Source organism: Polyodon spathula, chromosome 42, assembly GCF_017654505.1.
Source record: "Polyodon spathula isolate WHYD16114869_AA chromosome 42, ASM1765450v1, whole genome shotgun sequence".
Classification (NCBI taxonomy): domain Eukaryota; kingdom Metazoa; phylum Chordata; class Actinopteri; order Acipenseriformes; family Polyodontidae; genus Polyodon; species Polyodon spathula.
This window is the reverse complement of record NC_054575.1, coordinates 1,087,905-1,348,761: the sequence shown is the minus strand read 5'-3', so window position 1 is coordinate 1,348,761 and position 260,857 is coordinate 1,087,905. Positions and strand designations below refer to the sequence as shown.

General features: G+C 40.4%; 13 protein-coding genes, 3 long non-coding RNA genes and 1 other non-coding gene across 23 annotated transcripts; 10 read left to right on the top strand and 7 right to left on the bottom strand.

The window, feature by feature from the left end:
- Positions 1-1,347: 1,347 nt before the first annotated feature.
- LOC121305334 lies at positions 1,348-3,322 on the bottom strand. Its single transcript, XR_005948061.1, has 3 exons — positions 2,543-3,322; positions 1,836-1,989; positions 1,348-1,691 (listed from the first exon to the last, which is right to left on the bottom strand). It is a non-coding gene; the product is annotated as an uncharacterized LOC121305334 (long non-coding RNA).
- A 39-nt stretch (positions 3,323-3,361) lies between these two features.
- On the bottom strand, positions 3,362-15,592 carry LOC121305283 (apolipoprotein L6-like). Of its 2 annotated transcripts, XM_041236866.1 has the most exons (8): positions 15,444-15,592; positions 12,359-12,430; positions 10,503-10,577; positions 10,339-10,419; positions 8,974-9,054; positions 8,503-8,542; positions 6,395-6,446; positions 3,362-5,765 (listed from the first exon to the last, which is right to left on the bottom strand). In XM_041236866.1, the coding sequence occupies exons 1-8, from the start codon at positions 15,465-15,467 to the stop codon at positions 4,937-4,939; spliced, it is 1,254 nt and encodes a 417-aa protein (XP_041092800.1). In that variant the 5' UTR covers positions 15,468-15,592; the 3' UTR covers positions 3,362-4,936. The 2 variants fall into 2 exon arrangements, with proteins under 2 accessions (XP_041092800.1, XP_041092801.1); XM_041236867.1 differs by lacking the exon at positions 8,974-9,054.
- Positions 15,593-18,061: 2,469 nt separating this feature from the next.
- On the top strand, positions 18,062-23,042 carry LOC121305319 (tubulin polymerization-promoting protein family member 3-like). Its single transcript, XM_041236929.1, has 4 exons — positions 18,062-18,202; positions 20,422-20,627; positions 21,217-21,370; positions 21,804-23,042. The coding sequence occupies exons 2-4, from the start codon at positions 20,437-20,439 to the stop codon at positions 21,996-21,998; spliced, it is 540 nt and encodes a 179-aa protein (XP_041092863.1). The 5' UTR covers positions 18,062-18,202; positions 20,422-20,436; the 3' UTR covers positions 21,999-23,042.
- A 1,411-nt stretch (positions 23,043-24,453) lies between these two features.
- On the bottom strand, positions 24,454-40,410 carry LOC121305259 (von Willebrand factor A domain-containing protein 5A-like). Of its 3 annotated transcripts, XM_041236817.1 has the most exons (20): positions 39,956-40,410; positions 38,327-39,244; positions 37,911-37,977; positions 34,842-34,889; positions 34,463-34,665; positions 33,898-34,120; positions 33,398-33,564; positions 33,096-33,210; positions 32,559-32,734; positions 32,122-32,210; positions 31,433-31,577; positions 30,592-30,671; positions 30,031-30,145; positions 29,286-29,444; positions 29,093-29,196; positions 27,052-27,269; positions 26,525-26,635; positions 26,304-26,431; positions 25,992-26,118; positions 24,454-25,336 (listed from the first exon to the last, which is right to left on the bottom strand). In XM_041236817.1, exons 4-20 carry the CDS (start codon positions 34,882-34,884, stop codon positions 25,257-25,259), a joined length of 2,283 nt encoding a protein of 760 aa, XP_041092751.1. In that variant the 5' UTR covers positions 34,885-34,889; positions 37,911-37,977; positions 38,327-39,244; positions 39,956-40,410; the 3' UTR covers positions 24,454-25,256. The 3 variants fall into 3 exon arrangements, with proteins under 3 accessions (XP_041092751.1, XP_041092752.1, XP_041092754.1); XM_041236818.1 differs by lacking the exons at positions 37,911-37,977; positions 38,327-39,244; positions 39,956-40,410 and adding an exon at positions 36,496-36,595; XM_041236820.1 differs by lacking the exons at positions 37,911-37,977; positions 38,327-39,244; positions 39,956-40,410 and adding an exon at positions 35,872-36,271.
- Positions 40,411-43,982: 3,572 nt separating this feature from the next.
- Positions 43,983-61,912, top strand: LOC121305254 (von Willebrand factor A domain-containing protein 5A-like). The gene is made up of 18 exons (XM_041236812.1): positions 43,983-44,062; positions 45,971-46,018; positions 46,717-46,919; positions 47,269-47,491; positions 47,825-47,991; positions 48,159-48,273; positions 48,582-48,757; positions 49,487-49,575; positions 50,119-50,263; positions 53,115-53,194; positions 55,132-55,246; positions 55,635-55,793; positions 55,978-56,081; positions 57,614-57,831; positions 58,373-58,603; positions 59,073-59,200; positions 59,794-59,920; positions 60,576-61,912. Exons 2-18 carry the CDS (start codon positions 45,976-45,978, stop codon positions 60,653-60,655), a joined length of 2,403 nt encoding a protein of 800 aa, XP_041092746.1. The 5' UTR covers positions 43,983-44,062; positions 45,971-45,975; the 3' UTR covers positions 60,656-61,912.
- Positions 61,913-73,637: 11,725 nt separating this feature from the next.
- Positions 73,638-94,882, top strand: LOC121305244 (zinc finger protein 219-like). Its single transcript, XM_041236796.1, has 5 exons — positions 73,638-73,708; positions 83,775-83,892; positions 85,121-87,134; positions 89,566-89,712; positions 91,907-94,882. The coding sequence occupies exons 3-5, from the start codon at positions 85,124-85,126 to the stop codon at positions 93,331-93,333; spliced, it is 3,585 nt and encodes a 1,194-aa protein (XP_041092730.1). The 5' UTR covers positions 73,638-73,708; positions 83,775-83,892; positions 85,121-85,123; the 3' UTR covers positions 93,334-94,882.
- Positions 94,883-96,531: 1,649 nt separating this feature from the next.
- LOC121305186 (ETS domain-containing transcription factor ERF-like) lies at positions 96,532-113,808 on the top strand. The gene is made up of 4 exons (XM_041236730.1): positions 96,532-96,565; positions 112,297-112,585; positions 112,838-113,006; positions 113,797-113,808. Exons 1-4 carry the CDS (start codon positions 96,532-96,534, stop codon positions 113,806-113,808), a joined length of 504 nt encoding a protein of 167 aa, XP_041092664.1.
- Positions 113,809-122,241: 8,433 nt separating this feature from the next.
- LOC121305185 (Fc receptor-like protein 5) lies at positions 122,242-131,328 on the bottom strand. Its single transcript, XM_041236728.1, has 9 exons — positions 131,324-131,328; positions 130,891-131,201; positions 128,779-129,069; positions 127,591-127,875; positions 126,478-126,771; positions 124,636-124,911; positions 123,883-124,140; positions 122,695-122,973; positions 122,242-122,419 (listed from the first exon to the last, which is right to left on the bottom strand). The coding sequence occupies exons 1-9, from the start codon at positions 131,326-131,328 to the stop codon at positions 122,292-122,294; spliced, it is 2,127 nt and encodes a 708-aa protein (XP_041092662.1). The 3' UTR covers positions 122,242-122,291.
- A 385-nt stretch (positions 131,329-131,713) lies between these two features.
- On the bottom strand, positions 131,714-134,784 carry LOC121305338. Its single transcript, XR_005948065.1, has 3 exons — positions 134,681-134,784; positions 133,774-133,809; positions 131,714-131,939 (listed from the first exon to the last, which is right to left on the bottom strand). It is a non-coding gene; the product is annotated as an uncharacterized LOC121305338 (long non-coding RNA).
- A 5,778-nt stretch (positions 134,785-140,562) lies between these two features.
- Positions 140,563-145,517, top strand: LOC121305337. Its single transcript, XR_005948064.1, has 3 exons — positions 140,563-140,680; positions 143,212-143,247; positions 145,236-145,517. It is a non-coding gene; the product is annotated as an uncharacterized LOC121305337 (long non-coding RNA).
- Positions 145,518-146,045: 528 nt separating this feature from the next.
- Positions 146,046-172,609, top strand: LOC121305184 (Fc receptor-like protein 5). Its single transcript, XM_041236727.1, has 23 exons — positions 146,046-146,319; positions 147,243-147,539; positions 149,112-149,399; positions 150,049-150,342; positions 151,031-151,108; positions 151,542-151,736; positions 153,535-153,825; positions 157,950-158,234; positions 159,034-159,327; positions 160,917-161,192; positions 161,688-161,945; positions 162,805-163,083; positions 163,489-163,587; positions 163,800-163,865; positions 165,756-165,818; positions 166,344-166,406; positions 166,785-166,847; positions 167,590-167,652; positions 168,103-168,168; positions 169,237-169,299; positions 169,749-169,814; positions 171,099-171,164; positions 172,009-172,609. Exons 1-23 carry the CDS (start codon positions 146,145-146,147, stop codon positions 172,104-172,106), a joined length of 3,786 nt encoding a protein of 1,261 aa, XP_041092661.1. The 5' UTR covers positions 146,046-146,144; the 3' UTR covers positions 172,107-172,609.
- Positions 148,882-148,963, bottom strand: trnal-caa. The gene has a single exon. It is a non-coding gene; the product is annotated as a tRNA-Leu (tRNA).
- A 6,838-nt stretch (positions 172,610-179,447) lies between the features above and the next one.
- LOC121305330 (type 1 phosphatidylinositol 4,5-bisphosphate 4-phosphatase-like) lies at positions 179,448-191,284 on the bottom strand. The gene is given in 7 exon segments (XM_041236940.1): positions 179,448-179,668; positions 180,133-180,223; positions 181,287-181,339; positions 182,545-182,608; positions 183,683-183,825; positions 185,597-185,787; positions 191,137-191,284. Coding segments are annotated over 7 exon segments (795 nt in total). The 5' UTR covers positions 191,246-191,284; the 3' UTR covers positions 179,448-179,524.
- Positions 191,285-194,906: 3,622 nt separating this feature from the next.
- Positions 194,907-202,677, top strand: LOC121305183 (secretory phospholipase A2 receptor-like). The gene is made up of 4 exons (XM_041236726.1): positions 194,907-194,968; positions 198,696-199,061; positions 201,397-201,567; positions 202,388-202,677. Exons 1-4 carry the CDS (start codon positions 194,944-194,946, stop codon positions 202,675-202,677), a joined length of 852 nt encoding a protein of 283 aa, XP_041092660.1. The 5' UTR covers positions 194,907-194,943.
- A 482-nt stretch (positions 202,678-203,159) lies between these two features.
- On the top strand, positions 203,160-209,195 carry LOC121305314 (receptor-type tyrosine-protein phosphatase eta-like). Its single transcript, XM_041236923.1, has 4 exons — positions 203,160-203,415; positions 204,480-204,752; positions 205,059-205,150; positions 207,872-209,195. Exons 1-4 carry the CDS (start codon positions 203,178-203,180, stop codon positions 207,962-207,964), a joined length of 696 nt encoding a protein of 231 aa, XP_041092857.1. The 5' UTR covers positions 203,160-203,177; the 3' UTR covers positions 207,965-209,195.
- A 23,776-nt stretch (positions 209,196-232,971) lies between these two features.
- On the top strand, positions 232,972-243,203 carry LOC121305252 (receptor-type tyrosine-protein phosphatase eta-like). Of its 2 annotated transcripts, XM_041236809.1 has the most exons (11): positions 232,972-233,318; positions 233,997-234,272; positions 234,572-234,844; positions 235,987-236,259; positions 237,028-237,300; positions 238,008-238,280; positions 238,517-238,786; positions 239,020-239,292; positions 240,679-240,951; positions 241,709-241,800; positions 242,190-243,203. In XM_041236809.1, the coding sequence occupies exons 1-11, from the start codon at positions 233,063-233,065 to the stop codon at positions 242,292-242,294; spliced, it is 2,637 nt and encodes an 878-aa protein (XP_041092743.1). In that variant the 5' UTR covers positions 232,972-233,062; the 3' UTR covers positions 242,295-243,203. The 2 variants fall into 2 exon arrangements, with proteins under 2 accessions (XP_041092743.1, XP_041092744.1); XM_041236810.1 differs by lacking the exon at positions 240,679-240,951.
- A 7,047-nt stretch (positions 243,204-250,250) lies between these two features.
- LOC121305304 (purine nucleoside phosphorylase-like) lies at positions 250,251-258,208 on the top strand. 3 transcript variants are annotated; one of them, XM_041236907.1, is made up of 6 exons: positions 250,251-250,504; positions 253,060-253,229; positions 253,801-253,904; positions 255,530-255,705; positions 256,782-256,972; positions 257,770-258,208. In XM_041236907.1, the coding sequence occupies exons 1-6, from the start codon at positions 250,482-250,484 to the stop codon at positions 257,988-257,990; spliced, it is 885 nt and encodes a 294-aa protein (XP_041092841.1). In that variant the 5' UTR covers positions 250,251-250,481; the 3' UTR covers positions 257,991-258,208. The 3 variants fall into 3 exon arrangements, with proteins under 3 accessions (XP_041092841.1, XP_041092842.1, XP_041092839.1); XM_041236908.1 differs by having other exon boundaries at positions 253,057-253,229; positions 256,782-256,888; XM_041236905.1 differs by having other exon boundaries at positions 253,057-253,229.
- Positions 258,209-260,857: the final 2,649 nt, after the last annotated feature.

The window sequence follows — 260,857 nt, the reverse complement described above, 5'->3', positions numbered from 1 at the left end:
GTTAAAAATATTTACTATTTTGATCATTTATCACCAGCAGACTTTCAAAACAGTTTAGCACCAATTTGATATAGCAGGCTGTATAAAAAATTCCAGCATCAGAGAATACGCCCACCACTCACTGTGTGAAAGACTAACACCGCCTGTCTCCCTTCAATTTCATATTTTGACCTGCGGTCCAGATTTCTGTGCCTTCTATTTTTCACAGTACGGAAATTACACAAGAGCACTGACGAAGAGGCGTTTATAAACTGATTAAAACAATCTTTGAAAACTATGATCAGTCAGAAGTATACAAACTACAAAACCACAGTCGGACCCCCCCATCGCTGTCCTGGAGACCCAGATAATGAAGGCTTAAAACGCACACACTCACCTGCAACCTTTTCTAGGGTTCACTGAAGAAAATAAAAATAGGTAGACAAGTTTCTACTCTGGAGACAAACACCGCAGCACAGATTTCACAAGCAATACAATATAAGGGCCAAAGTTCAACCTCCAAATAGTTAAAGTGATACAGTAATTCCTGCTAGGCTCTGAAGCACTTGTTGCTTTCAGCCATATCAAGATTTAGCTGGCATGCGGAAGACAACTCACCTTAACAGCCTTCAATAAAGGTGTGCTGAGCAAGGCTTTAAATTTAATGAGTTTTACTGACTCAATGACATAAACGTATTCCTTGCACAAGAAATCGACTGACCCATGTTCCTCAAATCTGCTTGAGGGAAATGAAACCTGTTTGGTCTCAATTTAAAATGTAATTTGTAGAAATGTAAAATATTTGTAAAAGAAAACACTAGAAATGATTACTCAATTCACGTTGACTTCACCCTTTTGTCACCCCTTCACTCCTTCCTGATTTGTACCTCGCACGGATTCGTTCTGAATACTTTAAACAAGCCCCAACTACTGAGTGGCAGCAATTTCCCACATTTCTATTGGAGAGTCCGCAGACAGGGAGTCGTGTCACTCTTGCAAGACTTACAACGAGATTACAATTAGAAATGGAGGCTGGTTCTTGCTCGCGAGATTTTAGATAGGTCGGCCAGGGTGTCCTCGGCTCACTGCGCACCAGCGACCCCTGTAGTCTGCCCGGGTGCCTGCGGGCTTGCCCGTTCGCTGCCCGGGAGCGGCGTTGTCCTCCCACGCTGTAGCTCCTGGGTGGCTGCACGGTGAAGTGTAAAGAAGTGTGTAAAGAAGCAGTCGGCTGACGGCACACGCTTCGGAGGACAGCGTGTGTTCATCCTCATCGCTCCTGAGTCAGCGCAGGGGTGGTAGCACTAATGACCAGATAGTCCTCTGAAGGATGTCAGATTTGGTAGACATGGTACCAACTGTAAATAATGAGAGAGGCAAAACCATTGACTGAACAGGAATTCACGCCCTCACAAAATAAACAGATATAATACATCTGGTTTTATTTAGTATGGTAGGTGGTGACATTCTCTTATATACTCTGTAATGGAGTGTTTGTGTATTCCCAAATCCATAGGGCACTCGGACCATGGGCTTCCTGAGAGAGGTTGTTGCCCACAGTTCCATATAGTCATGGGATACATTTTAGCTTCACTGATGGCAGGCTTCTAGATTGGTAGGGTAAGAGACACATGTCAGAAGAAATTGATCTCGAACTGCTGTTCAGATTTCCCATGCTTCAACTTCTGAATTAAAATCACCTTTAGTTTTTCCCGCTGTGAAAAGAACCAAAAGAAAACTGTGTTTCCTTATGAAGATAAACTCCAATTCTTTTGAAAAGATTGCAATGTTAAAGGGCCTATAGACTATCAGCTCCAATCATAGGCATAGCAACTGAAGAAAATTGGTTTCACACTTACCTGTCTTGGATCTCCTCGCTGTCTGTGCCTTCCACAATAGCTCAAGATTTCCTTCAAGCTCTGAGAAAGTTTCCCTCACATTCTCTAAAGAGAGGTCTATCTGAACCCTGGGCAAGGCAGCAGCTTTAGGAAGGGTACACAGCAACTCCAAATTCTACAAGAGAGGCATAGAAGTTACATGAAGCAAAACATCATCCATGCCAGCGTTTGTGTTTTGTGTTACGTGTGGGTGTTTAAGTTTGGGGCTATTATTATTTCAGGACCAACCCAGGTTTCAAAACACAGCAATACACACCACTGTACTGCCTGTTCTCATTGTTCTTATTTACTGTCTTTGTGTCATTAGACCAATGGGATACACATAAAATATTATTGCGCCTGGATTATCATTGTCTGTCTGTTTAGTGATCACCACTGTACTCCTGTGCCTGCACAATTAGCCACTTTGCCACACCTTTATATACCTACCTGCATGAAAACCTCTAGATGTGGGAATTCCAATTTGCAGTGATGGAGCCACTCATGTTAGATCACTTTGTACTTAAACAGCTTCTAAAAAAGTCTCATGCATTTTACCATGTGTGGATATGTGTTCCTTTTCTCTGACTATTTTAAATGAACTGCATGTGTGGCCGATTGAAGTCATCAGTTAAGGTCCCGCCCCCCTTTTTATCATCAGCAACATGACCAGGTAACCCATTCCATACCCTCGTGCAAAGAAGTGTCTCCTTCCCTCTGTCTTCAGACCACTTCTTTTCCAGCTGTGTCCTCTGGTCCTGTTTTCTGTACTGCACTTAAACGATTGCTTTGTTATAACCATTGCATGACTTAGGTCGTTTCCCCAACTCTAATTCTTTAATCCAAGCTAAATACAGTTCTTTCAGCCATCGAATGTTAGTAGTCCTCTAAGCCCTGAGTTCCTAAAGCGCTTCACGCAAAATAAAAAAGAACAATTAAACCGTTCAATTAAAACTACAGAATTTAATAAAACTCCAATTTGGAACAAAGGACAAAAAGAAAATACAGTTTTGATTGTAAATCTCAGCTTCCCTCACAGAGCATTCAAGAACGTAGGAGCTTACAAGAAAGGGCCTCTTTCCTGTATTAAAAGTACAACAAAACAATTAAGAAGGGCAGATCTGAGCTCAGCATAAATCCATACACAGCCTTTATACAGCTCTAACAGATTAAAAGACATTAGAAGATAAACTGCTTAGTCACATCTGCACTTGCAAAACATATTGCAAGTATTTAAGACAATACTAGTTCAAGAGATGGGTTACTTCCAGTGGCACTGGTATCAAAATTCATTGAAGTTACTGGTTAGGCCCTCAAGGAGGCAGTGTGGTCCATGGTGTGGTCCAGGGCTTGTAACCAGAAGGTCCCTGGTTCCCAAGGTCCATCTGTGGCTGGCTGACTCGCTGTGTGTGACCCTGAGCAAGTCAGTTAACCTCCTTGTGCTCCGTCCTGAGATGTTTAATCAATGTCCTATTGTAAGTGACGCTTTATATAATGCACAGTTCACAGCCTACCTCTGTAAAGCGCTATATAAAAATAAAGATATTAAAAATTCAGTTAATACATTAGCAATCAATCAATCTGCATTTTGCTCAGTTCAAGTTGTTGGCGCCACTTTATAACTCTATATAGGAGCCTCTGGGAGCCATGCAGGGAAAATCTGGGTACCGAAAAAGTACCACAAATTTCGAGCTTTGTTTCACCAAACAAATATAGGTGTGATCAGGATCTGCGCTTGCAAAGTGTATTCTAACAAGCATTAAAGTTTAGCCTATCCAGCGAAAAATCGCCTGTATTAATTCTGCCCAATATTAAGATAAAACTCAAAAGTATATGCTCCTTACTGTTTAAAATTCACAAAAATTACTTAAATTGGTTCACTGACTATTATTTATCTGTGTAAAAAATGTGTAACAGTGCGGTATTTCTGACTTAGGTAGGGTTTTTTTAAATTTTTTAAAATGTTTTTATTTTTTGATAACAATAATCTAAAAATTCTAACTTCTTAAGTTTCACTGGACATAAGGGAATAACTTGTTTATGTACTTTTAAAAGTAAAAAGAAAAGGAAATGTCCCTCAAACTGTTTAACTGCTCTACAGATCATCTACCATGAACTCTTGATCTTCCTTCAGGTCTGTTATTCTGGCACAATGTCCAGGTTCTTTAAAAGTTAGAAGTTTTAAATATTTTTCAGATTGATAAATTATATCTGAAAGTATGCATTATTCACAAGACTTATAAATTGGTGGTGGGGGGGGGGGGGCAGTCATGTTTTTGGTTAAATATGGGAATAAAGACATTTGGTACCCCATATGCCCACTATATAATTGAATATATAAGTTAATCTAGTTTGAATCAGATAGAGAAGCCAACAGGATTCTAGTTAAGAACCAACACTGAACCAACACAAGGGGTAACCCAAAGCATCTGGCCTGCGTTGATATATCATTTATATTTATATAATAAACGCCCCCGAAAGAGTCCGTAGTCTGTCAGTGAATCATTACACACGTTTTAAGTGACATTAATAATTTGCAAATGCAAGTCAAGCCTGGAAGAACTGCAAACCATGTTTTTTTTGGAAAGCAATCGTCCTAATATGTTTGTGCAATTTTAAGGACTTTTGCAATACATGTTTTTGAGCAGACCTGTTATTTACTTCTCTCTGAGACCTGTGGTTTACAAACATGGACAATACAATTCTAGTACTTTTAAGGACTATCAAGTCCATTTTTAGTGCACTTATGTTGGCTCCCGAACTAATCCTCACACTGATCTCTGTTACCCAGAAACCCAACAATTTCAGCCATATTCCATAAATGCCCATTTTTACCCTTGTCCTGGCGAGACATTAAAAGTCCTGCCTTATCCTAGCACTGTATGCTAACACATGATTCAGGACTGAAAGGGTTAAGGGCATGCGTTTCTGTAGAGGAATTCAATAGCTCTATAAATCTGCATCTCACATGGTTTCAGGAATGCAAAGTGTAAACGTGCAGCAGTGGTGATGGCTTTAGTAATTATATTTTTTTTTGATAAAATTGATTATTGTAGGCAATTTGTACTGGAGGAAGAACCCGCTCAGTGAACGAGACCCCGTGTCTCCGAAAGCCCTTTGGTTGTCTGCTGAAGCTCTTCTCTTATTTTATTGAGCTCCAGCAAGCCTGCTTGTAGGTCAGCTGCCACCTCACGGATTTTAGCCGCAAAGTCGGTCTTGGCCCCTTTCCACAATTCCATGGAATCCTTCGCGATGAAGAACACATCTAAAGCCACGGACAACCCGGACAGAACGACGGACGCCACGCTGACCACTCGGATGGCAGTGGCCGCCCCACCAGTGAGTCTGGCGAGCTGGACCACTTGGATAATATCGTTAATTTGACCCCCGATCCTCGTCCCTTTCTGCAGAGCCCCTCCTAACTTCGGAAAAGCTTGGCTGTACATGCTGTCATTGACCTTCGACATATCGAACCTCTGCATGTTGTCCATGCCCTTTTTCACAAACACCAAACACTCGGAGATGTCTTTCATCTCGCTCTGGTACCCTTCGATGATCTTCTCCACTTTTTTGCGGTCGAAGGAGTTGCTGACCGTGTCGGAAATGTTGGCGGAGGCGCTGGTCACGCCCCCCGCCGTGGCGACCCCCAGCCCCACGGCGCTCACTATGAGGGAGGTCCCGAACGTGAAGGGAGCCAGGATGAGGCCGGCGATGGCAGTCACCCCCCCAGCTGCGCTCACAGCTCCCCCAGTGATGCTGGCGATCGTCGTCTTCTTGTGAAAGCGGTCGACTCCGTCCGCGATCGCGCAGAGCTCGCTGATGTACTTCTGGAACGTCTCGAATCGGTCCAGGAACAGCTTCACAAAAAGCCTGATGCCTTTGTACACTTTGCAAGCTGTAGTGGCAATGACCCTAGGAAGGGGAGAAATGTAAACAACACAAATTATTTGCCTCTTTCGTAACAATGTGTTTCCATGCTTCACTGGTCTTTTCATATCTGAGAGAAAAATGTGAGCCAACTTCCTCCATATCTGTGTGCTTTCCACATTCTAAAAGCCACAAAACATGATGCAATGTCAAATGCAAGTAGCTGAATAACATTTCTTAACAACTGTAACCAAGTTCCTCAAAACAAAATGCAGGTTGTAGCTTCCCATCAAGTCAGTTGTCAAGAGGACCCCAGTTATCCATTATTACTGCATTAGAAAAAACAAAAAAAACACATAGTGCAGATCAATTAAAATCTTTAAAATCTTAAAAGGAGTTTCTACAGTTAACCCAAACCAATACTTTTAGTGCAGCACAGAAACCAGGACCAGAGGACACACAGTTGAACGTTAAGTAGAGATAGACTTAGGACAGAGGAAAGGAGACAGTTCTTTACACAGAGAGGGGCGAGGGGATGGAATGGGTTACCTAGTCATGTTGTTGAAGGAGACTCTTCTTCACACAGAGAGGGGTGAGGGGATGGAATTGGCTCCCTAATCTCGTTGTTGAGATATAACAGTAATTTTAGAAGAAATATGGAGATCTAATCTTACCTTGCTTGTTCTTCATCAGTGAATTCTTCATCAGAATCCCAGTCATCCCACCCTGCAGTAAAGTGACCACACAAGACCATTCTGAATCTTCTAATGCATTGTCCAGTTTCTAACTTCTATCACATGAGTGTGGATGACCAAATAACACAAACAAGGCAATGCAGGGTTGTTCAATATTATATATAGGGCTTCGGTTTTTCAGGTTTTATTAATTGTATTTTTCGGTGCTTATTTTTAGCTATTTTAGAGTTTTAGATAAATCCGTTTATATTCGGGGCTTTCGTTTTTGATATACTGTATGAAATTGGTGTTTTCGGTTACTTTCCAAAATGCTTGAGCGTTTTTTTTGTGTCAAAATATGTATAGTAACTCATCAGTACTTGCACGCTTAAGTTGTACCTTCTTCATTTCGCCACAATTCTGTTTTAAATCCTCCGTATCTTAACTGTAATACAGTTTTAAATCCTGCTAACAAGTCTCCATTCCTGATTGTAATCTTGTTTCAAATCTCGCAAGAAGATAAGGATAAAGTCAATGTGAATTGATTAACCATTTCCACAGTTTTTCTGGTGTTTATCTTTTTTTTCGGTTCAAACCGAAAATCAGAAGCTCTAATTATATCTCCTACAAAACTGTATTGAAAGAAAGGCACGTTCTAGCAGGTGTGTAGAATAATTTATGGTATTTGGTAACACATTACAGTTAAAGAAAGTTATCAGTTTCCATGCTTAACTCACTTCCTTGTACCTTGTAGAGTCAACAAGGGAAACAGGTGACATACCAAAGAAGTGGGGCACAATCCTAATGTTTATTTTCCAAACAGAGACTGTTTAACCTAATGTAGTACCAGATATTATATTTGAAAATAACATTTTTTTATTAAAAAAAAAAAACACACACACACACATTTGGGACCTGTCTACAAAGGGAAGTACACAACATCCACGATTTATAGAACTGCTGTCCCTCACTGGCGATTCTAGTGGAGGAGTTTGCATTGTGTGCCCATACACACACGTCACACGTCACAGATTTCTCCATGTGTCTTGCAAGCCGATAATCCAGTCATGAAAGCTGGTACTCATTTTATTTAGCATACTCGATTGATGATAGCGGATTGGAGATATAGGGGAGCATGTGTCTGCCATACAGCTATGGCCAAAAGGTTTGCATCCTCCTACAGAAGTAACTAATTTTGCATCTAAAGTCGAATGAAACCTGCTGAATAATGTAACATTAAAAGGTTAATACTACATGGGTACTACATTTCCCATCATCCTCCTGCTCACTGGTAAATCCATCTCATTTACATATGTGAGCAGGAGGATGATGGGAAGTGTAGTTCTGAGAGGTCCATGCAGGTACACGGGAGGCCATCTTGAGGCAGGGAATGCAATTTTAAAAAAGTGGTCAAAATGTAAAAACAACAATACACACACCTTATGTAAACAGTTGTAGCAACACATGGGAACATGTAACACAATAAAATACAAAGGCCCTTATGTATCCTTTAACATACAGAATTACAAACCGCATTGTAGTTTTCCAGATACGAAAAGCTGACAAAAACGTGACATTTTAAAATCGAACATGAAATACTACTGTACTACTATTACGGCTTCCGGTAGACACTTGCAATATCATTTTGTAGCGTTTTTGATGACATGATGTTAAATACAAGACCTAAATTATGTGCACATATATATTTTTTATACCCTCCTATCAGGTTTCGGGTCTATTTGATCCGACTCTAGTTTCCAATCAGCTTAAATGCTATTTTTCTTTTCATTTTCTGTATAATATTTTACAACTTTTCCTAAGTTGGGATCATGAACTTATACACAGAAAACAGAACCTTTTGAGATGTATATTTTTTTTAGAACAGGCCATGTGTACAAATAAGATGTTTGGGGTCACTCTGACCCGTGGCGTTTATCTATGTAGATTTGTGCGCAAGAATAAAACAAACATTTAATTAGTTATTTTATTATTGTTATATTTGTTTTATTATCTCTGGAAATGGCTGCACCTTTTTTATAAACAAAAAAGTGTGTACAGTATGTTACTGACTTGCTTTGAGTGAGGGAATCAACTTCATTATAACTCACCTTCCTCGTTCTTCCACCAATCCAAAAGACTGTTGCTTTCCTATTGAAGAGAATGCCGGTTTTAAATGTGACGCCATGCCTTTCACCTTGAATATGTTCTCACTGCTGCTAAATATTTCTCATTTAGAGGAATCTCCAACTCTAGAATTCTCTCCTAGCTCCAATCCTCTGCTTTATTTTTTGTTTGTTTTGTTTACCTTAGACAGTTTGCACATTTTAATGTTCCCTTGCCTACGTGAACCAAGCTGTGACTAGACAAGGCAATCCTTCAAAATCAATCTGCACGTTCTTCTTAAACATGAATAAATGAGGCTGCACTTTTCCCCCCACGGTTATCGCAGATTTTACAACTTCCGTGAAAATAAAAGGTGGGCAGAAAAACAAAATATTCTACAATTTAGCATGTACTGTTTTTCAGGAAAGTGGTATAATAACTCCACACAATGAGACAGCCCTAACCCTAACCCTAACCTTTGTATTCACAGTGGAGCTCTTCCCACTGAAACGAGCACCTTCTTTCTTATTCTCTCCTGCCTCCTTTAGGCTCTTGTCCTAAAAACAAATCAAAGTGTTTCTCTGAAAAAGTTTGAAACGCCCTGTCCTTTAAAACAGTGGGTGAACTCTAAGGAGTTGGAGAATTTGCCGTGCCACAAAAACGTGCATTATAAAATAGATATAGATAGGAAATGTGGTACAATTATGTGGTACATTGTTAGCTAGGCTGTTCACCCTATTAAATACAATCTTCTCCATCTAAAGTATACAACACACAAGGTTACCACATTACACAGTCAGCTTCTATCACTTGAGGAACACAAGGTTGAAAAATTAACCAATTTTATTTGTCATACCATTAAAAATAAAGTTAACTTTACAGCAGTGTGCGCATGTATTAGAGCACCCCATTGCTTCTGTAGTTCAGCAGTGTGCGCATGTATTAGAGCACCCCATTGCTTCTGTAGTTCAGCAGTGTGCACATGTATTAGAGCACCCCATTGCTTCTGTAGTTCAGCAGTGTGCACATGTATTAGAGCACCCCATTGCTTCTGTAGTTCACAGTGTGCACACGTATTATGCACCCCATTCATTCTGTAGTTCAGCAGTGTGCACATAAATTAGAGCACCCCATTGCTTCTGTAGTTCACCAGTAAAAACATGTTTTATTTGTCGTATTTGCAAACATTTTAGTCGCAGTCTGTAGCAACTAAAAGTGACGGGATATTGCAACTGTGGTCAGCAGTGTGCACATGTGTTGGAGCACCCCATTGCTTTGTAGTTCAGCAGTGTACATGTATTAGAGCACCCCATTGCTTCTGTAGTTCAGCAGTGTGCACATGTATTAGAGCACCCCATTGCTTCTGTAGTTCAGCAGTGTGCACATGTATTAGAGCACCCCATTGCTTCTGTAGTTCAGCAGTGTGCACATGTATTAGAGCACCCCATTGCTTCTGTAGTTCAGCAGTGTGCACATGTTTCCAGCACCCCATTGCTTCTGTAGTTCAGCAGTGTGCACATGTATTCGCACCCCATTGCTTCTGTAGTTCAGCAGTGTGCACATGTATTAGAGCACGTCTCGCACTTTGGTTCAATAAAACATGTGATATGTGTTTTTTGTTTTATACAGATTGACACGTCATGTCGCATTCATACTTACTGGCACGTGCTTTTAAAGGGAGAGACAACATTTTTGTCCCTAACCCCTAAAAACTGTTTTATTTGTCGTATTTGCAAACATTTTAGTCGCAGTCTGTAGCAACTAAAAGTGACGGGATATGCAACTTGGTGTGGTGTTGTTGGAACAATTTCTTTGAATGCTGTCCTGTAATGAAGGCATACCTCTGTTTTCATGAAGGGGTTCCTTCGATTGCAGTGAGCGTTTCCAGTTGGTTTCTCCCCAGGCTCCTTCAAGCTCAAGTCCTGAAAGGGTCAGAGAGACAGAGTCAGCAGGGCCCTGCAGTACAAACTAACTAACACTGCAACTGCTGACTTTGAAGGCTTACCTCTGCATTCTCCAGAGGACTTGTCTCTTTACTGTGAATCTCTTTCAGCTTTTCCCACTCCAGTGTGCTTGTGTCCTGAAAAATGTCAAGTGAAGGACCTGTTTTTATGTGACCAACAAATGCAAAGAGGTAGCAGAGACCTAGCTGCAAACACCACAGAAATAACCACATCTTAATCTCCATATTAACCCATGCTTTAGAATGTCTCATCAACACTATCACTGCTCTCAATCCTATACATTAGGCTGGTCTTCTTTTGTACAGCGTTATCTATTTTACTGTATATATTTTTATCACTTCCTGGGCTGTAGGTCACATGTTCTGCCTGCAGTTAGACCACCACAGTAAATGTGACCTACAGAAGTAAAAGAATTGGTAAAACGGCGACATCTGGCATCTTATGAAGCAGTTTGACCAGAAAGATAAACTTTGCAAGAACTGTATGCAGTCAGACAACCAGGAAACATCTTTAGTGACTTACAAGATTACGGGACAGTGCAGATTAATAAGAACATAAGAAAGTTTATAAATGAGAGGAGGCCATTCGGCCCATCTTGCTCGTTTGGTTGTTTTTATTGATCCCAGAATCTCATCAAGCTTCTGTAGTTCAAGGTGTGCCAGGGTGTCAGCTTCAATTGCTTCTGTAACATTAGTGTGCACATGTATTAGAGCACCCCATTGCTTCTGTAGTTCTCAGTGTGCACATGTATTAAGCACCCCATTGCTTCTGTAGTTCAGCAGTATTTTCATGTATTAGAATGCCCCATTGCTTCTGTAGTTCAGCAGTGTGACCATGTATTAGAGCACCCCATTGCTTCTGTAGTTCAGCAGTGTGCACATGTATTAGAGCACCCCATTGCTTCTGTAGTTCAGCAGTGTGCACATGTATTAGAGCACCCCATTGCTTCTGTAGTTCAGCAGTGTGCACATGTATTAGAGCATCCCATTGCTTCTGTAGTTCAGCAGTGTGCACATGTATTAGAGCACCCCATTGCTTCTGTAGTTCAGCAGTGTGCACATGTATTAGAGCACCCCATTGCTTCTGTAGTTCAGCAGTGTGCACATGTATTAGAGCACCCCATTGCTTCTGTAGTTTCAGCAGTGTGCACATGTATTAGAGCACCCCATTGCTTCTGTAGTTCAGCAGTGTGCACATGTATTAGAGCACCCCATTGCTTCTGTAGTTCAGCAGTGTGCACATGTATTAGAGCACCCCATTGCTTCTGTAGTTCAGCAGTGTGCACATGTATTAGAGCACCCCATTGCTTCTGTAGTTCAGCAGTGTGCACATGTATTAGAGCACCCCATTGCTTCTGTAGTTCAGCAGTGTGCACATGTATTAGAACACCCCATTGCTTCTGTAGTTCAGCAGTGTGCACATGTATTAGAGCACCCCATTGCTTCTGTAGTTCAGCAGTGTGCACATGTATTAGAGCACCCCATTGCTTCTGTAGTTCAGCAGTGTGCACATGTATTAGAGCACCCCATTGCTTCTGTAGTTCAGCAGTGTGCACATGTATTAGAGCACCCCATTGCTTCTGTAGTTTTTGATTTGTTGTGCATATGAAAACAAACCACTGGAACTGAAAATCTCTGAAAATTGTGAAAATAAGCAATTTAGTGATATGTCTAAATTTATTTGATGACTTTAATAAGCCACACATGCAATTAATTTAAAATAGTCAGAGAAAAAGAACACAGATCCACAAATCGTAAAATGCAGGAGACATTTTTTTAGAAGTGGTTGAAGAGGTTATCATGCAAACTTTCCAAAAATACGTTGCTTCATTTTAAAATGTTTGTTTAATGTAATGCAACTGAACACCCCTAGATCGCTATCTTAAACGGAAGCATACCTCAGTATTCAACACAGGCGCTTTGTCATGTAAAATGTCTGCATCCTTCCCAGACTCCAGTGGGCTCTTCTCCTAACAAAAGAAATCAAATAGGAAAGTTCTGGTGTCAGTTACAGACGATGTTAATTCATTAAACTCTCAGAGGTCAGCAGTTTCAACCCCAGACCCCAGAAGGATTAGTGTAACAAACGCAGTTTGGAACAGCGAGACCCAGGACTGAATGACCGTCAGAGGGTGTCAAGGTCAGGTGAGAAATATACAAAAATACAAGCAAAAGAAAAATAAGAATTTCTTTGTGCCAGAAAGGTTTTATTTATTTATTTATTTTTTTTAACCTCGCTTAGCAAACACAATCGTTCCATCTTCATTAGCTACCTGGGTCTCAAACGTGCAGTTTTGGAAAAAAACAAACAAACAAACAAAAAAAAAAACGTACATCATAACAAAGTTCAGTTGACAACGTGATATCTGGTTCTTCGCTTGGTTAAAGAGAAGTTTGTTGATCATTTCTTGACTTGTTTTATTGGTTATTTATTTTGTTCCAAGCCAAGACCTGGTTGCTTTTAACTTTAACTTTTAACTTAAAATCTGTTACACATGCACTTCCTAGGTCATTTTCCATCAGCAGTGTCTTCCAGGTCAAAGCATGTTACTGTAAGGAAGCATGTCAGTCAACAGGGGAAGCCTCTGGTTGGTTACTGACAGGGAAGAAGCTGTTGAAGGGGCGGGGACAGTCTCACCATGGAGGGGGCAACACTATCTGAAAGCACGGCTCGCAAACAGAGATTGTGTTTAACCTCATGCAGCATCAGTTTTTAAAATAAGTATTTACTGTCTTACTTTTCTTTCAAAACTGCACGATCTAAAGAATGGAAGTGCACAACAGGTAAGATTGATGGCATTATTGTGAGAGAGAGAGAGAGAGAGAGAGAGAGAGAGAGAGAGAGAGAGAGAGAGAGAGAGAGAGAGAGAGATTTGGGTGTTTCTATCTATTGTTTTTTTGCAGTATAGAAATTAATTTAGAACATAAGAACACAAGAAAAATTACGAATGACAGCAGGGCCCTCTAAGCTTATTCGGTTCCCAGTAGCCGCTCGATCTCGGTTGTCAATTTGGGCCTTAAAGGAAGTGATTCAGCATCAACAACATTGCTAGTAACCACAATCCATCCCCTCACCCCTCTCTGTGTGAAGAAGAGTCTCCTTCAGCAACATGACTAGGTAACCCATTCCATCCCCTCACCACTCTCTGTGTGCAGAAGAGTCTCCTTCAGCAACATGACTAGGTAACTCATTCCATCCCCTCACCACTCTCTGTGTGCAGAAGAGTCTCCTTCCCTCTCCCTATCTCCACTTCAGGTCCTCTGGTCCTGGTTTCTAATATTGTGTTCTGCTGTATTGCTCTAGATTGTAAATGATTATGTCGAGTTTCATTAAAGGTTACACATGCTCCAAACGTATTGTCTATGACAAAATGTTAGGTTCTGCCTTAAAAACTGCCAGCTAAGAGCACCCATTCCCAAACAGACAGCCCATAAATCTGAAACACTGCACTGCAACCCACCACGCTATAGTGCCTTTACCAGGGGAGACACTCTGGGACCCCCGCTGCACACCACGCTATAGTGCCTTTACCAGGGGAGACCCTCTGGGACCCCCGCTGCACACCACGCTATATTGCCTTTACCAGGGGAGACCCTCCCCCGACCGGCACACCCACGTGTGGTGCCATACCACGGAAATGTCCCCTCTGGGAGACCCTGGGGGCACGTGTGGTGCGATATCACGGAAATGGTCCCCCCCTGGGAACCCCTGGGGGCGACCCCTGCTGCACACCACGCTATAGTGCCTTTACCAGGGGAGACCCTCGGGGACCCCTGTGCTCCCCTGACTGTGTGACTACCCCGCTGCACACCACCGTTCCTTTACCAGGGGAGACTTTTGCTAGCTCAGCCACTCAAGGATCTCCCAAATTACTTTCAGTTTATCCTGTGTTACATACATTGTTAACTGACAGCTAGACCCGAAGAGCAGTTCCAAGTCATAGGCAGTGTGTACGTAGAAGAATAAGGGAAAGTGGAATTTAAAATACTTGCACCTGGATGCCACTCACAGATCACTGTTTGTGTTTCATTTTAGAAGTCGGTGTTCCTATATATATATATATATATATATGTGTGTGTGTGTGTGTGTGTGTGTGTGTGTGTGTGTGTGTATATATATATATATTTTTTAAATGTTTATGCGATAGTGTTTTCACAAAAGACAATTTTAGGGAAAGATTGTGTTTAACGTCACCATACGTGCAGTGATATATTGTCCACTTCATTCGACGTGTGAAGTAAGAGACCACGTTCAACATGACAAGGAGACTGAAATTAAATGTCGAACTTGAGCTGGGTTTTTAATTTTTAATTTTTTATTTTTTTACAATATATATATATATATATATATATATATATATATATATATATATATATATATATATAGCTATGGATTGTACTGTGTTAAACTAAAGTTTACATATGGATTTATCAACCGGATTTAAAATTCAAAATGTATTGTTTATGCATTCCGTTTAACATATACACAACAGTTCTTTAAATATTGACCTGTGTAATAATAATTCAGCTGTGCCATTCCCATAACGTGTGCAACAAAGTAAAATAACGTCTTGTGTGTCTCTTGCATTGAGATCCCCACCCACAGCAACATCATACATAACACGAGGGGTCGCAATGCAAAAAATATATATAATAATACTTCTCTTAAAGCGCTGTACGGGTTCATAAGTGACACCCCGGCAAGGATTCAGTCCTGTGAGCAAAATGTCAGTTTCATAAATACGTTTTCTGATACACACACAACACAATGCCCTCAAATTGTACACAGGGCGTACACTGTGCTACAAAACTTGCTTTGTTTACGGTATCGGTTTAATTGTTGTTTTTTTTTTTGTTTTTTTTTTAGAAACACAATGTATATAATCAAACAAACAAAATAACAGTTCTGCCTCTAGCTTATGGTAGCAGAAAGAACAATACGACTCGTTGTGGTTCCTATAAATTTCATTTAAGGAGACTTACTTTGACCTTTGTACAACTTTGCATTGTTGTATAACTTCTGAAACTTCCAGAAATAAGCCGGGCACCTAGTGTTGTTTCACTGTTCACACAGCTTCCTCAACAATATTGCAGAAACTGCGTTTTTTTATACGTCGTTAGTAGGTGTTGTCACTTTCCTTGGGAATTTTTTTTTTTTTTTTAAAGCTGCAGTCAGTGTTTAATCACAGTCATGTCGGAATTTGCTCCCCCCCCCAAGATAATGGACTTTTCCGTCATTGATGTTTAGGGTTACCAGATTTACAGAGTGGGAAAAAAAACCCAAAAAACGGGGACATTTTTAGATTAGAACTGAACGATATATTTTCTCTGAGAAAGTAACATTGAAGTACAGTGTAATTATAACAGCCGATACTTTGAGATGGGGATCTCAAATTGCATTGAAAGAAAGAAAGAAAGATAGAGCGCAGGCAGTACATTTTACAGTAAAAACATAATAAAGAAGCTTTTTGGCTATAAGGGCGATTAATAATAATTCGTGCAACGTTTGTTTTGTTTTGCATTGTTTTTACTTGTTTTCAATTCTACTTGACTTTATTGAGCTGCCCTCTGGTGGCCAGGCGGTGCATCACAGACTGGCATAGACATTTTCCTTTGCGCATATCTATCTATCTATCTATATATCTATATCTATCTATCTATCTATCTATCTATCTATATATATATATATATATATATATATATATATATATATATATATATATATATATATATATATATATATATATATATATATACACACACACACACACACACACACATATATATGCAATTTCTTTTAGAATTTCTGTTAATTTTATTTCGTACTGCACGATACACATTGCAAACAAAAAAATATATACAAATCAATTAAAAACTGTACTTTACTGAAAAACCTAATAAATAGTAGCAGCTACAGAGATTAATTCGTTTTCTGCTTTTGCTTTGTTACTGGTAATATAAACCCGCTTAGATTCCTATGTGCAGTTTTGAACACAGGTGTAAAACTCAGGTGGGACCCCATGGTAAAGCTTTACCAGACCTCTCTATGCTTTACAATGCTTCCCTCTGCTTTACCAGACCTCTCTGTGCTTTACAATACTTCCCTATGCTTTACCAGACCTCGCTGTGCTTTACAATGCTTCCCTATGCTTTACCAGACCTCTCTGTGCTTTACAATGCTTCCCTATGCTTTACCATACCTCTCTGTGCTTTACAATGCTTCCCTATGCTTTACCACACCTCTCTGTGCTTTACAATGCTTCCCTATGCTTTACCACACCTCTCTGTGCTTTACAATGCTTCCCTATGCTTTACCACACCTCTCTGTGCTTTACAATGCTTCCCTATGCTTTACCAGACCTCTCTGTGCTTTACAATGCTTCCCTATGCTTTACCAGACCTCTCTGTGCTTTACAATGCTTCCCTATGCTTTACCATACCTCTCTGTGCTTTACAATGCTTCCCTATGCTTTACCAGCCCTCTCTGTGCTTTACAATGCTTCCCTGTGCTTTACCAGACCTCTCTGTGCTTTACAATGCTTCCCTATGCTTTACCAGACCTCTCTGTGCTTTACAATGCTTCCCTATGCTTTACCAGACCTCTCTGTGCTTTACAATGCTTCCCTATGCTTTACCAGCCCTCTCTGTGCTTTACAATGCTTCCCTGTGCTTTACCAGACCTCTCTGTGCTTTACAATGCTTCCCTATGCTTTACCAGACCTCTGTGTGCTTTACAATGCTTCCCTGTGCTTTACCACACCTCTCTGTGCTTTACAATGCTTCCCTATGCTTTACCACACCTATCTGTGCTTTACAATGCTTCCCTATGCTTTACCAGACCTCTCTGTGCTTTACAATGCTCCCCTTTGCCCAAATGAACTGAGACCACCCTTGAGACAGACTGGGTTCAAGTGGATTGAAACGAACTCTGAAAGGGACAGAGTTATTTTCACATTGTTTTCAAAACAAACCGAACAGCACTCAACTAGAAGAAAATCAGCCCGAACGAACCACGAGTGAATGCACTGTTAAAATGCCATCAGAATAGAAAAAACACAACTGATAAAGAATCAGAACGAGCAAACACAATGCCAAAAGTGTAGAGTACAAATCCAAGGAGGTTATGGTGAGATTGTGCAATAAAAACAAAACAACACTTGTATCTAAGATCACTGTTTGGATGATGTAAAACATGTTGCATGTCCAGTCCATTTATTGATGGGTTCTTAATTCAAGTGGCAAATTTCATAATTTGAAATGAACCAGTGTTGCTGTTTTCTTTTTCTTTTATCGATTCTAAATGTAATTATAATTATTTAGGTAGGAGCAATCATTGTCTGCACCTTCTGTATATATGCCTTGCTTACTTTAGATATCCAAATACAAAAGATAATATATCATTTTTTTTTTTAAAAGGACAATATAATTTAAAATGTAGCCCTAATAGAGTATCACACACACGCACGCACAAATTAAATTTAAACGTGAGAGAGATGGAGAATTGTGTACATGGGTGTGTCTGTGTAAGATGGGGGGAGGGAGGCGATGCACATAGAAATAGAGGAGGAGGAGGGAGAGACAGACATGGGGTAGAGCGACGTCATTTTGTGCTGGGCAGTGCCGTCTTTCATCCTGCTTAATGTGCAAGCGGACAAAAGCATCACAACATCCCAGTGAGCGCATCCCTGACACTGCTAGAGACTGACACACTCTCCTCACACACGCACACTACACTACACAAGGTAAGCTCTGAATTTGAGACGTTAACCTGTCTTATTGCTTTCTAAGAAATGCTCCGTCTATTCTTCTTCTTCTTCTTCTTCTTCTTCTTCTTCTTCTTCTTCTTCTTCTTCTTCTTCTTCTTCTTCTTATTATTATTATTAAAAACATTTATGGAACGATTGCGCGACTGGCGTTCTGTCGCGTAAAAATATGTCACCTTTTTTTTTTTTTTTTTTTTTTTCCAGTCTGTCTGTAAACATCGTAAAGCGGGGTCCACGCTGAGTAAATGTAAAGGGACATCAAATGTAAACGTTTAAATTTTTTCTGAAGGTGCAGGATGTCAGTTCAAATATATGAATATGCTCAAACAAGATGTCAGTCTGACGGTAGTACGCACAGACTAACTAGATACATTTTCAAGATAATATTCAATGGATTCTTACAAGCAGTGCTACAGTAGGTCTACGGTTCTGTTGAAGGGCTTGGCTTTTCTCCTAAGGGATACAAACAGACCAAATGTGTTTTAAAACGTGCTTATTTCAAAACTTTTAAGAAATTAAATTAAATCTAACCTGTTCTGTTTGCTTCGGATGGTAAGTCATAATTAGAAATGGCTTGGCATGGAACATTTGAAAACATAATGTGTTTATGATTCAAATAACTTCAGTAGCCCATCCACGGGATAAATCGCCATAGCTACAGGGATATAGTGGAGTTAGTGTCTGTATGGGGTTGTCAGTTTGCACAGAAACATCTCATTAAAATTTGTGTTAACATTATTTAGTGTAATTTTTTGAAAGCGTTAGATACCAGGAGTTTATGTCTTATGTTTTTGCATATTCTGTAATAAATTGTGATGAACCTTGCATTATTTAGCTTAAGATATTCCTACAGTTATGTTTAATTTGTATCTTTAATTGTGATGTGAGTTGAAAAGCCTGTCCAGTGTTCATGGAGTCGTATGGTAAGTCTATGAGTACCCATTCTACATATAAAACCATTCAAATTATATTGAAATGCATTCAAATGAAGAAAAGAGCATAGAATTGGGCGGGATCTGGATACTAAACGGCCACAAACATTATAATGTGATGTAAAGATTTTTCCTTGCACTTAGGCAATTGCTGACCCTCCAAAAACTTTACACCTCTTCTTAGAAGGTGCCAACCATTGTAGAAGCGAGTAGAAGAGCTGTATTAAAGCACACACCTGCAGAGTCCTGCCATTGGGCTCAGGATGGCTTCTGTGGTACACTTCCTGATGCAGCTTGGCTCTTGGCACGTTCAGAGGAGAAGAGCACGACGAAGAAGACCCTGCATATTCAAACCAGGGTCACTTTGTTTGGGACGTGGTGCTGAAGCGTTATCGTCACTCCACAGGCCATCCTAGACCTAATAGCTGAATTGAGGGATGCGCTAGACCTCAATGCAATTTGAGTTTTGCATCCACAGTTATTTGCACTGCGTCTGTTACATACATTTCTCTCTCTTACATTTACCATTGCATGTACTGTGTGACTCTCACAGCAGTAATGTGCACAGTGATTCCCTGTGGATATCCAAGCTGTGCTGATTATCCACACACAAACAGTGCACTTAGCCATCATCTCTGAGCATGTGACCTCTGTGGTACTTATAGGAATGTTCTGCTCGGTGATTCAATTAGACTCCATTAAAGGAATTGATTCTGTGCCCAGCTGAGAGGGTCGTTCTATAAGTGCTAGGGAAATAATTCAAGTAAACCTTACCTAAAAGAGATATTCCAAGTTAATTTTTCTTCCAGTTAAATTTTAATTGAGCTGTGATTTTAATCTCAGTTTCCATCCTGTATCCGTTATCACCCCAAATGTGGGACAAAAAAGGGTCTACTTTAATTTGAAGTGGTGTTCTGATACTTGTATTGCCCGAATAATTACCTTGAAGAAGCATTTTGTCGGGAGGTATTAAATAACCCAAAACACACCTAATTATTAATGTGTTGATTTCAAAAACAAGGAAAACCTACCCTCCCCTCACCTTTGCAATCGAGTGCCAATCAATGGCAGATTATTTCCTTCTTGAGCATTTTAAAAGTCAATTGAAAGTAGATTCTCATTTTTACTGCCGTACCATGACTGTAAATTCACAATAAAATATGTCTGTTCATGAACTGATTATAAACCAATGTAAAGATTAAAACCCCTACTACAAAGTTTGCGAATGCAGCCTGACGCACACCGACACTCGCCTCCATCCTGCAGATTGGCATTGGGAAGATGGCAGAAGGTGCAGTGGACTTGGGTGAGCTGGCGAAATCCTTCAAGAAGTTTGCGGTCCATGGAGATACCAAGGCCAGCGGTCAGGAGATGACCGGAAAGAACTTTGTCAAGCTGTGCAAGGACTGCCGTGTCATTGATGGAAAAAACATCACGACCACCGACGTGGACATAGTCTTCAGCAAAGTCAAGTAAGAAACCGCGAGGACTTCAGACCTCGTCCTTATTCAGTACTGTATCAACCAATTCTGCTTGAACCAGTGGTTTCCCAAAAGAGTATTCCTTTAAAAGTTTCCCACAGCAAAGTCTAACGCATCATCGTGGTGTCATGGCAAAGCATAGGGAAGCACAGTAAATGCTGTTGAATTGTAGGTATGATTTTTTCTCGAGTGTAAATTTGAGCAACACTTTCAATTAAATTAGTAATGACTGTGTATTTACAGAGTAGTTACTTAGTAAATACATGTGCACTTACACATCATTAAAATGCTATTATGCGTCATTGCAATGTACTTTTAGTGTATAATTCTTTTCAGCATGATGTAACCCTATCTCTAACCTTTACTCTAAACCTAACCCAAACTGACCCTAACCCTTTTCTGATACAATTATGTACTTACATATCTCTTGTATTCATTAAATACATTGTAACAATGCATAGAATTGTAATGATGTGAAAGTACAAATGTATTTACTAAGTAACTACTATGTGAATACACAGTAATTAGAGACACAATGGAAATCGTTTTTCTATGTCCCTTTGTTCTGTTGCTGTTGCAGGCCGAAGTCAGCCAGGGTGGTGAACTTTGAGCAGTTCAAGCAGGCTCTGAAGGAGCTCGCCCCCAAGAGATTCAAAGGGAAGGGAGAGGAAGAGGCACTGCAGGAAACCTACCGTCTGATAGCGGGCAAAGAGCCGGCCAACATCGGGGTGACCGTGAGTGCATAGGCTCTCCTGAGCTGCGCCCCCTTTTCAGTTCCCCACACAGCTCGGGAAAGAAGGTTCAGTGGGTGACCTTGGAATTCTAGAACATTGCCAAGTTGGGTCTTAAAGGATCCAAGTGATTCTGCCTCAACGACATGACCAGGCACCCCATTTTATCCCCTCACCACTCTGTGTGAAGAAGTGTCTCCTTCAACAACATGACTAAGCAGCCCATTCCATCCCCTTACCCCTCTGTGTGAAGAAGTGTCTCCTTCAGCAACATGACTAGGCATGTGTCCTAACCCTGTCTCCACTTTCCAACTGTTTCTTCTGGTCCTGGTTTCTATGTCAACTAGTGTTAATATGTTAGGAGTTGGCTGGTATTTTATTGATGTTCTTGAGATCTTGCAGTAGAAATGTAAGCTTATTGCTGATTATTTTTCAGAAAACAGCAAAGGCAGGCGCGGTGGACAGACTGACCGACACGGCCAAGTTCACCGGCGCGCACAAGGAACGCTTCGACGACACGGGGAAGGGGCGTGGCCGGGCGGGGCGGGAGGAACTCCCGGACACCAGCGGCTACGTGGGGGCGTACAAGGGGGCGGGGACCTACGAGGAGAAAGTGAAGGAGAACCAGTAAGAAAGACAGCGCCCCCCTGCTGCCAGCCTCCGCAACTGCAGCTTCAGAAAACACCAAAATATTAGACGGCATGCAACATTAAGTGTTCATTTTACTTACAGTTAAAATGCATTTGTTCCAATGATTTTACACTGCAGCCTTTGGGAAAAACTGTGGAGGTCAGTTTTTATGAATTTTATTGCACATTGCACAGCACCTTGATTTCGTTGGTGATTTCTGACATGCTGTGTAAATTCCCTGTCACCACTAATACTGTATATTGTGATTGTTAAGCAACCAGCTCTAAGCTAGAATGCATTGCTGTGCCAGCCTCACGCAGTTCTTAACCCATCGAACCCTGTGTCCCGTCTCTTACTGTACGTTGTCTTCTTCTTATAGTAGATTCTACAGTGTTATTTTTAATTCTCACGGTATTTGTGTGTGTGTGTTTATTTATTTATTTATTCATGTATTTATTTGATATTGTTTTAAGCATAATGTCACTATAATATCATTCCGTGTCTCCAGTTACACGCACATATGTGTGTGTGTTTTTCCTTTACCTGGTTTTAAGATAGTTTGGAGAATCCTAACTGCCTGCACTGAACACCCTTCCCCATTCCATTCCTATCATGTGACAAACGGACTTTTAAACTAGTCCCATCTGCTCCTCAAATACAGAGTTTACTGTAGGAAGGGGCGAACAGAGTTGGTTACAGCATGGTGTGAATGGAATGAGGAAGGCTCGGCAGTTAGTATTCTCCAACACCAACATGCTCAGATCCATGGTCCCGATCGGATTGTAACTGTCAGTACCACTGCAACTAGAACGCTATGCTTCCTCCCTCGCTGTTCTGTTCAAATCTTTGTTAACTGAAGCTAAGAAAAAGCAGGCTGTTTGATCTCACATGTCTTCCACGGCGTTCTCTGCACTAAACAGTGCTTCCGCTGGCCTCTGTTTGTGTGTGTGTAGCGAAGCATCCACTGTATTTTGTGTCACGCTAACTGTCAGCTGTGCCTTGGCCGTTTTATTTCCGTCTTGAGAAATAAATATGATTCAAACTGCGTTTTCTGCGACTCTTCTTATTTGATACATGCTGCAGTTGAATCCCTTCCTCTCTCAGTGTCTAAGAATGTAGAAACAGTTCATGACAGGGAGCCATTCAGCCCACCCTGCAATGAGGTGCATGGAACAGGGTTTAAAATGTACCGACAGCTTGGATCTGATCGTCCAGATGGTCAGTTTCCTTCTCGTGACGCTTGAGTCGTTCTCGGGTGTATTTGAAGAAGAAACCGTTTACAAGCCCATTCCTTATTTAGTATTTTGTTGTGTGTTGAGTAAACAAATACGTTATATATAATTGGTTCAATTTAATTCCTTTAGTGTTTTGTTAATACATTTGGGCAGGGAAAAGTGGGTCAATACTAGAAACAGTAAGGGTCTGAGTGTTCCGCCTGTTGAAGGCACGGCCACGTGCTGTGCAGGGCGAGTCACACTGTGCGGGTTCACGTCTTGGCTGTGCAAAGTCGCCAGTCTTCTCGGGATTCAGCAGGGAGCGTCGCATCCAACGCTCCAGTGGGTGAGGGAGGCAAAACCGGCAGGGACTGTTTCTCCTCATCGCGCTACAGCGGCCCCTACCGGCCTGGCTCCCAGTGAGCTCAGAGTGGACACCTGCAGGGCTGGCCTTTGTTCTCCAGAGGGCGCTAGCTCGCTGACATCCGCTTTTTTTTTTTTTCCCCCCAGGGCTTTCACTTTTTATATGCTGTATGAAATTGTTTTCGGTTACTTTCCAAAATGCTTGGCAGTATTTAGCTTTAAATCCTAGCAAAACGTTTCCGTAACCAATTGTAATCTTGTTTTAAATCTCGCAAGCAGAGTCTCCAATAGAAATGTAGGAATGTGCTGCCACTCAGTAGTTGGGGCGGGTTTAAAGTATTCGGAACGAATCAATGATAGTGAGGAAGGAGGGACATTGGCGGGACACCGAGAAAGGTAGCTTTTGTTGTAATTAATTTTTTTTTAAATGGGAAAGGAGTGAATTCAACGTGAATTGAGGTACCTCTTTCAGAGTTTTTCCGGTGTTTATCAGTTAAAACCGAAAATCAGAAGCCCTGTGTATAATACACGCTGTGCAAAGCAAAAGGGGTGAGCGGACAGTTTATAGTCAGAAGGAAATAACTTAATGTGTTTTTACATTTTACACTTACCAAAGAAACACAGTGATCACTGAAAGAGGAAAGCTGGGGAGTGTCAAAAGAAAATTCCCATTGTTATTGTCAGGTCAGAAACTATAATTGTAGGGTAAACCCTTTCTCTTAGGGGGTAAGGGGGGGGGGGTGCTCAGACTCTGTGCCACAGCTGCCCTGGAGTGGAGGGAGCACCCTTTCTCTTAGGGGGTGAGGGTGCAGTTCAGTCTCCATGCCACAAGCTTAGCTTGAAAACTACAAACTCACACACAATAGTACAATCCCAAACTTCTGTTGGTTATGTTTTAATCTTTTAACGTAGTACAGGTTTGTTTGCAAAATAAATCAAAGCCATTTAGCAAAAAAATACTGTGTTACTTCGCTTTACTTATTTATGCATTTCAACCATTGTAATCAGTAACAGGGTTAAGTTCAATTAAAGTCAACGCTCTCCAGCAATGCCCAGCAATTTAGCCAATGCCAAGTTCGGTCATAAATTTAGACAAAACATCTCGGCTGCAAATCTTATTCGATACAGGGGCTGAGTCCGTAGTATAGCCGAGATCAATGCCAAGACACTCTCTTTGTTACAACTGGGACAGTAACATTGATAAAGACCATATTACAGCTGAGGGAACACAAAGCCATTTTGTGGCTTGGAAACTTGGTTTTAAGAGACTGTTTCAGGCCACTGCACGGCAGAGACTTGGGGTTTAATACAGCAAAGTTGCCTCAAACTAGGTCTCCTGGAGCCAGGTTTCAAGCCACTGTTCCCTCAGCTTAAGCAAGGACATAACAAACTCTTATGAAAGTTTGTAACTTGCAGAAAAGGCACACAATCACCCATAGTAAAGTCTACAAATCGCTGTGTTATAACAGCTTGTATTTAATAGAACAGTAGGACCACCCTTGGACTCAAAAGTAAACTACAGTCTAGGTTATAGGAAACTCCAGTCTGGGTTATTTCCTTTCTTTGAGCACGCGGATATAGCGTTTCCACACAGCTAAATATTCAGTGTGCTGTTCAAAGCAGGAGCTGGCTTGCTGCAGTGGGGATAGAAGGCTGATCGAGGCTCTTTGAGGTCTGGACCGTCACAGAGAGAGTGTCTGTGGCTCCACCTTGGAGCCAAGGAGACTGTTCCCTGCTTCCAGACACGACTTCAAACTGGCCCCTGAAACACACCAAACACACAGCGGGGATGAACAGGGAAGCAATGGGGTGCATCCATTAGCCACACTGGTCTCAAATGTGCAGTCTGTAGCACATTTTAAAACAGGATACCTGTAGTATTCCAAAGTTAAGGAAACCTCAGTTTCTTTAACCCAGTGTATTCTATCATATTTTAAAATCTAAATGCAAATCGCTATAAAAACGGGTTTCATTTGAAGAGCGACGTAACAAATAGAAGTGTCAGCTGTAGTCTCTCTTTAGCACAGCAGGGGAGTATTTGGGTGTAGACCTACTATTAAAAAGAACAAGGGTTTCTAGTTTTGTTAAATATATTTTTGAGATCAGGGCCCTCAGTGGTGTAGATCTGCACACATTTACTAACATGCTGAGCTGTACATATATATTTTTATATCTTTTTTTCACAATAAATACCGTAGACACAGCGGGGGCTTTGACAGTCAAGCTGTGGTTGTGCTTTGGATGGCTGTGGAAATGTTGAAAAAAAAACAATACTTCCTAGTCGAAATGTTTGTCGCTGAATTGTAGTTTCTTTTAGTATTTCTAAAGGTTATTTCTCACCTTCAGAAAATAAAACGAGAGACTGAAGTGTTTAGAGAGCAGGGCCTGGTTGTTGCTTCACTCAGTCAGTTATTTACCTGCTTGTGCTTTGACCCAGGAGAGCGCTTTCATTGCCAGGAACTCCCACTCCTCCTTTAGATCCGCCCTGAAGCCGTGTAGCCATAGCAACGCCAGCACCGTCGCCCACACGGCCCTGTCACTCACCTGCACAACAAGGGATTGACAGGAAGACTTTCACTCACCTGCACTGCGCGCACATGGGTGGTCTAATTATCCTCTCTGCAGAAAACACACTTTAGCAGAGTCTAAACTCTCCACTCTCAGATCTGCACATTGCTGATCACTAAAAGTCAACTCGGCTCTGCAGTGAAACGTCGTTGGATAATTACCTCGGCTGGCATTTTGCCGATGGCTTCTTGCTCCGTCTTCTCAAACACAGAAACGAGCGATTCGTTGAGCTCCCAGGAGCCGTCGGCTCTCTGCAGGGAGATCAGCGTTAGCACGGGGTCCTTCACCTCTGAAGAGCCGGGACAAAAAGGAAACCAGTGATAATCCAAAATCGCTTCTCAAAGAAAGAACCTGTATTTCACGAGCTTGTCGAGTTGCTTACCTGGCTCTGGTGCAGTATCATATGACATGGCATTGAAACCGCTATCCATATGCATCAAATCATTCTGATCATCACAAAACATCGCCACCTGCGGCATGGCGCAATACATCACTGAAAGACAACAGGGAAAAGAGAGGACGCTGAATGAAGGGCGTTCGAAAAAGCACCAGCAGAAAAAAACAGATCCTGTAAGCAGTGCAATGCACAATTCCCTATTACATGGAACAAGTTGTTCATAACCCCCCCCCCCCCCCCCCCCAAAAAAAAAAGGGGGTCGCCCCTTTCTTAACTCAAGAACTGTCTACCTCCTGGTTAAAAGCCCCTTTCTTTAACCACTGGACCACCACGCATTACTCATCAGCACACACAACGATGGCTCCAGGGATCCAGCAAAGCGTGGCCTCCCTAGCACCTCAGCATGGCGACTGTGTGCAATGAGCTGGGCCAGGTCGACATTGTAATTAAAATGTGTTCTCAACTGACTCGAGTGGATAAATAAAGGTTTTGATTGATTGATAGGCACTCACTTCGTGCCCTGATGTTCCTGTGGATCAGAGGTCCCTGCACAGCCTGATTCAGGTCCTTGTTCACAGCGACGAAGGCCGTGTGCGTTGAGATGACTCGGGCCTCCGTGCTAATCTTCACCACTCTCTCCTTCACCTTGTCTCCGCCCTCTCCCTCCACGCTCCCTCCTTCCTCCAGGGAGCGGATCAGAGTCCGTGCGGCCAGGCGGTGAGTCGTCAGTCTGCCCAGAACAACACTGACAAGTTCACGGTGCTGTAGTTCTAACGAGGACTGCACTGCACTCATGGAGCAAAGGTATTAGTCACGGAGACAGCACTGAGATTTGGAAGGTACAGTCAGATCACTCACAAGTTCAGAAGGCATCTACTGAAAAATCTCCTTTGTCAAGGAATTGAGCACTTTCTTTGTAAAATACATCTGACAGTGACTCAAGCGTCACCAGGAGGAAACTGACCACTTGGAGGAGCAGATGTCAGGACATTTTAAACCCTGCTTCGCGCACCTCATTGCAAAAAGAAGAAAGTTAGCATTGGCTTTAATAATACGCCCCTTGTACCTTAAAGGGTTAAGATATTTTAGTGTTTTAAATTCTTTAGACTGGTTAAGCTGTTTTACAAAAAAGTAGAAAACACATCAGGTTAGAGACCTGAATTTTAAAACATTTCTAGTGATGTTTTATGTGTGAATATTTTTCAAAATGTATTACTTCAAAATATGCTTTAGTTTTGAATTAGCATGTAAAGGTAAAAAAAAGTATAACTTATACCATATTACAGTAAAAACGATAATCTAAGAGCACCGCATTGCTTCTGTAGTTCAGCAGTGTGCACATGTATTAGAGCACCGCATTGCTTCTGTAGTTCAGCAGTGTGCGCATGTATTAGAGCACCCCATTGCTTCTGTAGTTCAGCAGTGTGCACATGTATTAGAGCACCCCATTGCTTCTGTAGTTCAGCAGTGTGCACATGTATTAGAGCACCCCATTGCTTCTGTAGTTCAGCAGGGTGGGCATGTATTAGAGCACCCCATTGCTTCTGTAGTTCAGCAGTGTGCGCATGTATTAGAGCACCCCATTGCTTCTGTAGTTCAGCAGTGTGCACATGTATTAGAGCACCCCATTGCTTCTGTAGTTCAGCAGTGTGCACATGTATTAGAGCACCCCATTGCTTCTGTAGTTCAGCAGTGTGCACATGTATTAGAGCACCCCATTGCTTCTGTAGTTCAGCAGTGTGCACATGTATTAGAGCACCCCATTGCTTCTGTAGTTCAGCAGTGTGCACATGTATTAGAGCACCCCATTGCTTCTGTAGTTCAGCAGTGTGCACATGTATTAGAGCACCCCATTGCTTCTGTAGTTCAGCAGTGTGCACATGTATTAGAGCACCCCATTGCTTCTGTAGTTCAGCAGTGTGCACATGTATTAGAGCACCCCATTGCTTCTGTAGTTCAGCAGTGTGCACATGTATTAGAGCACCCCATTGCTTCTGTAGTTCAGCAGTGTGCGCATGTATTAGAGCACCCCATTGCTTCTGTAGTTCAGCAGTGTGCACATGTATTAGAGCACCCCATTGCTTCTGTAGTTCAGCAGTGTGCACATGTATTAGAGCACCCCATTGCTTCTGAAGTTTTGATTTTCCATTCTCCTGCTAATCTATTCATTTGCACCCGTGCCAGCACGCTGCTCCCAACATTCGAGCTAGTTATTTGACTTGCTTATCGAAGGTGGCTCTTACAGCTGGCCCCCTTTATGTGTTTATTTCTTATTTCTCTATTTATTTCTCTTTCCAGTGCTTTTGTTCTCCCTGCGTAGATCGCGCGACTCTCCACATGGTCTTGGAGCGTCAGCCGAGTCGGACCTCTTTCTCTCGACTAGACGACAGCAAGCCAGGGAGACCATGGTTCATCCTCTATCCTCATTCAGCTTCCACCGGGGGAGGTTCGAAGAGTAGTCAAGGGGAAGCCCCTATTCTGTTACCAAGTCACAAGCACTTTGTCTTTATTCAGTACTCCCCCTCGAATACGCATTGAGCTAATATCTCGTACCCAGTGTGCTTGTCCGGCTGCAGTTTGAAGCTGATCTCTGTTTTGTGGGGCTCGTCTCCCAGACTGTACTGAAGACTCGCTCGACCCAACGCACTCTCGTCAAACTGGAGAGAGAGAGAGAGACAGAGAGAGGATGTTACTGAAGGGCTCCTTGTGCTTTACCAGCAGGTAGTCCACGCCTCCTCTTTCATACCTTTCCTTTGAGCTGCGCGTACAGGATTGACCTATGACCCCGAAAGAGGACCTTTGGCGTTTCGGACACAGGAACAACCTCCAGTCCAGCCGGGACGTCCCAGTCAAGGACAATGTTATTGACAGCGGGCTGGAGTGCGAATCTCAGACTCTGCATCACCTGGGAGAATCAGACAAGCAGGCCAGTGAACTGTTATTCACACACAGGGTAACCCCCTCACTGTATATCACTGAACTGTGATGCTTCCTTCCAGGCCACGGGCACTCTATTCTAGTCCCGCCCCCAGACTCTGGTTTGATTTATTGGCTCCGCCCTTCACTTCATGTTAGGTTTGACTGGCACTGTTGAAGCGCTTTCTGATTTCTATGTTATGCATTAGCTACAGTCTTTTTTTTTTTTTTTAAATGGAACCAAAAGTAACTATATTATTTTATTCACATACAATCAGGACAACGTTTCATTACCTGTCTGACTAACTAGTTACTGAAATGTAGTTAGATTACAGGAATGCAAGTTCCTCAAAAAAGTAATTAGATTACACTAATGCAATTGATAGGGCTGTATTTATTTCAATGGTTAAAAACGCTTGCTGTATTTACTGAAGGATATTTACACTACTCTTTCAGAAATGTTAACTTTCACGGGAACTACATTTCCCCAACACGGGTAAAATATCAAGTGAAACAGTGGATAACAAGCTGGATCGTTAGAGCCACGCTTCCTGTCACAATCCCAGGCCTCGTACCTTGGGCTGCATCCTGTCCTGGCCCGTAATGAACTCAGGGTGACCTGATCCTGCCCGTGCCATGCCTTTGATCAGAGCCGTGGAGGCTCCTTCTCCAATCCCAAATGTGAAGCACCTAAAACAAACCAAACTCCAGTGGAAAGTGTGGGCTGGGTATTGCAGAAGCAGGTCATCACAAATGAAACGATGGTGGATACTGGATATTTCCATTATGAACTCTTACACCGTTAACACCAATAATGTGCTATACTGTGTACAGCGGGGGGGCCCAAGCCTGCTCCTGGAGAGCCGCAGGGTCTACTGGGTTCCACCCGAGTTCTCAATTACCTCATTGACCCCAACTGTTTTCCGAATTGGTCAACATTTTGTTCTAGGTCTTTAGACATCGATGATTCAAAGATACCCAGAAAAGCTGCAGGATTGTGACTCTCCAGGACCAGGGTTGGACACGCCTGCTATGCAATCATCATCATTCTGGTTGATGCAATGACCACTGGAAATGAGATGTCAAAAGGGGAAAAGCCTGGATCTTGTCCCAGTCTGTGCCAGTACTCCCAGTACCTGTGTGTGCCAGCATGCTTCTTGACTTCACTGATGACATCTTTTGTGTTCCCTACTTCTCCGTCTGTGAAGACAAACAGCTGAGAGAAGAGTGCAAAATTGGTTCTAGTGGAACGCAAAACATATATTTGTTTTTAATTCTTGACATTTTCTATTGATCGATTAAGCATCCGATCTATGAATCACACCTGTTTGTTAGCGATACGAAATTGTATTGAAAGATAATCACAAGTAATATAATGCTGCTGCAGTCGGCCAGTCGAAGATAGAAAACCACTGCCAGACAGATGCTTGTGAAACCAATCCAGGAGACGTATATTCTGCTGTCTCCCAGTCACCTGATTAGGCCTTTCTGACTAAACAGGAATATGATATTCTTGTAAGCTTGAAGCTGCCCAAGTAAAGGCCGGACTCCACACTACAACCACAACTCCTCCACCGTCCCAGCAAGCACTGCGGCACATGACATCACTCTTAAAGCCACAGCAGCGCAATTATAAATCACTAATGTAACCAGAACACAAACTGTGTTTTAAATGATCACATTTTGAATTTAGCCTGTATGTAATTTACTCTACTTACTGGAAATGTTTAGTAATGCCAGATAATGTTTAATATACATATATATTTACTCGCATGTAATTTGCAGTACAAGAGTGGAGACGGGGGAAGCAGAGGGATGGAAAGGACTCAAAACCAACTTAGATTTAGACTTCGATGCGTGCGAGGGGAGAACTGTTTCATGCAGCAATTTCATTCTTTCCCCTGCCCCTTCCCACTGGGTTGACTTGTAATAGGAGGAGGAGTATCCTCCCCCCCCCTCCCCCACCCCCCTTCCCACCTGTCTGGGGTGTCCTGGTCGGCAGGCTTTGCTGTAAATGTCTTTCAGTGGCTCCAGGATCTCCGTCCCTCCAAAATCAGCTCCCATCCCTTTCACCTTCCCCAGAGCATCGTCCATCGTCTGCTGAGTGTACGCAACACTCTCCCTGAGAGACACACAGGAGCGCTATTACAAGTTATATAGAAAGCGATTTCCTTGTACGCTACCCACAATAAAACTTGAACCACAGAATTTGGAAAACCAAAACATGACGGCTGTTTTGGGTCACAGGTCAAATTGAAGGGAACTTCATCTAGAAAACTGACACAAAAAAGGCTAAAAGGAGGTTTCTAATGATTCCTGGCTTTGCAGGTTATGAATCTCAGGGTTTAAAGAACGAGCTATGAAGATAAATGGAGGGGTCTGTGTTATTAGGCTAGCAGAAAAAATAAAGAGAATTAGGGAGGGGACTGATTGACATCTTTAAATGAACTCTAGCTAATGCTTTAAGTGAAGCCCAAGTGCAGAGGACACAGTTGGAAATGAACTTGGACAGAGGGAAGAAGACACTTCTAGAACAGGTTATGTTATTGATGCTGAATCATTAGGATCTTGTTTTGAGATCACCCGGCACAGAGGGCTTCCCTCTCGTTCCTAAACGATTTTGGGATCAGAAAAGGAAGAGCTGGCTGATCTGCTACTCTACTCACGGGAAGAACGCCTCGAAGTGTGACCCAAAGCCGTAGATATTGAAGAAACAGCCCAGGGGCAGGCTCTTGAGAAGAAGCAGCAGGGTGTCCTGCAGAGAAGACACCAGTTTGAACAGGCATGTCAGGAACACACAGCAGCGTGCACACGCATTAGAACACACCACTGTACATATGAACTGAAACCACTGCCACTGAAAATCCAGGGAAACGGTCAAAATAGGCAAATCAGCGATTGTCTAATTGTCTTGACTTTAATAGATCACACATGCAATGCATTCAAAATAGGAGAAAAAGCACAGTGTCACAAATGGTAAAATGTATGAGTTTTTAGAAGTTGTTTAAGATGCCTAATTAAAGCACAAAGTGGACTAACATTTTCACATGAGTGCCTACTGTTTCTATATCAGCGAATATGAACCCTAACACTGCGTTCATACCCGGGCGCTCTCAATGCGCATTGGCCCCGACTCCATGCTGCTCATTGGACAGTCCATGCTGCCCGAGCGATCCACCAGGAAGATGAATTCTCCACAGCTGGGCTGGGGCGTCGACGCAGCCGCAGGGAATTCTGGGTAGAGGCTGAGCATCACCAGCGGGTCCCCCATCAGTGAGCCTCAAAAACACAAGAGTCAAAAATCAAAAACTACAAAATCGATCCACGGACAATGTGAAATGTCTATTTTCATAACTTCCATTTTATGTGAATCTGTCACTACTACATTCAAAAGAATGAGCAACAGAAAGCCATTTGCCTCTGGAGTGCTCCAATCAGAAGAGAGGCGTGCCTCCCTCCATTACATCACCAGAAACAAACAAATCCAGCATGGAGACTGTTCAATTGCTCTCCCCCTCTAGTGGACATCTTTGTAAATATAAATTGCTAAATCAAACACTATACCAAAAGATCAGGATCAATGGGCAATTGAAACACGAATCACCCAAAGAAGCATTCATCTCAGGCAGTGTGTCCTTACCGGGTGTGGCCGAGGCGAGCCCCCCCTCCAGAATAGCGGTGGGCTGGTGGGGGTGGCTGTAGTAAACCAGCAGCTCCACATCCTGATCAAACTTGTGACCTGGAGACAGCGAGACCTGAGAGAGAGAGAGAGAGAGAGAGAGAGAGAGAGAGAGAGAGAGAGGGGTGTTTCTGTGGACTACAATATGTATTATGATACACGTAATAGTCCTTTAGGGATCAACAAAGGCTTTTCAGAAACTTTATCCACTAACGTTTCAGCTTGTGTCTTACTGAGACTCCCACAAGGAGGGGAACTGTTACCTGGGCCTGGGTCTTGTCGCCTCCGAGGTACTCCAGAGGCGTGAGGTCACAGTTGGATTTCACCTGGGCGACTCCACTGGGAGAGGCGAGGTGGGCACTGAAAGATAGAGAGTAGGGCACCGGCCCTCCAGAGGCTCCGGACACTGGAGCAGTCAGGGACTCAGAGCCTGGAAGACAGGGCGGCAGAGACCTGATAATTCAGCAACATTACCTCACCTCATTTCTGTGTATGTTTCACAACAACTGGATTAGCGGTTCTTCAGATATACAGTAGGGTGCCTATTTACCAGAACACCTCAAGAGCACCATGCCTAATTAAAGCACAAAGTGGTGTAACATTTTCACACGAGTGCCTATTGTTTCTATATCACTGATTACTGAGTGGAAATGGAAATCTTCACCCTCAGAGGTTTCTATGCAGGTAGGTATATAAAGGATATAAATGACTAATCTTGAGGTGTTTCAACACATGTGCACACTGCTGTCTATCCTGCTCTCACCAGCAGGGGTGTATCGGGGGTTCAGGACGGCAGGCAGGCAGTATCTCAGAGCCCCGTCCGCTTCCACAGCCAGCTCTGTCACGTAGGACAGACAGACAGACGCTTTCTGACCCGCGGGCAGACTGCCCACGCTCAGCCTGAACACGTCCCGGCTCTCATCGCTCTCCTCCAATAGGAAGGCTTGCTGTCCGCTGCTCAAGGCGTCGTCATAGGTGTCACGCGCCTGGAAAGAGAGAAGGAATGGAATCTCATCACTGGAGCTCCTCACACAAACACTGACAGAGAGAGAGAAAAGAGAATGAGTGGAGCAAGGGATGAGCGTTTTCACAAATCCATTCTACTCTGCAAGCCTGAAAATTACAGCTGGAAGTATTATGAGAAAGTGTAGGCTTTATGGCCTACAGAAAACGTTCAATCTTCAGAGGGAAGTTACCCTCATTTAAAAAGAGCTACACTAGTCCTCCTTTAACACAGGAATTGAGTTCTACAGGCTCCTGGTCCTTAGTCCAGGTTACACTGCTAGTTTAGGGTTAATATAATTGTAACACAACCCAGAAGTTGCTACCTCCTGTTTCTCTCGGATCTCAGCTTGGATTTTGACCCCCCCGATCTCGGCGTGGAAGTCGTAGACCGAGGAGTCCTCCTCCATGGGAAACACGAAGACAGCCTCCACCGGGCTGGACTCTGAGTTCTCATAGCTGAGAGTGGAGCAGACATCCGCTACAAAGCCTTGGACCTTCACCTGCACAGTGATCCCCTTCAGAGGCACTGTGAGAGAGAGAGAGAGAGAGAGAGAGAGAGTGAGAGAGGGGGAAAGAGATGAGAGAAAGAGGGAGAGAGGAGAGGGGAATAGAAGGGAGAGAGAGAGGGGGGAAGGGGAAGAGAGAGGAGGGGGATGGGGTGCTCTAACACATGTGCACACAACTGTACATACATATTCTTACCTGGTTCATTTTTCAACGTCAAAAGCCCACAACAGTCTCTCATCTTGTCTGTTGAACAACAGAAAAAGAAAGCCAACAAAAATAAACCATAGCTTCATATTCCACGGTACTGTCATTAAAAGGGACTGTGTTACTAGGATAAAAAGATCGGTTCTAAAAACAAGGTTAATAATTTGTTGGCTGTACAAGTTTCCGTCGTCCTATTTCATGCTCCATTTCATGTGGAATGACCCAAGTGTGTTTTAAAAAAAAAAGAACAAGCTCTGGTCTCTGCCACAAGTCAATACAGCAAACGCAGGTCAGCCGCGACTAATGCACTGTTTGTGCCTCATACAAGCTGAAGTCACAATACGAAACACGAGAGACTTTACTAGGTGGAAATCTGCACCAGACTGAAGATGCATCGCCATTAACTGGGGGTTGGTCTCCTTCCTGTGAGATGACATGACCTCACCGAAGGGAAGACTGTGTGGTCAAGCCAGGGACTGCAATGAAAACAGACCTTCGTGTTGTTTGAAACAAAACTTCATATAACAAACTCCGAAGCTACAGTGACTATCATCTCTGCTCCAGCTAGGATTATAAAAAGATTGTCAAATAGGAGAATTGTTATCCAATCACAACAAACCCTTATAATGAAAGAGGCTACCTAACAAAGCGTATGATGACCGTTAATAATAATAATAATAATAATACACTGATGATCAAAAAGATACCTCCACTGGTTGCTCAAAGAAGATCATTATTTTATTCCAGAGATCTTAAATGTATTGTAGTATGTGTATAATAAAAAAAATACAGAATTAGGAACGGTTTATTAGACAAGCACATGCTACTAGTAGATAATAATATCATTTCATTACCCTAACTATAATGCATACAGTAATACAGTGTATCCTTGTGATAGCTTGCGTATCAAAGAACACGTCAAAGACGTTTCTAATGAAAACAAACCACAGCCGATCCTGTCAAACCAGTGTTCAGGGTGTTGGTTCATAGCAGCCGAGTGTGCAAATCACCCGTCACTCACCTCAGACACGAGTAGAAGAATCAGCCCATTTTACAAATGCGCATTGTGCCAGGGGGAGAGAGACGCAGGATTCTCAGGGCATAAAGAATTGCACCAAATTTAGTCTTGCCGAGAACTATTCCCCTCCAAGAACAGGCAAGGATGGGTAGCCTGAAACTTAGTTCCAATCTCCTGTAATATAATTCTTTACATGCAAATAAACATCCCATCCAACCAACTGCATGCTTTTTCATAGACCCAGACTGCCCAGATAATTTCTACAGATCAATGTCTTTATCTTTGTAGGTGTAAAATTGATTGCACTGAGCTTGGCGTTGTCCCTCGGCCTCCACTTCCTAAAACCCCTTGCACACAGGAAAATGCGCATCGTTGCTGCACCCAGACCACTGACTACTGCACCCATAGGTGTACGAACAGTTCCGTGCAAAAAATGTGCATGCAGGAATTTAACCTATAAGGAAACTTCCGCAGGAAATTCTGAATGCACATCTAGACTTTAGCTCTGCAAGAGTGCAGCACGCATGTGAATGAAGTTTTAAACTTGACTTAGTCAAAAAAAACAACGTAAATACCGACCCAGCAAGCGCTGCTATGGAGATTTTGTGAAGTCTTTCACTCTCTTACCTTGATGCGTCTGTCTTTTCAGCACAAGTGTGTGTATTGCTTTAGCAGCTGCGTGTTATAAACACTGTGGAAACTCCCACGGGATATTGCAAATTCTCTCCCCCTACTCCTCGACAGCTGAACCCGCTGTCCATTGGTTAGTACAGACTAAACTACGCTCACTCCCTCGTCCTATTGGTCAGCAACTCCTGTTATAGGCTGAGGTGCGGATTTTTTATTCTGCTTTTATGAAAACGTTTATCCATACTGAATAAAACGCAATGTTTAAAAATATGAATTGTGATACATGCTGTGTATTGCCTACAGCTATGTTTGATTTGAAGAAAGCGATTTTATATAAAGAATATATTACTTTTCCAGTTCTTAACAAAAGGTAATTTATTATGGTCCTTTTGCACAGTCGTTTGATTTGATATACCGTCTTGAGTATGGCTGTAGATTATAATCAATATATGCGCAATTATTGGCGCTGAAGATGATAATGCAGTGTTTCCAATTGAGTCCATGCTGTTTGTGACTATAAAGAGAAACAGGGAGCTGACGTTGCATTATTTACAAGTATTTTAAACAGCACAGTATCGTTAACACACACACACACACACACACACACACACACACACACACACACACACACACACATAAAGTTTTCATTAACTACAGTGTGAGATATAGTATAGCAGCAGGTTCGTGACTGTCTTTTCCAAATGTTTCCAATGTTGTATTTGCATGGGTGTCGTCGCCTTATCAGACGCTGAAACGCCCCATCCTCAGGCTGTCTGCGTTATATTGCATTAGCTTCAGTGGCACTGAAACCGTTTTTAAAGTAGGGGTGCTGAAAGCCATTGAATAAAACTGTAACCTGGAAGCCATGCAGACCGCTCCGCCCAGCACATTTAGTTCCAGCAGCCTTGATTAGGGGAGGCTTCCTGGAAGCCAGGGCAAGCACACTGAGAACTTAGTGTAGCAACAGATGTCTGTTTTAAAAACACAATTATATTCGATCTTTACAACTTCAAACCCATTAGTCTTACATATAAACTATGAAAACAATAATCAACGGACCACCTTTGCAATAGAACAACATTACAGTCGACCCTCGAGCCTGCCCTGGACTGGAGGGGCACCCTTTCTTTTAGTGGGTGAGGGAGGGAGCAATTCAGCACCCTAGTCCAAGGCAGACCTGAGACATAGAGACCAAGCTGTTCCCTCCCTCACCCCCCCCCTAAGAGAAAGGGTGCTCCCTCTAGTCCAGGGTAGATATGAGGGAGGGCACAGTTCAGCGGTTGAAAATACCACATGCATTCACATGGACATTATCTTAACTTCATTATCACATTTTCATTTTTATTTTTTAAAAGTAGTAATATCTGCTTAGTAATCCAGGATTAAGCAACCAATTGTGTGGGTGCAATTACCAAAGCTTGAAGAGGCACGGTCCTCCTTCTCGTCTTGTTCGTTATTGTTCACTCCTGTGACTCACATCTACAGGCAGGAAAATATGCAAATAACTGGAGAAATATATGGCAAAATATGCACATAACTGTGGTAAGTTTCATTAGATAGCTGCAGAGTATGTTATGTGTTTAGTATTTGTATTAATAATGGCTTCTAAAAATGGAAACGAAGTAAACAATCATATCACACAATGCATGGGTTAAGTACTTCCAGTTTAATATAGGAAGCATTTTTGCCAGTAACATCTTCAGAAACTGTCAAATAAAAACACGAGACTTCACATTTTCAAAGCCTCAACTCCAGTCTTTAATTAACTCCTACTTTCTGGAGACAACACTATCTGTTAATTTAACTAAACTAGACCCGAACAGCTAACCTCTATATTCCAGGTCACTTCAGCAGTCTGTTTGTGATCTTTATGAGATGATGTAGCTGCAGAATATAGAGAATCTGTGGAAGATCTGAATTGCCTCCTACTCCTGTCACAAGACCATACTGTAATACTCCTTCCTGTGTTTACACACAAAAGGACCCCACCACCAGGTTCCTGTTGTGTGCAGCAGAACACAAGGCTCCAGTGGGACCCTAATGCATGTAACACAGGAAGGAAGTGGCTTTGGCCGAGTGAAAATAAAGACGTTTGGTAAAAGGAGCAACACAGTTGTTGTTGTTTGGCATGTTGTTTTGAGAACAAGGTTTCTTAAAGGCTTAGTATCCTCAGTGCCGTCTTCATTTACAGCACTGCTTTGAAACAGTAACAGAGGCAACACAAAATAACGTGCACAAAACCGATGGAAGTTTCAAGAGATGCAGTAATTCCAGCTTCAAGCGCAACGCATAAAAGTATTTTTTGTGTCAATAACGTGAAACGATCAAGCATAAGAAACATACAGAATATATCTAGACGAAGCCATTATCAATAACATATTTTAAAAAAACAGCACTGAATGAAAAGGCCCTGTATGTTAGTATAATATCACGCTGGCTGTGCATTTTTCTCTAAATCAAACATTTCTCTACCCACAGACCTCCAGTACAATTGCTGTTTTTGAAGAAGCGGAGTGGGTAGCTGGATCGAAGGCTGATTGAGGCTCTTTGAGGAAGCGGATATAGCGTTTCCACACAGCTAAATATTCAGTGTGCTGTTCAAAGCAGGAGCTGGCTTGCTGCAGTGGGGATAGAAGGCTGATGGAGGCTCTTTGAGGTCTGGACCGTCACAGAGAGAGTGTCTGTGGCTCCACCTTGGAGCCAAGGAGACTGTTCCCTGCTTCCAGACACGACTTCAAACTGGCCCCTGAAACACACCAAACACACAGCGGGGATGAACAGGGAAGCAATGGCAAACATGCCAGCTCTGTGGCAATTCACATAGTTTTATAGACTGGAATATACCAAAACAGTGGTTCTCAAACTGTGTGTGTGGGGGGGGGGGAGTTAGGGTTAGGGTTATATATTAACTTGAAGCAAATCTTACTGCCGACAGCTTCTGGCACGTCAAAGTTTCTAGATGGCGCTGTGCACCTTGACTGGTGCCTTTTATCACTGCTGCTGTCTGGTGATGTGTGTTTTTTAAAGGCTAAGCGGTGCGCATATCAGCAAGTGTTGGACACAAATCAGTAACCTGTTATTGCACTGGTACGTATGCTCTTATCACGATGGAGGGAATCAAGTACCACAGACAAGAGGAAGGGGGCACAGTCCAAACGGTTTGAGGACCCCTGCTCTAAGAGACACAGACAGAGATGCTGGTTTTGTAAATCTACAACTTCTTTAATACTTTTAAAGCTCAATTATTTTACCCCTTGACTTTCTCCCCAGTTTAAAAGGTCCAGTTACATTCCCTCATTGAAGCGATTTCCCATAACAGCTGAGGAGAAATGCAGGTCAGCGAGGGTCCTCCTATCCCCAAGCCGATACCCCAGTCACACCCAGGAACTTGAAAGGTAGTCAGTTCAATGTTTAGAGAGCAGGGCCTGGTTGTTGCTTCACTCAGTCAGTTATTTACCTGCTTGTGCTTTGACCCAGGAGAGCGCTTTCTTTGCCAGGAACTCCCACTCCTCCTTTAGATCCGCCCTGAAGCCGTGTAGCCATAGCAACGCCAGCACCGTCGCCCACACGGCCCTGTCACTCACCTGCACACACACACAACAGGGGATGTAACTGCACTGAGGCAGCAAGTGCTTGTAAAGTGCATGTCAAGGTAGAGATTCCAGCCTAGCAATACTTGAAATTCCACACAAACAGGACTGGAAGCACAGCACGGAAATCAGGACTAGAGGACACAGGTGGAAATTAAGCGGACCCAGGGAAGGAGACACTTCTTCACACACTTGGAATCATCTACATTTCCCTAATATTTGTTTTCTGAGCACTATATTATTTTGCCTCTAATTTGCTACAATGGTTTCATTATTTGCCTTGCGCTTCTACAACTCCCCACCCCTTCAGCGGCTTCCACGATTGGCTGACATGCTTTCTTCCAGTAACATGCTTTGACCCAGAAGACACTGCAGAGGTGAAATGACCTAGGAAGTGCATGTGTAACCCATCTCCAGAGAATAAGGCATGGGAACTTTCTTTAACCCAAACAAGAGCCAGAGATCAGGTTTTAAAACGAAAACCCATGTTTGCTAGAAAAATGTGAGAGAGAGAGAGAGAGAGAGAGAGAGAGAGAGAGAGAGAGAGAGAGAGAGAGAGAGAGAGAGAGAGAGAGAGAGAGAGAGAGAGAGCATTGGTTTAAACAACAGCAAAGAGCTTGAGACAAAAATGTTCCTTCAGATGAAAAGCAATCGACATGCAATTCAAGGGGTTCAACAGAGACTCATTCAAATCCTCTTTGAATGAAATGCAGAGACCTCTGAAGTCAGGGAAGGTAAACTGAATAGATCTATTTAAGGAACATGAGGTCCTGCTCATAGAAAGGTGTTTTATGTTAATTATTGATGAATCGGAGCTGTGGATTGGACGTTTTCTTTGACCAGCTGGTGGGCGTGTCGCCATATAAAGTTGAGGGAACACAAACCCACTTTCTCAGGAATAGTGGCTTGAAACCTGGTTCCAGGAGACCTAGTTTGAGGCAGCTTTGCTGTATCACAACCATGTCTCCCTTGGGGTGCCATGCAGTGGCCTGAAACCTAGTCTCCTGAAACCAAGTTCCAAGCCTCAAAGTGGCTTTGTGTTTCCTCAGCTGAAGTGAGACGCTGACTCACCTCCGGGTAAATAAATAAATAACACTCACTTTGTGGCCTGATGTTCCTGTGGATCAGAGGTCCCTGCACAGCCTGATTCAGGTCCTTGTTCACAGCGACGAAGGCAGTGTGCGTTGAGATGACTCGGGCCTCAGTGCTAATCTTCACCACTCTCTCCTTCACCTTGTCTCCGCCCTCTCCCTCCACGCTCCCTCCTTCCTCCAGGGAGCGGATCAGAGTCCGTGCGGCCAGGCGGTGAGTCGTCAGTCTGCCCAGAACAACACTGACAAGTTCACGGTGCTGTAGTTCTAACGAGGACTGCACTGCACTCATGGAGCAAAGGTATTAGTCATGGAGACAGCACTGAGATTTGGAAGGTACAGTCAGATCACTCACAAGTTCATCTACTGAAAAATCTCCTTTGTCACGGAAAAATACAGAAAAAACACAGAAGTAGATGCACTATTATAAATGACGTGTGAGAAAATCACTCAATCGCTGTTAACCCTTGAAGGTACACAAGGAATTGAACGCTTCTTGTTCAAACGGTTTCTTTGTAAAATACATCTGAGAGCGACTCAAGCATCACGAGTAGGAAACTGACCATAGTTTATAATGTTTACGTACAGTGAAAATATTTAAAGTAAACTGTTTTACAAAGGCAGAAAACACACCAGGTTAGAGACTGACTTTAATTGTGAATTAAACTAAAATTCTTGATGTTTGAATATTTTAAAAATGTATTACTTCAAATATGTTTAGTTTTGAATTAGCAGGTAACATAGAAAAGTATAATGTATACCATATTACAGTAAAACAAATAATCTAAAATCTGTTTACTAGGGCATCCCATTGCTTCTGTAGTTCAGCGGTGTGCGCGCACACACACACACACACACACACACACACACACACACACACACACACACACACAAAGAAAATAACCCGGAACATGGATTTTGAAAAAGCATCAAATAATATTTGTCGTGTGTACAAAAGACAAACCATTTTAAAAGGTTCTTTGAAGACCCCAAAAAGGTCCCCCTGTGACTTTGGTGCAAAGAACCTTTAATGGTTCTAGATAGAACCTTTTTTTTTTCCCTAAGAGTGTAGCTATGTTAAAGATACAACACCTTATTTAAAATATGAAATATGATCTAGTTTTAGAAGATAGTTATTTTACATTTGTAAATAGAAGCTACAAACAGAAGGATGGCACAGCAAGTATATGGGGAAATGGGAGGAAATGTTATTGAGTAAACAAGACAAGAAACCATTAGGAAACATAAGATATGTGGATGACATCTTTGGATTCGTCTTTGGTTCGTCCACACTTTGTAAAACACCTTTTTTAGAACTAAATATGCTTTAAAAAAAAAAAAAAAAGTACCAAAATATTGAGTTTGTTGTCGACTTTCACCCTGTGTGGAGTTTTGTCTGCCTGGAGTTAGAAACAGTAAATACAAATATAGCGAGAGTCAATGAGAAGCCCCCACAAACAGGAATACAAACATGTGGGTGCGTACGTGCGTGGGTATGCGTGTGTGGATTAGATAAAGGGGTATTTAAAACAGAAAAAAAGGAGGCACTTTTTTACACAGAGAAATGTGACAGTTTCAAACCAACTCCCCATAACTTTTATTAAGGCTGAAGAAGAAATCAGCAATTTCAGTGTCTCGGTTGGTACACTGAATGTCTTCAGCAGGAGAATGACAGCTTGAACAGCATGTTAGATTTAGAATCCGAGACGAAGAAAAAATCTTTTAGAAAAACTTCCTTAGTGTCAGTCAAAGTTTCACTTTTGTTTTACTATTAATTTGATTTTTGGATTCAAAAAAAAAAAAAAAAAAAAGATGAAGTGGAGTATTATACTGGCTAGTCTTCCGCCAAGGTTTTTAAGAACATAAGAAAGTTTACAAACGAGAGGAGGCCATTCGGCCCATCTTGCTCGTTTGGTTGTTAGCAGCTTATTGATCCCAGAATCTCATCAAGCAGCTTCTTGAAGGATCCCAGGGTGTCAGCTTCAACAACATTACAGGGGAGTTGGTTCCAGACCCTCACGTTTCTCTGTGTAAAAAAGTGCCTCCTATTTTCTGTTCTGAATGCCCCTTTGTCTAATCTTCATTTGTGACCTGTCTGTCCTTGTTTCCTTTTTCAGGTCGAAAAAGTCCCTTGGGTCGACACTGTCAATACCTTTTAGAATTTTGAATGTTTGAATCAGGTCGCCACGTAGTCTTCTTTGTTCGAGACTGAATAGATTAAATTATTTTAGCCTGTCAGATATGACCTCAATTGCATCAGATTTTGCAGAGAAATACAAACAGACTGAATTTATTTGGAAAGTATGTTTATTTATAAAGTTATATATAAACATCGCTCCATTTTGTATGTGTATGAAAATTAACTTTAATGAATTCCCTTCTTGAAAGAAAAAAAAAGTTAACTTTTTATTATGCTTTATTCAGTTTTGTCTGAGACTATTCTAAATGTATTACTGTGTGGTAAAATAAACTAACAATTTCCACAGTGTTCCTGGCCAGTTTCATTTCATTGCTAAACTGAACACTTGGTTTGAGTGTGCATCTCTCAGGAAGAACGCAATTTCTATAAAAGAAGTCTAATTTGTGACCAGCAGGAATCCATCGATATGTATTAACTGTGTGTACTTTCCCCACTAAAAAAGCAATTGTGGCTGAATTAACCGTTTGTTTGTTTTTTCCCCTGTAACGATTTCTTTTTAAGTTTGGTAAATCTGCAAAATATTTGCTGGTCATTTTTTGCGCTACACTTGCATGAAATCACTACAGTGGTTACAGTCAACAGGAAGTCTCCTGCACATGCGCAATACTCGGTTTATGTTATACGGGAAAGGCGTTGCTTAACCAAAACACACATCTGTTGAACAGACAGACACGGATATCCAGGTAAGAAACTGAAATGTTTTTTTTTTTTTTTAAGGAAAAGATCCCAAAAGCTACACAGAAACGCTTAGCTGGGTCGGTATTTCTTTCTTTCTTTTTTTTTTTTTTTTTGATATGCTTAAAACTACGTTGATATGAAGTCTGTGGGTGTGCATTCGGGATGTCCTGCATAGTTTGCTTTTTTTAGGTTAAATACCTGCATGCATGTTTTTAAGGGACGGTTCGTGTTGTTGTGGCGCAGATCTGCGCAGCTGCGCGTTCTTCCAGGGCTGCTGCGTGACGTCACCGAGCTGCTCCAGCTGCACTCTGTGCAGAGGCTGTATAGCCCCCGCACCATGGGACTGCACAAAGAGATCCGGATTCCGACTCCCCCCCTCCATATCATGGAAAATCGCCCTCATTCCCGAGTCCGAGCCCTCTTTTTAAAACGGTTGCATTTTTTAAAACACGATTCACCTTCACACCTTAGATTGTTCTACGAATCGATGTTTTTCCTTGGCCTGGCATGGCAAGACACTGTCATGCACTTTCAAGGCTGGGGCGTGGTTTGGTAGCGGGTAGATTATTATTATTATTATTATTATTAATTTTACCTTAATTATTATATATTAAGGTATTGACAGTGTCGACCCAAGGGACTTTTACAGCCTGAAAAAAGAAACAAGGACCAGGGGTCACAAATGGAGTTTAGAAAAAGGGGCATTCAGAACAGAAAATAGGAGACACTTTTTTACACAGAGAATTGTGAGGGTCTGGAATCAACTCCCCAGTAATGTTGTTGAAGCTGACACCCTGGGATCCTTCAAGAAGCTGCTTGATGAGATTCTGGGATCAATAAGCTACTAACAACCAAACGAGCAAGATGGGCCGAATGGCCTCCTCTCGTTTGTAAACTTTCTTATGTTCTTATGTTCTTCTTATTATTATTATAAGATGACTACTACTCATAGTACTACTGCCTCTGAGGTGTTTCCCTCTAGTTAGGGGATTACGGGAAGGTACACAATTGTGTGTGTGTGTGTGTGTGTGTGTGTGTGTGGTCGTGTGGTCCCCCCCCCCCCCCCCCCCCCCTTCATTTACTGTAACGAAGTCTAATACGTAACGTCTAAAACAACCCCCTAAAAAATATACACTTTTGTGTACAAATTGGGGACTAGACGGGAGGTATCAATTAACCCCCCCCCCCCCCCCCCCCCCCCCCCCCAACCCCCCCCCACCCCCCCCCCAACCCCACCCCCCCACCCCCCCCCACCCCCCCCCCCCCCACCACCCCCCCCCCCCCCCCCCCCCAACACCCCCCCCCCACCCCCCCACAAAACATGAGACGTACTCTCATACATCCGGGATACAAAATAAAACGTGTTTTTTTTGTACTCTGCCTGAGATGTAGGCCCTATGTTTTATTTTTCATACATAAATGTTTTCTTAGGCTGAGGGAGAGCAATTCTGTTTCCTATGTTCTGCTTGCCGCAAAAGCGTGTCAAAATAGCGTTGATCAGTGTCAAAATGGCGTTGATCGGGGCTTCTTTAACTCTGAGTTGATTTATATGTCGTGTTGCGATTATATGATCACCGACCTACACGGTAGATACCAGTTTTATAGTAGTTAAGCAATGCAACATGGTACTGTAGAAATAAGGTACAGTGAAAACGCGGTGAGGTAACCTGCATATCGTGTATCGGTTGTTATTTATAAGCTCACTGATCAGAAATATTGTCATGGGAGAGCTGACGGTAGATGCCTGTACCGTTTAAATTTTAAAAAGAGTAAAAAGGGGGGGTCGCTGAACTTCTTGCGCTGGCCCTGCTGACGGATCGCCCTGCACTAGTGTATGAACTGCCCTTAAGAGTGCAGAAACTATAACCCCTGGTCTTAGAACTAAGTTTTACTTTTTTTTTTTTTTCCAACAGACAAGATGAGAGACTGTTGTGGGCTTTTGACGTTGAAAAATGAACCAGGTAAGACTATGTATGTAAATGTATTAGAGCGTCTGTGGTTTGAATTCGTTGTGCCTGTGAAATCAAACCACTGGAACGAAAAATCTTGGAAGATTGTCAAAGTGGGCAAATTAGTGATTGTCAAATTTAATTGATGGCTCTATTCAGTCACACGTGCATTTCATTTAAAATAGTCAGAGAAAAGGAACACAGAGCCATGGGACTTTTTAGACTTCATGAGACTTTTTAGAATTTAAGATGCTTAATTAAATTACAAAGTGGTCTAACATTTTCACACACAAGTGTCTGTTGTTTCTATATCACTGATTACACACTGGAAATTGAAATTCTCACATATAAAGGATATAAAGGATATCCATGACAGATCTGGAGGTGTTGTGATAAATATGCACACTACTGCACATCCTGTATTTCTATAGGGCAGCTAAACAGGGATGCATGTACTGTAATGTTAATTAGGGTCAGGTCTGGTCAATATATATTTTCACAGTGTGTCCTCTCCCTCTCCCTCTCTCTCTCCCCTCTCTCTCATCCCCATCCCTCTTTACCCTCTCTCTTCCCCTCTCTCTCTCTCCCCTTCTTCTCTCCCCTCTCTCTCTCTCTCTCTCTCTCTCTCTCTCTCTCTCTCTCTCTCTCTCTCTATCTATCTCTCCCCCCCCCTCTCTGTCACTCTCCCTTCTCTCCCCCCTCTCTCACAGTGCCTCTGAAGGGGATCACTGTGCAGGTGAAGGTCCAAGGCTTTGTAGCGGATGTCTGCTCCACTCTCAGCTATGAGAACTCAGAGTCCAGCCCGGTGGAGGCTGTCTTCGTGTTTCCCATGGAGGAGGACTCCTCGGTCTACGACTTCCACGCCGAGATCGGGGGGGTCAAAATCCAAGCTGAGATCCGAGAGAAACAGGAGGTAGCAACTTCTGGGTTGTGTTACAATTATATTAACCCTAAACTAGCAGTGTAACCTGGACTAAGGACCAGGAACCTGTAGAACTCAATTCCTGTGTTAAAGGAGGACCAGTGTAGCTCTTTTTAAATGAGGGTAAGTTCCCTCTGAAGATTGAACGTTTTCTGTAGGTCATAAAGCCTACACTAGCGATTTTCTCATAATACTTCCAGCTGTAATTTTCAGGCTTGCAGAGTAGAATGGATTTGTGAAAACGCTCATCCCTTGCTCCACTCATTCTCTTTTCTCTCTCTCTGTCAGTGTTTGTGTGAGGAGCTCCAGTGATGAGATTCCATTCCTTCTCTCTTTCCAGGCGCGTGACACCTATGACGACGCCTTGAGCAGCGGACAGCAAGCCTTCCTATTGGAGGAGAGCGATGAGAGCCGGGACGTGTTCAGGCTGAGCGTGGGCAGTCTGCCCGCGGGTCAGAAAGCGTCTGTCTGTCTGTCCTACGTGACAGAGCTGGCTGTGGAAGCGGACGGGGCTCTGAGATACTGCCTGCCTGCCGTCCTGAACCCCCGATACACCCCTGCTGGTGAGAGCAGGATAGACAGCAGTGTGCACATGTGTTGAAACACCTCAAGATTAGTCATTTATATCCTTTATATACCTACCTGCATAGAAACCTCTGAGGGTGAAGATTTCCATTTCCACTCAGTAATCAGTGATATAGAAACAATAGGCACTCGTGTGAAAATGTTACACCACTTTGTGCTTTAATTAGGCATGGTGCTCTTGAGGTGTTCTGGTAAATAGGCACCCTACCGTATATTTGAAGAACCGCTAATCCAGTTGTTGTGAAACATACACAGAAATGAGGTGAGGTAATGTTGCTGAATTATCAGGTCTCTGCCGCCCTGTCTTCCAGGCTCCGAGTCCCTGACTGCTCCAGTGTCCGGAGCCTCTGGAGGGCCGGTGCCCTACTCTCTATCTTTCAGTGCCCACCTCGCCTCTCCCAGTGGAGTCGCCCAGGTGAAATCCAACTGTGACCTCACGCCTCTGGAGTACCTCGGAGACGACAAGACCCAGGCCCAGGTAACAGTTCCCCTCCTTGTGGGAGTCTCAGTAAGACACGAGCTGAAACGTTAGTGGATAAAGTTTCTGAAAAGCCTTTGTTGATCCCTAAAGGACTATTACGTGTATCATAATACATATTGTAGTCCACAGAAACACCCCTCTCTCTCTCTCTCTCTCTCTCTCAGGTCTCGCTGTCTCCAGGTCACATGTTTGACCGGGATGTGGAGCTGCTGGTTTACTACAGCCACCCCCACCAGCCCACTGCTATTCTGGAGGGAGGGCTCGCCTCGGCCACGCCCGGTAAGGACACACTGCCTGAGATGAATGCTTCTTTGGGTGATTCATGTTACCCATTGATCCTGATTTAGCAATTTATATTTACAAAGATGTCCAACAGAAGGGGAGAGCAGTTGAGTGTCATGGAGGGAGGCACGCCTCTCTTCTGATTGGAGCACTCCAGAGGCAAATGGCTTTCTGTTGCTCGTTCTTTTGAATGTAGTACATAAAATGGAAGTTATGAGAATAGACGTTTCACATTGTCCGTTATTTTTGTATCTTACTGTGGATCGATTTTGTAGTTTTTGATTTTTGACTCTTGTGTTTTTGAGGCTCACTGATGGGGGACCCGCTGGTGATGCTCAGCCTCTACCCAGAATTCCCTGCGGCTGCGTCGACGCCCCAGTCCAGCTGTGGAGAGTTCATCTTCCTGGTGGATCGCTCGGGCAGCATGGACTGTCCAATGAGCAGTGAGAAAGCAGATCCAAAACGCATTCAAAGCGCCCGGGTATGGATACAGATAATATTGCTCTTAGCTTGAAAACAAACTGCACCCCAGGGTTTAAAGGGGTGAGCTACGAAGAACTAAATTGATTTAGCATCTATTGAGTGCATTTCACTTTCCTTCAGATCACTTTATTTTTTAATTTATTAGTCATCAATTGTTTTTCTCCCAGTTTGGAATATCCATTTATTTTTTGGCTCAGCTCACCGCTACCAACCTTGTGCTGAAGTGTTTGTCGTCAGCAGACCACATCTTTTCATGCTGCAGGCCCACCATGCAGCCACCTCAGAGCTACAGCGTCAGAGGACAACGCAGCTCTGGGCAGCTTACAGGCAAGCCCGCAAGCGCCCGGACAGACTACAGGGGGCGCTGTTGTGTGGTGAGCTGAGGACACCCTGGCCAACCTAAGCACCACCCCCCACAGGTGGAGGACAATTGTGCGCCGCCCCCCGGGAACTGCCGTCCACAGTCAGCAGTGGAATAGCCTGGACTCGAACCAGCCACCCCCAGACTCTAGGGCGCATCCTTCACTCCACATGGAGCGCCTTTACTGGATGTACCACTTGGGACTCCCCTTAAAATCTTTCTAAGCAGGTTAACCAAGGAAGAGGTAGAACTTCACACATGCCGTGGCGCTTGACAAAACCATTGCATGACAGCTGTAGTGTAACAGAGTAGCGATACGTTTTCTTGCTTGATAGATTTCTTTTATATCTGGTGTCTTCTCTGCAGGACACCTTGTTGCTTCTTCTCAAGAGCCTGCCCCTGGGCTGTTTCTTCAATATCTACGGCTTTGGGTCACACTTCGAGGCGTTCTTCCCGTGAGTATTTCCCTTTTGTGGGTGTGGGGGTGGGGGTGGGGGAGGTCTGTCCCTTTCGCCCACACTGTGTAATCCCAAAACAAATAAAGACACAAGCCATAATGTTAATAATGCTGTAACAGTTAGTGCTGTGGAGCCCATTGTAGATTTTAGGCGCTACATTACTGTTGCACCTAATGGATCATAAGTGAACCAGGCAATACATCTGTCAACATTTACTGAGGAGAATTTGCCAGGAGAATAAATCTAAGGATTGCAGTGTATCTGGATCACGCTCCCTCCTGCAACGATGCTGGCTTTCTGTTCCCACAGCGTGCTATTCATTTCAGTTCCCAGTAACGTTGCAGGAGGGAGCGTGACTGGATACGCTGCGATGTTCAGAAGGAAAACTCTCTTTCTCCTGGTTTTCCGAGTACAGGCTTCATATTCGTATTTGGTACAAAGCGGTATTCTGTGATTCTGTGGTTCAAGTTTTATTGTGGGTAGCGTACAAGGAAATCGCTTTCTATATAACTTGTAATAGCGCTGCTGTATGTCTCTCAGGGAGAGTGTTGCGTACACTCAGCAGACGATGGACGATGCTCTGGGGAAGGTGAAAGGGATGGGAGCTGATTTTGGAGGGACGGAGATCCTGGAGCCACTGAAAGACATTTACAGCAAAGCCTGCCGACCAGGACACCCCAGACAGGTGGGAAGGGGGGTGGGGGAGGGGATATTAGCCTGATTGTAGGAATTTCTGAATAGTTTTCCTATTAGAACAATCTTTTTAAGTGTTAATTTCTGCAACAGATAACACTGAGAAGCTGGGTGGGGTACTTGAGCTCAGGAATGTCAGCAGCCTCCTACAAGAAGCAAAGAAATGTCTTTGTGTAGGTTTGGCTCTGTTGCTAGGAAAGTGCCACGTTGACTATAGAGGAGGGAGGGGTCATAAATAAAATCACTACAAGGGCGTGTGTTGAAAGTTGTAAAACTGCATTGAATATCTGCCTTGAATAATGTCGTTTGTCAGTTTTATTTTTTCCTACATTGTGAAACAAAGAATAAGTGTTTGCACAACTTTCCATTCTGCTGTGTAAAAAAAGATGTTGGGTTTAAGACCGCCCTTAAAAATCCCACATTCTTTTTCTAGAAGGATATTTCCACTTGCCCGTCTTGAATACACACACGTTATACATTGTCTGAGCATTGCGAAAACGGGAGGCTTGCCAAGGAAAAATGACTGGCCCCGTCTGCCACATACATTCAGAGGTAGTTTTAAACCTTCGAAGGTTCCTGAAGTTGCATTCGTGTACTGTATGTGTTTTGTTTTTTTTTAACTGTTAACAGAAACCATTTGACAAATGTAATCTAAATCACGCATTAACCCTCTTCAGTCCATGTATTCAGTGCAGGACACTCAGTACTGCATCTCCAGCCAAGCCCCACCCCTTGTTGGCTGTATTTTTCACATGCCTCTTTATAGACGTGCATACTGATAAATCCTCTCCTGATCACTCGTTTTATCACCAAACTCCTCAATAATGTGATCCGAGTCATTATTTTATTAGTGTAACATCTCAAAAAGCTCTGCAGGTGTCTGTGATATTCTCTGAGCGCTGGGTGCAGAAGCAGCTCTCTCTTTTGTTTGTGTCCGTGTTATCTCTGTGGTGCAGGGGCTCTCTGTATTGTTCAGATCAGCCCCCTTTTTTTTCAGCTTCTCTTCTCCTCTCGGCCATTGAAAGGTTTTCTCTGCATTTTCCAGAGGGGAAAAAAAAAAAAACGACCAGACACCTGTGCTTGACGTCTTTTTGATGATGTTGGACAGGGTCCGTCATCGGACTGGAAAGGGAAAACTGTAATGTCACACCTGGTCCGACATAAGATCGCAAAGGCTTAAATGTCAATCGCGTGCAAAATCCAATCTTTTGATTTGTATAATGCATATTATGTAAGCAAAATTTGTTGTATCATAATCCACTACCATTATACCGTTATACATAGCAACTCTATATGGTGGTGCTGCCGTGAATGGAGCAGCGTATAGTATGCTGAAGCAGTGGGCAGTACCTATAGCAGTTGTAAAATATATACTGAATACCTGGTGTACAAGACAGTGTCAGAGAAGTGCTATGGAAGAATATGTTTGAAACATACAAAATATACGCTAGCACTAATTATTTTAATTTCGAAAACTGAGCACCGTCCGCCCCTCCCCTCTCCAGCTCTTGTTATCCAGAGGCAAAACATTAATTTCTTAATCTCGACAGCAAAGCGTTGTACAGCGTAAACTGTATCGAGAGAAATGTCTCGAAACCCCTCGCTGTTTTATGATTTTTTTGGTTAAATGCCCAGAAAAAAAAAAAAAGGTTGAGTGCAAACTAAAATAATATTACTAGTGGTAGTAAAATGTGGCTGTGACCTATAACCTGTAAAATAATAGGATTTTCAATCAAATATAAACGAGTAGCTATGGTGATATCACCAGTAAATTATGCAAATGAGTGCCATCAAAGGTTCGAAGCTTCCTTCAGTAATGTGTTCCGAACCTTCGAAGGTCAAAATGTACCCTTCATTGTAATAATTTCTAATGATTCGTGTCCAGGCAGGAATTTAGAATTTAGCTTTGTTTCGTCATTTGATCCCAATATTCAGGAGTCAGCCGGTAGGACTTGGAGAGAATCTCGGTGTCTCTCCTGTGTCTATATGTGTATGCCTTCATGAAGGCTGTGAGTTGTAAGCTTGGTTTGTAGCCAGCTGGTTTTTGTTAACTGGTTGATTGTATTCTGCAGCAGTATTTTCTCTGGTAAGAAGGGGGGGGGGGGTTCTTGAGTTCCCCCCTGTTAAGACAGACACGCTCTCACTTCTCATTCACCATCCATGACAAAACACAGCTTCGTTCCTTTTCATAAGCCCCCTAGTTTGCAGTCTCATTGTGGTTTTTAGCTACGCAGACAAAATCTCTTTTCCTATGAAGTCATGTCTGATAAATTCAGTGTGCATTAATAATGTGAGACCTTTCTGGGTTCAAATCTAGCTCGACACACCAGAGCACTGTTCATCTATAAAGAGGCTGGATGCATGCAGTTCTTCTGTACTCACAGCCTCTGCTGTGTGAATTATGAATCCCCCTGTATATGTTGCTATAATAAAGTAAAGCTTGCAAAGATTGCTGGCCCAACCTACAATCCTCAGATTTTTCTTAGATACAATAAATAAATATATATATATATATATATATACACACACACACTACATACACACACACACACACACACACACATATCTTTTTTTTTTTGAAGAGAGGACGATTGTCTGTTCAGGGATACCAACATGTAAGGGCTCTGAGTGTGGGAAAGGGCAACACATGCCCAGTTGCTTGTTATGCAAAGAAAATGGATAACATATTTGTGCCAGTTTTGATAGTTAAAATAGTTTTCAAATACTCTCACAGTTGTTTATTGGGGATACCAAGACTTTTAGTAAGCAAGTATGAAGTAAGTATGTTTCTCTCTCTCTCACACTCTCTCCTCTCTTTCTCTCTCTCACTCTCTCTCTCTCAGCTGTTTGTCTTCACAGATGGAGAAGTAGGGAACACAAAGTATGTCATTAATGAAGTCAAGAAGCATGCTGGCACACACAGGTACTGGGTACAGATCAATTGCATTTTGTCCACGTGGTCAAAATAAGGACATGAGAAAATGTACGAACGAGAGGCGGCCATTCGGCCAATCAACACTCGTCCAGTTCCTAATAGCTGGTTGATCTCAGAACTTTGTCAAGCTGGGTCTTGAAGGATCCCAGTGATTCAGCCTCAGCAACATGACTAGGGAGTTGTCGCAGATGGGGAGAGGTAATGTGGAAGTGACGTCACACAAACGCATTCAAGGATTAACCAACAATGTTTTTAATAGTGACACATTGTATAATACAGTCCAAGAACAGTGGTGATGAAAGTGCAGTTCCAATAGTAGTGCTGCATGCTCCACACTGCTGTGCTGTGCAGGTTCGTGCAGGGGAAGGTTCTGGTGCAAGTGCTGAGTCTCAGCTCCTGTCCTCTCTCTCCCAGGTCGCGCTGGTATCATGCGACACACAAACTTAACAAACACACCATCGCTTAGTATAAACAGGTGCCAACATCAAGGGGAGAGTCTCTGTCGCTGCACCGCTAATATACACCTAAATCCCACCCACACAATCAGCATATCGCCACTCTCTAGCCAGTCGGCGAATGCAACAGTGCTGATTCGCTTCGCTCTTCACCAAGATGACCGACTCCCGGTTCGCTCCAGGGTTTGAAGTTCAGCACATCCTGTGAAGAGCGTATTGTTCCCCTTAGCAGCGCCTCCGCCAATCGGGAAGGAGATTTACAGCGCGGATTCATTCTCTCCCTGCCACAGTAGTCCGTTCAGGAATTGTCTCCCTCTGTTCTTCGTCTTTCTCCACTTCATTTCTAACTGTGTCCTGTGGTCCTGGTTTCTGTACTGCACTTAAAGTATTGTTAATGTCAACGCAAAATATTTTAAAAACTTCAGTCATGTCCACCCTGATTCTTTCATTTGTTCAAGTGGAGTTAAGGTTAGGACAGAGGGAAGGAGACACTTCTTCACACAGAGGGACCTAAGGGACAATAGGGAATGTAGTGGAAAGGTGACAAAACAGAATGAGTACTTTGTAAGTAAATGTAATAATTTTACCATTGCTCTTAATCAGTGTTATTAATGGTACTTGACAACAGTGAGTAAATTCAATCTAACTTATTTATTAAAGCTACAGTATTCAAAGATTAGCATTCAAATGTTATCAGTAATACAGAGATGCACAGTTAATGCAATTATACCTCCAGGTGTGGTCTAATGGTCATCTAATTTAAATACAGTTACAGCATAGGTGTGCATTATCAACCTGGACTGAAGGTCATTCTTTCAGGAGAGGAGCGAAGGATGTCATCGTGAGTTTCCTGACTAGCCCACTGAAGGTAGCTACTTCTTAGTATTTATGTGCTACAGCTAACAGATGGGCCAAGTCATCTCTATCACCCTGGTGCTTCAACCCTGTGCTGTTCACTCTGCCACATACACAATCTTGATAAGACCAGTTTTAGCCAGACCAGTGGTTTGTTCTTGTGAACCTTCACAGCCTTTATTTCAAACATACAATTTGATCCTTTAAGAGCAACTAGATGAATCCAAGGTTGAGCTCTGAAGATTGAGGTTGAGTGCACCGAATCTATTTAGCAGAGAACAAAAAAGAATTTGAATTTTAAAATCTTAAAAGGTGTTGAAAAGGTTAATACCTGAAACGCAATACAGAACCCTGGGCCAGAGGACACGTTAGAAATGAAGTGGAGATAGACAGAAGGAGATCCTTCTTCACGGAGAGTGGTGAGGGGATGGAATGGCTATAATCGAGGCAGAATCACTGGGATCCTTTTAAGAGTTTTGAGCTGAATCAGCTACTAGGAATCAGACATAATGTGATTCAGGTTTTTGGAATCATTTGTAAAATGAACAAATAACGACATGGGCTCTATCCAGGATCCAGTATGCGCAGTTTCCACTGGAGTTTGGTTTGTTTTAGGTGCTTCACGTTTGGGATTGGAGAAGGAGCCTCCACGGCTCTGATCAAAGGCATGGCACGGGCAGGATCAGGTCACCCTGAGTTCATTACGGGCCAGGACAGGATGCAGCCCAAGGTACGAGGCCTGGGATTGTGACAGGAAACGTGGCGCTAACGATCCAGCTTGTTATCCACTGTTTCAATTGATATTTTAGATTACACTTTGATAGTTTACCAAAAACGTAATCTAATTACATGCTTCAGTAACTTGCATTACTGTAATATAAATGACCAAATGACTTGTATGTTTATTAGAAGGACCAAGAGGGTACCAAGTTATATTGGAAAACTGTTACAAAAGAAAGAATTGTTAAAGAACGATGTAACCGCAGATTGGGTATTTCTGTTGTATTTTGTATCTTAATTATACTGTAATTCTTTATATATTTTTTTGTATAGAACTGTAAGTAGCCCTGGGTAAGGGTGTATTTGTGTGAACCAGACTGCTTGTCTGATTCTCCCAGGTGATGCAGAGTCTGAGATTCGCACTCCAGCCCGCTGTCAGTAACATTGTCCTCGACTGGGACGTCCCGGCTGGACTGGAGGTCGTTCCTGTGTCTGAAACGCCAAAGGTCCTCTTCCGGGGTCACAGGTCAATCCTGTACGCGCAGCTCAAAGGAAAGGTATGACAGAGGAGGTGAACAGATTCAAAGAGGAGCTGGGGACTGCCTGCTGGTAAAGCACAGGGAGCCCTTCTGTAACATCCCCTCTCTCTCTCTCTCTCTCTCTCTCTCTCTCTCTCTCTCTCTCTCTCTCTCTCTCTCTCTCTCTCTCTCTCTCTCTCTCTGTCTCTTTCTCTCTCTCCAGTTTGACGAGAGTGCGTTGGGTCGAGCGAGTCTTCAGTACAGTCTGGGAGACGAGCCCCACAAAACAGAGATCAGCTTCAAACTGCAGCCGGACAAGCACACTGGGTACGAGATATTAGCTTGAGGAGTAGAATTGAGAACGACTGCAGTTAGGTTTACCCCAGAGGAGGCAAGGGAGGCAGTGTCTCCTTAAATACACCCGTGTGCAAATGTATTGCAATACCCCATTTTTGCCATGCTTTGTATACCTACTTACATGAAAATATCTCTGGGTGTGAGAATTTCGATTTTCGGTAATAATTGGTGATATAGAAACAATAGGCACTTGTGTGCTTTTAATTAGGCATCTTAAACAACTTCTAGAGTCTGCTGCATTTTACCATGTGTGGCTCTGTGTTCCTTTTCTCTTACTATTTTAAATAAACAGCATGCATGACCTATTAAAGTCATCAATTAAATTTGACAATCACTATTTTTCCTATTTTGGCAATTTCCCAGGCTGTTCAGTTCCAGTGGTTTGATTTCATACACACAACAAATCAAAACTACAAAAGCAGTGGGGTGCTCTAATACATGTGCACACTGCTGAACTACAGAAGCAATGGGGTGCTCTAATACATGTGCACACTGCTGAACTACAGAAGCAATGGGGTGCTCTAATACATGTGCACACTGCTGAACTACAGAAGCAATGGGGTGCTCTAATACATGTGCACACTGCTGAACTACAGAAGCAATGGGGTGCTCTAATACATGTGCACACTGCTGAACTACAGAAGCAATGGGGTGCTCTAATACATGTGCACACTGCTGAACTACAGAAGCAATGGGGTGTTCTAATACATGTGCACACTGCTGAACTACAGAAGCAATGGGGTGCTCTAATACATGTGCACACTGCTGAACTACAGAAGCAATGGGGTGCTCTAATACATGTGCACACTGCTGAACTACAGAAGCAATGGGGTGCTCTAATACATGTGCACACTGCTGAACTACAGAAGCAATGGGGTGCTCTAATACATGCGCACACTGCTGAACTACAGAAGCAATGGGGTGCCCTAGTAAACGGATTTTAGATTATTTGTTTTACTGTAATATGGTATACATTATATTTTTCTATGTTACCTGCTAATTCAAAACTAAAACATATTTGAAGTAATACATTTTGAAAATATTCAAACATCAAGATTTTTAATTTAATTCATAATTTAAGTCAGTCTCTAACCTGGTGTGTTTTCTGCCTTTGTAAAACAGTTTACTTTAAATATTTTCACTGTACGTAAACATTTTAAACTATGGTCAGTTTCCTACTCGTGATGCTTGAGTCGCTCTCAGATGTATTTTACAAAGAAACCGTTTGAACAAGAAGCGCTCAATTCCTTGTGTACCTTCAGGGGTTAACAGCGATTGAGTGAATTTCTCACACGTCATTTATAATAGTGCATCTACTTCTGTGTTTTTTCTGTATTTTTCCGTGACAAAGGAGATTTTTCAGTAGATGAACTTGTGAGTGATCTGACTGTACCTTCCAAATCTCAGTGCTGTCTCCATGACTAATACCTTTGCTCCATGAGTGCAGTGCAGTCCTCGTTAGAACTACAGCACCGTGAACTTGTCAGTGTTGTTCTGGGCAGACTGACGACTCACCGCCTGGCCGCACGGACTCTGATCCGCTCCCTGGAGGAAGGAGGGAGCGTGGAGGGAGAGGGCGGAGACAAGGTGAAGGAGAGAGTGGTGAAGATTAGCACTGAGGCCCGAGTCATCTCAACGCACACTGCCTTCGTCGCTGTGAACAAGGACCTGAATCAGGCTGTGCAGGGACCTCTGATCCACAGGAACATCAGGCCACAAAGTGAGTGTTATTTACCCGGAGGTGAGTCAGCGTCTCACTTCAGCTGAGGGAACACAAAGCCACTTTGAGGCTTGGAACTTGGTTTCAGGAGACTAGGTTTCAGGCCACTGCACGGCACACCAGGGGAGACATGGGGTGTGATACAGCAAAGCTGCCTCAAACTAGGTCTCCTGGAACCAGGTTTCAAGCCACTGTTCCTGAGAAAGTGGGTTTGTGTTCCCTCAACTTTATATGACAACACGCCCACCAGCTGGTCAAAGAAAACGTCCATTCCACAGCTGCGATTCATCAATAATTAACATAAAACACCTTTCTATGAGCAGGACCTCATGTTCCTTAAATAGATCTATTCAATTTTACCTTCCCTGATTTCAGAGGTCTCTGCATTTCATTCAAAGAGGATTTGAATGAGTCTCTGTTGAACCCCTTGAATTGCATGTCGATTGCTTTTCATCTGAAGGAACATTTTTGTCTCAAGCTCTTTGCTGTTGTTTAAACCAATGCTCTCTCTCTCTCTTTCTCTCTCTCTCTCTCTTTTCAGTGAGGATGCGTTCTTCCAAAATGCTGATGCAGTCTTGTATGATGCAGTCGTGTTCCATTCCAAAGATCAGAGTGCGTGGTGGTGGCTTTGGCGCTCCTGCAAATTTCCAACCAAAGGCAATGCGGCTGGGTGGAGCATCTGCAGCTATGCCACCAATGGTAATGCAGCAGCGGTGTGCCCAGATGAGTTATTGTGCTGTCAATAAGTGCGATGAAACTGGGCCAGAACTGGGTAAGGGAAAGTTCTCTTCCTTTGTTTGTTTCTCTCGCTTTCTGTCTTGTGCATTCTCTCTGTCCATCTTTTCTTTCATTTTCTCTTTTCTTGTGCATCCTCTACTTTTCATTCTTTCTCGTTTCTATTTTTCTTTCTCTTTCCTTTTCTATTTTCTTTCTCGACTCTTGTTTTATAAATGTTCTCATATGCTCTTTACACCTGATTCCCCCCCGTAACTTAAATAAAACCAACGTGAGCAAGATTCTACTGGCAGAGTGTTTGGGATGGTATGTCGGACGCCCTTAGAAACGTATCAAACTGCTTTTTAGTTGGGTTGCGGATCTTTGTTGCGTTTGACTTTCTGCAGTGTTTCAGGTATACGAGGTCCCTCCATGTTGGTATTGTGTTGAGTTCTGCTCTGTGACAACGCTGGGACATCTGGATGTGTCCACCTCATTTCTTGATGCTTTTTTTTTTTGCTTTCTAGAAAAAGAGGACCCCGTGCTAACGCTGATCTCCCTGCAGAGAGCCGACGGCTCCTGGGAGCTCAACGAATCGCTCGTTTCTGTGTTTGAGAAAACGGAGCAAGAAGCCATCAGCAAAATGCCAGCCGAGGTAATTAAATGGCGATTGGAAACGTACCCGTTTGGCACGTGCATTCGCTACGGATATCTTAATGTGCAGTTTTGAAAGAAACACATTTTTTCTAGCAAACGTGGGTTTTCGTTTTAAAACCTGATCTCTGGCTCTTGTTTAGGTTAAAGAAAGTTCCCATGCCTTATTCTCTGGAGATGGGTTACACATGCACTTCCTAGGTCATTTCACCTCTGCAGTGTCTTCCGGGTCAAAGCATGTTACTGGAAGAAAGCATGTCAGCCAATCGTGGAAGCCGCTGAAGGGGTGGGGAGTTGTAGAAGCGCAAGGCAAATAATGAAACCATTGTAGCAAATTAGAGGCAAAATAATATAGTGCTCAGAAAACAAATATTAGGGAAATGTAGATGATTCCAAGTGTGTGAAGAAGTGTCTCCTTCCCTGTGTCCGCTTAATTTCCACCTGTGTCCTCTAGTCCTGATTTCCGTGCTGTGCTTCCAGTCCTGTTTGTGTGGAATTTCAAGTATTGCTAGGCTGGAATCTCTACCTTGATATACACTTTACAAGCACTTGCTGCTTCAGTGCAGTTACATCCCCTGTTGTGTGTGTGTGCAGGTGAGTGACAGGGCCGTGTGGGCGACGGTGCTGGCGTTGCTATGGCTACACGGCTTCAGGGCGGATCTAAAGGAGGAGTGGGAGTTCCTGGCAAAGAAAGCGCTCTCCTGGGTCAAAGCACAAGCAGGTAAATAACTGACTGAGTGAAGCAACAACCAGGCCCTGCTCTCTAAACACTTCAGTCTCTCGTTTTATTTTCTGAAGGTGAAAAATAACCTTTAGAAATACTAAAAGAAACTACAATTCAGCGACAAACATTTCGACTAGGAAGTATTGTTTTTTTTTCAACATTTCCACAGCCATCCAAAGCACAACCACAGCTTGACTGTCAAAGCCCCCGCTGTGTCTACGGTATTTATTGTGAAAAAAAGATATAAAAATATATATGTACAGCTCAGCATGTTAGTAAATGTGTGCAGATCTACACCACTGAGGGCCCTGATCTCAAAAATATATTTAACAAAACTAGAAACCCTTGTTCTTTTTAATAGTAGGTCTACACCCAAATACTCCCCTGCTGTGCTAAAGAGAGACTACAGCTGACACTTCTATTTGTTACATCGCTCTTCAAATGAAACCCGTTTTTATAGCGATTTGCATTTAGATTTTAAAATATGATAGAATACACTGGGTTAAAGAAACTGAGGTTTCCTTAACTTTGGAATACTACAGGTATCCTGTTTTAAAATGTGCTACAGACTGCACATTTGAGACCAGTGTGGCTAATGGATGCACCCCATTGCTTCCCTGTTCATCCCCGCTGTGTGTTTGGTGTGTTTCAGGGGCCAGTTTGAAGTCGTGTCTGGAAGCAGGGAACAGTCTCCTTGGCTCCAAGGTGGAGCCACAGACACTCTCTCTGTGACGGTCCAGACCTCAAAGAGCCTCGATCAGCCTTCTATCCCCACTGCAGCAAGCCAGCTCCTGCTTTGAACAGCACACTGAATATTTAGCTGTGTGGAAACGCTATATCTGCTTCCTCAAAGAGCCTCAATCAGCCTTCGATCCAGCTACCCACTCCGCTTCTTCAAAAGCAGCAATTGTACTGGAGGTCTGTGGGTAGAGAAATGTTTGATTTAGAGAAAAATGCACAGCCAGCGTGATATTATACTAACATACAGGGCCTTTTCATTCAGTGCTGTTTTTTTAAAATATGTTATTGATAATGGCTTCGTCTAGATATATTCTGTATGTTTCTTATGCTTGATCGTTTCACGTTATTGACACAAAAAATACTTTTATGCGTTGCGCTTGAAGCTGGAATTACTGCATATAACCAGAAATCTCTTGAAACTTCCATCGGTTTTGTGCACGTTATTTTGTGTTGCCTCTGTTACTGTTTCAAAGCAGTGCTGTAAATGAAGACGGCACTGAGGATACTAAGCCTTTAAGAAACCTTGTTCTCAAAACAACATGCCAAACAACAACAACTGTGTTGCTCCTTTTACCAAACGTCTTTATTTTCACTCGGCCAAAGCCACTTCCTTCCTGTGTTACATGCATTAGGGTCCCACTGGAGCCTTGTGTTCTGCTGCACACAACAGGAACCTGGTGGTGGGGTCCTTTTGTGTGTAAACACAGGAAGGAGTATTACAGTATGGTCTTGTGACAGGAGTAGGAGGCAATTCAGATCTTCCACAGATTCTCTATATTCTGCAGCTACATCATCTCATAAAGATCACAAACAGACTGCTGAAGTGACCTTAGCTGTCCGGGTCTAGTTTAGTTAAATGAACAGATGTTTTGTCTCCTTTGAAAAGTAGGAGTGAATTAAAGACTGGAGTTGAGGCTTTGAAAATTTAATTGGAAATACTTATCCCATACGCTGTTTGTTATGATTTTTATCATTTTTGATTTTTATAAGCCATCATTTATGCAAATACTAAATGCATACGATGCACAGAACACTCCACAGGTACGAGCTTTAATGCGTGCAGTTATTTGCATGGTTTCCTGTAGATAAAGAGTCACGGGAGTGAACGATAAAGGTGCCTGGTAATCATGAAGAGTAATCTGCTGAGCCTCGAGCAGCGGTTTTCAAAGTGGGGTGCGTGGACTATATCCTGGGAGTGCGCAAGAAGGATTGTGTTTTTTAAAATTAAAATTGGGCTACGATATTTATTTATTTGATAGGACTATTATTGATCGTGCAGGTATCGCAAAGACCAGAAACAAAGCAAAACATTAAAACATTTTGCACTGTATAGAACCAAGCTGGCTTTGCCCGTGCTTGCTAGTCTGTTACAGGCTGAGATGATTTCAAAGCAAATAAAAGCATTTTCGATTTTGGCTTTATTGTTAAAGATTTCACACGTGGCAATACTGCCTTGCAATTACTGCACGGTAGCGCTGTGATCACTCCACTGCTGTAGTCTTTAATGCACACATAGAATAGAACTACTAACAACCAAACGAGCAAGATGGGCCGAATGGCCTCCTCTCGTTTGTAAACTTTCTTATGTTCTTATGTTCTTATGAATGTGGCGATGTGGCCAGTAGGGGTCGCTCGTTACACTTGCTACGGTGCTTAGTGTTGGGAAACAACGACATGGATTAGGATCGGAGCCTGATCTATTTTATACAGCCGAACCTCGTGATCCGGCTCCAGTGAAACCAAACTCCATTCCTGTTTTTTTTTTTTTTTTTTTTTTTTTTTATCGCGTGCACACGAGTAGAGAGGGCAAGGCTGTTAGATCTGGCTTAAACAAAAACAAGCACATTTTTTACTATGTCGTACGTAATGTTACATTACAAATTTACAAGGCTTCTTTCAAGTAAAATTATTATTTTTTTTTATTTTTTTTTCTGGGGTGATAAACTGAAAGTGCAGTCCCGGGGATAAAAAAAAAAAAAAAAAAAAAACAGCGCCAGGGAGCCCCAGAAACGCACAGTTGCGAAATTAGGCTTGTTTTATTGAAATAAATTGTGAGATGCGTTTTTTTTATTATTTTTATTTTTTTAATAGGTGACGTGCCTTCAACAGTTAGAACCCTGTCCTCTGGCCCTGGATTCTGTTACACGCTTCAGTTTGGGCTTCTCACATACAAGTTTTATTTTGCTGGTTGCACAAACACTGGCGGGTCTGCGGGTTTGCAATTTGCGGTTGTGACCCACGGTTTGCGTGGCATGCCCCTGCAGAATAAATTGCGCAGGAAAATCTTTTCAGTTGTTTTAGGCTGACGCCACCAGGGGGCTCCACTTGCTTTGGAATCGCAGGGTCAGCGATTCCACGCAGCGCAGACTCAGCGGCAGGGTGCGTTGTTTTTCACGGGTTGCTGTGCGTTCACAAAAGTAATCTTCACAAAAATCCTTTTCGCTTCCCAGAGGTCTTTGGCCCGCACCCAGAAATAGCCTTTGTTCACGGCACATAAAGGACAGATAAGCAGTTTAAAAGCACCGCGTTTTAGATTTCAAAATACTATTATTTGGAAACTGTCCTGCATTTGAACAGGAATTCAACCTCTTTTTAAAAATTATTTCAACAAAGCGTATTTTACAAGGTAAATTAATCTGCACATAAGGAATGGAGAAATGTTTAATGCGAACGAGACGAGGCCATTCCTGCTTGGGGAATAGATAATCTATTTTTTTTTTTTTTAAATGTTCCCAGTATTGTAGATCCTATTACTTCATCTAGTAAACTCAGAACTTTGTCAAGTTGAGTCTTGACTTTGCCAAAGGATTCCAGCGATTTTCTTTATTTGCAGCTGTTTCCTGTGGTCCAGCATTCTGTACTGCGCTAAAAGGATTGGTTCATTTATGTCACCTCCTTTTCCAGCACTGATAGGTTCGGCCTAGTTCTCTGTTCTCTGTCAAGTGCATTCCTTTTCAAACTGAAGTGACCAAAACTGGACACAGTATTCTAGATGAAGCCTATTTAAAAAAAAATAATTCTCTGAATGCAGAATTGCTGTTTCAGCCTAGAAATAACAATGGATATATATTTTCAATTAAGAGGGAGGAGGAGAGAGAGAGAGAGCGAGAGAGAGGTAGAAAAATGGTTGCTGACTGGAAGTCTGTTAATTCAAGCTCAAAGTGTATTTAGCACTGACACATTACCATCTAAATAGGACAGAGAGATAAAAGAGACAAAGAACGGAGAAGAGGACTGAGAAAGGGATAGATATACATTAATCTGAGCTGTGGTTTAATAAAAAAAATAGATTCGATGTACACAATAGGAGTTGTAAGACGATAGCCTCTATCCAAATGATCCAACAGCTGCAGGCCTTAACACTGCCCGCTGAAAACACATATTCCCCCATTGTTTTCATTGTGTGCATAAGCAGTGATTTTAATAAGGGAGTTGAAAAATGATGTTGGCTTAAATAGTTTTATATGGACAAATTATAGGGTAGCATGTGAAGCACAGAGAGGTTATAAAGCATATGGAAGCATTGTAAAGCACAGAGAGGTATAGTAAAGCATAGGGAAGCATTGTAAAGCACAGAGAGGTCTGGTAAAGCATAGGAAAGCCCTGTAAAGCACAGAGAGGTCTGGTAAAGCACAGGGAAGCATTGTAAAGCACAGAGAGGTCTGGTAAAGCATAGGGAAGCATTGTAAAGCACAGAGAGGTCTGGTAAAGCATAGGGAAGCATTGTAAAGCACAGAGAGGTCTGGTAAAGCACAGGGAAGCATTGTAAAGCACAGAGAGGTAAAGCACAGGGAAGCATTGTAAAGCACAGAAGCATAGGGAAGCAGAGAAGCATTGTAAAGCACAGAGAGGTCTGGTAAAGCATAGGGAAGCATTGTAAAGCACAGAGAGGTCTGGTAAAGCATAGAGAAGCATTGTAAAGCACAGAGAGGTCTGGTGAAGCACAGGGAAGCATTGTAAAGCACAGAGAGGTCTGGGGAAGCACAGGGAAGCATTGTAAAGCACAGAGAGGTCTGGGGAAGCACAGGGAAGCATTGTAAAGCACAGAGAGGTCTGGGGAAGCACAGGGAAGCATTGTAAAGCACAGAGAGGTCTGGGGAAGCACAGGGAAGCATTGTAAAGCACAGAGAGGTCTGGGGAAGCATAGTCACAGGAAAAGCTAAAAAATGACAAGTTTACTGTGGTAAACCTTTTATAAGGGGGCAGAAAAATTAGAAAGTTAATAAAAAAAGAGGAACTGAGAGAGTGAGACAGAGAGAGAGAACAACAGTGTGAGAGGGGCTGAGGGAGGGAATGAGAGAAGGAGAGGGAGAGCAATACAGTGAGAGAATTAGAAAATGAATGAAAGAGAAAAGGAGAGGGGGGTGGAGTAAAGCCCTGAGAAAGAAAAAAAAAAGCCTGAGTGAGTGAAATCCGCAATACAAAGCCAGGGAGCGGGGAATGCGCTGGGCCGCACTTCAAAGCGTTTCTCAAGGCATGTTGCCGGGGCGACAGACATTAGCATGAGATTAGCCAGTTACATCACGTTTAGTTTGGGTGCAGGATTAGGGTGGGGAACTGTGGTGCTGACTTCGGGATGTTCAGAAAACCTGTCTGAAATCATGAACTTTTTAAAAAATGATTGAAAACTGTTCTGCAAATCTTCCCCAAATAAGGCTAATGTATTGAAAACACACACACACACACACACACACACGCACCGACACACACACATATATAGGCAAATAAAGGCATATATATATACCTTTTGCAGCAAAAGTTTTGCTTTTGTGGATGAGGAAAAATAGTTACAAGAAATAGATATCTACAATTATTTATTTTGCAAAATTGTTTTGCAAAACTCCAACAATGCTAATTCAAAAGTATTCCTACCCTTTGATGCTATGATAGCATTGTCTACAAGGTGCTAGAAATTTCAATATGATAATGCAGAACCTAATTCTAGAAAAGTCTAGAAAATGATGGATTGTAAGTGAACATTCTTAGAGAGTATGAAAGGGTTAGGCTAGGGATGGTAGCTCTCATTACCAATAAGTCAATATGGGAAAAAGTCAAGAGCTGAAGACCTTAGACAAAAAAATAATTATTGTCATAGAGCTGGGATACAAGAAGATTTTCAAGCATTTGAGTATCCCAATATCAATCATTGTTTCTATTATCAAGAAGTACAAGACTCATAGCACCGTCACAGTGCTCCCTCAGTCTAGAAGAAAGAAGGTTCTTTCACCAAGAACAAGTAGAAGAATTGTGAGGAAGGTTAACAACAATCCAAGATTGAGAAAATGTGGTCTTCAAATGTTTTAGTTGAAAATGCATGGCTATAGACATATGCAAATAACGATTACTTTGTTGCAAAAAAATAAGGGGAGAAATATTTGGAAGGGTAACCAATATTCCTAGTGGGAACCAATAGTTGCTGAAGGAGACTCTTCTTCACACAGAGAGTGGTGAGGGGATGGAAGGGGTTACCTAGTCATGTTGTTGAAGGAGACTCTTCTTCACACAGAGAGTGGTGAGGGGATGGAATGGGTTACCTAGTCATGTTGCTGAAGGAGACTCTTCTTCACACAGAGAGTGGTGAGGGGATGGAAGGGGTTACCTAGTCATGTTGTTGAAGGAGACTCTTCTTCACACAGAGAGTGGTGAGGGGATGGAATGGGTTACCTAGTCATGTTGCTGAAGGAGACTCTTCTTCACACAGAGAGTGGTGAGGGTATGGAATGGGCTACCTAGTCATGTTGTTGAAGGAGACTCTTCTTCACACAGAGAGTGGTGAGGGGATGGAATGGGTTACCTAGTCATGTTGTTGAAGGAGACTCTTCTTCACACAGAGAGTGGTGAGGGGATGGAATGGGTTACCTAGTCATGTTGTTGAAGGAGACTCTTCTTCACCTGGAATGGGTTACCTAGTCATGTTGTTGAAGGAGACTCTTCTTCACACAGAGAGTGGTGAGGGGATGGAATGGGTTACCTAGTCATGTTGTTGAAGGAGACTCTTCTTCACACAGAGAGTGGTGAGGGGATGGAATGGGTTACCTAGTCATGTTGCTGAAGGAGACTCTTCTTCACACAGAGAGTGGTGAGGGGATGGAATGGGTTACCTAGTCATGTTGCTGAAGGAGACTCTTCTTCACACAGAGAGTGGTGAGGGGAGGAATGGGTACCTAGTCATGTTGTTGAAGGAGACGCTTCTTCACACAGAGAGTGGTGAGGGGATGGAAAGGATGTTGTTGAGGCAGAATCACTGGGATCCTTTACGACCTGACTTGACAATCGGCTACTAGGAATCGGACCTCTCGCTCATAACAATTTCACAGAAAAAAACCTGTAAATGAAATCAATTTTACTATTAACGTGTTCCTCAGTTATGACTGAGATACACAAATGGCTCAAAGGGTGTCAATTGCATTTAAGGAGGGTGTAAAACTGGGGTAAAACACAGACAATCAAAAGCACTATATATATAGCATAGCGCTGCACAATGTCTTTAAAATGTCTTCAATGGAAAAGACACCAGCTGCATAAAAAAATGGAAATATTTTTGCTAAAGATTGCTCCGTCCAGCACAGGGACAAGGGGACGCTTGATGTGTCTTTGTTATTTTTACATTTATTTGTGGTTTTTTTGGTTAGATAATTCACTGATGGTGAAAATTTAAAAGGGGTTAGATATTTAAAATATTCTACAATTTACTGTTTTTCAGGTAAGTATTTCAACATGTGTTCTATAATAACTCTAGAGAAAATTACACATTTCGAATATGACAACACGTTTTTTTTCTGCTTAATAAATATTATGTTTAATTATAAAACATCTATTTTTGAGACGGTGAAAGAAGCAATTTTTTTTTTTACCATGAAAAAGAATACAGCCTTTATAATGGGGTTATATAACGCACTGGTGAGACCACACTTTGATTCCTGGTCCCTTTAATAAAAGCGCATTGAGACCTTGGAGAGAGTCCTGCAAAAAGCATCTAATACAAGTGTTAAAATGCCATGAGAGAACAAGTTAGTGGCGACATCATTGAAAAGGGTGATCCATAGACAGTATGTAAGCAGAGTAGAGGCAAGGACCACAGGACATAGTAAATTAAGTGAAAACAGACTTTAGGACAGAGGATCACTTTTATACAGCAGTGTGCGCATGTATTAGAGCACCCCATTGCTTCTGTAGTTCAGCAGTGTGCACATGTATTAGAGCACCCCATTGCTTCTGTATAGTTCAGCAGTGTGCACATGTATTAGAGCACCCCATTGCTTCTGTAGTTCAGCAGTGTGCACATGTATTAGAGCACCCCATTGCTTCTGTAGTTCAGCAGTGTGCACATGTATTAGAGCACCCCATTGCTTCTGTAGTTCAGCAGTGTGCACATGTATTAGAGCACCCCATTGCTTCTGTAGTTCAGCAGTGTGCACATGTATTAGAGCACCCCATTGCTTCTGTAGTTCAGCAGTGTGCACATGTATTAGAGCACCCCATTGCTTCTGTAGTTCAGCAGTGTGCACATGTATTAGAGCACCCCATTGCTTCTGTAGTTCAGCAGTGTGCACATGTATTAGAGCACCCCATTGCTTCTGTAGTTCAGCAGTGTGCACATGTATTAGAGCACCCCATTGCTTCTGTAGTTCAGCAGTGTGCACATGTATTAGAGCACCCCATTGCTTCTGTAGTTCAGCAGTGTGCACATGTATTAGAGCACCCCATTGCTTCTGTAGTTCAGCAGTGTGCACATGTATTAGAGCACCCCATTGCTTCTGTAGTTCAGCAGTGTGCACATGTATTAGAGCACCCCATTGCTTCTGTAGTTCAGCAGTGTGCACATGTATTAGAGCACCCCATTGCTTCTGTAGTTCAGCAGTGTGCACATGTATTAGAGCACCCCATTGCTTCTGTAGTTCAGCAGTGTGCACATGTATTAGAGCACCCCATTGCTTCTGTAGTTCAACAGTGTGCACATGTATTAGAGCACCCCATTGCTTCTGTAGTTCAGCAGTGTGCACATGTATTAGAACACCCCATTGCTTCTGTAGTTCAGCAGTGTGCACATGTATTAGAGCACCCCATTGCTTCTGTAGTTCAGCAGTGTGCACATGTATTAGAGCACCCCATTGCTTCTGTAGTTCAGCAGTGTGCACATGTATTAGAGCACCCCATTGCTTCTGTAGTTCAGCAGTGTGCACAGTGTATTAGAGCACCCCATTGCTTCTGTAGTTCAGCAGTGTGCACATGTATTAGAGCACCCCATTGCTTCTGTAGTTCAGCAGTGTGCACATGTATTAGAGCACCCCATTGCTTCTGTAGTTTTGATTTGTTGTGCATATGAAATCAAACCACTGGAACTGAAAATCTTGGAAAATTGTCAAAATACGCAATTAGTGATTGTCAAATTTAATTGATGAGTTTAATAGGCTGCATGTGAAATTCATTTAAAATAGTAAGAGAAAAGGAACACAGATACACACGGTAAAATGCATGAGAGTTTTTAGAAGTTGTTTAAGATGCCTAATTCAAGCTCAAAGTGGTCTGACATTTTCACACACGGGTGCCTATTTTTTCTATATCACTGATTACTGAGCAGAAATTGAAAATCTCACACCCTGAGGTTTTCATGCAGGTAGGTATACGAAGGATATCAATCTTGAGGTGTTCCAATACATTTGCACACTGCTGTAGAGTGAGTGGTGGGTTTATGGAATGGGTAAACACATCGCTATGATCAAACAGATCAATCATCTACTAGGAAGCGGACGAGCGTGTTATTAATGCATGTTGCTATGTTTTCATTGTACGCAATTGTCTTGCAAATAATAATTTAACCAACATTAATTAGACCTAGTTTCAGTAAGTATGTTGGTGTGGTGTAATGTGGACAGCTCTGTACAATTCTGTATCAAAATGGTTTTTCAGGTGAAGCCTAGACGCATTAAGTATTTCACTGCTTTTTTTGCCAATCTGTTACCTCCCTTTCTATCTCTGTCTTTCCCTTCTCCCAAACCTCCTAAACTCGTAGCCACCCTGACTATAAGCTCTTCTTCTCTCCCTCCCTTTACCTCATCATCTATACCGTCATTGCCATTCTGCCACAGGTCTCTGCCTCCCCCCCCCCCAGTCTCGCTGTCACCACTTAGCTCTTTCTCTCTCTTTTCCTCCCTCTCCTAATCTCTCCCTCTCCCTCCCTTCCAGTCTGACAACCTCTCTACCGTCCGACACTTAGCGCTCTCTTTCCTTCCTGTCCCCCTCATCTGATGTCAGGCTTATTAATGACACAAGTGACGGTGTATTTACATTAACAACTGCGTGACAACCTTACCATTCCTCCTAACCCCCTCCCTTGTCTCATCGTGACATTATACACACATACACACGTACACACACACACAATACCAGAAAGAGAAGGAAAAAAATCCATTCTCTAATTTGGCTGCAGCTCATAAACACACAAATACACAAGGAAGGAAGCAAGACACTAAAACAGCAACAGTCGCCAGATTCTTCACCAGGTTTCACCAGAACTCAGCTACCAGATATTACCAGAATCTACACCTCAGCTTCGACATAAGGTAAGCAAACGCGGTTTCTATTCCAAAAAAAAAAAAAAAAAAAAAACGAAAAGGGATTCAGACAAAAATCAATCTTTTTTTTATCAGAGACTGCAAAGGCAATCAATATGAATTGTACATTTTTAATTAGCAAGTCTCTCTCTCAAACACACGACACACACACACACACACACACACACACACACACACACACTCACACACAGACACACACATGTCTGATGCAAAATAGCAGAGTCTAGCTCCATCTTCAACAAGGCTGCACAGCACTTTTGCATATTAATAAGATCATTCACTCAAAGAGCGCAAACAAAGAACGTATTACCCTAGATGCAAAATGCATACAGAATAATTGCAGTTTGAGATCACCAGGCTAGTGCGGAATGACATTAAAAACATAATATGCATTGATCAATAATAATAATAATAATAATAATAATAATAATAATAAAGACTTGGAGAATAATACAAATGCTGGATGTTTTAGAGAAGTCATAACCGACACATCTGAAACCAAATTCTTTTTTAAAAATTATTTTAATACTGGATGGCCATCCATGATTATTTATAACATAAGCTTTTTTAAAACTCAGGATGAAGAATGGGGATTCCTCGCTTATTCAACAGCTGGCAGAACACATTCTCCACATTCGATTATAATGACACCTATCCCCGGATCACAAACTTAATACACGAACACAATTCCTAACACTAAGTTACTGAAGGGAAATTCTCACTCAAAATAATATTTTTTTAAGGACATAAGAAGAGTTTGCGAATGAGAAAAGGCCATTCAGCTCATCAAAGCTTGTCCCTTTTTAGCGCAACATTCTCCCCTACTGGGAGGAGCTAATTTCAACTCACCCTAACCCTAATCCTAACCCTAACCCTAACCCTAATCCTAACCCTAACACTTAGACAGAGGGAAGGAGACACTTCTTCACACAAAGAGTGGCTGGGCTGCCTAGTCATGTTGAGGCAGAATCACTTGGATCCTTTGAGACCCAGTGACAGTTTTTTTGATCAATCAGCAACTAGTGAGCACAGATGGGCCAAATGGTCTCCTCTTGTTCATCTTATATTCCCAAATCCAAAAATAAACTCTACTTGATCATTCTGAAACCTGGAGTTTTTCATGACTGACATGGCTTCATGAATAATCATTTTAAAAGTGAAAAAAAAAAAAAAACTCCAGCCAAGGCCACCCACAAACCACAGCTGTGCGCAAAAAAAAAACAAAACTTTTTACTTGTCAGTAAGCTGGAGAACAGCTAAAAATGAGAATTATAGCTACAGTAGAACCGAACACTAGAGAATGGAGATTGTTCGTAAGTCTGAAATGTCTGCAACTTTGAAAATGAGTTTTCAATGGTTTTAATAAATGTGTCTGCTATCTGCAGCTTCAATCTGGAGAATAATACAAGGATACAGCACAGTAATGCAATACTTTACTAACACTATTGTTATAGTGCTAAATTCTTTAAAGCAGCACAATCAGTGGGAAAAGGCTACATTTAAGTTTTCATTGTAGCAAAAATAGCCCAGGACAACATAGGTTAACATAGGGCTTGTTTTCATTTGATTTTATACCCAGTGCATTTCTCAGCTTGATCACTCAGCCTCCTTTGGTCGTACTTGCTTTTGGAATCTGTTTCGCCTTTCTGGGTACATCTGTTGTTTCAGTACTTTTGCCTTCTTCATGACCTGCACGCCGTTTATAGGAGCACATACCTGGCTGCGTTGTACGCATGGTGAGTGATTGCATTCTTCCGGTTGAAAGTGGGGTGTTCGGTAGAGCGGTCAGTTCGGAGGTTTGGTGTACTGGACACTGGGCAGGTATACAAAATCACAGACAAGAACAGTAAACTTTATAACATTACAGTAATGGGATTCTTAATGGACCAGCTTCTCAGCTAACACCAGCACTCCCAAACCAACTCAAGCAGCCTGGAAAACAACATAACCAGTGTTACTGACTGGCGATCCTTCCCTGGGACTTGGGTGAATATCTCCAGGTTGTAGATGTGTTATTATGGAGCAAAAAAGCCTACTAGGCCGAATTCTAGAGTGTGACCCCTTCAATGTAACACAACTACTGACAAAACATCCAGACAGACGTGCTGTGATATAACGGTAATCCAGGTTTTAACGCAGCTTTATTTACAGCTTCGCTTAACATGGACTGGTTGTTGACCCAAGATGTACGCACTTGCTTGTCTCCCGCTGGTTTTTTACCAGTTGCCCTCTAGTGGTTATCCCAATAAGCTACTCTGTGACACAAACTGAACGAGTCGATAAACTGACCTCCTGAGTAATACGTGTCCTTCACATAAAGAGACAAATGCAAAGTGGACTCTTGGTGTCTTATCTGTCTGTCTGTCTGTCTGTCTGTTCGTCTTTGGCCTCTATTCAATACACGCTTGGATACAGCAGTGTGCAAATATGTTAGAGCACCCCATTGCTTCTGCAGTTAGGATTCGTTGTGCAAGTGAAACCAAACCACTGGAACTGAAAATCTTGAAAAAAAATGTACAAAATAGGCAAATTTAGTGATTGCCTATTTGAATGGATGACTTTAATAGGCAATACATTTACCCACAGTTTTACAAATGGCAAAATGCAGGAGACTTTTTAGAAGCTGTTTAAGATTAATTGAAAGCACAAAGCAGTCTAACATTTTCACACACGAGTGCCTGTTGTTTCTATATTACTGATTAAAAGGAAAGGAAAGCGAAAAGGAAATTCTCCCAAAGGGGTTTTCATGCAGGTAAGTATATAAAGGATATCAATGACAAAATCTTCAGGTGCTAATTCTATTTTTGATTAATACATTTCCCCACTTGCAATATTCACTGACAACACAGAAGCATTGTCTGAATCATTTGCTTTTAGGTAAGGTTCTGTTATAATATATGTTTGTTTTTTTTTTTTGGGGGGGGGGGGGGGTGGCAAACAGCACTACTAGATTTGAAAATAACAAATAACTAAATACATTTTTTTTTTATAACATTTTTTTTTTTTAAATGTATTTTAGCAAGGGTTTTCCTCTCTCTTCTTCTCCCTTAGTGGTGAGCTAAAACGTTTAAACAATGCGCGGACTGGTTATGCAGATCACAGCAGCAGATCCAAGGGTCGGCTGACAGCGGCATCGCTGTTTATTAATTCTGAATTGAGAGACAGAGAGAAAGGAAGATGGATCGCCTTGTATTGTAAATGCTTTAAAAATGGGGCTTGCTGGATGATAATTGCATTTGCAATCCACATTCACCCCCCTCCTCCTCTCGCTCTCCCTCTCTATCAACCGTTTGGTTTTTTTTGTTTTTTTATATTTTTAGCACTCTCTGTCTCTCCCCCCAGGGGGCCCGTTCATATGTCTTGTAAACAGCTTTCCCCCCCCCCCCCCCCCCCCCCGTAATGTATTTAATTCAGCTGAAACGTAACCATGACGTACAGCATTGCTAATCCCTTCGGTCGCTGTAGTACCGTGAGTATCAAACCTTACTTTTTTTTTTGTCACAGCACATTTTTATAAAACGATTTTTTTTTTTTTCTTCATTTAATTAATTGTAATTTGCAGTACGGTCCCGAAACAGACAGATGACTCCTTTCTTTTTTGCGTTTGTGGTCGTTTTTCGTCTGATTTTGCTTTTTTTTTTTTTTTTTTTTTTTTTTTTTTCCTAGTGATCAGCTATCTATACAGCCGGCGGTTTTAAAATTGTACAGGCGCACACACTTTTTAAAATGATTTCTTCTGTGCAAGTATAGTAGCAGGGTTAGATACGAAGGGATAGAGACGCATATGGGATGGGGGGCGATGCACAATCACAGAACTCCGGAGAAGAACATTATCCCCTTTAAACATTTGAAGTACAGATATTTTGAGTTCAAGGTTCCCAAGAAAGATGTCCGGAACGGGAGAACTTGATTAGAAAAAAAAAAAAAAAAAAAAAAAAAAGGCTGAACTTTGTCGGAAGTGGGGGAAACTAAATGAATAGTGTGCATTTACAAGTACTACATGTGGCATTCATCTTTGCTTTATTATTGTTATAGTTTGCAATGTGTTTATTTTTTTAAACTGGAGCGTAAGTGTTTTTAAGCTATTAATCGTGATAGTCGCAGTAGCAAGGTAGTTTGTAGTTAGTGATCAAACCGTAGCATCACCTATATTTTACCCGACCCGCACAAACTTGCATGTAACGCAGCTGTAATTGTACAGAATACCAATAGCTAGGCAGGGAGATTGTGTATCTTTTTAAGTTCGTCTTTCTGACGCTGGTGTGTATTTTGCGACCACGCCGCCTGTTTGTTTTCGCATGCAGAAGGGGATACAAAATGAGGGCCATCATGCCACATTTTTTGTAATCTTTTGTTCTAAATCCTCGCTGTGGTTAAAAGCGGGGCAGCGGTACCGACAACATGCAGTCGCACAAAGCACTGGCGCAATGCATTCGATAATTTCAATTGATTTCCATAAACGAATGTATATAAATAATACAGAAGCGCTGGCTGCTAAACTCGATTGACGACTGTTGTGTATATATATATATATATATATATATATATATATATATATAATATATAACTGGCTTATATTATATAATATATATAGATATATATATTATATATTTAATATTATATACTATATATTATACATATATCATATGCTATATTATAGACACGATTTAACTAACGACACAACACACTCGTCTTACGTGAACTGTTTATAAAACTTCCGTAGAACAATGTCCTTTAATTAAAAAAAAAAAAAAAAAATGTTTATTTCTAAAAAAAATAAAAAAAAAATAAAAATAAAAAAATAAGTTTTTATTTTTAGATATCGTTTTGGAGAGTGTAGACCCTCTGTTCCAAGTTATGTTTTTTTCTCCATAACTCGTTGTATTAAGCATTGTAACAGCCCTATAAAACGGTTTATAAACTTGGTGGCTGTGTTGGTGGTTCTCCGGAGTTGGTGCCTCCACAGTTACTGCCTAGAGATGTTGTTTTAGATGCATTACAGGATAGAAACCATTGCAGGGTTTTCGTTTGAGTAGTCAAAGTATTTCGAGATGATTCTGCCCCTGCAGTGTGTGTATGTACAGTGAGCTAACACACAGCTGAAGCATTGTTTTTTTTTCTCTCCCTTTGTTTTGTGTGAGTTCTGTTTTATTTTGGAAGTATTTGAGAGACCTTGGGGGCAATATTAAAATACAATCGTTGCTGTCATAGCCAGAATTGTGCAATACAAGCCTAGGGAAGTTTGCTGTCAGTATTCCCTTCGTCAGTCACAACTTTACATTTTATGTGGGTATGTCGCCTTGCTAAAGGCACATTTCTCAAACTGATTTCACCAGAGGAATGACTAAACCCATGCAAGAACTAAATGACACAAGATATGCACCATTGAGCCCCTTTCTTAGAGAAGAATTTGGAAGGACATGACACACGTCTTTAAAATCTTAAAAGGACTTGAAGTTAACCCGAACCAATACTTTTAAGTGCAGCACAGAAACCAGGACCAGAGGACACACAGTTGGGAATTAAGTGGCGGTAGATTTAGGACACTTCTTTAGTGTTGAGGGTACAGAATGGGCTGCCTAGTCATGTTGTTGATGCTGAATCGGTGGTATCCTTTAGACCCGACCTTGGCAAAGTTCTGAGATCAGTCAGCTACTGGGAACTGGATGAGGTCTGGTGGGCTGAATGGCCTCCTCTCATCCATAAGTGTTCTCAGCCCTCGGGTGAAAACCTTTCTAGGCTAAAGGCATGTTTATTTTTAAACTGCATTAAATGCTGTTGTTTTTATCATGCATGCCTCACTGTTGAAATGCATAAGCTAAATTAAGCACATTCTGTGTACAAAACTTCCCACAGATTCCCTACAGGCTTCTTTCCTGCTATGTGTAATTATGCAAAAATTCCAGTGAAATAGGTTGTTCAATTAACTTGATAGATTAAAATACCCCTTTTGTTTTAACTTGGCCAGTACTGTGCACGTGAAATGTGTTTTGGATAGCTATAAACCGAGTAAAGAATTAAATGTTCATATATAGACATATATAGAGTTGTGGATTTCCAGCCCTGGCAATTCTTATAATGTTCTTATAAATATATTTTTGGAGGCAGACATTAGTAAGAAGTTAGAAAGACATTTCAATGTTTTGCTGGACGTTTAAATCTTTGCTATAGTTCTGATTTCAGTGGTAACTTCAGTATATAGTACGGTTTTAAAGACTTTAGAACCATAACAATTGTGAATATTGCTTTACTGTTCTTTATCATTCTCCAGATTGAGGGTGTAGAAAGCAGGTGTGCACATTTATTAAAAGCATTGAAAACTCATTTTTTAGTTACAGACATTTCAGACTTACAGCCTCCGTTCCCAAGAGGTTCATCACTCAGAGGTGCTACTGTAGCTGTTTAAGTAGTGCTGTCACATTCGTTTAAATAAAGGTGGCTGGTTCAAAGAGGTTTTTAAGCTCACACTGATGAATGTGGTGTTTGGACTCCCATACTAGTTGGATCAGTCTGTGATTTATTTTCTCCCCACTGGCTGGGTGTCAGGTGAGAGAAGGAAAGTTCAGGGAAAGGTGAAACTAAGGAAATTAATTCAAGCTGTAGGGAAGTCCGCCATGGCTAACAGCAGAAGCCACGATTTACAACCAGAGAGCGAAACTATCCTTTATTTTTTTTTAAGTACTATGCTTGCAGCAGTTCGCTCAAACAGATTTAGCATCGCCCTTGTCAGTGTCACTTTCCTCCTTCTTCTTCTGCTTCTACAGGTGGCCAAGTTAAATACAATCTTATTTTTATTGCCGTGGGAACTAGCTGGTTCTTTTGCATTGTGGTTAAGATAGCTGACAGCTTCTACGCTGTAGTTCTGTACAGGGTTTTATGTTAGTGTTATACAGTGTGGTCCCAACAGCATAGCCCAGTGTACAGTACAGCACAGCGAGGCTCAGTTGAAAAAAGTAATTCCCCAGCTGATTTTTCCTACGATGTGCGAAAGGGGGGATAGCAAAAACAATCAGGAATCTGTTGAAAAATAAATTGCTGTGATATGGACAACACTGGACACAGTGAAGGTAACGTGTTTCTTATAAACAATGAACCTGAGTTCCAACCATAAAAAACAGCACACTTTCTGCAATCTGGAAAAAAACGTTCTGTTGGACTTTTAGATAGGTAGTATCTGTTACTCCATTCAAAATTAAACAACTGCCAACGCATACAAATACAGTTAAACTGTGATTACCTCAACATCGATTTTACAAACGACCTCTGTTTTCTCAGCTGGCTCTTGGTAACCATGCTAATTAGCTCCTCAAAATGGGAACACAAACAAAAAAAAAAAAAGCAGAACAGGCTTGAAGATGAGATTCATGTCCTTGGAAGCAGTAGCATACCCACTGTAGTTTGTTCACAGAGTCAAGCAGTGTTCATCGTGGGAGAAAGCTTGTGTACCTACTGCGAAACCAGGCTTTTGGGGAATGTCAACAAACTAGGCCTGCTTTCTGAAAAGGAGTTCAAAGGCAAGGCACAACTATGGAGCAATGTTCTCAACAGTTGAGTTTTGTATACAGTACTGTGCAAGTGTATTAGAACACCTCAAGATTGATCATTTATATCCTTTTATACACCTCATGGTGTGGGACTTTCAATTTGTGTGAAAACGTTAAACCATTTTGTGCTGGAATTAGGCATCTGAAACAACTTGTAAAAAGTCTCCTGCATTTTGACCATTTGTGGCTCTGTATTCCTTTTCTCTGACTATTTGAAATGTATTGCACGTGTGGCCTATTGAAGCCATGAATTCAGTGGTGTGTTTTAATAAGTTTGCATACTGCTGTATGTCTAGAGAACTGCTTGACAAATAGTGGCAAAACTTTGCAAAGGACCTTCGTTAGCACGTTATTGAGTGTAATCTGGAGGTGTGTGGATACTGTCTGTTTGACTGACCGTCTGCCTGTACGTCAAACACCACAAGACCTGCTCAGTACCTGGAAAAACGAGAGAGAGAGAGAGAGAGAGAGAACAAGGGCTTCTCTTTGAGTATCATAATACGGGGATATTTCTTTTTGTACGTAAACCAGTTTACTACATAAAGGTACCACTTATCCAGTATGGATTAGTATCTGGTATACAGAAAACTCTAAAGTGTGCCTTTCATATAGCTGTCTGTACATCCAACCCCACTTCGCCCCCCATTGGGGATATGCAGAACTCTGGTGGCTATACTGTTAACAATGGTTTGGTATTGCTAATAATAGCAGCGCTTCTGTTTCACAGACAATAGCAGCTGTATGACAGGCTACAGAAAACATGCAGTGTTTGGAATTTCTATCTAAAGCACTGTGGTTTTCATAGTTGTTTGGTTTTAATGTCTAGTACCAATGTTTTAGTTTTCTTTATCTTCCTTCCCTGTTGGATCTTGATAGGGGTGCTTTCCCCTGGTAAGGCGATGGTTGGCCAGCTTGTGGGCACCAGCTGATGTGATTAGCATTCCCTGGCAAGCGGCCACTTGGCCCGTGCCCCAGTTGGCAGGGCTGATGGGTGCAGATGGAGAGAGATGAGGAGACTGCCGCAGTTCAGTATGAGCGAGAGGGGGAGGGGAGCGGGAGAGAGAAAGAGGGCACTGCCAGCCAAATCTGCCTTCGAACAAAGAGCCCAGGTCTGTCGTTGTAGATGTTGTTATATTTGTAATTTGTTTTTAATAAAGCAGGCAGGGCTTGACAAAAAAAAAAAAAAAACACTCGCTCGTTTTGTTGATATGTATATCTAAGGCAATTTGACCAATATAACTTTACCGACTATAAACAAAATGTTACGCAACGCAAGACCGTACTGACCTTCTTCGTCCTCAGAATTGTCATTAAAATTAACTATTCAACATCATTCCAAGTAAGTGAAAACGGGATCTGACACCCCCTCGTGCTTTTTTGGGGGGGGGGGGGGGGGGGGGGGGGGGTGAAGAAGGGAGCAGTTTAGTCTCCATACCTCAAGCCTGCCCTGAACTGGAGGGAGCACCCTTTCTCTTGGGGGTGGAGGGGGGCGGGGGAGTTGAGGAAGGGAGCAGTTCAGTCTCCATGCCTCAAGCCTGCCCTGGACTGGAAAGGGACACCCTTTCTGTTAAGTAGAAAGGGAGCAGTTCAGTCCATGCCAAACCAATTGTGCCAGTCTGTCAGGTAGTTGTGTGTGTGTGTGTGGGTGGTGGATGGAGGATAGAGGGAGGGGGGATAGAATAGGCAAACGCCAAAGCCAAGAGAGCATGCTTGAGAGAGTTGTTGAAACAAACAGAAGTTGAGTTCTTGCTGTTTTTAATAAAGGTAAAAGGTTTACTTCAACAGGCTGCGGTAACACTTGCCAGCTTCTTTTCCTGCCTTGGAAAGTCTGCGTGCCAGATGAATGCAAAGCTGGTATGCTGTGAATCCGAAGCATTTCGTTGAGTGCTGTGAGAAACCGGACAGCTTTGTTAGTTTGTTCTCTCTCCACTGTTCGGAACAGAAGTTCATTTCACTTGTTCAGTGTTGTAGGTCCCGGCAGGAACTCTGCAGGCTGGTTAACACACTTGCTGTTCACCTCCTGGTTTGAGTGACTGTACTTTGTGGACATCAACCCACATAACAAAACCTGTGTCCAAGGCAGTCTTTAGGCATGGAGACTGAACTGCTGCCTCACCCCCTAAGAGAAAGGGTGCTCCCTCCAGTCCAGTTTTGTTCACCTCAACAAATTGCAAGCACTTGCCACTTTCGAGTTAAAATGTATTTTATGCCAGAGTAACACAGAACGTGAAGTAGCTGCTCCCAGTGCATACTAAGAGATGTACAGCTGGGGCCAAACATTGTGCATCACCCTATAGAATGAACTTTCTCAAGCAAGTATATACTGTATGTGACGTCATTTTTACTTCTATCTTTAAATCTGTATTAATTCTAATTAACATTAGTTTATATAAACTTATATTTATGTTGTCATGCAATGCTGGCCCTGAGGTTCAGCCTTGATATGGCCTCCCTTTATCTAATTTTAGCTGTTCTAATTCTACAAACTTTACATGTCCTTGACTGGTGAAGTGCGGTACTATTGGTTCATTCATTTTTTAAAATTCTAATTAAATGAAAGGTGGTTCTGAATTATTTATATAAAGTTGTTCCAGTCTCTCCAACACAGGCTATTCCATAAACAACATTGCTATTTTTACAGTAGGTATTAGTATTCAGTGGATATGTGTTGTTCTTATGTTTAATTATAGTGTTACTTTTGTCCATGTATTTACACACTTTGCATGTACCATTGCAAGTATCTGTAGAACCTGTTCTGTCAGTTATTCTTTTATGTTTACTGTGAACTAAAATATCACCTAAATTAGCTTCTCTTTTGAATGCCACAAGTGGGGTCTTTTGCTTGTCCTTGATGTGCTTGGAACTGCTTTTTTTCCCGCTGCCTGCGCTTCTCTCCCCCTCTGTGAATCTGGGCGGTCTCGTTGGCTGCAGTAGTGGGACGATTTGCCGTTGTTTCCTCTGGAAGTCTTTAAACAATTAGCGCTGACCTCAGGCCAGGCACTCCGAGGTTTGGGAGTGTTAGTACAGTCTGCCAGCACAGCTCGTGTGCTCCCCCCCCTCTCTCTGCTGGAATCCCCAATGCAGAGACGCTTCGCCAAAACAGGAGGGGAGGGAACGAGGAGGGTCTAGGAATTTCTTACAACTGGAATCCTTAATATGTAGTGTGGTGTTCAATAGTAACAATGGGACAATGTGTGGAAAAGGATAGTCAAAGTATCATAACGGACACTCTAAAGTTTGTTAGCGAGTGGCAAAGGGTAAAAATGTAGTTTATGATACGAACCGTTTGCACTGGCTGCGATGGGGTGACACTGAAGCGCTGGAGTCTATTGCAAGTGCAATTTTGTCACGTAGCAGCTAGGGAACTGACCAATCAGAGTCGCTTATCACATGACGTGCCAGGTGTGGTCTTTAAAAAATATCTAATGTCATACCTAAAAAAAAAAAAAAACTTAAAAAAATTATTACTGTACATACACAGTATAATAAACACAGTAATGCCTCAAAACAAAACCTGTTATTAACACAAGTCTGTTTAACCCATTCCTGTAGAAAGACCTCTTGTTCATACTGTACCTGCATGCAGGATTCAGGCTCTTTCTGCTGCATTCAGGAATGGGCATCTTTCTGATAGTTTGCCTTACCTCTTTTTGGGTTGGTTTTGGTAAACGTTCAGCCTTTTTGATAAGCGCAAATTTTCTTTTAAGATCTAGTTTTGTGGGCGTGTAGACAACAACAGAGCCATTCAGAATGGTGCTGGCAGGACATTATTATTATTATTATTATATATTATTATTATTATTATTTAGTCATTTAGCAGATGCATTTGTCCAAAGCGACTTACAGAGACTAGGGGGTGAACTATTCATCATAACTGTTGCTGCTGTAGAGTCACTTGCTTTTGTTTTTTTGTTTTTGTTCGTTTTTTTTTTTTTAAATAGAGTGACCGATTCTTATTTGTGTTTATTTTCCCCCAATTTGGAACGTACAATTATATTTTTTTCTCCGCAACCACGGTGAGTCTTCGCCCAGCACAGACGTTCTGAGGGCGTGTGAGCGTCCTCCGATCTCACGAGACTGAAGCTATAATCGTTTTTACGCTGAGCGATCCAGAGCAGAGGTGGGCGGGGGCTCTTATCCACTCAGAATGTACTCGGTGTCTGGCCGGTAGGGGTCGCTGTTTCGCGATGAGCAGAAGTAACCCCTGTCGGTTTCTCACCCCCACCCCAGTTTAAGAGCTGAGTTTAGGGTTAAGAATGGATGATTGATCGTGATTGGTCGTTTTTTTTTTTTTTTTTTGATGTTTGCTGTGGTAGTGTGAGCCTCTTGCCAGGTCAATATTGTAAATGAGAAATTGTTCTCGGTTAACGTCCCTGGATAAAGTTTTTGATTGATTGGTGGAGCAGAAGAGAAAGGGTTAGCATATTTTTTTTCTTCTGCACAGATCTGTACCGTCGTTAAATGTTATTTGGGAATGCTTCTGTGATATCGTTCTACCAGTGGCAACCCAGTCCACACAGTTCCATTGAAAACAGTTTAGTTAAGGCTTTTTCCTGATGTCAGATTGCTTTGACTGTTGCAGAGCAGTAGAGAGTGAGTTTACCAGGAACTGACTGCGTTCCTACAGGAAGGGTGTGCGGGGAAACAGAACTGCTCTCGCCCATCCTGTCACAGGATAACGAATGCCTTTCTGTACACTGTTTACAAAACACACTGACATGATTGCTGTTTTTATTATTATTATTATTATTATTATATTATTATTATTATTATGAGTCATTTAACAAAGACTAGGCAAAAAGTTTTGCATCCCCCTAGAATTTTAGGATTGAGACACAAAAATAATAATAATAATAATAATAATAATAATAATAATAATAATCAGATATTTTATTTAACATTATTTTGTCAGTTTCTGGAAAACTACAAAATGGTGTGGAATTCAGTATTTTAACATTATTCACCAGGTTTTGTTCAACTTTATGAAGCAAAATGAGTTAATTTTATAGGGTGATGCAACACCTTTCGCCGTAGCTGTAGTTTGGGCTTTGCATTTTAAAATTATTTGAAGGGGTGGGTGTCAAATTATTATATTAGTGATCAAAGCGCTGTACAGGAACCTGGACCAGAGGACACAGTGGAGAAAGACTTGACAGAGAGGAGACACTTCTTCACACGAAGAGTGGTGAGGGGATGGAATGGGTTACCTAGTCATGTTGCTGAAGGAGACTCTTCTTCACACAGAGAGTGGTGAGAGGATGGAATGGGTTACCTAGTCATGTTGTTGAAGGAGACTCTTCTTCACACACAGAGTGATGAGGGGATGGAATGGGCTGCCTGGTCATGTTGTTGAAGGAGACACTTCTTCACACAGAGAGTGGTGAGGGGATGGAATGGGTTACCTAGCATGTTGTTGAAGGAGACACTTCTTCACACACAGAGTGGTGAGGGGATGGAATGGGCTGCCTAGTCATGTTGTTGAAGGAGACACTTCTTCACACAGAGAGTGGTGAGGGGATGGAATGGGTTACCTAGTCATGTTGTTGAAGGAGACACTTCTTCACACACAGAGTGGTGAGGGGATGGAATGGGCTGCCTGGTCATGTTGTTGAAGGAGACTCTTCTTCACACGGAGAGTGGTGAGGGGATGGAATGGGCTGCCTGGTCATGTTGTTGAAGGAGACACTTCTTCACACGGAGAGTGGTGAGGGGATGGAATGGGCTGCCTGGTCATGTTGTTGAAGGAGACACTTCTTCACACGGAGAGTGGTGAGGGGATGGAATGGGCTGCCTGGTCATGTTGTTGAAGGAGACACTTCTTCACACGGAGAGTGGTGAGAGGATGGAATGGGCTGCCTGGTCATGTTGTTGAAGGAGACACTTGCACTGTTGCACAGATATTCTGTGCACACAGGGGGGTGTCAGTGGGTTTTCCACATGGAGAAATAAAGGTCGCTCTCGATTTTGAAATTGTTCTGCTTTTCCTTTCAGAAGAAGAATGTTGCTGAGGCTAAAGGAAGTCTGAAAAACTGGATACACCGTGTGCAAAGTGTGACACATCTCATCCAATCAGCACGCTGGGTGGGAGCATGTGACCTGGATCTCTGCGGTAAGTGATCACAATGGATCAGATGTTAATCCTGTCCTGTGACGTGCTTTGTTTTGGATATTCTTTCTGTATGTCACGTCTGTATTTTGGCTACTGCTGAGTTTAGTGTCTAAGACGTAAACATTCTTTCTTTTCATTGTTAACATCCTTTCTTTTATACACTTATAACTTTAAAGTCAGTTTCAAAGCTGTTTTCAAAATGTCTGCTCTAGTGCACTGTGGTTTTGAAATCTGTCCCCTAAATCACAGCAGTGATTAAAAAAAACAAACAAACAAAACAAAAAATACACATAGCAACAAGTGCTCTGGCCTTTCTGTTCCATACCACATCATGGATCGTTACTGCTGTGTTACATGTTTGGCAGTGTAATAACCCTTTTACTACCGGTGCACTAGAGCGGACATTTTCGAAAGAGCTCTGAAACAGACTTTCAAGTTATAAGCGTAAAAAATTTGTCAGGGTGTTAACAATGAAAAGAACGTTATTTTGTGTGTGTGTGTGTGTGGAGAAAGCGCGTGGGAATCTGGCTGGGGTTATAATTGAATGATTAATGGATAATGAGGCTATAGAAGGGGAATTGCAGGTGTTAGGAGAATTCATTGTTACAGAAGGTTAATGTGGGTGTTGCTTTGTCGCTGTCCTGTTTATGTCCGTGAGTTTTTGAGTCTTTAAGAAACTGGAGATAACGTGGACAAGGTTTAACGATAGTAAAGTTGTTCTGTTTACCAACTCTCCAACAGTTCAATACCTTTTACTGTATAATATTTTTGGACATTACTTTAAAGTCAATCAATCAATCAAAACCTTTGTTTATCCAGGTGAGTCAACTGAGAGCAAATTCTCATTTACGGTGTCGACCCGGCAAGAGGCCTCTATCACCCCCACAGCACACACAAGAAATAAGGAGTAAAACAAAACACATAGTCAATCAAAAAACAGCTGAGATGTCATTCTGATTCTTGAAATAGTACTGGTACAGCACAACAAATTATATATATGTATTCAGTAAAAACAACAGACATGTATTTCACTGTATTGCCACCACAACAGGCAGAACATTGCCTAACCTTGCAGATTGATATTTATTTCAAGATTTGTTTTGCTTCACTTATGATTGTGCTCAGCTAGCACCCTGGAAAAATAAGATCATTAAAGTCTCCAAACTCTAAAACGTGGGGGGGTACACAGACTGAACGATCCCAAACTCTTCTCTCTTTCTCTTTTCAGAAAATGGAAATGTCTGCAGACTGCTTCCCAGCTCTCCCTGAGCTCAACACACTTGACCCTCCCAAACAGCAGGAGGTGATCTCCCCGCTCTCCCCGGCGGAGCCACTTCCCTCTCCCCTGATCATGCAGGAGTGCAGCCCTGAGACGATGTCCCCTGAGGACGGAGAGGCACTGGAACCCCTCCCCCCTCACCAGGCTTTCTTCCTGGGGGAACCGGATGAAGACCCAAGCTTGGACAGCCCTGAACCTGAAGAGATCCTCGCTCTTGGGCTCCAGAACGCCTGCCCCAGCCCGCCAGGGTCCCTCTCATTAGAGGTGCAGGAAGGCAGCCCAGTCCCTGCTGCGATTCTAAGCTTTGGCATCCCTTGTTTCAGTCCCAGGGCACTGGAAGCTGCCATGTCCTTAGATGGGGACCGGGACCCTAGCTTTGATGACGAGTTGGATCTCCAGCAGTTCCACAACGGCCAGGGGGGCATGGCAGACTCTGCGGACAGCGAGGGCAACCCCAGGAGGGCGCGGAAGTACCCGTGCAGGGTGTGTGGGAAGCGCTTTCGCTTCAATAGCATCCTCTCGCTGCACATGCGTATCCACACCGGAGAGAAGCCCTTCGTTTGCCCCTATTGTGGCCACCGGGCAGCCCAGAAGGGCAACCTGAAGATCCATTTAAGGATCCACAGACCTGACATTGGGGGCGCTGGCGACGACGAGCCAGGAGACGCAGGAATGAAGCCGAGCGAGGAAAACCAGATTCTTGCGGAGTTGGTAGAAAGAGCCAGCCAGAAAGGTCACAGTCTTACCGAAGATATTGAAACTCCTCCCCCAGTCCTTCCAGCTGTTCTATCTCCTCCCCCTCCCTCTCCCTCTCCCTCTCCCTCTCCCTCTCCCTCTTCCCTCACTCCGTCAGGCTTCCGGTGCACGTCCTGCAAGGGGAAGTTCCGTACGGCTGCAGAGCTAGCCCGCCACGTGAGGATCCTGCACAACCCATACAAATGCAGCCTCTGCTTCTTCTCCGCTGCCTTGGAGGAAGATCTGGTGGCCCACGTGGCAGGAGAACACCTCGTCAGATTGGCAGAACCAGCAGTCGCCGAGATGCCCACAATTGCCTCGGCTCCACAGCCGCCCCCGGCAGTGGTGCTTCCTGCTTTCAAATGCGAGGTGTGCGGCCAGGCCTTCACCCAGTCCTGGTTTCTGAAGGGACACATGCGGAAGCACAAGGATTCATTGGATCACAAATGCCAAGTCTGCGGAAGAGGCTTCAAGGAACCCTGGTTTTTGAAGAACCACATGAAGGTCCACCTCAACAAGCTGGGACTTAAAGGGAACACGGCTGGGGGTGGAAGCCAAGGGAAAGGAGACTCCGGCAAGGCAGCCCGGGGGCTCACAGGAGAGCAGGCCTATGGAGCCCTTTATTCTGGCCTCCTGTTGGCTGGAGGAAGAGGCACCCAAGAGCGCCAGGCTTGGAGCAAGCTCTTAGCACCAGGGTCCAGCGTTGGAGAAGCTGGGAAAAGCGCCCTTTTGGGTTACCTCAACCTTGGCCAGCCGCCGGAGGGTGGCAGCTGTGTGGAGCGCCTCCAAGCAGCCGCCCAGGTGGCGGAGATGGGCGGTGGAAGCCACGCGGTGTGGCAGCTGGTGGCCCGGAGCTTAGCAGCAGGTCAGCAGCAGAAGAGCAGCTCGGTGGCAGGGGAAGCGGAGAAGGTCAGGGCCTACCTCGGGGGTCTCCTGGGAGGGGAGTCTTCAGCCCAGCCCCCCTGGGAATGCCCGGATTGTGGGAAAGTCTTCAGAACACTGCACCAGATCGTGGCCCATGCCAGGGTGCATGCCCGGAGGCCACAGAACGGGGGGGAGGGGGCAGCGCAGAGGGACAGGGAGGAGTGGGCACGTTCAGGATTGGCTTTCGGGCCGCTGGCTGCTCTCAAAGCCAGTGCCCAGGGTTCGAGTCAAGCTGGTGGGAAGCTTGGAGCAGCAGGAGGAGAAGGAGAGGGTACCTATCACCCGCCCCTGTCTGCATTTCAAGGTAAGAACAGTTTCGGCTTGTAAAAGTGTTATGGCTTCTGCACATAACTCATTTCACCTCCAAACGGAATATATATTTTTTATCCCTTCTGTATAAATAAACATAAATAAATAAAAGCACAGGCAGTGCTTAATGTGTGGAAAACAGGGTTACCAGATTGTTTTAGTTGAACTGCTAATGAACAGAAGTTTTTTCTGCTAATATACTTGTTATATATTTGATGCCTGATTTTTATGTTTTCTTATTTAATGATTATTATACGGTTATTAGTATTTGTGTCCAGCGTCTCTGTATGTAACCATAAACAGCACAGCAAGGTTAGGTGAGGTTATAGAGTAGCTAGACACTAAGCAGTGTCACAAGCTCTGTGCTTGTATTCTCTACAGTAAAGGGCACTTTGCTGTGACACAGGAATGCTTTGCTTTTTTTACACGCATTCCGAGTTTTATTAATAGTGGCAGAATCCGCAGGAAGCGAGTAGCTGTCAAGGGGAGGTCTCTGCTTTATTCCTTCTTCCTGACAGACGTGACTGAGGCCAAAGGGGGCTGTTTTAGATGCAGTAACTAAGGGTTAGGTTTTATTCACTGAAAAAAATAAACATTATGTATAGTATGCTTGTCCTGAATTTCTAAAGCTGAGGGAACACAAAACCCCTTTTTCAGGAACAGTGGCTTGAAACCTGGTTCTAGGAGCACGGCAGACCTAGTTTGAGGTAACTGCTGTATCAAACCCCAAGTCCCTACTGGTGTGCCGTACTGTGGCCTGAAACCTAGTCTCCTGAAACCAAGTTCCAAGCCTTCGTGTTCCCTCAGTACGACTCAGCACACAACTTTTGAATGGTAGTCACTTGTTGTGATATTGCTCAAGTGCTCATGTGCTGCCATCTTGTGGTAGCTGGTTGTAACTGTCTAAATATTTATGCAGTAAAGGCAGCTGCTTCTGGAAATAGCTCCACTGGGAATACCCTGAACTGGGATCAGTCAAAAAGAGAATCGAACAAAGAACGTGGAAAAAGACAACGCATTACCTTCAGTGACTGCATAACTACGACAACAACCACTCCCATTTCTACAGCATGTATTATCACAAGGATCCCAAAGCACTACACACACACACACACGCAAACACACACTTACCCACACACACACACACACACACACAAGCACGCTGACGCACTCACACACACTGACACGCACGCACGCACGCACGCGATGAACCACTCAACAAAAAACGGTCGAATACAGAATTTGATCCAAAAAAAAAATAAATTACAAAAAAGATTGGGTTTGATTATAACATTTGAAAAACTAAGTTTACTATTTTGTAGAAACCGAACAATAAAAAGAGACAAAAAAAAATAAACTTTATAAAATCAGAATAATAAAAAGAAAAATAAACGGACTTGCTGGCAGAATTCTCCCCCCGATGGGGTGGTCTCTGCTGAACCAAGTAGACCTGCCACTGTGAGGGTTAGGCACGAGCAATCGGGCAGCTTTTGAATTAGTAATGCTACTGAGCACTTTTCAAAAATACATTCAAAACAAATGATTTTTTAAGCAGGAACCCACCGACGCCCCTTCCTGAACCCCATCCTCGACAGGACTGAACAGACAGGCTTTTTATACATCTGCCACAGATCATTGACGAATCGATTGATCTGACCTCCAAGCAAGGCCCATCCATTCTGTCTCGTGTGGAAGTATTTTAAATCGAAAACTTAACCCTTTACTGGGTCCTGTTAACATAATATGCACACACATATAACTGCATAATTATTCACAGTTCTACTAAATTAAGTTACAGTATTAACACAAATCAAATCAGAATGAAGCACTGTTTACAAGCACGGACAGGGCACAGCATTCAATTACACATCACACAATATGGAATGATTAATGCCATAGGGTAGTTGCATGATATTGTACAAAGACAAATCATCTGCACTGTTTCCTTTCTGCATATTCCTGTTCTGAAACCCTGCCTGCCATTACAGGGCTCTGTAAACGTACAGCAGAGTTGCCAGTTCAAAGTAGCTGTTAAAAATGCACGTTCACAGCATCTGAATTATCAGTTTAAAAATAATTGCACAGAAACAACAACTTAAAATACTTTCATGAAAGGGGGGGCAACTGTTTAATTTGGGATGTCGAATAAGAAGACATTTGCATATTGGATAATTATGATATTCAAGATTCAAGCTTGCATTTAAATGATATTTATTGAATTTAACCCTGACCTCTAAAGTAAGGTAAGTGGGAAATATTTCTGGTAGACATTTTGTGTGAAAGTGGTGCACAGGAGTCAAATATGGGTCAAAGGTCAAGTATAATCTTGTAGACGAATATGCCATTTTGACAGTGATAGGATTGCTCACAGTAATAATCCTGGATAGACAGTGATGTGTGCCTGTGTGTGTGGCTCTGATGTGCAGGAGAGAACGGGCTCCGAGATAGCAGGCCCAGCCCCGGCCCAGCGCAGCAAGAGAGAATCAGAGGAGCTGCTGGGAAGGACTGTCCGTACTGCGGCAAGACCTTCCGATCCTCCCACCATCTCAAAGTACACCTCAGGGTCCACACAGGTGAGCTCAGGGTCCATTATGTATAAGGAAGACTACAAAGTGGTGTGTAATTGAATATGTTAAAGTACTTTATGAAGTAAAATTAGTTCATTCTATAGGCTGATGCAAAACTTTTGGTCATAGCTGTAAGCATCAGGTAATTTAACTTAGTAACATTCAGGGCATTTCTAGGTTTTATCAGATTGAACCTCTTATGGAAATATAGCTGCTGTAAAGCTGCATTACAGTAGCTGCATTATTGTGGCAACTCCACCTATACATTTTGATTATATGCAGGCATTTTTCATTTACTGTTTACTAGGTAGATGACCAGGAGTAAAACCTGTTCTGTATATCGCTATACAGCAGTGTGCACATGTATTAGAGCACCCCATTGCTTCTGTATAGTTCAGCAGTGTGCACATGTATTAGAGCACCCCATTGCTTCTGTAGTTCAGCAGTGTGCACATGTATTAGAGCACCCCATTGCTTCTGTAGTTCAGCAGTGTGCGCATGTATTAGAGCACCCCATTGCTTCTGTAGTTCAGCAGTGTGCACATGTATTAGAGCACCCCATTGCTTCTGTAGTTCAGCAGTGTGCACATGTATTAGAGCACCCCATTGCTTCTGTAGTTCAGCAGTGTGCACATGTATTAGAGCACCCCATTGCTTCTGTAGTTCAGCAGTGTGCACATGTATTAGAGCACCCCATTGCTTCTGTAGTTCAGCAGTGTGCACATGTATTAGAGCACCCCATTGCTTCTGTAGTTCAGCAGTGTGCACATGTATTAGAGCACCCCATTGCTTCTGTAGTTCAGCAGTGTGCACATGTATTAGAGCACCCCATTGCTTCTGTAGTTCAGCAGTGTGCACATGTATTAGAGCACCCCATTGCTTCTGTAGTTCAGCAGTGTGCACATGTATTAGAGCACCCCATTGCTTCTGTAGTTCAGCAGTGTGCACATGTATTAGAGCACCCCATTGCTTCTGTAGTTCAGCAGTGTGCACATGTATTAGAGCACCCCATTGCTTCTGTAGTTCAGCAGTGTGCACATGTATTAGAGCACCCCATTGCTTCTGTAGTTCAGCAGTGTGCACATGTATTAGAGCACCCCATTGCTTCTGTAGTTCAGCAGTGTGCACATGTATTAGAGCACCCCATTGCTTCTGTAGTTCAGCAGTGTGCACATGTATTAGAGCACCCCATTGCTTCTGTAGTTCAGCAGTGTGCGCATGTATTAGAGCACCCCATTGCTTCTGTGGTTTTGATTGACTGTGCATATGAAATCAAACCACTGGAACTGAAAATTGTCTAAATAGTCAAATTAGTGATCGTCTAATTGATGACTGATAGGTCACAAATGCAATTAATTTCAAGAAATGGTAAAATGCATGAGACTTTTCATAAGTTGTTTAAGATGCTTAATTAAAGCGCACAGTGGTCAAACATTTTCACACGCGAGTGCCTGTTGTTTCTATATCACTGATTGCTGAGCGGAAATTGAAAATCTTACCCCCAGAAGTGTTTTCATGCAGGTAGGTATATAAAGGAAATAGATGACACATCTTCGGGTGTTCTAATACATTTGCACATTGCTGTACATTAAAATACTGACATTCTCTGCAAATGCTTGTAAAGTTGCGTTCAAGACATATAGGACTTTGACAGTGCTGCCATCGTGTGGTAGCTCATTGTAATTGCTATCAGTTTTTCTTTTTTTGCTGTAATACAGACCTGCTTTTTTCACTGTGAAATGTACCCTCTTGAAAATTCGCATGTCTAACAGAATAGTGTATGTATATTAAAATAAAATAAATACAGCAAAAGTTTTGATTTGTTGTCACTGACAAACTAGGCAAAATAGGCAAATTAGCAATTGTCTCATTTAATTGATGATTTTAAAGTGCCACACATACAATTTAAAATAGTCAGAAAATAGCATGTATTTCTGTCAAAACTCGAGTTACCTGTATACCCTATATAGTGACAGGAAGTGAGCGTTTCCACTTCGCACCTACAAGAACTGACCTCTGTGGTCTCTAAAGCTAGTGTGTTTTTATGCATCTTTTTGCTGATCCTCGTGAAAGGGTGTGCAGTATATCCTGTGTGTGGTCCAGCATGGCTTATCCTAATTTACTATAAAAATTTAAAAAATGCAACAGAATTGAATGTGAAATAAATGAACTGGTCTACTGTTATTGTCTCATTTCGTAGGGGAGAGACCTTACAAGTGCCCACATTGTGACTACGCTGGCACCCAGTCTGGGTCCCTCAAGTACCATCTCCAGCGGCACCACCGCGAACAGCGCAATGCCTCCGCAGAGGGGCACGCCTCGGCTCGGGACCTTGGCACCAAGAAGTCCACCCTCGGACGGGCAGACTTCGGGAGCCGAGGGCTGAGTGTGTCATCTGCTGCCAATTTCTCTGGCAAGACCATGTCTCCACAGTGGCCAGGGAGGCCCACACTTCCATGGACAGCCTCTACACAACCTGAGGACAAGCAGACTGGCCTGACCGACTTCAACAAGGTGTTCCAGAGCCTTTCTGAACACAAAGGGGCGTTTCAAGGTTTCCGGGATCTCCAGGCATTCTGGAATCACGCGAGAGAAAGCCCACAGGGGGGGTCCAAAAGAGCCAAGCTTGTCCCTCTACCCAAAGTGTCCAGGAGGAAACCACAGATTACCAACAAGATCCCGGCAGCAACAACCAATGGCAGGGCTGAATTCGAGCCCTTGGATCTATCCCGAAGGCCCTCACAGGAGACCCCAGATGACGTGACCCTCCATCATTGCCTCTTCTGTCCCTTTACCACTTCTTCTGTTGAGCTGATGGCAATGCACCTTCAAGTCAACCACACTAGCAAGTCGAGAAGGAAGGAGAGGCAGAGGAGCCTGGAAGGGAGCCGGACCCGTGACCAGCAGACATCCTGGGCTGGTTATGGCTTGTCCCTGCTAGCTACACATGGGTGGAAGCCTGATAAGGAAAGAGAAGAGCAGCTGGACAACTCTTCAACTTTAGAGATGGATGTCAGCCAAGGCTCTTCTTGCTTGAAGGATGTCGGTCAAGCGAATGGGATGTTGAGGGAGTTCCCTTTGGAGGCATCTCCTGGGGCTTCCACAGTGGAGGACCTGGAGTTTGGAGGTCTACCAAGAGAAGAATCAGAGGAGGAGGAGGAGGAGGAGGAGGAGGAGGAGGAGGAGGAATTATTTGAAGAAGACTTTGGGGGAGAGGAAGGGCAGGGAAGTATTGAAAATCATGGAGGAAATGGCAGAGTTCAGGAAGGTACAACAGTGGATAACGCAGTCGAATTTGAGGAGGAAGGAGAAAGTACTGAAGGCACAGAAGGGGATATAGGAGAGCTAGAGGCGGATGAGGAAGAAGACCCACAAAGAATGAAAAAGCAAATTGACAAAGCAAGTGATCACAGCCCAAGTGTGTCTCTTGCATGGACTGACAGAGAAGAAGCAAGACCAAGACCCACACTGAAATATGAAGACGGCCTTCTAGACCAAGGTGATCTAGAAGATAAGGAAGACCTGGAAGGATCACCAAGACTGGAGACCCAAACAACCGACCACCCCCCCATGATGGTGGAGGAAGCAGGTGCCCAAGACAACCAACCTGGTATCCTTAGCTCTTAATCTGCAGGAACCTGTCCTGAACAAGGCAAAGGGCTCCTTGTGGCCACCTGTAGTCTTTGCTAAACCTTTGTCTTTGTTTCATAATACTATGTGAGAACAAAGGCCTAAAGCCTACATTGTTCTGTAACGTAGGTTTTTGTGACAAATGTCTAACTTGGAGCTAAAGAGTTAGCCTTGAAACCAGTATTAAAAGACTTTCTGAAAATGTAAAGAACCTCAGAGGAACCTTGAGATGGACATCCTCTTGCATAAAGCTATTTTGCAGAACAGTGTTTCTCAGATCTTTGAGTGATCGGCATTGTTAATCGTTCATCCGTAAAATATTAAGTGATACTAAAATGAAACTATGTTTTGGAAAAGAGAAGGTCGGGTTTTAGAACCACTGTTCTCTGGGCGAAGCAGAGCAGGTTCTTGTTCATTCCTGGGTTGAAGAATCCTGAAAGTTTCTCTGGGTTCTTCTCACTTTTACTGTGGAGAACACAAAGCTGTTTTTTGTCGTTCACACCAAGTGCCAGTATTAGGAGTAAAAAATAAATAAAAAAAGACTGCTTTTTCTTGAAGTAAATTTGCCTGATGCTTAAAAGCTTGGCTGAAAATGCTACAAGAAAGGGCACAGACGTTTTCTGGAAAGTTGTGGATCAAAACCAGTTTGAAGAAGGGTTGAACCCCTGATTCCAACCACTAGTGCAGTCAGTAGTAAAACACTAACAACTCTTTAGAGACCTGGTAGAAACCTGTAGCTTTTTTTTTTTTTTTTTTTTTTTGTGGAAAAAAAATAATAATAATAATAATAATAATGAAGAATGTTGATTGATTCGCTGGAAGTAAAACACTGTGGGCTGTTCTTTTATTTTGTATTTTGAATTTCTTTTTATTTTTTATTTTTTTCTGTATGGCCTAGCATTTTTAATCCAGGTTCTTCCATTGCCTTTTGGAAGGGAGATTCCTGGATTCTACAAAGCACTGTTAGGACTACGAGAAGAGGAAATTAATGTGTCTGGATTTGTTTCTTGTGAAAATGCTGTCAGACAACAGCACGCTGTCAAAGCCTTTACTTCACAATAGAACCTCAATTGGGAGAAACCATTCTCAAATGTTTCAATTTCGTGAATTTTGTCTTCTGGACCTTAAAATATCCCACAGAAACCCAAGATACATGTTATTTCAAGCCTGAAACACTACTGAGCAGCTCCTGGTAACCACAGGACTGTACACCCAAACCTGGAAGCGTTTGCCTGCCCCAAATGTTGCTGCTATTTTTCAAACAAGAAAATAGAAATCCTTCAGGGACATAACAAAAAAAGGACCTCTCATTTCAGTAGAAAAGCTGCTTCTACTTGAATTAACGGTTGAGTATTTGGAGATACGATGCGAGAAAGATGTTCCGTTAAAGGCAGGACCATCGTCAGCCCAACCAAATTCTGTACAATGCTTTGAGGTTTCTTCTTTTGAGGTTCTGTTGTGGATTGGTAAGTACTCCACTACAAAACGGGGACCAGCTGCATAAAAAAAGAAAAAAAAAAAAAATCTTTGCACCTTAATCTTTATTGAGATAATAATTTCTTGCAAGATGCAGAAAGGATAAGGGATGGTTCAAACTAGAGGTAGGCACAGGCAATACACCAGATAGATACCCAAACTGAAAAATAGTTGGATGTCTGGTTGCAGGTAATTCCAGACACACACCAGGATGTGTTGTAGTAATTACATTGCAAGGACCCCTGTTATAAATGTTCCTGTTTTTATAGTCTTTAGCATTGAAAACTGTAAAAAATGTATCCAGTGCTGCTCGAGAGCAGATGTCAGCAAGCTACTGACACAAAGGCCAGCACTGCAGGTGTCTGTTCAAGTACAAACCCTTGCTTAATTAGCTGTTAACAGAAAAAAAAAACAGGAAAATGATATTTCTGATTACAGATTGGGCTGTTTAATTCATGAATATAAGAACTGAGGCAGAGATACAGTACCTAATTGTCACCGTATAGAAAAGCGGCTTTTTAAAACTTCTGAAAATGGGCTCCCGAGTGGCGCATCCAGCAAAGGTGCTCCTTGTGGATGTGCGCTATAGCCTGGGGGTCGCAGGTTCAAGTCCAGGCTGTGTCACAGCCGACCGTAACCGGGAGCTCCCAGGAGGTGGCACACAATTGGCCAAGAGCTGCCCAGGTAGGGAGGGCTTAGATTGACAGAGGAATCGCTGTGGCTGATAGGTCGCCCTTGGTTCTACAGTGGAACCTCCAGATCTGTGTTGTCCTCCAGCGCTACAGGTCTGGTGGCCTCAATGTGGATCCGCAGTCCGAAAAATGAGATTGGCAGGAGCATGTTTCGGAGGACGTGTGCTCCATCCTCCATTCCCCGAGTCAGCGGGGGGGTTGCGAGCAGTGAGGCAAGGATACAGATAATAATTGGGCACAATAAAATTCGGGAGACGACCTAAATCAAAAAAAAAAAAAACAACTTCTGAAATAGACTTTTTTTTGTCTACAATTAATATTATGTCCCAAATTGCCCTTTTAAGATATCAGCAGTCATTTTTGTATATAAAATAAGTCACATATATACAATGTAACTACAGTCAGCAAAGATCAGAGCAACATCTGAAACATATTGTGTATTGGGGATTGATATAGATCTCAGTTCACTCAAAAATCTTTCCACATCAATACATTTTATTTTTGACTGCTCTTCAGTATCACTATAACAAGACGCTTGTGCACTTATTTGTTTTACTTTTGCTTCAAGATAGGATTTTCCAACAGCAGTTTGAACTCCTCTATCCCTTTCTGCTCCTGATTCCTATGTATGTTGTTTTATTTAACAGGGATCAATAATTTTGGCAAATGCCAAAGTGCCTTGTATCGAAGCACTTCCTAGAATGTAGTTTTCTCTCCAGCCTGTCTGTTCTTAGTTCCATCCTTCCTTCCTTCCTCTCTCACTGCGAGGGGGAACTAAACATGCCCTGGTCCCTATCATGAGGAGTACTTGCAAATCTTTCGACTGTTGTATCAATCTTCCGATGGTAAAGTGCCTAACTGTATGTATTTGTGAAAACCGTTCAGTTATAGTGCTTGTGCAAACGCCTAAGCCTCCATTCTACCTGTAGTATTCACACTGACATCTCTTTGGTTCTTCAATTTCCTCCTCAGCTCATGGGGTATAAATTGAACCATGCCACTGAAGAGCCCAGACCGTTGAGTTACCATGGGTCCTCTGATCGTCAGGTTTATGGAGGAAGGTCAGCAAGGAATTAACTACTTTTGGTACGCTCTATATAAGGATGAGACCAGACCTTGTTTCAAATTTGAACGATGCTTACCATGTGTTAGCTCCAAATAACCAACTACATTCCACATTGAATGCTACTGTTTAGCTGCCACTAGTGTTAACAGAGAGAGGCAATTGATCAGATTATCTGACCCCCTGGAGAGAGAGCCCTCAGACTGATACACTGATGATCCTGGAGGTATTAGAGGCTGTCTTCCACCTCCATGCCCTGTATTTATACCATATGGGTTTAGGACATGCATGACTACAGTCTGTTTTTGTTATATTACTAATCAATGGAATTTAGCCCTTTAGCTGTTACTCCATTCAAGTCAAACCGACCACTAACCAATCTCTTTTACCATATTTCCTTTCCCATACATTTCTGCACATGCTTGATCTCGCCAGTCATTTTAAACCTAAGTTACCATAGCAACTCTACTTATGCCAAAGTCACCTCCAACAAACTGGTTTAACATTACCTACACATGTTCTCCCTTACGATTGCCAACACACTTCCACTCCACATGAGGGTCTCTATAGAAACTACTGGGTTCTTATACGATTACCTCATTCTTCATGAAGGCTCGCTATTCTATTGGGTCCTCAATATGTAGGCTTGAGAACTGGTTCAGTGTAGACCAGATGGGAATCTTTTTTTGAAAATTGTTTGAAATATTGTGGGACCATACAGTATACTTAAACTATAGTTATATGTGCCACTCTCCAGGTACCACCATGTACAGCAATGGCAAAACCTATATTTTTTCGGATTGAGACATCACAATAACTATATATATATATATATAAAATTAGATACAAGTACAAAAGAAGTCTGCCAGAAGCCACAATAGTAGTGCAGTAGTATTTCATGTTAGATTTCGAAGTTTTGCAATGTCAGTTTTCCGTGAATTATATGGAAAACTACAAATCAACATGTAATCCAGTATGTTAGCTTGACCCTATTCAACAGGCTGCATTAGACTATAAGGAGCAAAATTAGTTAATTCTATAGGATGATGCAAAACTTTTGGCCACAGCTGTAGATGTGCTGGTAGAGACATTTGTGACATGCATGAGGTATTGCTGAAATGTCTTCCCTTTCTGTAACTCCGATCTATAGCAGATCACCTTCCTACAGACATATCCTTCCATGTGTCATGGGAGCCAGTTAGTACCAGAGTGGTCCATCGCACATTTATTGTATCCTGCACTGTAGTTCTATGGCACGTTGGAAATTATTATTTTAAGACCGGTTCTCTGAATTGTGCCCCACCTTAGCAATTTTTGTCTCGGTTCATTTCTGAGGGACTTTCTTCATATTTCCAAACTGTTTGGTTTTTAGTTGACGAGACACCCTGCACAATCGCTCTGTCTTTCTTCATTACCACAAGCTGTAATCTTCCAGTAAACTATAGACAAATAATAATAAAAATGTAGACTTAAAATTACATTTTATTTGCATATTTTTCTATTACTGCTATAATTACTGAATTATTAGACCGCTCACCGCCCCCCCCCATAAAAAATTGACCCCTGCTGCATTATCTGAACAAAAAATGATACAACCAATAATTGAAGATACATAATCCTGTAGCTCAGTAGCACTTACCTAACATACTTTACCTTTTCAAAATACATGACTAAGTGTATAACATGAGATTTACTGTATCACACTGTCAGACCATGAAAGAAGCACTGTGATTGGTTGATGTTTACATTAATAAAATCAAGTAACGTTATCTTTTAGGCCCCAGTATTGGACCTTTAGACACAGTTGTGTACTTCCGGAGAAACAGAAACGGCTCATTTTAAGTGTTCAAGATTACAATCATTCGTGGCCCATCCAAATATTTACTGGGAAAGCACTTAGAAACGAAGGAGAAAGTGGAATGTTGTGTACAAATAGCTCTAGACTGAATATGTTTTGTGTTCTGAGACTAGAAACTCAACTTGGCCCGTGTGTTCAGAGGGACTGAGTGAGTTATTCTGATACAGCTTCATGGAGTGTCCTTTACCTTGCTTTGAACTACTTGGACTTCGAGAATTTCCCGTTTTCCCGTTCATCTCCCCTGTAAGTAAGGGCAAGGTTTATGCTGTATCCCATTTTACATTTACGGGATACTGTTTCATGTTTCCGTTTTCTTAAAGGGAATTTTAAATCCACGCCCATTTTATCCCCCTTTCAGACAAATGCCCTGTTCCAACCAAAGACCGCCTCTCTTTAACGGTCACTTTCTCGGGGCTGCCCCCCCCCTCTCAGAGCCCAGACAGAACTCTCCAGTCTCAGCCCATCTCTCTCTCTCTTTCTCTCTCTGAGCATGCTCAGTGCCCTGTTGGTTTTCTGGTCTCCAGTAGCTAACTGCTATTGCAGTATGGAAACTAACCTAACGAGTAGTGACTAATATAAAAGGAAAACTTCTAGAAATAAATGAGTAAAAGATTAAAAGTGCAGAAGTGTCAAGTGTTTTTATTTCATTTCCTATACATGTTTTATGTTTGAACATTAGAAACCCTACCCATATATACAGTGATACTGCCATCCCAACACCACAAAGGGACCAACAGGGCCACAGCAGGTCTTTAAATACCAAACCTTAATTCCTTCATTCATGAATTACAATTATTTTAAAAAGCTTTCAATAGGTTCCTTTAGTGTGTTAGAAAAAAGTGTCTAAAGCATTTAAAACATGTCTAAAGGAGCTCTGAATTATATTTAGGTTAATGGTTTTTAGAAATGAATGATCAAAGGTCAAACAGAATCACTTATTTTGGGTTTACACCCCCGCTCTCCAATGTGGCTGATGGCTTGTCCTGGTTTTGGGGTATAGATTGTATTTTGAGGTTCCTCTCGACTTCTCTCTGGCATTTTCAAATGGCATTCTGGGAAGGAGGACCACGGGGCTGTAGTTATCGAGGCGAGCATGGACTGGACGGGGTTACCAAGATAGAAAACTAATCTCGTCTAAACAAAACACAGCAGAGGCTCTCGTGGTCCAGCATTAAAATGAAAACACAATTTAATGACAAAGCTTGCATCAGGAACAACATCACTTCATGGTGAAAGTCACATCCTGGCGACTTTTTCCAAAAGTCTGTAGAACAGTAGAGCCTCAGCGTTACGAACCCATTGCGCGTGGAGGCTGGTCGTAAGTCTGAAATGTCCGTAACTCTTCAATGGTTTTAATAAACGTGCTATCTACACCCTCAATCTGGTGAACAATACAAGGATACAGCACAGTAAAGCAATACTCCTATTGTTGTGAACAGTACTATAACATTACCCTTGAAATTGTAACTGTAGCAGAAACAGATTTAAAGTTCAGTAACCATTCAAAGGATGCTTGGAAATGATATTTGTTCAACGTGTTATTTCTTACATCCACAAGTGGCAAAGTGCTGAAGTGGGACAGGTTACTGGTTCTTAGAAATAAATGAAACAGCTTAGTTAGAATCAGACCTGTGGTTTCTGAGGTATGGATGGTATTTGTGGTATGGAAGGTGGGAGGGAGGGAGGGAGGTTGTAAGTTTTTGTACAGGGGATGAATAGAAACGTATCACTGTGCCAGTCATTAGAAGTTGTAATATGCAACGATACTAAACACAGTGGGCATTGTCAGCAGACTTTGTGGCTTGATGAACAGTCAACGGGTGGACAATACCACAGTATGTTGTGCCATTGCCAAGAATTGTATACGTTTTTTAGAAGATTTAATAAGATTTTTAATAGATCAGTCAGTTAAATGCTAAACAGATTTAAGTGAGTGGGTTCTATCATTCTGCCTGGATCATGGTAATTCCGTTCAAACGTAGTGTATATATTGTCATTCATTAAAATTGTGAATTGAGCAGTGGACACAGTTTTATATTTTATAAGTACACTGACAGTTCCGGGCTTTTTAAGAAATATGAGATTGTTTATTATGATATAATAATTGTGCTCATGATGATTTGGAATTGTTCTAAGAATTTGGGATAATATTGTACAACAGGACCTTGTTTGTTTTATGTCATATAAAGGAAAGAGCACAAGGAGGTTAAGTGACTTGCAGCTCAAAGTAACAGCTTCCCCTAGCTTCAGAAGCTTTGAGTCAGTCTGAGATAGCCCAAAGCTAGCCAGAGCATCTAGACACCCACAAAACTGATAATATGATAATGTTGTGAATCTGATAAGAAATTATTCTGAAACAATGGCTTGTGTTACAAACATTTGTAAGAATTCTCTGAATATCTTGCAGCTGCTTCTTCATTTTCACCTCAGCGGGATGGCCATACAGCACACAGAATCTGCTCAGAAACGTCAGTGCAGGAGCACGCTGTGAATCTGATAAGAACGCGGCTGTTTTTCCCACACCCTGCTGGCTGTATAATACTGTTTACATTTGTTTCTCAGAATTACGGTAGCTAGATATTCTAGCAACTTCCTTCCAAACCAGGATGTGATGGCTTTACAAAACGCTCGTTGGAACTAATATTACATACCTTTATATGTAGACCCAAGACATCTTTTTGGATGCCTTTTCTTTTTTGGTTTATGAAATATGTTTTATTTTATTGGGTAGTCCAGGACTAATGCTAATCAGGGTCTGTGAAACCAGCCATTTATGTGTACATTTATGAGGATATCCTAAAATGCTTACTGTGTGCAAAATGAAATTGCAGATGTAAACAATCGGGCCTAGAGTTTGTTTAAGCTGCATGGAGCAAAGCATTGCCTGTGTTTAGTTCGCGTTTGCAAAAAGCCTTATTAGTTGTATTTAATTTTAAAGATATTTTGTACTCTGCTTACATTCAGAGAAATATTATACTTTTATATCGTGTTGAAAGGCTGACTGACAGTAAGAGCCTGCATAACTCCCTGCGAGGACTGTGATATTTTACCTAGGGTTACCATATGGCTCCAGATGAACCGGACGCTGTGAGACAGAACGGGATTTCAAACTTGCCCCTAAACTGAAAGTAGTGAATGTGTAAATCCATCCTTCACTACAATGAATAACGCTGCTTAAATACTCACATCCACATCAAATAATTGTGTTATACTAGAATGAATTGCAGCCAGTCACTGTTTCTGTTCTGTTTGTTAATATTCAATCACCAAGTATGCAATACAATCAAAGCATCCTCCTCATCATCACCCTGCTGCTCTATTGATAGATTAGCTCTTCATTCATTAAGATCTGATCAGAAGCAGCTGATCAATGTGACTTGTTTGCTACGCACAGCAATTCCACCACAGTTTTAATCTCAGCAAAGCTGGAGCTCGTTTATACATGATTTGCTTTCAGTTTAGTGGCAGGTTTGAAATCCCGGTCTGTCTTAAAGCATATGGTTCATCTGGAGCCATATGACAACCCTACCTGCAATAAAAGGGACACTGCAGACAGAAATAATTCACCAGCTCAGAAGAATAAAATCACTGTTTATTTAAGCAGAAACGTGCCCTGCCACAATTGCATTTAGCAGGCCCAGTGTGGTCACGACTGTACAAGGGACGAGAGGGCGTCTGAGAAACAGATAGTGAGGAAACATATTGAAGTGAAAATATCACCTGAGACCATAACCTGTTATACTTATCCAGTCTTGTGAAGCGCTTCCTCTGCAGGACGCCTGAAAGAACAGAGTCCACTCTGTGAACTTACCAGGACAGCACCAAACGAAGGAAGGAAAAACAAAGCAATAGAGTTACCAGGACATCAATGGGAATACAATGGAGTGTACAGACCTATCAACCCTGAGGTGAACCATACCATGCACCCAGATACTGGACTTTGGCCAGCTGTAGTAATTAGTATCAGACCGGGAGACTGTGTATCAGACCGGGAGACTGTGTGAGTGTCAGACCGGGAGACTGTGTGTGAGTATCAGACCGGGAGACTGTGTGTGAGTATCAGACCGGGAGACTGTGTGTGAGTATCAGACCGGGAGACTGTGTGAGTATCAGACCGGGAGACTGTGTGAGTATCAGACCGGGAGACTGTGTGAGTGTCAGACTGGCCATGTATTGGTAACAAATAATCTCAAACAATTTTATTGGCAAAAAAAAAAAAAAATACAAACGCCATGATTTCGATGGATTCTGAATTATTATTATTTATTTATTTCAATTTCTCACAGATCCTTGTTACCGGTGTCTCCCTCACAACCATAGCATACAGCTATAGCATGGGTATCTCACTGCATGCACTTGAAGCTATACATAGACATTTAACGCAAACCTGTAGTCTAAACAGTGTGTTTATTTTAACATACTTTCCGATTTCTGCACATTTTCCCATTATTTCTGTTTGTATTCTTTCTCGAGATATTTCTTGTGCTGCTTATCATAAAGAACGAGATATTCTGCACTGCTATAATCAGATGCCCATCTTGCCTGTGATATTTCGCAAGTCTGAATTATTTGTTTATTTGGCAGACGCCTTTATCCAGGCGACTTACAGAGACCAGGGTGTGTGAGCTATGCATCAGCTGCAGAGTCTCTTACAACAACGTCTCACCCGAAAGACGGAGCACAAGGAGGTGAAGTGACTTGCTCAGGGTCACAAGCAGTGAGTCAGTGAGTCAATTCACTCCTACTTTTTGAAGGAGGCCAAGCGTCTGTTACTTTAACAAAACTAGAACCGAACAGCTAAGTCCTATATTCCAGGCCACTTTAGCAGTCTGTTTATGATCATTATGATGACGATGTACCTGCAGAGTATAGAGAATCTGTGGAAGGCAAGAACACCTCAAGATTAATAATTATAATCTTTATATACCTATCTGCATGAAAATCTCTGGGTGCGAGAATTTCAATTTCAGGTCAGTAATTAGTGATAATTCAATTAAATTATATTAAATCACTAATTTGCTTATTTTGACAAGCTTTTCAGTTCCAGCGGTTTGATTTCACATGATTTCATTTAATTTCAAATCAAAACTACAAAAGCAATGATGTGTTCTAATACATTTGCACACTGCTGTAGATGCCTGCCATAACATTTTTCTTTCAAAACAATAAAAGAAAAACACACAAGACTGTTTTTGTCAGAAGACGGAGCCAATAAGCACCACAAGCTTAAAAAAAATGAACAAGTGTAAAAGTGGATCTATTTAATCTAATCCCCACTAGTTCTTTCTTTAACAGGATTTGACCCAATGTCAATTAGCCTAAAACAAACAGTTCTTTTAGCAGCACTAATCCTGGCGATCTCAGAACCTCAAATCTGACCCGAAGACAAATCTCAGGGCTGAGCCTTTTAATCTTCCACCTGAAGGAGAAAAGGATACACAGAGAATTCAGAAGAGAGTGCGCGCCACTAACCACCAACAGAAGGTCATGGGATGAAAAAAAGGCTGTCTTGTTCATTTCACTGATTCGCTATAATTATTATAATTTTTTCTTTCTAGTTTCCACTACACACTACACTCTCATTTTATCTTGGCGAGTCCAATATTAGCAAAGGCGTAAATAACAGCTACTCTCGTGTAATGAAAATCAAATCAAATTAGAATATATTTTTTTCTACATACATATCATCTATACCACGTGAAAAAGTTGAAACAGCATTGACGTTATCTGGGAGACAGGTGAAAGAGGGACGAAGACAAAAACGGTCCAGGCAGGGCACCAAAACAGTATGAAACGTCTTGAGAAAACTAGACTGGTACTTGAAGACGAAAAATCATTATTTCATGCTTCAGTTCATGTTTCTTTAAACATTTGGTATAATTGGACATTACTCAATTATAGAGGGGAATTGACCCCCTCCTCAAAAGACCCCACCTCCCTCCAGAACTATCATCCTGTCTCCCTCTTACCCTTCCTCTCTAAAACCCTCGAGCGGTCAGCACACTGCCAGCACTCTGCTTTCCTGTCTATCCACTCTCTGCTTGACCCTCTCCAATCTGGTTTCCGCTCTGCTCACTCCACTGAAACTGCTCTCCTGTCTGTCACTAACTCCCTAAACTCTGCCTGTGCTGCCTCTCTCTCCTTTGTCCTAATTCTCCTCGATCTCTCTGCTGCCTTTGACACTGTGAATCACTCTATTCTCCTATCCTCTCTCGCTGACCTGGGAATCTCCGGCACTGCTCTGGCCTGGTTCTCTTCTTACCTCTCTGATCGCACCTACCAGGTACCCTGGCGCTCGTCATCCTCCAGACCCTCATCTCTCCCTACACCCCCACCTGACATCTCCGCTCCGCCTGCACTAGAAGACTGGCTGTCCCTCCACTACGCTCCCCTGCCTCCAGTCCCTGACCACCTTCCTGCGCCTCCTCAAGACACACCTCTTCAGACAACACCTGTAAAACTCAACTCTTCCCTTCTGGACAATATAGCTCTCTGCCTTTAATGCAGTTTAACTTGCACTGATCTGCTCCCTATTTCACTGTATTTAATCCTGCACTGAACCCAATCTGTCATATCTTGTATTTCACCTGCACTCGTGTCTAACCCTGATGTAACTGTCAACAGTGTTATCTGCTCTTGAATTGCCCCGATATCAAATTGCACTGTGTTTTGTACTCTTATTAGGGCTGAAGTCATTGTATCTTGCTCTTAATTGTACTGTAATTCTTGATCTGTATTTTTTATTTACAACTGTAAGTTGCCCTGGGTAAGGGTGTCTGCTAAGAAATAAATAAATAATAATATAAAAAAAAACAAAACAAAACAAACAAAACAAACAAAAACAAAAACGTTCAATTAATAGTAAAGGTGCACGAAGCACAAAAAAACCCCAAAGTATTTAGGACGTTTCAGATATAAGAGTCACACACAAATATATACATTTTGTTTTTCACATCCTTAGTTTTGCCACCTAGCATTCTCCTTTCTTTCTTTTTTTTTTACAGCCTGGCCGGGTACTGAAGTCTCAGGTGAAGCTATATCCGACCACATAAACACTAACAATTCCCCTCTTGCTTTTAAAAGGCTACAAATGGAATGGTTTTCAATTAGCGAGGTCCCTTGGGTGCATCAATTATTAATGGAAGTGTCTGAGGCTTTTATGTGTGTTTGTACGTGTATTAAAAGCCTCCTGTATCAATTACTGACACCCACAGCTAAGAGACAGCCTCAGGGGGGGGGGGTTTGAACAGTTTTAAACAGAGAGGCAGAGGGATACAGGATCTCGGGGTGGTTTTTTAAAAATAGGGTGTCGTTGGAGATCAGACAACCTTAGAGATAAAGCTCTGAAGGTTTCTAATATATCTTAGACTGATGTCAGATTATATTGTCAACATCAAAAGGCTATGTACAGTAGTGTGCAGTTGTATTAGAACACCCCATTGCTTCTATAGTTTTGATTTGTCGTCTATATGTAATCAAACCACTGTCACTAAAAATCTTGGAAAATTGTCAAAACAGGCAACTTAGTGTTCGTCTAATTTAACTGATGACTTTAATAAGCCACACGTGCAATTCATTTAAAATAGAAAGAGAAAGGAAACACGTGGCCACTTTTCAGAAGATGCATTTATTAAAGCGCAAAGCGGTCTAACATTCTCACGCATGAGTGCCTATTGTTTCTATATCACTGATTACTGAGTGGAAATTGAAATTCTCACACTGTGACAAACCTCCCTCCCAACCAGAAAGGGCTCTGTGCAAGGTTTGTGGAATGCTTTCCCATAGACAGGGCGACTCGACCAGGTGGCAACCGGAAGTTGGACATTTTGGAAGAAGCGTGTAGCTGCAAGTTTGCTAAAGAAATCCATTGTGATCACCTGTGGGGCAGGCAGTGATTGGAGAGACTGTGATGCCGGGCTGATCACAGGGAGGAGTTTGGCAGTACAAAAAGGAAGTAGATATGTAAGTACAGCCCCGTGCACTGGAGTTACTGATGCGCCAGAGCGCTATGTTTTTGCCGACTGGGAGTTGCAGCCACAAAGCCAGCACACACCTCTGAGCCCAACCCTCACTGCACATCACAGACATGCACCGCCATCCCAGGTTTTGGAGAGGACAGTTTTGTGCCTCAATATTATAACGTGTGTTTTTGTATATTTTGTTTTGGGACTGTAAACCCTCTGTGTACCCTCCCGCCCCGATACCATTACTGGTAGAGGGACGGTTTTATTATTTCAATTTTAATAAACACAGACGTTTTTTTGAACAAATAGTATCTGGACATTTCTTGTATCACCCAAACCACTCGCCAGCTGACACACGCTGGTAGGTATGTAAAAGATATAAATGACAAATCTTGAGGTGTTGTAATACATGTACACACTACTGTATATGTAATAAATGATTTACAGCAAGACTAGGGATGGGGATTGCATTAACTATTCTCCTTCACTCAGATCCCTTATTTACTGAAGGTTTTACCACAGGTACCAGTATAATGAATTCAAGTAAACATGGAATTAACTACTTTTGTGGCGCTGTAAGGATGAGACCAAATCTTACCAATGTTATGTCCACTCTACACTCTACATTGAACATTATTGTTTAGACACATTAGGTGGCGCTAGTTTTAACAGAGAGAGGCAATTGATCAGATTACCTGAACGCCTGGAGAGAGCCCTCCAACTGATTCACCACTGGCCCGTAATGATGCTGGAAGATACAACACAAAAAGAGCACTGCAGATTCTATTAGCCTAGAACAAAAACTCAACAGAACAGCGATCCTAAAAGACACTGTTAACACTACCAATATGTTAAGCATTGTGCAGGGACCAGGACATAGAAATTTGAGTGTAGGTAGACCTCGGATGGGACACTGAGTAGAATTTCCTAGAGATTTTCTATACTACTAAGCATCTTTACAAACTTAAGAATGAGATCTTCAACCCTTCAATGCTTCTCTTGTTTGTAAATGTTCTGTTCAGTTTTGGGTGAAATAAAAAAAAAAAAAAAAAAAAAAAAAAACATGCTTGCTTTGAAAAGTTGAATTAGCGGACTGTCTGACATGCAATATTAAGAGGTACTGTATTTGAGTTGAGAACAGCGGATTCCTAAAGTTTCCATTGTGTTTTCCCTCGTTTTACGTTCATACAACTGAAATGCAAACGATGGGCTGATTGAGCAGCTGTCCGAGACAGATTCAGATGTGTCGTGAGGCCGGGGTTTCACGGTTCGGCTCTTGAGCGGCCCGACAGATAGCTAGTGGAGAACCCTGCTAGTGGAAAAGAGGATTTAAAGATTCCCCGCTGAGGCATGTTCACGCTGTTAGCTGCAGGAGGTTAGCCGTCTTTGAAGCCCTGTACATGGATACAATTATCCCTCGGGCAGCATCTAATTGTTCCTTGAGTTGTTACAACTTAATCTCTGTATGCAAAGTAATTAAAATCAAGACCTGCTAAATTACATGGATCAACTGCTATGGAAGACATGAGGCAGGCAGAATTATACCTGGTGTGGGTCATCAATTCTATGCGTTAGAATATAGATTGATATATTGATTGATATATTGAGAATATAGATACAGCAGGTTGATTTCTGTTGACCTGTTGCAGTTGTTTTACTGTGAAACTGATTTATTCAACGTATTAAGTTTTGTGTGACAAACATTTCTTTTACATATTTTATGAGTTTGTGGAGGAAGGATCCACCAACATAATGTCGGTCTATCCCAGTTGAAATACATGTGACCAGAGACATTGAAAATGTATCTATTTACCTTACTTAACAGGAAAACCTTGTTCTTGTTTCTCTTTGTAGCTGACAACATTAAAATGTCTGATCATTTTTGGAGGTAGTGAATGAATTGGTAGCAGACTAAAAACAGAATTGATGGTGGCATCAATTTGTATAGTCCTGTCAAAAAAGAGTCAACACAAGTTAGCACCTGCCAATGTTCACCGTGCATATCCAAGGATACTGTGTGTGAGTCTGTGACCTCTTTCAATGGTTCTGGAAGGATCATCTAAACATCCCTCAGTGATTACAGCCCCCGATTCACTCAGCGTATTAATCCTGGCTAGTCTCCGGAATGGCCTTCACCACTTTAACCTTCAGTAAAATAGTCTTTGGAAAGGAAAAAAAGCACCAGCCAACCGTGCTGCTAGACTCTCACAGCTGCAACTCAAGGATGCAGTGTTGTCCATCGTGGAATAAAACGTTATTGTTAGCACCTGTAAGTGAAGGACCATCACGATCTAAGCTCTCCCAGTTGGCCGCCACATGCTACAGACTTATCAATTTAGTTGTGATCTATAATTGCATTTAGGAAAATTCTGAAAAAAATGTCAATGTGATATTTCAATTGTATACTTTTAATTAAGTCATCCAGTTAGAACATAAGATGGAGCTGATTGATCTCAACATATTGGGTCTTAAAGGATCCAAGTGACTCTGCCTCAACAACATGACTAGGCAGCCCGTTCCATCCCCTCACCACTCTTTGTGTGAAGAAGAGTCTCCTTCAGCAACATGACTAGGTAACCCATTCCACCCCCTCACCACTCTCTGTGTGAAGAAGAGTCTCCTTCAGCAACATGACTAGGTAACCCATTCCATCCCCTCACCACTCTCTGTGTGAAGAAGAGTCTCCTTCAGCAACATGACTAGGTAACCCATTCCATCCCCTCACCACTCTCTGTGTGAAGAAGAGTATCCTTCAGCAACATGACTAGGTAACCCATTCCATCCCCTCACCACTCTCTGTGTGAAGAACTGCCTCCTTCCCTCTCTCCTACTGTCTGTACTTTATTTCTGTGTGCTCTGATCCTGTGTAGAGTAGCAGTTAAACTTTGTCAATTCCTTTTTAAGATTTTAAAGACAGTCAAGTCTAGAGCGAAAAACCAGATTTTTTTTTCTTCAATTCATTGAAGCTGTAGGAACTCTGAAGCATTTAAAAAATAAACAAATAAAAAAAAAAAGTCTGCAAACTGGGAGATTCACAGTTTTCCAGGGATGTCTGATAGCCACAATCAACCCTCTCTAATTCTGCTTTGTTTTCGGCTGAATAAATTCCCTCAGCCTGCTGTATCTGTATAGCTTTCCTATGCCAGCTCTGCTTTGGATTAACTAGGATGCTAAAATGTATTTGGAAATATTGCAAGATCTGGTGATATCTACCGAAACATCAGTGGAAGTTTAATTTGCAAAAACAAGTGGCTTACATTAGCAAATCACCTTGGGTTCAAACAAACTTATTCTTCCAGATTTAGCATACTTAGATGGGAGGACTTACATTCTTAATACTCTGATTCTGCCTGTCTCGCTGCCACTCTGCATGGCTGTCTAACCAAAGCATATCATCAATCCTTTTAAACAGCTTTGAGATTTCAGCTAAACCTTTTCTGATGTGAAACTCTAATTTGAGTGTGTGTGTGTGTGTTTGGGGGGGGGTGGGGGGGAGAGGGGTGAGAGAGAGGGGGTATATAAGAGATATCACTGCGAGTTACAATAGTTCTTCTTGACACTTTTCTAGTCCAGGGTCACCTTTCAGGACATCTTAAGTTGCAGAAAAAGAGTCTCTCTCTCTTTCTGCGAAAACTAAACAAAAAACCACAGGACGATCATTTACATCTTCCTGTTCTGTCTATCTATCTATCTATCTGTCTATCTATCTATCTATCTATCTATCTATCTATCTATCTATCTCACTGTGCTCAGTATCTGGAACAAGAAAAGGACATTTGGCAAATAAAAAACGGGTAAGATTTTCTTTGATGATTAGTTAATTAAACTGCTATTGTATTCTGTTATACTACATTAAATTTGCTTATCTACGCTATACTCGTTTTATATATATATATATATATATATATATATATATATATATATATATATATATATATATATATATATATATATATATATATATATATATATATATATATTATAATAACGATTAATATTTATATTAAATGTACAACATAGCGAAATGTTGGGCAGCTGGCTCTTTGAGCTAATACACACACACACACACACACAGAATGGTAACATATAATTTTCAAACTAATCCTTATTTCACTTAAAAAAAAAAAGGTAATTATTTTGAAGTAAAAGCAGTATTTTTTTTATTAATTTGGAAATGATTTTGATGTAATGTATTACTGATCTTGGCATTGGTTCTGTAGCGCAAATATTACATTATAATGATCAATATAAATATGTGTTTTACTTATAATGAAGACATCATTAATTAATTTCAAGGAAACAAATAGGTTTAATAAAACTAATTCTAGTTCTATTTCTAAGTATAATATTTGTTATAATATAGAATTTTGCAATGTAAACTGAAACATATTATACATCAAAATATTAAAAGAATGTGATAATTATTGTAACTGAAAACCATTTTACATTGATTCTAAATGACTTCAGTGATGGCAAACAAACACATAAAGAAATACATGAGACATGACCAAAAAAAGGACTTGTCATAGTTAAGCTACAGTTGTAATTTAAAATGAGACATAAGACATGATTCTAAAAAATAAACACAATTCATCCATCTTTAAATACAAATAATTGTGGACCACCTGATCCAATGCGCTGTTAGATGCAAGGCAAAGTGTATTTAATACCTACCTCTGCATCAGACACTAAACGCGCAACACAGTTTTGTAATTAAAAACAGCATAGCTATTAAAATGCTCACCCCCGAAAAAATAAGCAATCATAATTAATTTAGTCTTGATAAAATAAAATAATAAAAAGAAACAGTGCCAGTGTGAAAATAATATGGCCATTTAAGATGTTTAAATACAAAGTGTTTTTTTTTTAAATATTTTTTATAACGCTGTACTTTTCAAAACGCTGCTACTTACCCTTTCCAAAGCAGTACGCTCGGCACTATTTTATGGAACTAAACTGTAATCATATGACTTTTTATTTATTTTTTTAGGGTTCCTTTTAGATTTGTGATGCAGTGTGGTTGTGGAAAGGAAACGGTGGGACCAGTTGCTAACCCTTACTGGATGAGAGGTACCCTTGTGTAGGAAACTGGTTAAAAAGCCTGAATTGAGTGCATGAAAATTCAGATCTCTGAAAGATGTGTACAGATATGCTAGTCACATGTGTATGGCTGGATAATCTTAAGTATTGGCTAGGTTTACTTTACCAGCTCCTTTTAAGATTCCAATCAAGCCCCCTATAATTCCTATTTCTTAAGCTGAGGAAACACAAAGACACTTTTTCAGGAACAGCGGCTTGAAACCTGGTTCCGGGAGACCTAGTTTGAAGCTATTGACTCAAACTCCAAGTCTCCCCCCACTGTGCCATGTAGGAACCTGAAACCACGTTTCAAGGCACAAGGGGGTTTCGTGATCCCTCGGTTTAATATCTAAATAATAGTTTAAAATAGAGTTCAGTCAGAAAACTTATGTGACAGATTATTTATTAAAACACAGACTAGACAACACCACAGCATCATACATATTTTGCACTACATTCTTTGGCCTCCCCTTTCGCGGTACCCCTGCCCATAAATTAACTCACAGTTAAGTGGAGAGGCTGACTGTAGGGGAGCAATGGCAGGGGGGCAGGATAGCTGCCCTCCCAGTTAGATGATGCAGACAGAGGCTAGGGTGGAGGTGAACTCTTGTGCACAGCAGGGGTGTAATGGATTGAGATAAGATATGAATCCTTTCCTTGATGATCATTGAACATGCATCGATAGACACTAGCTATTTGACTGACGATTTGATCTGGTATTGGAAGAACCTAAAATATGTTTGATGTTTTACGTGATTTCATCTAAGGTTAAAGTGAGTTCTGTGCCTGAACCACCTCTTTGCTTAATTTCATTAAACTCTAACGTAGGTGTATGTAATGACGTGCTGTTTGTATCTCTCTCTCTCTCTTTCTCTCTCTCAGGTGTCGCTTTCCCAGAGTGGGCCTACAAACCCGATTGGTCGCCAGGCTCCAGGCAAATCCAGCTCTGGCACTTCATCCTGGAACTCCTGCAGCGCGAGGATCTGAGCGCTGTGATTGGCTGGCAAGGGGAGTGGGGGGAGTTTGTGATTCGAGAGCCAGAGGAAGTCGCCAGACTGTGGGGCGCTCGCAAGGGCAAGCCACACATGAATTATGACAAACTCAGCAGAGCACTGAGGTGAGATAACACTTCTCTGTGTCACCCTGAAAACTTTAGGGATTTGGAAGAAGCAAGCTGCATGTAGAGTGCATTATATTCATTATCCCCGTGGTATATTTAAAGAGGAGACAATGCTCTATTCAGAGATACCAAGATATTTAGTAAGCAAGGGGTCTGAGTGAGGATCCTCACCCCTAGTCCTGCTATAAAGTTATTTGCATACTGTGTGCCAGTACTGTTAATATTGACTGTCCATCCTGGCTTCCTCAGGTATTACTATAACAAGCAGATTCTTCACAAGACCAAAGGCAAGCGCTTCACCTACAAGTTCAACTTCACTAAACTGATCCTGGTCAATTACCCAGGATGGGATATCAGCTCAGCCTCAAGAATCATTGGGACCAGCCCCTGTCAGATACAGACCTCCCTGCAGAGTCAGGTCAGTGCAAAGCCAGACCAGACTGCTTCTTGGGGAAACACAGGAACCAATATGCTGAGCTCTATTTCTAACAGTGTAAAAAATGGCTATGTCATGGCATTACATTGCAATTGTTTCTTTATTAAGAACATAAGAACATAAGAAAGTTTACAAACGAGAGGAGGCCGTTCCTCTCGTTGGAATGCAGCTTATTGATCCCAGAATCTCATCAAGCAGCTTCTTGAAGGATCCCAGGGTGTCAGCTTCAACAAGTTTTGTTTTCCAGGACTTCCTTGTAAATGAAGCCTCAGTCTCAATGGGTAAATCTCCTGGTTAAATTAAAAAATAAAATCACAGTCTAAAAATAGATATTTTGATATTTCACGATTGAACATAATATTTATAAAAAGGAGAAAAACTGATCAGTTATTATATAACAAATGTCCCTAAATATTGAAATGCTTACCTGAACAACAGTAAATGTAAATTATATAATATTGCATTTATTTGCGTCCAACCTTTTAAGTACATTCTATTTTCACTACCAGTGAATTATCTAACAAAATAAAAAAAAATAAAAAATGTAAAAATAACAACAGTCATGTGAAATGCCCCTTCTTGTACTGGAGAGAGTGCTCTTTAGCAGAAATATTTCCAATTTTTGATGCCACTGGTGTTTCAGTTAGCTATTTTAATATTTAGGAACATTTGTTTTATAATGATCAATTTTGAATGTGACAACGTATTTTATTTTTTGTTTAAATAAATATTATATTTAGTCGAGACATATCTTGAAATACGTGTTTTTTAGATGGCGAAATAAGTCGTTTTTTATCGTGAAAAAAAAATACAGCCCTACAAACGATTCTCTCCATTTAAACCCCAAATTTCCCAGTGTCATTCTCATCCAATTTGAAACTAACATTGAATCTATCAGGGTTTACATTATTATTATTATTATATTATTATTTATTATTATTATAATAGTTTATTTTTCAGTTTTTACAGGACATATTTTTTGCTCAGAAGGCTTTGCTTGACCAGATCAGTCGACAGACGTCAGGCAGAGACACCAGCTCTGTTGAAAGAGCCCCAAAGAAAGCCATTCTGGACAGAGGTACAACCAAATGTGGTTCTTATGCCGAAGATACACGAACGTTTTTTATTGCCAATTCTAGTCAACAACAAATAATTGACAAATGGATTGCTGCTGCTAAATGTGCAACAAGCACACTGAAAAAGTGTCCGTTATTTTAAGATGGTGCTTGCTTGCAATAAACACGCTTTAGCAGCTGCTTTACTAACTGGAATAATTTGGACGTAGAAAAACTCGAGGGAAAAGACAAAACATCCCATAAACATTTTCTAACATGAAAAAAAAAAATCGTTCATGCGCCTGCTTGTCTGTAATCAGGTGATTAGAAAATGCAATATGATTGGCTGACGCACAGGCACGTAGGCAAATTGTCAACTGAATTGCTGAAAATAGAGCTATTCTAGCAACTCGATTGTTGACAAGGCGAGTTGTCAATCAGTGACACATGGTCAATGTTTATTGACAGTTTCATTTGTCACAGTCATAACCTGGGACAATATTTTCTTTGTCATGTTCTGAAGATTCAATAGATTTTGACTGTATAGAGTATTTAAAATTTATCTCTAAGCACAAAATATTGCACTTAATATATTTTTTTAATCCTTAGAGCTGCATCTATCAATAATAAATACTGATTAGATGCATGGCACATACTATTACAGTCTTAAGAATTTTGAGGCTTGGAACGTGGTTTCTGGAGATTAGGCTTCAGGCTGCTGCACGGCACACCAGGACAGACTTGAGGTTTGATACAGCAACCTCAAACTAGGTCTCCTGTCTCTTGAAACCAGGTTTCAAGCCTCTGCTCCTGAAGAAGGGGCTTCATGTTCCCTCTGCTCACGTGGTAAAGGCACGGCTGTGAGTTATGCAGCCAGGGGAGATCCAGTTTGCATCCAGGCAGCGCCAAGGGTCCTAGCCACATTAATGTTCCCCTGTGGGGAATTGCTGTGGTGAGAGGGAAAAAGAAATGCGGTTATTTTATATCACAGTTTATTAGAATTATGAATTTCTTACATGTTTTTAAATGGTATTTTCTGCTTTTATTTCCTTTTTTTTTCCCAGCGCTACATTCTAGTCATCAGCCCTATCTTCTTCGCCCTTGCTGCCTCCCGACACCCCTGCCCCTTTCACAAGCCCCTCCCCTCGGAGGGCGGATCCCCTATCTACCAGTCCCCACCCACTCTGGAATGAGCCTATCAGATTTCTCCTTGTACCCGCCACCAATCAATCACTTCCAACCACCCACTTCCATCCCTTCTGGCCACTGGCTGGCCAATAGGAGCAATCGGGGGCAGGATAGACAGGAGACGGGAGTGCCTGTGGTCAAACGAGAGGCGGGGTCTGGGAGTGACATCACAACAGGGAAAGAACGTGTATGGAGACCTGGATTCTCAGCCAGCGTTTGATCAAAATGGGATAGGAAGTATAACAAAGCTCATATATGCACCTAATGTTGATCAAACGCTGTGTATATAAAATGCAACAGATTAATCACTGTCTGCTTAAAATATATTTTGGTTGTAACGTTTATGAACAGTAGTTAAAGGGAGTAGTCAAAGGCATTAGTCCAGGGGATCCCAAACTCGATCCTGGGGACTCCCTGTGGCTGCTGGTTTTCATTCCAACCGAGCCCTCAATTACTTAACTAGAGCCTTAATTGAACTAATAATTTGCTTAATTAGACTTTTTACTTGTTTTCAGCTCTTACACAGTTGCAGAGTTCAAGTTAGCTAGAACATTTTATAAGTAACTCGAGCCCTGCAACTGTTTAAGTAAAAAACGGTCTAATTAAGCAAATGATCATTTCAATTAAGGGTCTAGTTCAGTAATTGAGAGCGCAGTTGGAATGAAAACCAGCAGACACAGGGGGTCCCCAGGACCCTGCATTATTCAATGGGATCATGAGTCCTTGACTGTGTAACTAATGGTAGTTATGTAATACACACCAAACACACAATGTATTATAATGAGGACTTTTTGTATAGTGTAACGAATGAACTTTCTGCACAAAAATGTAATTTCAAAATCAATAAATGTTTTATCTAGAAAAAAAAAAAACACACAGGGCCCATGGTTTGTGCTTTATAAAGAAAGATTATCATGTTTCAACCCCAATTCCTCGACATAATTTGGACAGTGATTAATCTGACCTATTAAAATGACATTTCGAATTGATACAAGAAAAAGAAAACAAGAACATTTAAAATTACTTAGTTTTTTTTTAATTAAGCATCTTGGAGAAATAGGGGAGAAGAGAGATTGGGCAGTAATTAACAGGGCAGGCAGGGTTGAGAGAGGGTTTTTTTAACAGAGGGATGATGAGTGGTGGGAGGGAGGTTTAGGGATTGAGAAGGTAAGACGATGACGAGGGGGGAGGGGTTGGCTGAAGGGACGAGGTAAATGAGGTTGGAGGGAAAAGGGCAACTGGGGTTGATTCCTTTGCGGCGAGCAAAGTTTGAAAGGAGGGGGATGGAAAATGTTAGAGGGGTGCAGGGAGGCACGGAGGAGTCTGGAGTAGGGACCAGGGAGGAATGGTGGTGATCAGAGTGTCTCAAAGGGGAAGGAGATGTTGGAGGAGGAGTATAATAAAGGAGGGGTGGAACGTGGTGAGGGGGTACGATGCGAGGAGAGGGAGGCGAGAAGGGGGGGGGGTAGGGTAGGGACATTAGTGTAGGACTCACTCTCACAGAGCTTGAGGAGTTGGTGAAATCCTGCATGCTTTCACCTGCACAGGAAGCACGGGAGGGGAGTGGGTAAGAGAAAGGTTAGAGCAGACTCACTCACACTGGGTCTAAACAGGAAGCAGGCCCAAAGTTTTGCATCACCTACAATTTTAACATTATTTTAAAGAAAAAAACCCTGATATGAACAAAACTGAGATCTTCCATTTCAAATCATGTAATCAAAGAAACTACAAAATGATATCACAAAAAAAGTCTAGCTGAAGCCATACTATGCATTCAGGGGCGCCTCTTTGCCCTGAAGCATGATGGTGGCGCAGCGATCGAGGGCCTGCTCCGAGGCCCCTTTCATCACTAGCAGGAGGCCCCTTGGGATGATCCGCTTGCATGTGGATAGAAAGCTGGAAACAGAAACAGACCTAATAATCAAATCCAAATTGTACAATATACAGCTATGGACAAATGTTTTGCATCACGCTATAGACGAAACACATTTTGCTTCATATAATCGAATGAAAACAAAAAAAAATGTGACATTTCAAAATCTAACATGAAATTCTGTGTTACGATTTCTGGTAGACTTTTGGCGATATCATGTTGTAGTTCTGTTGATTACATGATGTTAAATAAAATACACTACTCACTCGATACATCGCGGGTGTCGGGGTCCAATATAAATTCGCTATATACTGAGGGCTGCGATATAGCGAGAGACCCACAGAAAAACAAATAGGCTAACAAATACTGTACAACCACTCCCTCGTGTTTTATGGGGTGCGTCAGGAGCCACTATAAATCCTCTACGCAACCTGCTTCTTCTCATTTGTTGGGTAATTGCTTCTCAGAAACTTAAATCTCCAAATTCATGAGTCTTCCTCTCCTTTCTCAAATGCACAAACCCGCTGCATTGAAATATTCCATTCCCGACATAGGGGGCTTGTTGCTAGGGAGCTGATGTCACTGCTCTGTGACATCGGTGCTTCACTGCACAAGTGAACACCTTTTTGGCTAAAATAAAACCCACTTCAGCAAGTAGATATTTCATTTGCTTTGTGTTATTGTGCAATGGCATGTGTATATGATAACAGTACAATATTAATGCTTTGTTTTAATTTATTTTTTGTATATTTTTGTGCAGTTCAACATAAAACGCGACACTAATTCTAAGTGAAATTGCCTGTATATATTGCAGCTAAAGCATGCTCAGTTAGACAAAAAAATGGGGAGCCATCTCCAGGACCGCGATGTATCCAAACCCGCAGAATAGCGATATAACGAGGGGTGGGTGTATCTAGATTGTGTTTATATTATATTTTCTATACTATATCTCAATCTCAAAATTATAGGTGATGTAAAATTCTTGATCATAACTGTACATATGTACTTACACATAATTATAATGTTATCATGCATAGTTAAATTGTACTTAGCCTCATTTTACAAAAGGGCACTGAACATTATGGTACACCATAACTGCAATTAGTATGCACGTTCATGATTTCCATATTTACAATTGCAAATTTATTCATTAACTGTTTGGTTGTAATAGCGCCCTTGACTTTGTCTCAGGCCCCACTACCCAAATGGTCGAGTAATTCCCTCTGTGTCGGGTCTCATTGCTTACTTACAATGATCTTGGAATACAGAGCTTGCGCTTTACGTGAAAGGTAAGATGTTTGTCTTTGAACAATGAGGTTGGCAGTTTGGACCTAGCCCTTGCTTCTCCAATAGATTGAATGCGCTATAATGCAAGGCCATCACAGAGAGAATAATGCATGAGATAGCAGGTAATATGGGAATTTAATGGCCGTCTGAGAGCGGGCAGTCAATTCCCCTTTATCACACTCTGCCCCATGCAGTTTTTTTTCTGGTGAGCAATGTTTTCCTGCTAGTTCTAAAGTTCTGTGTTGCTTGATGTGGGGGGTGTTGGCACTGGAACTCCTTTCAGTTTGACAGCTTGGTTTTAATGAGCGCTGCTATCAATTGAATGAGACCACTGAAAAAATTGCTCAACAGTACAGGTAAAAGGGTCTTATGAGCTCACCCTTATAAAAGGTTACTACAGTAAATTTGCATATTCATGATGCATTTCCCATGGTTATACTATGCTTTTACAATGGTTTAATATGGGTTTCCCATACCTCTAATCATTACCATGCTTGCACCTTGCTGTGATGTTACTATTGTAAATGTGTATAAGGGTCAACACAAAATAAAGCACAATTAAAGGTTTGCAGCAACCCTAATATATTCTTGTTCTTGGCCACACAGCTTTCCAGTTTGCCCTACACTTGCTTAATCTTAACTCATTTCTTTGTTATTTGAAATTTGAATACGGCACCTATTTTTATTGTGATGAGACGGTAGTAATGGATAGCCTTTACACAGACTCCCTGGAAGAGAGTTGAAAGAACAAAGAAAGGAAGGGCAACTGACACGCTCAGTGAATGCTCAGGCAGTTTATTATTGCAGAGACTAAAGGCAGTCTGCTTGAACACTGTAAAAGTCACTACAGGGAAGCGCCCTGCTCTCACGGTCACCACTGGACCCGTGTACCCAAACCACCGCCACCCAGTGCCACCTGTCATTTTTCATTCATTGTTAACACCCTGACAAGTTTTTGCTTAAAGTCTGTTTTAAAGCTCTTTTCGCAGTGTCCGCTCTAGTGCACTGATAGTGTCAGGATTATTGCCCACGTTGTCAAACAGGTAACACAGCGAGAAAGATCCATGATGTGGTACAGAATAGAAAAGCCAGAGCGATTATGTTTATTTTTATTTATTTTGTATCGCTATTTCTGCAGTGATTTACAAGACAGATCTCAAACCCCAGTGCACTAGAACGAACATTGTGAAAAGACTTTAAAGTTATCAGTGTAAAAAGTTTTCAGGCTGTAACAAGGAAAAACAAATACAGGTACGTTAATTAAACATTTGTAGAAACACGTGGGGACGTGGAACGCTATACTTGTTTGGAACCACGCTACTTACTCTTTAAGAGTGATTCACTTAAAGTAGAGCTCTATATTCCTTCTTTAGACTAGACAAAGGGGCATTCAGAACAGAAAATAGGAGGCACTTTTTTACACAGAGAATTGTGAGGATCTGGAACCAACTCCCCAGTAATGTTGTTGAAGCTGACACCCTGGGATCCTTCAAGAAGCTGCTTGATGAGATTCTGGGATTAATAAGCTACTAACAACCAAACGAGCAAGATGGGCAGAACGGCCTCCTCTCGTTTGTAAACTGTCTTATGTTCTTATGCTTTAGCAGTATTCTTAGGGTCATTGTCCTGCTGGAAGGTGAACCTCCGTCCCAGTTTCAAATCTCTGGAAGACTGAAACAGTTTTCCCTCAAGAATTTCCCTGTATTTAGCGCCATCCATCATTCCTTCAATTCTGACCAGTTTCCCAGTCCCTGCTGATGAAAAACATCCCACAGCATGATACTGCCACCACCATGCTTCACTGTGGGGATGGTGTTCTCGGGGTGATGAGAGGTGTTGGGTTTGAACCAGACATAGCGTTTTCCTTGATGGCCAAAAAGCTCAATTTTAGTCTCATCTGACCAGAGTACCTTCTTCCATATGGTTGGGGAGTCTCTCACATGCCTTTTGGCGAACACCAAACGTGTTTGCTTATTTTTTTCTTTAAGCAATGGCTTTTTTCTGGCCACTCTTCCGTAAAGCCCAGCTCTGTGGAGTGTACAGCTTAAAGTGGACAGATACTCCAATCTCTGCTGTGGAGCTTTGCAGCTCCTTCACGGCTATCTTTGGTCTCTTTGTTGCCTCTCTGATTAATGCCCTCCTTGCATGGTCCGTGAGTTTTGGTGGGCGGCCCTCTCTTGCCAGGTTTGTTGTGGTGCCATATTCTTTCCATTTTTTAATAATGGCTTTAATGGTGCTCCGTGGGATGTTCAAAGTTTTGGATATTTTTTTATAACCCAACCCTGATCTGTACTTCTCCACAACTTTGTCCCTGACCTGTTTGGATAGCTCCTTGGTCTTCATGGTGCCGCTTGCTTGGTGGTGCCCCTTGCTTAGTGGTGTTGCAGACTCTGGGGCCTTTCAGAACAGGTGTATATATACTGAGATCATGTGACAGATCATGTGACACTTAGATTGCACACAGGTGGACTTTATGTAACTAATTATGTGACTTCTGAAGGTAATTGGTTGCACCAGATCTTATTTAGAGGCTTAATAGCAAAGGGGGTGAATACATATGCACGCACCACTTTTCCGTTATTTATTTATTTCAATTGGGTTTATGGAGCGTGCAGGAAGACCACCATAGAGGGAGTTACAGTAGTCGAGTCGAGACGAGATGAATAGTATCTCTGCATGTGGGAGGGAAAGGAAGGGACGGACCTTTGAGATGTTTTCAGAGGTGGTAGAGGAGGATTTGGCTACAGAGGAGAGTTGGGCATCAAAAGAGAGGTTACTATCCAGAAGTACACCAAGGCTTCATACAGTGGGGAAAGGCAGCAGCAGACAGTTTCTGAGGTTCAAGGAAGCAATATTGAGATTCTTGAGTTGAGCTTTCAATCCTACTAGAAGAAGTTCAGACTTGTTAGTGTTGAGCTGAAGAAAACTGGCAGACATTCAGGCCTTGATGTCTTGGATGCAAGCTGGGAGCCAAACCATGGCAGAGGGACATCCAGGGTCTAGTTTTAGGTAGAGCTGGGTGTCGTCAGCATAGGAGAGAAACATGAGGCAATGATGGCAGATGAGGTGACCTAAGGGAAGCATGTAAATGTTAAAGAGAAGAAGCCCAAGAACAGACCCCGGGGGACACCAAAAGTGACAGGGTTTGCATCAGCCCTGCATCCAGCATAGAAAACAGTCTGTGTCCAGATAGGTAAGAGGACAGCCAGGCGAGACAGGTTCCAGAGATCCCAGCATACTTCTAAAGGCGGTCAAGAGGAATATTATGATCTATGGAATCAAACGCAGCAGTTAGGTCAAGGACAAAGGGAACAGTTTCGGTACTGTGATGAGGCCAGAAGCTAGACTGCAGAGATTCAAGGAGATTGTTGTCTGTGAGATGTTTCATCAGCTGGCTGGCTACAGTCCTTTCAAGAGTTTTGGAGAGAAAAGGAAGATTGGATATGGAACATAAGTTAAATACGACAGCCGGGTCAAGGGAGGGTTTTTGAGCTGTGGCGTTACTCGGGCAGTCTTGAGGGCAGCAGGAACCAGGCCTGAAACCAGGGACAGGTTGACAGTGTGCATAATGGAAGGAGTAAGGTCAGAGGCACAGAGACGGACGAGATTTGTTGGCCAGGGATCCAAGGGGCATGTGACAGTAGCTGATTTCAGCAATAGGCTGGAGTCATCAGTAATGGAGAGAGGAGAGAAGGAAGAGAGAGCAGGAGGGCAATCGGAGTAGAGTCAAGGTGGTCGAGTATTATACTGTGTTTGTGGCAGGAGAGTGTAGAATAAATGGTGTTGAATTTGTTCCGAAAGAGGAGAAATAGACAGTAATTAGAGACATTTAATGAAAAGTGTAACCAGTTCATCTGCACGGGGCTACAATGTGTTTGTCCTGTGAGTCTCTTCTGCAGTCTTGTGATTTTTGCAATTGAACAGCGTCAGCACAGCGAGGAGGATCAAGAGAAGAGTCCATCTCGTGACTTCAATTGCGATCGACCAAGAGTCTGTAAGCAAAGACATAAAACAGTTACAAGTGATTCCTGACCACCAGACTTGATTTAATTAATAAAAAATAGCTTTAAAAAAACAACACAACAAAATATCCTTTACAACAGTGCTTAGTTTTGTGAGCGCCCTACGTGTCTTTTTTGGATGCTATAGATCAATTGTCCAGCTACAGTGGGGAATTTAGGCAGCTTAGACTAAATTTAACAAAATCCTTTATTCGGCATCTTTCCATTAATGAAAGTCTTGAGAGTGTTTTCATAGTGAGCCTTACTTGCAAGTTCGATTTTCACAGCAGCACTCTGCTTACTGATTCCCGGCCACGTCTCTGCGATGCAGCTGTATCTCCCAGTGTGTGTTTTATTCATCGCTGTTATGAAATACTGTGCAGAGCCGTTTCTCGCAGCTAGGGGCGCACCGTCTCTGAGAAACGTGTAGCTGACTGGAGGGCTGAGGTACGTGTTTCTCTCCACCTCACAGGTCAGGTTAACTGGCTCTCCTTCCATCACTACGGGGCCTGCAGAGGCTGTCAGTGTTACCCTGGCGAAGAAATCTATCACAAGACGTGACACGCTGTGAATCTTTAATACAGCAAGATCCAAATAAGAGTGGTCAGTAGTGACATGGTCTTCACATAACATACGTGACTTGATTTGTGCTTCTAAGTCATAATCCAGGAGCCAATTACCTTGCGAGGGGCAAAAGTGTCCAGAGGCCATGTTACTTCACTTCCAATAATATATGTGTCAAGTTCAGAAAGGACGCCGCCACATCAAAGAAGTGTTGAAACTAAACAGACTTGTTTCACAATAAAATAAACCGTGGAAGTACTTTATATTTCTATTACATCAAATGTATAGTGTTATGGTAATAATCATTTACTATTCTAGGTGATCTCTCACCTCTATCAAACCAAAGAAGGGGACGTAGTCGGTCCTATGATTATTAACATAGTCGGTCCTATGATTATTAACATAGTCGGTCCTATGATTATTAACATAGTCGGTCCTATGATTATTAACATAGTCGGTCCTATGATTATCAGCATAGTCTGTCCTATGATTATCAGCATAGTCGGTACTACGATTATTAGCCTGCCATTAACTGTACATTATAATTATTCTAGTATCATGCCTAGCCATGTATCCTCAATGTTAAGCTGAGAAGACGAACACGAAGCCACTTTGTGGCTTGGAACTTGGTTTCAGGAGACTTTAGGTTTCAGGCTGCTGCACGGCACACCAGGGGAGACTTGGGGTTTGATACAGCAACCTCAGACTAGGTCTCCCGGAACGAGGTTTCAAGCCACTGTTCTTGAAAAAGTGGCTTTGTGTTACCTCAGCTTTATAAGCGGCTGAACACAAACTTGCTCTGAAAAGCAAATTCATTATCCCATTACCCAACTGCACTAGCTTTTATGAGAACCATCCTGAATCACAAGCAGGTCTTAGAAATATCTTACCTCTGACAGACACCTCCACCTCAGATCCCCCCAGCGTACGCCCCTTGGAGTAAGCAAAGCACTTGTATAGACCTGCGTCTTTCTTCATCACAGCTGGGATGATCACTCCTGTGCTGGAGTGGGACTCCACAGTCTCGTTGTTCTTATAATACTCAAAGACGATGCGTTTACCCTTAGTATCTCGAGCACGACACAGCAGAGTCAGCGTGTCTCCTTCAGTTATAGGCCGTGGGGGAGACTGCAGAATCACACTTGCATCTGGAAAATGAAAGGCAATACCTGATCAGACCCTAAAATACGATTCCCAGACCCCACCCGAGTTAAAAGTCAGCAGGTATCAATGTGTTTAAGACATGTATATAGATTGCTAATTTCAAGGAGCAAATGGCTTTCTGCAGGATCTTGTCTGTTGTATCTACCTGACCACTAGAGGTCTATCCTGGTATTAATTTATATAATTTACAAATCTCTGGAACTACTTTTAAGCATAAAGATGTGTTGTTGCTAACTTGATATAAGCCTAACCCTTTTTCTGATGCACCTGTGTACAATCCCGCAAAACAACTCACACATGAAGTACATTGTAACCATGCATAATAACATTGTAATTATGTGTAAGTACACGTGTATTTACTAAGTAACTACTATGTAAATACAGTTATTACAGACACTATGTAAAGTGTTACAGATTTCTAATACATAATTTAAGTTGCTATGGTAATATTAAAGATTTCGACCTATGAATTCACTTACTTGATACTTTTAAGTCTACAGATTTACTGCGTTCATGACCCGCTTTGTCTTCACACCAGTAAAAACCGCTGTGTGACTCTTTAGCCTCAACTGTGCATGTGGTCCCAATACTGTTGCACTGAAGCTTCTGCCCCAGCTCCTCGTCTCCAGCTCTGTACTGTATATACAGCCCTGCACTGGGGCGCCCCTCAATCAGACACTGCAGGGTCACCTCCTCCCCGGGGAACAGGACTGACCAATCAGGAGTCCGAGTCAGCACTGCCTTGGGCTGCTCCGCTGAGAAAGGGAATATCGGGTTTGAAATGCAGAGCAACAAGCGTGTGTCAATACAAATAACTCATCAGAACCAACACATAGGTTGTGGGCAGATCAGCTGAAAGCTTATGGAGCTAACAGAATTGTTCTACTTAAATCTCTTTGTCAGTGGCAATAACTGAGCTCACAGGGGGGACGGTAAGGCGTGCAAATGCACCCCACACACATAAACACAGTTAAATTATAATCCTAAACAAATAGGTTATATTGTTATTGAAACATCCATATTGCATACATTAACAGTATCAACAGTAAATGCCTTAAAATTCCACAAACGCAAATATAAGGAAGAAAGCCAAACCACATTGCGTCGTTATCAAAGTTTCAAAATCTTATATATGGGGGGGGGACATTTATTCTCTCAGGCAACTATTCTAGAAGTCAGCAGGAGCTGTGCTTCAGTGGTAGGCTAGTACATAAAGGACTTGTGGAATAAAGTGATATTTTTTCTATGATGCATTGCAGAAGGTACTAGACAGGGTACTGTAAAGAATGCATCAATCATATACAGGGCTTGAAACGTATGTATTGTCAGGGTTAGAAACTCCCGCTCGCAAATGTACAAATGCACACATATACCCTCACGTTTAGTCTTGCGTTCAAAAAAATAGATAAAAGTTTATCGTCTGAATTAACTGAAACGTGTTGCAGCTTTTGAAGTGCAAAGTCATTTTACAAAAATGTGGAGATTTATACTTGGTTACGACCCTGACTGAAGATGTCATTAGCAAAGGGGGCCGGTTGTACTAACGAGGTCAAACAATAGGTCCGTTTTACTAAACATTTTAAAACTAATAAAAAAAACAATTACCATAATGAACATTATCGTAGTATGTTGCTTAAAACATAATAACACAACATATTCATGTGCAAACAGGTAATTGATCGATCTGTATGAGCGTTTACAAAGGTGTTTTGTTTTTTTAAAAAAAAATGTAAATCAAAATTTATAACAGTGTTTATTTTTTTAGCAAAATAAAATCTAAGCGTATTTTTAGGGACCCCAACTGTTGTTGTTGATTCCAACCTAGGCACTTCACATCAGGGCTAGCAAATTCACATCAGGGCTAGCAAGTTCACATCAGGGCTAGCAAGTTTCAAAAGGTACTAGTCATTTGGACCGATAGCACAATATTGTTAGTTTCTAACCCTGATTGTACACACAAATATGCTCATTGTATTTTGTGCCCAACAGTATGTGAAAGACACAATGTCTTTGCAACTTCATGAAGTATACACTATACCAGGTAATAAGAAGGATACTGTAAATAATACAGTTATTGAATACAGGGCTGGAAACTAATGTATTATATACACATATACACACGGTTTCAAGAAAATATTTGCTGGCTAAACACATATTTAGGGATAAATCAATCATTTTAGAAGCTATACATTGTTTCTCCACCTCCCTCTATTCTGCCAGTAAGCAGGAGCCGCGATTGTGGTATGTGAAAGATTAATATTTTCTGTAACCTGCGGAGGGTGTAAAAGGGGTGCAAATCCAATGGGTTCAGCTGAACTTACCAGATACATTGACCAGAACGGAATCGCTGAGGTGAGAGGGATATGGCGGCTGTCCCCTCAGAGCCAGACACCTGTACTCTCCCTGGTTCGACAGAAGCACCGCTGTCATTGTGTATCTACTGCCCTTCACAATGTGCTCAGCTGTCTGGGGCACTGGGGTCAGCTGACTGCCTTTGAACCACTGATACTCCAGCCCAGGAGACTCTCCCGCAACCCCACAGCGCAGGGTCAGCGTCTCCCCAAAGTACAGGTGAGGCCACTGAGGGTGCAGGGTCAGCACAGCCTGTGGACGGTCTGTTGGGGAAATTTATTAATGTGAAGAAGACTGACCCCGTGGTTTCAGATAATCAAATACATAATGTGTTTACAATTTTTTTTTTTTTTTCAAAGGATCAAAGAGATTTTTTTTTTTCATTTAACCCTTTGCAGTCCATTTATTCAGCGCTTGTCAGGCGTGTCGGGTCCAGTTTGTTTTCACACGTGCTGTTTATTTTATACACGCTGTTTTAATTTTTTTTTTCCAGAGTAAAACAGGTTTAAAAGGCTCTTTATGGACGTGCATACTGATAAATCCTCTCCGGATCACTCATTTTATCTCCAAACTCCTCAATAATGTGATCAAAGTCATTATTTTATTACTGTAACATCTCAAAAAGCTCTGCAAATGTCTGTGATATTCTTTGAGCGCTGGATGTGGAAGCAGCTATCTCCTTTGTGTCCACGTTATTGCTGTGGTAAAGGGGCTATCTGTATTGCTCAGATATGCCCTTTTTTCAGCTTCACTCAGCTCCTATCGGTCTCACTCGGCCATTGAAAGGTTTTCTCTGCTTTTTCTGGAGAAACAACTGACTAGAGACCTGTGCTTTACGTCTTTTTGATGATGTCAGACAGGGTCTGACATTGGACCAGAAAGGAAAACCTGGACCTGGTCAGACCTAGGACCGCAAAGGGTTAAACCTTCCTAGCCTGCCCTTAAGTAAACCCCCTTATAAAATTCCCTTGTCCGGTAATTCTAGCAGTCATGACAGGGTTTATGATCAGGACACAGTAAAATCATCTGCTTCAGCTCAACCTGTTCCCTGTTAGTTTTTCAGCAAGACAAGCGGACCTCACCTCCTACAGCAACCCCCACAGGTTCACTACGTTTCTTCAGTCCATTCCTTGCTGCCTGCACCTCACACCGGTAATTTCCAGAGTCACTGAGCTTTGCACCTGGGAGTATATACTTCTCTTTTGAACCAGAGATCTTCCAGCCCCCCTCCTCTTTGATGAAATGGTATTGCAGTTTAGTGTCTGCAGATTTCTCATTCACCTGGACCGCACAGTGCAGAGTGAGGGAGCCCCCTTCCCAGACTGGAGACTCAGGAAGTGCTGACACAACAGGCTTGCTAAAAAGCTCTATAAAAAAACAGATTTTTTTTTTTTAAAGCCTTTATTATTATAGTAGAAAACAATTCTTGTCTACGGCTCTTTTTGGAAACATTGGTCTCGAAACTTGAAGAGATACCCAGTCTTTCACCTGATAGTAAGATATCCTTTGGTAATTATTATTGTTTTGTCAGAACCATTATTTACTTTAGAAGATTAAAAAAAAAAAAAAAAGTTAGTAAGCCTGGCAAATGATGACCTGAACAAGAACGGATCAAAATGTACAAATGAGAGGAAGCTATTGGGATCCTCACTGCTCACCTTGTTCCATAACCTTGTCAAGTTGTCAAGTACCCCAGTGAGTCATCATCTGTCCCGAGTCTGTTCAATTCTAACTCTGTTCTGCACTCCTGGTGTCTGTGTTGTTTAAAGTATTGACTTATTGAGTATTGTCTGTCAACTCCTTCTAATATTTGAAAGCCTTCAATCAAGCCCCCCTCCCTAATCCTTCTTCTAGATTAGAGTAATTCCTCTCAAGCTATCTAACCTGTATTTAAGTATCCCACTAACACTTTAAATGAAGGTGCTGCTTATTAATGTTTATAAATATATAACATATGCTTAATAACTATGTTATAAATTATTAATAAAGCATTATATTGCTTATAGACGGAATTACAGTTTTATAAAGGGGACAGTTTTTAGACACCTATTGTACTTTTGGATATTTAAACGTAATTCCGTCTATGGCTATCAAATGGTTATAAACCATATATAATGCTTTATTAATATTTTATAACATATTTATTATGCATATATTATACATTTATAAAACATTAATAAGCAACACCTTCATATAAAGTGTTATCAGTTTCCCCTTCAGTTAAGTAATAAACTCTACAGGGTTTTCTGTAAGCGTTTCTTTACACTTACCAGATACTTGTAACACAATGGCTTGGCTATAACCTGGGAAAAACTTCGGCTTGCCCCTTGCAGGTCGACACCAGTACGTTCCAGTGTCGCTCAGAGCAGCAGCACTTATTGTGTAAATGACTCCCGTCCCGCTGCTGCCAGTCTGCAGCAGTTCATTTCCTTGTTGGTTTTTGTACCAGTGATATGTCCAGCCTGTAGAGCTGCCCTGAAACTCACAGCGCAGGGTGACACTGTCTCCTTCGAATACCTCTCTCCCAGGTTCCACAGTCAGCACTGCTTTGGCCAGAACCCCTGAAACCGAGAAGATTGGAGGCACGCTTGCAGATACTGTCAGTGTGTTGTTGAAGCTTTTAAATGCATTTGAATTAAACAAAGCAAGCTTCATAAATGCAATGCTTATCGGTCGTTTAAAATAGCCGAAGCAATATTCAAACCAAGATGCTTATTGGCTGTTGGCAATATCAAGAAAGAGCGCAAAGTACCGTGACAGAGATATTAAGAAAGCAGAACCAGGGAGGCAGGGACTTCTAGAGTTAAGAAAGACGCCATTAGTTGCAGGTTAATGTACATTTACCGTTTTGTATTTTTTTAAAAAAAAATTTAAAGCTTTGAGTGGAGATGGCTTAAAGCAAACCCCATAGCAACACTGTGTATTTGCAGTTTAATTAATCTCGTTGATGTTTGCTTACTTTTAAAGCAAAAACTGTCCCCATGTTTAAAGCAGTTTGCGTGTTGTTTTTGTTCACTAACCTATTTATGGATGTGTAAATGCTTTTACTATAGATGTTCGCAAATTCAACTTTTTCACATATCCTCCTATACCCCAGTCCACAGGGGGTCACTCGGCATAAAACAAAGTTGTTTGGAAAAGCCTCAGCCAACATCAGTTATATGAGCATCCTTAGGAAATGATATGTATTGGCCTGCCCTTTTCAGCATGACATCCAGAAATGTGCCCAGCACTCTGGAAAAGGTGGATTGGGTTATCCCTCCAGACATGCCAACTGTGGTCTGAAAGGATCCAGAGGCTAAGTAGTGCAGAGAACACAGCTCTTTCACATGTGCAGGGATAGCGGTCCCTAGATTGACGCTGGGGTCTAGCTCATTCCTCAATTCAGCTATTGGGTCTAGGATGGCCTGTGGAGTGACGATAACGCTTCAGCACCACATCCCAAACAAAGTGACCCTGGTTTGAATATGCAGGGTCTTCTTCGTTCGTGCTCTTCTCCTCTGAACGTGTTCCCGCCTCTCTTCAACAAGAGCCAAGAGCCAAGCTGCATCAGGAAGTGTACCACAGAAGCCATCCTGAGCCCAATGGCAGGACTCTGCAGGTGTGTGCTTTTATACAGCTCTTAATTACTCGCTTCTACAATGGTTTGCACCTTGTAAGAAGAGGTGTAAAGTTTTTGGAGGGTCAGCAATTGTCTAAGTGCAAGGAAAAATCTTTACATCACATTATAATGTTTGTGGCCGCTTAGTATCCAGATCCCGTCCAATTCCATGCTCTTTTCTTCATTTGAATCGATTTTAATATAATTTGAATGGCTTAACGAGTGCTCATTGGATAGCGGGTGCAGAACACCATGTGAACACCATTCTTTACATACGCCGCATTTTTAGTGGCCACTAAAATCTAACTTTACGGCTGCTAAACACGACTCCTCTTTGCGTGTGTCTTTACATCCACACCATCGTGTAGGAACACATGTATTTACTAAGTAACTACTATGTAAATACACAGTAATTAGAGACACTTAATGTAGTGTTACTGTATTTGTACAGGATATGGAGATTTCCTTATTACTACTACAAGTCTTGACTTGTAAATGCAGTATCATAGCTTCTCTATCGAAACACGAGGTGTTGCTGTGACTGGGTAACACCTCATATGAGTATCTGAAACTCCATCAATGGATTATACAAAGTGAGGATCATCCAAGATTGACAGACGTTATTATGAACTGTAAAAACGAAAGGTTAAAGGCCAGAGTAAGCACTTTGAAAACATACCAGTAGGACTCAAATACTGACAATCCATTTCTTTTGATTTCCTTCACAGCAAAGTAACTACACTTTAGTTTCTGTCTACCTTAGACAGAAAACCCTACTTACCAGATACGTTCAGCATGAAGGGACTGCTGATTGTGGAGTGAAATGGATTAGATGTTCTTTCTCCTTGACAGGTATATTCCCCACTGTCTGACTCTTTAGCATCTATCATCAATTTGCCATCTTTTCCACTGCCTTCAGTCTGGAGCAGTCCATCTTTATACCACCTATAACTCCACTCCAGGTCACTCCCCTTCACTTGACATTCTAGTACAGCTGTTTCTTCAGTGTAGAACACTTCCCATTCATATCCTTGGATCAGTACTGCTTGTGGTCTCTCTGCAGCAAGGGAGAACTTCAGAACATTTGCGACACTTTGTCAGGGGTCTTAAAGGATTGCAATAATTCAGCATCAACACACACACACACACACACACTGTACAGATTATAAATTGGTCGTATATATTTTTATTGTAACACCACCTCACCAGTTTACTTCATAAAAACATTTTGTGATCTATTGACCTAGTAAACGGCAGGACAATTACGTTAACGCTACACTGCTGAATGTTGCACTCGCTGCCCAAGCAACAAATAAACACACCAGAATGAACATTTCAAAATAACATATATACAGCTTGTCAAAATGTAAAAAAAGGAATTGAATTATTATTAATTTTAAAATCGTAAATTACTTTTATTGATGAAAAGAGAGTTTTCTCATTTACATAATTCAGGCACTACGTGGTTAAATGGGTTCTATGATCTCAAAGAATATTCTTTAGCGTAAATTAGCTTTTGTATGTTTTGAGGAAATGACTTACCAGATACTTGTAGCCCAACAGATCTGCTGAAATATTCTTTATTCAGGTTATCCTTTCTTCTAGTATGGCATCGGTACTCCCCATTATCAGACAGGGAAGCAGGAGATATTGTGTAACTAGTATTTATAGGGGATGTCACAGTCTTGTGATCAAGAGTTTTGTCTTTGAACCAGAGATATTCCCAGTCCTCTGAATTCCCTTTGACTAGACACACCAGAGTAACTGTGTCTCCTTCGAATACATCTCCCTCTGGAGAGATCCGGCTCAGCACAGGCCTTTGTTGACCCTCTGAAATAAAACATTAGAAATTTTTTATTACTGGACTTAAAAGGGAATATTTACAGGTCCGATAGTTTACCCAAGAAAAGTTTTCCCTTACTCTGATGCATCGCCCTGCTTTTTGAATGCAGTTTGAACATTAAAACCATAATACATCACCATGCTCTTGAAAAATCAACACGTTTTCATCCTCTGGGCAGGGCCAGCACAGTGTTTGAATAAACGGGCTGTGAAGTATTTTCAATGTTCAATTGTTGCCAAGGGATTCCAAATGACCAAAAATAAACGCAGAAAAAAGAAGCATGGATTTTATGATCCATTTAAAACAAAATGCACGTAGTTTGACATATTCGCCTGTGTTACAGTGAGAACAGATGTGCCAAACAGACATGCCCAACATGAAAGGCCATTCGAACTGTTTTGTTGTGTTTTCACTGAAACGTACTGCCAATGTCAGGTCAGTCTTTCTCTTTCACAGTTTTGCCTGATCATGTCCATCCATATCTGTCTGTCACATTCAACATGGTAAACGCGACATCTGGCTTCATTTTGCATAAATCTTCACCAAACTTCTATCATACACTTCGTGTGTTGAGCCAGCTCGATCGCCCGAAGCAGCGTCACAAGCATGTGTACCAACAAGTGGTCGATGCCCTCTCAGGAAGAGGAATAGAGCGCACAGTCCCACGAGCTAGGGATGAGCTTAGGGGATGGGGCTGACGATAGTCATTATATATAAGCTAAGCTAGGCAGTAGTGGGGAGAAGGGTTATTTTGTGGTTTGATATCCTGTTGTAGCAGCAGCTATATAACAGTTTTGGTTTTTGGAGCAAGCTAACCTTCTGTTAAAGCCGAGCGTAACCCTGTATTTGATGACTGTTAATTATTTATTTTGTTGGACTTTGGAAGAGCTCTTGCTTATTTTTCCATGTTTATCCTTGTTTTGTTTTGGATTATAAATGCTCTAATATTCAATCCATCTCAGAATCTCTTCCCTGCTTTCTGTTCACCATTACTGCAACTGTTCGGCAACCTCATAACAATTACTCTATGGTCTATATGATTTGGTTGTGCATATAATTTTGTAAACCACAATAGCAATTTATGCATATTTTTTCTAGCATAAGGAGTAGGCTGGATAAAATCATAGACTGCAATACAGTTTAGAAATAAACTGAACCAATTCTTTTAGCTTGTATGCAAGGAACAAAAAAACGCTACAATCCGATAACATAAAATGAAATCTACTTGCATATAATAATCTAAGAAAAAATTGAACTTTACTGCAAAGTTTGTTCTGCATAGTAAAGAAAACTGGACTGGATCAGTATATACTTTGTGCAATCAGAAGTGCTGGGGAAGTTCCTTTTATAAAGTAATCTGCTACATGTAGCTAGTTACAGTTACAAATAGTTACTTCTCAGGCACAGTTTATATTTCACACTCTTGTTTTTTTTAGTTTGGTCAGACTGCATCTCATAATAGCAAGCTTGCAGAACTCATTAAACTTCATTTAACCCCACTGCACATGCTTTAGCTGAAACCCCTGTCTGTTTGCAGCCTCCTGTTAGATGATTTATTGTGAAAGCTCTAGGTGAAGTGAGAAACAAAGTAATGGAAGGGTTCCTCTTGAGCACACTGCCTCTCTTTCTCACATCCCAGCAGAAATGTTGAAGTAGTGCAGATTTTATGATTAATGCTGTATTTTTTTCTCGGTTTCTGAGAAATGTACCCATTGCAGCGCAATAGAAAGACCAGCTTGAGTTTTGCTTTACAGAAGTCTCTGCTCATGTTGAAACACATGCAATACACTGCTCTGTACTGTATATAAGTTGACCACTCACCATCAAGCGTTCCAAAGCAGGCTACAGTAGTTAAAACTGCAAGAAACAAATTGAAATAGTAGATTAAAATCATATTGAAAGGGGAGCTCAGATTATACTATAAAACAAAGATGCTGCAAACACTAAAATGGTCATAAAAACGTCTCTTTCAGTGTTTTCGTATTAAAATTAAACAGATCCAACTCAACGATGTAAATAAATACGATGTTCACAACCTCAACGGTTTCCTCCAACAATTCTATGCTGCAGTGAGAATGTTAAACAGACAGTTCTCTTGAAAAAAAACCCCTATGCGCTATGGACTTCAAAAACATTTTGCTTGACTGATTCATAAAACAAATATGGACTGCAGATCTTGGCTCATAGTAAGAAACTAAAGGCGCCCTCGGGAAGAAATATAGTCACCAATACTTAACAATAAGACTTGAGTTTAGGGATCCATTATAAGTGATTATAAACAATCTATAAACCTGTTATTAATGATAATATTAATAATTATAGAATATGATAAGAAATAATAAGACTAATTATTAGACACCTTTGTCATTTATTTTTTTGATACTGTGTATAATTGGTTATAACAGATATAGTCTGTCTGTCTGTCTGATTTTAAAAAATAATTGAATTCACGCCATTTCTGACAAGATTATGCATAATAACATTGTAATGCACATGTGTTTACTGTGTAACTACAACATAAATGTAAAGTGTCACCAACAATAGTTAAAAGACCAACAATTATAATAGCAAGTTTTGTTTTGTTTTGCTGTTGCAAACAACACAAAGTAAAACAAAGATAGAACTGTTTTGCAAAGCTGAATAAATACATAGACTAAAACACTATGAAAAAAAGCAAACTAATTTTGTAAAGTATGAAGTGAAGCTTCAAGAAGAAAGGATTACTTACATAGTATTGTGCTGAGTCTCACAGGTCGCATGGTGCCTTCTGAAACACTGCAGCATGTACAGGACAGCACACAGCTCACCTGCTTCTGAGAAAGACTTTTTAAATTGCTTTCAAAGTGCCACAGTGCCGTCTTGCGTATCTATAGCATGCTTCAACATACGTCTTTCTTCAAACACAAGACTCCTGCTTAGGCCTATTGTGTGGGTTTTACCTAACCTGACAAAAAAGGAAGTCCAACAGGGCTATCAGTTTCATATTTATTTGAACAGAGGTTTGGGAATTCAAGGACACGTAGTTAAAGATCCAAACAATATGCAACATACCTAATACATGTTTTGGTAAAACAATGAATATGCTTTTTTAATTGTTTAAATAGTTGCACCAGAAAAATAAAGATGGTTTGTCATCGTCAAATAAGTATTGAATGTCCCTGTGATTTTGCAATTTCTTAATTTTGATGGTGGAATTTGTGAATTTGTTAGATCACTTTGTGCTTTGATTAAGCCTCTTAAACAACTTCCAATTTTTAGCATTTGTGATTATTTTATTTCAAATTGATCACATGCGTGGCCTTGCTTGTGTTGACCGGTTCCATTGTCTGCCTGTGTGGGGGTGGGAATGACAAGTTAGACCGATGTGCTCATTGAGACCCTCGTTATCATCATAGAGGATCATTGTTTGTGCGTGTTGAATAATTTGCATTGCTCTTAAGCTTACATAGGGAGCAGTGCAAAATAATTGCCTGGCTGCAATGCAATTAGAATTTTGCATCTGCAACTATTTGCACTGTAAAAACTATATTAACATGATTTAGATATTTGATTTAAATTATGTAAGCAAAGAAACTACAAACTTATATCGCAGAAGTCTGTTGGAAACATTTCACGTTAGATTTGGAAATGTCACGTTTTTAAATGTGTCAGTTTTTCGTTATGTGGAAAACTACAAAGCGGTATGCAAATCAATATGTTCATGTAACATTATTCAGCAGGTTTTATTTGACTTTAGGAAGCAAAATTAGTTCATTGTATAGAGTGATGCTAAACTTTTGGCCACAGCTGTACCTGCTAGCCTGCACAATGCACACCCAGAACAACATTTCAACTGCAGTGGTGTAGAGACAGGAAGTATGAGACAGAACCCACACGGTCTAAAATCAGCCGCAGGTCTTTTAAAATAGAGATACAAATGCTGAGATGCACAAGCAGGTATCGCACACAATGCATCACAGCACGTGTATTTTAAAAAGTAAAGAACAGAAGCTAAAATTAACCACCCTGAGTTCATTCTGAAGTAGTGTGTGTGTGTGTGTGTGTGTGTGTGTGTGTGTGTGTGTGTGTGTGTGTGTGTGTGTGTGTGTGTGTGTGTGTGTGTAAATACAGAAAAGTCTATCTCTGCTTTACTAACTGTGCCCTCTGCACCTTGTTGCTGTACTGCACTGTGGCAGGGTGAAGGCATGCCCATGTAAATAAGATGATGGTTTGGGTTGAAATAATAATGTGTTTAATTAGAGGGCAGGGCTGGCAGGTTACCTCCCTGCTGGTCTAATTAAAATGAATGTGCAGCAGGTGGCCAGGGTTGAATTGAACAATTGACATTCAATTAACTGTTCACCTGCCTTTAGAAAGAGGCTGAAAGGAAAGCTTCTTGCACCCCGTTCACACTCGTGGTTTAGGCTGGCCCACGGCCACCTTATCTCATGTGTGAATGATCGAAAAATGAAAAGGCGGTCCTGGACCGGATGAAATTTAGACCAGCTTTTTGATGTGGTCTGAAGAACCAATGCCGCCTCAACCCAACGCAGGCCCTGAGCCGCACTTAACGTGGTTTAGTAGCTCAAACCACTCCCCTATAGGTCGAGCGTAGTAGAACAAACAATGTCGGTTTTAAGGGGTAGCAGCTGGGACGATGCAGAAATTAACCCTTAGCGGTCTATTTATTCAGCGCTTGTCAGGCGCGTCAGGTCCAATGTATTTTCACACATTTTACTTTTTTTTTTCCCCCTAGAGTAAAGCAGGTTTAAAAGGTATTGAATCGCAAAAGGACAGTCCTGCATCTCCAGCCAAGCTCCACCGCTTGTTCGCTGTATTTTTCAAATACCTCTTTATAGAAGTAGGTACTCCCCCGATCACTCGTTTTATCACGCTTCCATTTCAACCACATATGTGAACGCACTTAAAAAGGCCCCCTAAAAACTCAACTGTGAACCGAAATTTTGAGGCGGCCGAGAGACGGCCCAAGGCCGACTCAGTAAGTGTGAACGGGGTCTTGGTTCTTCTTTTGTTTCCGTTTGATTGGTGTTTGGTCGGTGCATTGCAAGCGTGGAGGGGAAGAAGGAGAACCCTCATGACCGGATGTGGAACCAGGGGGAACTAAGGACAAGGGCAGGTTTAACCAGGATCATGAGGGACCAGAGGCAGGGATTCATTTCGGGGAGCTAGTAACCCTTATTTAAGTCAAATCACTAGGGGAACTGCTCCCTCCTGAGTTTTACCTTCATAAGACTCGAAAGTGACACTTTTAAATAATTTAAATATTTCAAGCATGTCTCCCTGATTTTTCATTGTCCAAGGCTAATTATTATTATTATAATATTATTATTATTATTATTATTATTATTATTATTATTATCTTCATTGCTCAGTCCTTTAAATCCGGGTAGCTCTTCTTTCACACAAAAAACATTTACACATTAACTACATTGAAACTATGCATAATAATGTTGTAATTGTGTGTTACTAAATAACTACTCTGTAAATTCACAGTAATCAGAGACACTTAATGTAGTGTTACTGAAATTACACTATCCAACGAGAATCCTAACCCAGACCTTTTTTGTCTCAGCGACACGTTATGTTAGCGGCCCGGGAAGAAGAAAATAAAACTGTATTAACCAGCAAGGTAAAGTTAGAGTGAGACATATAGAAACCAGAAGCACAATAAGGATGGAAAGTGGACGGCAACCACAAACACACACACGTCCTAATATATGCGGGAAATTATCTATAGGATTAGCTTTATTGTAACAACAATACCCTATTGTATGTGACTCTGCATATAGCCTGCCTCTGTAAAGCGCTTTGTGATGGTGGTCTACTATGAAAGGCACTATATAAAAATAAAGATTATTATTATTATTATTATTATTATTATTATTATTATTATTTTATAAAGGGGTTTGAAAGTTATGATGAAGGTTGTATATTTTGTCATAACATTTTGCTCTTCACATAATTAGTTTCACAATTCTATTCATCAACTCATTACCTTTTTGGTTTCTGATTCTGCTGAATCAAGCAGCTGGGTCGCATTAATCAACAGAATCATTTAAACGTCTCCACAAGCACTCAGACCTTGGTGTTTGGAATAGCCTCACCACTATCAGCAACCTCGTAGTGCAGGGAAGCAATCGAAGAGACAAACAGAATGATTGGGTGTATCACCAAAAGTGTAGAGTACAAATCCAATGAGTTTATGATGAGGCTGTATAAGGCACTGGTGAGACTGCACTGGGAATACTGTGTCCAGTTCTGGTCACCTCAGCAGAAAATGGACACTGTGACCAAAGAAGAGCTACCAGGGCTTAAAGGACCGAGCAATGAAGAGAAGAAGAAGAAGAAGAAGAAGAAGAAGAAGAAGAAGAAGAAGAAGAAGAAGAAGAAGAAGAAGAAGAAGAAGAAGAAGAAGATTGCCTTGGACAATGAAAAATCATTGGAGACATGATTGAAATATTTAAATTATTTAAAAGGAATTGACACAGTTCACCCTAATGCAGGGGTTCTCAACCCTGGTCCTGGGGGAACACTGCCCTGCTGGTTTTTGTTCCAATGCACTCAATTACATAATTGAACCCTTAATTGACTAATAATTTGCCTAATCTGAGCTTTTTAAACAGAGTATCTTATAAAAAGTTTAAGGATTTATGTTCATTATATAATTTTATACCTAAAGGGAAATCTCCATCTGTTTAAAATAATTAAAACGCTCAGATTAGGCAAATTATGAGTTCAATGCTGCACATTCATTTTAAGCAAGCAGGGAGGTCTAACCCCTGCCAATCAATTAAACACATTAAACACAAAACCATTATCTTATTTCTTATTTACATGGGCATGCCTTCACCCTGCCCCAGTGCAGTACAGCAACCAGGCGCAGAGGGCACAGTTAGTAAAGAAGAGATAGACTTTTCTGTATTCACACACACACACACTACTTCAAAATGAACTCAGGGTAGTTAATTTTAGCTTCTGTTCTTTGCTTTTTAAAATACACGTGCTGTGATGCACTGTGTGAAATACCCACTTGTGCATCTCAGCATTTGTATCTCTATTTTAAAAGACCTGCGGCTGATTTTAACCGTGTGGGTTCCGTCTCACAGTTCCTGTCTCTACACCACTGCTATTGAAATGTTGTTCTGGGTGTGCATTGTGCAGGCTAGCAGGTACAGCTGTGGCCAAAAGTTTAGCATCACTCTATACAATGAACTAATTTTGCTTCCTAAAGTCAAATAAAACCTGCTGAATAATGTTACATGAACATATTGACTTCCATACCGCTTTGTAGTTTTCCACATATCGAAAAACTGACACATTTAAAAACGTGACATTTCCAAATCTAACGTGAAATGTTTCCGATAGACTTCTGCGATATAAGTTTATAGTTTCTTTGCTTACATAGTTTTAAATCAAATATCTAAATTGTGTTTGCATAGTTTTTATTTTTAATTAGGTCTCAGTCCTAAAATTGTTGCAAAACATTTGGACATAGCTGTCTGTCCTTGCATGAATAAAAGTAATACATAGGGCTGGAGCAATTATTCGTAACCGTTTTCATTAAGAGCTGGATGTAAGTATAGACGCAGTGCAAATAATTGCAGGTGCAAAATGCTAATTGCATTGCGGCCAGGCAATTATTTTGCACTGCTCCCTATGTAAGCTTAAGAGCAATGCAAATTATTCAACACGCACAATGACCACATCGGTCTATTTAGAGGCTGCATTTGCAACCCACAGGTGAGGTGAGTTCGGAGTAAGGAGGCAGTAGGCGCTGTATGATATTTGAGGAGCATGAAAATCTCTCTTTTGAGACAGCGAGATAGCTAGATTCCTTTTACTTTTATCTGTATTTTGGCGTGAATCCCGGCCCGAACAAAGATTTGTTGTTTTTATCGGTTTCAACCGGAATAATAAACCGGTATTATTCATAATCCCACCTTGCCTACTGAGTCCTGCTTCACTCAAACCTGATGACCACTACAGTATGCACGCTGCATTCATTGCTGGGTTCTTAATTCAAATCACAAATTCTACCATTTTAAATGAACCGATGTTGTTGCTTCTTTCTCTGGTATTGATTTGAAATGTAATTTTAATAATTTAGGTCAGATTAATCCTTGTCAAATTTTTTTTTTTTTTTTTTTTTGAATAGGGCCACACATGTGATCCATTAAAAAAAAAAAATAATCACAAATGCTAAAATACATGATACTTGTTTAAGAGGTTTAAAAGCACAAAGTGATCTAACAAATTTACAAATGCCACCATCAAAATTAAGAAATTGCAAAATCACAGGGACATTCAATACTTATTTGACGATGACAAACCATCTTTATTTTTCTGGTGCAACTATTTAAACAATTAAAAAAGCATATTCATTGTTTTACCAAAACATGTATTAGGTATGTTGCATATTGTTTGGATCTTTAGCTACTTGTCCTTGAATTCCCAAACCTCTGTTCAAATAAATATGAAACTGATAGCCCTGTTGGACTTCCTTTTTTGTCAGGTTAGGTAAAACCCACACAATAGGCCTAAGCAGGAGTCTTGTGTCTGAAGAAAGACGTATGTTGAAGCATGCTATAGATACGCAAGACGGCACTGTGGCACTTTGAAAGCAATTTAAAAAGTCTTTCTCAGAAGCAGGTGAGCTGTGTGCTGTCCTGTACATGCTGCAGTGTTTCAGAAGGCACCATGCGACCTGTGAGACTCAGCACAATACTATGTAAGTAATCTGGAAACTTCACTTCATACTTTACAACATTAGTTTTTTTTTTTTCATAGTGTTTTAGTGTATGTATTTATTCAGCTTTGCAAAACAGTTCTATCTTTGTTTTACTTTGTGTTGTTTGCAACATATTTTCTGAAAACAGCAAAAAAAAAAACCCAAAAAACTTGCTATTATAATTACACTGTGTAACAAAACATTTTTTTTTTTTGTTCCTGGGTAGTAAGTATTATTTCCTAATTGCTTATGCCTCAAAAGTATAGAAAATGGCTATTATTCCCCACAAACTTTGCTTTTGTAATCAGGACAGTGATATTTCAAAATATCACTATTTCCAATGGGAAAACGGGCAAATGTGTGCCTTTTCGTTCACATAAAGTCAGGAAAAAACAACATATGAATCCAAATTAACATGAATTTATACTAAAGTAATACAAAGATGACTACAAAAGATTTAGAAGTTAGTAGTTTTTCGAGATTTACAATTATACTGTATTTACAGTATAATTGTAAATCCCAAAAAATTATTCACTTCTAAATACAGTATAATTGTAAATCTCGAAAAACTACTCACTTCTAAATCTTTTGTAGTCATCTTTGTATTACTTTAGTATAAATTCATGTTAATTTGGATTCATATGTTGTTTTTTCCTGACTTTATGTGAACGAAAAGACACACATTTGCCCGTTTTCCCATTGGAAATAGTGATATTTTGAAATATCACTGTCCTGATCACAAAAGCAAAGTTTGTGAGGAATAATAGCCATTTTCTATACTTTTGAGGCATAAGCAATTAGGAAATAACACTTACTTAAAAAAAATTGTTACACAGTGTAATTAGTCTTATTATTTCTAATCATATTCTATAATTATTGATATTATCATTAATAACAGGTTTATATATTGTTTATAATCACTTATAATAGATCCCTAAACTAAAGTTGTATTGTTCTACCTCCTTTCAATAGTAAAACTGCTGACCTTTTCAGTAGATAGCTGCAGAGTGTTCTGCAGAGCATCTAATTTGTTTAGTATTTGTATTACAAATGTGTACTTCCAATTTGATATATCAAGCTTTTCTGACAGTAAAATCTTTATAAACTGTCAAACAAAAACATCCCATCACATGAGGCTTCTAACGGGCCGCATTTGCAAAGCGTTAACTCCAATCTTTAATTAACTCCTACTTTTCAAAAAGAGACAAAACATCTGTTAATTTACCAAACTAGAACCGAACAGCTAAGTCCTATATTTCAGCTCACTTCAACAGTCTGTTTATGATCATTTAACAATGACGTGACTCTTAAGGTGGAAACACACTAGACAACATAAGTATCTCAACATAATGTAGCTGCCCTTCATGTCAGTTTAAACGGGTTTTAATGGACAAGACATAATGGTCATTTCGCAAGGTCTCAAAATGGTTCTTATGTTTTGTCCATAAAAACATATTTACTTATTATCTATTAATGATTATTATTATTATTATTATTATTATTATTATTATTATTATTATTATTATTATTATTATTAATAACACAGGAAACGTTTCATATTTTTTCACCAAACCTTCAAAAGTCCGTACCTCAGCACAAATCATGTGTACATTACTCGGTTTGGTGCAGAAATTTAGCACTGTGTAGCCTATACATGAGAGCAAAAAATGCAAAAGAAACATGTTAACTATAGGGGAAATACAGGAACTTTTACAGATCCTGTTAATTGCATAAGGTGGCATCAAACTCCCCACGCTTTCACAACATTGCAAGCGAATGGAACATGCAAATGCTGTGGGCAGTTTTGACAAACCATGGAACCTTGAATCAAATTCATGTGCAGAAATGTTCATTCCAATATTCAAATAGAAAATAATGAAGCCTTCATGCTGCTGTTTTCAAGTTGCACTGCTAAAGTCTTCTCTCAAAGCGAAATGGACGGAGATTTGTGACGCACGCCAAAATGAAATCTGATCAGAATGAAAGCTCTGTTTTTGAAGTCCATAGTGCATAGTTTTTTTTTGAAGAGAACTGTCTGATAACCCTTCACACTGCAGCATAGAATTCTCGAAGGAATCTGTTGAGTTTGTGAATGCCGTATTTATTTACATCATTGAGTTGGATCAGTTTTACAGTATACTTCATAGAGGACCACCATCACAAAGCGCTTTACAAGATACAAGCCTAGGGTGTGTGAACTATGCATCAGCTGCAGAGTCACTTACAACAACGTCTCACCCCAAAGATGCAGCACAAGGAGGTTCAGTGACTCGCTCACACAGTGAGTCACTGGCGGAGCTGGGATTTGAAACAGGGACCACCTGATTACAAGCCTGTTTCTTAAACCACTGGACTACACAGCCAGATATATGTGTGTGTGTGCGCGTGTGTGCGTGTGTGCGTGTGTGCGTGTGTGTGTGTGTGTGTGTGTGGTTTCTCATGTAGCCTTGCATTTTTGGGGATTTTCATTCTTAGTCTGAGCTTCCCTTTCAATATGATTTTAATCTACTATTTCAATTTGTTTCTTGCAGTTTTAACTACTGTAGCCTGCTTTGGAACGCTTGATGGTGAGTGGTCAACTTATATACAGTACAGAGCAGTGTATTGCATGTGTTTCAACATGAGCAGAGACTTCTGTAAAGCAAAACTCAAGCTGGTCTTTCTATTGCGCTGCAATGGGTACATTTCTCAGAAACCGAGAAAAAAATACAGCATTAATCATAAAATCTGCACTACTTCAACATTTCTGCTGGGATGTGAGAAAGAGAGGCAGTGTGCTCAAGAGGAACCCTTCCATTACTTTGTTTCTCACTTCACCTAGAGCTTTCACAATAAATCATCTAACAGGAGGCTGCAAACAGACAGGGGTTTCAGCTAAAGCATGTGCAGTGGGGTTAAATGAAGTTTAATGAGTTCTGCAAGCTTGCTATTATGAGATGCAGTCTGACCAAACTAAAAAAAACAAGAGTGTGAAATATAAACTGTGCCTGAGAAGTAACTATTTGTAACTGTAACTAGCTACATGTAGCAGATTACTTTATAAAAGGAACTTCCCCAGCACTTCTGATTGCACAAAGTATATACTGATCCAGTCCAGTTTTCTTTACTATGCAGAACAAACTTTGCAGTAAAGTTCAATTTTTTCTTAGATTATTATATGCAAGTAGATTTCATTTTATGTTATCGGATTGTAGCGTTTTTTTGTTCCTTGCATACAAGCTAAAAGAATTGGTTCAGTTTATTTCTAAACTGTATTGCAGTCTATGATTTTATCCAGCCTACTCCTTATGCTAGAAAAAATATGCATAAATTGCTATTGTGGTTTACAAAATTATATGCACAACCAAATCATATAGACCATAGAGTAATTGTTATGAGGTTGCCGAACAGTTGCAGTAATGGTGAACAGAAAGCAGGGAAGAGATTCTGAGATGGATTGAATATTAGAGCATTTATAATCCAAAACAAAACAAGGATAAACATGGAAAAATAAGCAAGAGCTCTTCCAAAGTCCAACAAAATAAATAATTAACAGTCATCAAATACAGGGTTACGCTCGGCTTTAACAGAAGGTTAGCTTGCTCCAAAAACCAAAACTGTTATATAGCTGCTGCTACAACAGGATATCAAACCACAAAATAACCCTTCTCCCCACTACTGCCTAGCTTAGCTTATATATAATGACTATCGTCAGCCCCATCCCCTAAGCTCATCCCTAGCTCGTGGGACTGTGCGCTCTATTCCTCTTCCTGAGAGGGCATCGACCACTTGTTGGTACACATGCTTGTGACGCTGCTTCGGGCGATCGAGCTGGCTCAACACACGAAGTGTATGATAGAAGTTTGGTGAAGATTTATGCAAAATGAAGCCAGATGTCGCGTTTACCATGTTGAATGTGACAGACAGATATGGATGGACATGATCAGGCAAAACTGTGAAAGAGAAAGACTGACCTGACATTGGCAGTACGTTTCAGTGAAAACACAACAAAACAGTTCGAATGGCCTTTCATGTTGGGCATGTCTGTTTGGCACACCTGTTCTCACTGTAACACAGGCGAATATGTCACAATTGTAACATTGTATAACGGCAACTTATTGCAGAAGAATATGTACAATAGCAAAACAAAAAACTCGCTGATACCAGTGTTTACAAAAATTGCAGTCGTGTCCTCCAGCTCCAAGATCTGGTATTCATTTTAAACAACATGACATTAAATTAAAACTACGTGCATTTTGTTTTAAATGGATCATAAAATCCATGCTTCTTTTTTCTGCGTTTATTTTTGGTCATTTGGAATCCCTTGGCAACAACTGAACATTGAAAATACTTCACAGCCAGTTTATTCAAACACTGTGCTGGCCCTGCCCAGAGGATGAAAACGTGTTGATTTTTCAAGAGCATGGTGATGTATTATGGTTTTAATGTTCAAACTGCATTCAAAAAGCAGGGCGATGCATCAGAGTAAGGGAAAACTTTTCTTGGGTAAACTATCGGACCTGTAAATATTCCCTTTTAAGTCCAGTAATAAAAAATTTCTAATGTTTTATTTCAGAGGGTCAACAAAGGCCTGTGCTGAGCCGGATCTCTCCAGAGGGAGATGTATTCGAAGGAGACACAGTTACTCTGGTGTGTCTAGTCAAAGGGAATTCAGACGACTGGGAATATCTCTGGTACAAAGACAAAACTCTTGATCTCAAGACAATGACATCCCCTATAAATACTAGTTACACAATATCTCCTGCTTCCCTGTCTGATAATGGGGAGTACCGATGCCTTACTAGAAGAAAGGATAACCTGAATAAAGAATATTTCAGCATTTCTATTGGGCTACAAGTATCTGGTAAGTCATTTCCTCAAAACATACAAAAGCTAATTTACGCTAAAGAATATTCTCTGAGATCATAGAACCCATTTAACCACGTAGTGCCTGAATTATGTAAATGAGAAAACTCTCTTTTCATCAATAAAAGTAATTTACGATTTTAAAATTAATAATAATTCAATTCCTTTTTTTACATTTTGACAAGTTGTATATATGTTATTTTGAAATGTTCATTCTGGTGTGTTTATTTGTTGCTTGGGCAGCGAGTGCAACATTCAGCAGTGTAGCGTTAACGTAATTGTCCTGCCGTTTACTAGGTCAATAGAACTCTATTGTTCAGGGTTTGGAGAGTTGGATGCAAAACTAGCAACTGCAGCCTGTTTCAGTTTATCCACGTTTTTTAATAATTGTTATTTGTATTCAAATTGCCCTAAATGTGTTGGACAAAAAATTGGAAACACCTGCTATATGTGGCACACACTTGCAAGTCGTTGTGTAAAAGTACTTATTGCCTCTACCTGTGTTGTTGATCCAGAACTGTTTACTAGGCCTTCTATAACAGCTCCTCTTTGGAACCCAGTCTGGGAGCGCGAGTCCTTCACTCTTCAGTGTCAGGTTCAGTTAAATAACAGAAGGAGCATGACAGACCTCCGGTACCGGTTTATCAGAGACGGGAAGGAGCTGGAGTCCTCTGGACCACCGGAGAACTACACAGTCCCAGCAGCAAGGGCTGAGGATGCTGGGAGATACCAATGCCAGGTGGAGGCAGGAGGAGTTAGGAAAGCAAGTGATTCAGTGCAGGTTAATGTGAGAGGTGAGTCACAACCCAAATAAACAGATACAAGAGATGTACTGCAATTAAAGGATATTTGGTCATATAGAGTAATAATCAAAGGAGGTTATGATGATGTTGTATAACACACTGGTGAGACCGCACTTAAACTGAGGGAATACAAAGCAACTCTTTCAGGAACAGTGGCTTCAAACCTGGTTCCAGGAGACCGGGAGACCTAGTTTGGGGCAACTTTGCTCTTAAACCCCAAGTCTCACCTGGTGTGCCAGGCAGTGGCCTGAAACCTAGTCTCCTGAGACCAAGTGTCAAGCCACAAACCATAAAAGAGTTACAAAAATACAAAAATACAAAAATCATGAATTTGAAGTCACTTACTCTGGGTGACCTAATGTATCTTAGCACCTTTAAGTTGTTTGTTTCTCATGTATGCCATAAAAGTGAATACTTTGAAACTGTTCTTTAGCTTCGTACAGCTTCACACGAAATGAATTCATCATTAGTTAGCTTCTCTTAGAAAGGAGTGGAGTGAGTTAAATTAAGCAAAGCAGTGGTACAGGGAACTCACTTTAACCTTAGCTAAACATCAGTTGATTAGGCACTTCCAATACCAGATCAAATCGATAAACAATGAGTCCAATGATCAGCAAGGAAAGGGTTCATAGCTTACCGTAATCTATTACATCCCCCTGTGTGCCAGATTTCACCTCCTCCTCTCCAGCCTCCACCTACTTTCTGGCTTCAGCTATCCTGCCCCCCTGACGATGGCATCCATAGGTCAGCCTCTCCACTTATCTGTGAGGTCATTTATGGTCAGGGGTACCTCGAAATGTGAGACTAAGGGCCAAAGAATGTAGTGCAAAATATAAATAATGCAGAAGTGTTGGCTAGTCTATAATCTGTGACGCGAGTTTCCTGACTGAACCGTATTTCTCCGTTCTCCCCAGAGGGTTTGCCGAGGACTGCCCTGACCCTGGAGCCCCCGTGGGAAGAGATGTTTGTGGGAGAGAGAGTGTCTCTTACTTGCCTGGTGGAGGGGGATTCTGCAGGCTGGAAGTATCTCTGGTACAAAGGCAGCCAGACCGCTCCCCTGCCCCAGCCTGAGAGCAGCAATGACGCTGGAGCCAGATACACAATCAGTGCTGCTGCCCTGCCCCACAGTGGAGTGTACTGGTGCAGAGCTGCAAGAGAGACTGGCTTCTTTCACTCAGATTATAGTAATGCTGCCTGGCTGAAAGTCTCTGGTGAGTAATTGAATAGAGCGTTACCTTCTTACCATCTAATGGATTAAGCTTGTGTAAGACTTTTCAGAAACTTCGTGTGGGTTTAAACAATCAACAGCATTCCAGATATCTTGAACAATCAGGGTCCAGGAATACAGGCGTTCAACTCACTGACTGACAACAAGCCACTTGCCTCCTTCCCGAGCAGTGTTGCCAGATCTGAAAAATGAAAATATGGTATTGGAGCCTCAAAATGATTGTATTTCACGAAAAAATTGAATATAATTGTGTTTTTTTCATCCTTAACATATGATCATATTGCTGTAAATATATTTTAACTTTGAGTTTATGTATTGTGCAAACTAATGCATGTATTAAGTATATTTGTACATTGTCTAAATGTAGTCAGCTAAAATGATTGTGGAGTGGTCTAAATGAAGTATTTTGAGATCTATATGATTTAGATTATATACAATGGGAAAGAAATTATATAAATTGGGCGACAACATGTTTGCAGCAATAGCACATGTTGGGGAGACAATACAAGAAAGATGTAATCCAAAGATAATTGTGATATCATGCTCCCTACATAATATCTCTTTGTGAACCTTTTATTCATGCTGCATTCACCAGCCAATCTGGGTGTCAATACTGTATAAAAATAACATTACTGTCACCTAAATGAAGCCTTGATAATCAACCTCACCCTTGGAATTCTCCTCACTGATCAGGATTCCACCCTTTAAACTTCCAAATATGTCTTAAAATAATTTCCAACCGACACACACAGCTATTACAAGCATAGTCACGCTCAAGTTTAAACATATCACATTTAAACCCAGCCAACGATACAATGATAAAGACAACCAACGAATCACTAAGAACCTACTGGAGCGACAGCCAATCACTGAGGCGATGAAAATGGTTCATTGTTGTCATTTCCTCTCTCCTCCCAATGACAAGAAGATGAAAAAAAATGCCTGAATATGAATTTATTTTTTCAAATGCGAGTACACTATGGAGCTTACTGAATTAACGTACATTATACCGAATAGGGAACTGCGTTACCACTAAAACATTCCCTCCAGGAAACACCATCTCACAAACTGTTGTGTTGATTCCACTTCAGTACGTTCAAAAGTTCCAACAAGTTTATATATAAAGAACACATTCAGCAGCTCGTTTTGGTTTACTTTTAAACATTGTACATTTTTCAGTTGTTATCAATACATGTTATTTAAAGTTTCAAATGTTAACTTCTACCCGTTGCTTTACCACAAATATAACCTACAAACATGTATATTGTATAGGGTAAATAAATGTGCGGTCACAATTTCAATTAGCACCGCCCAAAAACACTTAGCGTAGTCGGCAGGATTCAAACTTGCGTGGGGAGACCCCAATGGATTTTGAGTCCATTGCCTTAACCACTCAGCCACGACTACACAGCGATCGAAAAGATGTGTAAGTTTAGATTGAAGGTTTCTGAAAGAGAAGCTAAGTAAGAATGTGTTCGTGCCTGTGGTTCGGTGAGTCCAGAATGCTATTCCTACTGTTAAAGGTAAACCTGATTTTTATATTTTTTCCCCACAGATCCACTTAAGATTATTCTAACCCTGCTGCCTTCAAGGACTGATATCTTTACACGAGACAACGTTACCCTCCAATGTGAAGTTGGACTCAGTTCTTATAGCTGGCAATATTACTGGTACAAAGGAAACAAGCAATCTCTGGTGCCTGGCAGTGGCAATGTAGCTGGAGCCTCATACATAATCAGTTCAGCTGCTGTGTCCCACACTGGGCAGTACTGGTGTCGAGCTGCAAGGCTCGACAAATCGTTTTACTTAAAATACAGCCAGTCTGTCATGCTAGCGGTGCACGGTACGTTATTTAAGTAATAGAGCAATCCATTACTGGTAGACAAATGTCCTCGTTTTATGAGAGGAAGATACTATTAGCAGCTTGTACGTTTTTCAGTGGTACAAATCATATTCATGCCAACCCGATCAAAAGTGCTATTGATAATTGCTAGGCTGTATTTTTTGCATGGTTCATGGATTTCACGATTTCAGTGAGTTTTACCCGTTGCCTTGTAATATGTACTGCAGTTCCCCATGAAAAATAGGGGGCTCGGGGGATCTTCCAGAATTTTGGACAATGATTAATCTGACCTCAATCATTCATTTACATTTCAAATCAATAAAAGAAAAACAACAGTATCGGTTCATTTTAAAATGATAGAATTTGCCACTTGAATTAACAACCCATTGTTGAATGGAGTGGATAGGCAATCATATGTTAATAATGACAAACTTTGTTTGTTTTTTTTTTCCATCACCCACACGGTGATCTCACATATCAGTTTTATTTTGTGCTTTGTACAATGACTGGCAAGTTTCTTGGGTGGGATGCATTCAAGTCTGCACTCATCTTTACTGGGGCTTTTATAAGAGGAGTCTGGTTAACCATGAGGCTCACCTTAGGGTGCAAAGCAAGATTTTCACTGCATCAACTCATTCTGTTTCTACAGAGCGCCCCGCGGCTGTACTGACCCTGGAGGAGGGATGGATGGAGGTGTTTGTTTCAGAATTTGCTACCCTTGGATGTCATGTTCCTGGGAATTATACTGGATGGAATTTTACATGGTACAAAGATGAAGAAGCAGTTCAGGTGTTCCAGCAGAACTCCAGCAGTGTGAATAATGACAAATACGCAATCAGCTCTGCTGATGAATCTCATGGTGGGAGATACACATGTCGAGGTGAAAGAGCATCCATGCCAGTTTACTCCAACACTAGTAATGTCATTGTATTGACTGTATCAGGTAAGTATTTGCTTTAAACATCTATATAATATTAGAAATGTTTAAGACTTTCACTTCAAAAACTGCGCCTAGACCAGTGCAGTCTAGTCCGGTCCACCTAATTGATGTGAAATGGAATACAATCATCAGAAAAGTACTAACAAGGGTGTGCTTGTCATCAATCCTAAAAGTGTAATATAATTTGCACGTGTGTGAACAGTTACATTGATCAATGACTGATACTCGATTGTGAGCCATTTTGACACTTTTAAACATTTGCTGCATTTTGTATGGGAAAGCCTTTTAAAAGTTATTTCAGGTCGAATCACTTTCTCAGCCTGAAAAAAGAAACAAGGACCAGGGGTCACAAATGGAGTTTAGAAAAAGGGGCATTGACATACACAGAGAATTGTGAGGGTCTGGAATCAACTCCCCAGTAATGTTGTTGAAACATGCTTAAGTATTGGAATAAATTGATCAAATGCGATTTTTGACACTTTTAAACATTTGCTGCATTTTGTATGGGAAAGCCTTTTGTATTTCAGGAAATCATTTTGATAAAATGCTAAGTATTGGAATAAATTGATCAAATGCGATTTTTGCATTGGCTTTTATTTTAAGAATTCGAATGATCCAGTACACACCCAATCATGCACAAACTGCTCCAGATTCTGCAGATTGAATTATTCTTGAGTCTTCTGTGTTTCAGCGAACCTGCCAAATATTGCACTGACCCTGGAGCCAGCAGGGATGGAAATATTTGAAGGGGACAACGTTACCTTGAGATGTGATGTTGAGGGGAATTCAACTGGCTGGACATATTATTGGTACAAAGACTGTCAAGGAAAGAAAGTCTACATGACTGACAGCAGCTATGGATCTGAGGCCAGTTACACAATCCGTGCAGCTGCACTGTCCCACACTGGGAGCTACTGCTGTCAAGCTTTCAGAGGAGTTACCCTATTGTACCTCAATTACAGCCAGCCTGTCCTGTTAAAAGTGCACAGTACGTTATTTAATATGCTGGTATCTACAGTGTGTGTGTGTGTGTGTGTGTGTGTGTTGATGCTGAATTATTGCAATCCTTTAAGACCCCTGACAAAGTGTCGCAAATGTTCTGAAGTTCTCCCTTGCTGCAGAGAGACCACAAGCAGTACTGATCCAAGGATATGAATGGGAAGTGTTCTACACTGAAGAAACAGCTGTACTATAATGTCAAGTGAAGGGGAGCGACCTGGAGTGGAGTTATAGGTGGTATAAAGATGGACTGCTCCAGACTGAAGGCAGTGGAAAAGATGACAAATTGATGATAGATGCTAAAGAGTCAGACAGTGGGGAATATACCTGTCAAGGAGAAAGAACATCTAATCCATTTCACTCCACAATCAGCAGTCCCTTCATGCTGAACGTATCTGGTAAGTAGGGTTTTCTGTCTAAGGTAGACAGAAACTAAAGTGTAGTTACTTTGCTGTGAAGGAAATCAAAAGAAATGGATTGTCAGTATTTGAGTCCTACTGGTATGTTTTCAAAGTGCTTACTCTGGCCTTTAACCTTTCGTTTTTACAGTTCATAATAACGTCTGTCAATCTTGGATGATCCTCACTTTGTATAATCCATTGATGGAGTTTCAGATACTCATATGAGGTGTTACCCAGTCACAGCAACACCTCGTGTTTATGATACTGCATTTACAAGTCAAGACTTGTAGTAGTAATAAGGAAATCTCCATATCCTGTACAGATACAGTAACACTACATTAAGTGTCTCTAATTACTGTGTATTTACATAGTAGGTACTTGGTAAATACATGTGTTCCTACACAATGGTGTGGATGTAAAGACACACGCAAGTCGTGTTTAGCAGCCGTAAGCTTAGATTTTAGTGGCCACTAAAAATGCAGCGTATGTAACGAATGGTGTTCACATGGTGTTCTGCACCCGCTATCCAATGAGCACTCGTTAAGCCATTCAAATTATATTAAAATCGATTCAAATGAAGAAAAGAGCATGGAATTGGGCGGGATCTGGATACTAAGCGGCCACAAACATTATAATGTGATGTAAAGATTTTTCCTTGCACTTAGACAATTGCTGACCCTCCAAAAACTTTACACCTCTTCTTAGAAGGTGCCAACCATTGTAGAAGCGAGTAGAAGAGCTGTATTAAAGCACACACCTGCAGAGTCCTGCCATTGGGCTCAGGATGGCTTCTGTGGTACACTTCCTGATGCAGCTTGGCTCTTGGCTCTTGTTGAAGAGAGGCGGGAACACGTTCAGAGGAGAAGAGCACAACGAAGAAGACCCTGCATATTCAAACCAGGGTCACTTTGTTTGGGATGTGGTGCTGAAGCGTTATCGTCACTCCACAGGCCATCCTAGACCCAATAGCTGAATTGAGGAATGAGCTAGACCCCAGCGTCAATCTAGGGACCGCTATCCCTGCACATGTGAAAGAGCTGTGTTCTCTGCACTACTTAGCCTCTGGATCCTTTCAGACCACAGTTGGCATGTCTGGAGGGATAACCCAATCCAACTTTAACAGAGTGCTGGGCACATTTCTGCTGTCATGCTGAAAAGGGCAGGCCAATACATATCATTTCCTAAGGATGCTCATATAACTGATGTTGGCTGAGGCTTTTCCAAACAACTTTGTTTTATGCCGAGTGACCCCCTGTGGACTGGGGTATAGGAGGATATGTGAAAAAGTCGGATTTGCGAACATCTATAGTAAAAGCATTTACACATCCATAAATAGGTTAGTGAACAAAAACAACACGCAAACTGCTTTAAACATGGGGACAGTTTTTGCTTTAAAAGTAAGCAAACATCAACGAGATTAATTAAGCTGCAAATACACAGTGTTGCTATGGGGTTTGCTTTAAGCCATCTCCACTCAAAGCTTTAAAAATGTTTTTAAAAAAATACAAAACGGTAAATGTACATTAACCTGCAACTAATGGCGTCTTTCTTAACTCTAGAAGTCCCTGCCTCCCTGGTTCTGCTTTCTTAATATCTCTGTCACGGTACTTTGCGCTCTTTCTTGATATTGCTAACAGCCGATAAGCATCTTGGTTTGAATATTGCTTCGGCTATTTTAAACGACCGATAAGCATTGCATTTATGAAGCTTGCTTTGTTTAATTCAAATGCATTTAAAAGCTTCAACAACACACTGACAGTATCTGCAAGCGTGCCTCCAATCTTCTCGGTTTCAGGGGTTCTGGCCAAAGCAGTGCTGACTGTGGAACCTGGGAGAGAGGTATTCGAAGGAGACAGTGTCACCCTGCGCTGTGAGTTTCAGGGCAGCTCTACAGGCTGGACATATCACTGGTACAAAAACCAACAAGGAAATGAACTGCTGCAGACTGGCAGCAGCGGGACGGGAGTCATTTACACAATAAGTGCTGCTGCTCTGAGCGACACTGGAACGTACTGGTGTCGACCTGCAAGGGGCAAGCCGAAGTTTTTCCCAGGTTATAGCCAAGCCATTGTGTTACAAGTATCTGGTAAGTGTAAAGAAACGCTTACAGAAAACCCTGTAGAGTTTATTACTTAACTTAAGGGGAAACTGATAACACTTTATATGAAGGTGTTGCTTATTAATGTTCTATAAATATATAATAGATGCTTAATAAATATGTTATAAGTATTAATAAAGCATTATATATGGTTTATAACCATTTGATAGCCATAGATGGAATTACGTTTAAATATCCAAAAGTACAATAGGTGTCTAAAAACTGTCCCCTTTATAAAACTGCAATTCCGTCTATAAGCAATATCATGCTTTATTATAGTCTTCTTTGTTCAAGACTGAACAGATTCAATTCTTTTAGCCTGTCTGCATATGACATGCCTTTTAAGCCCGGAATAATTCTGGTCGCTCTTCTTTGCACTCTTTCTAGAGCAGCAATATCTTTTTTTATAGCGAGGTGACCAGAACTGCACACAATATTCAAGATGAGGTCTTACTAGTGCATTGTACAGTTTTAACATTACTTCCCTTGATTTAAATTCAACACTTTTCACAATGTATCCGAGCATCTTGTTGGCCTTTTTTATAGCTTCCACACATTGTCTAGATGAAGACATTTCTGAGTCAACAAAAACTCCTAGGTCTTTTTCATAGATTCCTTCTCCAATTTCAATATCTCCCATATGATATTTATAATGTACATTTTTATTTCCTGCGTGCAGTACCTTACACTTTTCTCTATTAAATGTCATTTGCCATGTGTCTGCCCAGTTCTGAATCTTGTCTAGATCATTTTGAATGACCTTTGCTGCTGCAACAGTGTTTGCCACTCCTCCTACTTTTGTGTCGTCTGCAAATTTAACAAGTTTGCTTACTATACCAGAATCTAAATCATTAATGTAGATTAGGAATAGCAGAGGACCTAATACTGATCCCTGTGGTACACCGCTGGTTACCACACTCCATTCTGAGGTTTTTCCTCTAATCAGTACTTTCTGTTTTCTACATGTTAACCACTCCCTAATCCATGTACATGTGTTTCCTTGAATCCCAACTGCGTTCAGTTTGAGAATTAATCTTTTGTGCGGGACTTTGTCAAAAGCTTTCTGGAAATCTAAATAAACCATATCATATGCTTTGCAATTATCCATTATCGATGTTGCATCCTCAAAAAAATCAAGCAAGTTAGTTAGGCACGATCTCCCTTTCCTAAAACCATGTTGACTGTCTCCCAGTACTCTGTTACCATATAGGTAATTTTCCATTTTGGCTCTTATTATAGTTTCCATAAGTTTGCATATAATAGAAGTCAGGCTTACTGGTCTGTAGTTACCTGGTTCAGTTTTGTTTCCCTTTTTGTGGATCGGTATTACGTTTGCAATTTTCCAGTCTGTCGGTACCACCCCTGTGTCAAGAGACTGCTGCATGATCTTGGTTAGCGGTTTGTAAATTACTTCTTTCATTTCTTTGAGTACTACTGGGAGGATCTCATCCGGCCCAGGGGATTTGTTTATTTTAAGAGCTCCTAGTCCCTTTAACACTTCTGCCTCAGTTATGCTAAAGTTATTTAAAACTGGATAGGAACTGGATGACATGTGGGGCATGTTGTCAGTATCTTCCTTTGTAAAAACTTGTGAAAAGTAATCATTTAATATATTTGCTATTTTTTTTTCTTCCTCTACGATTTTGCCATTTGTATCTCTTAAACATTTAATCTCCTCTTTGAATGTTCTCTTGCTGTTGTAATATTGGAAAAACATTTTGGAATTGGTTTTAGCTCCCTTAGCAATGTTCATTTCTATTTCTCTCTTGGCCTTTCTAACTTCCTTTTTGACTTGCATTTGCAGTTCTGTGTACTCTTTCTGTGTACTTTCTTTTTGGTCCTTTTTTAATGCTCTGTAAAGTGCCTTTTTTCGCTGAATATTTTTTTTAATTGATCTATTAAACCATTTTGGCAATTTAGTTTTACATTTAGATTTGTCTACTTTAGGGATATAATTGTTTTGCGCCTCTAGTACTACGTTTTTGAAGAACAACCATCCTTCTTCTGTGGGTGTTTTCTCTATTTTACTCCAATCTACTTCTGTTAGTCTCTGTTTCATGCCTTCATAGTTTGCTTTTCTAAAATTGTAAACCTTAGCTTTAGTCATTACTTTTGAGGATTTTAAAAAACACTTCAAATGAGACCATGTTGTGGTCTGAGTTTGCCAGTGGTTCTCTGACCTCTGTTTTAGTTATTCTATCTTCGTTATTTGAAAAGACTAAATCAAGGCATGCCTCCCCTCTAGTGGGTGCCTTCACAAATTGTGTTAGGAAACAGTCATTTGTCATTTCCACCATTTCTATTTCATCCTTCGCGCTACCCACCGGGTTTTCCCATTTTATTTGGGGGAAGTTGAAATCCCCCATTAGTATGGCTTCTCCTTTGCTACACACATTTCTAATGTCATTGTATAACAGATTATTGTGCTCACCGTCTGAATCTGGCGGTCTATAGCATGCTCCTATTATTATGCCTTTTTTAATTTTTGTCTGTTATTCTGACCCATATTGATTCGGTTTTATTTTCTTTGTCCAGGTTTAACACCTGGGCTTCAAGACTGTTTCTTATGTATAGCGCTACCCCTCCTCCTCTTCTGTCCTGCCTGTCTTTCCTATACAGTGTATACCCACAAATATTATATTCGTCCCCATCACTCTCAGATAACCACGTTTCTGTAACACCTATCACATCATAGTTACCTGTTAGTGCAGTAGCTTCAAGTTCTAGAATTTTGTTTCTGATACTTCTAGCATTTAGATAAACACATTTAATGGTTGTCTTACCTGAGTTGTTGTTCTTGTTTTGATGCGGTCTCCCTTCTGTTTTTTTGTTGATTTCTCCCCCCTTCCTTTCTAGTTTAAATGCTTCCGAACCTGCTCGAGGATCTTTTCTCCAAGTAGACTAGTTCCCTTTTTATTTAAATGCAGTCCATCCCGTCTATACAGATAGTCCTCGTTGTAGAATGTGGTCCAATGATCAAGATAGGTGAAGCCTTCCCGTGTGCACCACGTCTTCAACCATTGGTTTTGATTTATTATTTCCAGCTGTCCATATGGTCCTTTGCAAGGTGCGGGTAGTATACCAGAAAATACCACAGTTTTGGTCTTTTCTCTTTTAATTTCCTTCCTAGCTCTCTGAATTTGTTTTGCAGGGATTTTGGTCTGTCTCTTCCAATGTTGTTTGTACCGATGTGGACGACTACTACCGGGTCGTCTCCTGTTCGTTCTAGGAGCCTGTCCACGTTTTCAGTGATGTGCTTGACCGAGGCTCCCGGAAGGCAGCACACTGTTGTAGTAAGGGGGTCCAAACTGCGAATTGAACTTGCTGTGTTTCTCAATATGGAGTCCCCAACAATCATGACCTCCCTTCTTTTTGCTGTCTGGTCACCACTGTCAATAGGGTCCTGGATGTTGTTCCTTTCATTCTCTTGTTGTTGGTTCTGCTCATCACAATTCTGAAGTGACTCAAATCTGTTGGTTGTTTTGATTTCTGGTGGTTGTGTTTGACGAAGTTATTAAGCATCTGTTATATATTTATAAACATTAATATGCAACACCTTCATTTAAAGTGTTAGCGGGATACTTAAATACAGGTTAGATAGCTTGAGAGGAATTACTCTAATCTAGAAGAAGGATTAGGGAGGGGGGCTTGATTGAAGGCTTTCAAATATTAGAAGGAGTTGACAGACAATACTCAATAAGTCAATACTTTAAACAACACAGACACCAGGAGTGCAGAACAGAGTTAGAATTGAACAGACTCGGGACAGATGATGACTCACTGGGGTACTTGACAACTTGACAAAGTTATGGAACAAGGTGAGCAGTGAGGATCCCAATAGCTTCCTCTCATTTGTACATTTTGATCCGTTCTTGTTCAGGTCATCATTTGCCAGGCTTACTAACTTTTTTTTTTTTTTTTTTAAATCTTCTAAAGTAAATAATGGTTCTGACAAAACAATAATAATTACCAAAGGATATCTTACTATCAGATGAAAGACTGGGTATCTCTTCAAGTTCGAGACCAATGTTTCCAAAAAGAGCCGTAGACAAGAATTGTTTTCTACTATAATAACAAAGGCTTTAAAAAAAAAAAAATCTGTTTTTTTATAGAGCTTTTTAGCAAGCCTGTTGTGTCAGCCCTTCCTGAGTCTCCAGTCTGGGAAGGGGGCTCCCTCACTCTGCACTGTGCGGTCCAGGTGAATGAGAAATCTGCAGACACTAAACTGCAATACCATTTCATCAAAGAGGAGGGGGGCTGGAAGATCTCTGGTTCAAAAGAGAAGTATATACTCCCAGGTGCAAAGCTCAGTGACTCTGGAAATTACTGGTGTGAGGTGCAGGCAGCAAGGAATGGGCTGAAGAAACGTAGTGAACCTGTGGGGGTTGCTGTAGGAGGTGAGGTCCGCTTGTCTTGCTGAAAAACTAACAGGGAACAGGTTGAGCTGAAGCAGATGATTTTACTGTGTCCTGATCATAAACCCTGTCATGACTGCTAGAATTACCAGACAAGGGAATTTTATAAGGGGGTTTACTTAAGGGCAGGCTAGGAAGGTTTAACCCTTTGCGGTCCTAGGTCTGACCAGGTCCAGGTTTTCCTTTCTGGTCCAATGTCAGACCCTGTCTGACATCATCAAAAAGACGTAAAGCACAGGTCTCTAGTCAGTTTTTTCTCCAGAAAAAGCAGAGAAAACCTTTCAATGGCCGAGTGAGACCGATATGAGCCGAGTGAAGCTGAAAAAAGAGCATATCTGAGCAATACAGATAGCCCCTTTACCACAGCAATAACGCGGACACAAAGGAGAGAGCTGCTTCCACATCCAGCGCTCAAAGAATATCACAGACATTTGCAGAGCTTTTTGAGATGTTACAGTAATAAAATAATGACTTTGATCACATTATTGAGGAGTTTGGAGATAAAATGAATGATCAGGAGAGGATTTATCAGTATGCACATCCATAAAGAGCCTTTTAAACCTGTTTTACTCTGGAAAAAAAAAATTAAAACAGCGTGTATAAAATAAACAGCACGTGTGAAAACAAACTGGACCCGACACGCCTGACAAGCGCTGAATAAATGGACTGCAAAGGGTTAAATGAAAAAAAAAAAAAAAAAAAAAATTGTAAACACATTATGTATCTGATTATCTGAAACCACGGGGTCAGTCTTCTTCACATTAATAAATTTCCCCAACAGACCGTCCACAGGCTGTGCTGACCCTGCACCCTCAGTGGCCTCACCTGTACTTTGGGGAGACGCTGACCCTGCGCTGTGGGGTTGCGGGAGAGTCTCCTGGGCTGGAGTATCAGTGGTTCAAAGGCAGTCAGCTGACCCCAGTGCCCCAGACAGCTGAGCACATTGTGAAGGGCAGTAGATACACAATGACAGCGGTGCTTCTGTCGAACCAGGGAGAGTACAGGTGTCTGGCTCTGAGGGGACAGCCGCCATATCCCTCTCACCTCAGCGATTCCGTTCTGGTCAATGTATCTGGTAAGTTCAGCTGAACCCATTGGATTTGCACCCCTTTTACACCCTCCGCAGGTTACAGAAAATATTAATCTTTCACATACCACAATCGCGGCTCCTGCTTACTGGCAGAATAGAGGGAGGTGGAGAAACAATGTATAGCTTCTAAAATGATTGATTTATCCCTAAATATGTGTTTAGCCAGCAAATATTTTCTTGAAACCGTGTGTATATGTGTATATAATACATTAGTTTCCAGCCCTGTATTTAATAACTGTATTATTTACAGTATCCTTCTTATTACCTGGTATAGTGTGTACTTCATGAAGTTGCAAAGACATTGTGTCTTTCACATACTGTTGGGCACAAAATACAATGAGCATATTTGTGTGTACAATCAGGGTTAGAAACTAACAATATTGTGCTATCGGTCCAAATGACTAGTACCTTTTGAAACTTGCTAGCCCTGATGTGAACTTGCTAGCCCTGATGTGAACTTGCTAGCCCTGATGTGAATTTGCTAGCCCTGATGTGAAGTGCCTAGGTTGGAATCAACAACAACAGTTGGGGTCCCTAAAAATACGCTTAGATTTTATTTTGCTAAAAAAATAAACACTGTTATAAATTTTGATTTACATTTTTTTTAAAAAAAACAAAACACCTTTTTAAACGCTCATACAGATCGATCAATTACCTGTTTGCACATGAATATGTTGTGTTATTATGTTTTAAGCAACATACTACGATAATGTTCATTATGGTAATTGTTTTTTTATTAGTTTTAAAATGTTTAGTAAAATGGACCTATTGTTTGACCTCGTTAGTATAACCGGCCCGCTTTGCTTGCTAATAACATCTTCAGTCAGGGTCGTAACCCTGTATAAATCTCCACATTTTTGTAAAATGACTTTGCACTTCAAAAGCTGCAACACGTTTCAGTTAATTCAGACGATAAACTTTTATCTATTTTTTTGAACGCAAGACTAAACGTGAGGGTATATGTGTGCATTTGTACATTTGCGAGCAGGAGTTTCTAACCCTGACAATACATACGTTTCAAGCCCTGTATATGATTGATGCATTCTTTACAGTACCCTGTCTAGTACCTTCTGCAATGCATCATAGAAAAAATATCACTTTATTCCACAAGTCCTTTATGTACTAGCCTACCACTGAAGCACAGCTCCTGCTGACTTCTAGAATAGTTGCCTGAGAGAATAAATGTCCCCCCCCCATATATAAGATTTTGAAACTTTGATAACGACGCAATGTGGTTTGGCTTTCTTCCTTATATTTGCGTTTGTGGAATTTTAAGGCATTTACTGTTGATACTGTTAATGTATGCAATATGGATGTTTCAATAACAATATAACCTATTTGTTTAGGATTATAATTTAACTGTGTTTATGTGTGTGGGGTGCATTTGCACGCCTTACCGTCCCCCCTGTGAGCTCAGTTATTGCCACTGACAAAGAGATTTAAGTAGAACAATTCTGTTAGCTCCATAAGCTTTCAGCTGATCTGCCCACAAGCTATGTGTTGGTTCTGATGAGTTATTTGTATTGACACACGCTTGTTGCTCTGCATTTCAAACCCGATATTCCCTTTCTCAGCGGAGCAGCCCAAGGCAGTGCTGACTCGGACTCCTGATTGGTCAGTCCTGTTCCCCGGGGAGGAGGTGACCCTGCAGTGTCTGATTGAGGGGCGCCCCAGTGCAGGGCTGTATATACAGTACAGAGCTGGAGACGAGGAGCTGGGGCAGAAGCTTCAGTGCAACAGTATTGGGACCACATGCACAGTTGAGGCTAAAGAGTCACACAGCGGTTTTTACTGGTGTGAAGACAAAGCGGGTCATGAACGCAGTAAATCTGTAGACTTAAAAGTATCAAGTAAGTGAATTCATAGGTCGAAATCTTTAATATTACCATAGCAACTTAAATTATGTATTAGAAATCTGTAACACTTTACATAGTGTCTGTAATAACTGTATTTACATAGTAGTTACTTAGTAAATACATGTGTACTTACACATAATTACAGTGTTATTGTGCATGGTTACAATGTACTTCATGTGTGAGTTGTTTTGCGGGATTGTACACAGGTGCATCAGAAAAAGGGTTAGGCTTATATCAAGTTAGCAACAACACATCTTTATGCTTAAAAGTAGTTCCAGAGATTTGTAAATTATATAAATTAATACCAGGATAGACCTCTAGTGGTCAGGTAGATACAACAGACAAGATCCTGCAGAAAGCCATTTGCTCCTTGAAATTAGCAATCTATATACATGTCTTAAACACATTGATACCTGCTGACTTTTAACTCGGGTGGGGTCTGGGAATCGTATTTTAGGGTCTGATCAGGTATTGCCTTTCATTTTCCAGATGCAAGTGTGATTCTGCAGTCTCCCCCACGGCCTATAACTGAAGGAGACACGCTGACTCTGCTGTGTCGTGCTCGAGATACTAAGGGTAAACGCATCGTCTTTGAGTATTATAAGAACAACGAGACTGTGGAGTCCCACTCCAGCACAGGAGTGATCATCCCAGCTGTGATGAAGAAAGACGCAGGTCTATACAAGTGCTTTGCTTACTCCAAGGGGCGTACGCTGGGGGGATCTGAGGTGGAGGTGTCTGTCAGAGGTAAGATATTTCTAAGACCTGCTTGTGATTCAGGATGGTTCTCATAAAAGCTAGTGCAGTTGGGTAATGGGATAATGAATTTGCTTTTCAGAGCAAGTTTGTGTTCAGCCGCTTATAAAGCTGAGGTAACACAAAGCCACTTTTTCAAGAACAGTGGCTTGAAACCTCGTTCCGGGAGACCTAGTCTGAGGTTGCTGTATCAAACCCCAAGTCTCCCCTGGTGTGCCGTGCAGCAGCCTGAAACCTAGTCTCCTGAAACCAAGTTCCAAGCCACAAAGTGGCTTCGTGTTCGTCTTCTCAGCTTAACATTGAGGATACATGGCTAGGCATGATACTAGAATAATTATAATGTACAGTTAATGGCAGGCTAATAATCGTAGTACCGACTATGCTGATAATCATAGGACAGACTATGCTGATAATCATAGGACCGACTATGTTAATAATCATAGGACCGACTATGTTAATAATCATAGGACCGACTACGTCCCCTTCTTTGGTTTGATAGAGGTGAGAGATCACCTAGAATAGTAAATGATTATTACCATAACACTATACATTTGATGTAATAGAAATATAAAGTACTTCCACGGTTTATTTTATTGTGAAACAAGTCTGTTTAGTTTCAACACTTCTTTGATGTGGCGGCGTCCTTTCTGAACTTGACACATATATTATTGGAAGTGAAGTAACATGGCCTCTGGACACTTTTGCCCCTCGCAAGGTAATTGGCTCCTGGATTATGACTTAGAAGCACAAATCAAGTCACGTATGTTATGTGAAGACCATGTCACTACTGACCACTCTTATTTGGATCTTGCTGTATTAAAGATTCACAGCATGTCACGTCTTGTGATAGATTTCTTCGCCAGGGTAACACTGACAGCCTCTGCAGGCCCCGTAGTGATGGAAGGAGAGCCAGTTAACCTGACCTGTGAGGTGGAGAGAAACACGTACCTCAGCCCTCCTGTCAGCTACACGTTTCTCAGAGACGGTGCGCCCCTAGCTGCGAGAAACGGCTCTGCACAGTATTTCATAACAGCGATGAATAAAACACACACTGGGAGATACAGCTGCATCGCGGAGACGTGGCCGGGAATCAGTAAGCAGAGTGCTGCTGTGAAAATCGAACTTGCAAGTAAGGCTCTGCATCAAAATTGCCTAATCACTGGGGTCCTTCGAGGTCAAACTTGACTAGTTTTGAGATGCATCTCAGCTACTACCCTGATAAAAGTTTGCCATATTAAAAGCACAGCAAAGTGTAGTAAAGCACAGTCGCTCTCAAATGATTAGTGATAATGTTTATAAGAGGTAAGACTTTACACTTCAGGAGAGAAGCGCTGCTAGATTACATCACGCCAGTGCAAAGACACACAACTGTAATGTGTATTCATTTAAAACATTTACTATTGCCGAGAGACCTTTAGTCCTTTAGTTTTTTTTTTCTTTCGCGGTTTAATTTAAAAAGAACATAATAACAAATTGTACAAAGGAAAACAAACGTATTTTAATATTCCTTTAATGCTCTTTGCTTTGCTGTCAGCCCCCTGGTGGTGGTTTGTTGCTGGTGCAAGCGGAGGCGGACTGTTACTTGTTCTCATTGCATCAACACTGCTATGCTGCAGAACTCGACGGACTGCAGGTCAGACTGCTAGTGTTAATACCAGAAATGTAGTCTACATATTATGATAACACTTTCCACTGAGTGTCTCTAATTACTGTGTATTTACATAGTAGGTATTAATTACATGTGTACTTAATTACAATATTAGTATGCACGGTAACAATGTATTTAATGTGGGTTTCTTTTTGCTGCATATATGTTGCTTTGAAATATCTCTGTGTATTTTCCAGGTAAACGCACAAAGTCCCAACCTGAAGCTGTCTATACAGTCATTGATCTAGCCAAGAAGAGAAGAGGTGAGGACACATGAACTATTCTTTACATGGGGGGGGGAAATGGGGGGGGGGGGGGGGGGGGGGGGGGGGGGGGGGGCAGGGATGGGGGGGGGGGGGGGGGGGGGGGGGAATGATATTATAGAAACACTATAAACTTTACATATAAACATATTTGAAATGTATATTTTTATAAATTTTTTTGGTCCGAAATGTACATTGTAATCATTTTATTGCTTCTTTTTCTTGTAGATTGTGTCAATAATTTAATATTTTGTGGTTGTAAAGCATTTAACAAAGGTTGGCACAGAAGCAATTCCTGGAGCACAGATTAATCCAGTTTATACAATTTATAAAACTGCACCAGGGGAGGACAAAGCAAACTGCAAAAGAGAACTATAAAGTGTAGCGCAATGGAAGTAAATAGTAAAGGAATTGTGTCAGTAATCATCACAAGGCAAAACCTTCAAGCGTTACTGAAAAACAAAACAAGAAACACATTGCGTTACCTTTGCTGTGTCTCTTGTTGTCTGTATTTCTGTCCAGTTCTTATAAACCACTAAAGCCACATTCAGTAGCTCAAGTCTACTTGCTCTACTGCAGCACCTTCTTCCTTGACTCCCAATAGCACACTGGCCACTGTCTGTGCCTGTGAAATAGATAAAGCAGTGTGCACATGTATTAGAGCACCCCATTGCTTCTGTATAGTTCAGCAGTGTGCACATGTATTAGAGCACCCCATTGCTTCTGTAGTTCAGCAGTGTGCGCATGTATTAGAGCACCCCATTGCTTCTGTAGTATTCAGCACCCCAGCTTCTGTAGTTCAGCAGTGTGCACATGTATTAGAGCACCCCATTGCTTCTGTAGTTAGTTCAGCAGTGTGCACATGTATTATTAGAACACCCCATTGCTTCTGTAGTTCAGCAGTGTGCACATGTATTAGAGCACCCCATTGCTTCTGTAGTTCAGCAGTGTGCACATGTATTAGAGCACCCCATTGCTTCTGTAGTTCAGCAGTGTGCACATGTATTAGAGCACCCCATTGCTTCTGTAGTTCAGCAGTGTGCACATGTATTAGAGCACCCCATTGCTTCTGTAGTTCAGCAGTGTGCACATGTATTAGAACACCCCATTGCTTCTGTAGTTCAGCAGTGTGCACATGTATTAGAGCACCCCATTGCTTCTGTAGTTCAGCAGTAGTGCACATGTATTAGAGCACCCCATTGCTTCTGTATAGTTCAGCAGTGTGCACATGTATTAGAGCACCCCATTGCTTCTGTAGTTCAGCAGTGTGCACATGTATTAGAGCACCCCATTGCTTCTGTAGTTCAGCAGTGTGCACATGTATTAGAGCACCCCATTGCTTCTGTAGTTCAGCAGTGTGTGTGCACATTGCTTCTGTATTCAGCAACACCCCATTGCTTCTGTAGTTATTGAACACCCCATTGCTTCTGTAGTTTTGTGCTGTGCATGTGAAATCAATTCACTGTAAGTGAAAAAAGTCAAAATAGGCAAATTAGTGATTGTCTAATTTCATTGATGACTTTAATAAGTTTACACATGCAATTCATTTAAAATAGCAAGAGAAAAGAAAAACATGCACAAAAGTGCAATGTGGTCGAATGTCTTGATTGTTCCTTTATCACTGATTAATAAGCGGAATATTGAAATTCTCAAGCTGTGAGGTTTTCATGCAGGTAGGTGTATAAAGGACATACATGCTCTTGAGGTGTTCAAATAAACTTGCACACCACTACAAGAGTGAGAGGATGAACCAGGAGCAATCAGAATTCTCATTCCACACGTGGCTGTATCCACCCTGCATTCACACGTGCAGATGGCTGGTATAGCCAGCTCTGCAACACCTTCACTCTATTCTCTTCATTCAGATTTCTATACCACGTGTTTTCACAGATAAACTCAAAAAGTCTGACAGTGAGGGTTTTTATACCTTAATTGATTCAACGACCAACCAAGGTAAGGGGCTCTTCTTTCCTCCCCTTCATTCTCTACCCCTCTTATGAACCCTTTTATCAGGTGTAAGGCACCTCAACCTTTTTTCTTCTCTAAAATGAAAAGTTAACACATGAAGTGTCTCTAATTATTGAGTACTGACTTAGTAATTACTTTGTAAATGCATGTATACTCACACATTGCAATGTTATTATGTATAATTACAATGTACTTAATGTGTATATATTTTTGCATGATATCTGTAAAAACACAATTTAATCAGAAAAGGGCTAGGGTTAGGGTTACGGTTAGCCTTAATTAGGTTAAAAGTATGGGTTAGGATTGTATCATGCAAATAAAATTTGCATCGTAACAATGCATAATAACATTGTAATTATTTGTAAGTACACGTGCATTTACTAAGTAACCACAACGTAAAGACACTTAATGGAAAGTGTTTACAATACAGTCTTTAATTCTGGAATACAAAAGGGATATTGTGTTTTTTTGCTGTGAACTTTTATATTTCTATACTGTATATATTTACAGATGCACCCAAGATGACTAACAGCAACACTGTTTACTCCAAAGTTGGCCCAAAGAAAAGCAGAGGTGAGGGTTGTGTGGGTTTCGTTTGGTCTCTATTGCCCCTCTTTGAACCCTGCAATCCAGTGTGGAAGTGAAGGCAAAGCTTTGTTACTAACGAGGACCCCTTCCAGTCTGTATTGCCAATCATTATTCATTAACCCTCTTCAGGTACACAAGGAATTGATCACTTGGTGTTCAAGCGATCTCTTCTTCAAATACATTTGAGAGAGACTCAAGTATCACAAAGTGATCTGATCCAAGCTGTCAGTAAATGTTAAACCCTGTTTCGGATGCCTCGTTGCAAGAAAGTTAGTATCGTTTTTAATATGTCCCTTGTACCTTAAAGGGTTAAGCCTATTTATGACTGCTTATTTCATATTGTAAACTATTTCTATTTTTCAGATGAACCTGAAATGACTGATAATGGAGTTTTATATAACCTTCTTGATCTAAAGAATAACAGAGGTAAGGACTGCATAAACAGCTTCAGGTTTTGGCTTTCTGCGTTTACCTGGAAAATACGCTAATGCAATGGCCGACACATTGCAACATGGTTTCAAAAGGCATGTAATGAACACAGTTTTCTGAAAATGTATAGGAATGTTGGGTAACATTTTCAATTAAGTGTCTCTAATTAATTAGTGTATTGACCTAGTATGAATTTAGTGAATATATGTGTACTTATACATAATTACAATGATACAATGTTAACTTTTTGCATGGCATATGTAAGTACACAATTGTATCACAAGGGTTAGGGTTATATCATGCAAAGAGATGTATACATTATGGACATTGTAACTATGCATAATAACGTTGTAATTATGTATAAGTACACATGTATTCACTAAATAAAAAATATGTCAGTACACTAATTAATTAGAGATACACAGTAATTAGAGACACTTAACGTAAAGCTTTGCACTGATTTCATATTTTCAGGAATATACAATCACTATATAAGGATAGATGTGCTGGATGTTTATCTCTGACCCTTGTTAGCTATTTCACTGTCTGAGTTTCTGCATGATGGAGGCACTTTGGCTTTTTGGTATAAAGATTGAGTTTGAGTGGCTTTATATTTCATTACCAAATCTGGCCGATCACTCTACTTCAGAACAGACAGAAAAATGAACCCAGGTGTGATATTTCACATTAGCCTGATTCTCTCCTATTGTACTGTATCTAAACTACATACGTTTTTCAGATAACCCCCAAATGGCTGAGAGTGGAAGTGTTTACTCCCTCGTCGATCCAAAGAACAACAGAGGTAAGGATTGTCGCACCTTTCCTCTCCTTTTCTACTCCCTCCCTGAGTCACGCAGTCAGGGGAGCGCAGGTTCCTGGCTGTGCAAACGCATTGTTTCTCGCTGGAGATTCCGAGGGTTCCAGATCAACCAGGTACCCTCATTCTGTGGGTCAGATCCGCAAATTGGCATTAAAACCCACAGATCCGCCACAGTCATTGTAACCCGCAAAATACAACTGAAGTGTGAGATCGCTGTGTGGGTGATGGTAAAAAAAAAGTGCAGTTTGTCATCCTCAAGATATGATTGTATGCACGCTCCATTCATCGATGGGTTCTTAATTCAAGTTGCAAATTCTGTCAATTTAAATGAACCAGTGCTGCTGTTTTTTTGTTCTATTATCGATTCGTAATGTCATTAATAATTTAGGTTCAGATTAACCTCTAAAATTTCTTATGTTCTCATGTTGACAGATAAACACAGCTTGGGAAATAGAAAAGAGCTTTACTCTGTGATAGATCCGAAGAAGAAAAAGAGTGGTAAGGGTTGATAGGCTTCTTAACCTCCCTCCCTCTCTCATTACACTACAGTTTCCACACAGTGGTCAACATGATCTGTGGACAGTGCTTCTGTAGTTCAGCAGTGTGCACATGTATTAGAGCACCCCATTGCTTCTGTAGTTCAGCAGTGTGCACATGTATTAGAGCACCCCATTGCTTCTGTAGTTCAACAGTGTGCACATGTATTAGAGCACCCCATTGCTTCTGTAGTTCAGCAGTGTGCACATGTATTAGAGCACCCCATTGCTTCTGTAGTTCAGCAGTGTGCGCATGTATTAGAACACCCCATTGCTTCTGTAGTTCAGCAGTGTGCACATGTATTAGAGCACCCCATTGCTTCTGTAGTTCAGCAGTGTGCACATGTATTAGAGCACCCCACTTCTGTAGTTCAGCATTGCATGTATTCATTGCTTCTGTAGTTCAGCAGTGTGCACATGTATTAGAGCACCCCATTGCTTCTGTAGTTCAGCAGTGTGCACATGTATTAGAGCACCCCATTGCTTCTGTAGTTCAGCAGTGTGCACATGTATTAGAACACCCCATTGCTCCTGTAGTTTTGATGTGCTGTGCATGTGAAATCAATTCACTGTAAGTGAAAAAAGTCAAAATAGGCAAATTAGTGATTGTCTAATTTCATTGATGACTTTAATAAGTTTACACATGCAATTCATTTAAAATAGCAAGAGAAAAAAAAAACATGCACAAAAGTGCAATGTGGTCGAATGTCTTGATTGTTCCTTTATCACTGATTAATAAGCGGAATATTGAAATTCTCAAGCTGTGAGGTTTTCATGCAGGTAGGTGTATAAAGGACATACATGCTCTTGAGGTGTTCAAATAAACTTGCACACCACTACAAGAGTGAGAGGATGAACCAGGAGCAATCGGAATTCTCATTCCACACGTGGCTGTATCCACCCTGCATTCACACGTGCAGATGGCTGGTATAGCCAGCTCTGCAACACCTTCACTCTATTCTCTTCATTCAGATTTCTATACCACGTGTTTTCACAGATAAACTCAAAAAGTCTGACATACGTTTTTCAGATAACCCCCAAATGGCTGAGAGTGGAAGTGTTTACTCCCTCGTCGATCCAAAGAACAACAGAGGTAAGGATTGTCGCACCTTTCCTCTCCTTTTCTACTCCCTCCCTGAGTCACGCAGTCAGGGGAGCGCAGGTTCCTGGCTGTGCAAACGCATTGTTTCTCGCTGGAGATTCCGAGGGTTCCAGATCAACCAGGTACCCTCATTCTGTGGGTCAGATCCGCAAATTGGCATTAAAACCCACAGATCCGGCACAGTCATTGTAACCCGCAAAATACAACTGAAGTGTGAGATCGCTGTGTGGGTGATGGTAAAAAAAAATGCAGTTTGTCATTCTCAAGATATGATTGTAAGCACGCTCCATTCATCGATGGGTTCTTAATTCAAGTTGCAAATTCTGTCAATTTAAATGAACCAGTGCTGCTGTTTTTTTGTTCTATTATCGATTCGTAATGTCATTAATAATTTAGGTTCAGATTAACCTCTAAAATTTCTTATGTTCTCATGTTGACAGATAAACACAGCTTGGGAAATAGAAAAGAGCTTTACTCTGTGATAGATCCGAAGAAGAAAAAGAGTGGTAAGGGTTGATAGGCTTCTTAACCTCCCTCCCTCTCTCATTACACTACAGTTTCCACACAGTGGTCAACATGATCTGTGGACAGTGCTTCTCCATTATATCTTCCGCATGCAAAAATAAGTACACATTAAATACATTGTAGCTATGCATAATAACATTGCAATGATGTGTGAGTATACATGTATTTACAAAGTAACTACTATGTCAATACACAATAATTAGAGACACCATGTAAAGTGTTAACTTTTCATTTTAGAGAAAAAAAGGTTAGAGTTAGGAATAGAGTTAGGGATAGGGATAGGGTTAGGGATAGGAATAGGGTTAAGGTTAGAGTTAGGGATAGGGATAGGGTTAGAGTTAGGAATAGGGTTATTGATAGGGATAGGGTTAGGGATAGGGATAGGGTTAGAGTTAGGGATAGGGTTAGGGTTAGGGATAGGAATAGGGTTAAGGTTAGAGTTAGGGATAGGGATAGGGTTAGAGTTAAGGATAGGTTTAGGGTTAGAGCTAGGGTTAGATTTAGGAATAGAGTTAGGGATAGGGTTAGGGTTAGGGATAGGGATAGGAATAGGGATAGGGTTAGGGTTAGGGTTAGGGTTAGGGTTAGGGTTAGGGTTAGGGTTAGGGTTAGGGTTAGGGTTAGGGTTAGGGTTAGGGTTAGGGTTAGAGTTAGGGTTAGAAACTCCCTTCTGTTTTTTTTTTTTTTTTTGTTAGGGTTAGGGTTAGGGTTAGGGTTAGGGTTAGGGTTAGAGTTAGACCTTGGTTGGACCATCTTATTTTGCTTAAACATTTAGTTGCTCATTCTTATTCAAGTACAGTAGAACCTCAGAGTTACGAACCCCTTGGGAATGCAGGTTGTTTGTAAGTCTGAAATGTTTGTTTGATTCTTCAGTGGTTTTAGTAAATGTGCACACGTGCTATCTACAGCCTCAATCTGGTGAACAATTGAAGGATACAGCACAGTAATGCAATACTCCTATTTGTAACTGTAGCAGAAACACAGATTTACAACTAAAATGCTTCTAGTAAAATTGCCCGCACTTTCTTTGAAATCTGCCTCACCTTTGTCTGGATACATTTGTTGGCTCAGTATTTTTGTCACCTTAATGAACAGCACACCGTTTATAGGAGCGCCTATCTAGTGCGTTGCACGCATGGGAGAGTGACTGCATTCTTCCGGTTGAAAGTGGATGTTCGGTAGAGTGGTCAGTTCGAAGGTTTGGTGTTCCTGACTCTTTCTGCTGTGTGACATATTGTTTAGATTGCTTTCTTTATGTATTTCAGAAAAACTGCTGATGGCAAACAGTGTCACTCTTTACTCTGTTGTCGACCTAAAAAACAGAAACAAAGGTAAATGTTTCTCTCAACCTTTAACCCTGTAATGCCCATTTCTGTATCACATGTGCCACAATGCCTATCCACCCCTCTATGTTATTATTTTTAAATCCAGTCTCACACTTTTTTCACTTTTAGTCTACTGTTTTTTTGCAAGAGAGGTAGTAACTAGTAATGAAAAAGGCTACAGCTTAAAATTGTGTTTGTTTACGCAATTTAACCTACCTATAATATCCTGCATAAATTGAAGCAGAAAGAAAGCGTGAAGTTAGTTTTGATGCCACACCTTATTTTCCAAACTACCTTGTGCTATTGTTCTCCTACCCTGCAGAGAGGACTGCTTGGCCTCCTCTAAACAGTGCAGTTATGTGACTTGTATGTAAATAATACAACAATGTTAGTCTTTAGACCCAGCAGATATAGGGTTAATTTGCCCTGTATCAGCAATTGTCCTGAATGTATTTACTAAGCAAAGCGATGGTTCAGACAGGGAACTACCCTCAACCTTGGATCAAATCATGTGAACATCAAGCATATTTTAGGCGCTTCCAATACCAGATCAAATCGTCAGTCAACAGCTAGTATCTTATTTGTCTTTCGATAAACAATACTTCCAATGATCGGCAAGGAAAGGATTTGTATCTTGCGTCAATCCATTACATCCCCGCTGTGTTCCCCAGAGTTCGCCTCCTTCTCCTACTTTTGGGATAGCTTGATGGGGGGTCAAAGGCCAAGGAATGCAGTGTAGAATATGTAATCATGTTGTCTAGTCTGTTTTAATAAATAATCTATTGCACAAGTTTCCTGACAAGGTTTCAGTGACATGTTTAATTTCCTTATTGCCTCCTTTTAAATCTAGGACAGGGGAGCAGGAATGCAGGAGTAAAAGAGGCAGGCAGAGAGACAGACATCATGCGAGACAACACACAAGAGGGCATCTATGAGGAAGTGATGTAAAAACAAAAAATAGCAGTGGACAGAAGGGAGAAAGATTGAGGTTTTCTGTGTAAAGCATGGGAAATACACAATTACAACGGCGAGAAAAAGCGCCCCTGAGCTCGTCCGGTTCCCTGTAGCTGATTGATCTGAAAACTGTCATGTTGGGTCTTAAAGGACCCCAGCGATTCTGCTTCAACAACACAAGTAGGTAGCCACATGACTAGACATGCCCTCACCTACTGTCTGTGCGAGACAGAGCACTTTAAAAGCCAGTGGGATGCTTTTAACATCTGTTTTACAGAGTCACCAGGATGTGATGACTTAAACAGCGGTATTGAGCAATTCAACAAGAAAAAATACATCCGTTAAATGTGATCCCAATGAGTCATTATCAACAACATGGCTAAGTAGCCCATTCCATACCCTCACAACTCAACACGTAGAAGGGCAGCAGAAAAATTAGGACCAGAGGACATAGTTATGCAGACTTAGGACAGAGGGAAGGAGACACTTCTTTACAGAGAGTGTGGTGAGAGTCTGGAATGGGCTGCCTAGCCATGTTGTTGAAGGAGACTCTTCTTCACACAGAGGGTGGTGAGGGTGTGGAATGGGCTGCCTAGCCATGTTGTTGAAGGAGACTTTTCTTCACACAGAAAGTGGTGAGGGTGTGGAATGGGCTGACTAGCCATGTTGTTGAAGGAGACTCTTCTTCACACAGAGAGTGGTGAGGGGATGGAAGGGGCTGCCTAGCCATGTTGTTGAAGGAGACTCTTCTTCACACAGAGAGTGGTGAGGGGGTGGAATGGACTGCCTAGCCATGTTGTTGAGGCAGAATCATTGGGCTCCTTTTGAGATTAATCAGCAACTAGGTCTTGAACGAGCATTAAGGGGTGAAATGGTCTCCTGTCGTTATGTTCTTAAGTGACTAACAACTTGTAGGGTTAATGGATGTGTGCTCATGTTGTTCGTTACTAATTATGCAACATTACTGCTTCATAAAAAAGAGGAAATTGCATTTTAATGAAAAGGCCATCTGTCTTACATTAACTTGCTGTGGTTCAGATTGGAAGTTGCAATAGCAGATTTGATTAACTGGGGCTGGGTTAGTAAAAGTAAGTTATTTTTATTTTGCAAATGATCTTATTAATTCCCTTTTAATAAACCTTATTTATTTTGTAACATTAACAGTTTTTATAAATTGACACCATGCATGTAGGTGTGGGACAATGGAAGCAGGAATAAGATACTTTACTGCAATAATAATTGTCAAATAATATTTTCATCGTTATAATGAAGACAAGTAATTAGATATGTCATGGTCATTTATTTTCATGCCTTGCTTTATTGTTATTGCTGAGCTATTATAATTAGTAAGATAACAGAAGAAAAAGCTCTGAGCATAAGCTCTGAGCCTGCTAGAGTATAAATACTGGGCATAGAGGCAACAGACAGAACCTCCCACGAGCATTGTGGACCACCGGTGCCGTGTCTGAGGCTGTCTCTCCAGAGGTTCAGCTAATCTGATCAATTGCCTATCTCTGCTAAGGCTAGTGGCAAGTATTGTATTTAAACAATAATGCTCAATGTAGAATGTACTGTGGGTATTTTAAACTAATAAACTGTAAACATTGTTAATATTTGAAACATGGTCTGGTCTCATCCTTACAGCGTAACAAAGAAGTTTATTCCATGTTTACCTGACTATATAAACCTTAACAATATCACTACGCCCCCTATTTATACCCTCGCCCGTGACCCCTAGGTTAACGAGAGCATCCGCTCCTCCAATCCTCGGATGCCACGCAGTCTCCCGTCCGAGTCATTGTGCTTGGAAATCAGTGTGTGTGTTGCCATTTTCTCATTGTTTATCCTATCTTCTGTTGGCCCTCTTGTGCGTTTGTCCTCTTTGCATCCACGTTGTTATGCGAGTGCCCTCTTTAAACAATCTCGCAGCACTGAACGATGAGATCTGATCCCCACACTCTTACCCTCTTGCATATCCATTGTAATCTTCAGACGTCATCATTTCCGGTAGTTTTACTTAAACCTGGGATACTTCTGCAGTCACCTGTTCGCTTTCAAGTTTGGTTTAATTAATAGTAGGACCAAGTCGATTGAACATTTATTCAATCTCTGCTTCCATTTGTCACAGAGTTTAATCACATGTCTAATTACATCAAAAAGATAATCTAGACATTGGAATATGTGGACGTGTCAACCACTCAGTAATCAGAGATACAGAAAAAATTGGTACCAGTGTGTGAAAATGTTACTCTGCTCTGGGCTTTAATTAGGCATCTTAACCAACTTCTAACACATCTCATGCATTTCACCATTTGTGGCTATGTGTTCCTTTTCTTACTATTTTAAATTAAAGTCATGAATTAAATTAGACAATCACTAACTTGCAGTGTTTTTAGTTTCCCCAAGACATTTAGTCACGGTGGTCTGATTTCATGTGCAAAACAATTCAAAACAGAAGCAATGGGGCATTATAATACATGTGTACACTATTGTATAAACACGTCACCCTTTTGATACAACTAAAAAAAAAAAAACTAAATACAGACTCCAAAAAGGTAAACAACAGCGGACAGAGTTAATACAACACAGTACTGTTAAATAGAGGACAGGACATACCTTTTGAGGTTTGATGCATTTACTTACATCTTATTATTACCTACACCAGTTTGGATATTGACATCCAGCTATATTGAGTTTTACAATAAGTTCTTAACATTGAAGTCATGGTGGTTTAATCAATCTGCTCGTTCAATTAAAAAAAAAAAATAATAATAAAATCATAATAAAACAATCTGAATGCTAGTGCAAGATTCAAAGAAAACAAGGGGGGGGGGAACAGATATTTACAAATGGGTTCTTCATTTATATCTACAAAACGAATGTTAGTTCCACAAAGAACATTCCAGTTAATGTGCAAACTAAACCGAACAGCTGCTAAGATGAATTAGTTGTGCTCTTTTCCCAGGCGTGGTTACATATTTTGTTTTATCGTGAAATGTATTCACGCTCATGGATGTTAAACAGGGGGTACTGGACACTGACATGTTTATCCTCTGGGTTATAGAAGCACCCCTTCTCTTAAGGGATGAAGGAAGGGCAACTCAGTCTCAGTGTTTCAAACCTGTTCTGGACTGGAGGGGCCACCCTTTCAGTTAGCAGATGATACAGGGGTAAAAGTTCACTCTATGCTTCAAGATCGTCCTGAACTGATGGGACAATTCTTTCAATGAGGGGGGAGGATCAATCTGGAGGCACCACCTTTTCTCTGGAGTTGAGGGAAGACAAAGCCATTTTGTAGCTTGGAACGTTGTTTCAGGCCACTGCAGGGCACACTAGGAAAGAGTTGAGGTTTGATACAGCAACCTTAAACTAGGTCTCCCGATCTCCTGGAAGCAGATTTGAAGCCACTGTTCCTGAAATAAGGGGCTTTGTGCTCCCTCAGCTTTAGAGGATAAGGGATGTTGCAGTTCCTATTTTGAGGGCAGTCAAGTCAGATGTGCCCGTAAATCAGATCATGTCGGCTATGAAGCTCAACACATAGAAAATGGAGCTTTATCAGTGTGGGTGAGAAACACACCAAGAAATTGATCATTTTAAGCTTTGGCTACATTTAGGGCTTTTGTTTTTCGGGTTTTATTAATTGCATTTTTGCTTATTTTTAGCTATTTTTATGTAAATCGTTTTTTTCCGAGGCTTTCGTTTTTGATTAGTGTTTTCGGTTACTTTCCAAAATGCTTGAGTGTTTTTTTTTTTTGTGGCAAAATATGTACAGTAGTAACTGGACAGTACTTGCACACTTAAGTTGTACCTTCTTTCCTTTAGTGTCTTCCACAGTGAAATCCCTCTGGTCACGGACACATTCTTCTGGGGTTTTTGTGTGGAGACATTTCGCTACAATTCTGTTTTAAATCCTCCGTATCTTAACTAATACACGTTTAAATCCTGCTACAAGTCTCCATCCTGACTGTAATCATGTTTTAAATCTCGCAAGCGCAGTCTCCAACAGAAAAAGAATGCCCCTTTGTCTAATCCTTTGTCTAATTTCCACGCCCCTTTGTCTAATCTCCATTTGTGACCCCTGGTCCTTGTTTCTTTTTTCAGGCTGAAAAAAGAAACAAGGACCAGGGGTCACAAATGGAGATTAGACAAAGGGGAATTCAGAACAGAAAATAGGAGGCACTTTTTTACACAGAGAATCGTGAGGGTCTGGAATCAACTCCCCAGTAATGTTGTTGAAGCTGACACCCTGGGATCCTTCAAGAAGCTGCTTGATGAGATTCTGGGATCAATAAGCTACTAACAACCAAATGAGCAAGATGGGCCGAATGGCCTCCTCTCGTTTGTAAACTTTCTTATGTTCTTATGTTCTAAATGTCGTAATGTGCTGTCACTCAGTAGTTGGGGCGGGTTTAAAGTATTCAGAACGAATCAATGATAGCTACAAGTCAGGAAGGCGGGACATTGCCCAGCAGCACTGGGAAATGTATTTTTGTGGTAGGTTTTATTTTTTTAATGGGAAAAGGGTAAAGTCAACGTGAATTTATTAACCAATCCCACTGTTTCTTCTGTGCTAATTGGCTATCCACTATTTTTTTTTTTTAATCTGTGGTGTTTTAATCAGTTAAAACTAAAAATCAGAAGCCCTAGTTATAGTCATCTGGGCTATATTTGCAGAATTAACAGCTACATTTAGACTTAACTTACTATAATTTTGTTAATTGCAAAAGTTATAACAACAATAGTTTGAGAATTAAAAAAACACAACAAGTAGATGCCAGTTAAAAACGCCATTTTTTTCTACAAAAAAGTAGCCTGTCCTCAAATTAATACAATGGCTCTTAATGGTTAATGTACTACAATAGGTTCCTGAGATTAACCCTCCCTGCCCTGCACAGAACCCCTGCATTAGACGATAACTGATTTTCCAAGATTTTCAGCTCCAGTGGTTTGATTTCATATGCACAACAAAATCAAAACTGCAGAAGCAATGGGGTGCTCTAACACATGCGCACGCTGCTGAACTACAGAAGCAATGGGGTGCTCTAATACATGTGCACACTGCTGAACTACAGAAGCAATGGGGTGCTCTAATACATGTGCACACTGCTGAACTACAGAAGCAATGGGGTGCTCTAATACATGTGCACACTGCTGAACTACAGAAGCAATGGGGCGCTCTAATACAAGCGCACGCTGCTGAACTACAGAAGCAATGGGGTGCTCTAACACAAGCGCACGCTGCTGTACGTACCGTGCAAATGCAAAAGAGCTGTGCAAATCACGCTCCAAGAGAGCAAGTTTATGACGTTTGCAGAAATGCCTCTACTGAAAACCTTTGCAGGGGGGGAACGGGACCTAGGCAAATCACTTAAAAGTTATTTTCAACAGCGGCTTCCCACCACACACAGACAGAATCGGTCAATCCAGTTCCAGCCCAGGGCTTTATTCCAGACCCTAAAGGGTTAAACAAGACCTGCTGAGGGTCAATTACGGATTTTAGGCTACAACTGGAACACAGACACTGTATGCAAGATGTACAGATTATGTTAAAACATGTATCCGATTTTTATTTGTGAACTATTTACTGTTTATATATATATAAACAGAATACCCAGGGAATGTTTAAGGAGTGTTTATTTCACTTGTATCCTGTTTGAAATGTGAAACGGTGACTTTGATCAGCAATGCCATAGAAGCCATATATATTGGACCATAAGAAGAAGGGGATTCCTCAGAACTTTACCAAGTGAAAACTCCAGGCTGAATTGGTTAATTACTTAACAAACCTGTAAGGTTTTATGGTTTGAAAAAGAGTACTTTGAGCACAGATGGGGGGGGGGGATGTGCACAAGTAAGCTTCTGGGTGTGGTATATACAAAGGCAAATACCTACAGCTTCTGCTTTTCAGTGTTTTACCCCAATCTTTCTACTCTCCTTTAAAAATGGAATTGATAACTATTAAGCCATTCATGCACCTCAATCACAACTGAGAAACGCGTGACTAGTAACACTATTGTTTATTTTCAGTATCTACGGCATTCAGGTCATGTTGCTAGGTAGAAACACAAAACCACTGTTCTAATTCAAAGTTTAAATCTCTCGATAACCTTAGTCATTTTAAATGTTAAACACAAGCTTTCAGACTGACCTGTTCTCTCTAAAAAAAGAAGTCACAGCTATACTGCGTCACTGTTAACACAATAGCTGTCAGTCTCTATGAATTTCCTTATTCCCACCCTCCCGAGCCACTGATTTGTTAACGTCGAGACTGAGCCTGCCCCCGGGATCCATCGCTATTGGCTAGAAAACTTGTCAAGTCTTCCGTTCACTGTAACTGCAATGCTACACTAATGCAGGTGACCGACTGGAAAAAGTAGGGCAGTTAGAATAAAAATAAGATGCTACACACTTGTTAATCGCGATGAACATGACTGGAGACGAAACAAAGACAAACTTCAAATGCCGGAAGAAATATGAGCTGATAGGAGGAAAGTGTTTATGGCCACACAAACAACGTAGAACACATTTTGTTTGAACGGAGTACTTTGAATGACTTTACTATATACAGGAACCTGTTCTATATGTCAGTGCAAGGCAGTGGCACACTTATAAAGTATAGGAAAGAAATGTTCAGTAAAGCAAAGATAACGTTCTTGAACTTGTATGGGTACTTGATAAGCTAAAACAAAATACTGGTAGGTTAATACAGATGTGATATGGGATGTATAACTTGATTATTCTTTCTTCATTATTCTTTCAAGTTTTAGACGTTTTGAACACTCGGAATAGTTTGTAGCAGTTGAACTAAAAACAGTAATGGAATAAAATGTTGCAAACAAGGGTTATTTCGCAACGAAACCTGGGTATGGCTTTATTTAGGGGTACCGAGCACATAGGGGAAAAAAAACAGTTGTAAAAAAAGTACTTTAAAACAATTTTCAACACCAAAAGAATTTTTGTGACTTCAGGTTGTTTTTGTCCCGCTCTATTCGCTTATGTCAGTCACAACTAGATATTGCTAAAAACATACTAATTTTTAGACAATACGAGCATTTAAGATTGGTTAAATCTAAATTTTCGGGTAAATCAACCAAAACACTTTATTAGTTAAAATGATACTTGTTCAAAGTGAGTAGAACGATTTTCATCCAATGTTCATATTTCGGGTAACCCCCCCATTAAAACTTAAAAGATTTTCTTGAGTCTTCGGAGACATATGGGTTACGGTTCTCATTTCCCAATGCCTTTGACTGGAAGACTTAGACCCTGCCCCTGCCCCTGCCCCTGCCCCTTCCCCCCTCCCCCCTCCCCCCTCCCCCTCCCCCCTCCCCCCTCCTGACCACCTCACGAAAAGGCTCTCTCTTCTGTTCCTCGCTCTGTTCTGTTCCCCTCCTGAGAACGTGCTGCTGTTTTTATGCAAAGTTCTGCACTGGCTGGCTGACCCTCATACAGGCCCAGTGGCACGCTCGGCCCATGCAGATGACCGCCAGTAGAACGACCGCGGCCCAGGAAGCGTAGATTCCACCATACTGCCGAGCAGGCTTCCACGTGCCAGCCTGAGAACAAAGAATACAGGCCGTGAGACTTGATATACTGCAATACACCGCGTCTTTGAACTCATCTTTCATACACGCAGTCATTTCCGCTTCAGAGTTTTAATATACAGTCAGCACTCTGATATCCCTTACCCAGGTACACATCTGTTACCCAGATATATAACAGCCATTAACAATCCTTTCAATTGACGTAAGGCACGACAGAGTCAGAAACAATGCACAATTGAGATGCAAAAAATGCACAGTAGAAACATGCAATACTGTCCAAGACTTTTACACTTAAAACACTAACCCTTAGCGGGCATTTATTCAGCCACTGTCTGGAGCGTCGGGTCCAATTTATTTTCACACGCGCTGTTTAAAAGGGTAAATCTTGGGGAGGCCTTCGTCCAGCAGTGGATTGAAAAAGGCTGAAGATGAACAAGTATATATATATATCACACATGGAATGACAATTGACTTACTACAAGGCCACCGGCAGTGATGACAAACAGGAGACCCAACAAGAAGCACCACAAGCATCTCTTACGAGGGTATCTTCTCCCAATCGAGGACCTGCAACACAGCAAGATCATTAAAACTACAAACAAGCACATTTACAAAGAGATTCGCACCACAACCTATCCAGAATCTAACTGCAAAACTGGTTTACAACAGCAGCTACAGTTCCAATTTCTAGCGAGCCTTTTGTCACAAGGATCCCAAAGCGCTACACACACAACACAATTAAACCATTTAATTAAAAACAGTGCAATACGGAATTGAATAAAAACATAAAACAGTTTTTTTTGTTTTTAAATAAGATAAATACAACTATTAAAATCTAAAATACATTTTAAAATTGTTTAATTGCAAAAAGAACAACAAAAAAAACTACCTGCAGTGTAAGGCTATCTCCATGTAAGTTGGTGGTGGTGTTATTTCTATACATCTTTTCGAAAGCATTTGCTTCACTGTATTTGCTACGTTTATTATCTAGTATCAAGCAGCTGTATTTGTTAGCCACTGCTCTGCAACCACTTGGACCTTTGGGGTCGGAAAAAAACGAGGAAAGTACTTAATAATCTATTCCATAGAATAAACTTTACTGCATTTTCAGGAAAGAATTGGAAACTTCTTGACCTTCCGAAAGGAGTCTCCACCCATCAATCTCATACGTTTGACCAGTTAAATAGGTCTCTCTGCCCACAAACCCCTGTCGTTTCATTGTTTGGTCCCTGCCACCACCCTGCAGAGTGCCTTGTCTAGGGGGAATGTGGCCCCAAGTGCCACTTGTCCTGCCCGCTGGTTGTGCCAATCTTAATCACTGTATTGCATTCGTGTCAGCTCGGCCAGCATAGGGGCTTGGCTATCGAGCTCCAATGGATAAGGCCATGGGCCAAATTGTAATGTAAATGTATTCTGTATTTTTCGGCTATCATGTTCATGTTCCATAAGGCGTATCTTTCACAATCAATAAACTGTTAATTTTTCTAAGTGGATGTCTTCTTTCTGAAATATACCTTATTGTATAGTCCAGATGGCTGCTCGTGTTTCTGTTAAAAAGGGAATAGTCTCCCTCTGACTTGGCAATAAATAATCACAAGTGAATAATCACAGCTTTGTTAGTATCACTTACACTTTTCTGCAGTGCGGGCAGCGTGCTAATGTCCTGTCTGTGAATTCTGTCCACTGAAAGAAACAAGCAGCAAGAACATTTTGCATGTAGGTCTACGAAATCAGGGACTCAACAAAAAAAAAAAAACGATGACCACGATCTGTTAAATTGATCAATCCTCATTGCATAATAAGATAACACAATTGTAACTACTTTATGGCAAATTATAACAACTTTTTGAAAAAAAAAAAAAGTCGTCCATTTGAATTTTGTTGATGCAAAAGTATTGAACTGCACAAGTGTTATGTAAGAAAGGAACGGGAAAAAAAAAAAGATATGCAGATATTCAATAACGAAAGAGCACGGTGGAATATATATACACACACACACAGGCTCTCAAAAGTATTCACCCCCCCCTTGGACTTTTCCACATTTTATTGTGTTACAACATGGAATCAAAATGGATTCAACAAGGAGTTTTTGCCACTGATCATTACAAAAAAAGTCCATAATGTAAAATAAAATCTACAAATTGTTCTAAATTAATTACAAATATAAAATGGAAAATAATCGTTTGCATAAGTATTCACCCCCTTTGCTATGACACACCTAGATAAGCTCTGGTGCAACCAATTGTCTTTAGAAGTCACATAAATAGTTGAATGGAGTCCACCTGTGTGCAATTGAGGTGTTTCACATGATTTCAGGTTAAAGACGCCTGTGTCTGGGAGGTCCCACAGTTGGTCAGTACATTTCCTAACAAAAACTACATCATGAAGACAAAGGAACATAATTGATCTGCCTAGGGGAAGGGAAACCCCACGTGCTGTAGCTTTTAAAACCAGACTGAAATATGTATTTTTATATATTCTTTTATTTTTATAATGATCTTATTTATCCTAAAATGACTTTTGCAGATTTGCTACCTTGTTTTTGTTTCTTCCGTTGTCTTATGTTTTGACTGTTTTATTGCATTTACTGCTTTTATTGTATTCTCAGCTTTGTATACTCCTTGTCCATTTATTTATTGCGAAAGGTGCTACATTAGATAAAGATTGATTTTTGCGTTATCATTTTGTAGTTTCTACGATAACATGATGTTAAAAAATCAAAATTGTGTTCATATAGGTGTTTTTTTTTTTTTTAATATTTGATGCAAAACTTTTGGCCACAGCTGTATCACTCGGTCTCATAGCTCTATGTTTTTGGTTGCCCTCAATATAACAAGTTCCGGCAGGACTGAAAACCATTTAAAGAAAGGAGCGCGGGCAGAGCGTACCAGGAAGGTGTTTTTGCAGTGCCCGCAGGTCACCCTCGCTCCCGCGGGCCCTCGCTCCCGCGGGCTGCGGTTCTGGGGTGGGTGGCCCGGGGAACAGGACCCACCCACCCGGCCCCCCTTGTCCTGGGTCCAAATAATGAGCAAATGACTTCAATCTCTTGTTTTACCCCCCCCCCGTCATAGGGATTTCAGTGACGTTTGAAAGAAAAAGCATCAAGTTTATTCGTAGATTTTGGATGTTAAACTACACAGATATATTTATTTCTAATATCAATATTATATATATATATATACATAATGCTATACTGTTTTATAAGGACACATAATCGATTGACAAAAAAAGTTCCTGTGACTCCTCCTAGTGTCTCCCTGTCACTTCTGACTTCTCACAAGCCAATTCATTTTGTACTGGGAATCGCAGGTATGTGGTAATACTCATACATACACAGTATAAAATATTGAAATTGAAAAGTTTTAAGATACATTTTCTATTCATAAAAGCCTAAACTGTCTCAAATATTGTGTAGCTTACATGGATAATAAATATAACTATTAATATTAATAATTTATTGTTTTTCCCCACCACTTGTATCAAATCTTCTGTTGACCCTCTTGTGCATTTGGCCCCCTTTGCATCATTCTGTTATGTGTGCGCCCTCTTTAAGCACATTCATTTTTAATATGGCTCACATCTCATAGTGCTCAACCACATGCTGAAGAGGCTTGAACATGGAGGTCGTGTTAAGAATGAAAAAAAAACAAGAAGCAGGAAGAATTACCTTAAAAAGTGAGGATTATACATGGCAAAAAAGGAACTGTGGCAATGGACAAGTTCTGCAAATACACCCTCTGGCAGGGACCTTAAGGCGAGACAACTTTCTGTAGTAAATATTACATTTTTGCCCGTCCCTTGTAAAATCCACACAGGAAAGTCAAGCACTAAAGCCCTGGAGTCTGTAAAGGTGAGGAAGCATAAAGACACTTTTCAGGAACATCGGCTTGAAACCTCGTTCCGGGAGACCTAGTTTGAGGCTGCTGTATCAAAGCCCCAAGTCTCTCCTGGTGTGGCGTGCAGTGGCCTGAAACCTAGTCTCCTGAAACCAAGTTCCAGGCCACATAGTGGTTTTTTTGTTCCTACAGCTTTACACGGTGGGGGGGGGGGTAAGTTACTCACCAGTATGGACGGGGGCAGGCTATCCTTTGTGACGTCACTTTACAGATGAGGAGACAGTTGCAAGGACAGCGCACGTACTTCTTCCCAGCAGGAGCGTTCTTTATGGGCTAGAAAACAAGAAAGACGAGGGTTCAAAACTTTACACATGCTTCAGATGCTCAACGCACAAAGGAGCTTCAAGCTTTTGGATTCCGTTCTAATGGGTTTATTCAGCACTCCAGATAAGGCCGTGTATAGGGTACTTACGCATTGAAAAGACACGAATGATGTACGACATTTAAATTTGATGCGGAATGAATAGGCATAGCAATTCTGCCGCACAGAGCTGGAATTAAAAATGAATAAATAAAAAAAAAAAAAAAAACAGTTTCTGTGTTTGCTTCTCAGCCACATTGCTATCAATAAAGCAAATAAGAATAATTGTTGTTTTATTACTGTAACACCAAGTTTTTGTACCAAAAAGTTAAAATGTCAGGCTGCAGTTAATGCATACCCCACATGTTAGCATTAACCCTTTGCTGCCTAAGCAGAATGTCCATATATGGGCATGCACAGGACCGCTGAGTTTTAGCTCTTGCATTTTGACAACCTTAAATCGGACATTAAAACACGACATATCCACAGAAAGGCATTACCTAGCCATTTCTAATTATAATGTAGTTTGTTGGGAATGTTTTTTTTTTTGCTCTAAGCCACAGCCCCAAAAAAATCATAACAATTAAAATAACTTAGAACGTTAGTTGCGAGCATTTCAGATTTTAGTGTTGAAGAGCTACAAGCTCTTTTTTATAGGCACTGTCATCAATTATATGGAAGAGGTCCAGACTAAGCAAATAAATAAATGTGGCCTATACTGGACTACTGCAATAAATGTGGCCTATACTGGACTACTGCAATAAATGTGGCCTATACTGGACTACTGCAATAAATGTGGCCTATACTGGACTACTGCAATAAATGTGGCCACCACTGTAAAGCAAACAAATGCATGGCTTTCACTTTTGGCACTGTATATTTCCTAACTTTCAATATTGTTTTTCATTATGAAGAAAAAAATCATTTATATAGAAGCTATAGAATTCAACAGAATCACAAACAGCGAATAAAAAAAGTCTATAGAAAACTGAACAATATGGTGATCAGAAAGCAGCAGTCAAAGACAATGGGCTGAGACAAATGTGGCCAGCACTGTAAGCTAGCGAACAAACAAATAAATAAATACAGAAGTAATGCAGTGTGGTGTACCTATGGTCAAAGTACAAGCCTGCTCTCGATCTTGTCATCCTCCTCTTCCATTTCAAAATACGCGCTGTGTACTTGTTTACATGTATCTCAAAACTGTAGGGATACAATTTTTTTTGTTCCTAGTGCGTAGCTTTATCCAATGACAAGGCTGGGAAAGACTGATCCAATTGTCCCACGACTTCTTATTGCCGCTAGACAACCCGGAAGAGAGATTGTGCTATCAGGACTTAAGTCCTGAAATTAGAGCGCTCCAGCAGCACAGTTAAAGCACGCACAGTATCTCTTGAAACTAGTCATGACTTCAAGGCAACGTTGCATTTTACTCACCGTGTCTAAATCGGAGAGTAAATTACTCAAAATGACCCAAAACCTTATCTGGAGCGCTTGGTCTATTTCAATAATGCATGTGATCATTACCTGAAATGACAGAACAACTGTACTGCTTTTTGGTTTCTATGTAGGTCCAACTGCTCTTTTATAACTCCAGGTGACACTAATTAAACGACACCTGTTCTATCATCATGACCTCCTTGGATTTGTACTCTACACTTTGTGCAATAGACAGTGCCTAAGCATTCTGTTACTGTTTCTGGTTGCTGACTGCCAAGAGTGTACTGCAACACCAGGACTCACCGTGGCTTCGTTACAAACCCCACACTTGACGACATGCTGGTGCATTTTGCCCTCCACGCTGATGAGTGACTGGCACACGCGGCAGCTGATCATGGGGGCACTGCCGCTCTCTGGAGAGGTCATAGGGGAGTAGGGGGGCGGGTCTTCACCAGGCAGGACTGAGGGCTGCGAGCTGGAGAACTCTGGGAATCCTAAAACACAAGAGCAGCAAGCAGTCCTAATGGAGCATCACGCAGGGAAAGGTCAACAACAACTCACAGTTCTATAGCGCCTTTCATCACAAGGATCCCAAAATGCTTTACACACACAAACAATTAAAAAAAAAAAACAGTCTAATACAGAATTGGACAGAACAGAAATTGAATGGAAAAATGTAGTTTCAATTATAAAAAAATTAAATAAAAGAAGTTTGTAGAAATAGAACAGTCAAACACAAATTTAATAAAATTGTTGGGAGTCCGTGTTTCCCAGACAGAAGGCGGGGCATTCCAGAATTTAGGTGCTTCACAAGAAAACAACAATCATTGTACGAAGAATACTTTATTAAGCAAAAGCTAGAATTAAAAAACAGAGGTTCATTCACCAACTAAATTTGTAATGGTAAACCAGACAGGTAATAAATCAACAAGAAATTAACACAAAGTCTAGAACGCCTTTCAATCTTCATAAGAAACGCATTATATTACTGTCACAGAGACGGTCGAAGTGGACGGCATCAGAACCAGGAAAAGGAATGAAACACAGGACGGATGAAATGAAATGATGATGGCGCTGGCTGGCGCCGGTTTATTGTAAAAGAAAAGGGTTTAACAAACAAAAGACAGGACACGGCACTTCACGCCAAAATAAACAGACAAGCAAAACGAATAGATACGGACAAAACACAGAGTGGACGAACGCTACACAAACAATTGAAATCTATATTTACACTTATCTATCTTTCTCTCTCTCTCGTTCTCCACTCCCAAACACACAACAACCGCGAGTATGTGAAAACGTGCATCTATATATACTGTTGTGCTGGGATTCAATTACCAATTAATTATTCACTTGAATCCCAGCACGTGAATTAATAAAGTGAAATTCCCCGTGCTCACATATTACTACATTTTACTTGCACGTGAAGTGCTGTGCAATCCTCGTGCCTAAATACACATATACATTTTAAACACTCGTGTTACACAGACCCGTTCATATCCCGTGTACCAATGTCTATACACCAACATTTAAACACACCACACGCAACACATAACAGATAACATACACAGGGGCGGGCACTTTGTTACAATGTAAAATGAAACGACATATAGCACAACTGTTATAAGGTCGTTTAAAAAAATTTTTTGGATATAGGAGTGCTATATATATATATATATATATATATAATATATATATATATATATATATATATATATATATATATATATATTTGTGAGTTATCATCGGCTCAAATTCAGGACTTAGATATATATATATAATAATTTAAATCTTGACTTCTACATCTTTCAAAAAAAAATAATGTCACCTCAATCTTCGGTTTCATTTTAATTTAAAACTCTTGACTCAAAGTGAAAGGACTTTTTTTTTTTTTTTTTTTACAGTGAGTTAGAACTCCACAGCGTACCAGATAAAGTTGTAGGATCCAAAACACTTGGAACATTTATTTTTAAAAATAAATTCTGCGCTTCTAAATTATTAAGTTGCTTGAGATGCCTGATTAAAGCACAAAGTGTTTTAACATTTTCAAACAAGAGTTCCTATCGTTTCTATATCACTGACTGAAAATTGAAATTCTCACTCCAGTGGTTTTCATGCAGGTAGGTATATTTATTTATTGCATTTATATAGCGCCTTTTATACAAAAGTATCGCAAAGCACAGTACGGAAAATAGCAGAAAAAAAAGAACAAACCACTATACATTTGTATAGCAGGTCACACACACAAAGCTGCATACTCAGACCATAGAAATAATTATTTATTTAAAAAACAGTACACACAATACAAAAGCAGCAATTTTAAAGTTACATCAAAACCCACTAACATAAGAAAGCCATTTTATAAAAGTGTGTTTTTAGTCTTGACTTGAAAACTGTAACGGTCCCAGCTTCCCCGACAAACGAAGGCAGAGCATCCCATAATTTAGGAGCTCTATAAGAAAAAGCCCTCCCCCCTCCTGAGCTGCTTTTGTTGACCAGAGGAATAACCAGCAGCCTCACATCCTGTGATCTCAGAGTGCACCCTGTTTTAAAAAAAACAAAAAACTGACATACAGTAATCAAAGGTTACATGACCAGCGCTGTGTTTCCTAAAAAAAAAAAAAAAAAAAAAAAGAAAAAAAAAATTTTAGTGCAAAGTCACCATTCAGGAAGAAGATATCCTCTGTGCAATGTTTTGTTTCATTTCCCATTTCTGTTTGGGTTTGTTACAGTCATGACGGGAGTTTGTATGCTCCCCTGCGAAAAATCTTGCGTGCATGCAACTGAAACTTTGAGGGAACACAAAGCCACTTTTTTAAGGAAGAGTAGCTTGAAACCTGGTTCCAGGAGACATAGTTTGAGGCAACTTTGCCAACTTTCTTCTGGTGGGCCAGGCAGTGGCCTGAAACCTAGTCTCCTGAAACAAAGTGGCTTTGTATTCCCTCAGCTTTAGGGAAAGGCTGTATATAACAGGCCGATGGTCCACCAGAGCTTGAGCGGTTACTAGTAGCTGCTTGAACGCAAAACCTTGTCCTGAAGGATCCCAGTGACTCAGCATCATCAACATGGCTAGGTAACCCATTCCACACTCTCACTACTCCGTCTATTAAGAACGCTACAGTCGGGAGTCAGAGTTACAAGAACGTGCTTGTGCTCCACCTTGTAACAACAATAAAAGTGCACGTTGAATGGAATTATGGGGCAAATGCTTGCCATGACTAGTGTTCTGTAACTGGTCCCGCTGTATACAGAGCCTCCTTATAAAAAGGGGGAAGTACTGTACTATATGATAGTGCTGGAACAAATGACAATCATCAAACAAAACGCGGCTTGATGTGTATTTAGAGAAATATAAAATAAGATTACAAAAATATGCCACCTCAATGTTCTATTCATGTCAAGTTGTTAAATTTGCAGACGACACAAAAGTAGGAGGAGTGGCAAACACTGTTGCAGCAGCAAAGGTCATTCAAAATGATCTAGACAAGATTCAGAACTGGGCAGATACATGGCAAATGACATTTAATAGAGAAAAGTGTAAGGTACTGCACGCAGGAAATAAAAATGTGCATTATAAATATCATATGGGAGATACTGAAATTGAAGAAGGAATCTATGAAAAAGACCTAGGAGTTTTTGTTGACTCAGAAATGTCTTCATCTAGACAATGTGGGGAAGCTTTAAAAAAGGCTAACAAGATGCTCGGATACATTGTGAAAAGTGTTGAATTTAAGTCAAGGGAAGTAATGTTAAAACTGTACAATGCACTACTTAGACCTCATCTTGAATATTGTGTTCAGTTCTGGTCACCTCGCTATAAAAAAGATATTGCTGCTCTAGAAAGAGTGCAAAGAAGAGCGACCAGAATTATTCTGGGCTTAAAAGGCATGTCATATGCAGACAGGCTAAAAGAATTGAATCTGTTCAGTCTTGAACAAAGAAGACTACGTGGCGACCTAATTCAAGCATTCAAAATTCTAAAAGGTATTGACAGTGTCGACCCAAGGGACTTTTTCAGCCTGAAAAAAGAAACAAGGACCAGGGGTCACAAATGGAGTTTAGACAAAGGGGCATTCAGAACAGAAAATAGGAGGCACTTTTTTACACAGAGAATTGTGAGGGTCTGGAATCAACTCCCCAGTAATGTTGTTGAAGCTGACACCCTGGGATCCTTCAAGAAGCTGCTTGATGAGATTTTGAGATCAATAAGCTACTACCAACCAAATGAGCAAGATGGGCCGAATGGCCTCCTCTCGTTTGTAAACTTTCTTATGTTCTTATGCCACGGTGATAAATGAGTTTCTTTGAAAATGAGATGTGTCAAATCATTTCTTGAAGGATATGTATTACTCAGAAGCTACAACTGAAGTATGGTACCTTTTAACTCTGTCCATCTCCATCAATTTCCAACCCTGTCCACTGGTCTATTAATGCTGGCCAAAGAACAAAAGTGAGTCCTGTTGTGTGGGTACTAGACTGTAACTCAGTATTTTAAGTATAGTCTCACATATGTATTATACAATCACAACCTGTCTGTGCCAGTGCTAAAACTCAATATGTTCCTGAAACTGTCCCATATTATAATATATCAAAAGAGTAACTTCATTTTGTTATTGCGTTGAGCGACAAGAACACACAGAAACACTACACTAGAATAAACTATTCAAAGCTGAGGGAACATGAATGCTTGTGGTTTGGAACTTGGTTTCGGGGCCCTGCACGGCACACCAGGGGGGAGACTTGGGGTTTGATACAGAAAAGTTGCCTCAAACTAAAGTCCACAACTAATGTCTTTTGTTTGATTTCAGAGGACCTTTGGTCCCAAGTTCGGCGACATGGACTTTTTTTTACCGAAACAAGGGAGTCAAATTCCATTACCGTACTATTTGGACACTGTCTTCTAGTTTCTCCCAAACCAAAAATTTTTATATATAATCTTGTGGAAGTCAACCACTCGTTAAACTTTTTTTTGACGAAGTCCACTACAGTCGCGTTTGAGAGTCTATTGGTGGCCAGAGAAACAACCCCCCCCCCCCCCCCCCCCCCCCCAAAAAAAAAAAAAAAAAAACATAATTAAAACCCTGGCCCTGCCTACCCAGAGAGGAGATAGGCTGGGCGCAGTCACACCGGGGGTATGGCACTCGGGTTGGCTCAGAGGACAGAGAGTCATATCAGCTGTGTTGACGTGGTCGGGAACTCAGCACAAACGTTTCGGTAAATAGCAATTTCTGCAACAGAGGCGCAGATTTAAACAAACAAACAAACAAAAAAAAAATCGCAAGGAATAAAACACAAAGACAACATGTTTTAGACTCACACAACCCCCCCCCTCCCCCCCCCCCCTCCTCCTCCTCCTCCTCCTCCTCCTCCTCCCTTGTGCCTTTAAAATTAAGCAACACCTGAATTTATTTTTGAAAAGGTAACGAGTCAGTTATTCGTTTACGTGTAAGCATAACACGCACCGGCATGACAAACAATTCATTTCAAAGTGGAGCCAAATCGTCTTCAGCATAGGTAATGACACGGGGAGGGGGTGCATGATGCAAACAATGCCTAGTGTTGCAGGTACACTTTCCTGAGGTAGACAAGCCCAGACTGGAGTGAAATTCAACATTTTGGGACTGAAAGCATTATACACGAGAAACGAAACGGCGCGTACAACACCAAGTAGCACAGGCTGCAGGTTATCTGCGCGAATACTGCGAGCAGCGTTAATGAAAGGGCTGTCATTTTGCATAGTGCCCAGGAGGATCCCCCCCCCATCTCTCACGTTTGCATGTCGGGACGTTTCTCAAACCTGCGTTGCACATCGACCCCGGCCCGGTGCATGCCCCTGCACTAACCTTGCGGTTTGTTGGGAATCCCGTACGGAGGCGCACTCGGTAACACCCCGCCGCTTGCACCCCCATCGCTGAGATCAGAAAGCAGCGGAGATCGCTCCCCGTCCGCCATACCAGTGCCTACAGACAGGGAGGTGAATGCTGTGGCAGCCCACGGTGTCATGTGACGAGGCCCCCTGCACCCTCCTCATGTGATAACAAGAAGCGCCACAAGTCGCGTCTTTTGAGTGGAGGGCGGCCGTGTGCTGTCTTTGGACAGAGCTGGGATCAAAAGCAAGGGAATTCAGTTACAGATGTTTAGTTCCGCTCACTTGCTCTTCGTGGTTAACTTTAGTTTTTATACTGCAAGGGTATTCACAAACAGCTGCTTTAATTCTATAACAGGTGCATAACGCAGTTAATGGTAAGGGGTGTTATACAGAACTGTAAACCCACAAGAGATACACAGCATGACAGTCCAGACACAGCAAAACACAATAATAATAATTTACAAAAAAGCCGCCCGCATTAACATTAAGGTGAATGGCACCACTGCTAACCATAAATTAAAACCTCCTAGGAGTCAATTACATACCAAACTAGTACAGAGAGATAGAAGGGGGAAAAAAAAAACGAATTCCAGTTAACTGCTTCAAACCATAAGCGATGCAAACTACGTGTATCTTATTTCTGGCTTTTTTTTTAATCCCTTCGCCATCCTGTGTGCATTGGGTGCTTGTGAGTACTTAGGCAAATTGAAATAATTAGTTTAAATCAATCACTGCGTCTGTACTGGCTTTTCTGTGACCTGTAATGTACAGTCGGAAGTGGGACAAAGTCAGTGTTGCATTTTTACTTGGAATTACGTTGCTAAAATCTAGTTCCCTTTCAATGGAATGACAACCATTACCGAATGGGAAGAGCCCTCTCTGACCGTCAATCACTGAGCATATTGTTTTTTTAAAAACGGCAGTTTCAGACTTATTCTGGACCTCAGGGTCCTCGACTTGTTAGTCAAACAGAAGAAGTTCAACATGTTGACAGCACAGCGTATCCTCCAGTCTGTCCAACCGGGCGACTGGTTCACATCGATCGACCTGCAAGACGCCTACTTTCACGTCCCGCGCACAGAAAATATCTGCTCTTCGCCTTTCAAGGCAACGGCTACGAATTCTGCGTGCTGCCATTTGGCCTCTTGCTGGCGCCCCGCACATTTTCAAAGTGCATGGATGCAGCACTGGCTCCACTCAGGCTGTGGGGTATTCGGACCCTGAACTATCTGGAAGATTGGCTAGTTTGTGCGCGCTCTTTAGCACAGGCCGAGGCTCACAAAAAACAGGTCATATGGTAAAGCTAAGGCTCTCTTTATATCAACAGAAGAGCAACTTCGTACTGCCTCAGTCGTGTTCCTGGGGATAAAACTGAACTCTGTGAGCATGCGTGCCTCACTGTCGGAAGACAGAATTCGGTCGTTGGAAGCCACCCTCTCCATATTCAGAAAGGATGCTCTCCTACAGGTCAGAATATATCAAAGGTTGTTTGGGCTTATGGCAGGCGCCTCGAGAATCCTTCCACTAGGGCTGCTGAGAATGTGCCTGCTTCAAGCCTGGGTAAATACGCTCAAGGTGCACCCGGTCCGAGATCGGTACAGGCTGGTGCGAGTGTCCAGACAATGCCGGAAGACGCTGGAGTGGTGGCTCTGCCATGGCTATCTCTGCCTCGGATCTCCCCTCGGATCCCTTCACAGAAGGGAAGTGGTCACTACAGACGCCTCCAGCCTGGGCTGGGGAGCGGTCTGGAACGGAAGAGGAATAAGAGGTCAGTAGAGGGACATTGGCAGCAAGCGCACATAAATGCCCAAGAGCTGCAAGCAGTGAGTCTGGCGTTATCTCATTTTCGCCAGCAGTTGTCCAGCGCTGTGGACAACCAGGCAGCAGACCTCATGTCCAAAAGAGCTCCAGTCAGCTCGGAATGGAGACTGCATCCTCAAGTGATGAAACAGATTTGGAAGGGGTTTTGTACTGCACGAGTCGACCTCTTTGCCACAGTCCCCTATGGTTCTACATGGAGAGAGACGGGGTAGCTCACCCCTGGTCACAGGGGCTCTTGTATGCATTCCCTCCCCTACCATTACTACCTCTGACACTAGAGAGGATCAGGGTGGAGAGAGCACAGGTTCTGCTGGTTGCACCCAGATGGCCGAGGCGCAGAGCTGAAGACTCTACTAAGACATTATATTTGATTGTAAATACGTCAAAAAAATAAACACTTACATTTGTGTACCAGTCTATTTCGTCATGTGAACTGATAAACACCCCCTGTTTCTATAAATAAACGTGTCCTTAGTGAGGGTTAAAAATTAGGTTTCTGCGCACGCCAGCTTAGACTGACACATAGCCTATTTTAGATCAGTACAATATACCTAGCCTATGTGTTAAGCTTCTGCCTAAATATATATATATATATATATATATATATATATATATATATATATATATATATATATATATATATACCCCTGAATCGGGGGACAATCGGGGCCCCCGTGAATCCGAATCTTTTGCTTAGTATCCTTATGCATAGCACCAGCACTGCTTATGGGGTTATAACAATGAATGATAGATATGCAAACATTTATTTGATGTGCAAACATTTATTTTGCAAATACCTACTGTGTATCACAAACACAAAAACACAGGCCGGGCTGGGCAATCGCCTTCACTGATCCTATACTTTCGTTTTGTTTCTCCTCTGAACACCCACCACCCAGAGCAGGGAAAGCTGCAGGCTTTTATTTACTATGTCCGAGGGGTTAACTATCAATTCTCTCATTCTGCACGACTTTTAAAATTAGCAACTGGCAGAGGATAGGCTGCCAATCTCGCCTCTGCCAGAACACATCCAAATAAAAACAAAACAAACGCAGCCACGCCGTCATATTTAAATACACTAAAACACAAAAACAACCATGGCTTTCGCCTTCAAAACAATAACAAATACAATAAATAAATCATAATACATTAATACAAAATAACACAGGGGCGGAGGGGGAGACACCTTTCTAAAAATAAACAAAAGATATATTCAAACAGCAGGAGTTTCCTGGTGCCTTGCTACATAGCTGTATTTGTTTTTAGCACAGCTTTTAGAAAAACAAACTCAAAAGGGGACGAGGGCTTTGAAATGGTTCTCAGGTTTAAAATGGAGTCATCTTTTAAAGAATCTCACCAATGTGTGACCTTCACCATCTTAGACTTTATTAATATAAATATGTATTTCAACAACCGGTAGTTAATACACTGCCCACCTCAAGCTGTAATGATACGACAGTCACTGCTCTGAGCTAATGTTCAGACTGAAAAATTGTACAGTCCTGTTCATGTTGTATTTGTTCATACATGCAACAAAAGGGGGGAAATTATAACTAAACTGAATGGACATTTGTCATAACGTTTTTGCTAGTGTGATAATTCGGTCCATCGTCTTCTGCTATAACATATGACTATTCTTAACTGTGTGTTTATTAACGAAAAGTAAATTATCACAAACTCTGACAAAAGTGACATCTCTGGGGGCTGTAGTACTGTTGCAGAAAACCATGTTACAACATCAAGCGCTAAGAGTTTTACCCCAAGCTTGCGGAAAATGATGATCATTTTTGACCGCCCCTAAAGTAACCGAATGCATGTTGTTGGTGTCTTCAAGTTACAAGGGCAGAACCAAATGACAATGCAAAGTAGCCTGGTCTACATTTAAATATACAAATGTCTCATTAACAAAGAGGTATCTGTACAAAATGTATCTATCTGTCAGAGTGCTGAAAGAGGAGCAATGGAGAAAGCTGTGGTATTAATGGGTAAGTACACAAATATGGCTTTTTATTTATAACAGGTTTTCCTATTCATTAAATGTACATATTTTTTTGATGCCTGTGAATTGGGTTCTCATAAAAGTGTGCGAGTGCTCTTCCATATAGCCCTGGTCTTTTGTCAAGTGAGAGAGACAATCGTGGCAGACAAAACACACTACTCTGGTCCTTAAGCGTTTGCATTGGCTTCACATCCAGTCCAGTGTTACCTTTAAAATAAAACATTATTGTTGATATTCTTAGCCCTTACATCCCTCGGAGGCAGCTTAGATTGTGGAACACTAGATTGTTATTAAAATGCTGACCCATGAAATCATCCGTGCTACATAACCCAAACAATATTTTTAAAATCATAACACCATAATAGACAATACAAAATAATATAAAATAAACCAAAAATACACATGGGGGCGTACCCCATTACAGGATTCAAGCTCCATGTTTTTTTATTATATATATATATATATATATATATATATATATATATATATATATATATATATATATATATATATATATATATATATATATGCTATTTGCTTTCTTCAGATTTTGTGAAGACCGTGTTGATCTGCTCACTTGTTTTATACTCTTGACATGTACTTTGTATGATAATGTGCTGTTTATTTTTTATGATTTTATGAGTTTATTAGATGCTGCCTTTGCCAAGTCTCCTTTTTTAGACACAATAAAACTTTTATAAATAACGGTTAATAAATAACTATACAACTACGGTGATTTATGAAGAGCTAATCTCAGGATCTCAACATTTTAAGCCGACATTTCTTAATTTATACTGTGATTTCAACACTCTTTAAACTGTAATGTCGAGAATGCAAGATATTTTACCCTTTTAAATGCAATGCATGTTTAATTAATGGTGCTTTCTTAAGAAATATTAACAAGCCCTTGCTTAATTGCCATAAAATTACACCGACTCGCACTTTGAAGTTTGTTGAAAATCGTTGTCAAAATAAAAACGGACACGGGCAAGGGACTTTTTCTGGATTAATTGTGCTATTATGAAACCCCTTAAGGGACATTGTGAAAAAAAACAAATTTACAATCTCGTGCTCATCAGATACTGTCTTGTGGGCACAAGATAATATCTTGCTGACTGCAGTAGCGCAACAGACACTGGGTGTTCTCGTAGACAATTACTGTATTTACCTCACGGCTTAACAACTATGCAAAACAGGTCTGCTTTTAGACTCATGTACTTTTAACGTAAATACATTATTTATTGCATCCAACTGTATTCTCTTGCTGTCTGGAACATTTCACCCGGTACCAAAAGCAAATGCGAAAGGAGTAATTTGAGTCAGGATTTACGACTTTATTATCTTGATTTATCATGCAGAAGAATACGCATTGTGCAGGATGCCTGTGTGTATTTTGTATTATATGTTATATGTGGTGTGTTATTGTTGGTGTGGATTTAGTGGTGCACGAGGTATAAACAGATATTACTGCTCAGGGTGGGTCACTAAACAGTCTCTATAAACACTGGCCAAAACTCCTCTTCCCAATCAAAGGATTTATCTCTGCTTTTATTGCATGTGTGAAGTAACTTAAAAAAATAGATGGTGAGTAAGTAGATTAAAAAAAATGCAGAGTCCTTTTCTTCAGTCAGTTGCCAGGTTTATTGAGATATGCAGGGAGTCTGGTCCCAGGTACAGGACAAACACAATACTCAACATTACAATGTTTGCATGACATTAAATATCCTTCTGTATAGATGGTCTACCTCCCCTTTCTCTGACACTTAACCAATGGTCAAGGTAATTTAATTTATTGTGTGAGTGTTAATGTGTGTGTGTGTGTGTGTGTGTGTGTGTGTAGTCTAGTGTGACAACCTCTGAACTCAGTGCGTTCTTCACACTCCTGGAGACAAAAGGTCCATACATCTGCCTTTTGTTATCTCCTTGCGACCCCCTTTGATGCCAGTGGGATTATCTCTTTCGATCTCTCTGAAGTCTTTAGAACCTGTTCCCTTCTAGTCCACAGCATTGTTATCTCGTTAGCTTGCAGTCAATGTTGGGCAAGAAGCTTGTAGACGCAACGTCTCTATCAATTGTTAGCAGTACATGCAATTTGAACCAAACAGTCTGCTATCTGCAATATTAGTCTCCTTTCAGAAAAGAACACCAGTATAGCTCTGCCAGTCCACATGCATAGCAAACTGCTAATCAATTCTCAATCCATGTTTTCCAGCAATGTGACTGGGCTTAACTGATCCTCAATTAGTCAATTAAGCTCCAGCCGCATTTTGCATTCGGCAGGGAAGGAATTAACCACACCCCTGCCATACAAATAATAAAAAATAAAAACACTTTCTACCACTTGCATACACAAGCTGGACAGCTCTACACACTGCCTTGATGTCAATATGAATATAGATACACTTAAAGCCACTTTACACTTTTCCTGTAATAGAATATACAGGCTTTCTAGCTATGAATATATTCTCAAAAAGGAAGGAAATTATTTTCAAAAAAAAAAACTTTGTCAATGCATCTGTAGCAAGGCGGTAGGAAAGCCCTGCTTAAATATGTTTTGTTTGTTTATTCTTAGAACGGGGTCTCCCTCTCAGTCCCTGTGTTATTTATTGTATTTGTTTATTGTGTTGTATTTTGTTTATAGATGTCAGCCAACGCCATGTGTTGTTTTGTGTGTTAAATGTGTGTTATTGTTTTGTAGAGTGGATGGGAAGCCCCAGTCATATTTAAAACCTTGTGGTAATGTGTGGCTGTCAGCTAGTGCGTTGTTATACTAGCCGGTAGTCACACAATTAATAAACTCATGCAGACTGTGGCCGAGGGGTAATAGAATAATTACAAACTAGTTAAACCCCTCGGCCATGGTATTTAAGCCTGCAGCTCTCCCTGCTCGTGGTGGGGTGTTCCAGAGGTGGAATAAGGGTTCTGCAAGCACACTGTACCCGTCTGTTTTTCCTCCTCCTTCTGGTCTGAGTCGCCACATTTCCTGCCACAGCATCAGTTAGGGCTGATATTGAAATGACTAAAGTAGGGAAATGCTACGTAATGGTTTTCAACCCTAACTCTGCATCCTCTCCCACCCCTTACAACCAGTGGAAGGGGCAAGGCAACACAAGAAACCACAGACAGCCATCGTCAGTCAAGACGAACGACATACAACTCTGCAGATAACACCAGAGACATCCATCATCATGGTGCACTATGTGTATGAGGTCTACTGCCATGCCACTGTGTTGCTGGGTGTGTGTGTGTGTGTGTGTGTGTGTGTGTGTGTGTGTGTGTGTGTGTGTGTGTGTGTGTGTGTGGGGGGGGGGGGGGGGGGTCATGTATAGCTGCTCATCACCCTTAAAAACAAAGGTTGACTTATGCCAGCTTATCGCACATAACAACTTGCATGTTACCAGTTCCATAGAATCAGAGAGCTGCTGTCCAGCACAAAGAAAAAAAGCTAAGAAACTAAACTTTCATCAATATCCACATGTCCTAAGTAGGGGAAAACAACCCAGAGGTATTGACTCAGTTTCATCTGGTAACATTTATGAATTAGTCAGTACTGAATTATTCATGAGCCACTTGTAATGGCACTATTCTCACTCAACTCTTGGTGAATAAGCTTAATGTTTAATTCGACCAGAAAACGTTTAGCGAATGAAGCCCTGAATGTGTATCTGAAATGTCTTGTTACTGAAAGTTTGTCCCCATTGTTGTTCTTTCAGCTGTGGCTCTCGCTGTCTGTGTAGACTGCACCCCGATGGAGTTCTTTCAAACTGGGCTCTTACTGAACTGGACAGAGTCAGTAGAGGCATGCAGACAGAACTTCAATGAACTGGTCACCATGCAAAGTGAAGTAGAATACCAGCGGTTTTGGTCTTACATCAAATATTATAAAGGATTGTACTGGATTGGTCTCCAATACAACAGTAGCAATATAAATAATGCCCTGAAATGGGTTAGTGGAAACCCCACTACGTACAGCCACTGGGCTGAACCTCCTACTGGTGTTGGATGTGGAGCATTTAACTTTTCAAATGATGGTTGGGTTATACTTAATTGCTCATACAGATTGATGAGTGTTTGTCAAGGTAAATACAATTGTATACATTTGATATAAATAGGGTGCTACTGCTCAATTTTTATTTTTTTGCCAAATCGATGATTAATATCGATGTTTATTTTAGAGAGAATTTACCATTTTTTCTATCTTTATTTTTCAACTCAAGCAGAGAATGGGTGATGTCGATATTTATGCTTAAAAAAAAACCCAGACTTTTTATGCCATTAAGAAATGCCTGATTTAGCGAAACCGTTTTATCATAGTCAACCTGCAACAAAACAGTGGTTACCAACATTCTAATTGAAATAGGGTTTGGTCACAGCAGAGCTATTCCTTGTAAAGGTAAAGAGTCTACACACATTTAAAAATTGACTCAAATAAACCGTAGAAAATGCAGCATATAAAAGTGTATTACACAGACTTTTATAGCATAAATTTACAAGTAAAAATAATATGCACAGAACAAAACATTAGACAGTTGAACAGAACTAACATGCACTTATTATTCAAAGTCTGAGCTCCGGCCCTCTCCTGCTTCAGCACAGCGGGACAGAGTTACTGGAAGGCAAGGCAGAAGGGGCTGCTTCGTCCTGCCAGAGACTTCAGCCGTCGGCCAGGGTATTGTGCACAATATTCGTTAAGTGTTTTCCTCTTGCGCCCCATTTTCAAATCAAACTAGCAACTGTCACCGTATACCTATAGCAAAAGCTTACCTACACCTTAACCCGCTAATTTCAAAGTAGGCGCTTTGAATGACAGGCGCTGTAGCTGGCGAATTAAAGTTCACAGTTGGTGCAGGCCTTTATGATTAACAGTCATTTAAACGAATGAGAGCACTGCATCAGTCAACGTGATCTGTCAGAACAGGGTGGAATGACAGTGAAAGAGAAACCACAGTACTAACGGACTGCTGAGATGATTGACAGTGACACCTAGCCATTCAGAGCAGAACGAAGACGGGACAGGCAGCAAGTATAGAAACTACACAAACTAGAGATGATGTCTGTGGGGTTCAAACCCAGTGCTGACGGTGCATCTGGGCAGGGTTTATTATAATCCAAACAGTAAAGGTCATCAAAGCAAAGTTCCTCAAATAATAGTCCAGCAAACAACATGCAGGTCTTTCACAAAACAAAACAAACAACCACCCCAAGTATCAGCAATGATAAACAGGGTTTCAAAATAAAAAAAGTTAATCGAAACAGTGTCCACAGTGAATAAACAAAACAATAACACCGTGTCTGCCATGACTGCAACGAGTAGCCTCTCGCTGTGCAATGGAGGACCTCCCATTGCTCCTCGGCCCCCTTCTGAGGTTGGAGCATAAACAAATAATTTCTGGTTCTCACCATGTTGCTACACTGTCCCCGCTACCAGGTCACAGTTTAGGGTTAAAGTTCTGGAACAACACAGAGTTGTAGATACACACAAAACAAACACTCACAGCATGTCTCTTGAGTGTTGTTAAGTCAGGATTGGGAGACCGAAAGTGCAGCCTAAATACTGCTGAGTCCCACCTCTGCAATCAGCCCCCTGCCTCCGCCAATCTGCGACAACGCAGCTGATTGCAATTGCGGGCCTCCACAGCCTTGCAGTTTCGCGTTGAGCCATACCTGGAACCTCCAGTATCCCCAGATGTTGCCCAACTACGTGCTAAGCCCAAAAGACAGAATTCCAGACAGAAGGTAATAAGAACATAAGAACATAAGAAAGTTTACAAACGAAAGGAGGCCATTCAGCCCATCTTGCTCGTTTGGTTGTTAGTAGCTTATTGATCCCAGAATCTCATCAAGCAGCTTCTTGAAGGATCCCAGGGTGTCGGCTTCAACAACATTACTGGGGAGTTGGTTCCAGACCCTCACAATTCTCTGTGTAAAAAATGTGCCTCCTATTTTCTGTTCTGAATGCCCCTTTGTCTAATCTCCATTTGTGGTCGAAAAAGTCCCTTGGGTCGACATTGTCAATACCTTTTAGAATTTAGAATTCTTGAATTTGGTAGCCGCATCTTCTTTGAATAGATTCAATTCTTTTAGCCTGTCTGCATATGACATGCCTTTTAAACCCGGAATAATTCTGGTCGCTCTTCTTTGCACTCTTTCTAGAGCAGCAATATCTTTTTTTTTTTATAGCAAGGTGACCAGAACTGAACACAATATTCAAGATGAGGTCTTACTAGTGCATTGTACAGTTTTAACGTTACTTCCCTTGATTTAAATTCAACACTTTTCACAGTGTATCCGAGCAGCTTGTGTCTTTGATTACAAACCGGAAAAGCAATTTCTTTAAGAGGCAGAAGAAAAACAAAAATGCTGATTTCAGGTTTTTTTTTACTCATTAAGCATTTTCACATGTGTTTGTTACAGGTATTGTCACAGTAGGTGGTAGTGATCCTGGGAAAAAATGTGTCTTCCCCTTTTACTATAACGGACATCAGTACTTCAGATGCACAACCGAGAATAACAACAATGTGCCTTGGTGTGCAACAACCACATATTTTTCCATAGACAGAAAGTGGGGCAACTGCCATTTTACTGGTAAGTAATCAACTTACAGTCAGAAGCAGCCATTTACAGCCATCCTTATACATTTTGATAAAATCTACAGCAAATTGAGTCCTCAAAGTTTTGCATGCATTCTGTCCATATTTTGTGGGTAATTGTATCACTGGGATTATATAAGACATTGGCCTGTTCTGTACCAGTGCCAGGTTTTCCTCTAGTATTTGCCTGTACTTTGCTCCATCCATTTTTCCTTCAATACTAACAAGCTTTCCAGTCCCTGCTGAGGAGAAGCATCCCCATAGCATGATGCTGCCGCCACCATGCTTGACTATGGGAATAGTGTTGACTGGGAGACGTGCTTTGTTAGATCTGCACCAAACGTAACGCTTGGCATTTAGACAAAAATGTTCCAATTTGGTCTTGTATGACCACAACACCTTTTGCCACATTTTTGCAGGATCACTCAGGTGCTTTTTTGCAAACTCCATGCAGGCTTTGAGATGGCTTGTTTTTAGTAATGGCTTCCTTCTTGCCACCCTGCCATACAGACTACTTTTGTGAAGTGTTCTGGACATTTTCTCCCATCTCAGCCATTGAACTCTGCAGCTCTTTCAAAGTTGTTGTTGGCCTCACAATGGCATCCCTCACCAGTTTCCTCCATGCCCGGCTGCTCAGTTTGTAGGGACGCCCTGATCTGGTCATTAACTGTGGGGTACAAAGCACCTTCCATTTCTTGATGATTGAGTAGATTGTGCTCACAGGGATATTCAGAGACTTCAATATTTTTTTGTACCCTTCTCCTGACTTCTGGGAAATACTGCACTAAAATAATGTCTTCTCATTTCTCTTGCAGAACCATCCCAACCTGGAGAGATCAGGGTAGACTCTGTGGGAAACGACTCTGTTTCTCTGAGCTGGGGCAGTCCTGTCGGTATGGACGGGCTCCAGTACAGCTTCAGCATCACCTACTCCAGCTCCTTCTGGGGTCACAGTGGCTCCACCAACGCACCCTCCAACTCCACTGTCATCTCTAACCTGAGACCTGGAAGTGAGTATGTCTTCAATATCACTACTGTACAGGCCAATGGGGGCTGGAGCAAACCGGCTTCAATATCTCTCTACACCAGTTTCCCTGACACATAAAAATTTTTTTGTAAAAAACCATGGATTTAATGTAAACTAGGAAAAAAAAAAATAAATAAAAAAAAAAAAAAAAAAAAAATATTATATATATATATATATATATATATATATATATGCTATATATACTATCATCCTATATATCAATGACATTAGTTCTGTATCGTCAAATGGACAAAAATACCTGTTTTTAGGGACAAACGATTTACGAACGTGTGACACAACCTTCTGTTGCCATATATCAAAATAGGTTATCCAACACTTTACAGTAAGTGTCTCTAATTACTGTGTAGTTACATCCTAGTTACTTAGTAAATACATATGTACTTACACATAATAACAATGCATTGATACAATGTACTTAATATCTATTTTTTGCATGATGTAACCCTAATCCTATCCCTAACTCTAAACCTAACCTAATTGTTTACTTTCACATATCATGCAAAAAGATGGTTTCTCTTGCAGAACCATCCCAACCTGAAGAGATCAGGGTAGACTCTATGGGAAACGACTCTGTTTCTCTGAGCTGGGGCAGTCCTGTCGGTATGGATGGGCTTCAGTACAGCTTCAACATCACCTACTCCAGCTCCTTCTGGGGTCACAATGGCTCCACCAACGCACCCTCCAACTCCACTGTCATCTCTAACCTGAGACCTGGAAGCGAGTATGTCTTCAATATCACTACTGTACAGGCCAGTGGGGGCTGGAGCAAACCGGCTTCATTATCTCTCTACACCAGTAAGGACTGTGTATTTTTTTTTTTTTACCATTTTAATTGTAAACTTTTTTATCGGTCTCGCTCGGCCACGGAAAAGTTTTCTACGCATGCCATAGCTGCAATATACAAAGGCAAATTCACTTAGAATTACTGTTCGTTTTATTTCAAGCAAATTAAATATCTATTTTCTGACAAGGTTTACATTAAAATGCATGATTTATTCTTACATGATGTAACGGTGTTCTATATATTGTGACATCATTTTTACTTCTCTATTTCAATCTGTATTAATTTTAATTAAAATTATTTTATATAAACTTATCATTCAATGCTGGCTCTGAGACTCAGCCTTGATATGGTCTCCCCGGCACATCAGCATGCACCTTTGAATGAATTGTGTTTATTTAGTTATTTATATGTTGTTTATTTATTGGAGTTCATTCTTTTCTGTTGAGTCCCGCTGGCATAATCGTGTTCAGTCTATTTATCCATTTACTTTCTTTTATTCTTCTATGTGTCGCATTGTCTAATTTTAGCTGTTCTAATACTACAAACTGTAAAACATTGCAAATGCACATGTCTAAAAACATTATCACCTTTTGGAAACTTTTGAAAATCCTCTCAATTGAAGCCCAGCTAAAAATAAAGTAATTTTAGACTACTAGTGTAAATCGAGAGACCTTTGAAAATAATAATCCAGTCTCAGGAATTGAAATGTATGATAAGATGTGAATGTCCATAAGAAACAGTTTCCCTGGATACATTATCTACAGTAGATCGTATTAAACACATTCTGGTTCATGTTTTCTTTTTAATATTTGGGTGCACTGTACAGCCTCATGTCACAGTACAACTTTTTATGAAATCTTTAGAAATGGAAATATTTTGGGATTTTACTTCATTTCGGATATTTAGCACTTCTTAAGTGACAGATTTGTAGACACCTTATAAAATCACGTGGTTTAGAGATGGCCTCACTCCTTTCTGCAAATGTTTTATTAACTTGACAACCTCCGTCATACTGATAAAAAATATAAACTATGAAATACTGCACTGAAATAATGTCTTCTCATTTCTCTTGCAGAACCATCCCAACCTGGAGAGATCAGGGTAGACTCTGTGGGAAACGACTCTGTTTCTCTGAGCTGGGGCAGTCCTGTCGGTATGGACGGGCTCCAGTACAGCTTCAGCATCACCTACTCCAGCTCCTTCTGGGGTCACAGTGGCTCCACCAACGCACCCTCCAACTCCACTGTCATCTCTAACCTGAGACCTGGAAGCGAGTATGTCTTCAATATCACTACTGTACAGGCCAGTGGGGGCTGGAGCACACCGGCTTCAATATCTCTCTACACCAGTAAGGACTGTGTATTTTAAAAAATTATTTTTTTACCATTTTAATTGTAAACTTTTTTATCAGTCTCGCTCGGCCATGGAAAAGTTTTCTCAGCTTTTTCCAGAGAAAAAATGACTAGAGACCTGTGCTTGACGTTTTTTTGATGATGGACTTCGGACCGGAAAGGGAAAATTGTAACGTCGGACCTGGTCCGACATATGACTGCAAAGGGTTAAGCGAACTAGTACAATAGTTGCAGTGAATACTAAGGTTATACTTTTATTTTGCATCCTCTGCCTCATTTGCTCTGTTTCATCTCTTTTACAGAACCCAATGAGAAGCGCTTGTACCTGAAATTCATCTGCAGTTCTATAGAACTGTTTTCATGCGAAAAAGAGAAGAAGATAGTTCAACAAGAGGTAATGTCTTTATTGGTTTAAAAAAAATTGGGCTCCTGATAGGCTGTGTGGTGAATTGCTGTGGGAGAAAAAAAAAAAAATTCTAAATTGGAGGTAAAATAATTGGGCACTTTAAATAAAGTGTAAATTAATAAAATAAATGAATACATTTGATACAGACATGTATCTATGGACAGGTACCACCGTATATGCCCAAATGCTGATGCTATCAATACCTTGTGCTAATGAATGTCCTTATTGAGTTACTGGACAGTGCCTGTGTGACCCCCAAATTTATAGACAGATAAACACGCTTGCCACAGGGCTGTGCTGAAATTACCTTGCATGTCTACAGTCTACCTCCATCTCACCTTAAATGTCAAACTTTCCTTATCTTAAAGCCCCTTTTCTCAGTACAGCTATTTCCTCAGAACATTACTTTCATCACTGTTTTACCACCTGATATTCCATGACCTGCACTTATGCACCAGCGTTGACCTTTACAAAAGAGACAGACTTGTGCACATTCGCGGTGTGCCAGTTACCCTCCAATGAGCGAGGCTTAGTTCAGGATCAGTCTGAGGCCAAGAAAGACACAGGCACATGTCGTTCCAGTGAAATAAGCTTACTTGATTGTATTGCCCAGTATTAGACAACAATTTATATATAAATTGAGCTCTCAGTAATTAGCAGCCTGAAAGCATAAAGGTAATTTGCTATCAGCCTTCCGTTACCCTACCTCTTGAGCCGCTATATCAGGTAAGGTCTGCACACCTGCAACATTCTTGTCAGTTTACTCTCCACCATCAGGCAGTGATACAGAGCATGTGCAGTTAAAAAGGAAAAATCCTCACAGTGGCTATAGAGCTTTGTAACCCCATGTCATCTCATCTACAGGGGTCAGAATCCAACACAGCAGTACATCACACAATACTGCCTAGATTTCCCTGGATTCAGGGAATGTCAAGAACTAGTGCTAAAAAGCTGAGTCAGTATGCTGTTTTGTAGCTCACGTACAACCAGCCCTTTTAGTCTTTCTAACATGGCTTGGAAAAATAACCACCTCTGATTGGTTAAACTGCATCACATGACCGTGCGTATATATAGCATATCGCATGGCTTACATATTAAAGACCGCTTCGCACTAAAGCACTACGCACCACTGCATTCTAAATTCCATGACAAGCTGCCATTTTATTTGTTATTAGTTACAAAGTAACATTTCACCTATTTCCTTTAATATATTTGGGGATGAAACGCCACATAACTGGTACACCACCAGCTTTCTGAGTGAAGACAGCAGTCCACCTGAAAAAAAAAAAAAAATACAAATAAGTTGAGGCACTGTCCCCTGACACCGCAGTCAGATTGGTGGGTAAAGTCTTGCTTGATCTTCAACTTAATCTGACACGACTTGGACGTGAGGGTGTCCGACAACTAACAAAAACATCTTTTGGGATCCGAAAGGATGAAAACGGACTTGAATATGTGTGCCTGGCATATAACGAGGTCACAAACTCACCCCCAGATACAGCTTCAGCATTCATGGCAGCTGCTCCCCTTACTTACTCAGTGTCATTTGAAACCCTGCCCATCATCAGCGTGTACTCAGTCCTCTAATTTCTAGTGAGATGCCACTTTCGATGCAGAAATTCACAATAAACAGACATGTGTAATTTATTTTTAATAAGCGAACAATAAATTAAGAGCAAAGTGCCCCGCCCCTGGGCTATTTATTTGTGTTGTATGTTACGTGTAGTGTGTTAATGTTGGTGTCTAGTCATTGGTACACGGGATATAAACGGGTCTGTGTAACACGAGTGTTTAAAATGTATATGTGTATTTAGGCACGAGGATTGCACAGCACTTCACGTGCAAGTAAAAAGTAATAATATGTGAGCACGGGGAATTGCACTTTATTAATTCACGTGCAGTTGTACCGAGACTCCAATTGAATGATTGATTAGCAATCGAGTCTCAGTACAGCTGCATAAAAGCTGCATGTTTTCATTCACTCGGGGTTGTGTGTTCGATGAGTGGAGAACGGGATAGGAGACAGAGGTTATAATAATAATAATAATAATAATAATAATAATAATAATAATAATAATAATAATAATAATAATAATAGTTAAATATCAGCTCACCATGTTTGTCTGTGTAGTCTGTTTTGTTTGTTCCTTTATTTTGGCAAAAGTGCCATGTCCTGTGTGTTTTGTCTTTTTATACTCCCATTTTCTACTTTAATTATTAAACGCTAAGCGAAACCAATCGCTCAGCTTCACCAAACTCCACCGCTCTGTTGTTTATGTCCTGGTTCCTGTTTCTGGTCTGACGTCACCCACTGCAGCCGTCTTTGTGACAGGTTCCCATGATATATACCACGCCTGGGGTGTTGATAACCACCCTAGAAGTGCTTATCACCACCCCAGGCATGGTATATATCCTGGGAATCGCATGGCCCTGTTGTGGCTTATACTGTAAATAACACAAGGAGGCCGGATACAAGGAGAGCACTGACACCCACGAAATATCTTAGCAATCAAGTTCCATGTAACATAGACATGTACATACAAACAGCAACCTCTTTATTTCCCCTGTATTCCAGTGATGTCAATAATTTTGTTTTATCACAATTTGATAAGCAAGGATAATAAAACCCTAAACTGTGGATTAGAGGGACCTGATTTAATAAATGGGGGTCAGTTGACGTTTTTTTGTTTTGTCTTGTTGTGTTTTCAGATTGAAGCCAGGCTGGCAGAGCAGCTGAAGGGAATGTACTGGAAACTGAACTGGAAAGAGAAGGAGGCGAAAGAATGCAGTGATGATAACTAGAGAGAGATGTTTCCAAGTTTAACAAACAAGGTCATAAACACGAGGTCATAAAAAAGGGTATAAAGAAAAATGGGTAAATAGATTGAGGTGTTTATTTATTGATTTATTTCATGTTATTCAATAATCAGAATCAAACTCTGGCATTGTTTGTGGCTGTAGAACCTTAGTTGCCTGTGGAGTACTCCCTGATTCCATAGAAATTCCCATCCCAACCCTTTTGTAACTGGATGAAGCTCTTGAAAGATCGCTGTGAGAGGACTGGCTCTCTACCCAGTAGGCACACAAAAAGAGTCAGAGGTTCCAATCAACCCTGCGTCAGCAGACGTTAGTGTTTAAAAAAGTGAAATAAAGAAAGTAGCAACAATTAAACAAAGCAAACTGAAATGTACTAAGCAGTGACCTATACCTCAACGCAGTTTACCCTTTAAAAAATGCTCACATACATTAAGTGTTTCTTCATTATAGTTACATAGTCAATACATGTATACTTACATATAATTACACTGGTGCTAGGATTGAGCAACTCCATGTTTTTGTTTGCTTTATAGAGAGGCCGCATAGTATATAGGAGACTTGGTCCCACTAAACTACCTAGCGGGCAATTATTTTATTAGCTTTCAATTTCTCTTGAGATAATACCAGTGCTTCTCCCTGCCACAACACTTTGTCATTTCTTTGGAATCAGGAAGCTGTTAAAAAGAGCCAGGAACTGTGATTCTACAGGCTTGGGTAATGCCAGGTAGTTTCGGCTATATATAAAAAACAAAACAAAACAAAAAAAACGATTTCAAATTCAAAATTGGACAAATAAAACTCCAAACTGTACAGAACAGTTGAAATATATATTTGAAAAAATTTGCTAAAGCCCGTGGAGATTTTAATGAATAGAATAGATAACAACAACATAAAAATTATTTTGGGGTATGCATTTCTAAAACTCTTTAATAAGTGGTAACACTTTACATCAAAGAGTAAGAAGTAGTGGGGTTCCAAAAAGTAATGTCATACACCTACACGTGCTACTACAACTGTTTAAATAACGTACCTGTAACTTTTCTTTTCATTGTTAACATCCTGACAACTTTTTACCCTTATAAGGCCAGGATTATTGCTTACGTTGTCAAACAGGTAACACAGCAATAAAGATCCACAATGGAAAAGTAGAGCATTTGTTTTCTTTTTACTTGCTCTTCCTGCAATGATTTAAACGTACAGATCTCAAACCCCGGGGCACTGAGCAGTCATTTTGAAAACAGCTTTGAAACAGACTTTAAATTTAAGTGTACAAAGTTGTCAGGATGTTATCAATGAAAAGATAAATTACGAGCCTGGTATATTGTTTTATTTTATGGTTTTAACTATCTTCAGTGTAACTTTTAGGATTATATTTAGTGGATCCACTCTTACAACCTCTCCAAGGGTCATATATTTTGGGTGGGAGACGTTGGTAAGACTTAGCTGTTATTGTTTTGACACATCACTAAACTGAGTTAAAGTAAGGAGACACTCCATCTCAGCAGAAAGACCAGCTGGGCTCTGTTTTTCACATTATAATGAGGTTGTACAATAGATTGGTGAGACCACACTTAGAATACTGCATTCAATACTAGTCACCATATTACTAAAAGAACATGTGGCCCTGGAGAAAGTGCAGGTAAGAGCACACAAAAGCTCTGTTTGGAGTGGTGCTGAGTACATGGATTGGTGAATTTGCTACAAGATGTCAGCTCATTCCTTCTGCTGTGTGGACATCAATAGGTGCATAACATCTGAAGTGGGTTTGGGTTATAGTTCAGGGGGAAGAGGCTAAGAGCAGAATGGGGGGTTGACAGGACTGGATCCGGTGAACATTAGTAGAGATTGTAGAAATCTGTGCTTTTCTCTGACTGAGGGAGCTGATTATGTTGTTGAAGCTGACACCCTGGGATCCTTCAAGAAGCTGCTTGATGAGATTTTGGGATCAATAAGCTACTAACAACCAAACGAGCAAGATGGGCCGAATGGCCTCCTCTCGTTTGTAAACTTTCTTATGTTCTTATGTTCTTATGTTCTTCTTATGTTCTTATGATTAGGAAAGTTTGGGCTCTAGAACTCAATGATTTTACCTAAGAGCACCCAGACATGATGTTGGAGATGAGTACATGTTACTAAATGTATTATTATTATTATTATTATTATTATTACAGTTACAGTAAAATCCATTTAATATGGCTTCAAAAGGACTGGGCAGAAATGGTGACAATAAGAGAAGTTGACATTGTCAGAGGGTTTACTATTAACCTGCATCTTTGGCTAATATTAATACAAAATTAATAAACAAAAAAGAACCCCACCAGTGCCAGACTGTACAACAGTACATTTATATCCCAGGACGTCAGAAATCTTCACATATTTGTGATTTGTTGTTTTTTTTTTTTTTAAACACTCACTCACTTTATCAAAAATAAAGAAAGGTGATCATGTTGCACGTGGTATACAAAATGGGTCAAAATACATACAGGCAGTTTAAATTGATATCAGATGGGGTGAAAATCTCTTGCATGGCTAACAAAAGCAGAGTATGATACTAACAAAGTGATATTATCAGGAGCTTGTTTCCATGGACTCCCACTATAGTCTGTCCGGGACATTTTAACATGGTGATAGTATGCAGAGCGGGGACATCAACAGGACTGACATTAAACGGCTTTCACTGTATTATTATTATTATTATTATTATTATTATTATTATTATTATTATTATTATTATTATTATTATATTGAGTGTGATGGTGATTTTTTTTGACAATACAACACAAAAACGTACAATCAACAGTATTTGACTTCTATTTAAAAGACATGACATAACAATAAGCTACTAATTTACATTGTCTCTGATTACTGTGTACTTACCTAGTAGTTACTTAAATACATATGTACTTACACGTATTTACAAAGTTGTTATGCATAGTTACAATGTCCTCAATGTGTAAATCTTTGAGGCCAATATCCCCCTACCCCTAACCCCACTAACCCTAACCCTAACCCTAACCCTAACCCTAACCCTAACCCTCACCCTTTTCAGATACAATTGTGTACTTACATATATTTTAAACGTTAAGTACATTGTAACTATGCAGAATAACATTGTAATTATGTGGAAGTACGCTTGTATTTACTAAGTAACTACTATGTAAATACACTGTAATTAGAGACACAATGTAAAGTGTTGCCAGTAATTGTATATGGTTTTACAAATGAATGATTCAGACCAAAATATAATACAAAAACCCTTTAAACAGTAATCATACACAAAACGGTTTATTTTTAATAGCAATAATACTCTCTTGCAGCATTCATTTTCTGCAGATAACTGACAATGTCTTTTGTTAAGTGCCTGCAGCTCAGGACCCATGTCTAGCATGTAAAGACCACTGGATTGTGGTTGAGTTATTCATTGAATTGTAGACCAGTCTTGTTTTCTGCTTGTCTAAGACTTGAGTTGACTGTCAAACATAATTCAGTGGATTCTGTAGAAATCTGTAAGCATCAAAATAACCCAAGAGCATCAATACATTATATTGAGATGAGGTCTGAATTCTATGGCATGTTATTTCTTCTAATTATTATAATTATATTTTAAATAAATAAATAATGATATTAAACAATTATATTGTATTGTCTTTTTATTGTCTATATCTAATACATTGAAGCTTCTTAAACCTGCATTTTCCCAGAAACAATTTCATTATATTCTATAATAAGAGTGCTTGGTTACGACTTGCATCGTTCTTGTCTTCCCTATGCATTTTATAAATAAATATGTTAATATTTATGGAACGGAGGCTTGGAATGGCCTGTGTGCTACACACAAGGGGAAGAATATGTAGCAGACTAGGAAGAGGAGTAGAAAAAAATGTAGTCCAGGATGGGATAAAAGACTACATTCCCCAGAATGCCACGGGAGGTGCCAGAGAAGAACACCTGGCTCCAATAGAGTTAATGAGCCCCTGCATAAAAAGGATGGAAGCCCTGCAGTCAGTGCTGTGTACCAGGCTGTGAAACTACATCTGGTGAGGAGATCTGTGGGGTCAGAAATGAAAGGTACTTTGTTAGTACGCTTTCAAGAAGAGATTAGTTAGCACTCTGTTCAAGAATTCGGTTTTTAGTTGGTTTCTTGTTTTTTTGTTTATTGTAAACAGCACTCAAATCCAGTTTCTGTGTCTGGGTCAGTATTTTTAACATCTTGAGGCAGGGAATGCAATTTAAAAGTTTAAAAAAGTGGTCAAAATGTAAAACGTTACATAAACTGTTGTAGCATCACGTGGGAACATGTAACACACTAAAATAAAAAGGACCTTATGTACCGTTTAAATTAGTGGATTTGCAACTGTGGTATATTTTGACAGTTCAGAAAGAAATGCCACACAGATTTGTATTTCTTCTTTTAATTTGAAAAACATTCACATGCATATTTACTTAATGAAATGTGTCTGCTAAAACAGTATCTCATTTACAGCAACTAGTTATAGCATCTACAAATTTTGGCACTGCAGCCACTTGGAGAACAACAAAGAAGGCCTTCTAAAAATGAGTTACAATATGTATCGTTGTTATATAGCACTTACATTTTAAGATATCAGTAATTGGAAAGGATTACTAACTGCATTAGACTTTAACGGTAGGGATTTGTGAACTCTCAGTTTTAAAACTATGGCTCACTAACATAACACAGTGGAATGATCACAGTATCATTTAGTAATTGTAGGAGCGTATTGCAGCGTGTGAAAACTTTAAAAAGCAGAAACTTAAACACTTTCAATTTAAAACTGGTTAATAGACTAGCAAGCATTGGCAAAATCAGCTTTTTTTTAATACAGTGCAGAACTTATATGAAATGTCGAAATTCCTTGTCAGAAAGTTTAGTTTGAAAAACATCTTTTAAAACTAAACGCAGAAGCCTTTTATAGGCATTCCGATCTAACTGAAACAGAATAATTGAACTAAAATAACTATTTGTACTTGTTTAAGGGTTTTGCTGTAATACAAAATAGAAGCATTACAGGAAAGCTTAAGTTTAAAAGCAGGACAATCCAGTGCAAGCTGTGACTCTGTGCTAATTTAGAAGTTGTTTCTTTGGGTAACTTTGTCTGTACCATTTATAATTTTAAAGGCTTCAATCAAGTCCCCTCTTTCCCTTCTTTTTTTCTAGGCTGGGGTCTAACTATTCTATAATCTTAGCAATTTGCAATCTAGCCTAGCATTATATCTGCCTTTATTTGCCTCACCACATTGGTGAGATACTTTTAATGACAACTCCATTATAAACCTGAGAACTTTATGGAATGGAATTTGTCTTTGCTTGCCCTTACTACCATGGGAGTGTATATGCCCTATTCCCAGGGTCCTAGTGTCTCTCCATTCCCATAAGGAACATACAATCCATCACAATATGTACTGTTAAGTGCAGGGGTGTCCAATCACGGTCCTAGAGGTCCATTCGACTCCAGGTTTAACATCAAAATGACATCATTTACTACTTCAGGGTGTTGATGGAGGTTTGATTGGTTCAATTAAACAATTTAGAAGAGGGTAGAACAAAGACCAGGAGTGGAAAAGCCTTCTAGGACCGTGATTGCGCACTTCTGCTATTGTGAAATACGTCACATGATAGTGTTTTAGAACCAAGGTTTAATAGCATTGTACATTGTGTATTATTGGTAAATTGTTTATTTGCTGACTCGTGATGATAATAATAATAATAATAATAATAATAATAATAAATAATAATAATAATAATAATAAAAAAAAAATAATATATATATATATATATATATATATATATATATATATATATATATATATATATATATATATATATATATATATATATATATATTTGTTTTTTCCATTCACTAGATTCGATTACTATTATCAGAATTTTACATGGAAGTTAATGCTTGTTCAGGAGTGTTTAACCTTACATAAGTCTATGACATTGAAACCAGCGTCAACAGCATTTGGGTGTGTGTGCGTGTCACACTCTTGTTTGGGGTGCAAAGCAGAAATGAGGGGTTACCCTGCACAGGAGACCACTTGTCCTGTAAACCAGGAGTGTCCAACCTTGGTCCGGGAGAGGGACGATCCTGACTTTTTTGAGGGTCACTCACAAGAACATGCCCCATGTCCATCTGAAATGAAAATGTTGATAAGGTGAACCTGGGAAATGAACGACCCATCAGCCTTACTCCCCACGGCCAACATGGATTCAGAAAAGAACGACTGTGACAAACCTCTTCAGGGATGTCACAGATAACCAAACAGAAAATACACTGTTCCCTGGCATTACAAAAATCTAGATTACATTACATGCAGTTTGATATATTTAAAAAAATAAATAAACATAGTTATGCGCTGATCTGCTGTTCCCGTCAGGTTATTATCATTTAAATGCACAAAGATACATACCAGCACAGTGTTGCCAGATATTGCATTTTCACTTTCTTTCCAGGAAATCTTTCAAACATTTCAACAGGACTCGACCAGCGTCTTGGAATGTAATCGCCTAGAAATAAAGGCTTCATTTATAAACTTGGGATTGTTGTAACGTCTAACCTTGATGATATGTCACTTCCAGCTGCCTTTCTTGCCAGGATCCCCTTGGAAATGAGATAGCTGTCTCAAGGGTTCTATTCTGGTTAAATAAATGCATTTGAATTAGATATATTCTTTGAAAAAAGTGTGGAGCGTGGGATAGTACAATGTTTACCCGACAATGGCAGTTAAAACTGGATTGTTGTCTTAACATGGGGATATGTGGTTGATAGTGTGCAGGTGCAGGTGATTGAAGAACAGACAGATAATTGTAATCCAGGTGAAAAGGTTTGTTTTATTTATTTTTTAAGTCCGGTGCCTGACAGCAAAACAAACAGTAAATAATAATGGAGGTAAGTAATACAGCGTATTCCCTGTGTTGCCCCGCAAATATAAATCCTGTTATTATTATACACCCACACAAAGCACATACACAAGTGCGTGAACTATTGCTAGTGGTGCAAATATAATTTTATTTGTGACAAAGGTGCAGTGTTGTCCATTTCGTGGTGGCCCCTGGCGACAGCTCTGGAGCTGTATTAACTGTCTGATAATATACAAGACAAGACGATACAATTACAAACAAACAAAAACACAGCACTTGTGATTTCTGGCAACAATACACTTTTACTGTCCTCCTGGTTTTTACTTACTACAAACCAAATGTGAAGGAACAGATTACGATTCCCCGCCCCCCTTATATGCTGTCACGCATGACCCCTTGGTAAACGAATGCAGCTGCCTTTACAATCTGCGGCTGCTACATCGTTTCCCTTCCAGGTCGATACGTTCTTGCAACTGAGTCTCGCCTTTTTCCAGACTGACTGACTTCCCGACCCGGGGAAAGAACTGTCAGGTCAGCCCGGCAAAAAAACTCTCTCCTCGCTTAGTACCATCAGAGGTCAGGAGGGAGATTTACAACCAAGGTTCATTGTATTTCTGTGACAGGTAATAACAATGAATGTTAGATATGCAAACATTTATTTTGCCAGTACCCACTGTATATCAGCAACCTATCTCATAGCTGCCCACACACACCAATGATGACATCTCACCTGCAGTCTTCCTCCAAAGCAGACCTGCGTGATGTTGGCTTTTGCAACAAGTAGTATTTTGTGTGTTCAGTGTTAAAAAGCACTTGTATTATACCACGCTTACAAAATAGGCAGAATGCTATTTGTTAAAAGCAAAAGTTTACTCTATATGTATCCCACTATACTATCCCAAATGTATTTTAGTTTTAACTTCTATGTAACTCTTCATTAGCATAACCCCACCTCAATTAAAAGACAAGTTTATTGCAAACCCTCATACAAATGCAGGTCATAAGAAATGTGCGCCAATGGCATGCTAGTAAACAAACAAGGGTCTATATCAACTTAACTGTAAAACTTTCTGGGTTTATTATTGTAGCTGGTTTCAATTGCATAGACTCGGGTAAGCTTAACCAGGTCTGAACACGTTTTACTTTCATGTGTCATTATGATAACAGGAGTCAAATCTGGTGGCTGGAAAGTTTTTAGCTCCTCAACAACTAAAGGGTTTGCAACAATAATTAATAATATTCAAAGTATTAAACTTCGGTTTTAAAATATGTCTTGATTTGGTAAAACTTCATCATGTGATATTTTTTTACTTTGCACTATAGCCTCATATAGCCTTGTTCATATCAACAATATAGCAACAGTACAAATATGTAGCACCCATTCATATTCACACAGTGCATACTTAGCATTGGCTTTGGGGAATATAATCCCCTACCAGACGCTATACCATAGAAAAAGTCATTGTTGTTGTGATACAGTGCATATGACAATAAAGTCACTGTTGTTGCAAGATGGTTCTCTCTGGTTTGCTAGATTGTTAATGCTTGTTCAAAGAGGAAGTGTTATTGTTATTGTATTAAACAGCAGACTGTATAAAAAAAAAAATGCTTAAGTAGAATTTCCTCAAAAACATTATGTACAACTTACCCTGTCAAATGACTTGCACCGTCTTAGAATTTATTAATATAAATATGTATTTCAACAACCGGTATGTCATATACTGTCCACCTCAAACTATAACGATGCGACAGTCAGTGCTCTGAGCTAATGTTCACACTGAAATGTTATACAGTCCTAGTCATGTTGTATTTGTTCATACGTGAAACAAAAGGGGGAAAATTTAAAATAAACTGAATGGACATTTTTTAATAACATTTGTGCTAGTATGAGAATACAGTATTATTTTCTGCTATAAAATATGACTGTTCTTTACTGTGTATTTATTAATCAAAAGTAAAATATCATGAACAAAAAGCGACATCCTTGGGGACTGTAGTTCTGTTGCAGAAAATCACGTTATAGCATCAAGCGCTAAGAGTTTTACCCCACCCTTGCGGAAAATGATCATTTTGGAACACTTGTAAATTAACCATGTGGTGTGTCTTTTAATTACAAGGACAGAGACAAATGACAAGTGCAATGTAGCATTTTCTACATTTAAATAAACAAATTTCACATTAACACATAGGCTAGATATGTGTACAAATTGTACCTATCTGTCAGTGTTGAAAAGAGGAGCAATGGGGAAGGCTGTGCTATTTCTGGGTGAGTACACAAATATTGTTTTTTATTTATAAACTTTTATTTATAACTTTTATTCATTAAATGTATATATTTTTAAGCTTTAGTGTCTGTGAATTGGGTTCTCATAAAACTGTATGAGTGCTCTTCCATATTCCTGGTTTTTGAGACAGACAATTGTGTCTAATTGTGTTGGGTTTTGTTATGTGGATGTTTAGTGAAACTGAGAGATTAGATTAGCACTAGAATAATGGCTTGTAACATTGATGTGTAGTGCTGGCACACATGAAAATATGCCTCTCTGTGTTAACATGCAGTATGAATTAACACACTTATTCTCTGAAAAGTGATCTATATATATATTTTTTTTTTAAAACATGTTACAAGTTATTATATGTTTCTGGAAGTCGATTACATGACTTTTGAAATCAAATTAAGTTGTGTGCCTGAACCTGACTGACTGGAGAGTCTTTCACAAATTACCATTCTGCAGTTTGCTGACGATAAGAGGATTTATAAGCTTAGGCTGTCTCAGTCATTTATGAAATAGTTATTTTGCTCCTTGGTGCTTTAATAATATATATATATATATCTCATATATATATATATATCTCAGGATCTTGACATTTCATAATTGATATCGTGATCTCAACACTTTCTTTTTAAACTGTCATGTTGAGATTGCAGGATGATGCATCTTTTTATGCAATGCATATTTAATTAATGGTATGTTTAGGGTTGCCATCTGTCCGGGTTTGACCTGGACAGTCAGTGAATTGACATCTGTGCCCGGGTGGCAGGAATTAACAACCCCGGACACCCTAATGTCCGGTTTTAAGTGAAACGCATAAGAAACAACAACCGTCATTTAATATTTTTAATTTATTTTGGTTTTATTGGCAGTTTTTATTGACCACACAGGGGGTGTTGACCACAGTGTGACCACACCGGGCAACACCCCCTAGATATATCGGCAACGCTCCAGAAACATGCTAGAGACATGTCTCTCATAAATTGCTATTAAAATAGTTAGTTTAGGCTTGAAACCACAAAGGTTAGGGTATTTCTTACATAAAATGACAATTAAATTAACTTCGCTGATACAGCCTAAAGCTAACCCTAACGCTACCAAAAGCACTGGTTGGTGGTCGTCTTCTCTTTCAGCGAACCGGGGTACATAGGTAACCTAGATCATTTTGAATAACCTTGAATAAAAATTATTCAGCGCCTGACTTTGCGGTCCATTTATTCAGCGCTTGTCAGGTCCAATTTGTTTTTACACGCGCTGTTTAAATGTTTTTTTTTTTTTTCAGAGGAAAACAGGTTTAAAAGGCACTGCACAGCAAAGGACACTCAGTACTGCATCTCCAGCCAAGCCCCACCCCTTGTTCGCTGTATTTATCACACCTTTCATAGTCGTGTATGTTGATAAATTCTCTCCTGATCACTTGTTTTCCATCAGCAAACTCCTCAATAATGCGATCCAAGTCATTATTTTATTAATCTTCTTAAATCTTCACAGATGTACAGTTTTACAGAAAAGCGTAATTGTCGCAGGTCACTGTGGCAAAGTGGTTAACAGTGTGCAGGTGCAGGAATGCTGTGGTGATCAATAAACAGTCAGGCAACAATAATCCAGGTGCAATGGTGTTTTATTTGTATAATCCAAGGTCTGATCACAAAACAGTAAATAATAATAACAGACAATACAGCGTTGTGTATTGCTCAGTTCAATCCACGGGTTGGTCCCCAGATATTCCCGATATTTAGACGCCCACATGTAACACAATCACAAGTCCACACTGAGTGCTATAGTGACCGGGGTGCAAATACTTTTAATCGTGAACAATGGTGCAGTGTTATCCTGGTGAGTGCTGGCCTTTAGCGACAGATCCAGATCGTGTTTGCCACCTAATAACAACAAACAAGTGATTCTTTAGACGAGACGAAAACAAACAAATCATTCACGATAACAATATGGGTTCTCCTTCCACTTCAGCATTAACCATTCAAAGGAGCAGATCACGTAGATACGTCCCCCTTTTGTACTGTCAACCTTGACCCCTCGGTTAAGGAGTGCAACTGCTCTTCCAATCCACGGCTGCCACATCGTTTCCCTTCTGGGTTGAATGATTTAGTGTACCATAGCTCCGGCCCCTTTCTATATGTCCGACTTCCGCCTAACCTTGGGAATGAATTGCCTAGCCAACCAGCCCAGGGCACTCTGTTCCCTTTACACAGCGCCCTCATAGATCGGGAGGGAGATTTATCACCAAGAATCATTCTTTCTCTGTCACTACACACTTCCTGTCTCAACAACTAGATAAGGGGAACTCATTAATGAAAATGCATGTTAACGAGATCAAGAAAAATGAATGGAAGCATAATTCGCTGTTATGGAAACTACTAGCATACAGGGAGACGGCTCTCCCACCAGCGAGCAGCAATCAAAAGGAAACAAAACTAATGGGAATATCTATGTTGTGTATAATTTGTCTTAATTTTAAATTGTGCATTTTGTCATGCAGAATGTACATTTATTTAGAACACTTCACATGTAAAATGATTGAGGGGTTGTTTTTAGTAAGGAGCTTTTCATTTGGGGGGGGGGGGGGGTCCGTATAGCTTTAAAATGTTTTAATTCATTTATTAATTGGACAGGCAGAAATTGGCCATTATAAAGACAAGGAAAAATCAACTCTCTGGATCTGAACTGACCTGTCTGGTGGTTCAGTTCAGGGTGCTTGTGGTCACAGCCAGATCAGAGTCAGGTCAGTAACCTGGAGGACTTCCAGGATAGGTGGTGTGTGGGAGACGGCTTATGTGCTGTGAGTGAGGAGGGGGAGCTCCAGTTTATCTTCTAGTTTTAATTTGATGTATTTTTACCCATATGGTATTAATCTGTTTTTACAATAAGAAAACATTGTTTAGTTATGTTTTATATAGTTTTTTTTATTATTGTACTTGTATTGATATTTTATGATCTTTTTTTATTTGCTTAAATTCTGTTTTCAATTAACATTATTTATTTATTTATTTATTTTTAGGATTTTAATGCTAGAATATACGAATCTTATAATTGTTGTGAACACTAAATGGAATAAATACCTAAACTTAGGCTCACTAATTAGGTCCGAGAGAAGTCTCTCTCTCTCTCTCTCTCTCTCTCTCTCTCTCTCTCTCTCTCTCTCTCTTGCTTATCATGTGACCTTAAAACCAATCCACAATAGAGGAGAATACAGTAACTGCAATCAATCAGTTTTACTTCTAAAACATTTCATGCATTTACCATTTGTGGCCTTTTCTCTTACTATTTCTTTTGCATGTGTGGCCTAATAAAGTCATCAATGAATTTTCAGATTTTTAGTTGGTGGTTTGAGTTCATGTACATAAGAAATCAAAACAGAAGCAATGAGGTGTTCAAATTCATTTGCACATGACTGGATGAAAGGGAGAAACGGGTACTGTCTGTTAGTTCAACTCGAGCAGCGATTTGTGAAAAGCTGGCCCTTGAGCTGTGAAATATATTCAAATGACAGCAGCAAGGTTACAAGTTCTACATTTTAAATAATCAAAAGTCACGTCAGTACCCTACATGTGAGCACATACTGTCTAACAGACATGTCAATATGCTGAAATGTTTTGATATGGACATGTATGTTGTTTGAGAAGCTATTTAATTTAAGATTTGTATAATGTGATTTTTTTTTTTAAAAGAATAAATTATAATTTGTTTTTTTTTAATACAAACGCTTTGAAAATAGCAGATGTAGGCTAATCATTATACTTTCAATAATTACACAATTATAGCATACAATATAGATGAGATGTAAAACCGAGGTCCTATTGCAAGTGACTCCGCAGTTGTGATGCATAGTTCACCCCCTGGACCTTAAGTCGCTTTGGATAAAAGTGTCTGCTAAATGACTAATTAATAATATACTGAAAAACATTGAAAAAGGGACATTTTACACCAATATTAATAACACCAGTATGTGGTGTATCTAGGGAAAGAGTTAGTAGGATGAACGAAACAAAACTTTACAGGCGAGCAGATGTGATTCTTACTCTCGTCTGAATATTAATTGTTAATAATTTAAATGTGTTTTCTATACTGTTGCTAGTATATCGCACACACATTTATAATACTAGGGTAGATAATATTAATGAAACATTTTACTGCAAAAAATGTAACTTCAACTGATTCTCAAGGGTTGTATGTAGAGCATATGTAACGGAGTCCCAACAAAATCATTTCAGAATTCTTGCCTGGTTTGTGCTTTTGTTGTTGTGTAGGTCATGAATTGTCTTAATCCTAAATTGTTACTTCTTATCTCATTGTGTTGTAATTTTACTTACTAAAACTACACTGTATTTAAATATTGTTTTTTGCCCTGTAATACCTGTAAGTCTCCTTGGATAAAGGTGTCTGCCAAATAAAGTAATATAATAATAAACTATTAATATTAATGTGTCTTAGCGCACACCCTGTTGTGGGTTATTGCTTACATAACAAATATTAGTATTCTTACCATTTACAAAAGTCAAGAACGTCATTAAAAAGTCTTCCAAAAAATGACAATTAGATGAACTTGAGATGTTCAGCCTGAAGTCATAAAAGTCAAGAAATACCATACTACCCATAGCTCAGCTGCACCCAGGTTAGGCTTTCAACATAGAAAGTGAGATGTGACGGGCAGGGTAGCAGTCAATGAAAAAGGGGGGCAGTGAAAATGGCCGAGGTATTCTCACAACAGCACTTTAGCAACAATACCTTTAACATGGAAAAGTTCCACTAAGCAATGATGAGGGAACATTGGTATTTGCATGTGTATGATTTACAAGTATTTGCATGTGTATGATCTCATTAGCGTTAGTAAAATTTTACAGACACAGCGCTCAGCAGCAGGGGACAGGCAGAGGCAACGTAAAGTGAAACTGCACTGCTTACCTTTTAGCATGCATTCCTTGTGTGATGTACAAGAAAAAGAAAAGACATTTTCGTTTCTCTTTTAATACGCATACAATAAGTCATGTTGTGCAATGGCACATTTTTCTTTTTGCTCTGCTTTCTCGAGTAATATTGCTTGTGGAGAAGTAGCCTCAATTCTCTTCCTTGTTGGCATTGCCACCCTGCAGAGCAGGCTTCATGGGTCGGGGTGACAGTGCTATGTGAGTACAATCACTAGCACCCATCACAATGGGGAAGCCAGTAACCTAGTAGAAGGTAGAAGCCCACTTTCACGTTCTGTAAACATGTCCTCTCTGTGGAAAATGTAATATACAGTAATTCCCTGTGAGCTTTAGCAGGGCATGTTGTATTATACACATGAGTAGCTAAAGCTTTTAACCCTTTGCGGTCCTCTGTCGGACTAGGTCTGACATTACAATTTTCCCTTCCCAGTCGGACATCATCAAAAATACGTAAAGTGCAGGTCTCTAGTCATTTTTTTCTCTGGAAAAAGCAGAGAAAACCTTTCAATGGCAGAGTGAGACCGATAGGAGCCAAATTAAGCCGAAAAAAGGGGTGGATCTGAACAATACAGAGAGCCCCTTCACCATAGAGATAACACGGACACAAACAAAGGAGATAGCTGCTTCCACATCCATCGCTCGCACAATATCAGACATTTGCAGAGGTTTTGAGATGTTATACTAATAAAATAAGGACTTGGAATGCATTATTGAGGAGTTTGGTGATAAAACGAGTGATCAGGAGAGGATTTATCAGTATGCACGTCTATAAAGAGGTATGCGAAGAAGGGGTGGGGCTTGGCTGGAGATGTCCATTTGCTACGCAGGGCCTTTTAAACCTTTTTTATTCTGAAAAGAAAAAAAAAAAAATTATACAGCACACGTAAAATTAACAGCGCATGTGAAAATAAATAGGACCTGACTCGCCTGATAAACGCTGAATAAATGGACCACAAAGGATAAATGGCAGGAACCATGTGAATCCAAACAAACATAGGGGTGCAGTTAACATTAGAACGACCAATTTAAATTGCGGTGCGTGTGTTTAAGATACGGAGCTGTGATTTCTTGGGTTTTCCTAAATATATGTACTAATTCCCCTGACTGATACATATAAAACAGATTATTATCATTTGTATTTATCAGTCAGCACTTGCAGCCATGTATTGCAGTTTGATTATATCAGTATGCATTCCACAAGTGAGCGGTCTATTGACATTTTGATTGTTTCAATGAACCGCCTGACAGCCCATCAATCAGCCTTGGCAGCTCATGGCGCCAGGCTGTCTATAGTCACTGGTTAGGCCATCGCAGGGGTCATGCGGGAAAACAAAATAGAAATTGCCTCCTCGCATCGGCAAGCCCATTTCACAAGTCAATTCATCTTCGGCAAACGTAGCGGCTGCCGCTGTATTACACTAGTGACTAAATCATGTCACACACTGCAACTCGCCGCAGGTTAGAAGCAACCCCACATGGTTCGTCCCGCTGTGGGAGGTATCAGCAATGGGTCACTGGATAAAAACAGGAAAGCAAGTGAAAATGAAGCAAGTGGCAGTGGCGTACAGAGGCAGCTCATCACGCGAGGCAAGAGAGGCATGACCTCACCAATAATTCCCAAACGCTAAAAAAACATTTTGCATATTCTTATTTAATTGAGAAACACATTTAAGCACAGTTAAGCATGAATATATTAAATAAATTCAAGGCCACAGAAGTGCTTGTGACCTTATTTAAAAGTCACAACTTGGTGTCACCAGTAGCGAAAGCACAACACCAGAAAGCTGGAAGAAAGTAATGCTGCCACACTGCTCTGTGAGGCACAAACCTTGAACGCCAGAGAAAGCTGCTTGTTACCAAGGCAACTAACCACGCTAGGGTCCCTTTATGAAGGTGTTGCTATGGTATCCACAGCTTGGTGAGCCACCTGCTGGATTTGGAGTAGTTATAATTCGGGCGATTTTAATTTTTTCAGTAATGGCTTTAGTTGAATATGATATTCAGTTGTTCCATGGCTTCGCACTCTGTCAGCTGTATTTACGAGGAGTTCAATTGTTAAGGATGGAAGAATAACATGTAGCTCGTAGAAATGTTCTCGTTGCAATTCTTCTGTACGGCTAGTACATGACCTCAGACCCAGCTGCTGGCTAGGCTTCTGTTTCTGATTCAGTCTCTCATAGGGCAAAGGGCTCTCTTCAAAGTTGATTTTAACCATTCTTCAGAACATTGGTTCTTCCTTGCCTTCAGTGAATTTGAGCACTTCTGCTCCCACGATTCAGAGACTTTCTTCAGAGCAGTTTAGCTTCCATGCCATTCCTCCGAACTCCAAGCCACTTCTAGTGTGGGGAGCTCACTTCTTGGTCTTGACTGGAGCGCTGTTCCTTCTGTGGGGCACACTTCTAGTGTGGGGAGCTCATGGGAAGTTCGTATGGGAAGCCAGCATGGAAAGTTTGTATTGGAAGCTCTCTCATGGGGCAAACTCAAGCATTTCAAGCAAGTCGCATGGCTGGTTTTGTTGTCCTGACTTCCACCCTGTGATTGGTTAGTTTGGTTATTTGGGGCTGTGCCCTAGTCCATGCGAGGTGTTCCTCATTGGTTGTTCTCTTTCAGAGACATCCTATTATTCTCAGTTGTTCCATGGCTTCGCACTCTGTCAGCTGTATTTACGAGGGGTACTGTTCTCAGTCTGAGGTGTCAAAGCACACTTAAAACTGTCTGGCTTGCCTTCTGCAAGATACTGCTGGTGTATAAATGATTCATTCAATGATAGGAAAAGGTAAAACACTTGTCCAGCAGTTAGTTTATGACTCTTTCTAAAAGCATTCTTTGTCAGTGGAGTTTGTGAACAGAAACCAAGTAGACACAGAGTATAGCTTAAGACCCCCTTTGTATATTTCAATTCTGTTAATTTCATACACAGAAGGATATTATGACCCACTCTGATGCTACAACATGACAATCTGCCTTGTTTGTTTTGAATTAATGATTTTGTGATTGTATTTTATAGCGAATGTTCCATGCTAGTGTCACTTAGTAACTTGTAGAATTAAATAATACACGGTTTTAAGAATCTTAATTTAATATATGTAAAATAAACTCAGAACAATTACCAGATTTTTTTTTTAAAGATAAAAAGTTATTAAAAAAACAAACAAACAAAAAACAGAGGATTTGTATTTCAGTCCCATTGCACTGAAGCAATATACAACAAGCTTGGGGTTTCTCAGTATTTAAACCCTAAGCAAAGCAGATTCATTCATTCAAATCCATTCATAACCAAAACAGCATTTGCTCCAGTGCAAATTTTGTACCAATTAAAATAAAACAAATAATTAGCACACTAATACAAAATACAATTGAACTTGTTTTATTTCACCTGACTCCAGTTTCCAATCAGCTTAAATGCTATTTTTCTTTTCATTTTTTGTATAATATTTTATGACTTTTCCTAAGTTGGGGTCATCAACTTATACACAGAAAACAGAACCTTTGAGTTGTTTATTTTTTTTAGAACAGGTCATGTATACAAATAAGATGTTTCGGTTGGCATTTATCTGAATTGGCTGCACCTGTCTGGAGATATTTATAAACAAAAAGCAATATATATATATAAGACAGAGCTGTCAGTATTGCAACAGCATCTCACTGGTAAAGACACTTCAAAATGAGGAGCTCCCAGGCTGGCAGTCAAAGAAGTTTTATTGCAGCTCCTGGACTAAAAGAGCAGAAGAGTAAAACCTTCACAAATAAAAACAGCTAATCAGTTTAAGCCTGTTTAAATTAGTTTGAAATTGCATCGGGTCAGTATGACCCAAAACATAACAGATGTACCTAAATTCTGAACATAGATTTGAGAATTGTGCAATGCTGGCACTGGAGCTGTGTACTGTGTGCAAATGACTGGTGCAAGATTACAAGTTCTACATTTAAATACGCAAATGTCACATCAATACCCTGCATGTGGGGACATACTGTCCTCTCTCCAATAGACACAGTGCTGACAAGAGGAGCCATGAAGAGGGCTGTGCTTTTTTGGGGTGAGTGCACACATTGAGCTATTTTATCAATGATGTTACTTCATTGTATCAATGTAGTTTTAAGTTTTGTTGCTTGTGAATGGATGCCCATAAAAGTCATGAACACACAACGCAATCTTTACCTTACAGCGCTGTGAGTGTTTCCGGATATGACTCTTGTATGCAGAGCTTTATCATTGTAAACGTGTACAGTTTTATTTATTTTGTGCTTTGCGTCGCTGTCACAAAGCCCACTGCTTGCTCTAGTACAACTAGAGTGTATTTAATAATACCCAGACTGAAGGGGTTAAAAGCAGATCTACAGCTGAATCCACTGGGTCATAAACATACAGCAAGTCATTATTAAACTAATAGTCCAGATCTATGGGAAGAAGAGCATTTAATTAGTTTACTGGTTGCTCCTGGAATAAGATCTAATCACATTTCTTGAAAGGTAGACTAATAGCTCTACTATCAATTATTACACAGTTGTAGCATATACTACATGATGAGATGTAAAACAAACAAGGTCTTATTGTAAGTGACTCTGCAGCAGCAGTAGTGATGCATAGCTACCCCCTACTGTAAGTCGCTTTGCATAAAAGCATCTGCTAAATGGACTCAATAATAATAATAATAATAAACTGAAAAACATTGAGAGAGGGAAATTTTACACCAATATTAATAACACAAGTATGTGGTGTATCTAGGGAAAAGGTTAGTAGGATGAACAAAACAAAACTTTACAGGCGAGCAGATGTGCATATAATGAGACCAGCTGTGATTCTTACAGTCTCATCTGAATATTTATTGTTAAATAATTCAGGTGTGTTTTCTATACTGTTGCTAGTATATTGCACATACTTTTGTAATACTGGGGTATATATTACTAAAAAATATTTTAGTGCAAAAAATTTGACTTCAGCTGATTTTCAAGGCTATGTGTATCTGTAACCGCGTCCCAACAAAATCATTTCAGAATTCTTGCCTGGTTTGTGCTTTTGTTGTTGTGTAGGTCATGAATTGTCTTAATCCTAAATTGTTACTTCTTATCTCATATTGTGTTGTAATTTTACTTACTAAAACTACACTGTATTTAAATATTGTTTTTTGCCCTGTAATATCTGTAAGTCTCCTTGGATAAAGGTGTCTGCCAAATAAACTAATATCATTTAAAAAAAAAAACTTCAGCCTGAAGCCACTAAAGTCAAGAAATGCCATACCACCTGTAGTGAATTAGGAATACAATTTAAAAATATATATAAATTAGTCTCTAGTTGCCCATTCAGGGGCGTCAAAATGTAAAAAATGAGATATATCTTCTTTAAGTTCAGGATCATGTAAAACTCGGATTCCCTTGACAATAATCGACACACAATGTGTCAGAAATATAAAACAAGATTTGCAGCTGTTGTGTTGCTGCTACTATTTCATGTATTCTGCTGTAAGAATAAGGTGCACAACTAAATCTAATGTTACAGAAAGGAATGGCGATCTTTGTGAATGATATGCAGTTCATTGATTTCATAGTCAAACGATTACAACAACCATAGTCAGTCGCACACAAAGGTGTACTTTGCATCTGTATTGCCAATACTCGTTTCTTGTTTTGATCGATCATATTTCAGCTTTGGTGTGTGATGCTCTCACCATTGTTTGCTTCAAATCAATTCTCAAGACCCACCTGTTCTCTCTTGCTTTCCGCGCTCTTTAAGCCTACTATTAGCTGCTGTGTTGCTGCTACTATTTCATGTATTCTGCTGCTATCATGTATTCTGCTCTTTCCACTGTATTTAATGCACTATTTCATGTATTCTGCTGCTATCATGTATTCTGCTCTTTCCACTGTATTTAATGTACTGTTTCATGTATTATGCTGCTATCATGTATTCTGCTCTTTCCACTGTATTTAATGCACTGTTTCATGTATTATGCTGCTATCCTGTATTCTGCTCTTTCCACTGTATTTAATGCACTATTTCATGTATTATGCTGCTATCCTGTATTCTGCTCTTTCCACTGTATTTAATGCACTGTTTCATGTATTATGCTGCTATCATGTATTCTGCACTTTCCACTGTATTTAATGCACTATTTCATGTATTATGCTGCTATCATGTATTCTGCACTTTCCACTGTATTTAATGCACTATGTTTCATGTATTATGCTGCTATCATGTATTCTGCACTTTCCACTGTATTTAATGCACTATTTCATGTATTCTGCTGCTATCATGTATTCTGCACTTTCCACTGTATTTAATGCACTATTTCATGTATTATGCTGCTATCATGTATTCTGCACTTTCCACTGTATTTAATGCACTATTTCATGTATTCTGCTGCTATCATGTATTCTGCTCTTTCCACTGTATTTAATGCACTATTTCATGTATTCTGCTGCTATCCTGTATTCTGCTCTTTCCACTGTATTTAATACACTATTTCATGTATTATGCTGCTATCATGTATTCTGCACTTTCCACTGTATTTAATGTACTGTTTCATGTATTCTGCTGCTATCATGTATTCTGCACTTTCCACTGTATTTAATGCACTATTTCATGTATTATGCTGCTATCATGTATTCTGCACTTTCCACTGTATTTAATGCACTATTTCATGTATTCTGCTGCTATCATGTATTCTGCTCTTTCCACTGTATTTAATGCACTATTTCATGTATTATGCTGCTATCATGTACTCTGCTCTTTCCACTGTATTTAATGCACTATTTCATGTATTCTGCTGCTATCATGTATTCTGCACTTGCCACTGTATTTAATGCACTATGTTTTTTTTTGTTTTTTTTTACTGTATTGTATATAATGTATAATACATTTCTCTTTATTTAAAGTAGTATGGATTTTCTTGTTACCGCATCAAAGCGCTTTGTGATGGTGGTCCACTATAAAAGGCACTATATAAAATAAAAATGGATTGAAAAATTGATTGATATCAAAATGCAAAATAATTAACTCAACTTCCCATTCAAAACAGAATCCAACATTCCAATAACTAATTTAGCAAATTAGTTTTACCGTGTTAATTTAGTTTAGACGTGATCTACCAAACTAATAAGTTCATCTACCATTCATTTTCAGACTTCAGAACCACTTCTAACTTTCTTTGTCTGTCCCAGTCTTTCTTGATCACTGCAACTCCAGCTGTAAAAATGAAACACCTTCCTAGATTTTGAAAAGAATACTAATAATGTTTTTAAACCTGTAATTTCTATAAAATGTTAACATATGATGAATAAAACCCAAATAAATGAGCTAAACTGTGTTTTGCATTAACCTTTTACACTCCTGTGTACCACATACCCAAGTTCAATATAAAGATTAAAAATGTGTTTTTTTTTATTTTAATTAATTTTTTGTTTGAACAATGAAAACAAAAACTCTGCTAATAACAATAATATTCAGTAAACAGTAGTTATCAAATAAACATCAAGCAGCATCAAAACGTGTGCCATTATTGACTTGCTCTGTGCCATTTATTGAAATGTTCATTACAACAGAACCCAGGATTGCCTTCAGAACCACTGCACGTTTTTCTTGTGTCCTTTCATTTGTTTTTGTGAAGCAGACCCTTTTTTGCAGTCTCTGCTTCCCTTGTGTTGGAGGGATAGTCACAAATGCGTGTACAGGGCTACCTTTCGCAGGCATTGTGATGGATCTGGCTGCCGCAGACGCCTGCTTCATTGCCTTGTACCCAGTGTTGTGTTTTGATAGTATTTCATCACAGCACTGCCATTTCAAACCAAACAGCTTCCCGTTTGCAGCTGGCTTACCTGTAAAGTAGCTGCATGCTCTTTTGTTTGTACAGTCACATAGGTAAGTGATTAGCTTTTCGGGAACAAAAGCCAAAAAGCACTCCAATGGACAATGCAAACTCTCAAGTTCCATGGCGGGGTGCACATCTGTTTAACGTCACGCAACGTGACTAAACACTGGTGAGCTTGTCTTGGAGCCACTCCTTGGCCATGCCCATAGCTCATGATTGACAGTTCAACTAAACTTCCTTTGTCTTGTCAAAGGTGATTGACAGATCCAAGCGCAGGACTGGCTTTTGTCAGTCCAGCAGGGGTCATGATCTGATGAAGGCCATTTGATCGGTTTATCAGGAGCCGATCTGAAGAGGAAATTTTATGACAAATTAAAGCTGTATTTGTCTACTTTGAGCAAGATATGGGGGGGGGGGGGACACATTAACTTCAACCTCAAACAAGTTTAAACAGTATAGATTACATCCAGCAATAACCTGATTTGACTGTACTGTCCGCTACACACCCATAGCACAGCTGCACCCAGGTTAGGCTTTCAACATAGAAAGTGAGATGTGACGGGCAGGGTAGCAGTCAATGAAAAGACGGGGGCAGTGAAAATGGCCGAGGTATTCTCACAACAGCACTTTAGCAACAACACCTTTAACATGGAAAAGTTCCACTAAACAATGACGAGGGAACATTTGTATTTGCAAATGTGATTTACAAGCATTTGCATGTGTATGATCTCATTAGCTTCCATTTTCATGTCTCCCCAGCGACAGCGATGCAGGGGAGATGCCTGTATGTTGGTTTTAACTACAGTATATCTTGATAATCGCTCATTCAGTTGTGAAGAAACTTTGGGCCTCATTTACGAAAAGGCCCTACATTTGGAGTTTGTACTCACCAAAAGTAGTGAGCCTAACGTGCGTGATAAATCTAAATGTACTGCCCCATGTACTAACAGAGAACTCATTAATTTACATACCATACTGTACACACTACATGTACTGTGAGCGAAAATTTCAGTGATGTACCCATGATATCAAAAGCCCCAAGTCCAGGTGTATCTTTTGGTCAGTAGCCACAGCGCTCAGCAGAGGACAGGCAGAGGCAACGTAAAGTGAAACTGCACTGCTCACATTTTAATTAACATGTATTCCTTGTGTAATGTGTAAAAAAAAAGAAAAAAAAAACTTTTGTTTCTCTTTTAATACGCATACAATACAAGTAATGTTGTGCAATGGCACATTTTTCTTTTTGTTCTGCTTTCTCGAGGAATAACGATTAATTCTAGAAAAGTCTAGAAAATGCTGGATTGTAGGTGAACATTCTTAGAAGGTATAAAAGGGTTAGGCATAGGATGATTGCTGCCCTTGTCAATAAGTCAATATGGGAAAAAGTAAAGAGCTATCTGAAGACTGTAGGCAGAAAATTATTTATTGTCATAAAGCTGAAAAAGGATACAATATTTCCAAGCATTTAAGTATCCCAATTTCAACTATTGTTTCTATTATCAAGAATTACAAGACTCATCATAATGTCACAACACTGGAAGAAAGAAGGTTCTTTCACCAAGAACAAGTAGAAGAATTGTGAGGAAGGTTAATAACAATCCAACATTGACAGCCAAAGATATTCAAAGTGAACTGGCTGCAAATGGGACTGGGTTTTCCATTTCAACCACAGGTCGAGTATTGCATGCTGAAGATCTCAAAGGTCGCAGTTCAAGCCACTCTTAGGAAAACCCCACAAAGACAATAGCTTAAAGTTTGCAAAACAGCATTTGAACGATGGATATGAGTTCTGGTTAAAGGTTTTGTAGTGACGAAACAAAAATCGAGCTATTTGGTCACGCTGATAGTCATTACATTTGGAAAAAGTCTGGTGAGGCGCACAAAGAAAAAAACACCATACCTACTGTCAAGCATGGAGGTGGTAATGTCCTTCTATGGGGCTGTTTTTCCTCTAATGGCACAGGAAATTTAGTATCAATGCATGGTTAAATGGATTCCATTGCATACCAAAAGATATTGACCAATCATCTGAAGCCCTCCACTACAAAATTTGGTTAAAAACACAACTAGACGTTTCAACACGGCAACGACCCAAAGCACACATCAAAATCTACTTCAGAACGGTTAAACAAGGTTCTGGAACGGCCCGGTCAAAGTCCTGATCTAAATGAGAATCTTTGGTATGAATTGAAGAAGGCTGTGCAAGAGAAGTCCTCGGAATGTGAATGAACTGGACCAATTTTGCATTGAAGAATGGGCAAACATCACTAAAGAATCCTGCCAAAAGCTCACTGACAAATGCTTAACTGGCAGCCTGCATAGAATTACTTGCTACTCCTGTATAAATCTGTAACCATCTTTAGGGCTACTAATTTTTCCATTGTTAAGAATACCAAATTCTGTTTTTCAAAAAAGTGCAGTTTTATTCCCACTTTTTATCAACGTATCAATTAAATATGGCATTTGAACATAAATATAATGTTGCGAGTTAAAATAAGTTAATGAATAAATATTACAGCAATTATTTTAATTGAATTTTTTTCTTGTTGCTGTTAAGAAAATCACCTGAAGACACTTCAAACCTATCAATGTTTATAGATATCACTAAATTACTTAATGCCTTGAGAAGTTGGAGTCTTAATTAAGGTTTGTATTCATGACAATAACACGCAAAAGTTAGTAAACTGAGTGCTAAGGTTGTTCCCAGTTATTGAGAAAAAATGTACGCATTTTAGCCCTAGAGGGAACGTTGTGTATGAGTACTAACTTATGTAAATGCACAGTAATTAGAAACACACAATGCAAAGAGCTTTTGGACCCATTCCTTTAAATATTAAAAACTACTCCATATAGCAGTCAATATTTAGGTTTACAGCAATTTTACATGTTTTTTTTTCAAAATAAAGACTTGTGTAGTAGTTGTTAAAATTAGGTTATTTGTCAAACATTTTGTAACTAAGCATATTGTTGCACTATAGTATAACCGCATGTATAATTACTGACCCTTTGAGCAACTCTTAACAGAAACAATTAACAAATGGTCTTCTTAATAAATGTGCCCTCTGTTTCTTTCAGCTCTGGCTATCAGTATCAACGTTGACTGCACCCTGAGACAGTTCATTCCAACTGGGCTCTTGCAGACATGGGCACAATCAGAGGAGACATGCAGGCAAAGATACATGGAGCAGGTCACCACGGAAACTGAAGTGGATTACACGCATTTTCGGAAAACTGGCTGGTTTTATGATTGGTGCTGGATAGGTCTCCGATATAACAGTAGCAATATCAATAAGACCTGGGAATGGGTTAATGGGAACCCCACTACGTACAGCCACTGGGCTCAACCTCCTACTGGTGTTGGTTGTGGAGTATTTTCTTATTACTATGGTTGGTATATATATGATTGCTCAAGTCTATTCATGACCGTCTGTCAAGGTAAATATAATGTTATACATTTTATATGAACTGCATTATTTCTGTAATTATTCTACAAAATATGATTCAGAATCAGATAACTCAGGCAATCTAATTTAAATGAAAATGTTTGGCCCTGTAACAGGAATGGCATTTGCCTAACATGGCAAATCACATCAGAGTTCCCTCTCTAATGACCACGTTCATTGATCTCTTAATAGCTAATGTGAGGGTTTGGAGATTTTTATGAACCACTTTGTTAAAACGGTGTTTCATTTCCCATCACTATGGAGCTGTATAAACATTTTCAAATCAAGCCGAGAATTCTGTCACAAGTTTGTAAGTCACTTTCATAGAAATTAAAAAAAATAATCTGCATAATATTTAATGGAAGACCTGTGTAATTTCCTATTATGTGAAATGTGTTATTTTTTATACTTAGTTACACAATTACAATAATTTAACAGACATTTAAATGTTCTCCTTGTACTTTGCTCATCAGCTCCGTAATTGTTGTACAAGGGTCCTGCTTTGATTTGGGAATGAATAATGTGCGGTTTATGGATTGTAAATAATACAATGGACACAGCGTGCAGTGGCCTTTACAAGATGTTGAATGGCAGATAATGATGTAATCAAAAAAACACTTCTGCTTTGCCTTTAGAGTGACTAAAATAACTCAAAAGCTTTCTCTCTCAGCCCCATTCCCAGTCACAGGTTTAACTGCAGACTCTGTGGAAAACAACGGCGTTTCTCTGAGTTGGAGCAGTCCTTCCCAGCTAGATGAGGTCCCACACTACTTTATCATCACCTACTCCAACTCCAATTCTGATGATGAAGGCGCAGCTAGTACAGCTGACAATTCCACTGTCTTCTCTAACCTGAGACCAGGAAGAGAGTATGTCTTCAAAGTCTGTACCAAGGAAAACAACACGTTCCTTCAGAGCCAGCCGACCTCAGCTTCAGTCTACATAAGTGCGATCTGTTTACTGAAGAGCTCTTCTTGTTTTGAAGTTAATGTTGTTCTATCAGTATGTGGAACTTAGTTAAAAGTGTGAAACATACAGCATCACGATGTGCTCCAGTACATGCAACCTGGGTTTTCTGACTAGGCTGTTGCGCTGAACTATATTGTACTGGGTGGTATTTACGCCTTAAAGCTGTGTCTAGGATCAGCTAGCAGTTTGTGTGACCTGTCCTATAGTAGTAAGTATGTGACTGTCCTACAGACCCCTTGACTTAGAGGAGCACTAAAATATTTTTTTTTCCCTCAGTCCCGTCCCCACCTGGAGAGATAAACATAGGCTCTGTGGGAACAGTCTCGGTTTCCCTGAGCTGGGGCAACCCTGTTGATATGGAGGGGGTCCAGTACAACTTTATCGTGAGCTGTTATGGGTCTTTTTGGGGTGACCAACATTCCATCATTATGACCTCCAATTCCACTGTTATTACAAACCTGGGACAAGGGTGCAACTACACCCTCAATATCACCACTGCACAACCCAATGGGCACAAAAGCCTGTCTGCATCAACATTTTTCTACACAAGTAAGGATTGTTTCTTTACAGCTGTGAATTCAACTCTTACAGTTGGTTTTATAGACCATGATTATCACTAATTTAGGACGACCTAATGTTACCTTAAGATGGTCCAAGATTAGTGTTAATCAGGGTCTGTGAAACCAGTCGTTTCAGTTTTCAAGGCATCTGTATTTATTACTTCATATGGATCCTCTGTAATGGGTAATTAATGTAACACATACATGTGGCCTGCCAGAGGTTAGTGGAACAGAACTAGCAAATAAAAAGGAAGGATTCAGAGAGATAAAGGCATCAAAATTCTAGAAACTCAACCTCTGCCACCAGGACCAGAAGACACATTTAAAAGTTAACTGGAGAATGATTCAGGGCAGACCGTGGAAGACACATTTTTTCAAGAGTGGAGTCTTGCCAAGATCTAGATTCATTGTGATCCTTCAAGAGCTATATGGATGCATTTGGGCACAATTAGCTAATAGTAAAGTACACTGATGGGCTAAATGGCCCCCTCTTGTTCAAAACTTTTCCAATGTTCTTATGAACTAGCAATGGCAGTTTTGACAATGTAGTACTTCTATTATTATTATTATTATTATTATTATTATTATTATTATTATTATTAGGTATTATAATATTCTTAATATCTTATAATAATAAAAACTATTAGTTGAAGAAACTGAAAGTCTGCTATAGTATAGTAAATACCCATAACGTGTTCAAAAGCAGTTGATCAAATCAGTTCCCATCAAGGACATTACTGCAATAACTTGACCAATGTTTCATAAAACAAATTGAAACTCTGAATAACGTAGCGTCCCGTGTTTCAGATTCGATAGTTCTTTTACTTTTCGATTGGGCACTTTTTCACTGAAATTAAAAATAGAAGGCCAAGTTAAAATTAAGTCTTGTTTTTCCATGTATTTTGTACCTTTGACAAACCTGAATATTCCTTTTTTCTAACTTGTATATTCATTTTAAAAAGGAAACGTCCTCTACAGGTGGATCGGCTTCCTATTTTTCTCGCTTGGCTGTTGTGTGTAGGAAAGTAAAAGTGTTGATGGCTTCTATTGATTTAGCAACACCTCAAGCTTTATTTCTTCTCAATATCTTCTTGACAGTGCATACTACAGCATCTCTCCTTTCTCTCTCAGACCCAGTCCCTCCAGGTCTGATCAAGATAGTCTCTGTGGGAAACGACTCTGTTTCTCTGAGCTGGGGCCGTCCTTCTGCCACTATGCAGTTCTCATACAGCTACAACATAACCTATGCCAGCTCTTTTTGGGACCAACAAGACTCCAGCATTGCTACCTCTGAATCCACTGTCATCTCTAACCTGAGACCCGGAAGCGAGTATGTCTTCAATGTCACCACTGTGCAGGTCAATGGGGCTCAGAGCACGCCCACCTCAATATCTCTCTACACGAGTAAGGATTTAGTTTTTCTTGTAACATTTGTCTGTAACATCCCCTAAGGAACAAGAAACTACGCCAGTTCCTAAGTTTCGCCAATGGAAATCTAAAATTGAGTGTTTTCATTTGTACCCTATTTAAAGACAAGCACGCCAATTCAATTTGATGAAGTCAAAAGTACCACAAATGAGAGAGTATCAAGTGAAATGTAGTACAAAGAAACTTAATTTATTAGCAAATTTTAGAATTGAACATTAGGAATTTTAGATGGCTAGATGCAACACAAACTCAGGTAATAGCTAATCATACTGCATTTGTTACTGTGGGATTCTAACCAGGGACCATGCTGCATGCACTGCTTGTAAGCTGTGATTAACCCCACCAGGGGGAGACATACTACACACTATTCCAGGTGGCGCGTTTAACTGTAATTCCTTCCCCTGTGTGCAGATTTAGTAATGGAAATCTATACACAAAATCAAAGTCACGATAGCGAACACGCACGGAATATGGCATTACAGAGAGAAGAAATGAAACATTATGAAACGTAGATGATACAAATCCATTTTTCCATGGATTTTTGCAACTTGAACCATTTTATAGATATCACATTCATGTATAGTACAGGACAGAAAGGTTTTTCCAACTCTGGCTGTTTTGGTCAGGTCAAACACCTGCTCTAGTGGCTTTATTGTTAGTAATTCACCATCTTGAACACCAAACAATAGACCTGCTCAGTTGACAGCAGATAAATAATACAGCATGCCTCCTTTTGTCTTTCAGGTCCATCCCCACCAGAAGGGATCAGGGTAGACTTTGTGGAAACCAATTCTGTTTCTCTGAGCTGGGGCAAGCCTGTCTATATGGATGAGATCAACCACAGCTTTGCCATAACCTACTCCTGCTCCTTTTGGCTTTACAAAAACTCTACTACAGTCACCTCCAATTCAGTCGTCCTGTCATACCTGAGACCTGGAAGCGAGTACATCTTCAATGTTACCACTGTGCAGTATAGTGGGGCCCAGAGCACGTCAGCTTCCATATCTCAGTACACAAGTAAGGATCATTTCTGTATTGAACCCTATTTTACAGGAATATGAACAGTGTAAAGCCATGCAGAAGACAGGGTATGTAAAGCACACAATATGGAAGAGAAGACATGAATGCTGTATTAATGTCTTGTTGAAAGGTTGTCTAGTTCAGCATTGTTACAAAGTACAGATCACATACGGCAATCTGAAAATCAGATTAAAGTAAGATGCTTTAAGTCAGCAGAAAACCTAGAAAAATAACCTGGAATCAGTTTGGTTAATTAAAAAAGTGCCTTGCGTTAAATGAGTCACAAATTTGTATCTAATCTATGCATAATACATGGTTAAATACTGTATATAGTACGCATACATTTTTACACCCAAATATCATGTGTGGTAGAAATAATATTAGTCTTAATTATTATTGATAAATGTACTGTCAATATTCTGACTAATCTGTGTTTCTGACAGTCCTGTAAAAAGAATTAATGCCAGTGCAACCATGATATTTTGATAATCTCTCTCCACGTTGACAACCTGTTGTCTAAGAGTTGTCAAGGCCAGTTAAATTAGTTCCCTCAGTCTATCCTCATAACTAAAGGTTTTAGCTTCAAACAGAGAATGTTTGTTTGTATAAAATGGAACGAAGCAACATCTTGAGAAATATGATTCCCATTCACATAATAAACTGATGTAAACATGTAAACTGATATATTTTCTTTTCTCTTGCAGACCCAACCCCACCAGGAGAGATCAGTGTAGACTTTGTGGGGAACGACTCTGTTTCTCTGAGCTGGGGCATCCCTGATAGTATGGGTAAGGTCCCGTACAGCTTCAACATCACTTACTCCAGCTCCTTTTGGAACCTCCAAAACTCAACTCCTGCCTCTTCTTATTCTACTGTCATCTCTAACCTGAGACCTGGAAGCGAGTATACCTTCAATGTCACAACTGTGCAGAGAAATGGGGGGCGGAGCACACCTGTTTCAACAACTCTGTATACAGGTAAGAATTATTTAAACTCTGATTTGGTTAGGGGTGTATGGGTACAGTATATGGTTAACTTGCATGTGTAGGAAGCATTTTCAAAAGTGTCAATTATAATGCTTCAGTCATTCTTTCATATTTGTAGACTTTTTGTATTTAAAGAGTAAGCAGCATCAGGTAGTTTAGCTGGTGTTGAAATTGTACTTTTGCAATCTTAAATGATTTTTTGGTGTTAACAGCATTTTCTCTTGTAGTTCCGCCCCCACCTGGAAAGATACGGATCGACTCTGTGGAAAGCAACTCTGTTTCTCTGAGCTGGGGCAGTCCTGTCGGAATGGACGGGCTCCAGTACAGCTTCAGCATCACCTACTCCAGCTCCTTCTGGGGTCACAACGGCTCCACCACTGCACCCTCCAACTCCACTGTCATCTCTAACCTGAGACTGGGTAGCGAGTACGTCTTCAGCGTCACCACCGTGAACAAAGGAGGCCAGAGCACACCTTCAATAACATCTGTCTACACAAGTAAGGATCAACACCTAACTCAGATTTTGTTTCTACAAACAAAATACAAAAACGTGTGGTTAAGAGGTTGTCTCACCCTCCATTGAACACTGCAGCTCCATCTATTGCATGTTTTAACTTGAGAGTCATGCACTCATACTGTCATAAAGATAAAAAGCTAAATAAAGAAAATCATGTAAATCTGTCAGCTCATAGATCTGCTCTAAAATAGTGTCTTCTGATTCCTCTTGTAGAGCTGGCCCCACCTGGAGAGATCAGGGTAGACTCTGTGGGAAACGACTCTGTTTCTCTGAGCTGGGGCAGTCCTGTCGGTATGGATGGGCTTCAGTACAGCTTCAACATCACCTACTCCAGCTCCTTCTGGGGTCACAATGGCTCCACCAACGCACCCTCCAACTCCACTGTCATCTCTAACCTGAGACCTGGAAGCGAGTATGTCTTCAATATCACTACTGTACAGGCCAGTGGGGGCTGGAGCACACCGGCTTCAATATCTCTCTACACCAGTAAGGATTATTTCTTAAAAATTTCTAATGTAAACCCACATTTGAAGAAAAGTCAGAGGATAAACCAATTTTTTCCTTTTTCATGTTTTAAAACTAAGAAGAAATTACTTAAACAAGTGTTTAAATATTGAAGTCAGGAAGATTCAAACAAATAAGGGCTCCAGCCCAGACTTTAATTGCTTCTTGCTAACATTACCAGATATTCCTTTTATAAATGGTAAATTTACTTAGCACTGGGGTGAATGCTTTAAAGAGCTACTGTGCTCTGAAAGCATGCATTCAAAACACTATTTTAAATTAACTTTTTGTTTAGGCTTTAGTCACTTAAGAGCTGTCAGCCACTCCAGGGATTGTAGTATTGTGAATATTCACAATTTGCAGTGCAATAAAACACCACGTTTTACTTTTTAAATATAAACAAACTGTACACCACTTAAAAGCTCTGGGTCTTAGCTTTCTAACGAGCAGTTTAGTTGTATTCTATTCTTGGGTTTACTTGCCTTTTGTGTATGATTTGTGCGAGGAGTGAAAATGACTATCGTGGTCAAACTTTCATCTGTAAAGTCCAGCCTGAAGCTTGCAGGCAGATCTGCTCTGCATTGCCAGAATCTGCACAAAACACTGATTTGGGGGTATATGTTTCTACTCTGTAGCCCTTTCCCTTGACAAGAAAATGACCTGTCCAGTGTTATCTCCAAATAGTGCGGCTTCTTTGGGGTAACCCTGGACATTAATAGTTCTGCATATGTACCAAGGATAATAAAATTATTATTATCCTTGATAATATCTGTACTAACGTTATTATACCACATACTGCTTTAAACGTATGGCTCAAACATATAAAATTCAACTTGGTGCTTGAAGCTACCATGATCATTGGGAACTCGCTGAAGAGCATCCAAATGTTTGTTTGCAGGCTAACATTACTCAGCTTGTGTTTGGTTCTCTACAGCTTTTTGAGTAATGAGAGCAAAAAAAGTAGTTCAAAGGTTTGAAGTTCTGCCTGTACAGCAACATTGCTTAGATTTTTTATGGCCGAAAAGCACAATTTATTTTCTCCTGTGGACAAAACCCACTATTTTCATTTAATTGTTTTTTTTTAAGCTTTCTCAGGTGTCCAATGTTGAAATGAGGAAAGTTTAAAGTCACAGTTTTGAAGGGGTGTCCAAAACACTGGAATATTGAACACATTTTAAATAAACAAAACAGGGTCTTTAAATCACATGTTAAATGTTTCAACTCTATTATATAGCCCCGAGGTATACCTGCAAATTTATCACAAACTTGGTTCCAAAAAATGATTTATAAAAAAATTACTGTCAAAACTGTCCAAAATACCCCCACATTACGGGTTCGTTCGTATCACACCTCTTTTCTCTCTTACAGACCCGGCCCCACCTGGAGAGATAACTTTAGACTCTGCGGAAACCAACTTTGTTTCCCTGAGCTGGGCCACTCCTGTGGGTATGGATGCGATTCCACACAGCTTTATCATCACATACTTCAGCTCCTTCTGGGATCACCACAGCTCCACCACAGCACCCTCCAATTCCATCACCATCTCTGACCTGAGAGCGGGCAGCGAGTACATCTTCAATGTCACCACCGTGCAGGGCAACGGGGGTCAGAGCACACCTGCTTCAGTATCCCTCTTCACAAGTAGGAAGTGTTTCTTTACAGTTCTGACTTAAACTGATTTCCAAGGCTATATATATCGCTCTCAGATATACAGCATGTCCCCCAATTCCCTATACTAGTGATTCATGCAATATTTCTACACTAAATACAGTACCGGTGCTGTTCGAACTGTAAACAACTTCTTAGTCTAACTTTTCTGTCTCTCACTATTGATACTGTATCTGAACTGAAGAAATGCTGCTCTGGCGCGTTATAACACAGACATCTTATTCAGCATTTGTTTTATAACTAAGTACTGTAAATATTACGTGGTTGTCTTTCCTAATGTATTTACTTTTTTGCTGCGAGAGGAGCTGCGGCTTTCTCCGGGAGACGAGACGCTTCAGCCCCGCTCCGGCAGCGGAACCTGGGGCGAGCCCGTTCCCTCTTCCCCTCTCCCGACCCGCTCTCCTTCTCGCACTTGGTTTGCTTGTCTGTCGCTTCGAACTGAACTCCAGACTGCCGTTTAGCCAGGCTATTTATAGTTTAAAAACTGCTAATTAAAATGATCCACAAGTGTTTTTTGTAAAAAAAATAGTGTTGATTACATGCGGCTTTATGCATGATTAATTCACAGAAAGTTACATTTTTGCTTCACTATATGTGCATTATAGAGAGGGAGTTATTTTATTTTGTAATTTAGTCAGATTTATGTTATGTGTTGTTATGTACACAGAATAAACAGATTTTGTTTTACCTCAGCCTCTCATTCGTTTGCTCTGTTTCATCTCTTTTACAGAACCCAATGAGAAGCGCTTGTACCTGAAATTCGTCTGCAGTTCTACAGAACGTTCCGTGTGTGAAAAAGAGAAGCAGAAGGTCCAACAGGAGGTAATCCACCTCTTATTAGCAATAAACTCTATTGAGTTAGCTTCCCACATAAACAACGCCCCATTAGCTTGGAAAGTCTTTGATTCCAGTTAGCTAAGATGTCGTCCAGTACATCGGGTGTGATGTGTGCACATTCTTTCCTAATTTTGTCAGTTAATTTTAGTGCAATGTTCACTACTTACAGCAGCTTATATAAAACCAATCATTTTAGTCCTCCTGCATACGGTATGTAGACACTGATAGCCACCTTATTTCCCTATATTCCACTGATTTCGATAATTGTTTTATCACAATTTGATAAGCAGGGATACTTAACTGCAGAGAAGAGGAACCTGATTTAATAAATTGGGTTGTTTGACAGTTTATTTGGTTTTGTTATTTTTTTTCAGACTGAAGCCAGGCTGGCGAAGCAGCTGAAGGGATTGTACTGGAAATTGAACTGGAAAGAGAAGGAGGTGAAAGAGTGTAGCGATGAACCGGAGGGAGACGTTTAAATACGTTTCCAGTTCTGTTACTCCAATATTATATTTTAATAACAGCCATTACTATTTTGAGCCTGTAGAATCCTAATTGCTCATATTTAGTATTTTCAATTATACCTTTAACTCAATTCCATGTAAGTTTTTTTTTTGTGATTATATATTCAGTGGATCTAAGACCAGAACAGGAGCTTTGACAGGAGTGGATCTGGTCAACATTAGTAGAGATTGTAGAAATCTGTGCTTTTCTTTGACTGAGGGAGCTGATTAAGAAAGTCTATGGGCTTTAGACCTCAATGATTTATACCTAAGAGCACCCAGGCATGATGCTGGAGATTAGTACATGCTACTGAATATATTGCTATTATTAATAGTGTAAGTTTATATCCTCTGCAATGCTCATTACCTGTAGACAACTGCCCTTGTCTTTTGTAAGTTCCCTTGAGCTAAGAGCCTCTGCTTGGGACACCCAACTGATGGCACGATGAATGGTCTAGCAGATAACAACCGCAGCGTTGGACGTCCATACTTAAGCTGATCATTCGAGTGCAAGCCAGATGCTCAGCTCAGGAGCTTTGCTAATTACAAAACAAAACTTCTTCGAGTCGAAGACCATAAGAGTGGCGTTATCTGACATGCTTTGACTTTCTGTAGCATTGTAGCACTGTGCTTTTCTCTGGTTGATTTGGAGCCGATAAGGAAAGGCTGGAGGCTCTAGTCTTAAACGAATTAACTCAAGAACACCTAAACATGATGCTGGACATGTGTGCAGGATGCTTTGTGAGATTGAGCACCTAAACATGATGCTGGAGATGAGTGCAGGATGCTTTGCAAGATTGAGCACCTAAACATGATGCTGGAGATGAGTGCAGGATGCTTTGCAAGATTATCATTATAATGTGATCATATTTGAATAGTGCATTAAAAAATTAAACCAATATATTGTATTTTTTTTTTTTGTTTGTTTGTTTGTTTTTTTATTGAGAGGAATGGTAGTTCCTCGAGGCAAGTTATCAGTAAAGCACGCGAACTACGAGACTCTTCACGGCATGGATAGTTTATGTGTTTTCAGGGTATTGGAGCAGCAAAAGTAAATCAGCCAAATGCACCATTTCACTTTTAATTTGTTGTTCCCAACACTCTTAGGTGAAATGTATCAAAAAATCTGTACCTGTCATATATTTTCTTTTTACACAGCTGAAGTCTGGAATTAAAATGCATATATATATATATATATATATATATATATATATATATATATATATATATATATATATATATATATATATATATATATATATATATATATATATATATATTGAAGTGAAAAAAATATTCTAGAAATTTGTGGAAAATGAATTAAAAATAAAAACTGAAATAGCTTGGTTGGATAAGTATCCCCCCCCTTGTAATAGAAATCCTAAATTAGCTCAGGTGTAACCAATCACCTTCAAAATCACACACCAATTTAAGTGGCCTCCACTTGTGTTAAATTGTAGCGATTCACATGATTTCAGGATAGATTCAGCAGTTCCTGTAGGTTCCCTCAGCTAGGTAGTGCATTTTAGAACAAACACTCAACCATGAGCACAAGGTGCTTTCAAAAGAACTATGGGACAAAGTTATTGAAAGGCACAGATCAGGGGATGGGTATAAAAAAAATATCAAAGGCCTTGAATATCCCTTGGAGCACCGTCAAGACGATTATTAAGAAGTGGAAAGTGAATGGCACCACAAAGACTCTGGCTAGATCAGGCCTACCTCCAAACTGGATGACCGAGCAAGGAGACTGATAAGAGAGGCTACCAAGAGATACAAGTGGAGATACAAGTGTGTCCTGATGTTATTTGAAAATACAAGCTCATCCCTGGTTTGTTACTGAAGCAATAGCCAATAAATTGCTTTACATATTTCCAGAGCAAGTTAGGAAGTCAGCGTTGGGAATCAAGGTTGTACTGCCTTTATTGTAGTAGATGGCAGTATTTTCCAATGACTGTTGAGGAAAAATTAAAAAATAAAGGGGACACTGCATAAGAACATAAGAACTTTGTGTAAAAAAGTTCTTCCTACATTCTGTTCTAAACTAAGTTTTATAAACTTCCATTTATGCCCTCTCGTTCTCTCTGTGCTAAATTTGAAGTGGTGTTTTAGGCTAACCTTATCCTTACCACTTAAGATTTTAAAGACTTCAGTCAATTCCCCTCTTTTCCTTCTTTTTTCTAGGTTTAAGAGATGCAATTATTTTAACCTGGCCTCATAGCTCATGTTATTAACTCCTGGGCTTCACTATAACCCCAATGCTTTTTGGTACAGGGTGTTTCTTGACAGTAATATTACATGTGAGCTGCTACGAGCTGTTGAGGTAAAGTTTTATACTGAAGGAAAGAATGCTTAAGGGAGAGAAATCCAGCACTACCATATAAGGAATGATCAAACAGCTAAAGCATTGTATGTATTAAATGCCCAAGCATGATCTTGAGCTGAAGGAGGAATGGGTCTAAATGATTCATGAGGTCATGCAAGTCAGTCACTCTCTTTGGAAAAGAGGAACACTTTACATTATGTTGAACTGACTCAATGCCACTCAACAAAAAACAGTACTGGAAATCACAGGATGAAAAAAGAAAAAGAAAAAAAGTAAATTAACTTTAATCTTATCTCTTTGGGTATAATAAACACATTGAGACAAATAGCTGATCTCCCAGAATATCCAATACACGAGATACTAGATTAACACATAGTCATGCTGGCTCTCAACAACAGCAAACTGGCGATACTATTTAGAACCTCGCAAATGAAAAGTAAAACCTGCATCTAAACCTTTTTAGAGTCAACCCACAAACAGGCTTGATTCAGTCTCATGGATAGTCATTGGAATTCAACCTTCAGACTAAACATAAACAGTTTCCTTCTTTATAAATCTTTGAAAAGTCCCAAGCAGACACAACTCCATTTAATCCATGAAAACAGACTTTGATCAGCATTCTTTAATAAAGAACTGGGAAAAAAAGGAACATAGTGGGATAGAGTTTCTTTTTTTTTACATGGATCCCAAAGTGCCCTTTTACAACCCACTGAACCAGGAATGCAAAGGCACTACAAGACTGGAGCTGCTTACACAATCTGCAATTTCCTTTCAATAAACTGTTGCTAGGCTACCAGTGTTGATTGCCCCAGGAAAAAAAGGTGTTCAAAACAAAACCACTTTCAAAACTCTTAACAAAACAAAAGTTTCCCGTACATACATTTGTTGGGCGTAGAAATACTAAAAGAAACTAACATTCAACAACAAATGTTTTGACTAGTAACAGACCAGCCCAAGTGACCTGTACTTCATGGATCAGACCTGTGACAGTCATTGTACAACCCGCAAAATACAACTTATATTTAAGATCACTGTTTGAGTGAGGTAAAAAACTGACATTTGTCATTACCAACTTACGATTGTGTGCACACTCCATTCATTGTGTTCTTAATTCAAGACGCAATCATTTTAAATTAACCAATTGTGACAAGGATGGTGAGTGATGAGTGACAGACTGAATGTCTAAACAGTAACTGTGGTTCAAATACTGTATTTTACTAAATTCTGGTTGCACAAATAAACAATAAAATACTAATAATAATTGCCCCTCTCAAGACAAGCTATGGCCTCGAAATAATAATAATAATAATAATAATAATAATAATAATAATAATAATAATAATAATAATAATAATAATAATAATCCCTGCATGAAACTATGCTACCATTTCTCTGTGCACGAAACTGTGTGCTGGTATCCAAGTTCTGTCGTGCTGTGCTGTGTTGTGCTGTGAGGAAAGTGCCTTGGGGTTGTGCTGGCTCTGTTGCTGCAGCTCCGGTCTCAGTCCTCTGAAACACAAATAAAACATACAGCTCTCCGTTGCGTTGCGTCACCGTCAGTGGAAGGTGTCATGCTTATTCCCTTTGTACTGCCAAACTCCTCCCCGCAATCATCCCGGCGCCACGCTCTATCCAATCACTGCTCAGCCCACATCTCGTCACAATTCCTTTAGCCCCATTTGCAGATACTCTCTCACCAGATTGAGGCTGTAGATAGCAGGTGTGCACATTTACTAAAACCATTGAAGACTCAAACAAACATTTCAGACTTACAAACAACCTGCATTCCCAAGGAGTTCGTAACTCTGAGGTTCTACTGTACTGTATAATGTCAATAAGAATGGTGCGTCAATGACTTACAGTGTGTCTCTAATTACTGTGTATTTACATAGTACTTACTTACAAATAAACACATGTACTGACACATAATTACAATGTTATTATGCAGTTACAATTTACTTTGTGTAAAATTTTGTTCCTGATATAAACCTAACCCTAACCATATCACTGTCTCTAAAGCTAACTCTTTTCTAATGCAAGTGTGTACTTACATATGTCGTGCAAAACAGTTTACACATTAACATTGTAACTATGCATAATAACATTGTAATTATGTATAAGTACACGTGTTTTTTTATGAAGTAACTACTATGTAAATACACAGCAATTACAGGCACTTAGGATGTGTTCACACTGGGTCCTTTTAGACTGTTTGGTCCTCACTCAGTGTGGTTCGGTACTTCTGGTGTGAAGTGTGAACAACAAAGTCCACTTGTGAAACGAACCAACTAAAGAGGTGGTTTTGCCCTTTTGCACTTAAGAGGCAAACTGTACAGCTAACATATTTCGTGGAAACAATTAGAGCAAACAACTAAAAACATCTTTGGGAACTTTACCAAACATCCCATTTAAACAACTGGAATTGTCAGTTTCAGCCTTAATTTGTTGTCCCAGTCAGAAAAACGGTAAACAGTCCCAATTTTGCTATTGCATTATTCATTTTATTTTTTGTAAAGTGCATACCATATGTTTAAATGGTAATAGCTGATCCTTTTTTTTAAAATCTGGTTTTGATTTGCAATAAATTCACCCAAATTTACATTTTGCAGCTATTATTTTGTTATTATATACTGTTATTTTATCTGCTTCAGAGTTGCTACAGCGTCAGTTAATTGAACCGTGCAGAACCTGCTTTATTCTCCTACTGTAGCCATTCAATACATGTATTAATTAAATTGGCAAAGTGCTCCCCCACTGCTTTCTTCCACAGCAATATGTAAAAGCATGCCATATTAAAAACCGGAACAATACATCAATACCTGCCATCTTTCAATATATCTTGCAGGATATTATAAATATCAGGTTCATACACTGTATAAACAAATCGAGTTCACTTGAAAACTGCATTGTGAACACAAAGGGATTCGGTCCTGAAAGAAATGGAAAAGGACCAGAAGAAAAAAACTTGAGTTTGCATTCGAACAAACTCGGTCCCTTTGCTCGTAGATAGCAAGCAAAACTAGCCAGACGAGTCTGTTTGAAACTGACCCAGTGTGAATGCAGCCTTAATGTGAAGTGTTGCCGAAACAAAACAAACCAAGCACCTTCTGATCAAACATGACCTGGTTAAGTGTGAAGCTGTTATTTTTGTATTTGCATTGATTCACTGTTGGGGTTCATGTGGGCTGATATCCAGTCAGTCATTTTCCCCCGAGCAAGCAGCCTTTGATAACTGCTGTGTATAACAATTGTTTTTCTGGTGGGAAATCTCTGCCTGCCCTTTTGTTTCAGTGTAAATAATATGTTTGTTTGAATACTGATGCCCTGCACTGTCCTCTTTTACCAGTGTCCCACAAAGAGAGGTGTCTATTCTGTACCTGTGTGCTATAGCTGTAGTTTTAGTATTATTGTTAGTTTTAAAGACATTTCTATTTAGTTTTGTGATTTGTGCACAGCAATTTGAGGTGTTTTGGACACCAAAAAAAGGATTTATGACATCAGCTATAAAAATGGTCGTGTTAATCAAGACTGAATCGAGACTTTCTGGTGGCACTACGAAGATAACGTTTTTAAAAATTCTGCGAGGTCCAGGACAGAATATTCATTATTAAACATCCCAATCATTAAACAGATAACCCTAAAATGTAGTGTTTTATTTCTGAACACTGCTAACACACTATAACAAAATACCTTACTGTTAACTTGCTAAGCACACTGCTACTGTTTTGCACTTTCAAAAAAAAAAACAGAACAATTGAACAATTTTACAGTTTTTGAAGGGGATAAACACATTAAGGATGCAAACTGGAACAATGCCAAACTTCCAGGATGTCTGGTAACCCCAAAGTTGAGTCACATGCTCAAGGACTCTCTTCTAATTTGCAAAAAGCAAAATATTTCTGAAAGCATCTTTCTCAAAGTAAACTCCAGGTCTACCCCAACAAACATGTTTATTTGTTTCTCGGAATATACTTGTTTCCAGGACATGATTTAACATGCTTGCCTTGATTGTGCAATACTATGCCGTGGCTACAACACTCTACCTAATTTTCAACCACCAATTTAGAATCTCTAATTACGTTACCTCACCACAGGTATTCCCCACAATAGCTCAGGTTACAGTTTCTAAATGTTTGGTAGATCAGAGTATATCCCCATATATTGGAATGTTTATGATCTTTCAACTAATCAGAGGACACATTTCGCCTGCTGCATTCCACGATACAGCTCAAAGGAATCTAGTTTATGACATGCGTTTCTGCAGTGCTTTATGATCAATATCAATACAGTTCACCTGCTTTAAAAATAGTCCAATTAAACTGCAGAATCAATTCAGATCAGAAAATGGATCTGAGATTTCCTTTAACCTGATTGGTCAATATGAGGCCCGAAATCATTCAAGCTATGTTTAATCTCTGGTCCAAATCAATTTGCTGAAAAATGTATTTGTTTATGTATTTTACTTTTTTTCTACTTGATGAAAGAAAATCTCCATTCTAGTACACACACAATGCTTTCTTTCAATGTAGAGTAAAGCCTGCTTCCTCGCTGTCCTATATGTTCAATCTAGCTACCTGCACAAACAAAACCCCATGAAAAAGACAGCCAGAGACAGGATGGCCATTTTGTTTGAAACAATGTGAGCTATTAATTAACATGTATTTATACTAAAGTAATACAAAAATGACTACAAAAGATTTAGAAGTGCGTACTTTTTCGAGATTTACGATTATACTGTATTTATTATTATACTGTATTATTTACAGTATAAACGTAAATCTCGACAAACTACTCACTTCTAAATCTTTTGTAGTCATTTTTGATTTACTTTAGTATAAATACATGTTAATTTGGATTCATATGTTGTTTTTTTCTGACTTTATGTGAACGAAAAGACACATTTGCCCGTTCTCCCATTGGAAATAGTGATATTTTGAAATATCACTGTCCTGGTCACAAAAACAAAGTTTGTGAGGAATAATAGCCATTTTCTATACTTTTGAGGCATAAGCAATTAGGAAATAACACTTACTACCCAGGAACAAAAATTGTGTTACATGTTATATTATTATTATTATTATTATTATTATTATTATTATTATTATTATTATTATTATTAATTAATAATAATAATAATAATAATAATAAATAATAATAATAATAATACAATAATAATAATAATAATAATAATAGGAACACTCTTATCAATGGATTGTCGTATGCAAAGCATTCTAGGCTTGAATGAGGTCATTGCCATGCTGGTGCATAGTATGTCAGATTTATAAACATCTTCACCGCCAAGCTTTAAATTTGCAATCACATTCACCGTTACACTGGGGAACAGGCATATGGACATACACGTGAAAACAAACGACTAACGACAGGCGTCTATTTGGGGTTATTAGAAGTATTGGTTTTGTTCACTGTGACTTCACCGCCCTACCACAGTGCTTCTGCACACAAAGACTCGTAAGTGTTTGAAAGCGTGTCCAAGGGGGGCGGGGAGGACGGGACGGGACAGGACAGGACGGGACGGGACGGGGGTGGGGACAACGCCCCCCCCAGCTCACAAATAAAAATACAGAACAACGCCCCAGCGGGTGACGTCATGGGGTTTTTTTTTTGTTGCAATAGCCCGGCGTGGGATACAGAAGCGGCTTTACGACTGGGATAACGGGTATTTGTTACTTACTTGCTTGTGAGCAACATAACAAGCTATTCTTTTGTAAAGTTGCAAGTGCCTGTATTGTGAGGGAACAGTGTGTGGATTGTAGTAATTTTGTTTGTGTCGTAAAATATATAGTTTTCACCGGATTTACTTTGTTTATCGCCTAAATATGTTTCCGGAACAAAAACTAGGGTAAGTATTATTATTATTATTATTATTATTATTATTATATTATTATTATTTCCTGACAAGTCGTGCTTTTGAAGCTGGCGAGACACCAATTTCCTGTGAGTGGGCGACTGTGTAACTTTCCGACTGCTGTCAAGCTGAGCGCACTAATGCAATTTATTGCTTGGAGCTTGGTTTCAGTCCATTGTGTGGCACACCAAGGGAGATCTACAGTGCTGAAGTTGGCTTCTTATTCGCTAGCTTCTTATTTAAGGAACGTTGCAAGGGTCGAAGTGAAATAGTTAATTTGCCAGTTCATAAGTTAATTCGTAAATGAGCTGTTTGCCAGTTGAACTTTTTTAAAGCCTGTGTTTGAACATTGTCAAACACACGAGGAGAGGAAAACAATTTCTCCTGGGAGGGAGGGGAGGGAGAGGGAGGAGGGAGGGGGGGGGGAGGGAGACGGTAGCTCTCACGGACCGCCCCACGACTCCGCGCTACGAGCTCTAACAGGGAGGGGGGGGGGAGGCGTCTGCCATCGAGAGTGCTGGCAACTGCTGTTGATGCCTTAGCGATGTCGCTGTGTTCCTAGCAAAAGGCTTGGGGGCAGTTTACGTAGCTGGGGCATGCATGAAGATGCTTCTATCTGAAATAATACGGTATGTTACACAAACATAACAACACATTGCATCCTTTGCATGTCCAGTTAAAAGATCCAACGAAGTTGTTGGCACAGTGCTGTCACGAGTGATGCGTGTCGCTGTATTCAGTCACTTCTCAGTCATGGAATTACGATGCCATGACTTTAGGCTTCGAAGAGCACTCGGCTCTGCTCAGATCGAGCCTGGATCCAGGATCAGATCCCTTACCGGCCCCCGAGGCAATGCAGAGCGAGTGTGGCATAATGCAGATTTAATGAGAGGGATGAGAATTGCCCTGGAAATAAATTTCTAGAAACGTTGAGGGTTTCCCCACAATTGAAATAATTAACATAAATGCAGATTTGCTATTAGAATGATGCTAGTGTGTATTGGTATAAGAGAAGGGTGTTTTTTAAAAAAAAATATATTTTTAACTTCCATCCACTTTAAAATATGCAAGTGAGGTTGTAGCTTGGACCTCACCGCAGTGTATCGGTGAAAATGTGAAAAAACACCAAGCTCCAGACAATACGTTTCAAACTTTTAAATGCTGAAGACGCCTACTCGTGTCATTGACAGTGTTCAAACATAGCCTTTATTTGGATCTTTGAAAGTTCAATAAGCAAACAGCTCATTAAAATTTTAACTTAAGAATTGACAAATTAACTTACAAATTAATTTATAAATGCAATTTATAAATAAAAAAAATTAACGAATGAACTTATAAATTGACAAATTAATGAATTATTGAATTTTAACCCTATAATGCTCCATACTTATTTGGCCATCTTATTATTCGCTTTCAGCAAATGTAACACACATTGAATAAGTAAATGGGTTATTTTGGGGGTTAATTTGCTCTGGACTACTTATTTCAAAGTTGATTCTCACAGAGGGGGAACCCGTGCATATTTATCCCAGCCCAAAACTAAGCTTGATACAAAAACAATGGGCAAACATGGCACAGATCGCGTATTCCAAGGTGTGGCTGTTTCCGGGGGTAGCAAAGCATGGATGTGACTGGTTGATGATCCGGACAGCGGTGGGAAACAACGAGAGGTTATATAATAAGGGGATGCATGAGCCTGGGGGACTGGAGGTAGTCACCACTGAACTTGTGAGAAACTGTGGGTGCGACTGAGAGAGCATGTAAGCTGTGACCGGAGAGAACATGCAGTAAAAGTGCCAAGACTAAAACGCAGGATTATTATTTTGACGCTGCGAATTCTGTCCCCTGGCAGGAATTCTCTATAGTTTCAAATAAAACAAAACATTTTGAGAATTCAGCACCATCTCCCTTACTACCAATTCCTAAACATGAAAACATTACGATATACTAAATGAACAGATCAAGATTATTTAACAAATCTGAAAACGTCTTAGTTTCAATTCGAAAGGTTAACCAAACACACACACATATATACAGTAATATATAATATATATATATATATATATATATATATTATATATATATAATTCAATTCAAGGAAAGTTTATGCATGGTTAATTCAAGGAAAGTTAAGTTTTTTGCTTCACTATATGTATTATAAGAGGGAGTTATTTTATTTTGTATTTTAGTCAGGTGTGTGTCTCATTCATTCGTTCGCTGTCACAGAAGCATGTTACATTACTTTGCCATCAATTATCCTCCACAGACCTTAGACAGACCAAGTGGGTGTGTGTGTTAGTACATGTACATTTTTAACATATTTTTTTTTTAATTGAAGGGGGCGGTGTACTACCTCGTAAGTATCACATATCTTAAAACTGATTGAAAACCCTGTAGGATAGACACCAAAAATACAGTTAATCAGCAGATTACATAAGCACAGAGTTGGCTACACGACATGTTTCTATAAATCTGTGCAAAAAGGAATTTAGAACAAACTAGTGTTTATTCATATTTTTCTTGTAACTTTGAGCTCTTGTGTCTAGCAGGTACACCTATGAGGAGTACAAATTCACTGCTGACTGGCTGCTAGCGAATACGGAGCACCGCCCCCTGATTGCTATTATCTGTGGGTCTGGGCTCGGTGGGTTGGCTGAGATTTTGAAGGATCAGAAGGTGTTCAGCTACTCTGACATTCCCAACTTTCCACAGAGCACAGGTACGGAAATGGAAGTTTTGTATGGGAATAATCGTATTATCATATGAATCGCATATCCTGAAATAGTATTTCAAACAGCAGTTGACATATTCAGCAGTGACGTTCCTCACAAGCCTGTCTAGGGTGTCTCTTATTGCTGTGGTAAGGGGAAAATGTAATTGGAGATTCTAAATTGGGTAGAAAAATAAGATTGTGCTCAGAAACTGCTATTAAACACAGAGTTGTTCTTAGTGTGCAACAATGCTGTATGCACGTGGTGATCGCTGTTAGTGTGGAACATGTTAAAATAAGTATGGAAAAGTTCGATTTTGTGACAGCTGAACTTGAAGTGAATACCGACAAGATTCAGGACAAAAATGGGCATTGTGAAGGTGTAAGACAATAAAATTATGCTTGCAACAGGTCAGGTGAGGTCAGTTCTATTGCCATTCCCTGACAGCAGCCAGATAACACCAACTGCACTCAGAGTCATAGTTTCTTAGTAGTTACTTCAGATCTTTATTAACTCTTATACAAAGGAAAACTACACACCTTGATACCCCAGTGAATGACACGTTATTTTTGGTTGCAGTGCATGGCCATGCAGGGCGACTTGTTTTTGGAACCCTAAAAGGGAAATCGTGTGTCTGCATGCAGGGCAGATTCCATCTGTATGAGGGCTATCCCATCTGGAAGGTGAGCGTGTTCATCTGTCACATTTGTACATCTCTGTAACGTGTGTCTTTGTGATCAACTGCCATTTGAATTTCTACTTTTGTTTCATTTTCTTACTCTCGTCTCTTCACCTTACCAGACCGGACCTGCAAGAAAATCTGCAAAATAACTCCTGACACCAAGATATGATGTGGAGTGTTCTGCGAAACATCTTAGATGTTTAGTATTAGTATGAATTGTGGCTTTTAAAAATGCAAATCAAGTAAACATAATCATATTAAACAATGCGTGAGTTTTAATATCAGTAAAATCCTGAGAGACTGTCAATCAAAAACATCACATTTTTAAAGCCTTAGTTAGTTATGTATATGAGATCACTTTAGCAGTCTGTTATGATAATAAGCTGCAAAATACGGTGACTGTGTCAAAGTATGAATTAGGTGGGAGTCTGCAAACATTGCGATTTCTGAGGAATCTGCAGATATGGACTGCCTGTTCTCATTCCTCTCTCAGCCACTGTGGCAGTCTTTTCTCCACCTCTTCTATTTATCAGTGTCCATGGCTACTGATCCTGTGCCAAGCCTCCCAGTCTTTCTGGCAGGAAGGACACACCTTTTTTTTAACCTTATCAAGAACAAACATCTGAATTCAGAAGATCCCATAACTAAAAACTCTTGTGCGTAATAGTTAAACAGCAAGACACAACTTCTATTCAAATGAGAACTTTTGATTTAAAAAAAAAAAAAAATAATAATAATCTGATCCCTGACCTGAACTAAAAGTTATTGTCGACTTTTCCTAAACACACAGGTGTGTTACAGGGAAAAACCCTTTTTTTGAAAAACTTTTTTTTACAAATTTATTTTTAACATATATATATATATATATATATATATATATATATATATATATATATATATAATATATATATAAAAAAATTTTTTTTTAACAAAAGGCAATTAGAGAAATATACTTATATAAGGGGGGTTAGGGGGAACTTGGGAATTTTGTTCACATCAGGAACCAGGAACTCTGTTGTAATTTCAGGTCCGTGGTAGTGATACTGATAGATAAACTTGTGGATGGGTCGCCATTAAAACAGAACACAACTTTAAGAGTTCCATTGGTTGGTCATAAACTAGCTCCTAAGTTTTAGCATAATTAATTTGGTCTGAGAGGCATTGGCCATTTTCAGAAAATCGGGAAATCTCCACTATCTCCGTCAGTTTTAAAAAAGTAACCTGAAATAAGTACTTTCAGATATTCACTATTGGGTCATAACTAGGGGTTCTTGTTTTCAGTAAACAATTTTGGTCGATTTTAAGTACCAGCTGAATTTAATGCTCAAGTACCGACATTTATTTTATAATGCCTACTTTTTTTTTTTTTTTTTTTTTTTTTTTGAACTCCATTTCCCAACATCCCCTGCAGTGAGAATGCGTGAAGGCTTCCCTCATCAGTTCATAGTTACTTTGTTGTTGTTGCACACGCTCTTTGCATGCTGTGAATTTCAAGAAAAAACTGTCTTTGTGTACAGAGTTATGTTGTACCCATGACCTTTTGGTGTGAGGTCATGGGTCATGAGGTCATGGAAACTACAGACCTGGATGCATTCACTTCAGTTCCAGTCTTGTTTTATATTTCAGATAACGTTTCCAATCCGTATTTTCCGGTTGCTCGGTGTGGAGACGGTCATTGTGACGAACGCAGCGGGCGGCCTGAACGAGGACTACAAGGTGGGAGACATCATGCTGATCAAGGACCATCTCAACATGCCGGGCTTCGCTGGGAACAACCCTCTGGTGGGACCCAATGACGAGAGGTACTTAAAGTCGTGGGGTGTAGAATTGGAACAGGCTCAGCAAGAGAAAGACCCTGGTGTCATCACTTTTACCAGTCAGTGTGGGCAAAGGCAAAGAGAATGCGTGGGTATACAGTCTAACCAAAAGCGTAGTGTACAAAGGAGGCTGTATAGTGCACTGGTGAGACTGCACTTAGTATTGAGTTTTGTGTCCAGTTCAGTTTACCACAGTACCGGAGGGAAGCGTGCCCCCCACCCTCCGACTTGACAAAGTTTTGAGATCAATCGGCTGCTAGGCTGAACGGCCTCCTCTAGTTTGTAAATTTGTAGGGTCACAAAATGAAGTGCAGCGATGATCAGAGACAGTCCATCACACGATCGTTGCATCAAAGGTTTATTGCAGTGGTCATCAAAATACAGAGCGCTCCGGAGAATAATGGTCACTTTATCAGTAAACAGTGTATTCTACCGGGGTAAAGCATGTACATGGGTTATATAGTTTCTACATAAAATCCCTTGCTCCTATCAGGATTTGGCACGCCTAACCCTACATCCCCCAACAGCCCCCACCTCCCCCGTTGCATTTGTTTTATTCATTTCAGAAACCAGTTAAGATTAAGCAAGCATTTTATGGTTAAGCAAACATAGCACTTCTCCTTCTACCCTTCCTCTGTCCCCAGTCATCTGACTCAACCTAAGGGTGTGATGGAATATTATGTCCTTTCACCTTTCACAAGTTCTTCATATTGCAAAACTACACCCCAATGATCGTTGGTTGATCCTGTTATCCTGTTTTGTTCCTTCAAATGTTTTTGTATTGATCAAGGAGCAGGCAGTCTTGATTCTATCCCCTGCGCGATGATGATTGCCAAATTTAAAGAATTGGCAATGCATTTAAAAATAGTGCTGTGGTACAGACAACACAAGATACACCAAATGTAATGTGTTTCTTGTAACCCTTTGCAAGGTGTTCTTCAGCACTTTAGGATTGACACTTCAGACCCAAAGAAAAGTCCAGGCAGTCTCTTTCCTTTTGAGGCCCTTTAGCTTTGACTGCTGTCTCTAAAATGCGTTGAAGGGCTTTGTTTTATTGATAGGTTCGGAGTGCGCTTTCCCTGCATGTCTGACGCCTACGACCCTGACCTCAGAAAGCTGGCCAAGACTGTATCCGCAGAGCTGGGATACTCTGACTTCCTGAAGGAGGGTGTGTACTGTGTGTTAGGAGGGCCATCCTTCGAAACCATCGCAGAGTGCTATATGCTCAAACGGCTTGGGGCCGATGCAGTTGGTGAGTAACCTTCCCAACTAAACAGTTTCCGAATTCTTGTCCAGTTTGTACTTTCGTTTTGTTATGCAGATTAACTCCACAAGTTAATCCTTAATCCTGAATTGTTACTTCGTATCTCATTGTCCTTCAGGTGAGATGTAAAACCAAGGTCCTATTCTAAGTGACTCTGCAGCTGTTTCTTGTGCTGCTTCGTTCACTCCATAGTCTCCAAGACGCTTTTGGATAAAACATTCTGTTAGATAACACTAAAGTGCAAGTCCTTTTGGAAGTTGTCTTGTTCTGTTAAGTAGCCTCATATGTTCTTTGTCTTTTACTCTTATTTTTAGTTCTGGAATCTTTCTCTGATACTGTATTATTTTTCTATAATTATACCTGTTTTTTAGCTTGTCTGGAGAATGTATTTGCTAGAACTATATACCTTTTTATGCAGACAGAAAATAGTTGTGCTGGGAGAGTTAATGTCACATTGCATCAATTTGAATGGAATGTGGAAGGCTGCTTAGTCAAGGGGGAAAAAGAGTCATAACTCAATTTTGAAGGAATGGATGCCAATTAGTCTTAAATACCAGTCACTAAACTCCATCAGTATGTTGCTCATTTGCTTTGTTACTCGACAAGTTTATTTCGGTGTGTTCTGTGACTAATGGGTAGCAGCGTGTTGGTAATTTTTATACGATCCCTGAATGCTAACATTGTCCTGAATCAGTCTCTAAATCGTGTTGTTTGTTTGTGAAACGGTTTGCCTCAGCAGTAGTGCCAGATGTATTGCCACTAACTGGCCGTGCGTTCCCCTCCAGGTATGAGCACGGTTCATGAGGTGATCGTCGCTCGCCACTGCGGCATGCGTGTCTTTGGGCTCTCTCTCATCACTAACAAGGCCGTCATGGACTACGACAGCGAGAGCAAGGCTAACCACGAGGAGGTGCTCCAGACAGGCTTAGAGAGAGCGAGCCAGCTGGAGAGAATGATCTCCAGACTCGTGGAAGACATTGGGCACAACAACAGCAACATCTGCTGAGCAGAGATCTGAGGGACGAGGGAGTCTGGAATCGCAGGACTGTAGCGCAGGCCATTTAACATTTTATCTGAAGTGAAGTTGCAATGTAAACCTGCTTATTGTGTAATTTATGCTAACCTACACGACTCGTGGGGCAAGTGATTTGGTTCTGGCTAATTTTATATTTTAAGTTAATTTTTGTTAAAGATTGAAACTTTTTTTTTGAGAAACCTAACATCTTAATTAATTATATATTATATATATATATAATATATACTATATATATATATATACAATATAATCTATCAAACATTTTTTTCAAACTTAAAATGATGTTACAGAAACGCATGTCACGCACAAAAGTAAATTTCAGGTTGAATTGCAGAAGAACGATTTGCTATTTTCGATAAAAGAACATTCACATTCATATTATATATATATATATATATATATATATATATATAATATATATATATTTATATATAATATAGATATATATATATATATATATTCCAGTTTTCATAAAACATCACCAGCATTAATGAGGCTGCAATAAACAAGTGTAATTAGTCCACATTATTTAATTCATACGCAACAAATGCATTTGCTTATAGGAACCAAGGTGTATTGAACACTGTAAAAGGTGTAAATCGAATCAGAAATGCAATTGAGCCCCATTTTAATACGCAGCTTAGGACTATCTTGAGCTGCTTAGTTCACTGCAGCTGGTATTAACTTATGTAACTAGTTTAGTACCCTCTTCTGTACTAACCATGGCATCGTCCCCACGTACTAGGCTCCTTTCAAATCCTTGCAGTTGGCCCACAGAGGCTGCAGAAGGTAGGAAGTGTTGTTCTCAACCAATGGAGTTTACTGCAAAATCTGGCAAAGTTAATACTCGCTGATGTTTCATCTTAAATGGGCTTCACTTTTATGATTTTTATGATTTATTTGGTCATGTGACACAATTCCAGGTTCTGATGCTTCTGCATTTTTTCGCTAGATTTTTCAAGAGATGTTTATTAGGCCAATGAGACACAAGTGGGTGCTTAAGTTTTTTTTTTATTTGTTTTTTAAAAACATGCTGAAACAGCTCAACAATGAAATGCACATCGTAATTGCCTTATTATGGTTTGTAGTAGAGTTAGAACCACAGTCAATACTCCATATGAAAAACATGTAGGAGGCTGTGTGGTCCAATGGTTAAAGAAACTGGCTTGTAACCAGGAGGTCCCTGGTTCAAATCCCAGCTCACTGACTCACTTTGTGTGACCCTGAGTGAGTCACTGAGCCTCCTTGTGCTCCGTCTTTGGGGTGAGACGTTCTTGTAAGTGACTTTGCAGCTGATGCATAGTTCACACACCTTAGTCTCGCTTTGTGATGTTGGTCCATTATGAAAGGTGCTATATAAAAATAGATTGCTATGAATATTAATGAATAAGGACCTCAGGGGACCATAGTGCAAACTATAATCTGTCATGTGATGGTGCTTTAACAAACCCCATTTGAGAACCAAGGTTTAATAAATAGCTCTAACGCAATAGAAAACCTGCTTCCGTGGGTAGTTACCATACCCATACCATAACAATACGTTTATGTAGCATCTGTGTACAAACAACCAACATAGCGCTACATAAAGGCTACATCAAAAGGGTCTAAGTGTCCTATTGATCCATATTGCAAATAATCATATGTATTTATTTACCAATATTTTTAAAAACGTGATGTGCCGGTTTTCTTTTTATACCATGGATGAAATTTATACTGTGTTCTGCAGAGCGTCTTGTGTGTTTTAGTATTTGTATTAATAATAACTTAAAAAAAAATCTAAATCATGTAAACATCATATCACGCAACGTCTGGGTCAAGTACTTCCATATATGTTACACACATTTTATGTTCCAGTGTCAATTAACCTCGCTCTCCATCATACTGCTCACGGAACATACAATGCTTGTGAGCACTGGTTACTGTTTTGCATCAGTCCTTATTGAAATAGTAAGAATAAGATTATGCAGACCTGGTGCACCTCTTGCAGCAGTAAGAGATTTGATGCATGATGGGAAGGTTTTGGTACTTGTTGTTCCAAGTATTGCAATTGGTGTAGGTGGGAGCTTGTGCAGTAGATGAAAGATATAACGTGTTCTATTTAAATGCTAAATATATTATAAATACTAAATATATAATCTAATTTTTCAAAGACTACCAAAGAGAATGACACTTAGTGTCTTAAAGCAGCCTGTGTGTGTGTGTGTGTGTGTCTATATATTATATATATAATCTCAACCAAATGTCCATATAGTATTTAATAAATTAATACATGTGCCTGCTTAAATTGTATTGATCTTAAGCCTATGCATTCCTTATGCAGAGATACTTAATACCTTTTAATTTTATTTATCCAATTACACTTGTGTTGATTTGAGTTTGTTACCAGTATCTCAAATGTTAAATGTATACAGCAATACTGTAAATCTAATCGTACGATACAAATGTTAAGCACGTTTTTGGTATTAATTTACTTTGACACTTTATGAGGTAACCCTGATCTTGGTGTTTCAATGTGGTCGTCGTTACTGTATGATCTCTGGATCTTCATGGCCTAATTTAATTGTCGCTTGTCTTCGGATTTCAGTTTGGGTGAGCCTAGATTCATTTCAGGTTGTTTTTCATGTAAATGGATGGCATGCATTTATGAATAGTTGTCTGTAGGGAGGAGTTTACTGTATTAAAATGGTGGTCTACAGAAGTGTCGGTTTTCTTTCTTTATACCATGGATGACATCTATAACATGTTCAGCGGAGCAGCTTGTGTGTTTTAGTATTTGTATTAATAATAGCTTTTAAAAATCTAAATCATGTAAATAATCATATCACACAATGTCTGGG

What these genes read in the sequence shown, in the direction of transcription:
- LOC121305184 (XM_041236727.1), top strand. Translation starts at nt 146,145, where the DNA reads ATGACAGACCTCCGGTACCGGTTTATCAGAGACGGGAAGGAGCTGGAG. An exon ending in CATTGTATTGACTGTATCAG is followed by an intron (nt 150,343 to 151,030) that starts GTAAGTATTTGC and finishes TCTGTGTTTCAG; the next exon opens with CGAACCTGCCAAATATTGCA. An exon ending in TGATTCAACGACCAACCAAG is followed by an intron (nt 165,819 to 166,343) that starts GTAAGGGGCTCT and finishes ATATATTTACAG; the next exon opens with ATGCACCCAAGATGACTAAC.
- LOC121305283 (XM_041236866.1), bottom strand. Translation starts at nt 15,467, where the DNA reads ATGCAAAGTTGTACAAAGGTCAAA. An exon ending in AAAGTTGTACAAAGGTCAAA is followed by an intron (nt 12,431 to 15,443) that starts GTAAGTCTCCTT and finishes TTCTTTTGTTAG; the next exon opens with GAGAAGAGCCCACTGGAGTC. An exon ending in CGCCTGTGTTGAATACTGAG is followed by an intron (nt 10,578 to 12,358) that starts GTATGCTTCCGT and finishes GACATTTTTCAG; the next exon opens with GACACAAGCACACTGGAGTG.
- LOC121305186 (XM_041236730.1), top strand. Translation starts at nt 96,532, where the DNA reads ATGGGTCCTCTGATCGTCAGGTTTATGGAGGAAG. An exon ending in CGTCAGGTTTATGGAGGAAG is followed by an intron (nt 96,566 to 112,296) that starts GTCAGCAAGGAA and finishes ACTCTAACGTAG; the next exon opens with GTGTATGTAATGACGTGCTG. An exon ending in AAACTCAGCAGAGCACTGAG is followed by an intron (nt 112,586 to 112,837) that starts GTGAGATAACAC and finishes TGGCTTCCTCAG; the next exon opens with GTATTACTATAACAAGCAGA.
- LOC121305183 (XM_041236726.1), top strand. Translation starts at nt 194,944, where the DNA reads ATGGAGAAAGCTGTGGTATTAATGG. An exon ending in GAAAGCTGTGGTATTAATGG is followed by an intron (nt 194,969 to 198,695) that starts GTAAGTACACAA and finishes TTGTTCTTTCAG; the next exon opens with CTGTGGCTCTCGCTGTCTGT. An exon ending in ATTGATGAGTGTTTGTCAAG is followed by an intron (nt 199,062 to 201,396) that starts GTAAATACAATT and finishes TGTTTGTTACAG; the next exon opens with GTATTGTCACAGTAGGTGGT.
- LOC121305244 (XM_041236796.1), top strand. Translation starts at nt 85,124, where the DNA reads ATGGAAATGTCTGCAGACTGCTTCCCAGCTCTCCCTGAGCTCAACACA. An exon ending in GCCCCTGTCTGCATTTCAAG is followed by an intron (nt 87,135 to 89,565) that starts GTAAGAACAGTT and finishes TCTGATGTGCAG; the next exon opens with GAGAGAACGGGCTCCGAGAT. An exon ending in ACACCTCAGGGTCCACACAG is followed by an intron (nt 89,713 to 91,906) that starts GTGAGCTCAGGG and finishes CTCATTTCGTAG; the next exon opens with GGGAGAGACCTTACAAGTGC.
- LOC121305304 (XM_041236905.1), top strand. Translation starts at nt 250,482, where the DNA reads ATGTTTCCGGAACAAAAACTAGG. An exon ending in TTTCCGGAACAAAAACTAGG is followed by an intron (nt 250,505 to 253,056) that starts GTAAGTATTATT and finishes TCTTGTGTCTAG; the next exon opens with CAGGTACACCTATGAGGAGT. An exon ending in CAACTTTCCACAGAGCACAG is followed by an intron (nt 253,230 to 253,800) that starts GTACGGAAATGG and finishes TTTTGGTTGCAG; the next exon opens with TGCATGGCCATGCAGGGCGA.
- LOC121305319 (XM_041236929.1), top strand. Translation starts at nt 20,437, where the DNA reads ATGGCAGAAGGTGCAGTGGACTTGGGTGAGCTGGCGAAATCCTTCAAG. An exon ending in ATAGTCTTCAGCAAAGTCAA is followed by an intron (nt 20,628 to 21,216) that starts GTAAGAAACCGC and finishes TTGCTGTTGCAG; the next exon opens with GCCGAAGTCAGCCAGGGTGG. An exon ending in CGGCCAACATCGGGGTGACC is followed by an intron (nt 21,371 to 21,803) that starts GTGAGTGCATAG and finishes ATTATTTTTCAG; the next exon opens with AAAACAGCAAAGGCAGGCGC.
- LOC121305185 (XM_041236728.1), bottom strand. An exon ending in CGTTCTGGTCAATGTATCTG is followed by an intron (nt 124,912 to 126,477) that starts GTAAGTTCAGCT and finishes TCCCTTTCTCAG; the next exon opens with CGGAGCAGCCCAAGGCAGTG. An exon ending in TGTAGACTTAAAAGTATCAA is followed by an intron (nt 124,141 to 124,635) that starts GTAAGTGAATTC and finishes TTCATTTTCCAG; the next exon opens with ATGCAAGTGTGATTCTGCAG.
- LOC121305252 (XM_041236809.1), top strand. Translation starts at nt 233,063, where the DNA reads ATGGAGCAGGTCACCACGGAAACTGAAGTGGATTACACGCATTTTCGG. An exon ending in CTCAGCTTCAGTCTACATAA is followed by an intron (nt 234,273 to 234,571) that starts GTGCGATCTGTT and finishes TTTTTCCCTCAG; the next exon opens with TCCCGTCCCCACCTGGAGAG. An exon ending in TTCAGTATCCCTCTTCACAA is followed by an intron (nt 240,952 to 241,708) that starts GTAGGAAGTGTT and finishes TCTCTTTTACAG; the next exon opens with AACCCAATGAGAAGCGCTTG.
- LOC121305259 (XM_041236817.1), bottom strand. Translation starts at nt 34,884, where the DNA reads ATGAGAGACTGTTGTGGGCTTTTGACGTTGAAAAATGAACCAG. An exon ending in TGATACTGCACCAGAGCCAG is followed by an intron (nt 26,432 to 26,524) that starts GTAAGCAACTCG and finishes CCGGCTCTTCAG; the next exon opens with AGGTGAAGGACCCCGTGCTA. An exon ending in CTGGGTCAAAGCACAAGCAG is followed by an intron (nt 25,337 to 25,991) that starts GTAAATAACTGA and finishes GGTGTGTTTCAG; the next exon opens with GGGCCAGTTTGAAGTCGTGT.
- LOC121305254 (XM_041236812.1), top strand. Translation starts at nt 45,976, where the DNA reads ATGAGAGACTGTTGTGGGCTTTTGACGTTGAAAAATGAACCAG. An exon ending in CACTTCGAGGCGTTCTTCCC is followed by an intron (nt 49,576 to 50,118) that starts GTGAGTATTTCC and finishes TATGTCTCTCAG; the next exon opens with GGAGAGTGTTGCGTACACTC. An exon ending in GACCAGGACACCCCAGACAG is followed by an intron (nt 50,264 to 53,114) that starts GTGGGAAGGGGG and finishes TCTCTCTCTCAG; the next exon opens with CTGTTTGTCTTCACAGATGG.
- LOC121305314 (XM_041236923.1), top strand. Translation starts at nt 203,178, where the DNA reads ATGGGAAACGACTCTGTTTCTCTGAGCTGGGGCAGTCCTGTCGGTATG. An exon ending in TTCAATATCTCTCTACACCA is followed by an intron (nt 204,753 to 205,058) that starts GTAAGGACTGTG and finishes TCTCTTTTACAG; the next exon opens with AACCCAATGAGAAGCGCTTG. An exon ending in AGAAGATAGTTCAACAAGAG is followed by an intron (nt 205,151 to 207,871) that starts GTAATGTCTTTA and finishes TTGTGTTTTCAG; the next exon opens with ATTGAAGCCAGGCTGGCAGA.